The sequence below is a fragment of the Dasypus novemcinctus genome, chromosome 19 (assembly GCF_030445035.2).
Source record: "Dasypus novemcinctus isolate mDasNov1 chromosome 19, mDasNov1.1.hap2, whole genome shotgun sequence".
Taxonomy (NCBI): Eukaryota; Metazoa; Chordata; class Mammalia; order Cingulata; family Dasypodidae; genus Dasypus; species Dasypus novemcinctus.
Window position 1 is genome coordinate 81,035,765 of NC_080691.1, and position 271,728 is coordinate 81,307,492.

Sequence of the window (271,728 nt, forward strand, 5' to 3'; positions counted from 1 at the left end):
TCAGCTCACTTCACTAGCCTGTTGCATCAGCTCAATGTCTTGCTCGACTTCTTTAGGAGGCACCGGGAACCAAACCTGGTTCCTCCCATGTGGGAGGCGGGTGCCCAACTGCTTGAGCCACATCCTCTCCCAATTCTCTCCAGTTCTTTGGGTTTGCCCTGGACAACTAACAATACAATCGTGATGGACCAGCTCCAGCCCAAAAGCAAGGAGTACCTCCAACTGCAAGCAAAACAATTCCTTTCCATTTGCCCCATAATAGCTATATCCCTGCTCAGCCTGAAGTAGTCAGAGTGAACCTTATCCCAAATCCCCCAAGACTGAGGCATGAATAAAGCTAAGGGGACAGTGTAACTGCTGACTAAAGCGGATTGATTGTTATTGTAGTTTTATCATGTGTTATCTGAGGAATTTGTTAATATGGATATAACTAATTTTTTTAAAGATTTATTTTATTTATTTATTCCTTCTCCTCATTGTTTGCACTTGATGTCTGCCCTCTGTGTCCATTTACTGTGTAATTTCCACGTCTGCTCTTTAGGAGGCACTACAAACTGAACCTGGGCCCTCCTATGTGGGAGATGCTCAATTGCTTAAGGCACATCTGCTCCCTGCTTTGTTGTGTCTCTCATTGTGTTTCCTCTTTGTGTCTCCTTGTTGCGTCATCTTGTATCAGCTCACTGCACCTGCCTGTTGCATCAGCTCACTGTCTTGCTCATCTTCTCCAGAAGGCACCGGGTCCTGAATCCAGGACCTCCCATGTGGTAGGCAGCAGCTCAATCACTTGACCCACATCTGCAACCCCAAATTAATTTTTTTAATGTAAAAAAAATCAGGTGAATCAGTTGAAACCGCTGGGGTTAGTGGAGGAATGCCCCAAATCCTCATCCCCGGACCCTGTGAATGTTCCTAACACAGCAACGGGGGACTTTCCAGATGGGATTAAGAACCCTGAGATGGAGATTTACCTGGATTGACTGGGGGACCTGATGTCATCACCAAGGGTCCTTATAAGAGGGCGGCAGGAGGGCCAGAGCTAGAGAAGGAGACTTGGGACAGAAGCAGAGAGGGATTGGAGGACGGAGGAAGGGGCCACGGGGCCCCGCGTGGCCGTGGCATGAGATTGTATATCTAATATCAACGGGATAGAATTGAGAGTCCAGAAATAAACCCCAGATCTATGACCAGATGTTTTTCAACGAGGGTTCCATGTCCATTAGACAGAGAAAAAACAGCACCTTCAACAAATAGGCTGAGATAACCAGACATCTACGTGAGAAAGCAGGAAGCTGGAGCCCTACCTCACACCGTATAGAGATGAGCTCAAAATGGGTCAATGACCTAAAAGAAGAGCTAAAACTATCCAAGTCCTAGAAGAAAACGTAGGTGTAAATCTCCATGACCTGGAGTTGGTGATAGATTCTTAGATATGATCCCTAAAGCACAAGCATCAAAAGAAAAAATAGATAAAGTGGACTTCATCAAAATTAGAATAACTGATGCTTCAAAGGATCTTACCGAGAATGGGAAAAGACAACTTACAGAATGGGAGCAACTATTTGCCAATCATATTTGATGACGGTTTAATAGCCAGAAAATATTTTTAAAACAATTTATAACTCAATATCAGAAATATAAATCCCCACAGGAAGCAGATGTGGCTTGAGAAGTTGAGCTCCTGCCTACCACTCGGGAGGTCCCAGGTTTGGTACCCGGTGCTTCCTAAAGAAGATGAGCAAGACAGCGAGGTGACGTGGTGAGCTGGTGTAGCAGGCTGACACAACAAGAGCATGCAACAAAGAGATAAGGAGGAAAACACAATGAAAGACACAACAAACCAGAGAGCAGAGGTGGTTCAAGCGATTAGGTGCCTCCCTCCCACATGAAAGGGCCCTGGTTGGGTTCCCAGTGCCTAATAAAATGAAGACGAGCACACAGCGAGTGCAAACGAGGGAGGGGGGAGAAACAAATAAATCTTTTATATATATATATATATAAACTCCAATTAAAAATGGGCAATGGGCTTCTCCAAAGAAAATATACAAATGGTCATTAAGTGCATGAAAAGATGCTCAATGTAATTAACCGTTAGGAAATGCAAATCAAAACCACAATGAGACAACATTTCACACTCACTGGGATGGTGCAGCTGTTTGATGTCTGCCCTCTGTGTCCATTTACTGTGTAATTTCCATGTCTGCTCTTTAGGAGGCACTACCAACTGAACCTGGTTATGAAATCCAAAAATAGGTATTGGATTATGTTTGTGATCTGGTCTGTACCTGGGCGTGATGGAGTTATGATGAGGCTCTGATTGGGCCACGTCATTAGGGCAGATAAAAGGCACGGCCAAGGACAAAGGTGAGGGGTTTTGATGTTGGAGTTGGATGCTGAAGCCTTAAGCTGGAGCCCCAGGGAGTCAGCTCACAGAGGAAAGAGAAGCCAGCCCCAGGAAGGAAGGAAACCTGAGCCCAGGAAGAAGCAAGACCCTGGAAGGGAGGAGCCCAGGAAGCCTGAGCCCTCGCAGACGTCGGCAGCCGTCTTGCTCCAACACATGGAAATAGACTTTGGTGAGGGAAGTAACGTATGCTTTATGGCCTGGTATCTGTAAGATCCTACACCAAAAAATATCTTTTATGAAAACCAAGCAATATCTGGTATTTTGCATCAGCACCCCTTTGGCTGACTAATATAGATGGCTACAACTTTTTTCTTTTCTGTTTTTTTGAGGCACCAGGAGCAGAAATTGAACCCAAGACCTCATGTGTGGGAAGCCAGTGCTCAACCACTGAGCCACATGGGCTCCCCTGAGTTGATTTTCTCCTGTTATTTTTTGCTTGTTGTTTTTGTTTTGTTTTTTCCAAGAGGCACAGGGAACTGAACCGGGCACGTCCCATGTGGAAGGCAGGTGCTCAACGGCTAGAGCCACATCTGCTTCCCAGATACACTTCTTTTAAAAAATGGAAAATAAGCTCTAGAGAGAACAGGGAGAAATTGGGGCCCTCCTGCATTGCTGGTGGGAACGTAAACCGAGGCAGCCGCTGTGAAAAACAGCAGAGTTAAACCGAAAATGACCACTTGAGCCATCAATTCCACTGCTGGGTATAGACCCAGCCTCAAAGACTCACACAGACTTGCCAGTGGTGTTCACAGCAGCACCGTGTTCAATGCCCCACAGTGGAAACAACCAACTGGCCATCGCCAGGTGAAAGGAGGAACGCAGTGGAGTCCGTCCTTACGATGGAATATTACGCAGCTGTGAAAAGGATTCGTGCTACAGTGCGGAGGACCTAGAAAACACGATGCTCAGGGAAAGGCCGACACAAAAGGACACGCGTTGTCTGACTCCATGACGGGAAATGTCCAGAACAAGCAGATCCGAGGGTGCCAGGGACCCAGGGGAGGGGGCTGGGAGTCACCACTACCCAGGACGGGGCTTCTTTACGGGAGGGTGAGGATATTTTGGAATTATATAGAGGTGATGGTTGCACACCTTTGCGAATGCACCAAAAACCACTGAATTGTATACTTTAAACGGGGGGCTTTCACGTGTGTGAATAATGTTCCTATTTTAAAAATATATATATACTTCAGCTCCTACACTCTGATTTATTGGACTGACCCCACTCAGCTAACATGGAGTTGAAGAAGGTCAACCACCACAACATGGAGCCTAGAGTGTCTACAACTGGAAGCGGGAGGAGTGCATCCAGTATCCATGTGGAATCTAAGCCCCCACTTGACATAGATGTGCAATGGACACAACCAATCCAATGTCCACAGAGAAAATGTGGAATGGGTGTGGGAAGGGTGGCCATGGGGGCTGCTGGGTGTGGGGAACGGGAGGAAGAGATGAGATGTGGAGGCGTTTTCGGGACGTGGAGTTGTCCTGGATAGTGCTTCACGGACAATTACGGGACATTGTAGATCCCCCCAGGGCCCACTGGATGGAACGTGGGAGAGTCTGGGCTATGATGTGGACCATTGACTATGGGGTGCAGTGATGCTCAGAGATGAACTTACCAGGTGCAATGGATGTGTCACGATGATGGGAGAGAGTGTTGCTGTGGGGGAAGTGGGGGGCGGGGGCGGTGGGGTTGAATGGGACCTCATATTTTTTTTAATGTAATTTAAAAATAATAATAAATAAATAATTTATATATATATAATTTATATATATATATAAATATAATTTATATATATATATTTTATATATATATAATTTATATATATATATATGGGAAGCAGACGTGCCTCAACTGACAGAACGTCCGCCTACCACATGGGAGGTCCAGGATTCAAATCCAGAACCTTCTTGACCCGTGTGGAGCTGGCCCATGCGCAGTGCTGATGTGCGCAAGGAGTGCCCTGCCACGCAGGGGTGTCCCCCGCGTAGGGGAGCCCCACGCGCAAGGAGTGCGCCCCGTATGGAGAGCCGTCCAGTGGGAAAGAAAGTGCAGCCTGCCCAGGAATGGCGCTGCCCACACGGAGAGCTGACACAGCAAGATAACGTGACAAAAAGAGACACAGATTCCCGTGCCGCTGATAGGGACAGAAGTGGTTGCAGAAGAACACACAGCGAATGGACACAGAGAGCAGACAACTGGGCGGGGGCGGAGAGAAATAAATAAAAACATAAATCTTTAAAAATAAAAAGACAAGGACGGGGGAGCAGATGTAGCTCAGTGGTTGAGCGCCTGCTTCCCATGTACAAGGTCCTGGGTTCGATCCCCAGTACCTCCTAAAAATAATAAAAAATTTATAATAATAATAATGATGGTGACAACAGTGGTGACGATGATGATGATGGAATGAGTTCGCGACAGAGCCTGGAACAGCCTGTCCTGGCCTCCCCTTGGGACCTGAGCCGCCTCTGGTCAGGATGAGTGAGGAGGGGGCGAAGGTGGCCCCACTCCCCACCTGGCCCTGTACACGCCCAGCCTTACCTCCCTCAGGACCCGGGCACCTCGAGAGAAAATCGCCCGAGCGCGCAGCAAACACCTTTTAATTCAGCGGCCTCGGATGGCGTGGAGAGCTTATTAGTTTTCTGTTAGATTTGATTCAATTAATTAGTTCCAAAATTTCAGCCTATCCAGGCAAGCAAAGGAAAACAGATAAATCCCAGCCCAGCCTTGCTTCATCTTTTAAAGGCAATTAACTCTTAGTTATTAGCTTTTAATTAGGGAGTAATAATGGCCTCATTAATACGCTTTATTATACTTGTCACCAGGCAGCTGTTGCGAACAGATTCTATTATCAGCTGGCGGAGGCGCCGGTGGAGGCGGCGCGCCTTCGGGCAGAGGCTGGGGTTCGAGGGACTCGGCAGCACCTCCCCTGGGGGTGCAGGGCTGGGCCACCCACCCTGCCTGCTTCTGTACCCCCAGCCCTTCTCTAGGGACCCCGAGGGCCCCAGGGCTCTCCTGACTTTCACTCCCATCCCTGCAGTTACCCGAGGACCGATTCTAAGGTGTCGCTGCTCAGAATCCTGCCAGCAGCAATGAAAGAGACAATGGGCATTAAAGGCAATACATGGGAAGCGGATGTGGCTCAACTGATAGAGCGTCCGCCTACTACATGGGAGGGCCAGGGTTCAAACCCCGGGCCTCCTGACCCGTGTGGAGCTGGCCCACGCGCAGTGCTGATGCGCACAAGGAGTGCCGCACCACGCAGGGGTGTCCCCCGCGAAGGGGAGCACCACGTGCAAGGAGTGCGCCCATAAGGAGAGCTGCCACACGTGAGAAAAGCGCAGCCTGCCCAGGAATGGCGCCGCACACACGGAGAGCTGACGCAGTAAGATGATGCAACAAAAAGAAACACAGATTCCCGTGCCACTGCCAAGAATGCAAGTGGACACAGAAGAACACACAGCGAATGGACACAGAGAGCAGACAATGGGGGGGGGGGAGGGGAGAGAAATAAATAAAAATAAATCTTAGAAAAAAAAAAAAGGCAATACACGACCCTGGACAAGCTCTAACAAGCGAGGTTCGAAAGGACATTCTTGGGACCCAGGAAGAAACTGGAACATAGACCGGAAGCTTTATGTCTATGTGCGAGTTCTTGAACTTGATACCTGCTCTTAAGGTGAGTACGTGAGTGAATGTTTTTGTTACTAAGAAATGGCCATGCAAGCATTAAGTGTTCAAGGAGTGTGATGTGCACAGCTTCCTCTCAAATGCCTAGAAAATCGATAGATGAAAAATAGATGAGAGAGATAAGATGGATGGCTGGACAATGGATTGGAGGGATGGATATATGGATAAATAGAGATTGATGATAGATAAATAGAGGCTAGATATTAATAGATGAAAGAAAGGAGAAAGAAAGAAAGAAAGAAAGAAAGAAAGAAAGAAAGAAAGAAAGAAAGAAAGAAAGAAAGAAAGAAAGAAAGAAAGAAAGAAAGAAAGAAAGAAAGAAAAGAAAGAAATGACAAATGTAGCAAAATGCTAAAATTGGTGGGTCTGGGGGGGGCGAGGTATGTTCTAGGTCTCTGTATGGGATTTGTATTATTTTTGCAACTGTACTGTAAATTTGAAATCATTTCAAAATAAAAAGTTTAAGGAGAAAAAAAGAAAAGAATCCTCCCAGGATAGACAGAAGTTGCCGTGCTGACTCAGTAAGAGGCAGGCCGCAAAAAGTCAGAGTTATCACATTATAAAATCATGCACATATTTAAAAACCACTGTCCATAAAATAACTAGATTACTATATTACATCTCCTAGGAAGACCCATAGATGGCTTCATTTTCAAGCTGAGCAAAAACTTTTCTGGGGGGGGGCTCACATCATTGGTAGGTGGGGGGTGATGGTTTTATTTTCAGGCATTTGGGGTGTTTCCTGGAAAGCAGGAGAAGTTGGCAGTGCCCCTATAGATCACCCCCAATCCCCATTTGCCACAGCAAAAGAGGTTAAAATTGTGGACTCTGGGTCTATGTGTCCTGGGTTCAAATCCCTACTCTGCCACCTACTGGCTGTGTGGCCTCGGGGAAGTTACTTCACCCCTCTGTGCCTCCATGCCCTCATCAGCAAAATGGGAATAATCCTCATAAAGTTGTTGTGAAGATCAGGAAAGAGAAGCCACTTAATAGCACTGGTGTCTGCCATTGAGTAAGTTGGAAAATAAAAAGCAATAGTTGTCCATATTGTCATCTAGTGCCACTGTGGCCAGCCTCACACACCACCGGAAGGTCAGGGCTCGAGCTGCCCCTGAGGGTGTCCAGCCAGGGGCTGAAGACACAGAGTAGATCTAAAGCAGATATGAAAACACAGAGTAGGAAGGGTTTAATTCCAACCCCTGGAGAAGGGACGTTCGGATCTGAACTCTGCTGTCCCCTGAGGAGGTTGGAGCTGGATTGTGAGTGGTCAGGAGGGCAGTGGGCCCAACTTGGGCAAAGGGCCCAAGGTGAGATGGCACAGGGGCATTTAGCCTAGGGCACTACATGCTGAGGGACCAACAAGGAGGTAATGACAGTGTGCCAGAAAGGCTACACCAAGCAAAGGATTTGGATAGAGGCCAATGTCACTTAGAGAAGGAGCTGCAGATGGAAGGGTTGCTGCAGAGGAGGAAGCAACAAAATTTTGTTTGCATCGTGGCACAAAATCAAGAGGTAGGATTCATAATGAGTTCCCAAGAATCGTGTTAGGTTCACGCCATTGCTTCTCTAGAGACTATGCATGTGCCTCGATGACGGCATTGGTCAGTACCTGCTGATGAAGATATGCTCATGGCTTTTGTTGTTTTATGTTCACATTCAGCATTTCTCCTGGTTAGTTTTGCATCTGTTATTGACCTGATCCATAAAAATGGATCGAGGCAGTGGTCTTGGCAATTCCCTCCTGAGTAGATACCCAATAGAAATGCTTGCATCTGTTCACCAAAGACATGTGCTAGAAAATCCACAAATAGCAGCACTATTCATAATACCCAAAATGGAAAGAACCCAAATGCCCACACACATGTACAAAGTATAAATAAACTGTGGCTTAGTCATATGATAGAACATTATACAAAAGTCGAAAAGGATGAACTATAGCTACACTAGAAAAACTGTGCGTGGCGGCCAAAGCTCAGCACGAGACTGAAATGGAGATTCTGGATATGTCAGAACTCATCGCTCTGTGAGTGTGAGGACTTTTTGTCAGCAGTGAAAAGAGTTTGAATGGAACAGAGAGTGACTGATTGGCCACTGAAGCCCAGTTCCTGATGAGCTGCCCATTTGGAGGTGCTGTTGAAGGGGGATGCATAGCCACCAGCATTCTCAGCTGCAGAACCATAAAATAGAACCTGAAGAAGTACTTTTTAAACAAAGTGCAATGACTTCTGGGCTCAAACATGATATTTCCCCACTCCTAAACGTAAGCAAAATGATGCAATTCCAGTATCAAACTGCTAGGTGCAATTGCTAGAGATCAAAATAAAACCACACTTTCTGACACTGTGCTGCTGAAAAAAGGCAGCTTTAGTCATCCTGGGGCCTGCCAGAGCTGCCTCACCCCAGCTCGCTACAGCCAATTGTTAAATTTCCAGGAATTTTGCAACCTGGTGGTTGAACAGGCCATTATTTAAAATTAGATGATATAAACTTTCGATTAAATTATATTCAAAACAAAGGTAATAAATAATCAAAACTCAACACTTGTTAATTACTTTACCTTATTTTACTATTATCTATGCGCTTGAGGTTATTTATGTCTATAGGACATGCGGGGTGGAAATATCACATAATGGTACTCTTCTGTGTAGTTCCTCCCAATTCCCATATTCAGAGATAATCACGTTGGTGACCTGAAATGGGCCATGGTGGGAGTTTTCACCCCATCGAAATGGGCAAACACTGCAAATCAGGGATTTTCACTGACGAAGAGATGAGCGAATTACATCAGAGACAAGATCCTTGCAAGTCTCTTGGCCGGTCTCTTGTGATTATAAGATGGCTGCTGTGGCTCCAGCCATCACATCCCCATTCCGGGTGGGAGGAAGGAGGAAGGGGCAGCACCAGCCCTGATGATCCTTTTCATGAGGAAATAAAAAATGTGCCCGTAGGTCCCCCAACAGATTTCTGCCTACATATCTAATCACGGGGACCTCTTCCTACAGAAAAGGGTCCTCTGGTCTTGTTTCGTGAGTCAGCGTAGCCTGGGGAAGGCAGGTCAGTAGTGAAGGGCCACCAGCTTTGGGGACAACGAGGAGGGGCTATTGCTACACAAAAACGAGTGAGCGCCAGGTGGTACACAGTTTAATTCACCAAGATCAGACAGTGCCCGCAATCTGCTGCCACATCTGGAGACAGCAAGGACGGAAATCTGGAAAGAGCAACGACGAAAATGATAAAACAGGAAGCGAATGGCTCCCTCGCAGCTGCCGGAGGGTCTTTTCCACTGTGGGAAAAGCTGGGCAGCAGGGACGAGACTTGGATTTCTTTCAACGCAAGCTCATGCGTCCCCTGAAATCTTTTCCTGGGCCCCTCGGGGTTCCGTGGACCCGTTTACTATCCCCTGGTCTCCACCTAGCAGCGGGATTGCCGGGCCAGGTGCCCGAGTCTACATTTACCTGCCAGGAACTGCCCACCTGGTTTCCACTTGCCTGAGTTTGTTTTGTTTTTTTTAATCCCGCCCCCCCTCCACCTTGCGGCTTTTTTTCCCCTCCTTGCTGTCTGCTCTCTGTGTCCCTTCGCTGCGTGCTCTTCTGCGTTCTTGCTTGTCTCCCTTTTTGTTGCGTCGCCTTGCTGAGTCGGCTCTCCACGGCGTGTGGGCGAGCCCACCTTCCCAAGGAGGCCCCAGGCGCTGAACCCAGGGCCTCCCATGTGGTAGGCGGGAGCCCAACTGGTGGAGCCACAGCCGCTTCCCTTGCATGAGTTTTCTTTAAAAGATTTATTTATTTATCTCTCTCCTCTCCACCCCCCCAAACCCTGGTTGTCTGTTCTCTGTGTCTATTTGCTGCGTCTTCTTTGTCCGCTTCTGTTGTTGTCAGTGGCACAGGAATCTGTGTTTCTTTTTGTTGTGTCATCTTGTTGTCAGCTCTCCGTGTGTGTGGCACCATTCCTGGGCAGGCTGCACTTTCTTTCACGCTGGGCAGCTCTCCTTACGGGGTGCACTCCTTGCGCATGGGGCTCCCCTATGCAGGGGACACCCCTGTGTGGCACGGCACTCCTTGCGCTCATCAGCACTGCGCATGGGCCAGCTCCACACGGGTCAAGGAGGCCCGGGGTTTGAACCTCCCATGTGGTAGACGGACGCCCTAACCACTGGGCCAAGTCTGCCGCCTCTCACATGAGTTTTTGAGGCATAAGTTGCGTGGTGACATGGCTTCGTGGCATCGATAATGCCATCCACGGCCATGATTTTGGTTCACGTGAGTGCCATGGGGACACCTCCCGCCCCTGGAGCAGTCTGAAACCATCACTTCTGGGCATTCCCAATTCTGAGGACAAATTGGGGTTTCTTAAGAAAACAGAGATTTTGCACAAACGGCTCCACCTCCGAGAACCTGATCCTTGGCCGATACACGATTTTCTTCTCTTGGAGAAAGCAATCGGCCAGGCCTTGGGCAGCAGATTCTAAACCGCGTCCGAGTGTTTCCACCACCCAAGTGTGCAGCTCTTGGAGACACCACCGAGGAGGAGGCGGGGGGCTGGGGGCCGCCTCCTCAAGTGGAAGGTCCGGCTGCCCCGCCTGGAGAGCGGCAGCCCCAGAAGGGGTCTTTGGTGACACATCTCTGCAGTTCCTGAGTTTTCGTCTCAGCGCCATCGAGGCACCGGCCACTTGCCACGGCTTTCAATGCTCACCAAAAACAGGGGTTGGTTTTTCTGGTTTGGCCGAAATCAAACGTAAGAGAAGCAGGAAGCCTGGGAGTGGCCCCCGCCCGCGGCGGAGCTGCGTGGCTAGCACGTGGCGAAAGCCGGGACGTGACACGCTTTCCATCGTGCGACAGGGTGCTCGGGCTCACGCATTAGAAGAGAAATGGCCGTGCAAACTACAACCAGATCACACTCGCCACCGAAGAGATAAAGATCACAGCGTTGGATAATCGCTGAGGTCGGAGAGGATGGGGGACCCCGAGCATCGTGCAGCGGGGGTGCATGAGCCATTTGGGGGTGAACTGGCTGCCCGGATTCAAAGGAAAACGACAGAGCCTACCACCCCTTTTCTGGGAATTTATTCTAGAGAACACGCGGCTGGGTGAGCCGAGAAGGCAACTTCGCTGTGGCTTTGTTCATAGGTGGGAAAAAATTGGAAGCAACCTCAGTGTCCATCAGGAGGGGATTGGTTTAAAAATTACCAATACGATGGCAGATTACTGTGAACTAAACAACGAGGCGGCTCCTTTTCTAGCTCCTGGTCAGTTTTACCTTTCTCCCTCCCTCCCCCACCCCCACTCTGCTCCCCTGCTCCTGCCCTCGTGCCCCACCCCCAAACCCTCATTCTCTTACCTGCCTCTTCCTGCAGCAGCCAGAGGACACGTGCTCTGCCCGCAGCCCTCCGTGGCCCTGCTCTTGCCGCAGGTAAAGGCCCACGTCCTCCCAGTGACCCCCGGCCCCTCCCCATGCTCCCCACCTCCTGCTGTCCCTCTCGCTGTCACGCTCCTGCCACCTGGGTCTCCTTGCTGTAACCGTCCTGCCTCAGGGCCTTTGCACAAGCTCTTCCCTCCACTTGGAAGTCTTGCCCTGCGCCCCCCCCCCCCCGGGACACCTGACTCACGCCCTCACCGCCTCCAGGTCTTTCTAAAATGTCACCTTCTCAGTAAGACTGCCATCCTGCGTAAAACTGCACTCAGGCTCCAACCCCCCTGACTCTCTCTCTTCACGTAGCGTTTACCACCGTCTAACTTGCTTCATAATTTGGTATCTACCCCGTCTGTTTCCCCGGAGAGGACGTGAGCTCCCGTGGATGGGGAGTTTGGGGCCTTATTCCTTGTTAGATCCCAAGCGTCTAGGATATCTGGCCCTTCACCCCATTTACTTATTCATTCACTCACTTATTTATATATTTTATTCTATAAATTATATATTTTATTCTATAAATTATAATCCAATATTACCATTTCTTTTGTTGTTCGGGATAGTTCCAGCTTTGGCCATTGGGGGAGCCATCCGTCTTGGCCCCGTCGGTTTTGATTGTCTTCTGAGCATTTCTTTACTTTTCAGCACCACAAGATGCTCCAGGTTTGTCTTGTGTTTTCCCTGATCTAGTCCTAAAATCAACTCTTTCTCCCAGGAGTCCTGGTTCCTTTCTGTGGAGAATGGTGTTTAGAAACCAAGATCTGGGCACTGGGTGTGCCCACTGACCCTGGGGCATCACTTTTTCCATGCACACACGTTGGTATTTACGTATGTCTACCGATCCATCCATCCATCCACCTACCCACCCACCCACCCACCTAGCCATCCATTTACCCACTCACCTGTCCATCCATCCACCCATATGTCCATCCATCCATCCACCCACCCACCCACTTATCCATCCATTTATCCACTCACCTATCTATCTACCCATCTGTCCATCTGTGCATCCATCCATCCATCCACCCATCCACCCACCCACCTATCCATCCACCCATCAATCTATCCACCTCTATCTCTCTATCTTCATCATCTATCTACCTATGATCTAGACATAATATATTAAAAACCATGCGTTAACACTGTATTTCTGATTCTAATACAGCTCTAGGTTCATTCTAGTCCCCTCTTCCCACCCTTTACTCATTTGTGACTTCTTTCTCTGACAGAGAAAAATCCAACTTCCATCATCTACAGTTTATTCACTCATTTGTTAAGCCTCAGCATTCGCATAAAGTACAGAATTGCTAACCTGTGAGAACTAGCTTTTCTCAATAGAGTACAGGTTTGTGTATAGATATTTTTGTGTTTAGCCTAACAATATTCAGTTGAAACATTGTTTTCCAAAGTGTCTTAGGTCAGCCCTTTTTTTCCCCTTCCCCTTACCAGGCTTATGCCTTTCACTTATAACACAGTTGGGTTCATTTGTTACTGTTTGTTTTCCATTTTGGGTTCCCGCCACATCCTGGTTGATTTTAATTATTTTGGGGGTACATGAAACATTATTTTGGTTCCCACCCTTTTGTTTTTTTTTTTAATAATTTTTTAAAATTTATTTCCCCCCCTTCCCCATTGTTTGTGCTCGCTGTGTCCATTCACTGTGTGCTCTCTCTGTCTGCTCATCTTCTCTTTAGGAGGCACCAGGAACTGAACCGGGACCTCCCATGTGGGAAAGAGGCACTCAGTTGCTTGAGCCACCTCTGCTCCCTGCTTTTGTTGTGTCTCTCATGGTGTTTCCTCTGTGTCTCCTTGTTGCATCATCTTGTTGTGTCAGCTCATCATGCCAGCTCGCCACACCAGCCAATTGCATCAGCTCACTGTCTTGTTCATCTTCTCCAGGAGGCACCAAGAACCAAATCCAGACCTCCCATGTGGGAAAGAGGCACTCAGTTGCTTGAGCCACCTCTGCTCCCTGCTGTTGTTGTGTCTCTCATGGTGTTTCCTCTTTGTGTCTTCTTATAGCGTCATCTTCTTGAGTCAGCTCACTGTACCAGCCTGTCACACCAGCTCGCTGTCTTGCTCATCTTCTCTAGGAGGCACCAGGAACCGACCGAACCCAGGACCTCCCGTGTGGTAGGCAGCCACTCAACTGCTTGACCCACATCTCGTCCCCCTTTTGTTCTTTTTTTTTTTTTTTTAAGATTTATTTATTTATTTAATTCCTCCCCCCTCCCCTGGTTGTCTGTTCTTGGTGTCTATTTGCTGCGTCTTGTTTCTTTGTCCACTTCTGTTGTCGTCAGCGGCACGGGAAGTGTGGGTGGTGCCATTCCTGGGCAGGCTGCACTTTCTTTTCACGCTGGGCGGCTCTCCTTACGGGCGCACTCCTTGCATGTGGGGCTCCCCTACGTGTGGGACACCCGTACGTGGCACGGCACTCTGCACGCATCAGCACTGCGCATGGCCAGCTCCACACGGGTCAAGGAGGCCCGGGGTTTGAACCGTGGACCTCCCATGTGGTAGACGGACGCCCTAACCACTGGGCCAAAGTCCGTTTCCCCCCCTTTTGTTCTTATAAGCCATTTTCTACCACCACCAGTAGGCACTCTTTAGTTTCTTTACTGGTGGTTCCCAACACTACTTCCTTAGTTTCTTGTCTACTTTTACTGCATTTCTTTCATTTAAAAAAATTTAAGGTAAGATTCACAACATAAAATTAACCATTTTAAAGTGAACAGATTAGTACATTCCCAATGGGGTCCAACTCTTAGTTCCAAGACATTTTCCTTGTCCCCACAGAACCCCCTACCCAGTAGCAGTCACTTCTGATTCTCTTTCCAGACTTTGGCAACAACTAGTCTACTTTCTGTCTGTAGAGATTTACCTATTCTCATCATTTCACATAAATGGAATCATATAATACATGGCCTTTTGTGACTGACTTCTTTTACTTAGCATAATGTTTTCGAGATGTATCCATATTGTAGCATCTATCAGGGGGTCATTCCTTTTTATGGCTGATATTCCATTGTATGGAGAGATCGCATTCTGTTTCTCCATTCATGCATTGATGGAAATTTGGGCTGTTTCTACTTTTTGACAATTGTGGGGCTATGTATTTTTGGTGTACCTGTTTTCAATTTTGCAATCTTAGGTACATGCCCCAAAGAACTGAAAACAAATACTGCCTGTATTTATTTTGCACAAATGAGAAGACGCCTGTGTATTTATATTTATACTTTTATATTTATATTTAAACTCCCTTCCTTCTTACATATTATACAGACACTCTAGACTTTGCTTTTTTCCTTGTGACACTTTTTAAAAAGATTTCTTTTATTTATTTATTTCTGCCCCCTTCATTATCCGCACTTGCTGTCTGCTCTCTATGTCTGTTCATTGTGTGCCTGTCTTCTTTTTAGGAGGCACTGAGAACTGACCCTAGGATCTCCCACATGGTAGGCAGGCGCCTAATTGCTTGAGCTCTCTCTGCACTGTGCTTGTTGTGTCCTTCGTTGTGCTTCCTTATTGTGTCAGCTTGCTGTGTCAGCTTGCCGTGCTGGCCCATTGCTTCAGCTTGCTGTCTTGTTGGTCTTCTTTATGAGGCATCAGGAACGGAACCTGGGACCTCCCGTGTGATAGGCGGGTGCCCAACTGCTGAGCCACATCTGCTTCCCTCTTGTGACGCTTTTTAAGTGGGATGTTTCCAGTTTGCCCAGGTTTCCAGTCCAGAAGCCCCTGGGAGCCCCACCGACCTCACACATATTTTTACCCAAATGCAGTCACCTCTCCACCTGTCGGGCAGCCTGGGGCAGCGAGAGGGCCCTGGGCATGGAGTCCCACAGACCTAGGTTCCGTCCCTGCTGTGACAGGTCCCTGCTGTGACTCTTATTTAAGGAGTGGGCAAGGTCATGAGGCATCTCTCTGAATCTCGGTTCTTTGTCTGTGAAATGGGCGGAGCAAGCCCTCAGCAGGGGATGGGCCCAGGGACCGAGCCCTCGAGCCTCAGGTCTGCTGACACCACAAGGATGCCACGTGCCTCCCAACTGGAAATAATCTCTCCAGAAAGTCAAACCTGCGTCTCATCAAATCTCTAGAGCCAACAGCCACGTCCCAGGAAAGAGGATGCAGTGAAGGACACGGTGAAGGGCACTCAGGGCTGACACCAGCCAAGTCCAGTCTGTGGGAAACGCTTCACCACAAACGACCCGGTTCTTCACAAATAAATAACAAAGCGGGGGAAAAAGCTCAGATAGGGAAATTGGCAAATTAGAAGAGAGTTAAGAATCAACTGACCAGCCACAGTATGTGAGCCTGGTTTGAATAAACTGTAAAAATAGAAGCTTAAGGAAGTGGATGTGGCTCAAGCAATTGAGCTCCTGCCTAACGCATGGGAGGTCCCAGTTTAGTTCTCGGTGACTCCTAAAGAAGACGAGCAAGACAGAGAGCTGGCATGGTGAGCTAACGCAACAAGATGATGCCACAAGAGATACAAGGAGGAAAACATAATGAAAGACACAACAAAGCAGGGAGCAGAGGTGGCTCAAGAGATTAGGTGCCTCCCTCCCATATGGGAGGTCCTGGGTTCGGTTCCCAGTGCCTCCTAGGAAGATGAGCAGACAACAAACAGACACAGCAAGCATAAACAACGAGGGGATAAGGAGAAATCAATAAATAAATCTTTTTAAAAAAATAGAAGCTTAAACATTTATGAGACAAAAGGAAATCTGAATGGCATCTGTTTACAATAAAGCATCCATTAACATTTAAGTAGGATAACAGTGGGCTGGTCTTGTTTCCTTGAAAAAATAATCCTCGTCTTTGGGAGGGAAATGCTTATGAGTGAAATGATACAATGTCTCGATTTGCTTCAAAATGATAAGGAGATCCAGAATGAATGCTAAAATCAATGTGTGAAACTAAATACATGTTAAGTACCCTGGCAGATTTTAACAACTGCCTCTCTTTGTGTGACGTGCTTCTAACACACAGAGCAGGAAAAGGGACAAACTCTGCCTTACCATGTCACCAGTTATGTTAAATCACGTTAAAATCATCTGTCCCTAATATGTGAAAAGGAGGCCACTCCACTTCTGGGGTCTTCTCAACGAAATCCACAGCCCCAGGTGAAATGCCACACAAGCCCCAGCTGAGGGACACTCAACAGAACACCGCCTAGTATTTTTCAAAACTCTCAAGGCCATGCCTCTCTGAGAGAGCTGGAGCCGTTCATGCCTGCTGCTCAGGTTTACAGCAAAGAGGCAAGACGAAGAGGGTCCTCGAGCTTCCTCTCTCTGGTTGTGGAAGCCAAGATCGAAAGGGGGAACACGGGAGATTCTAAAAACATGGGGAAGGAGAAATAACCTTTGCAACTCAGAAATAAACGTGAATAGTGGAGAAAAAAGAATTGAGATCATGAAAAACAAGGAAAGATGGAGAGGAATTCTCCCTATTTGCAATACAGTAACTAAATGCCATGTGCTCCTGAATTGGGTCCTGGAATAGAAAGAGGACATTGGTGGAAGAACGGACGAAACGCAAATAAAGCCCGTCGTTTGCTGAGTGGTGCTGCGCCGATACCTGTTTCTTCGTTTTGATCATCATACTTGCATTAGGGGAAGCTGGACAAAGGGCACGCGGAAGCTCTACGATCTGTGCAACTCTTCTATAAATCTAAAATTATATCAAAATAAAAACGTTAAAAGAAAAAAGGTACTGGAGGAGAGAAGACGAGATGGGCTGTGGCCGTAGGTGTACCGTGGGCACAGGGCATTTGCTCACTTCTCTGCCCATTTCTCCTCCGAGTGTTTGAAATTCTCTACGCAATGTACTTGTCTAAATGTCTGGGGCGATTCTTTACCAGGAGGGGTCACTTCTGGTGGGCTGCCACCTTGGTCCCCCAGCTGGATGCCTGTCCCAGCCTTCCCACGGTCTCTCTGCGGCCCCCTCCCTCAAGCTCTCCGTGGCTCATTCTCCACTTAAATGGATCTTTTAAAAGTGCAGGGAAGTGGATTTGGCTCAGCAGATAAGAGCGTCCGCCTACCACATGGGAGGGCCAGGTTTCAAACCCCGGACCTCCTGACCCGTGTGGCGCTGGCCCACGCGCAGTGCTGATGCCATGCAGGGGTGTCCCCTGCGTAGGGGAGTCCCACACGCAAGGAGTGCACCCTGTAAGGAGAGCCACCCAGCATGAAAAAAGTGCAGCCTGTCCAGGAGTGGTGCCACACACACACGGAGAGCTGACGCAGCAAGATGATGGAACAAAAAGAAACGCAGACTCCCAGTACTGCAGGATAATGCAAGCAGATGCAGAAGAACACACAGCGAATGGACACAGAGAGCAGACAACGGGGTGGGGGGCGGTGGGGAGGGAAGGGGAGAGAAAGAAAAAATCTTTTTAAAAAATAAATAACCACAATAAGCTATCACTACATACCTATCAGAATGGCAAAAATAAAAATCATGATAATACCAAGTGCTGACAAGGACACAGTGAAACTGGATCACTAGCCCATTGTGTGGGGACGTAAAATGGCACAGCTATTGTAGGAAAGAGTTTGGCAGTTTCTTATAAAACTAAATGTGCCACTTTATCATATAGCCCAGGAATTGCACTTCTGGACATTTTTCCAAGAGAAATCATGACTTATTACGAGACCAAAACCTGTACACAAAAATTTATAGCAGCTGTATTTGAAATAGCCAACAAGGGGAAACAACCCAGATGTCCTCTAATGGGGAGGAAACTGTGGTGCATTCACAGCATGGAATATTATTTGAAAATAAAAAAAGGAATGAGCTATTGACACATGCAACAACTGGGCTGAATCTCCAAGAAACCATGCAGCATGAAAAAAAAACATCCAATCCCCAAAGATCCCATTTGCATAACATTCCAGAAGGGATAAAATAATAGAATTGGAGAGAGGGTCAGCGGTGGCCAGGGGCGAAGGAGGGATGCGGGATGTGACTATAAAAACGCAACGGAGAGAGTGGAGGTGGCTCGATGGATAGAGCACCCGCCTACCACATGGGAGGTCCAGGGTGCAAACCCAGGGTGGTGAGCTGGCCCACGCGCAGTGCTGATGCACGCAAGGAGTGCCCTGCCACACAGGGGTGTCCCCCGCGTAGGGGAGCCCCATGCGCAAGGAGTGCGCCCCATGGGGAGAGCCGCCCAGTGCGACAAAAGCACAGCCAGCCCAGGAGTGGACCGCACACACGGAGAGCTGACACTGCAAGATGATGAGACAAAAGAGACACAGACTCCCGGCGCCGCTGACGAGAATGCAGGCGGACACAGAAGAACACACAGCGAATGGACACGGAGAGCAGACAACAGGGGGCGGGGGCAGGGAAGGGGACGGAAATAAATAAAAAATAAATGTGAAAAAAAAAAGGCAGTGGAGGGAGCGGCGGTGACTCAAGCGGTTTGGGTGCCTGCTTCCCACACGGGAGGTCCCAGGATTGGTCCCCGTGCCTCCTAAAAACAAAAGAAACAAGCAAACAAGTGAAGGGGCCAGCTCGGGGGAGTCGACGTGGCTCAGTGGTTGAGCGCCAGCTTCCCACATATGAGGTCTGGCGTTCAATCCCCATCCCTGATACCTCAAAAAAAAAAAAAAAAAAAGGCAATGGAAGGGTCCCTGTGGGAATGGAAAATTCTTATTTTGACCGTATCAATGTCAAGTTCCTGACTGTGATCGTGATTGGATTCTGTAGGATGTCACCACTGGGGGAAAAGAGATAAAAGGGTCCCGGGATCTCTCTACCAGATTTCTCACAACTGCATGTGAATCTGTGCTTATCTCAAAATAAAAGGTTTAAGTGGAAAGAAAAAACCCCAGCAAGCTGCATATGCCTTCCCCTGCTTAAGATGCGCCCCCCTCCCGGGCTTCCGTCGTATTTGGGGTAACACCCAGCCCCCTCACCTCTGCCCCTAACCCTGAGTGATCTGAGCGAGCCTGCTGACCGCATCCCTCTTCCTCCGTGGCGCCGCGCCGCCTCTGTCTTCCTCCAATCCAGTTTCAGTCCTGCCCCAGGACCTTTGCAAAGGCTGCTCTCATAGCTTACCTTCCCCACTCCACTCCCCCACTGCTCCTTTCCTCCTCCTGGCTTCTCCACACTCCTCCTTCAGGTCTTGAGGTGTCACCACCTCTGGGCAGGGTCCCCTGTCACCACCCAGGTACCTTTCTCTATGCCTGGTGCACTAGTCAGCCAAAGGGGTGCTGATGCAAAATATTGGAAATCTGTGGGCTTTTTAAAGGGTATTTATTTGGGGTAAAAGCTTACACTCAGGGACCCCCTAAGAGTCCAACTCAAGGTACCAAAAGAGATACTTTCTCCCCCCAGTCAGCTGCCGCGTGTTGAAGCAGGATGGCGGGCGACGTCCGCGAGGCTCAGCCTTCCTCTCGGCTCCAGGCTGGCACAGGGCTCGTTTCTTTCCAGGCTCAGCTGCAGACTATCAGGCGAATGGCTCGTCTCTCTTCCCCGGGGCCACAGGACCAAAGTTCTCTTGTGCCGTATCTATGCAGCTCTCTCTCTTTTCCTGTGTATCTTCTCCCATGTCTTCTTGAGTGAGCGCCCGTTTACATCAGCAACTGGGGGGCGGGGCTTCACCTGAGCCACGCCCTACTGACGTCTTGAATCAGAGCCCTAATCTTAACCTCCTTCAATCAAAGGCAGCTCAGCTGAATCTAAGGCAATCAAAGGGGATCACGCCCAGAGGAAAGGACCAGTTTACAGACATAATCCTTATCTTTTTGGGGGTTCACAAATAATCTCAAACTGCCGCACCTGGTAAGGTGGGCGCCTGCACCTGTCTCCTCCAGGAGGGCAGGGGTTTTTCTGGGCACCCAGCACCCAGCTGCCCGAGTTTCTGTGGGGGGCTGTGGGTCTGCAAGGCAAGGAGCATGGAAGAAGGGCTTGGCCGCTGCCGGTTGAATCGATAAGAGCCTGCAAGTTGCCAAGTCAACTCCCGGCACGCCTGGACCCGGCCGTGGCCATGCCGGACCCCTGCTAAGGCGAGGGCTCTCCGGGGCGGGCTGTGCCCTTGGCCGTGGACTCGCAGCCCCTCCCCCATGCCCTGGTCCTGCCGAAAACTGCCCGGCCTTGGGCTGGACCCCGCTGGAACCCCTGTGCGGGGCTCACGGTCCAGCGGGGAGCGAGACACAGCGCTAGCGGATCTGGAGGGGGTGGGCCTCTGCACGGGGTGCACTGGTGGCCCCCCTAAAAGATACATCCACGTCCTGACCCCTGGGACCCGGGACTGTGACCTTCTTTGGAAAAAGCGTCTTGGCCAACCTCATGAAGCTGAGGGTCCTCTTGGATTATCGGGGAGGGGGGCCCTAAATCCAGGGCCAAGTGTCCTCCACAAAGGACACCCACAGAGGGCAGACGGGGAGCCAGAGAAGATGGCCAGGTGAAGAAGAGGGCGAGATCGGAGTGACGCGGCCGCAAGCAAGGAGCGCCAGGAAGGACGCCTGCGGAGGCTGCGGGGGAGCGTGACACCTCGATTCGGTCTCCAGACCTGGGAGATGAGGTCTTCGGTTTATTTTTTAGGAGGTACCAGGGATCAAACCCAGAACCTTGTGCCTGGGAGGCAGGTGCTCAACCGCCGAGCCACACCCGCTCCCCCGTGAGAGCTGGTATTTCCGTTTGCATGTTTTTAGGAGGGACCGGGGATCAAACCCGGGACCTCGTCCATGGGAAGCAGGAGTTCAACTGCGTGAGCCACGTGCGCGCCCCCCGTGTGAAGCCACGCACATCGTGGTATTTTGTTACAGCAGCAGCAGGAAACCGACACGGATGTCCAGGGGCAGTTGGGGTCCCGGAGGGACGTACCCCGCAACGCCACGTTCTGCATCTTCACCCATTCCGGCTCCTGTGGCCCCGTGGCGGCTGGAAGCTTCTGTAGGGCCCGGCGGAATCGAGAGGGGGCCTCAGCCTTATTTTCCAGAAGCTTCCTGGGGAAGCCACGGGGAGCAGCGGGGCACCCGGAGAAAGCAGAGGTGCCACCCGCCGGAAGAGCCCAGAAGGAGGCCAGCCTCCCGGCCCCTGAAGCCGCGAGCCGGGCGACTCCTGCTGCGAAGCCCACCGTGGCACGGTACCCCAAGGGGGGCGGCAGGACCCGGCTTCGCCCCATTTTCCTGAAAGCCCTCCTTGGGGACGCCCGGCGGCGAGCTGGCCAGCCGTGAGGGCCACCCAGCTCGGGGACGCCCATCTCCCGGGGCGGGTCTTCCCCCAGGGCCCCCTCCCCTGCAGCGCCCTGAGCCAGGCGAGAGGAAGGGGAGCCGGGCGGGGGCGCAGCGCTCCAGGCAGATGCAGAGGGAGGGCGGGCGGGAGCCAGGCGGGGCGCTGGGCAGCGTGGGGGGCTCCCGGCAGGGGCAGGGCTTGGCCGGCTGCCCCGGAGCGTGCTGGGAATCAGTCTGGGGGGCTCGCTGCGGACGCCGGTTCCCCGCCTCGCCCGCCCAAGGTGGGCCGCGCCCCTCGGCATCCGAGTGGCCTGGAGGCTCGGAGGCCCCCCTCAGCCCCCCGAAAATGCGAGGGGGGCATGGGAGCAGGAGAATGATAAACGCACGGGGACAGGGGCACGGGGCCCCGCGGGTCAGCGCCCCCGAGGCTGGCTCAGCGCCCCTTGGCACAGGCACCCGCGCGTGCGTTTCTGGAGGAGCGCTGGGGGGGAGGGGTGCACGCTCCGGGGAGGGGGCTCATTTGTCCCCGGTCCCCTGGCCGCGGAGGCAGCTCGAGCCGCCGAGCAGGCAGGGATGGATGGGAGCCACTGAGCCGCTGCCGCCGCCCGGGCCACGTGCCGCTCCCCCCCCCCCCCCCCCCCCCCCGGCTGCCGGTGGCAGCAGATCACTCTTCCTTGGTCCCTTGGTGGAGCGAGAGCAAATCCAACCCATGGGGAGGACGCCCCGGGCGGGCGGGGGCTCCCGGGCCTGGCCCCCGCCGCAGAGAGGGGCTGGCTCTCCGCGCCGGCTCGGGGGGTCGAGGGGTGTCGGGGGGCTGCTCCTCTCAGGGTTCCGTGTCCTCTGGCAGCCTCGCCAGGGAGGGGGTGCCTGGGGAGGGGGCGAAGGGAGCCCTGGGAAGATGGGGGGGGAAGGGCAGGAAGTGGGCATGGGGAGGAGGGCGGGGGGCACGGCGGGGGCGAGCCGTCAGCCCCGTGGTCAAGGCCGGGGGTCGGGCCGGCCCAGTGGAGCCAGAACATCCAGGCCGCAGGGGAGGACGGGAGCCAGGAGCTGCCAGCCCGCCTGCTCAGTCGGGGGGCCGGGGAGGAGGGCGCACGTGTGTGGGGTCCCCACCCGGGCAGGGAGTGGGATGAGTGGAGGTGGCCCCCAGGCCTGGAGAGCAAAGCTGCCTCCCACCCCATGGAGGGAGGGAGGGATGGAGGACTGGGTGAATGGGTAGGTGGGTGGGGATGGGTGGGCAGGTAGGTGGATGGGTAGGTGGGTGGGTGGGGATGGGTGGGCAGGTGGATGGGTAGGTGGGTGGGCAGGTGGGTGAATGGGTAGGTGGGTGGGTAGGTGGGTGGGTGGGGATGGGTGGGCAGGTGGGTGAATGGGTAGGTGGGTGGGTAGGTGGGTGGGTGGGGATGGGTGGGCAGGTGGGCGGGTGGGTAGGTGGGTGGGTGAGGATGGGTGGGCAGGTAGGTGGATGGGTAGGTAGATGGGCAGGTGGGTGAATGGGAATGGTGGGTGGGGATGGATGGGAGGGTGGGCGGGTGAGGGAATGGATGGGTGGGGGGATGGGTACGTAGGTGGATGGGCAGGTGGATGGATGGGGCTGGGTGCGTGGGTGGGTGATGAAATGGATGGGTGGGTGGGTAGAGAGTGGATGGGGATAGATGGGCAGGTAGGTGGATGGATGAGCAGGTAGATGGGTAGGTGGGTGGATGATTGGATGGGCGGGTGGGTGGGATAGATGGAGGCGGTGGATGGGTGGGTGGGCGAAAGGGTAGGTGGGCGAGGGAATGGATAGATGGGTTGATGCATGGGTGGATGGAGAGATGGGTAGACGGATGGGTGAGTGGGTGGGGGATGGGTAGGTAGGTGGATGGGCAGGAGTGGATGAGGATGGATGGGTGGGAGGGGGAGTGGATGTGTAAATGGGTACAGATACTTGAGTGGGTGGATGGATGGGGATGGGTGAATAGGGATGGATGGGCAGGTAGATGGGTGGGGGGGAGGATGATTGGGTGGGGATGGCTGAGTGGGGGGGTGGGTGAATTGATGGGGGTGGCTGGGTGGGGGGGAGGGCGATTGGGTGGGGGTGGCTGGGTGGGGGTGGCTGGAGAGCTCCGGGGCTGGAACCTTCCCTTCCTTCATGCTCCTTGGAGGGTGGCGCTCAGGGCGTGGACCACCCCCGGGGGCCTGGGAGCGCCAGTGCAGGTGCGGGGGGAGGGCTGGCTGCACAGGACTTCCTGGGGGGGGCAGAGGGACGGAGGCTGGCCCTCCCCCTGCCTCTGGGTCCAGCACGTTTCTTCTGGAAAGAGCCAGACGCTGTTTCAGGCTTTGTGTGCCACGGGGTCTGGGTTGCGACACCTCAGCTCAGCGGTGGCCTCGCAAAAGCCACTGTTGACAATACATCAACCAGCGAGCATGGCCCCGTGCCAATAAAACTTTATTTACAAGCACAGGCTGCGGCTGGGCCGAGGGCCGCGGGTGGGCTTGCCTTGCTCTGGGGGGTGGAGGCGGTGTACCCACAGCCTGACTCGGATACCTTGTCCCTTGAGCGACGAGGGACACCGTGTTAAGAAGACGGGACCCTCCTTGGAAGGGTCTCCTCGCCGTCCTGCCCCCAGGCCCCGTCCTGGGCTGCCCCCTCGCCACCTCGGGCCCTGCCCCCGTCCTCCCAGGCAGTGCCTGCCAAGGCTGCGTTGACTGTCCTTGGCGGATGTCGCCCACCTGCTCCAATCTGCTCCTCCCTGGGGCTGGGCACGGCGGTTATGCAGAAAATCTTTGCTGTCCCCAAAAAAGGAGTCCGGAAACGGCCGTGCTGAGGGACACGAGGGGCGCGGGGGCCTCCTGCCCACCCCCAGGTGCGGACGCGCCGGCTCCGCCCGGCCGGATGCTCGGGAACGGGGCCTGGAATCGAGCGGCCGCAGGTGGCCGTACCAAGCCGTTGCTGTTCTACGGCGTTTCGGAGCGCCGTGGCGACGAGGGCCGCCTGCGCCCGCGCTGAGGCCCGGGGTGGCCGCGGGGCCGGGGCTGGCACTGCCAGGCCGCCGCGCCTCCTTGGTGGAGCCGCCAAGGGCCTCCCCGGGGTTGGGGGACCCTGGGCCAGCGGCTGCGTGGGCTCTGGCTCCACGCGGGCGGGCAGGGGCGGCCACTCGGGGGAGAGGACGGCTCGTCAGGGAGGGCTGCTGGCCGCCCTGGAGCCTCTGGAAGGAGACACGGACGCGCCACCGGCGGGGGGTCCGATCCCGCTAGAGCCATCGTGCGTCCAGCTGGACTCGGCCGAGAACGCCCAGCTCAGGAGCCCCCGCAGCCCGAAGCGGGGGAGGCGGCACATCTGCCCCGCCCTCCGTTAGCAGGTGGGGAAACCGAGTCCCGGCAGCGCTGAGAGGACCCTGGAGACAGGTTCCTCCTGCACAGAAGCTGGGGGGGGGGGGGCGGGAGCGGCTAGATGAAGGACGGCCAAGGACCGCCAAGGACAGCGCAGACAAGCGCCGGCTCGGGGTGTCGTGCGTCCTTCCGCCACCGTGGACGCAGGTGTGCACAGGGCTGAGCCTGGCCCCCGGCCCCGATGTCACAGCTTTACAGCAGCCCCCCCAGGCTGGCACCCCCTCCAGCCCGGCTCCAGCCGCGCCCACAGCCCAGGGGCTCAGGCAGCCTCCCCTCCTCTGTGCTGCTGCCCCCGAGCTCATCTGCCCGCCAGCCCCCTCAGCTCTGCCTTCAGACCCCCGCGCCAGCCCATTTCTCACAGCCCCTGGCCCCGCGCAGTCTCCTGGGGCCTCCCCTCCCGCCCCCACCGCCTGTCCTCCCCGCAGCCGCCAGAGGGCACCTGTGAGCAGCAGGGCAGGGCCCGCCCCTCCTCTGCCCACAGCCCTCCAGGGTTCCCACGTCCCTCCGGGAAAAGCCCCCCGTGCTCCCGGCGGCCCCCCAGGCCCCGCATGACCCACCCTGTCCCCTACCTGCTCGACCCCTCGCCCCCTCTGCTCCAGACCCACAGGCCGCGCTGCTCCCCCACCAGGCCAGGCCTGGCTGCCTCAGGACCTTGGCGCAGCCGTGCCCGCTGCCGGCGCGCTCTTCCCCGATGTCCCTGCAGCGCGTTGTCTCACCTCCTCCTTAGGTCTCTGCCCAGTTGCCCCCTCCCCAGCAGCAGCACGCCCCCGGCGGCGGGCCCCTCACCTGCTTTCCTCCGGGCTCCACCGAGGGCCGGGACCATAGGTGCCCGGTTCGGGGGCCGGGACCATAGGTGCCCGGTTCGGCCGCGTGGGGGCCCGGCTGGCCCCAGGGCGGGTGGGCCTGCCTGCCGCCCTCCTCCAGTGAGGGTCCCGGGCCGGGGGCGCCTGAGGGCGGGCGGCAGAAGGGACGGCTGCCTCCGCCTCCCCAGGATCCCAGCCCCTTCAGGCCCCGAGCGGGGACGGCACAGACCCCCCCACCATCCCACCTGGGGACACGCGCGCCCGCTCCCCACAACCCGCGGTCCCTCCGCCCAGCTCCAAAATGAAGAGGCGAGAGGCACACGGGGCTGACTCCGCAGCGACGAGCCTTTAATTCATCAGGGGCCCAGAGGCGGTGTCGGGGTACACGGCTGCCGCCGTGGGGGGCCAGGCGGGCCCTTCTCTTTCTTTTTTGCACAGATTAAGACACAGACGCAGCTCGGCCAGGGAGGAGGCGCCTCTGCCCCCCGCTGCTCCTCCGCCCAAGTGCAGCTGCCCCCGCAGCCCCCGGGAGGGAGGGGGCCAGAGAGCAGCCGCGGGCCCCGCCCTGTACAGCATCAACAGCGTCCGCAGGCGTGGCCCATGCCCGCCGACCCTGCCCGGCAGGCACCCGCCGCCTTCCTTCAACGACCCCCGCCCAGGCTGAGAAGGTTCCGGGCTGTTCCAGCGTTTCGTGTTCCTCTGTCGTCCTCTCAGTCGCTCCCTGGGGAGGGCTGGGGGCGGGTAGCCCCCTTAGGCCGACCCCCTCCTCAGACCCGCAGGCAGGGCCTGGGCCGCAGGAAGCGGGGCGGCCTGGGGGGGCTCGGAGGCCCCGCACCCCGGGCCAAAGCGGGGGGCTCCCGGCCGCACCTGCCATCCCTCGCGTGGCGGCTCGTCCCTGGGCAGACGGGGCCTCGCCCCCCGGGCGCCCCACGCGAGGGGCCCCCCACACCCGCCATCAGCGACTCTCACCCGGGCGGGCGGGAAGAAGCAAAAATGGAGGCGGGCAGAAGCGAAGGCGTTTATTCTGCGAAGGTGCGAGCAGGCGGGGCGGGCCGGCCACGGGGGCGCCGCCGGCCTCCCGCGTCGGGCGCTGGACGTGGTGCGGCGCGGGCGAGGGCACGAAGCCGGGGCGCGCTGCGCGGGGCGACGGGGCCTTTGGGCGGGCACTGTCGGGTCTCGCCCCCACCGCGGGGTCACCTCCGACTGCTGCGATGCTCCAGCTTCCCTGCGCAGCCCTGCCCGCTCGCTGCGTGAGGAACATTCCAGAATAGCGACAAACGGAAACAGCGAGACGCTTCCACCTCCCTTAGCGCACCTCGGTTCTGAGAAGAACGTGTGTGTGTTTAAAGCCACAAATCTAGAAAACAACTTTGGGGGTTTTTTTCCTTTTCTTTGTTTGCCCTTTTTTCTTGCCTTTTTTTTTTTTTAAACAATATGCGTTTATAGAAAGAACTTCACAAAGGTGATTGCTATGTACACGAGTCACAGTCCCGAGGGTTGCTCAGTAGGCAATGCAGTAGCACCTTTTCCAGGAGAGCTTTACAGGGTTTAAAAATCGGAGGGGCTGCTGTGCGGCCCCCGCCGGGGCCTGCTCCCTGAGTCCGGGCCGCACGTCCCGCTCGCCACTGTCGCTGCCGCGCGGACGGGGCCTCCCGGGCTCGGGCGGAGGCCGGGGCAGTCCACGGCGAGCGGCACCTCCTCGGGCCTCGCTGCGCGGCACAGCTGCCCCTGCGGGTGGGCGAGGGGCTAGAAGGGGGCCCCGGGCCGGCACGGCGCCTGCAGGAGGCTCTCCATGAAGGCCAGGTAGTCCGCGCCGCGCCCCGAGTCCTCGGCGGCTCGTGGGGCGCCCACTCGCGGGCGCTTGGCCGCCTTCGCCTCCTCGCCCGGGAAGACGTTCTCCTGTGGGGCCCCCGTGCTGACAGACTGCGGGAGAGCAGGGTGCGGGGTCAGCGGGCACGGCCCGGCCGCCTTCCCGCCACCCCGCTGCTGTCGGGGCGCAGGGCGGAGGTCCGTGTGTGCTCGGGGGCCCCGATCAGCCCTTGCCCTCGGCCGGAGCCACGGCCCTTCGCAGGCCCGGGTAGAGGAGGACGGGAGCAAGGGGGCCGGTGCGCTGGGGGCCCCTTAGGAGGGAGCCCAGTGCAGCTCTGGGGGCCTTGGAGCATGGATGCCCGGGCACCCCGAGGCCAGGCGCTGGTGTCCAGGAGCCTCCTCCGCAGGCCGGCAGGAGCCGCCCTCCCAGCCCACCCTGCAGGCCCGTCCTGGGTGGGCCTCCGCCTGGAAGCAGAGAACGGGGGCCACAGGCAGGGGACGGGGGCTCCAGCAGGGCGGGCAGGGGCATGGCCACAGCCTTGGGAGGGGTCACCGCCCGCTCTCTGTCCTGGTGGCACAGTCTGGCCTGGAGCCCCGAGCCCTGGCCTCGGGTGGAGGGGTGGAGGGGTGGAGGGGCCCTGGCCGCTCGCCCCCACCCCCCGGGCCGCTCACCAGCCGTGACCTGACTCTCTTGGGCAGCTCCTCCTCCAGGGTGTAGACGTCGCCACGCTTGACCGTCAGCTGCGACCCGTCCTCAAACTCCACCTGCAAGGGATGCGCTCTCAGGGGCTGCCGGCGCCTGCGGCCCGGGCCCCGCCCTTGCCCACTCGGTGGGCACCGCCCAGCCGGGCTCAGGCCTCGGGGCTATGCTCGTGGAGCAGCTCAGGTGACTGCTGGGGGGGTGCGGCGGGGAGCGGCCGAGGCAGCCGCACACCCCAAGGCTCTGGCTGGGGCTGCCAGCCACACGTCGTCCCCAGGAAGCGCCCGGTGGCTGCCTCCCCGAAGCTCGGGGCAGCAGACACACCAGGCTGCTTGCGCCTCCACGCAGGCCGTCTCTGCGAGGTGGAGGAACTGGGGGGGCTGGGCCGGGCCCCTGCCCTGCCTTGCTCAGGCCTCGTCATTTTACTGTGAGTTAGAGGGCGAGGGCAGGAGAAGCATGGGAGGGTGATTAAAAAGGGTCACAGGGAAGCGGACTTGGCCCAGTGGTTAGGGCATCCGCCTACCACATGGGAGGTCCGCGGTTCAAACCCCAGGCCTCCTTAACCCGTGTGGAGCTGGTCCATGCACAGCGCTGATGCGCGCCAAGGAGTGCCCTGCCATGCAGGGGTGTCCCTCACGTAGGGGAGCCCCACGCGCAAGGAGTGCGCCCCGTAAGGAGAGCCACCCAGTGCGAAAGAAAGTGCAGGCTGCCCAGGAATGGCACCGCACACACGGAGAGCTGACACAGCAAGATGACGCAACAAAAAGAAACACAGATTCCCAGTGCAACTGATAAGGATAGACATGGTCACAGAAGAACACACAGCGAATGGACACAAAATTAAAAAAAAAAGGTCACAATCGAAGTGACGGAGCTCGCGAGAGATGCTCGAGGAGCTCCTGCCCAGCCCAGCTCTGGCCTCAATAGGCACAGGGAGGGGACCCGGGACCACGGTGTGGAGAAGCCCCGGGGAGACAGACCCTCCCCGCCCAGGGCCCAGGCTGGAAGCTGCGCGCCAGGCCCGGCCCTCCGCAGCACCTCGACTTTGAACCTGGGGGAGTGGGGGGTTCAGATTACAGAGGGGTTGCTCCTTTCAAAAACCCAAAGAGCGAACGAGGGGTGCGCGTCGCTCAGAAAGCTGAGGTCCCGGTGCTGCTGCAGGAGGGCGCTGCGGCCGCTCTGGGAAGGTGGGCCCAGCCCTGGGCCCCGGGTGCGGCCCGGCCGGGCGTGGGCGACGTCCCCGGCAGGGGAGCCTGGCAGCAAGCGCCGCTCACGGCTGCTCCCTGGTGCGTCTCATCTCGGGCACCCCCGTCCGTCCCCGACGGGCCCACTGGCCTGCCCAGGCCTCGTCCCCACTGGACAAGCGCGGCCTGGGCCTTGGAAGCTCTGGAGACACTGGTGGTCCCTGTGCCAGGGCGCTGGCGAGAGGGGAGGTCCCGGGAGACCCCAGACTACCTCTGGGGCATGGCGCCTGTGCAGCCCCAGAGCACCCGGCATTGCCTGGCCTCGGGAGGGGACGGGGCCCACACCCAAGTCTCGGCTCCCTCAGGGGGCGTCCAGGCCGACAGGGGTGGCTGAGGCCTCACCAGACCAGGCCTGGGGAGGCCGTGCAGGACCACGGCAGGTGCTGCAGCCCCTCCTGGGGCGGGGCCGAGAGGCAGCACCCTGGGAGACCCTGGCTGGAAACAGAGCAGGTCCTGGGGCATAAGGCTGGGAGCAGCTCGGGCCCAGGAGAGCGAAGCCACAAGGGCGGGCCCAAGGCCGCGGACCCCAAGGGGCTTTCGAAAGCCTTCAGGGCTGGCGCCCGTGGCAGGAGCAGGCGGGCCCACGAGGCGCTGATGCAGCTGGGGCCCCCGTCGGCACCCCAGGCTGGCCGGCGCCCTCCAGCACCCCAGGGGCGGGCCTGCCAGGGAGCCCTTCCTGCAGCTTTGTACCCGGAGGCCACCGCAGGGTCCCGTGCTGTCGGCAGAACCCACCCGGGGACCTCGCCCCTTGTGGGACGCCACTCAGAAGCAGGGGCCACGCACCGAGAGATGGTGCTGGAACGCCCTGGAGGACGGTGGCGGCCTGAGGCCGCGAGGCCTCAGCGTGGGGCCTCCTGGCTCCGACCCCACGGGGCTCTAGAGCGCAGCCTGCCCTGGGGTCCTTGGTGGGAGCCAGCGCCCGCCGGCGCACAGTCAGCCGGCCTCCCAGGCGCTGCCCAGACTGGAGCCTGCTGGGGGGGCAGCCGCAGAGCCAGGGCGGCCCCCCACGGCCTCGCGGGCGCACCTCGGTCGATGGCTACGGCTCCCGTCGGCTTCCCCCAGGACCGCCCACAGAGCCTCCTGCCATGCCAAGCCACCGGCCCCGGTCCAGGAGGACACGCAGCGACCTCGTCTCGGGGCGCCCGAGGTCAGCCCGTCAGCTCTCCTGGGGGCCCTCCCCAGAGTTCCCTGTGACCCTCCCAGGGGGCAGCTCCGGCTCCAGCAGGCCAGCTGCTGCTTCCTCTTGCTCCTTCCGGGACGGGCTGCCACCACCTGAGAGCCGCTGGGGCTTCCTTTGCTGCTTCCAAGCACGGCCGCATGTTTCTCGGTTTCACTACGTTTCTTCTACGGGTTTCACGGGTGTCTTGGCAGGGAGAGAGAAGTGAGCACGTGCTCAGCCTTTTTTAAAGGATTTGTCTTACTTAATCCCCACCGCACCCCGTAGCTGGCGCTCACTGTCTGCTGTGTCCACTCACTGCCTGCTCTCTGCATCTGCTCGTCTTCTCTTTAGGAGACACCAGGAACCAAACCTGGACCTCCATGTGGGAGGGAGGCGCTCACTCGCTGGGCCACCTCAGCGCCTGGCTCTGTTGTCTCTCACTGTGCTTCCTCTTTTGTGTCTCCTCGTTGCGTCATCTTGTGTCAGCCCATCGCACCAGCTTGTTGTCTTGCTTGTCTTCTCCAGGAGGCACTGGGAACAGAGCCTACGACTTCACATGTGGTAGGTGGGTGCCCAGTTGCTCGAGCCACATCCGTTTCCCTCAGCCTGACTTTGGAAACAAGCCTTCCATGCCCCTTCCTGGCTCTTCTGGCTCGGCATCTTCCTCACTCCCAAGGCCCCGTCACAAATCCTTCCGAGTCGCCGCCGTCATGACGCTCCTCTAGAGAAGAGAGGTCTTCCCAGGAAGGGCGCTGTGTCGCTCACTCCTCATCTTGACCGGGGCGCGCTCCACCGGGAGATGTCTGCCTGGAGATGTCCTGCAACCCCAGGCCGCCCTGTTCTCCCGGGGACGGGCACTGCCATCCACCTGCGAGGGCTCCCAAGAGGAAAAGGGCTTGGTGCCAAACCCTGCCCGTGCGCCAGCGAGAACCAAGGTCAGCCAGGACACCGTGTCCCACTGTGAAGGCTCCTCTGCTGACAGCAGGTGGGGGAGCCAGCGCCTCCAGAAAAGCCAGGGGTAGGCAGGAAGCGGAGCTGGGAAGCCCTGGGTGGGCTGGGCTCTCTCCAGGCGAGGCTGGCCCCAGGCTGGCCCCGAGTCCGGATGGCACAAATCCCCAGAGGAGCCGGGCAGCAGGGAGCCGGCAGGGGGAGGGCCAGTGGCGAGCCCCTCCCGGCAGCCCTCCCGGGCTCCCCAGGCCTCAGTGCAGAGGGGGGCTGCCCGGAGCTCACGCGGGGTCGCCCGTTTTCCTCCTCACGAGGAGGCAGTTGCCCCCAGATGTGCTGGGGGGGACAGAGCTGCTCCAACCCAGGTCCAAGAGAGGGGCACGGGCTGCCAAAGGCAGCGCAGACCCCGCCCCAGCGTGGCCACCTGCCGGGGGCGGCCCGAGACGGGGTCGTGCGTCCTGCGGCTGGGCCCCCAGCCTGCGTGGACGTAGGCCTGTGGGAGGACAGGGCGCTGTCCCCATTGCAGTCTTGGGACAGAGCAGAGGGCAGGTGGGAGGTGGGCGGCCGCGCCCGGGCCAGGATCGCACGCCGCTCTTAGCCTGCCTCTGGGCCTCCGCCCCCACCCGGCAAATCAGCGAGAGCAAAGGGGACGAGACCGGAGCACACAAGAGGGTGGAGTGCACGAGAGGGCGTGCTGTGGGGCGCATGCAAGAGAAGGCAACGCGTCAGGCGACGAGCTGCGGTCCTGTTCAGGGCAGGGATCCGGACAACCTTCCTGCTAAGACTTTACTCCTTAAGATAATTCCCCTAACTAGCAACTGCGAATCCCACAATCGTGGGCAGAAACACACACTCCACGTTAAAAAAGGAGGAAACACACCGAGCAACAGGCAGCGGTCCACGGAGGGGCGAATGCAGACCGGAGGCGGTCCCTTCTCTTAAAGACAGGCCGTGCTCCTAAGCGAGGCGGGCACGGGCTCCGCTTTCACGCAGCGCCGACGCAGCCCCCCCGCGGAAGCAGCGGGCCCCGCCCTGACCGCCAGGGACAGCCACGGCCTGCCCGCTCACCTGGTAGATGTGGCTGGTCGCCGAGGAGATGAACTTGGCCTTGTAGGTGTTGCCGTCAGCCCACCGGAGCTCCACGAGCTCCCCCTCGGGAGGCGGCCCCAGCCGCACGCAGTCCCTGCTCTGTGGACAGAGGCGGCAGGGAGCTGAGGGGCGCCCTCCCCAGGCCGCGCCCGAGTGGCTGCTCACCCCCCGTGCCCGCGCCGGCCTCTGGACACTCGCAAGGCTCCCGCTCCAGGGAAGGGGCGCTGGGGGCTCTGCAGCGGAGGAGGCGCTGCGGGAGCAGACGAGCGGGGGCGCGCGAATCCCTGCCCTGGGCACTTCCTAGCGCCGGCCGGGCCTCTGCGGCCACAGCAGCCACAGGCCTGGGACCCGCTCCCCGCAAGGCTCACGGTGACGCTCTCGGGGTAGACGTTGTCGCTGTAGGAGCCATCGTCGAAGTTGACTTCATAGAAGGTCTGAGTGCTGGTGCCAATGACGCGGCAGCGGTAGTAGAGCCCGTTGCGGTTCTTGGTGATGACCGTCTGGCCCAGGGACACGGCCCGCAGGAACTGGACCTGGGGGCGTGGGGTGGCAGGGGCAGGGAGCGTGGGCGGGGATGTGGGGCGGGGGCGCGGTGCCGGGGTGGGCTTATGGGGCAGGGATGTGGGTGCTGCGGGGGTGCGATGTGGGGGTGGGGCGCATGGGCGGGGCTGTGGGGGGGCAGTGCGGGGGAGGCACTCACGGCGTGGCCCCCCGTCGTGTGCTTGGAGCAGGTGATGGAGACCACGTAGGGCCAGTCGTCAGGCTCCATGAGCACGCCGGCGGCGTGGGCGCAGGTCACGTGGAAGGAGGTGGAGCAGTGCTCGTAGGAGCACTGGATGCAGGCGCCCGCCACCCTCTTCATCCGCTTCCGGCAGTACACGCACTTCTGCGGGACACGGGATGGGGGTGGGGCGCCGACCAAGGCCCGCCCCCGTCCCCTCTCCCCAGAAGGGCCCCGGCCATGGGGGTCCAGTTTGGACGTGCGGCAGGGAAAGGCGCCGGGGCACCCGGGGCCTGCACCGAGGGCCCACGTGGCCCATGAGGCCCCCTTCAGCAGGCACCAGAGGCACAGCCGAGCACCCCGGATGAGGGGAGAGAGGCACCAAGTCACAGCAGAACGGGCAGCCGTGAAAACCTCACGCCAGGCCGGAGGAGCCAGACGCGAGCTCACGTCGCCAGATCTCATGTATGCAGCGGGCAAATCCATGGGGATGGGGAGGAGACGGTCCCCTGGGGGTCAGGAGAGGGGAGCTCCTGGGTGCAGGGCTCTCCTCCTGGGACCGCGAAAGTTCTGGAACTAGAGATACTGGAACTAGTTCTGGAACTAGAGAAATGGAGGTAGCAGGTGTCACCAAACTGCTCACTTTGAAACAGTCAGAACGGTGGCTTTTACGCCGTGAGGGTGACAGCTAAAAAGCAAGCACTGCCAAGGGCCTCCTCAGTAAGGAAGGTGAAGCCGGGCGCGGCCGCTCGCCCAGGAGCCCCACCCCGCCCGGCCCCTCGCATCCCGGTGCGGGGCGGCCCGCGGGGCCTGTCGGGCAGTGGCCCCGGCTGTCCCTCCCGGCTGCAGTGGCCAGCTGCCCGCTCGGCGTGCGCCCGCGAACCGCATTCACAAGCCTTCTGGCGGAGGCGCTGTGGGATGCCAGTGCTGCCCGATCGATGGCGATGAGATCTCATTATCGAGCTGCCAATACCCGGCGCGGCAGGGCCTGCGCTGACTGCCACGTGCTCCCGGCCGGTTTCCAGCCGGTGGGGGCGGCCCTGAACCTCCCGCCTGGGGCTGGAGAAGCAGTGGGGGCTCCGTGCCCCCAAGGGAGCCCGGGGGAGGGCAGCCTGCCTCGTTGCCTGGCTGAGTGGGCTTGAGGCACACAGTGCCAGCAGGCTGCGCGAGGGCTGGGCGAAGACCCCAGGGCCGTGGGGATGGCCATGGAGGACCCGCCGCCACCGTCCACACGAGCCACGTCTGCTGCACAGGGTGGCTGACCCTCCGTACCATCAAGAGGACACACAGGCTGCCAGGGGCCCGGCAGAGCCTGCGGGCTGCAGCTGGGGGCAGCAGCGGCCGTGGGGCGGAGGCTGCCGCAGCTGCCACCTCCCAGGAGGGCGGGCAAGCCCCTGGCACCCGGACCCTTGATGCCCCAGCCTGCAGGCTCCTCACGACCGGCGTCCTCTGCCTGCCCCCCCACAAGGCAGCCCCAGAGCCAAGGGCTGGAGGGCACCCCCAGGTACCGCTGGGCCTCAGGACACAGCCAGGGTGCCCTCACTGGCCCCGGGGACCGCTCCGGCCAGCGGTGGCCGTCCCCTCTGCCGCAGGAGGCTCAAGGGAGCTCCCGCCGCCAGGCCTCCCTGGGGAGACGGCCTCGTGGCCCCGGAAGACGGTGGACGTGGCCCAGCAGGGGTTAAGGCCTCGCTCCGCGTGCAGCTCCATGAAGCAGGGCAAGCGAGCTTGCTGTGAAAGGATTTTTAATTCGCCACTACAAGGGCTGGTAATGAAGAGGCTGCAAGCTGGAAATGTCAGGCGATCCATAAAGAGCCGGCAGGGAGGATTTATCACCACGCCGCCGCCTCAGTAACGAGGCCCGTGCGCCCGCAGGCTGAGTCCTGGCCGCTGGCCCCGAGCTCAGCCCAGGCTGGCCCCCCAGCCCCAGCGGGCCCGCTGCCCGTGGCCCAGACAACTGCCTCATGCCCAGGCTGGACCGCCGCAGCTCCCCTGCCAGCTGGACGGTCCTCAGCCTGGGACCGCCCCGGGCAGCTGGGATATGAACCCCGCAGAGCCCTCGGCCTGAGGAGCTGCCAGCGGCTGGCGCCGGGTACACGCACAACACGGCCGAGAGGAAGAGGCTCCCGTCAGAGCCACCACCACCCCGCCCCTCTGCGGTGACAAAGCCAGGCCCGGCCACCTGCTCCAGGCACACGGGGTCCACGCCCAGAGCCAGGCCTTGCTCGTCTTCATCTGCGCACCACTGGCCAGTCACCACGGCCCGACTCCAGGGACAGCTGAGAGCTGTCTGCAGGCAGCCGCGGGGAAGTCCCCACATGCCCTGGGCTCCGGGGAACAACGAGGGAGGGGCTCGACACCCTTTCATGGTAAAAACACGCAGCAAAGTAGGAGCCAAAGACACCTATGGAAACCACAAGCCAGCATCCTACTCAACGGCGACAGACTCGACACTTTCCCCTAAGAGCAGCAACAAGACGAGGAAGCCTACTGCCAGCACTGTTGTTCAACAATGTACTGAACGTGCTTGCCAGAGCAATTAGGCAAGAAAAAAACAAAACGGAAGACATCTAGGTTGAAAAGGAAGAAGTGAAACTCTCCCTTTTGGCATGATTCCATGTATAAAAAAATCCCAAAGAATCCACAAGGAAAATACTAGATCTACTAAATTTGTGTGAGATTAACATATAGGGAAACGGACTTTGGCCCAGTGGTTAGGGCGTCCGTCTACCATATGGGAGGTCCGCGGTTCAAACCCCAGGCCTCCTTGACCCGTGTGGAGCTGGCCATGCGCAGTGCTGATGCGCGCAAGGAGTGCCGTGCCACACAGGGGTGTCCCCCGCGTGAGGGAGCCCCACGCGCAAGGAGTGCACCCGTGAGGAGAGCCGCCCAGCGCGAAAAGAAAGTGCAGCCTGCCCAGGAATGGCGCCGCCCACACTTCCCGTGCCGCTGACGACAACAGAAGTGGACAAAGAAGCAAGACGCAGCAAATAGACACCTACAACAGACAACCAGGGGAGGGGGGGGAAATTAAATAAATAAATCTTTAAAAAAAAAAAAACATATAAAATTCAGCTGTGTTTCCATATACTGGCAAAGAGGAAATTAAGAAAACAATTCCACTTACAATAGCATCTTTTTTAAAAAAAAAAAAACAATAGCATCTTAAAGCATAAAATACCTAGAAACAAATTTAGTCAAGAAGTGAGAAATTTGTACGCTGGCAACTACAAACATTGCTGGAAAAAATTAAAGACGGCTTAACTAAGAGGAAAGACGTCCCCTCTTTCCATGGGTTGGGAGATTTAGAATTGTTATATGATGTCAATTCTGCCAAAAGTCATCTGCAAATTCAGTGAATATGATCAAAATTCCAGCAGCCTTTTCTGTAGAAGTGGAAATGCCAATCCTCAAATTCATCTGGAATGGCAATGGGTTCCAAACAGCCATAACAATTTTGATAAAGAATAAAGACTCACACTTTCCAATTTCAAAACTTACTACGCAGCCACAGTAATTAAAGCAGGTGGTGCTGGCACAGGGTGGAGAATCCAGACCAACGGAGCAGAAGTGAGAGTCCAGAAATAAACCCACACATTCCTGGCCCACAACAAGCACGCCAAGTACATACAACAGCAAAGAACAGTCTCTTCAACAAATGGGTTGAGTCGAGGATATCCAGACGTAGAAGGATTAAGTTGGATCCCTACCTCACACCACATACAAAGATTCACCCAAATTGGACCAAGGACCTAAATTTAAGAGCGAAAACCATGAAACTCTTTAGAAGAAAACATAAAGGAAAATTCTTATGACTTTAATTTGATAATGGGTTCTTAGAAAAGAGCAATGAAAGGAGGGAGAGAGAAATCAGACTTTGTCTAATTTAAAAACTTCTGTGCATCAAAGACATTATCAAGAAAGTGAAAAGACAACCATCCAGAAAGGGAGGAAGTAAGTTGCAAATCATATCTAGAATATATAAAGAACTCCTGCAACTTAACAAAAAAACAAGTAACTCAACTGGAAATGGATCAAGGGCTTGGACATTTGCCCAAAGAAGATATACAAGGAGCCAATAAACACATGTAAAGATGCTCAACGTTATTAGCTGTTAAGGAAATGCAAATCAAAACCATAAGGAGATACCACCTAACACCCACTAGGATGAGTTTCATTAAAAAACAAACAAAAGAGTACAAGTGTTGGTAAGGATACGGAGAAACCAGAACCCTGCCGCGTCGTGGTGGGAACGTAAACCCCACCAGCGGCTCCTCAGAAAGCAGAACGTAGAATTACCCAATGGCCTGGCAATTCCATTCCCAGGTACACGCCCTGAAGGACTGTCAAGAGAGACTCAAACAGAAACTTGTACACAGAGGTTCCTAGAAGCATTACTCTCAACAGCCGAGAGGCACGGACAATCCACATGACCATCAGAAGGCGAAGAAACCAAGGGTGGTATCTCCGTGCAATGGAACACTATTTTACCCTAAAGAGGAACACGGTTCTGAGACGTGACAACATGGATGAGCCTTGAAAACATCCTGTTGAGTGGAAGAGGCCGGGCACAAAAGGACAAATACTGTCTGGTTTTATGAACATGGAATGTCCGGGCTGCCAGGGGCAGTGGCGGCCAGGGACACCAGGTGTGACCGTTCAGTGGCAGAGCTACTGTCTCGGGTGGCAGTTTTGGCAGTGGGCACTGGTGATGGCAGCACGATGTTGAGAATGTAACTAATGCCATGCGATTATTCCTTAAAATCGGGTAAAATGGGAAAAGTTGTGCTTTATACGTCACCACTAAAACAAAAAACAAAAAAAACAACCCACGGCCATGCTGTGAGAACCGACAACAATGGGGTGGGGAGGGAGCAGGTGCGCGAGCACCCAGAGCCGCAGCCTGGGCCGCGTGGGTGAAGCCTCCCCCTGCACCCCAGGTCCTCGCCTGCAAAATGGGGCACCTGCCGCCATGCCCACGCTGCCCCACAGCTCTGGCGTGGTGATGGCCATGACGCAGGCGCTTGGCAAGGAGGCGCAGAGGCCCACGGCCCGGGGTCACGTGCTGGGCGACGGAGTCAACACTCCCCATCGCCACCTGGGCGCCTCGATCCCCGCAGGGACCCAGCGCCTGTGGCGGCGCCCAGGCTTACCAGCTTCCACCGCTGCTCAGGGATGGCGCTGATGTCCACGGGGTGGCGCTCGACCACATTCAGGAACCGCACCTCGGGGAGCGCGATGGCGCAGATGATGTGTATCCACCTGGGGGCGGGCGCGGCATGGGTCGCAGGGGCGCCAGGCCTCCTGGGGGCGCTTGGGGACGCAGGGGGGCAAGGCGGGGAGGGGTGGGGCCCACCGTCCCGCTGTCAGCCCAGGAGGCACGGAGCTGAGACCCCCCAGCCCCGCCCGCTCGGGCCCACACCCACCTCCTGTCGGTGGTCATCTGCAGCGCCCCTCCCCGGAGATTGCACACGCAGCATTCCTGCAGGGACCAAGTGGGTGCAGTGAGCGGGGAAGGGCAGGGGTCCACTGGGGTCGCTGGGTCAAACCCCCCCCTGGGGAGGTGAAGGCCCCGGAGCCCAGGGTGCGTTACCGCCGTCCAGGCGTGCGCCGTGCACCGGGAGCACGTCCAGCCCTCGTTGACCAGCTCGGGGCGGATGCCGTAGCAGCCTGCAGGGTGGCAGAGCAGGTGAGCGGCACCGGCGGGCCCTTCCAGAACCCCGCGGCGGCACCTGGCGCTGGCCCTCCTTCCCACTGGGCTCGGGTGTGGCCTGTGTGGGGTGCGGCTGCCAGGAGGTTCCACCTGTCCTATCGGCCCCTCATGACCCCCTTCTCGGGGGTCCACACCCCCCATTCCCAGAACAGCTCCTCCCAGAAAGACCCATTGGGCCGTGGCTGCCCCTGGGAGAAGATGGAAAACTCATCAGGCGGCGATTTGACAACCGCCAGCAGGGCTGGGGACATCTGCACTGGGGGCGCTGCCAGGGGGCCTGGGCAGGGCAGGCCTGCACCCTCTGCCACTGTGGGGTCCAGCAAGGTGGGGTTTGGGGGTCGGGGGTGCTCTGCCTGGCCCGGGGTCCCCACCCAGCCCCACTGCACCGGCTCCCCAAGGGCCCTGTCGCCCACCCAAGGGAGACTCCATGGGTGGGGTAGGACTGGACAGCCCCCCAGCTGCCTCCCCAGCCACAGAGCAACAGGAGTAACACAGGATTGCCCGTCTCCAGGTGGCGCTCTTCCTGCCGCAACAGTTCAGTGCCGGCTCTTCTAGGCCTGACCCTCCCCACCCCCGGCAGGGGCAGCGGCCTCTGTGTGAGCCGGGGGGGTGGGGGGGGGTGGGCACCAAGAGCATAGTCCAGTCCCCTGGGGGTGGCTGGGGAAGTCTGGAGGTCAGGGCCCTGACATGGCCTGCCCCTGGGCTGCCCGGCTAGCGACCCCTGGACACCTGGCTGGTAGTCCCTGCCAGCTGGCGTGGATGGCTGGGCCTCCCTCCCTCCCCAATGACTGGGCCCGCACCCAGGAGCACCCCAGTGCCCTTTGACTCCGCTATGGAAGGACGAAGTGACCCGGAAGTAGTCGGACTCTTGCGAGGCAGCTGGCAATGCCAACCCCAAGGGAAGTGGCCCCTAGCACCACACAAACCCAGCAACTGCCAGAGGGCAGAGCTGGGGCATGACCCCCACAAGAAGCCCCTTCTGTAAAACGCAGCTCTGGTGCCTGCGGCTGGCCCCGCCCCCGCCCCAGGCCCCGCCCACTCACTGGTGCAGCCCCACAGGCAGTTCTGGTGCCTGCGGCTGGCCCCGCCCCCGCCCCCAGGCCCCGCCCACTCACTGGTGCAGCCCCACAGGCAGTTCTGGTGCCTGCGGCTGGCCCCGCCCCCGCCCCCAGGCCCCGCCCACTCACTGGTGCAGCCCCACAGGCAGTTCTGGTGCCTGCGGCTGGCCCCGCCCCCGCCCCAGGCCCCGCCCACTCACTGGTGCAGCCCCACAGGCAGTTCTGGTGCCTGCGGCTGGCCCCGCCCCCGCCCCAGGCCCCGCCCACTCACTGGTGCAGCCCCACAGGCAGTTCTGGTGCCTGCGGCTGGCCCCGCCCCCGCCCCAGGCCCCGCCCACTCACTGGTGCAGCCCCACAGGCAGTTCTGGTGCCTGCGGCTGGCCCCGCCCCCGCCCCCAGGCCCCGCCCACTCACTGGTGCAGCCCCACAGGCAGTTCTGGTGCCTGCGGCTGGCCCCGCCCCCGCCCCAGGCCCCGCCCACTCACTGGTGCAGCCCCACAGGCAGTTCTGGTGCCTGCGGCTGGCCCCGCCCCCGCCCCAGGCCCCGCCCACTCACTGGTGCAGCCCCACAGGCAGTTCTGGTGCCTGCGGCTGGCCCCGCCCCCCGCCCCGCCCGCACTCACTGGCGTGGACCTGCAGGCAGCACTTGGCACAGGCGATCAGGAGGCTGGTCCCATCGTCACCGATGTGGGAGTTGGCCGGCAGCGGCTCTGTGTTCTCGCCGCTGGAGGTGAAGCACATCTCCGGGATGAGTGGCCTGGTCTTCCGGCCGCTTCTGGGAAGCTGCGTGGTGGCCGAGGCGCTCTCCCCGAGCGCGGCCAGGGGCACCTCCTTGTCTGTCTGCAGGGACTGGGGGCCCGTCAGGAGCTTCTCAGGGGCCAGCTCGGACAGGCTGCAGAGCCCGGCGCTGCCAAACCAGAGCCCAGGCCGGGCATCCGCAGGCCTCCCTGACCCCCGTCCTTCCCAGCCCTCTCATAGCCTTCCACAAAGTTCTGTGGCTTTCTCCAAACAGCCCCACAGCCCTTCTCACCCTCCGCCGCCAGCAACCCGCACCTCTCGCTCATCAGGCTGCCCCAGCGTCCTCTCAAACCCCACTCCAGGAAACATGGAGATGGAGAGGTCCTCCCAACACACGTTCAGGTCCCAGGGGACCCTGCGGAAACCTCCCCGGCTCCCTCCCCCTTAGACCTCACCAAACCAGCCGTCCCTGCTCCCCACCCGCCCCCCACCCACCCGGCCCTGCTACCCACCGTCAAAGCTCCCCCGCTCCAGCCCCCCAGGCTGCCTTGCTCTTCCTCCAGCATGCTGGCTGGATCCAGCCCCAGGGCTTTGCACGGCCATTCCCACCCCCAAGTGCTCCAGTCTGTGCAGGTCTCCAGCCCTGCACCTGCCGACGGCCCTGTACTGACCCTCACCTGACATGCTGCTGTCCCCACCCCCAGCGTGCACCCACGTGGTCACGTGCCAGCCCTGGGACAGCACCACCCAGAGCCAGTCCCAGAAAAGCTTTACTGCACGAGTGAACCGGTGGAGATGACAACTGCCTGCCCGCGGCACTGAAATCCAGGCTCTCTCTGGCACCCACAGCCCCAGCACACTCTCAAGTGTCGTAGGAGGGTTGGGACTCTGAGGGGGCTCCCCCAACATGCCTCAAGGCTGGGGAGGCCTTGCCTTGCCCGGGTGGGGGCCCGTGGGCTCAGGGCCCAGCACCAGCACCCAGGGCGCCCTGGAGAAAAGAGACCGTCGCTGCCAACGGCTTTAATTTCCAAGTGAGTCGACTCGTCCAGCCACGGCAGCTATTGTGAGGGACAAATGGGGGCCTGGGAAGAGCGCCGCCCGAGAGCAGATGCAGACACGCTGGTAGGCGGCCCCGGAGGGTTCCAGAACCTGGAAGCAGGCTGTCCTGCGGGGCCCACTTGCCATGTGTGCTTGCTGGGCGGTGCAGGACTGGATTTAGTCATGAATGCCTTGCTTAGCAACTGTAGCTAAGAAGACCTGCAGCTGAAGCGGGCCCAGACGTGGGCTCCCAGCAGCCTCTCTGGCAGCACCGAGGGAGAAAGGTGCTGCGGGGACGGCCAGCTACTGGGCCTTATTTGTTTCAACGGCCCAAACAGCAAATCCCGCTCAGGGACAGCAGGGCCAGGGGGCTCTGGGAGCCCGCGGCGGCAGGCCTGCGCGAGCCTCTGTCTGCTGGGTCTCCTGGGCCCTGGAGGAGCAGGCCTTGGGCTGAGGTTCCCCCAGGGCAGCTTGGCTAACACCAGCAGAGCCCGCACGCCCTGCCTTCCAGGACAGTGGGGACTGGTCAAGGGTACAAGTGGGGAGGCCTGTGAGGACGGAGGGGGCTTTGAAAGGGGACATCAGAGCCAGCAGAGAACAGCAAGCAGGGAGGGCTTCCTGGAAGAGGCAACAACGGAGAAAACCGAAAGGAGGACCGAGAACTACAGAGAAAGGGGAGTGGGAGCAGGGAGCTGTACCAGTGGCCCCCCATTTGTCATGGCCGCCCCGATTGCTGTGAGGCACAAACAGGAAGGAGGCCGCTGCGGGCCTGGGGAAGGGAGGCCAGCAGGGGCCAGGGCCAGGATCGGGAGGGAGTCAGGTGAGGGAGAGGAACAAGGGGCAGCAGTGGGGCCTCGGGAGCGGCTGGTCCGGAAGGCGCGCCGGGCCCAGGCTGCAGAGAGTGGGCGCCAAGCAGGCAGCGGAGACCGGCCGGGGCCTTGGCACCCTGCAGGCCCGCGTGGGCCGCACCCCAGCTCCTGCTCCCGCCGCAGACGCGACCCTCGGGCCTGAGCCCCGGCCCTACCGCCGACCCCCAGGCTGCCCTCTGCCAGCAGGGCCTCGGGCCTCGGGCCCCCAAAGCTGGCTCTGATCCCCAGCCCGCTCTCCCCCGCGGCGCGGCGCCTGCCCCCTTCCCTCGATGGCCCCGCACCACCTGGGTAGGTGGCCACACGGCTTAGAGACCTCCTCGCTCCCCAGCCCTCGCCAGGCCGCGCACGCCCCAAGGTGGACGCGTGAGCCGGGGAGGCGCAAGCGCAGGGCTGACCTGGCTGTAGGGGTAGAAGAGGGTGCAGACGGCGCAGAAGGGCTCGGCCAGCGCGGCCGCCGCGTTGAACCTCCTCTCGGCGGCGAAGCTGGCGGGCCTGTTCTTCCACTGCAGCGCGAGCAGCGACTTCAAGGCCTCTGGCTCGCTCACGTCCTCCTCGCCCGAGAAGGGGAAGGCTTCTGGAACAGGGCGGGGCGGTGGCGTCAGGGCCGCTGCTGGCGGGGGGGGGGGGGACCCGGCTGGGCAGGGCGGGGCCGCAAGGGGAGACCCGGGCGCCCCCCCTTGCCCATGAAGGCCCCGCCCCTCCCTTCCTCCAGCTCCCCCTCCCCGCTCACCGACTCCCACCTCCCCCCAGGCTCCCGGCTGCTCCTAGTGGGCACTGCTGACCCCAGAGGCCCCCGGCCCCTGCTCGCTGCCGCCTGCGGGCGGGGTGGCTGGCTGGGTTCTGTGGAGCGGCAGGACGTGACCACGTCCCACGCCAACACCTCTTGGGGCTTGGCCCCCGCAAACCCACTCCCACCCCTACCCCATTTAAGTGGCCCCCCGGGGTGCCCCAGGCCACTGGCCCGCAGGGCGCGCGCCTCCCGCCTCTGCTTCTGAAGCTGGGGGCGGTCCCTGTGCCGGCGGGCACACGGGCACGTGGCGCCACCCCACCCGGCTCCTCCTGAGGTGGCCCTGAGCAGGCCTGGCAGGCAAACAGGCTTGAGCCGGCCGGAAGGCTGGGCCAGTAGGATGCCCTGAAGGCCAGCAAAACCCTGAGCCCCCGGGCCCCACTCACCCTCGTCGCTGGAGACCTCCTGCTTGACCACCGAGAGCGGGGAGCGGGTGGGCGGCTTGCCCAGAGGGTGGCGCCGGCTCTTCTTGATCTCCATCTTGAGCTTCGAGAACGTCGCCGGGGCCTGAATGCGAAACCGACCCCGCTGTGACGGGTGCGCCCAGTGCCCTGCGTGGGCATCTGTCTCCACGGGCCCCAGGGGACCCCGCCTGCGCCCGCCCCTACCTGCACCTCGCCGCCAGCGCGGGCCTTGGGCTCAGGGCGCCCAGGCGCCGCGTCCTCCTCGGGCGTGCTCAGCTCCATGGGCGCAGCCTGCTCCTGCCAGCTGGGGCCCGGGTCCAGGGCCGCCGCGTGTGCCCGCGGCACCACGTAGAGCATGGGGATGATGGGCCGGGGCTTGGCCTCGCCCTCCTCGCCGGGCCCCCCGGGGGGCACCACGTTGAGGCTCTCCTGGGCGGCGGGCGCCGGGGCCAGCAGGGGGGGCTCCAGCGGGGGCGGCGGTGCCTCCTCGGCGGGGCACGGGGCGGGCGGCTGGGGCAGGGGCAGCGGGTGGGGGTGGGGGAGGCCGTGGCTCTTCTTCTTGCGGTCGCCCTTGGCCTTCGCCGGCCGCAGCCTGCCCCGCCCGTCCTCTGTGGGGGAGGGGACAGTCAGCGCCACCGGGCCCCCCGAACCCCCAACACCAAATCCTGCAGGCTGTGGGGATGCTGCGCCGGCCCCAGGAGGCGCCAGGAGCAGGCCGGAGCCCTGGGCAGGCGGCGGGCTGGAGCCACCCACCTTCCCGCGCTCCAGGAGCCCCCGCCCGCCCAGCGTCTCGTGCGCAGCTGTCCGGAAGGAGAGACCTCGCTGGGCACAGCCAGCCCCGGCGCCGGCTGGAGGGGAAACCACCTCTCCCGGCAGACACTGGGGTTGGGCGGCCCCGCGACAGAGGCGGCTCCCGCGGTGCGCCGTGCAGCGCAGATCCGGGGGTCGGTGCCAGGAGTGAGACTCACTGAGGCACCCCGGCCCCAAGTGCCACCGGTGAGCACGGCGGCCGGGCCACAGGCGCGGGACGAAGGACAGCCCAGCGCCGTAAGGAGAGCTAAGAACAGGTGTGTGACGACGGCCACGGTGCCGTACCTTACGTCCTGGTGTGTTATGGAATGCCCAAAACTACACACCCGAAAGCACTAGGGCTTGCCAAACTAGGCCTCAGGGCTAGTCCTTAGACAGTGGTCGCAAGGCCACACGGCCTCCATCCCGTGGCTGTAGAAACCTCGTCACTGGCCGAAGCTGCCGTCCTCCTGGAGAGGCACTGCAGGACAGACGTCTTTGTCTCTGAGGAAACCCAACAGCCCCCCACGACAGTGAAGCACACCGCCTAGAACCCAGCGGCTTCTTTGCCAGCCAGGGCACCGACCGCCCTCCCCTGAGCTCTCTAGAGGGGCTCAGGCCGCCCCCAGCCAGGCTGGCGGCACAAAAGCCAGCCGGTCCCTGTGCGGCGGGCGCCATGTGAGGCCGGTGTGGGCCTGGCCTGGGTCTCAGCTGGGGGTGGTCTGTGGACATAGCCTCCAGGGCAGAAGGTTCCAGAAGCCTCCTCCCACCCCTGGTGCCTGAGAGGCACCTGGGGCCGGGGAGGGAGGGTCAGCAGGGCCCAGGCCCTGCCCTTCCAGGGCAGAGGCCCCAACCCCGAGTGCAGCCCCCTACGAGGCGGCAGGCGGGATGCCCCTCACGTAGGCGAGCTGAGGCCTCTGGAGGGGACGCTCACGGCTTGCATGGGCGCCACACAGGGGTGGAAGGACAGCTCGCAAGCACCCAAGTCCCCGACGCGTCCCGTGACGCCGCCTTGCCTGACCGTGAGCACCTGTTCCCGCGGTGCTTCCGCGGCCGGAGCCTCCTCCCGAAGGAAGGCGGCACGGGGCGCCAGGCTGCAGGGTGCTCCAAGGCCCAAGGAACTGCGCCCCCTCCAGCAGGCCCAGCATTCCAGGGCCTTCCGCCCCACCCATGCCCCAGCTCCCTCTCCTGGACCGGGGGGTCGTCTGGCGCAGGGGGGCAGTGCCAGCCCGGGCAGGGAGGCGCCCAGCGGGAATGGGCCCGTGAGGTGCGTGGCCACGGGACCCGGGCTCAGGCCCGCGCTCCTCGAGGAAGCCAGCAGCAACGACTGGCCTCGGGAGACACCCCGCGGCATGGCCACGGGACGGTCAGTGCAGCCCCACGGGATCCGTGGAGCCCCGAAGCCTGGGCAGCTGCCCTGTGAGCGAGTCCTGCCATGGCATCGCCGTCCGGCCTGCGTCTGCGGCGGGCAGCAGGCATGGGCTGCTCCACTCAAGGCAGCTGTGCGCTGGGAAGGGGTGGCAGAGGACCGGGGCCTCGCGGGAGCAAGGGCCACTCACACGGGTGACCGACAGCCTGAGGCGCCGGGTCCCCCAGAGCGCTGGATTCAGGCTGTGGCGTCCCTGGGATCGCTGCAGTGCCTCGTGCCAGATCCCCACAGAGACCCCACTGCCCCAGCCCCTAATGCCGCCGTGGCCCCCACAGCCAGGCCCTGCCTTGGGGATCTGCGCGTCTCAGCGTGTGCTTGCTGGACCCGTGTGCTGTCCAGGCGGGGCCACTCGCTCAGCGGCCCCCTCTGCCTCGGCACGTCCCCTCCCTGCAGCCTGCTGTCGGGCTCGGCATGTCTCTTGGGCTTCAGAGAAATGGGACCTGTGGCCTGCTCCATCCGTCTGTCCTGACACGTGCGGTGGCAGTCCCTCCTCCGTCGCACCTGAGTGTGCACGGCCCTCCCTCCTGCCCCTGGACGCTGAGCTGCACCGTGCCTGCTGTCCTAGGGGTGCGGCAGCTGAGCCGCGGCTGGCCCGTGCCTCTGGGGAGCCCGCAGCAGCGCCCCCGGCAGCGGGGCCCAGCGTCTCCAGCACAGACCTGACCTGCGCCCACCGCAGAGGGCCAGGCGCCATGGGCCCCGCGCCGCCACTCGTCCAACTCAGTCCATCTGCCCCTCGAGGACAGAGCGCGGCTCCGGGGCTTGGCTGCCTGCGTCTCCCTGGTCGCCGCCGTCACCGGCCTCTCGCTCTTCCTCCTGGCGGCCCAGCTTCCGTTTGCTTCTCGTCGGTTTTGAAGCGTCCGTTAACCGTTTCCAGGTAGTTCCAGGGCTGTGAAGTCCACCCCATCTGTCCACCAGCTCCTCGCTTTCTTGAAGTTCCTCTTTGACAGGCCGCGGCTCTTTACAGCAGTTGTGCTTATCCGTCTTTTCTTATATGGGTGCACTTTTTAGAAAGTCATTTCTTTCCCCCTTCCCCTCCTCCCGCCCTGCCGTTTTCGCCGTCTGTGTTGTCTTCTCTTCTCATTTTCTCTCCTCTAGGATTCACCGGGATTCGGTCCTGGAGACCTCTGATGGGGAGAAAGGTTCCCTGTCAATCGCGCCTCCTCAGTTCCTGGTCTCTGCTGCGCTTCACCTTGACTCTCCCCTTGTCTCTCTTGATGTGTTGTCATCTTGCTGCATGGCTCACTTGTGGGGCACTCGTGCAGGCACGCTTTCTCTTTTTTTTTTAACAGGAGGCTACAGGAATCAAACCCCGTATGGTAGCAGGGAACCCTATCACCTGAGCCACGTCCGCTTCCCTGGATGTGCTTTTTAATAACATCCATCCCTCACTTACGACCACCAACGTCCTTTCCTACGTAGTTTCTTAAACGTTTTACAGCTTCGCCTCTCCAACATCGTCTTGGCCCCACGGCTGGACGGCCCCGTTCTAACAGGAGGGGCTGTGCAGGTGGGAGAGCCTCCTGGGCTCCCCGGGGGTCCCGCGATGGCACTGCTGGGCCCGCTGAGCGGGAGGCAGGGGTCGGGGCAGACGCTGCCGACTGAGGCTGCGGCCCAGGACTGTGGGTGGCCTCCAGCAGCCGGAGCAGGGGCATGCAGGGTCTCCCAGAGACCCCCGAGGGGGCGCTGCCCGACAGACACCCGGTGCTGGCCCCGAGAGCCGGGTCGGGCTTCCCACCTCCCAGCTGGGGAGAAGGAACGCGTGGGGCTGGAGGCCGGCAGGTTGGCGGTCCCTTGCTTGAGCCACCACGGACCTCGAACGAGCCGGAAGGGGCAGGTCTGTGCGTGGTGCGTCTGCGCGGCGGGGCCTGTGCCCGAGCCTCGCTTCGCCCACCCTCGCCCTGGCCCTGCGCGCTGGGCGGCGGCCGTGGGGGCTGGGGCAGCCCGTGCCCTCTTCCACTCGCCGGGCGTTCCCCCTCACCTGCACCCACAGGCAGCTCGTCGGACCCTCAGCCACCACGACACCCCGCAGGGACCCTGATGGTGCCGGCCCTGGGGCGGCTCGGGGGCACGCTGAGACCGCACGCTGGGGGCTCCCTCGCTGCTCGGCGTGGCGGTCCACGCAGACGCTCTTTGTGGTTGTTGGATACAGCTCCGAACCTTCTCCACAAAGATCTCGTGCTGTGTCTGGATGGACTCTCCTGATGTGCATTCCCGGGGCTGCTGTTCCCGTCTCGGCGTCGCTAGAAACCCCGTTTTCTGTCCATGGCTCGTGTTCGCTGAGCTGCTACCGGCTACTCCGCCAGCGCCCCTCGGACGAGGTTACTCGCTTACAGATTCACCTGCCAGCCCCCCACGCAGATGGTGACGACCGACGGCCGCTGCTCCGAGCCCACCGCCTGCGAGTCCTGCATGGACCTGCACCGTCCCACCTCGGGGGGCCGGGGGCTCCCTTCCCGAGCCCCTCAGCTCCACACCCTCCCCTCCGACACGTGGACACGCTGGGGTGGCTGAGCAGGTGCCCACTCCTGCCATGGGGGGCGTGGCCCGCGCCTTCGGGATCCAGGGTGCCAGGATGCCGGAGGCAGGGGGGCTGACCCCAGCTGGCAGGAGCACAGCCCCGTCTCGGACACTGCCTCGTCGTCGGTACCGGCAACAGGGCACCCCCGGAACCTGGAGCCCTTTGGGAGGGAAGTGCCAGGCTCGGGCCCCAGCGGGACGTGGAGGGCGCAAGCGGAGCCCTCTGGGAAACGCTGGTGCCGGGACCTGGGCCGTGCAGCCCTGCCAGTGCACGCCCGTGCCCGCCCAGCATGGGAGGGCTCCCTCCTCCGTGACGAGGAGAAGCCACTCAGGTGCCAAGCGCCAGGGAAGCTGGAGCCGCCGGTCGGGAAGAGGCAGCCAGGGGAGGGGAGCGCCAAGGCCTCCGGGCACAGCTCCCACTCCTGAAGTGGGCCACGCGGCAGTCAGGGCGCGAGGCCGAGGGTCAGCGCAACCCCAGGCTCGCCCCCACCCCCGGCGGGCAACACCGCGCCCGGTCGGCTGGAGAGCCCTGCCTTCGTTCAGGCAGAAACCACGTTCCGGAAAGCAGCACCGGGTGCCACACCCGCATCCCACCTGGAACAGGCAACGGCCAGCGTGCGGGGCACCCTGCCTGGGAGGGGGGAGTCGCCAGGCCCCGCGTGGCGCTGTTCCCCACGCTCATGGACCGGGTGGCAGGTGCCCGGGCCACAGGGGCGCGCATCCTCATTCACGGCGGCACACAGGCTGCCCGGCTGTTTCTGGGAGGCGAGGGACCCCCACAGCCTCCGCCCTGAGGCGTGCACTTCCTCGCACCCCCACCTGCCCAGAGCGCGCTGCAGCTGGGTTCCCAGGAGGCAGGGCTGGCACGGGGCGCCCCAGCCCCAGCCCCGGCCCCGGCACTGACCTTCGGCGGCCTCGGCCTCCCGGCCCTGCTCCTCCTCCTCCTCGTCGGGCTCGGCCTCCTGCGCGGCCTCCTCCTTCAGGCTGCCCCCCGCCTCCTCCAGGAAGGCCGCCACGGCCGCGCCCTCGCCCAGGGTCTTGGGGTCTTCCGGCTTGGCCTTCTTTGGCTGGCTCCGCTTCCGGTGGGCCCTGGAGGGGAGATCACAGACGGGGAGCAGGTGGAGGCGGGTGCTCTGTCCAGATGGAGAGGCCAGGGGGGCCCCGGCAGGCTTTGCCCCTTGAGAGGGCTCGGGGCAGGGCTGGGTGCCGATGGCAAGGCAGAGAGGGCCTGACCCGGGGCAGGGGGAGGGGACGGGGCTGGCGGCGGGCGGCAGAGCGACGCGGGGCCCAGAGCGCCGGCGGGGGACTCACGGCAGCCCCGGCTTCCTGGCCGGCTCCTTCCTCCTCTCCAGGCCCGGCTTCCGCTCCTCCTCCGCCTTCTTCCAGTGTCTGCTTTCCTTCAGGCTGATCTGCCTGGGAGGGGAGTTCAGGGCATCTCCTCCAGGACCCCCCGCCACACGGGCAGCGCCCACAGCCCAGGCCCACGCCGGCTCCCCTGCCCACGGACCCGCAGAGGGGGGACGAGCCCACGGGAGGGCCCAGGCTGACGCCCGCCAGCTCCACTTCGCCAGGCTTTACAGAAGACAGCAAAGGGGCCTGCGGGGTGGCCTGTGGGGTGGGCCGCGGGGTGGGCCTGCGGGGTGGCCTGCGGGGTAGGCCGCGGGGTGGCCTGCGGGGTGGGCCTGCGGGGTGGCCTGCGGGGTGGGCCTGCGGGGTGGGCCTGCGGGGTGGCCTGCGGGGTGGGCCGCGGGGTGGGCCTGCGGGGTGGGCCTGCGGGGTGGCCTGCGGGTGGCCTGCGGGGTGGGCCTGCGGGGTGGGCCTGCGGGGTGGGCCTGCGGGGTGGCCTGCGGGGTGGGCCTGCGGGGTGGGCCTGCGGGGTGGGCCTGCGGGGTGGGCCGCTGGGTGGGCCTGCGGGAGCGGCCAGGCCCTACCCTGCTCCGACCCAAGGGCAGGAGGCAGGAGGCCCTGGGCCCGCGTGGGTGAACTTCCCACACTGCCGCCCCGGGGGCTGGCGGGGGTCCCGGCCTGCTTGACCTGAGTCGTTGAACACTGGACAGCAGGGCAGATGGCAGCGGTCCAGGAAGGAGCACCTGCCCACCTCGGAGCCCCCAGGTGGGCCTCAAAGAGGCTGGGACTCCGCCCGGCTGCCCACCCCCTCTGGGGCAGCACCTGCAGCCGCCCCCAGGCCCGGCCCCCTCACCCACCTACTAAGCCGCCCTGCCTCCCTGACCACCCTCCCAGAGGCCCCCGGAACCCCGACCCCTCTTCATAAAGCCCCATCGAAACAGCTCCTTCCCTAACTAGGCTGCCAAAGTTCCCGCTGCGCCTTTCTCTGACGTTCCACCTCCACGTCCCCCGGGGAAGTCCTCGTTTCCAACTGCTGCGGCCAGGCCAGCCTCGGCCAGCTCTACCCGCGCACACAGGCGCAGCTGAGTAACCACCTACAAGAGAGTCCTGCCCGCCTCGACAGTGCGGCCGCCCTCATGGGGCAGCCGGCCTGGCCCCCAGAAGCGCCCCGCTAGAGCAGGGGGGCTGCCGCTAGAGCAGCGGGGCTGCGCTAACCCCAGGACAAGCTCCAGCCTCCTCCTCCCACAGGGCCAACCAGGGCGCAGGAGGCGCAGGCCCCAACGCCTGACGCCCCGGGGGACACCCTGCGAGCAGCACTGCGCGGGCAGCGGCGGCCCACGAGGGCAGGAGCTCCACAGGCAGAGGCCACCAGCCGGCCAGGCCACCCATCGAGGCCCCCGCGGTCCTCGTGTCCCCGCCCACCCGCCTCTGCCCAGCTCACGAAGCCCCCTCGCCCCACAGCTCGGGAACACGCCTCGGCGAGGCTGGCCTTTGGTGACCACCTCTTCTCCAGACCCCGGTGCCTCCGACGAGGCCTGTGCGTCGGGTGAGGGCTCCCTCTCGGCCCGCAGCGCTGGCGGCCCCCACCGCCTGCCCGGCTCCCAGGGCCAGCGCGGCTCACTGCCCTCTGGGCTGGCCGTAGGCTGTGGCCGCCCTGAGCTGGGATGCCCCCTCACTGCCCGAGGACGACCGGGGGCAGAACACGGGTGGGGCCGCTCCAGGGGACAGGGCGGCAGTAGGTGGGGTGGGGGGCATAGGAGCCAGGGGATTCAGGTCCTAGGCAGGCGCCTGCCTCCCGGGGACGCTCCACGGTGCAGGTGGGCACCAGCCCTGCAGGGACAGTGTGGCAGAGGCCCCGGCTCCCCTGGGCACACACGACGTCCTCCATGCATTTGGGGTCAGAGCACAGAGCCTGGACCCCCACTGGAGCCCAGCAGCTTCCAGCACCGTCCATCCGCCAACCCACAGCGCCCTCAGCCTGCCCGACTCGGGCCCTGCGGCCGCCCCTCGGCTCCCAGCCCCTGCGCTGCCTGTCCCAGGCCCACCTCCCACTGCCCAGCAGACCGGGGGGACCCCAAGTCCTGGAACCACGTCCAGTCGGCGCTGGGAATTCTGGGCTTCCTGCAGCCGGCTTCCTCCCGAGCTCTGGGCTCAGGCGCGTCAGCCTCCAGCCAGCTCCGCTCCCACATCCACCACTGCCTTTGGTTGCAGCAATACTCGATAGCCACGCTTCTGTGGTTCTACTGTTTACTGCAGAAGCTTCTGGATCTTCTCTTTGGCCCGAAGGTTGTGAAATTTCACAGCGACATGCTCCGGTGTGGGCCATTTTCCTCCACTGTGCCAGGCTTTTAGGTCTGGAAATGCACGTCTTCGGTCTGGAAAGTCTTTCTCCTCTTTTTCTGAAGCTCCTCCTAGATCCTGGATCGCTGGCTTGAGCTCCTTTCCAGGCTTTCCGGTTTCCCGCGCCATCTTTCTGTGCCAGGCTCCGGGAGGCTCCCCCTGGCTGTCTTCTCACCCACCTGTCACATTGTCTTTGCTCTTATTTTTAAAGGACTGACAACTTTCTCTTCCTAAATGTTTCCTTTTTATAACTAGGGGTGGTTCTTTCAAAAGTACAATTTCATCTCCCCTCCCTGAGGACCACCCCTGCGTTTTCTTCTGCTTGCTGTGTTCTCTCTTCCCAGGAGCTCCTCCTTTCCTTTTCAGACCGTCTGGCACTGAAGTCTTCTCAGCACTGTGCAGAGACACACTTGCCTGTTTCCCTCTTGAACAAGGTGTGGAAGCGCTCGGTGGCAGCCCTACGTGTGGGGGGAGGACGCCAGCCTCAGGATGCACGACTTGGCTGCGCGGGGAGGACCACGCCCTCTTGTCCAGCCAGAGGGGGACGTGGGCCGGCAGCCCGGCTCCCTCAGCCTCCACCCGCCAGGAGCGCCTCAGGCCTGGCCCTGCTGGGAGCAGAGTGGTCCTTCCGAGGGGCCGCGAGGAGGCGGGGGGGTTACAGGTAGGGGCCAAGGAAGACGCGCCTGCGCTCAGCAACCCTTCACACTCGCAACGGCTCCTCCTCCTGCCGGCGCCCCGCAGCGCCTTCCTGGGAGGCACCTGCCTGAACCTGCGGCCTCCTGAGAGCTCCGGGGCAGGAGCTGCGCTGCTCCCCGCCGGCACGCCGGCGCCCCAGCCTGCTGCGGGCCCAGGGCCTGGGGCTTTCTCTGGGCTGCAGTGCTGGCTGTCGCTGCCCGCCCGTCCATCTGCGTGAAGCCTGCGCCGCCGCCCCCCCATTCTCTGACACGTGTTTCCGTGGCTTTGGCAGAACAGAGTGGAGATGAACGTGCACTTTATCTGCCAGGTTTAACTGGGAGCCACACGAGTAAATTACACGCACCCACTGCTGGGGCACAAAGAGCCACACCGGTGCTCTCAAGAGGGAAGTGGGGTCCCTCGCTCCCGACTAGGGGAGAGGCAGCGTGCAGCCCGTACAGCCGGGCCCTGTCCTGGGGGCTCCCAGCCCTGTCCCCAAGGGGCCACTGAGCACGCCGCCCACCAGCACCCAGGATGGGCTGTCCGTTCCCGCAGGACGGGCCGCCCACTCAGGACCGAGGCAGCCGGCTGCCCTGGCTCCCAACTCCTCCTGGCCCCCAGGGGCCCTGCCTCCCTTCCCCCCGGCACTCTCCACCCCCAGAAACCGAGACTCCGTTCTGGGGGGGAAGCAGTGAGCACGGCACTTAGCGAGCCACAGGGCTGCCGGCTCGGCTCTGCAGGCAGCGGCAGGGCTGGCCGCTGCGCAGTCATTAGTGCCGGCCCCTGCCCACCTGGAACCACCCGGGACAGGTCCAGAACGTGCAGGGACAGCGGCCACCTGGAGGGAGCTGGCGCAGGCTTGGGGGTTCGCAGGGCAGGGGCCGGCACCAAGTCCTCCAGCTCGCGAGGGGCTGCAGGGGTCCACATGCAGCCGACCTGCCGGAGCATGTGCTCTGGGGACAGCCCCTGCCGCGCAGGGCACCTGCCTGGGAAGGTGGAGGCAGGGGCAGCGCAGCCCCAGGATGGGGCCGGGCCCGGGTGCCAAGGGGCTTCCGAGACGACACTCGCCGCGTACCGGCGGCGCGGACAACGGCGTCAGGCTTGGGCATGAGCTTTTTAGTGAGTCACTCAGCATCCTTCTCCAGAGAGAAGCCCCCTTTAGCTACTTAAAAAGGGGGCACGTCAGCCTCCTCTGAGCACCAGCAGCGCTGAAGGAAAGCGCGCCCCTGGGAACACGTGTTGCTCGGCCCCAGGCTGGCGGTTCTGGCTCCGGAGGAGGCAGGGAGGGGGCGGGAGAGGCCGCTCCAGGAAGGAACAGCACGGCGCCCGGGAGCTGCGGCTGCAGGTCCGCTCTGCCGACCAGTTAGCCTGAGCCACGTCGACTGTCGGCAAACACAGGAGCCCCACCAAGAAGGTGCTTTCCGTGGACCGTGCAGGAGAGCAGGACGTCAAGGGAACCCGGAGTGCGAGGCTCCCCGTCCCGCAGGCTGTCAGCAACAGAAGCCGGGACGCTCCTGAGCTGACAGGACGTTCCCAGAGAGGCCACGGGTGGGGAGAGTGGCCGTGAACAAGGCCAAGAGGTCCGAGGCTCAGAGACACTAGGGGGGGACGCATCAAAACGAGGGTGGCCCAGCCTGGGAGAAGGTTCCGGAGTGGGCAGGATCATCTGGCAGAGAGAGAAGCCAGCTCCAAGCACGCTGCCACGGAGCGCAGCCTCTGCCGCCCCAAGAGGTGCCCAGCCCTCACCCAGGACGCGCTGCCCACGGTCAGCCTGGGAGCGGCTGCAGGGCTGAGAGCAAAGCCGCACCGCCTGCAGCGCAAAGCAGCCCCCGGGAGCCGATGCGGCCAGTCCTGGTTTGGCCCTCACGCTCAGGAGGGTTTTTAAATCCCCAACACTTAGTAGCTGCCTGCGGCAGGTGGAAGTGACACGAGCACACAGGTCAGCGTTACCGGGTGCGACACGGCTCCGCTCCGCCGCCTGGACGCCACCCACGGCACTTCCCCATCCTGTGCCGGACCCGAGGACGTCCACTCAGGCCCTGAGCGGAAGGAAGTCGCCGGCCCCTGCCCTTGGCCGCCCCCTCCCGCCCTGAGCTCGGGGAGGACGCGTGGAAGGCTCTCAGGCACCGGGAAGGAGGCTGCGTCTGCGAGAAGCGTCAGGCGCCTGAATGCACGGACACTTCCTGGAAAAAGCGCAATGGAGGCCACGCTACGCAGAGGCACGCTCGGCTGCCGCCTCGTCCCGCAGCACGAGACCAGTTCCTCCTCAGCCTCGTGGCCTGGGCAGCGGGCCACCTCCCGCCACTTCCACACCGCCGGTCAGGGGCGCCCGGGCAAGGGGCTGCCGACTCAGGGCCGGGGCGAGCAGCCCCCCACAGGACCTGCCACCTCTCGGGGCCGAGCAGGGTCCCAGCAGCCCTGGGCGCCGGGCGAGGCTTCCACCCGGGGGAAGCGCCGTCCAGGGGCGGTGGGCAGGCTCCCCCGGAGCCGTGTGAGGACGGGGCGGGACACGCTGCCTCCGGGGCGAGCGAGGGGAGGGAGGGGCGTGAGGGGCCGAGCGAGGCGCCCCCCGCGGGCCCACTCACCTCCGCAGGAGCCGGGCCTTGAGGGCGGCGCGCGAGGCGCTCCAGCTGCTGAGCTCGGGGCTGCTGAGGGCGGTGGGCCGCGTGTGGTCGAGCGCCGTCAGGTCCTTGCCCTGCTTCCACAGCTCGTAGCGCTCGGGCTGCAGGATGCGCACGAAGACGTCCATGGAGATCTTCACCATGTCCTTGCGGCAGGTGCACTGCGGAAGGGACGGGCCCGCTGAGCCGGGGCGCTGTGGCCCCGCGCCCCCACCCCGGCCCCCCGATGACGGAGACAGGACGGGGAGACCCCTTTTTCCCCAGAAGAAGTGATGCTGCTGCACGGACCTCCCGAGGCGCACGCCTCCCCCTGCCCCCCACACTGCGAAGCCCCGTCTCCCCAGAAGAGGCGCAACCCCCCCGCCAGGTGCTGGAGGAAGCAAGGGCCGAGCCCTCCGCTGAGGGCGCCCGGGCACAGGGCCTGGGACCCGCCCGCGGGCAGGGGTCTGCGTGCTGGCCGGCGGGGTCCATCCAGACGAGGCCGCCTCAGCCCGGGCGCCCGCCCCGAGCAGACGCTGGCGAGCGCGCAGTCATCCCGGCTCCTCCGAGAAGGAGCGGGGCGAGGAGGTTGTGCGGCCCAAACAGCAGAGAGGAGCCCCAGGGGACCCCTAGAGGACGCGGTCCCAGGGACGCCCTCCTCCCAAGGCTCTGCCTCTCGGGGTTTGGCTTTGGGGGGCGAAGCAGAGGCTGCTGGGGCTCTGGCGGCCCTCAGCCTGGAGCGCCGGGCAGGGGCGGGCACGCCTGGTCTCGGGTGGACCTCGGGACGCCGTCCTTGCAGGAGGCCCCTTGTTTAGGCGCTTCGAGGAGGGCCAACGCCTGCGGGTCAGCTAGACCCACATCCGCCTGCCGCTCCTGGCTGCCCTGAGCTGCCCTCCTCCCTGGATCACTGTTCGGGTGTTCTCCCTGCGTGTCGCGAGGACGAGCAGAACGCTGTGAAGTGCTGGGCCCGAGAACAGAGGGAAGGTTCTGGAAGCCAGGCCCCAGGCCTAGACGCCACCATCTCCGCACAGCCTTGACGTCCCACCAGGTCAAGGAGCCTGCGGGCTGGGAGCAGGACCAGCAGCCTCGGTCCCTCGACACCTGCTGGGTCAAAATGCCCACATGGTGGGGAGGGCCGGCAGGCTGCCCTGAAGGGGACAGCCACTGGGGCCGGCTGCGCGGGCCACGTGGTCCCTGCTGCTGACGGGCGGGCCGGGCCAGTGACGTGCTGCTCACCAACGCGGGCGGCCACCGCCTCGGCTCTGGAGGAGGTCGGCCCCCATCAGGGGTGACGGCGTAGAGCTTGGGGACCTCAGGGCGCCACGTCCCATGTGCCCACTGCAGCCCCGAGCACAGGCCTGGCCGACAGCCCGACAGCCGCCCACGGGGCACGGGGGGCCGCCTACCCCTCCCGGGCCCACCCCGCGCCTCCGCGGCCCCTCCGCTCCTGTCAGGTCAGGGCTCGGAGAGCGTGCACGCGACCATCCTGCGCTCACTGCCGCTTCTCATGGGGACGAGGGGGTGACAAGGGCACTTGGCGGCGACAGGCCCTCCCCGACGCCCCTCGGTGGAGACGCTGAGCCACTCAAGACCCCAGATCGCGGCTGCCAGCAGTAGGGGCGGTGGGGACCGGAGGGGAGACTGAGGCCTGTGGGATTCCCTGCAGCTCCAGGGCCCCCGCCCCAGCGTGCACCCCGTGCCCCCAGAGCCACCACCCCGCCCCTTCTGCTGGGTTTCGGAGCGCGCACGCCGGGATGGAGGGAGGATTTACGGCCAGGCGATTCCCACAAACTCAATTCGCCTAAGGAGAGCCGTGCGGATGCGCTGGCGGCGTCGCCTGGCTGCAGAGCAGCGGCGGCACAGATGGCGCCCGCGGCCTCCCCGGCGTCGCCACCCGCAGCGGCTTAGGGGAGTTGGGCCGAGCGGCTCTCCAATTGCTTGTCCTTAAGTAATTAGACAAGCACCCGCGCACACCTGCACGCACCCAGGAGGCTTGTGCGGACGGGCGCGCCTGGCCACGTCCCCTCGCCCGTGGGAACCGCCCACCGGGGCGCGCCTGGCCACGTCCCCTCGCCCGCGGGAACCGCCCACGGGACGAGGCTGCCACCCCCTTCGCCCCCACACCCCCTCCCCAGCCCACACCCGCTGGCTGCCGGGCAGGGGTGCCCGCGGCGGGGGCTCCTGTCTGTTGCGGTGGGTTTTACTTGTCTCGTGGGGCACAGGGATTTGGGGAGAGCAAGCACCCAAGAGGCGAGCAAGGCCCCGGGGCCAAGCGGGTCACTTTAGCAGCCAAGCCAGGCTCACCACCCCCGCCGGGGAGGACGTCGCAAAGCAGCGGCCAGGCCTGGTCTCTCTTAGAAGCGCCCCCCTCCCCCCGGCCCCATGCTCAGAGGCGCCTGCCTTCCCCCCACCCTCCTTCCTTCTCCACTGTCCTCCCTACACCTGGCCTCCCCCAGCGGGAAAACGAAACGAGGCCAGCACAAGACTGCACTCTGATTTCATTAGCCAGGCCCCGCAGCCCCCGAACCTTCTGGGACCCGTGTTTCCGCAGGCAGAGGCTGCAGCACCCGAAGCCAACAGCTCCTGCTGCTCCAGCTCCTCTCCCCACCTCGGCCCACCCCAGCACTCTCCACAGAGGCAGCGCTCTCCAAGGGCAGCGTGGCCGTGTCATTAGTTTCTGATGGAGGAATCAGGCACACACCGGGGAGAAGGTCTCAGTGGCCTCCTGCAGGCCCAAGTACGCCCCAGGGCCCTGTGTACCAGCGCTGGAGTGGGATGCGCTCAGCTGCCAGGACCCCGCTGGGCCCTTCCCGTGCTGCAGGGCTCAGGGCGCAGCGGGGTGACAGGGCCAGAGCCCGTGCAGGAGGCCTCCGGCTCGACTCTGCTCCAGCCAGCCGGGGCATGGCAGCGGGCTTCTTGAGACCAGGGAGTGCGCGGGATGCCAAGGGGCAGGGGGAGGAGCGGGATGTGGGGGGAGGGCAGGGGGAGAAGCAGGGGGAGTGCGGAGTGTGGGGGGGGCAGGGGGAGGAGCCGGGGAGAGCGGGGCGTGGGGGGCAGGGGGAGGAGCGGGGGAGTGCGGGGCGTGGGGGAGCGTGGGGGGCAGGGGGAGGAGTGGGGGAGTGCGGGGTGTGGGGGGGCAGAGGGAGGAGCGGGGGAGTGCGGGGCATGGGGGGCAGGGGGAGGAGCGGGGGAGTGCGGGGCGTGGGGGGGCAGGGGGAGGAGCGGGGGAGTGTGGGGTGTGGGGGAGCAGGGGGAGGAGCGGGGGAGTGCGGGGAGTGGGGGGGCAGGGGGAGGAACGGGGTGAGCGGCCCACAAGCTGCGGGCGCAGGGTCCCGCCCGGGCTGCCTGCCCCCGGGGTCGGCCTCCTGTGCACCGTGGGCTCTGCCCAGCCCCCACTGGCCCTCCCCTCTAAGACTGGGGGCTGGCACTGGGGTCTTGTGTCCGGGTGACGCTGGCCTGGGGGCCAAGGGAAGACCTGGCCGAGGCGCAGGGCAGGGGTCGCCTCTTGGGCCCCACCCTCACGCTCGGTAGAAGCCGCCTCTGCGCCAGCCCGTCCAGGGGTACCGCACCCGGTGCCAGTAGCACTACCTGGCACCTGAGAGCCGAGAGAAGTCGCCACTCCCGCCCGTGCCAGCGCCCCCAGAGGAAGAAGTGGGGGTCCAGAGATCTGGGGCCGGGGCCTCGGCCTGGCTGTGGCTTCTGGAACGAGCAAACACCCACTGTCAGGTGGAGAGAAGGTTCCAGAAGAACCGTGCAGCTGAAAGCGGCAGGGGGCTCCTTTCGGCCAACGTGCTCCTCTGCCCCCCCTTCACTGAGCTACCCGAGGAGGGAAGGATTCAGATGGACTCGGGCCTGCTCTGGGACCGGGGGGACGCCCCCGCCCCCCAAAGCGCCTCTCACCACACGTCGACACTCAGGGCCTGCCCGAATCAACGGCGAAGCTGCAGGGCACAGCACGCTGCGGGAAAGATTTGGTTTTGAGGATCGTTTAAACGACAGAAACGTGCTCATGAGGTGTCAGAGTTCTGAGGCGCACAGTGGCACGCACAGCCAGGTCCCAATCAGGAGGCCGAATCCTGAGGAGACCAGGAAACGGGCCCAAGGGGCAGCGCGGCGCTTCCCGTCGTGGAACTCAGGCCTCCGCGCGGCTCCTCTCCTCTCCTCTCCTCAACCTCCCTGTCGGTCAAGGGTGTCGTTCAAGGCGGGGCCAGCCAGGTAGGGCCCAGGGCCAAATCCCCGTTGCAGCGCGTGTCGACTTTTCTTGGGACGCAGCCGAGCCCAGGCATTTAGCAGAGGCCCCGGCTGCTTTCGCGATGCAACGCGCTGCGCAGCTGTGAGAGGGATGGCCTGTGAGAGGGATGGCCGGCAGAGCTGGAAGTACCACTCCCTGGTCCTTTATGGGAACCGCCTGCCGACTGCGGCCGGGAGCCTCGGGTGGTTTCTACTGTGCACACCAGTGGTCGGAGGAGCTCGGGGCGCCCCTTCCACGCTCCGCAGCAAGTGCAGGCCCGCCGCATAGACTCGCGGCGCTCTCCAGTCTCCCCCAGCTCGGCGGCCTGCCCCTGACCTGCCCCCGCGGGCCCCTGGCAAGGTTGGTTCCCGCTGCGCTGCCCCCAAGCCCACGCCTCCACGCACGCTGGCTGCCGCTGCCCTAGACTTCTCTCCAGGGGACCCAGCAGCCCACCAAGGGAAGAGGAGGCGCCGAGCCCCAAAGCGGCACCTGGGCCGTGGGCGAGGCCCTGGAGGCGCACTGAGCTCCTCCGTCCTGAGAGGCGCTGGCGCTGGGCCGTCGCTTTCTCCCGGAATTGTCCGGACGTGCTCCAGCCCACGGCGAGCGCACCTCCTGAGCAGCTCCGGGCAGCTTCGAGTGACGGAAGCGACGGGCCCCAAGAGAGCCCGTTGCACCACAGAGCACTGTGTGAAGAAGCCTCAGGAGCCCCTGAACTGCCTGGCCCAGAGCTGAAGGCCTGTTCTAGGGTCTTTAATTTCCCAAGCTTTTGGACGCTTGAAAAAAAAGGACTGCTCTTAGGTTCGAGCCTGTGACGACAGCCATAAAAACCCCGCGCGAGGCGGTTCTGGAGTCGGAGCTCACGGGCCGCCGCCCTCAGTTCCTGGCGCCCCTGCGACCGGGGAGGGAGAGCCAGCACGCAGCAAGGCAGAGGGCGGCCGCAGGGGGCCGCGCACCCCCGGACTGCCGGGAAGCAGCAGTGGCCATGCAAGCACCTACTGCGCGCTCCTCTTCCAGTTCCTCCCACGGCTGTCCCGGTGCCAGCCTGGCCGTGCCCTGCCGTGTGGCTGGAGCAGATGCCCCAGCTTCTCAGGCCCAGCTGGGTGGCCAAAGACACTGGCCCCCACGTCACCCATCTGGTGACTGCCGGAAGCTTCTGGACCAGGTGGGCGTCCTGGCGGAGGGTCTTGGCCCCCACGTCCCAGTCGTCCCCCAGTGGCAGAGCCTCCTAGGGAGCAGGTCCGGGGGATCCCAGCCTGTGCACCCCAATCTACCAAGGCCCTGTCCCACAACAAGTCCGGGCGGCCTCCCCTCAGGGACCAGGCCAGAGTGGTGGCTGGAGCGTGGCCAAGCTCGCCGGGCGCAGGCCCTCCCGCCCCGCTCTGGTCGCATGGTGGCCTCGTGCAGGGCACCTGTGGCTGGCCGGAGGACGCGGTCCCGTTACAGGCCTCAAAAAGGCCCAGGGGTCACAAGGTCGCCGAGGGCACGACCAGAGGCTCCCCGTGCCACGAGGCCCCTGCTGCCTCACGGTGACCGGTGACAAGGCGTGCAGCTGGCAGAGGGTCTCAGGCCGGACCCCACCTCCGCCTCCCGCTCGCCTCCATCCCTCGGGGCCCGGACGCCGAGCCGCACAGCGGGAGGACTGACTGCTCCACCAGCCCGCGGCCACAGTGACGCGGGGAGGTCGGCCTTCCTCCGGCCGCACGGGGCAGGACCCCGCAGAGAGCAGCTGACCTCCTCACCCAAGCCCAGGACCAGGGCGTCGCTGGAGCAGCTGTGGGTGGTTGCCGCTGCCCGCCCCGAGCCAGCAGCCACGGGCCCGGGCCCTGCTGGCAGAGGGCACACCCGCGGCTCTGGGAGGGGCAGGCTGGCCGCCCCCGGGCCACACGGGCCACGGGAAGAGGTGAAGGGCCTCCTGGCACTGCGTGAAGAGAGCTGCTCGGACGGAGGCAGGGTCCGCGGCCACCCGCCCCCGCCCCCGCCCCGCCCCGCCCCACCCCTCATCGTGGCAACCTCCATCTCCACCTGCTGAGCCCCTGGAGCCTGCGGGCCTCGCCGCCCCCGGCCCTGCTGAGCCCCTGGAGCCTGCGGGCCTCGCCGCCCCCGGCCCTGCTGAGCCCCTGGAGCCTGCGGGCCTCGCCGCCCCCGGCCCTGCTGAGCCCCTGGAGCCTGCGGGCCTCGCCGCCCCCGGCCCTGCTGAGCCCCTGGAGCCTGCGGGCCTCGCCGCCCCCGGCCCTGCGCCAACCACAGCCCCTGCTGCCGCGCCGCGAAAGCTCAGCAAGCCCGACGCTCTAGGCTCCCAGACCCGCACTGGCCCCGCCGCTGCCGACGGCGGAGGGCTGGACACACGCCTCTTCTCCTCAAACCCCCTAAAATCCCAGGAGAGGGGCAGGGACGAGGGGGTGGGAAAGGAGACGCTGGCCACGCGGCGCTGGGACGGGCAAGCAGCAGAGGCGGGGGCGGAGCTCAGGCCCCCCAAGGAAGCCACGTCCCCAGGCTGGCGCAGCACGGCTGCCCACGGCCTCGGCCGGCGTGCACCTGCCTGGACCCCCGCGGCCACTGGGCTGGACACGCTCTGTGGAGGACACACTGAGGTCCCCAGCCCCGCCCTGGTGGCCGCCTGCCATGCACCTCCCCATCCAATAAAGTCGGGGGGCATTTTCTGGAGAGGCTAAGCAAAGGCGTGTCAGGATGGCAGATGCCAGGCACAGCAGGGAGGTGGGCCAACCTAGAACGGCGGTGGAAGGAGCCGGAAGATCTTCCCTGCACAGTCAGGCTGGCCTGAGAGATGTCCCTGCCACAGGGACTCCACCCCGAGGCCACCGCGAAGGCCCAGCCCTGCGTCTGCACCTGCCCACCTGCCCTCGTCCCCCAGCCCCGTCGTCCCCCATCTTAACCATTTCACTACTGCCCAGGGTCGGAGGCCTAGGGCACAGCCTCTACTGTGAGGCATGGAAGGCGAAGTAAACTGGAAAACATGCCTGGAAAGAAACAGAGCCCAGAGCAGACGTTCTCCAAAATACCTTAAAACTACCACTGACAGCCTCAAAGATGAGAGAAGCTATCAAACCACGAGGCAAAGGCTATTCAAGATGAACGCCAGGGCAGCGGCGGTGGCTCAAGCAGCTGAGCACCTACCTCCCACGCAGGAGGCCCTGGTGCCTCGTGAAAAAACAAGCAAAACCACCAAGAAAACCAACTCAGGGAAGCCGGCGTGGCTCAGGGTTGAGTGCCTGCCTCCCATGGACATGGCCCTGGGATCAATCCCCCATACCTTAAAAGAAAAAAAATCCAGAGAACAAAAGAGACAAATGAAAACAAAAAGAAAAACCCTTAATGTACGGAACAAAAGTTGCAGAACTCTCCCAGAGAAGAGGCCACAAGAAAAACAAAAATGGGAAAGACAAAGCCCTTGGAGCGCAGGTCTGAGAGCCAGCCCCTGACCGGAAGGAGTTCAGGTGGAGAGCGAGCCCGAGGGAAAGCCAATGACAGCGCCCCACGCCAAGTGCAGCAGAGGGGACCTCAGGACACTCTGGGCTCAGCGCTCAGGAAGCTTCCGGAAGGGAGCGGAAGCGGTCACACAGCAAGGCTCAGGAGGCGGCAGAGTGCCTGGCGCTGCGCCAACACGGCGGGTATAGGCACCCGGCAGGCAAGCCCCCAGCCCGAGCTCTGCGGGAGCCCGGTCCCCACGTCGCCTTCACACCCAGCGGCAAGTGCGGCGGCGCTGTCCTGCTCCTCGATGCCGTCGCTCGGTCTTTGCCGTGCTTTACTTGTTTTTCTTAACTTCTGCCTTTTTCCTTTCCCTAATTATTTTTTCTCTCAAACTTCTGCAGAAACAACACGAAACCCCCCTTTCCGAGGGTATTTTCCCACATGAAAAGTCTCAGGAAACCGACTGCCTCTGTCCCTGCTCAAAAGCCCCTGGAAGCTGTGTCCTTCTGAACGGAGGTCCCCGCAGCGTCTGGAGAGGAAGGAAGCACGTGAGTGCTGCGCGGTCCCTGTGTCGCCCGCCCCGCCGCCGTCGGTGCTGTCCCCGGGCCCGGGCGCTCCTCGGCATGCCTGCCGACCGTCAGGAACGCATCAACCCACATGCTCAGGGAGCCAGCCCCGCACGCCTCGCGTCGTGCCTGCACAGGCGGAGGCGAGGCGGTGGCGAGGCGGAGGCGAGGCAGCGTGCTCGGCGCTTAGAGAGCAAGCCCTAGAGGCAGAGCAGCCTTCCCCGCCCTCCATGTTACCTGAAAGGCAAAAGGCGGCAGAACGGTTTCCGTGTTCGAATCCCCAAACCCATTGCTCCGTGGAATTATTCTTTAAGAGAATGCCACACAAGGTGATTGAAATACAAAACGGCGCACTCCTGTAAAGCGTCATGAAAATAAAGACACGCCGAGCGCCAGGCCTGGCTGACACAGCTCCGTGCAGGAGGCAGGCTCTCCCTGTGCCAAGCCGCGCCCGCCACCGGGGCTCCCTCCGCGCCCGCCCCTGCTCCGAGGGCTCAGACCTGAGGCCTCGGCGCCGTCCTCCCCGAGGACGCGGGATTTCAGACGCTGCCTCCTGGGGCCTAGTGGGGCCCGCGGCTCCAGGCCGCCCTGCCCCGCTCCTCTGGGAGCTCAGGGGGGACTCATACGCCAGAGTCGTCTAGAGCCTGAAGACCTCCAGCTGACACCCAAGCCTCCAAAGGACCAGCACCTCAAGACTCCGGGGTACCCCGGGAGCGCAGGGGGCAGGAGGCGCCCTTGCCGCTCAGCCACCACCTCCTGCGTGGAGCGCCCCGAGGCAAGCTCAGGGACGGAGCCGGAGGCTTCTGGGAGCAGCAGCACCGACGACGAGGAGTCAAGGGAAGGCAGCACACGCGCCCCCATGGGCCCGGCCCCCGGCGGCCAAGGGGGCTGCCTCCACAGAGCCGCCCCACGCAGGGCGGCAGGACAAACAGACGCCTTCTGCTTTTCCACAAGCGGCCATTTCACACCTGCCGTTCCCACAGCACGCACTTTAGAAGGGCCCTGGACATCAGAACCGAGGGCACCGCCGCGGCCTTTTTCACGACCATATCGTGTTCCCGGGCGCCATGGGGGCAGCCGATCTGTCACTCCATCCAGGGGAGTCTCAGGACGTCAAAACCCAGGCAGCCTACTGTGCTGCTCCGCGGGCCGCGTTCCGCCCCCGCCCCCGCCCCTCGCTGGCCAGCGGGCCAGCACCTCGGGGCTGCCGAGCGCCCACGGCTGCCCCCTTCGCGGGACCTGCTCCCCATGGGTCACTCACCGCACACGCGCCGCCAGGGCTCACGCGCTAAGGCACAGGTTCGACTGGAAAGCCTCATACCGCCGTCCCTGCCAGGGCTTCTGCTCAGCTGCTTCAGCTGCCAGAGCCACCGGAGCAACCGAGACACGGCACCTAACCGCGACGGGCATCGTGGAACACACGGCGCCCACGTCACCACCGGTCACTCGAGGTACACAGCGTCACAGGTAAGGGAGGCGCCACGTAGGCGTCCAGGTCTACCCCTGGGCCCCGAACAGAGAGGATGCAGCCAAGCCTCCTTGTGGCGACGGGGCTGGGGGCTATGCCACCAGTCAGGGTGGGGGTGGGCTCGGGGTGGTGACCCACTGTGCCGAGCCCCAGGGGGCGAGCGTTTCCGCAGGCGTCCAGTGCTGCCCCAAGAGCTCCCGCGGAGCAGGTGCTGCAGCAGCCCCGGTGCAACCGGGCAGGGCGGCCGGACTTGTGGGGAGCTGGGGGCTCCCGCTTCCGCCCCCGCTGCCTGCCGGTGCCTGGGGCTCCTCGCAGGCTGGGGCCGCTGTGGGAGGCTGATGCCCAAGGCCTGCGCGCACACCAGCGCCCTTCGGGTCTGCACCTGCCAGGGGAGGCCCCGACCGTGGAGGTAGGTCCCCAGGCCGGAGGCTGAGCCGCGTGCCCGTGCCACATGCCCCCCGGCTCCGCCACAGGGCCCTCGCCCTCTGGGTCCCAACGGCTGGCCCCCAGGGAAAGGGGGCAGCGGTTGGAGCGGGGTGTCGTGACGACCATACGCACATGAAATGAGAGGAGCGCCCGCCCTGCTATAATCCTGCCTGGAGCTGCGCGGCCCCGGCGCCTTGTGAGTTCGGGATGCCTCCGGCGGGCTGCTCAGAGCCCTGCGGCCTGTTTTGTGATTGAACCCGCACCGAGCTGCCCCCAGGGCCCTGCTCATCCTGAGAAGGACCACGTGGGAGAGAAGAGCACACCGGCCACCCCAAAGGGAAGATCACCACGTGCATCTCATGAGACCAACCCAACAGCGAGTGGCCGCGGGAACCCGCCCTGGCTCCCGGTGAAGCAGCAGCGCAGACCCCACCTGGTGTCAGGGGCTGAGGGCGGAACGCTGAGGACAGCCAGCGCCGAGCAGGACTAAGGGGCCTTTCCAGGGGCCAGTGGCAGCTCGCGTGCAGGCTCACGAGGTGGGGGGCAGGGGTCCCCTCAACAGGGGCGAAGCTGGGGACGGGCTGGGCCACCCCGCCCTCACCGCGCCCTGCCGAGGCCCAGGCCCCGCCTCCCCTCCCAGTGGCCCCACCGCGACCGCCCCCACTCCTGAACCCCCACTGTCCCAGATGCTCCCCAGGCCTCCTGGTGGCCTGGACTGATGGGACTGCACGCCCTGCGGCAACGTTCTGCTGCGCTGTCCCAGGCGGTGCCCGCGTGGCCGTAGTGGGCACGTGAAACGTGGCCGGGCAGCTGCGGAGCGCAAGTCTCCAGCTGACTTGGCGTCACGGCCTCGCGTTTCGCCGCCACGTGCGGCCGGCAGCCCCGTCTGCCCAGCAGTCTCTAGGTGCTGCGTCTCCGTGGTGCCGGCGCTGGCCCCTCGCCCTTCTCTGCTCAGTGAGTGGCGCGCCCATCCTCCACGCCCTGCACCCCCGCACCACCCTGCCGTGAGCCCCGCACGGGGGCTCAGCCTCTTCCTCCCCAACGTCCAAACCAGGCCGCGTCTCCCGGAGGGCCCTGCCCCACGCTGCCACCGCCCACTCTCCCACAGCCAGAGGGACGGCGCCACCTCCTGGCTCGCAGGCCCAGCCAGCGGCAGCCTCGCTCCCCTGCTGGCAGGTCGCCCTGCTCGGCCTGCGCGGGCGCCGCCCTCTGTCCCACCTGCCCTGCCTGCCCGCAGCTCGCCCTGGGGGTCTCCTGCATGGGCCCGACCTCCTTCCTCCAGCCCCTCCGGCCCCCAAGTGGAGAAGCCTCCTGGCTTGTCCCCGCCCCTCCTGGCCTCGCCGGCCTCCCGCCAGTGACACTGGCCCCAGAGCCACCGCCGGCGGGCGCGGTCTGGACGGGCCCCAGCAGCGCCCAACACCCGAGCACACCCGAGCACCTGGCAGAGGCCGCACCCGCCAGGGCTGGCGGCGGGGGGCCCAGGGGAGCGGGGGAGGACGAGCGGCCCCCCGCGTCCGCGTCATCACCAGCACTGCGGCGAGAGGCGATAAGGAACCAGTTCATTAGGAAGCCCGCTGGAAACCCTGCGCAGCGCCTTCATAAACGAACAATTAGGCAGAGGCTTCCCGGGGCTCCCGGGGCTCCCGCGGCCCTGGGCCCCGGCGCCTTCCCAGCAGCACCAGCTGCTCCCCGCTGCTCGCCCGCCGCGGGGGCTGGGCAAGGTCGAGGGCGTCTGACGGCCGGCGCGGCTCTGCTCCCTGCTTTTTACAGACAAGTAAGTTCTGGAGAATCAAGTCAGGCAACGTGACGCGAATCGTTTCAGAGCGGGTGATTCCGTGGCATTTCATACATTCGCGTCTTCTCCGTCTAGTTCCTGAACGTTCCCGTTACCCCCCAGAGAAAACCCCGTGCCCGTGGGCAGGTGCCCCCAGCCCCCCAGCACCGCTGCCCTGCCCCTGCCTGCACCGTCCCTCCTGGACGTCTCCTGCCGACGGGCCACACCCTGCACGTCCCCTGGTGCGGCTCCTTCCCCGGGCAAGGGGCCCCGAGGCCCGCACAGGGCGGCGGCACCACAGTGCCGCCACGCCGCCCCAGGTGGAGGACGCAGCTCCGGCTCACTCCGCCCCGCCGCACGCTCGGGCTGCCCGCCCCCCAGCTGCAGAGACGAGGCTGCTCTGCACGCCGGCGCACACGTGGCTGCTCGACTCGCAGGCCGGCAGGAGGCCGTGACGCGCGGGCAGCCTCACCCCAGCCTCTCTGGTGACTGCCCCCCGATGCCCAGGACGCCCCACCTCAGAGAACGACGCGGGCCCGACGGCACGGCGCTGAGGGAAGAACCCTTCCCAGGCCACTGCTCCGGAGAGCGGAGCTGGAACACCACGGGAGCCCCGGGCAGAACCCACCCCCGAGCCCCCGTGCCATCACCTGTAAATCACCCCGAGCTCACGTGGGGAGGGGCCCCAAGCCGTTCACCAGGGACAGACTGACAGGAGCATCCGGGAGATGGAGCCGAGGGGCAGCATTCCACCCGGCACCCTCCTGCAAACACGGCCCCCAGCCCCGCAGCGCCGTGAACCGGGGGTCAGTGAGGCCCTCGGGTGCGGCAGGCGGGCCCGCAGCCCCAGCCGGGGTCGTCGAGCAGCTCTCCCGGCCCCCTCTGCGGCCTCCCCTCAGGCTTCTGGGTGATCACCCAGAGCAGGCGGCGTCAGGAGGCAGCAGGAGGACGCGCGGTTGGCGGCGGCAGAGGCGGCTCGGTTTCACAGTCATTACGAGCTCAGCGTACACCAGGCCGGGGGCGGGGGGCCCACTCAGGAGCGGGGAGTGGGGTGCCAAGTGGGCCAGCTCCAAAGCGGGCGTCTCGGGGAGCCCAAGCCGCGCTACCCGCCTCCCAGGCGGCGAGAAGAAAACTGGGCAGCAGCCCTCCCGAGGGACAGCTGGCGGCGCGGAGCTGGGCGCCCCAGGCCCTGGGCCGGTCCAGCAGCCTCTCGAGAGCTCGTGCTGTTTAATGCACCAGCAACACTTGTGCCCGGCAGGGGGTTCAGGGAAGCCGTGCTTCTGCACGCGCCGAGGAGACCCCTCGTGGGCCGGGGAGGCTGGCTTCACCTGGCACACCAGGCGGGGGCCCGGGCTCAGGCGACCGACTCGGCCGCCGTCTGGCCTAATTCAAACAGGCCTAACAAGGCGGGCGCGTGCTCAGTTTATTTTTCCCAAGTGAAGCAGGGCCTGAGCTCCCCGTTGGTGATGCCATGCAAGGCCGGCCCGTGCCAGCCTGATCCCTGGCCCCAGCAAGCTCCGGAGGAGCAGGCAGAGGGGCTCTTCAGACCCCCGGGAAAAGGCTGAGGGGAAGGGAGGTCGCGGGCGTACTGAGCCCGGCTCTCCTACCGACGTGACCTGTGCAAGGTCGGCTGACCTCTCTCCATTTCCACCTTGGTCCTCGCCAGGTCTGTGAAGGGCAGAGTCATTCGCGAAGGCTGAGAGCGAAAACGTTGCCACCAAGGCAACATCACGATTTGAGAAAAGGGTCTGCTCGAAGAAAAAGCAAACCAGCACACGAGACAAACGCAGGAGTCTTTCTGTACACCAGTAATGAACAACCTGACAAGGACAGCGAGAGACCAATTCTACTCACAAGAGCAACTAAAGAATTAAAACCTAGGAATAAATCCAGCACGGAGGTGAAAGACGTGTACACTGACAAGTACCCCGCGTTGCTGAAAGAAATTAAAGACCTCAGCAAACAGAAAGACATGCCGTGCTCGCGGACTTGGAAGACTCGTTATTGTTAATGCGTCAGCTACAACACTGCCTGAAGCCAGAGCTACAAATCCCATGCAATTCCTATCCCAATTCCAGCAGCCTGTTTTGCAGAAATGGAAAAGCTGATCTGCAAATTCACATGTAACGGCAAGGGGCCCCGGAGAGCCAGAAGAATCTCGAGAAAGAACAAAGCTGGAGGACTCACGTGCCTGGTTCCGAATCTAACGAAGCCGCGGTGATTAAATAGTGTGGTCCCGGCATGCGGACAGACTCAGAGACCCGTGAGGCAGAACCGAGGTCCAGAAGGAGACCCGCACGTCCAGAGCCACAGACGTGCAATGGGGAAAGAAGAGTCTCCGCAAACACATGGGGCTGGGCCCACGGGAAATCCACATGCAGAAGATACAGTGCGACCCCAACCTCTCATCACACACAAATTAATTCAAACTGGATCAACCACCTAAAGAGAAGAGCCAATCCTATCGCCAGGAAGATGCGTGGGGCGAGAATGAACTCAAACACCTTTAGGGGATAGAAATGTGTCCTTGTTGCCACAGGTATGTTTTCTTGATAGACGAAGGCCCACACAGATGCTAAAACAACATTAAACTTCCATGCTAGTTAAATCTTACTATTTTCTCAGATAAAATATCAAAAATCTCCAGAATATGTATTAAAGGAAACAGGCCAATAAGCGAAGCCCTTGATCTTAATGCTCGTACTCATGAACCTTATTCCCGTGAAAATGAAATTTAGCCTAATTATAATGAAGGCCTAAGAGTTACCTCCTGAAAACCTCCTTGTTAATCCAAGGTGGCCTCTCTCTAAGTCACACTCAGCGTATAAGCTCACTGCCTTCCCCCTAGGATGCGGCATGACGCCCGGGGATCGGCCTCCCTGGCACTAAGGGATGATTACCAAGGATTAAGTGGCAATCCTTCTGGAAAGAGAACTTGACAGTTTTTATGGCTAAGAGATTTCAAAGTGAGTTGGGAGGTCATTCCAGAAGTTATACTTGTGCAGGTTTCAGGCAGATATCACAAACTGCGACAGAAAACAAAACCTCAAACAAAAGGCCTCCTGAGGGCCCCAGGGACCCCCAGGCACCACAGGCAAGCCACACGCCCCGTGAAATCAAAACCCCTTCAGCGAGCCCTATCTGCAAATACATGAAAATCTACTTCTCCAATACAACGCAGTTACAGTCGTTTACAATTTCCCTAATCATGATTCTCCTTTTATTTGAACCTACAGTTCTCAACATACCCATCACATGCACCTGTCAGAGCCTTAACTATGCTGCGGCTGATAAGCCGATCAAGCCCTGAACCCAGCAGAGCAGCGGTCAGCTCCCACTCTCCAGATCTCCAGGCTGTCACTGGACAGCCAATGAAACAAGCCCCATTCCCCAAACGAGGAACACCTTCAGCTGTAAGCCAAACAGCTCCTTCCATCTGCCCCATTACATCCAGTCCCTCCCAGCCTGAAGCAGGCAGGGCAGACATCATCCCAAATCCCTCAAGACTGAGGAATGAACAAATGGAAGGGAGGCGTGTAACCAGAGACCAAAGTGATGTGATGTTGTTGTAGTTGTCGCCTTGTGTTAATGGAGTAACTTGTAGCATGGATCTAATGACAGTGGATCCAGGTCCAGAGGGGAGGGGGAAGGATGACCAGTGGGACAGAGGGCAGTCAGGGCAGCCTGCTCTGTAAGATACTGCAACGACGGATACATGGTATTACACATTTATCAAAGCCTATAAAACTGCACAGCATGATGCGTAAACCATAATATAAACTACAGACTTTGGTTAGCAGCAATGCTTCAATATTGGTTTATCAACTGTAACAAATACACTACATTAGTGTAAGATTTAATAAGAGGAGAACTGGGTGTGTATGTGGGGGGGGTTATATGGGAACTCCATATACTGTGGCTATAATTTCTTTGTATATTTAAAATTTCTCTAAGAATAAAATTTACTATTATTAAAAAATAATGCATGGAAGCAGATTTGGCTCAACTGATAAAAAGTGTCCGCCTACCACATGGGAGGTCCAAGTTGAAACCCAGGGCCTCCTGACCTGTGTGGTGAGCTGGCCCATGCGCAGTGCTGATGTGCACAAGGAGTGCCGTGCCACACAGGGGTGTCCCCCATGTAGGGGACCCCATGCGCAAGGAGTAAGAAGAGCCACCCCCACATGAAAAAAGCACAGCCCACCCAGGAGTGGTGCTGCACACATGGAGAGCTGATGCAGCAAGATGACACAACACAAAAGAGACATGGATTCCCGGTGCTGCTGACAAGAATGCAAGCGGACAAAGAGGAACACACAGAGAATGGACACAGAGAGCAGACAACTAGGAGGGAAGGGGAGAGAAATACATAAAAAATAAATAAAATTTAAATTTAAAACATACTATGATTAAAAGGCTATCAGAAGGTTTTGTAAGCAGTCTGTTTAATGCTGAACAAAAGTTTATAGAAGTGGAAACTGTGACTCAAAAATTACAAGCATTCTCACGTTCAAATCTATGACTGGGTTAGGAGACCATTTAATAATATTTTAAGGGAAGCGGACTTGGCCCAGTGGATGGGGTGTCCATCTACCACATGGGAGGTCCGTGGTTCAAACCCCGGGCCTCCTTGACCCGTGTGGAGCTGGCCCATGCGCAGTGCTGACGCGCGCAACGAGAGCCGTGCCACGCAGGGGTGTCCCCTGCGTAGGGGAGCCCCACACGCAGGGAGTGCACCCTGTGGGGAGAGCCGCCGAGCGCAAAGGAGGGTGCAGCCTGCCCAGGAGTGGCACAGCGCATGCGGAGCCTTGACGTAGCAAGATGATGCAACAGAGAGAAACACGGATTCCCGTGCCGCTGACAACAACAGAAGCGGACAGAAAGAGCATGCAGCAAATGGACTCAGAGAGCAGACAACTGGGGTAAGGGGGTGGGGCGGGAAGGAGAGAGAAATAAATAAATCTTTAAAAAATAATAATAAAATAATATTTTAATTATGTAAGGCCCCCCCGGCTCCCCTAAAGATGCATATAAATAGCAGAAATGTAAAAATTACCTCGAAGAATTAAAAAGCCACATTACTCCAAAAACAAAAAACAAGAGCTAACTAACACTATCAAACTATCACAAGGAAACACAGAGAAACGTCTTCAGAACCTTGCAGTAGGTAATTAGATTTTAGATTTTATGGCTAAAGCACAAGCAACAAAAGAAAAAAAGAAGATACAATGACTTCATAAAAATTTAAAACTTTTGGGCATCAAAGGACATTATCAAGAAAGTAAAGAACCCAGAGAATGGGAGAAAATATTTGGACACCATGTAACAGACAAAGGTTTACTGTGCGGGATATATAAAGAACTGCTGCTGCTCAACAACTAAAGGACAAGCAAGCAATTTAAAAATGGGCCAAGGACTCGGAACAGGTCTCCAGAGAAGATACTCAAATGGCTGATAAGTAGATGTAAAGATGCTCAAAGTCATTACCCATTTGAGAAATGCAAATCAGAACTAAAGTGAGATACGGCTTCACACCCACGAGATGGCTAGTAAACACTGAGAAGAACAAGTGTTGGCGAGGACACGGGAAACAGGAAACCCTGCACACTGTAGTAGCAATGGAAAACAGCGTGGCCGCTGAGGAAAGCAGCTTGCAAGCGCCTCAGAAACATAAACAGAATTACCATGTGACCCGGCAATCCCACTCCTAGATGCAGACTGAAAGAACGAAAGCAGGGGCTGGGGCAGAAGTTTGCACTGACGTGGCCTGCAGCCTGACACAGGAGCCGATGAAGGGTGGAATGGCGCGTGGTCTGTCCAGGCGGCGAAGGCCATCCAGCTGTAGAAAGGTCAGGAGCCGGCCCTGGATGCCCCCTGAAGACGTTACATACATGCCAAAGGCAAGAACCCAGACATGAGAGGGCACGATTTCCCGTCTACGACAGTCTCAGAAGCAAACTCATCAGGGCAGAGAGGAGAAGCGTGGTTCCGGGGTGTGGGGGGGCAGATGGCTTCTGCTAAACGAGCGTGCATGCTGGTTTGGGATGATGAAGAGTCTAGAAACAGATGGTAGGTAAAGTTTCTGCTTAACATCAGAGAATAGCCTGCTAAAAATGGTTGAAACGATTGTTAGCTCAGATGTGTTTTGCCACAGTTAAAAAGACGTTGTTTCTAAAAAGCAGCCACCCTGCCCTGACCGCAGCCACGTGGCCGTGGGGGGCACACCACGTCTCGCCTGGGCCCCGACCCGAGAGGTCTCACAGCCCGGGGTGTGGGTACCACCCACCTTGCGTGATCGCAGGTGCCTGGCTGCCAGCCTAGGGTGGGGCCCTTTGAGTTTGCTAGGCCCCACCCTGCTTGCCTACCGGGATTTTTTCGAGGAGAGGCAGGGTGGGGTCAGGCGCTTGACCCCACCTCCCGGTGTCTGGGGCTCCCTGCAGCCGGGCGCCCGCTCAGGCTTGGCTCCACTTCCCGGCGTTTGAGGCTCACCACGGCCAGGTGCCGGCTCAGGCTCAGCTCAGCTCAGCCTCGGCTGCTCGCCACTGCCGCTCCACGGCCGCGGGATGACGCCGCTTCCTCCCGGACGCGCCGCCCTCGGTGCCCCGCATGCCCATGTCCCTGGCCCGCTGGCTTGGTCGGGACTCCTGCTGTGGCTGCTGCTGCTGCTCTGGGCGGCTATCGTCGCCGCCCAAGGCCACACGAGGAGCGGACCCCGTGCCTCTGCCGTCTGGAAAGGTAGGCGGCGCCGTGCAGCCGGCGGGGCGCGGGATCGGGCGGGGCGCGGGATCGGGTGCTGCGCTGGGTGGGTGCGGAGCGGGTGGCCCTGGAGGGAGTGTGTGCGCATGCGGCTGCGGTCCTGGGCCGTCCCCGCGGGGGGGGCGTTGGGTCACCGTGAGTGTGTGTGAATGTGCGCGCTGAGCACGCCGGAGCGGACTGTAATGCCACAGCACCCGAGCAGCAGGGCCACAGTCCAGGCTAAGTTGCTCCAAGTCCGCCCGCTGCCGAGAGCCACAGCGCTGGGGCGCGGGCCCCTCTTCCCAGATGTTTAACTCCCGTTTAAAAACAAACTGGCAGGACCACCCCGCATGACGACAGAAAACCCTTCGCGGGTGAACTGCCTTCTCCGAGGAAGTCAATTCCCAGGAACGGGGGGCCCTTCAGCCACCCCAGAGGAACCATATTCCTGATTGGAAAAACAGGAGTGCATTTTTTTGAAAAAACAAAACCATGAAAAAATACAGAATTGCATTAAGCTAGTATGCATTTTGAAGTTATCCCAAAGTCCACCACATCAGACTAACACCTACCAGCATTTGGCAAATCTCCACCCACGTTTTTGGGACCACAAGCACCCACAAAAACAGGATCACGTATTCAGTTCATAAGGCGGTTTTCCGCTCCAGGTGCCGTGGCCATCTTTTTTCCCATGCCAAGAGACACAGAATGAAGCTGTTTTCGTGGCTGTATAATGTTCCACCAGCTCAAAGCAACCCGCTATTACCGAGTTTCCTCGCAATGTAACTAACCAAGGCCTCAAGAGTCCTCCTGTACGAAACGGCAGCAGCTGCCCCCGTGCCAGCCCCGCGCTCAGGGTGGAAGTCCACGGGGCATGGGGCACCGGATCCTCAGTCCAGAGAAAGGAAACCGCGCCTCCTGGCCGCCCTGCACCCAAGGCCACCCGGCCAGGGCCCGGCCGTCCCACGAGGCACAGGCTCCCCACCCCCTCGGCCGAGCGGGGTTGGACTCTGCTCAGACCTGTGGCAGCGCACAAGGCCAGGAGCCCTTCCGCCTTGGGGTGGTGGGGACAGCCGTGCCTGCAGAGGACACGGGCGGGCCTGCTGCCCACGCCGCCCCTCAGCCCGGTTCCCCGCGAGGACGCGCGCAGGCTCCGGGAGGAGGTGTCTGACCAGCTTCGTGGCACTGGCGCCGGCAGCGTCTGGGGTGCTGCAGGCGTCAACCCCCAGGCCGCTGCCGGCAGGCGGGTGGGGCGGCCCGAGGCGGGGGTCCCAGCAGAAAGCCCGAGCGTGGCCCAGAAGCACCAGAGCACCCGAGCCCGAGAGCCGCGCACCACCCGCACCCCAAGAGCGCGCCGTCAGGCACGACGCTGGGCCAGGGACGCTGGCTGACGGCTGGGGACCTCTCGGTGTCCCAACTTTGGGGGTGCTCCTGGCCGCGAGTGGGGGAGCCCAGGAGGCTGCTCCACACCCTGCAGTGCCAGGACGGCCCAGCCCAGAGAAGGCTCGGGTCCCGCTGCCAGCCACCGAGGTGGGACCCTGCACCGGAACGAACGTGTCCCTGGGGCCGGGGCGCCTACCCTGTGCAGACGAGGCCCCGCCGCGGCGGCCTCGCAGGCCCTTCTCCGCTGAACGTGAGTTCTGGGCCAGCTCTGAGAAGGAGCACCCCCTGGACAGACAGGAGGGGTCAGGCTGGGCCAGAGGCAGCCAGGGCCGGGGACGGGGCAGGCCCGGGTCAGAGCGCGCAGGCGCAGTGGCCCCGGCCTAGTCTCGGAGGCCGCAGTGCCGCCTGCTGCGTGGACGGTAGCAAGGGTTAGCATCGGCAGGGGGGTCCAGGAAGGAAGGACGCGCCACGCGGGTCAGTGCTGCCTCCTGACCCAACGACTGTGACCGGGCAGCACCTCAGCGTTCTGCCGACAGGCGGAGGACACCACGCCGTGTCTGTGCCGCCAACGCCAGCCAGGGCCACGCCCACCCCTCCCACACACCCCCACCCCACCCCGTCTCAGCCGGGCGCCAGTGGGAGGGGAGGGAGGGCGGGGAGCCAAACGTTGCCTCCTGGCGTGGCCAGGCCGGGCGAGCTCCATGCAAGGGCTCGGGTGAGAGGCCACTGGCCGTTCCTCCCACTGTGGGGACAGCAGGGGACAGCGGGGACAAAGTTGGGACACCGAGAGATCCCCAGCCATCAGCTAGCGTCCCTCACCAGCGCCGCCCCTCCTGGGGTCTCAGCGCCAGGAGGGGCCGAGGAGATGCCAGGTTTGGAGAGGCAGGGGCGTCTGGCACCTTCGTGGGCCTCCCTGCACCCCGGGAACAGCGCTGGCTCTGGGCAAAACCCTGCTTGCTGCCGCAGCCCCTCTGCTGCCAGAGGCCCAGGGTGGGGGCAGGCACACTCGCTGCCCAGAGCCGCGGGGCCGCAGGACAGGCAGCACCCGCCGGGCCCTGCTGCTCCAGGCAGGCTCGTCCTGCGGGAGCCCAAGGCCAGGTGCTCTAGGAGCAAAAGCAGCCGTGGACGGCAGGAAGCCGGGGCGTGGCTGCGCTTGTCAATCCTTCGTGGACACAAGCGCGAGCTTCGGCTAGTCCTCCCGGCTCGCTCCTCCTCTGGAGTCTTCCTTCCTGACCCTTTAGAGACCTAAAGCACGCCCAGAGGGGAGCGGGCGTATCTCTGTGGTCTAGCGCCTGCTCCCCACGGGGGAGGTCCCGGTACCTCCTAAAACATAAAAAAAATGGAAAAGCCCGTCCTGAGCCTGCAGCCCTACAAAGCAGCCAGCTTGCCGGCCCCACAATTTGGGGAGAAAACCCACAAATCCAGAAACGCGCCGGGGCCAGGCCAAGGTAAGAGGCGGGCTTCGAATGTCTCAGCGCCTGAGCAAACAGGTAAATGGCAGGAAAGGGGCAACAGGGACAGGGGCGGAGGAGCGGCTCCCAGGAGGCTGGAGAAGGTGGAAGCCAGGTCTCTACCGGCTGCCAAGTGACCCGTCCCCCTTGCACGTGGGAAGAAACGGGCGGCAGGCGCAGGGCGCAGGGCCGCACCTCGGCCCTCGGGAGCAGCAGCGCCTGCTCCGTCTGGCCCTCCCCCCAGGGTCCCCGTGGCCCACCAGACCGGGACACGCGCGCGGCCCCTCCCGACCAGCCGGGAGAGGCGGAATGGCCACGGGGATGCCGCGGGCCAAGGACTACCCTGCCCGGCCCAGCGCAGGGCGCCGCGGGACCCGGCACCTCGGGGCCCGGCCGGCTCGGAGCGCTGCCTGCCGCTTGTTCAGCAATTTCACGCTCCATGGCCCGACAATGTCGGCGTGGAAGCCCAAGCTGGGCCGTGCTTCCCAAAGGTCACTCGTTGACCAACCTGTGGCTGAGCCTGAAGCTGCTTTTCCTATCTGGGCAGCCGCTGCTGGCCCCACCGCGGCCCCAGCACCGACCGCGGCTCTGGAACGACCCAGGCCAGGGCTTGTGACCCTATCACCTCCCTGCACGTGGAGGCGCGGCCGCAGGGGCGAGGGCGCTACAGGCAAGAACTGCAGACTCCCCCTGGCTGGACTCTCACCACCCAAGGCGTTGTTATGCTAACACATGGAACCCGTCAGCGTTTCAGAGAGGCTAAAGAGCCTGGAAACGCTCAGCGACTCCTTCAGATCCGAGAGGGAGACCCTGACGCTCTGCTCCTCGGGCCGCCCAGAGTGCCCACCGAGGACAGCCCCCACTGTCTGCGCAGTGAAGGCCTCTCGTGGTTGCCCTGCCATAAGGCCCGGTCTGGTTTGGGAACTGCGCTGAGACACCAGAGCCGGGAGGTCAGAGGTTGGCCAATCTGTGCAGCCCCGCGCTGCCTGGGAGAAAGTGCAAGCCACTCCCACAGTTTAAAATTTTCTAGCAGCCAAAAGCCATAAAAAGAGAACGCACAGGAAATGCCCTTTAGCGAGTCTGCCCTGGCAGTACAAGCGGTGGGCGTGTCTACACAAGCGGCGGACACGAGAGTACGAGAGGTGGGTGGCATCCTGCACAGCCGGCGTGCATGTGTGCTCGCGGCTTGTCCTGCTTCAGTCCAGCCACGTCTCGAGGCCATGGGGACGACGGCGTGTGGCCAGGGGCCTCCCTGCTGGACAGCACGGCCTGAGACCCACCCTGCAAAGGACCCGGGCCGCGCGACCCCTCCCCACCTCCTGCTCCTGAACTGGTCAACACACACACACACATGCACACATGCGCACATCCCCGCACGCAGGTGCCTGCACGCACGGTCTGCTCTGCTCCTTGCTTCGGGAACCGGAAGCCCCGCCAGGGGGAGCAGAGCGCACCGCTCTCGCGCTGCCCCGGGCCCCCGCGCTGCCCCGGGCCCGGCTGGAGGCGGCTCCCACCGCACGGGGCACAGCACCCGGTAGGCCGCCCGAGAGGCACCGGGTGTCCTTTTGACCCGAGAGAGGGGCCGATGCAGCCCAGATGGCCGACGCCGCCCCATGGCACCCGCCTGTGGGCGAGCAGGGGAGCCGCGGCCTTCCTCTCCCCGGCCGGCATCGCCCCGCCCTGGCAGCGGCCGTGGGGACCCTGGACCTCCAAAGCCGCCTCGGCTCTCAGCTGAGCACGGGGCAGACCAGACGAGGAGGGGGCCAGATGCGCTTGCGCCCCCCAAGCCCCCAAAACCCACGAGGACGCACCGTGTGCGGCCGCAGGGACCTTCACAGCCAGTACCCGGTTCCTGTGGCAGACTCCTTGGGGGCGGGGAACGGCCTCTTACGGGGAAAACTCGACGAGTCCTCTGCGCCCTCCAGACCCCCAGGGACCCCGTGCCGGCAGGAAGCCCCGAACCGCCACAAGGCAGCGCCGCCCGCTCACGGGGCTCTGCTGGGCTGGCGCGCCCGCCGAGGAGCCCGAGGGCTCAGCAGGGTGCCCCCAGGCCTGGGGCCCACAGTATCTGGGGGGTCCCTGGGTCTGCCAGGAGAGGGGAGGCCCAGCAGGGGCCCGCAGAAGCCTCAACGCAGAGCAGCCGGGACAGAGCACACTGGAGGCCGCACCCCGGAACCTTCCGCCTCCCCAGGACGCGAGGCGCAGCCCGCTCGGCGCCAGGTTCCCAGGGTTTGGGGAGCAGCCCCGCTGAGCTGGCGCCTGGCACTCACCTGAGTGGCCACCTTGCCGTAGTCGATCCACCGCAGGGTGGCGAAGTTGGTGGACTCGGCGCAGTTGAAGCCGTGATTGAAGCCGGCGTGGTAGCCGTAGGGGAACGTGATCATGAACTCGCCGGCCTCCTGCGTGATCTGCGGAGGCAGAGGCCGGCAGTGAGGCCGAGTGCAGGACGGAGGCAGAGGGGCTGCGGCCCACGTGGGGGCAGGGCGGGGCGGGCTGTGGCCAAGGCGCGAGGCCCTGGACGAGCTGGCAGAGGCCACGGCTCAGGGACTTCTCAGCCAACAGCAGGGAGCCCCGACCGCACCACCCAGCGAGGTGCCGCAAGGACCAGGGAGCCCCAGGGCACCAGCCCGGCTGCCAACGGGGCTGACACAGCAGGGAGGCGGGCGCCCGTCAACTCGGCCCCCGGCTCGGCAGCCCTGCCCTGCCCTGCCCCTAGCCCAGCCCTGCCCCGGTGACAGGCATGCTCAGCATCCCAGGATGCCCAGATCCTCCTGGGGCTTCTCAGCCCTAACGCTGCGGGCAGGGACTGGGGGTGCCTCCGGCCTTGGAGGCAGCAGCCTTAGGCCTTGTGTCCACTGCAAGGTGCTACAGGACGGGCAAGGACTGGCGCGGGGCTCGAGGGGCTGGCGGTGGCCGCACAGCCTCCTGGGGCAGGCACACCACGCAGCGTCTCGCCTCTGCCTGCGGAAGGGACCCCCAGCCACTCGCACGAAACGCTCCCAGAAGGTGATGTCGGTCGTTTCACCGTCCCGAGCAAAGATTCCTTCAAAGAGTTCCCAGGAAGTGGGTCCTTCCAGGACAGTCAGAGACCAAGGAGCCGCACGGCAAGGGGGAGACAGGACGCCACAGGTCAGCACTCTGTAGGAGGGGCTGCCACTTCTCGGACAGCTGACTCCGTCCCCGAGCCGCGGGGCTGGGGTGGGCCCCAGCAAGGCCAGCTCCCGCTGTGCTGGGGCAGCGTCCCCGCCGAGGCCTGGAGGAAGAGGCCTGCGAGCGGAGGCTGCCGAGGGGCCGCCAACCAGCCCCATCTGCGCAGACCGCCGGCCCGGCCGAAAGCGCTTCCGAAGGCGGCTGTGGACATGCGTCTGCAGACCTGGGCACCTGGGGTTCCCTCTATCACTTCTGGGTTATTCCAGCAACTTTGGTGGCTGTGGACACGCGGCTGCAGACCTGGGTACCTGGGGTTCCCTCTATCACTTCTGGGTTATTCCCAGCAACTCTGCCGCACATTTGGGACTATCCCGCAGTAAAAAGTTTTAAAGTCAGGTTTCCCTTCACTGGGCCCAGGACGCAGACAAAGCACACTGCCGGCGACATGTCCTTATCCTCCTGCCCCTCGTGAGGCACTGGCCCGGCTCACATGTGGGGAAACTGAGGCTCGTGGTTGGCAGTGACTCTAAAGTCAGAGGACTCCTCCCCACTTGACAGACGCCAAGACGTGCCGATCTGAGGGGCTGGGCCGACGTGCTCTAAGCACCGCCTGCACCCGAAGCAGGGACAGAGCATGTCCGGGCCCCGATGGTCACACCTGGCCCCTGCCTCTGCCAGGCCATCCCCTCCCAGGCGCTGGTCTGCTCTCCACCACTGCAAGGTGTGCTTCTTTCCAGCGTTGCAGAAAGCGAGGTCGCACAGGACGTGCTCGCGCCTGGCTTCTGTTGCCCGGCATGAAGTCTGGGAGACATGCGTGTGGCCGTGCAGGCCGGCGGCCCGCTCCTTGGCGTGGCTGGCTGGTCTCCAGTCCCGTGGCTGGTTCGCCGTTTATTTAGTCGCCTATTTCCCGGCCGGCGGCCACCTGGCTCCCTCCCGTTCTCGGTTCTTGCAAGAGAAGCTGCTGGGCACGGCTGCATGCGAGTCTTTTCCCAACGTGTGTTAAGCGCACGTTTACACTTCGAGGACAGCCACCCCCACCCCGGCGGCGGCTGCGCCATCTGCGCCTGGCCGGCAGTGTGGCCGTGCCTGTGGGCGGCGGCGGGAGCGCCGTGTGGATTTAACTGTGCTTCCCTGACACCTACAACCCGTCGCGTGTGCTTCCTCCCTTGCCAAGCGTCTGCTCGGTCTTTTGCTCACGGTTATTGGGCCATTCATCTTTCTACAGCTGATGCACAGGCGTCCTCGGGCTGAGCCCAGCTTATTCCCACAGAAGGGTGAGCAGAACAGCTGGATTCATTTAAAGAGCCACGAGAAGTCAACACCCTGGCGGGGGGGAGGGGGACAGGGGACGGGGGAGCGCGACTTCGAGAAGCCAGCCACTGAGTCAGAAATCCATCAAAACCGACACAGCCTGGAGGAGAGCCAGGCCTCAAGAACACCAGGATACTTCTCTTTTCAAGTAATTAATTGCACCAATCAAGAAAAGTCAGTGTGCATTAAGCTATATTTTTAAATCCCTTCCAAGTGACAACTGCGTGTGGCAGAAAGCACCCGCAGGAAAGGGGGGGCGGGGCGAGAAAAAGCCACAGCCGTCCTGCAGGACCCGCCTTCAGGGCCGGGGGCCGGTTCCCGGCGAGGACCGTCTGGCCCCTTCTGACTGGGCGAGCCGGAGGCACGAAGGCCTAAGGAGCTTCTGGGAAACACACTCACTGCTTTTCTTATCCTAGCTGAGCTGCCCCTGGAAGCCACCGCCTCCTTCCTCTCCGAGCACCAAGTTGCCCCCACTGCCACCCCATGAGGGTGCAAAGCAGGCCTGGAAGCAAGAGGAGGCGGTGCGCCCCGGCGGGGCCCGAGCCGTGAGGCCCCCCGAGCCGTGAGGCCCCCCGAGCCATGAGGCCACCGGGCCCGGCCCTGCCTCGAGCCCTCCCAGGTCAGCAGGCGCACGCCGTCCTGCCGGGAAATCAAGCCCCAGCGTTTCCGGCATTCGTCGTCCTCCGTGTCACCGCGTCATCCCGACAGTAAACCCAAGAGCGCTGGGATGACGGCGAGGGCACGCGGCCCCAAACGCCAGCCCTGGAGGAAGCCGGAGTTCAAGCGTTCTCACGGGTCCTCGCAGGGAGGCGAGAAGTCCACGGCGGGTTACGGAAACAGGCTGTTCATTATCACACAGCTCTGCGACTGATCTGCTTTTCCTTGCAGAAGTAAACACCATTACGGAGGTTTGTACACGGACCGCAGGAGCCGCTCGCCCCAAGGCTGCCAGCAACTCCGCCAGGGCTCTGCGCTGCCGTCCTGTCCTCGGTGGCCCCGCGTCTCCAGCCTGACGCCGTCAACAGGCCTCCGCGGCAGCCGCAGGGAGCCGCCAGCAGCCCCCGGGGGCCCCCGGCAGGCACCACGCCCTGGAGGACATCTTTGATTCCCCAGTGGGGGGGAGCTTCTCCTTGGGTGAGCCAGGCTAGGAGCTGCGTTCCGCCCAGAAGATGGGGGGAGGGCAGGAAAAACAGAGCCCGCGTTTCTCAGAGCAAAATGCCCCGCTGCCTGTGAAGGCGGGCGACGGCCACGAGCCATCCCCCCCGGTTTCAGGCGAGACAGTGTGCAGCCCCGGCTGCGCGCATGCTGCGGGCGGCTTGACTGAAATGTCAGGAGCGATTTCCGACGCGCTGCCACTCTTCAGAGAGGCTGCAGCGCGTGGGATCCCATCACAGAACTCCCTGTACCTGACAAATCGCTCTTTCTGGGCAACTGTCAAAAGCCGGGTTCCCTGGAGGCCTCTCCACCCCTGCCCGGCCTGCCTGGACTGGCTCAGGGGACACAGGCTGGATGCTGCTGTCCACCCACGAGGGGGCCCGCCTGGGGGGGAGCACGGCCCACAGGCAGGGCTCCCTGAGAGGACAAATGCCCCAAGCCGGCTGCACCCTGACTCCCGCCAGGAGCAGCATGGCCCTCAGGCCTTTGAGCCAAGGTGGGCTGTCAACCCAGTGTCCAGGGATGTCCTGGGGAGGCTGGCCCGAGGCCGGGACCCCCGCCCCGCCCCCGCAGGGACAGCAAGTGCGCCTGTAAGCCAGGCTTTCAGGCTCCCCGGCTCCAGCTCCCGTCCCCCACAGCGCCACACGAGGACGAGCTGAGCACGCTCTGGGCGGCCAACGCAGCGAGGCCACAGTCCTCCCGCCGCGGGGGAGCAGGGCTTCGTGTCTGAGCAGGTCCATTCTCTCAGACGCCGTCCCACGAGGGCCGCGTGCTGGCAGCACAGCCCGCCCGGCACTGAGCGGCCGCCAAGGTCCAGGGCAGCAGGGGCCCCGGAAGCGAGAACCCGCCCCGCCGGCACGGGCCCTGCGGGGGACAGCTGGGGCTGAGAAGGCGGCAGAGCCCACGCACCGCCAGCACCCCAGGCAGCCTCTCCAACCGCACCTCCCTCCCCACGGACAAGCTGGAGGCCGCCTGCCGAGCCCATGGCCCGCCCTGTTCTAGAACCTTCCCCCGAGAAGATGGCGTACGCACCCGGCTGAAGGGGATCCCGTACTTCTTGAGGATGATGGGCGAGATGAGCGTCATCTTGTGCCGGAGGAAGGCGTCGCAGCCCTGAGAGCTCCCGGGGAAGAACCCTGGGCAGAGAGACGCGGCGTCAGCCAGGCCGGCCCCGGGCGGAGCCCCAGCCCCAGGGAAAGGACCCCGGAGCCTCGGGCGGCGGGCGGGCCGGCCCCCTTCCTGTGCGAGGAGCGCCAGCACTCGCCAGGGCAGGCCCTGCCCGGGGTCTGCAGCATCAGGCGGGGGAGAGGGGGCGTCACGCCCCACAGGACCCACATCTTCCCTAAACACAGCACACGGCCCAGCACACACAAGGGCCCTGACGGGGCGGGGGCTGCACAGGGAGGGGCCCGAAGGGGCAGTCATGGCCCCTGCTCCCCAACCCCCGGGGCCGCCCTCGAGCCCTCAGCCCACCGTGGGCCCGCCCAAGGGAGGAGGGCCGTGGCCAGGCCACCCACCCCGGGAGCAGCACCGGCAGGCGCAGGCGCGACGCACAGCCAGATCCTCCCAGCGCGGGAAGAAGCAGCAACACGAGGCAGGACGCGCCAACGTTCGCCTGGCCTGGGCCCCGCTCGGCACACGTGACACACATGGCACGCTGCCCTGGACTGGCCGGGCGGGGCCTGTGCTGAGCCCGGGCTCTTGGGCCCACCCTTGCCAGATGCACCAAGCCTCTCGGTTTCAGTCGTGTCACAAGGTGCCGGCCCGTGCCCGCGCCCCGCGGGCCACCTTTCAGAGGCCCCGGACGGGGTCCAGGTTTCCGAGCCGCTGGCTCGCTGGAGCTAATCGACAGCTGACGCTCCTCGTAGAGGAGAAGGAAGTCCTGCCGCTTCCAGGGAGCGGACCAGGGGCTCCCACCCACCGGGGCCGGGAAGGGCAGCAGGAGGCCGCCAGCTCCAGGCGCCGCGGGCCCTTGGACCCTTCTGGAAGCCCACTCCAACCGAGAGTCCCCCAACCCAGCCCCACGTGGCGCGAGCAGGGGCGCATGTGCCCACAGGTCCCCAGGGGAGAGTGCGCTGCCCATGCCCGCGGGAGCGCCCGGCCGCCAGGGCACAAGGGCGAGGTTCCTCCACGCTGACGGCGCCTCGGCAAGCACGCGGCCTCCTGCCCCACGCGGCAGCGCCTCCCGTTAAAGCTCTAGCAAAGGCGCATGTCTTAAGCCATCAGCACCGACACCGTACCACTCCTCTGCAGCCCCTCTCCCCGCTCCGGGGAGGACACAGTGACGCCGCTGCCCTGTGAGATGAGACTCCCCACGCGGGCCCCGGGAGGCCCGGAGGGACACCAGCAGAGGCTCCCTGGGCCTGCGCCGCCACCCTCCTCCAGGTGCCGCGGGGCCCCGAGCGAGAGGCCACAGAGACGCGTGGCCCAGCATTGCCAGCGGCCTGCTCCTCTGTTCCCGCTCCCACCGGGCCTGCCCCTCTAAGAAGGGGCCTAGCGAGCCCACGCGTCCCAGGAACCCAGGGCGCCAGCCTCCTGCGGCCCCACTGCCCGCTCGTCTGGCCTGGGCCCCATCACCAAGCCTTCGCCAGCGCTGGCAAGGTGGGCAGGTGCGCACCGGGGAGGGGCAGCCCCGCAAGCCCCTGCCGCAACCCCGCAGGCCTGCTCTGGGGTCACCCTGCACGTCGCTCTCCACAGGAAGTGCGTGCTGTCTTGGCCGGGGCTCACGGGAAGTCCCAGGCCGGCACAAGACATGCGCAGCCCGAGTGGGGCCACACCAGTGCGGCGGGGTCCCAGAGAACGTGCCGCCGTGTTTCTCCCGTTCCTTCCGCAGCTTTGGGGTGCGGTCGGCAGCCCCGCTCCCCAAGACGCCGCCGTGCCAGTCCCGGCACCCGGGACCGCCCCCCACTCGGCCAGCCACAGCACCGAAGGCGGCACTGGCCGAGGCTTCGAGAAGGGAGGTGCCGGGGTGGGCCAGGGGCGCCCAGGTTCCAGCTGGGCGGGCGCGGGGGGCTCTGACCGCACCAGAGGCCACGGGACCATGAGGGCGGCTTCTGGAAGCCTCCAGGAACCAGCGCCGCCGGCACCTTGGTCCCAGCCCCTGAAGGTCCCGTTTAGATTCCGGCCTCCAGGCTCGAACATGACAAACGGGGCTTTTTAAGCCACTGTTTATGGCAGTTTATCACAGAGGCAGCAAGAAATCTGATGGGGGCTTTTACGTTGGTTCTCGTCGGTGGAGACTCCGGCTTCACTCCAGGGCTCCAGGGAACACGTGGGCGGCCCTCGGCGGCCGGAGCACCCGCAGCCCTCCTGCGCTGGGCGGAGCCGCCCCCAGCCCTGCCTGGGCCCTGTCCACACGCGCAGGGTCTAGATCCCCAGTGAAACGCTCAGACACCGCCCGAGCCTCCGAGGCTGGGCCTGCCCGACTCCACCGCCGCTCGGCCGCCCCTGGCTCTTGTTGGGTCTGCCGTGCTTGTGCTTAGTAGATATTTGCTGCACCGACGAGCAACTCTCAGAGCCGGAGACCCGTTTTTCCAGAAAGAATGGATGTTCCCCTGTCTGACGCCAACAAGCTAGTGGGAAGGCGCTAAGAGCGAGCGGCGGGCTTCCCTGGGGTGGGGTGAGCGGGGCACAGAGGGCGGCCTGCGCCAACCTAGAGCGGCACTCTTGGGGGACCCATGCGGTGACCCTACCCTGCCCCCCACGGAGGCCCTCTAGGACGAAGGAGTCAGGGTCTCAGGGCCTCCAGCCCAGGTCACACCCCTTCCGGGTCACCTCGGCCGCGTTCCTTCACCTGGGAGGCCCCAGAGGGTCTCGGGGCAGGCAGGTGGGGCAGCGGCGCCTGCTGGGCTCGGCCCGGGCTGCAGGGCCTCTCGGCAGAGATTTGCCGAGGGAACCGCAGGGAGCCCGAGGGCCGCTCCTCCAGGCCCTCGCCCCACGGGGTCGCCTGCACGCCTGGCTCCTGAGCAGGGGCTTTCAGGGCCAGGAAAAGGCCCAGCGGCAGGAGGGGGCAGGAGCACGAAGCCACCCCGTGCCCCACCCTCCACCCCGCGGAGCAGGGAGCAAGCGCTCAGAGCGGACGCTTCCTGGGCGCAGCACAGGGGTCACGGCCCACGTGGCGGAGCCCTGGACCTGACCGTGAGGGGCGCCCCCTCACCCCCACGCATGGCGAACCTGGGGGGGCAGCTGCTGCTCGGTCCCGCCCCCCGCCCCCGCGGGCGCCCCACTCCCCTGGGCGCAGACACCTACCGATGGCCAGTCGCTCCAGGCGCTTGCCGTGCTCCGGCGGGATGGCGTACCTGCGGGAGAAGGGAGGCAGTCAGGGACCCCGGGGGAGCCGGGTCAGGCTCTCAGGGAGACGGGCCCACCTCCCCACAAAAGGCCCCCAAGTAAGCAGGAAGGTAAGAGGTGGCGGGAGGGGGGCTGCCGGGGGAGAGCCCTAAGGAAGGCGAGGAGGAGGGAGGAGGGAGGCGGGGGGGCGGGCGCCCACCCGGGACTCAAGGGGGCACTCGCGGGAGGCGTTAGCACGCCCAGCCCGGTGGCACTGAAACTCAAGGGGCTCCAAAAGCAAAAAATAACGCAACGCCGGACAGGAGCTGGGAGGGGCGCGCCCAGGCGACCTCCAGGAGCCCAGAGGAAAGGGCCGCTCCAGCGACGGGGAGCCCAGCTGCGCCCCGCCTGCTCAGCCTTCTCTTCAGCACCTTCCACGCCCGCACCACACCGCGGCTCCTCGAATGAGCAGGACATACGGGGGCCGCCCGCAGGCAGAGCGGGAACGAGAGGCGCCCCGCTCGCGCCATGGACGCCGGCAGAGCCAGAGCTCCTGTTCCCAGGGGAGGGCGAGCACACCGGGGCTCGGACGCCGCACGGCCCGAAGCGGGCGAGGGGTTCGCAGCAGGTGACGCTGCCCCGGGGACATGGCCGTGTCTGGAGACAGGACGCCCAGGACGCCCCCACCGTGGAGAACCGCCCAGCCCCAGCGTGGCTGCCAGGTTGGGAACCCACGCGAGCTACGCAGGAAACCGAGCTCGCGCCTGCTCGCAGCCGGCGCTGGAATAACTCCCCACCGCCGGACAGCGCAAAGCAGGGCAGCCCCGGCTTCCCAGGCCCGCCTCTTCCCTCCCTCCTCAGAGCACACTCACACGGGCACAGCCTCCGGGGCGTCAGCAGGCTGCCTGACAGTGGGATAGTCTTTTGGGGATCAGGAGAACCCCCCCACTCGGGTGTGCACGCGGGGGGCATCTGCCCCACGGGGGACACTGGGGACATCTGGTTGTCATGACCCCACCCCACAGTGCCCGGAGGCCCCCACCCCAGAGAACGAGCCAGGCCCAGCGTCGAGGGGGAGCCCCAGCTAGGATGACAGCAGCCAGCCCCCGCCTCCTGGAGCACGGGGAGCGGGAGGGGCACTAGCGCACAGCAGGCCCCCAGTCCTGGCAGCGCCGGGTAAAGGCCGGAGAAAGGTCTGGAAGAGGGCCGGGTGCCCAGCACAGGGGGGCAGCCCATCCCGACCGGGCGTCCCGGCTACGCTGGAGAGGGGGAGGAGAGCGGCCAGCGTTGTGCCACTGCCCGTCAACAGCACCAGGAGGCTCCCGGGAGGCTCCCAGCGCCCACCAAGGCGGCCCCAGCACCTCCAGCTCCGGCGTGCCCAGAACGTTCCACCGTCCAGGCAAAACAGCGGCCTCTTATCAGCCACACAAAGACGGCAAGAACTAACCCCAATCCCAGGCACCTTGGTGGGATGAGCGGACCCCAAACAGGGCGGGGAAGCAGCCATCCCTTCTGGGAAGAGGCTGGGGACGGAAAGGAACTAATTTGCGGCTGCAGGGCTGTGATGATTAATGCAATATCCCCGCCGACAATGCCGCTCTCACTTAATTACCGCCTGTAATTGGGAGTTGTAAAGATAAGATTAATTGAATCTGGTGGATGTTAAAAGTGTAACGGCTCAGCCCGGCTCCTCTGCTATTGGGAGCCGCGGCGCAGGACGCCGGGCAGCGAGTCCGGAAGAGGGCGCTGGACTGGGGGGTGCGCCGGGCCCAGGCTGCTCCTGCCAATGGGCCCAGAGCACAAGGGGGGGGCGCGCGCCGGGCCACCAAGGAGCCTCTTCCCATGTGAGGTTCCCGTGGTGGGGGACCCCATCTGACGGCGAGGACAGAAAGCGCTGCAGAAACTCGCTTGGCGGCCAAGGGGGGAGCAACGGGCCCAGGACCCGTCACCCCAGGCTTGCCGGCCAGCGCCATCTTCGCCCAGCCCCCCCACAGGAAGCCGGCAGGCTGGGCCTCTGCGGCCCTGGCGTCCTCCTGCCGACGCTCTAACAACTCCTGCCCCGGAGCAGGAAGGAAGGACGCAGCGGCCACGTGGAGGGCCTGCGCGCTGAACCCGGGGGCGCATGTGGCATCTGCCTGCCTGTCCACAGACCATTTCTCTGGGCTGTAAAACAAAGTGGCTTTTATGGGTCTCCAGGCGGGGCCTCAGCCTGGCAGCTCGGCCCCGCACAAGGTCAGCGCTGACGGCCCAGAGGCGCCCCACGTGCCCCACGCACCCCACTTCCAGGCCATGACCTGGGGACTCGCCCGGGAGCCGGTTCCCGGCCTTTCAGGGAAGGTGGCGATCCACAGGCCTCAGGGGCTGGGTGGGAGGGCGAGATGCTACTTTACACTGAGGGCGCTGTGCTGGGCACGCGGGGGGGGGGGGGGGGGGGGGGCAATGGGGAGAGAGTGCCCGGGGCCACTGAGGGTCTAGCGGAGACATGAGGTACCCGCAAGTCAAGCAAGGGCTGAAAGGACCAGTCACAGGCCCCCGGGGGGGGGTCAGAGGCAGAGGGGAAAGCGCTTCCGGCAGCCTCACAGGCCCCCAAGACCCGGCTGGAGGGAGCAGCGGCCCAGGAAGGAGGGAGCCAGGAGGGGAGCGAGCAGGGCCGGGGGAGGAGGGAGCCGGGAGGGGGGTGGCAGCCTGGGGAGGAGGGAGCCCCGAGGGGGGGAGGGGGGCAGTGGTCCGGGGAGGAGGGAGCTGGGAGGGGGGCAGTGGCCCTGGGAGAAGGGAGCCCGGGGAGGAGGGAGCCCAGAGCGGAGCAGTAGCCCCAGGGTGGGGAGGGAGCCCCAAGGGGGGCGGCGTCCCGGGGCCGACCCAGCGGGGCGCAGGGAAGAGGGAGCCCAGTGGCCCGCCTGCCGCCGCTGCCTCCTACTCTGCGACGTCGGAGCCGTGAGCCTCAGCCTGCGCCCTGCGCCACTGCCAGAACCAGAAGGCCACACCAGGAACCTGCAAAGCTGTCTACGGGGTGGCGGGAGACTGGGCACCCGAACAGGCCGGGACCAGAAGCGGGGAGCAGCAGTGCCCAAGGCATGCAGCCAGCAGCGCACGAACCTCAATTTGCGTCAGATGGAGAAGACCGGACGCGGTGGCTGGAGCATGCCAGAGGGACCCGGCAGGGCGGAGGGGCCTCCTCTGGCCGCGATCCCGCCTGACGCTGGGGCCGAGCGCGGGACATCTGGCCAGGTGAGTGGCCAGCGGGCAGGGCTGTCCTGACCACACTGTGCAAGGTCCTGCCAGGCTTCCAAAGAAGTTTCCTGCCTGTGCAGTCAAGTCTGAGAAGAGGGACTAACGAAGACGAAATGCAGGGGATCGGCCGCGGGGCAGCTGTGTGACCCTGACGGAAAGCACAGTGGTCGCTGGGGGTGGGCGGGCGGCTCGCCCCCAGCCGGATGCTTTCGTTCAACCAGGACGCTGGCCCGGGGAGGAGGCTTCCCGCCTGCCGCGGAGCACGCTATTAATAGTGTAATTTTCTCGGTGTTTTGTTTATTCCCCCAGAATGGCTTGATGGATGTGAATAATTATCAGACTATAAAAGCCAGCAAATGTGCTATTTTCTCGCACTCTAAATCATCAAACAAATAAAGTGTGAAACAGCATTTTTGAATATAATTTTCCCCTCTAATGGCTTAGAATTATTATCAAGAACAATGAAAAATAAATAAGCAAACGCCTCGCGAGTTAAAAATTAAACAAGTGTGTCAGGATGAGGAAGGCAGACTGTCTTGGGAACAGGAAGCCGGTCAGAAGCGGTCGCAGGGACCACAGGCAACAAACAGGCCCGCGGCGGCCCCAGGCAGCTCCTGTCGCGGCAGCAGCCACCCCTCCACACTGGCCGGCCACCGAGACGCGGGGGCAGCGGGGGCCGGCTGCGCTGCGGTGCTGGGCGCCACGGGCTCGCGCCTCCGCTCCACGCCCGCTGCCGGCCACCCCCACCCCCGCGAGCGGAGCGGAGCCAGTGGGAGGCAGGTACCCGGGAGGCGGGTCTCCCCGCCGCCTCTTCTCCCCGCCGCCTGGGAGACTCCTACGAGGTCGCTCTGCGGCCCCCTCCCCCTGCTTCGGCCAGGGCCCTGCCTGGGCCCCTCGCGCTCCATCCCCTTCCTTCTCTGGCTCGGCGGCAGAGACGCAGCCCCGTAAAGCCGCCATCGCCCCCAAGGCCAGTGCGGCTCTCGCCGGGCACGCGGTGCTTGGAACCTCTCCCGCCGCCCGTCAGGACAGTGCTCCTGGCAAGCCGCTATCACATGCTGCTGACCAGAAAGCGCGTCGGCCTCCCGTGCCCGGCCTCCTGCCAGGGCAGGGACTTGGAGCAGGAGCCCTCTGGAAATGCCACTTCAGCCCAATCCGTGGTGGAGCTGGTGAAGTTAATTTCACGGTGTCTGCACAAAGTCCAGGCAAACGGGCCCCTCGCTGCTTAACACGCTCTAATTTCGGAAATAGAAACAACGGGGGGACGTCTGCGGACAACACAGCGACAGGGCCTGAGACTGTGCGACAAGCTGGAGGCCCAAGGCTGAGCGGAAGCTGCTGGGCCCCTCGCACACAGCGCCTCATCACGGCCCAACAGCGGGACGGGACGCCGCGCGGGCCGCGCTCCAGCCAGGGCAGCCGCTCTGCTCCGCCCCTCGGAGCTGCAGGGCAGAAAGGCCCAAAAAAACAAAGCCACAACCAGATGCTACTGTTCGATGACCACGGAAACAGGCCACATCGAAGCCATTCTCAGAAATGTCCAATTCTCTTAGGGTAACTCACACGGCGTGGAGGCCCTCACAATAACGCGCCAGCACTGAAGAAACGAGGAGCAGTGGGCCATGGTCCTCGCCCCAGCTCCCGGGCTCCATGCCACCGACGGTCTCAGCTCCTCAGAATCCCGCTTAGAAAGAGCGTCTCAGATGAGCCAGAATCCTGAAGGCCAACACCTTTCCCAGATGTCCCTCCTGGAAAAGGAATGGGGCCCAAGGGTCCTGACGGAGAGGGCCACCAAACCCTCCTGCTGCAGGGACAGCGCCCCGCACCTGGTGAAAAGCCGCATGTCACCCAACTTGCCTTAGGGATCTGCGTGCTTCTGAATGGAATGAATGAATGAATGAGTGACTGAATGGGAAACCCTATCGCCAGCACAGCACATGGGCACACAGGAAGAGGACAGACCAGTCCCATGTGGACCAGAAAGGGACGGGGCCTGAAGAACATGGGAGCAAATCAGATGCAGAAGGCAGAGCAGGGTTTAGTTCCAGGAGGCAAAGGAGTTCAGCAAGGAACGCTGTGTAAAGATCCAAGCCCCTCGGGGTCAAGGTTCTAAGCCAAACGGGACTGGAAGGGGCCTGCCCTGACTGGGTAAAGGCATCTGCCCACAGCCCACAGTCGAACTCAGTGAGGACGTGGACATGTGCCCGGAAAGCCAGGAACGAGGCAAGCTGCCCTAGTCACAGCTGCTAGTTGGCCCATGCTCAAGGCTATCCAATGCACTACGTCAGGAAAAAGACACACAGGCACAGCAACTGGAAGGGAAGAAGCAAACGTTTCTTCTCAAATAACATCAGCTACTTCAGGAATCTATGAGAACCAACTGGTAAATCACAGAATTAAAGTCCAGCAAAGTGGCAGAATAAAATCTTCAACATGCAAAAAAAAAGCAAGGTTTCCTCAGTGCCAGAAAGAACATTCACAGGGAACTGTAAAATCCACTAAAGTAAACCCTGCTCCTTTCCTGGGGTCTGGAAGCAAGAATCCCCACCACAAAGAAGGCCAAACACAAAACTGGTGGCGTGTTTGCAGTTGATGAAATCATGGCCCAGGAAAACCAAAACACATTCGGCTTTCAGAACGCGACAGGAACGAGGCTATGACGACGGCAGGCTTGGGGGGGGCGTCATGGAGGTTTGGTTGATGGAAGGAAGTCCTGGTGACTGGCACTGGGACAAGAGGGATCAGCTGGGACAGGTAAGAGATGCTGAAACAGCAAAACAACAGAACTTGAGGGCAGACAGGCCGACCCTTGACACACGGGCAGCAGGTCCAGAGGCCAGAGCAAAAGGACAGCCGCGCGGAAATACAGAGCCCCCCACGGGCCCCGTGTGCCACTGGGAGGGGAGGGGGCGCTGTCACTGGCCCTGAGCCGGCCGCGAGGCAAGCCTGCAGAGGACTTGGCCCGATGGTGGGAAGGGAGGAGGGACACCCTCGCCCAGGCGAGCTACACGTGTGACTGAGAGGCAGGGATGTGGGAGTCTCTCTGGGCCTGGGGCCGGCCCCTGCCCACCCAGCTTGACCACCGCTGCCATAAAGGGGCTCAGCCTGGGCTGCGGGGGTCCTCCCCCACAACGGCCTGACACGAATGGGTCCTGGCCCCATTTCTACAGGAAAACACCTCCCTCATCTGCGCCCAGCATCGGGATCCTGGATGCAAGGAACAAACACTTGCTCAGGAGATAGGACCTGCCAGGAGCAGGTGGCTTTTAGTTTCCCAGCAAGAACCTTATCGAGCTGCAGCACAGTTTTATCTTGAATGGATCGTTTCAGGGAACAATAGATGATGGGGTTTGCTTTCTCACACCAACAGTATCAATGACTTCAAGTAATGACATTTTTATTGGAACACACACGAGATAAACAGAGTCCCGGGAGCACACAGGAGCCCTGGATGGGATTACCGCCTACCAGACGCCAAACAGACCAGCCTGGCCGGCGGGAGACAAAAAGGCACTGGGCCGACTGTGGGATTAGAGCAAACGCCATCGACCGTACACCTTGAAGTGTGTGCTTTAGTAACACATATCGATGAAGTCGATTTTACTAAAAAAGGCGCTGGGCAGCGGGAGGGCCAAGGACGGCCTCCTGGGTGGGTGGCGGGCTCCCAGCAGGGCCTGGCACCCGGAGGGGCCCAGCTGAGCTGACGGCACAAGCTGGCAGCCGCCTTGAATTAACCAGCAGACTCCACAAGGCGAGTGGCGGGGAGCCCTGATCGCCAGCTCCAGCCTCTTGGGCCCATGAATCCTGTTTACGACGTGATGCGACCACGAGTGCAAAGCCCCGGGCGTGCTTGGCTCTTCACGCTCTCTTTCCTGCTGCCGCTCGGAGAGAGCTATGGGGGGCCCCTCACAGGCACGGCTTCGGCTTCGGGGGACAGGAGCATGCCTGCAGGCTCCAGCGCAGGCTCCAGCAGGGAGGACGCCAATCTGTGGGAGGCTGAGCCGGTAACATCAACACCACTGAGGAGCCAAATTGCTGCTCCGGAGACGCCCGGAGGCGTGGGTGAGGCCAGGCCCAGCCGCCAGAGCCCCTCCCCTCCAGCACCGTCTGTACGCAGCAGGGGGCCTGCCCTGATTTGTTTTTGCTGAAAAGAGTACGGCTGGGCCTTTGGTAAGTACAAAAGTAGCCAGGGCTGGGGCTGGGGCTGCCACAGGGAAGGGAAGGGGGCGGTGCCCGTTTGGGGGGGGGGGAAGGGGCGGGCATGCCAACCACTCCCCGGGCGCACCCAGCACCGCAACAGAGCGTGCCCTCACCTGGCCACCCAGGCTGGCTCCGGCCGGGGAGGGCGGCTGGGAGGTGACCAGGGGACCCCGGGCCGGGGGAGGGGATGGGGGACTGGAGGGCAGGGAGGGGCGGGAAGGAGGGGGCTGAGAAGCCGCTCCGTGGCGCCCGCCGCCTCCGAGCCGTCACCCACTTGGGGCCCCAGTGGCCAGGTGCACCCCAGGAGCCCGCGCCCGAGGGGGACCCAGAAAGCCACCGCGGCACCCTGCCCGGGGCCCTGCATCCCCACGCACGCCGAGCGCAACCTGGACCGTGGGCCGGGCAGCTCTGGGTCGACTGAAGCGCTGCCCAAGCCGCCTCTTCCCCGTCCACACTGGACGCCGCCGTGCTTCCAGCGCGCGCTGCCGGAACACGAGGCCCGTGAGACCCTGGACGTGTGCTGGCAGCCGAGGCCCCGTGGGCTGCGCACGGCCCGCCCCATCTGAGGCAGGCGGGGCCTCAGCTTGCCGCGTAATTAGCAACTGGCTCCGGGGACCCAGGCTCCGCTCCCCGGGCGGCCCAGCGCCCACCAGCGATGGCGTGGCGACGGCAGACACGAGCAGAGTCCGGCCCGCCGCCCTCCAGCCGTGGTGAGGGCGCGCTCGTGCACGGGTCGAGCCCCCTCGGCGCGCAGTCAGGTCGGCGCAGGCCGGGCCTCGGCGGGAAGGTGCTCAACGACCGCCCTCAGCCTTGCTGCGTGGCCTCCTCAGGCGCCTCGAGGCCCCCGCCTCCTGCGCGCAGCCAGCACGCAGGACAGGAAGGACGCTCACCACCCAGGTTTTATGCAAAGACAACTAAGGCTCCCTCTGTGCTCACAGGTTTGCAGGAATGCCCCTGGGGGGCCGACCCCTGCCGCCAGCGCCATTGCTACGCAGGACCAACATGCTGTGGACCCCGGACCCTGTAGAGCGCTGTGCGCTCGGGGTTCGCCTGTCGGTGGGGGGTCCCTGCCGAGGTCCCGTCATCTGCCGGGCCCCGCACCCAGGCCACGGACAACTCCCGTGGCCGACGGATGGGGTGATTACGTGCGTGGCATCAGCCGGGACTGATGAGTTGGGTAGCAAAGGCTCAACTACCTTCCCCTGGAAGGTTCCAGAGCCCCTGCCCAGCCCCAGGCGGCCTGAGGAGCCACGCGTGGGAGGCGGCCAGCCCATCTGCCTGGCCCCTGCCTCCAGCCTCGTCTCCTCCGTTGCCTGCGAGAAACCGCCACCGCGCTCGTGGCCAGGCGGCCTCCGTCCAGCCGATGTTTAGGGACCCAACCCCACCTGCGCGCTCGGGCCACCTCCACTGACCGCCTCGGCCCATCCCCCCAAGCCTGCCGCCCTGGGGTCCACGGGGCAGTGGTCCAGGAGGCGGGCGAGCTGCGGGGAGGAGGCGGGCTCGGGCCACGGTCTGGCCACTCGGCCACCGCAGCCTCGTCTGCCTGTCTCCTCCAGCAGCAGTGGGGAGAGAGAGGGCCCCGTCTGCGGCACTCCCGGGCCTTCCAAACACCCCGGGGAGCAGAAGAGACACCAACCACCCCGTCACCGCCAAGCTCAAACCTGACAGCACAGCCCCCGCCGGGGAGGCGGGCACGCGGGCAGGACTGTCACACCAAGCCGCCACGCAGGGTCGACCGAGCCGGGGGGGCGTCACCTCTGGGGGAGGCGCAAGGAGAAGGCGCTCGGCACAGGGCAAAGGTGCGCTTCTCCTGGCCTCGCAGGGGCGGCACGGAGGGCTGACGGGAGGAGCAACCCGACCCCAACACGGGCCTCCTGCACGGCCCCCGCCGTGCCTGGGACCACAGGGCCTGGGAGCAGGGCCAGGCCGGCGACCGTGCAGCCCGGGCAGCCGCAGAGTCCAGCGACTCCGCCGCCATGCGCCTCGGGCAGGGGAGACCCTGGGGGGAGCGGGAGGCCGAGGCAGGCCTGAGCTGCCCACGGGCCGGGCCGGGCCCGTCGAGAGCGACAGCGTACGCCACGCGGGAGGGCAGCGCAGGGAAAGCCGGAGGCACGCTGGGCGGGAGCCTGGAGGCTCTTCGCCCCCATCTGTTTATGGAAATGAAGGCAATAAAGTGTTTTTTAAAAAGGATACCGAAAGAGGAGCAGGTGAGCACAAGCAGGTGACCAACACCGAAGGACGGCGGGCGCACCCAGAGCCGCCTGTCCTGGGGCTCCCACTCCGCTCGCCAAGCCCTGTCCACCCCCGGCAGCAGGGATGCCCGCTACCCAGGCCGCCGGCCGGCGCGTCAGCCAGCCCCGCAGGGGCAGGCGCCCCCAAGCACCGGCGTCCGTCCCCCAGCACACTGCAGGGCCCGCTGCCAGGGAGGCCGCCCAGGAGAGCACCCCCAAACACACTGAGGGTCCCCAGCCACTCGGACCCGAAGGCGACACCCCCCAGGAGGACGGGCCCCCCACAGGGCAGGACTGGCCCAGGTCGGAGGGGGCTCCCGCGGCCCAGGGAAGGCGCGCTGGCCATCCCGACGCACGCCCGCGCCTTGAAAGAAAGTGGGCGCAGCGCCCAGCAGAAACAGAAGCAACGACTGCCAGCCCCGAGGCAGGGCGGCCAGGCAGTCCCCGCAGCCCCGCTGCCCCTCGACAGGAGCGGCTCGGCCCGGAGCACCCCGACGGGGCGGCAGGTGCTCGGGCTCGCCCAGCTGCACGCCTCCCTGCTGCCCGGGCGGGCCCTGGGGGAATGAGAGCAGAGTCTCTCCTCCTGCAGGCGGGGCTCCCCCGCCCCCGACGGCCCTGCTGCCCAGGCACGCAAGGGGGGCGGCCCCGGGAGCCCAGCGGTCCCCAGGAGGCCGGGCACAGGCAGGCGCGGGACCCGCTGGGCCGCGGAGGGCAGCAAGGCCGGCCAGCGTGGAGCTCGCCCCTGCCTCCGAGCAGTCGGCCCCGACGCCCGCCCTCCCAGCAGCCACCGTCCCAGCAGAGCCACCCCCAGCTCTTCCAGGGCCTGCCTCTGCCCCACGGCCGAGGGAAGAGCAGCACCGACGGGTGCTCCCCGGTGGGCTAACCAGGGGTGCGCAAGCCGCCTCCACCGTCTCCTCCCACCTCGAGCTGGGGCCGGAAGCTCGGTGACCAGGTGCCATGCCAAGAGAAGGAGCAAGTCTCACAGTGCAGGCAGAGCCCTTCAGGCCGCGCCGTGCGCAGGAGGAGCTGTGCATAGGGGGCGCCCGGCACTGCCGATGTGGGTGTCACTGTCCCCGCTTGGGACCTGGCCCAGGCACCCAGCTCTCAGGTGCTATGGACCCCATGCTACCACCTGACCCCAGAGGGCACCCTCCACCACCCTGACTTCCAGGGGACAGAGCAGAGACCCCCGAGGAGCCGGACTGGGCACGGCCGGTCCAGCAGCGCCCCCTGCAGCGTGACGGGGCGAGGGGGACGCAGGGGCGGCTGGAGGAGGGTGTGTAGGTCACCGCGAGGCCCGCAGGTGGGCAGCCCGGGGCCTCCCACTCATGGACGCGCCCCGAAGAGCCTCCCCGGCAGCAATGCCCCAGAGAAGGGCCAGTGCGGCCACTGCAAAGGAGGGCCTCCTGGCTGACGGGCCCTGGCCCCCCGTGGCGCTCAGGAGGGCGGGAAGCATCGTCAGAGACCCTCCCCGCCGCCCGCTTGGCCCGCACACCCACGAGGAAGACGGCTGTGGCTGCGCATGCAGAGCAGGCAGGTGGGCGGGAAGGAGTCTGGGGCACTGCGCGGCACTGCAGGATCAGCGAGGGTCAAGGTCAGTCTGTGGTCCCAGGGGCCTACATGCACCCGTCCCAGGCCGCAGGACCCTCACCCCACAGCTCCACAGGGGCAGTGAGGAGCCCCGACACCAGCGCCCGCAGCGCGGGGCCCTCCGCCTGCTCCTCAGGACGGGGAAGGAACAGGGGGAAGGGGGTGGCGGGTCCTAAGGGCGTCTGGGAAAGGCCCAAGCGAGCCAGGCCTGGGACGTCACACTCGCCAAGCCCCAGCTCCTTCCTGCAGCGGCCGGCGGGGGTCCTGGGCAGCCGGTCCCCACCCGGGCCTGCCATGCAGCACGGGGAGACCTTGAATCGGGGCGGCGGGAACAGGCCTGCCCTCTGCCCTGTTGCCCGCTGCCACCCAAGGCCTCAACTGCCGGGCAGCAGGGGGGCTAGCAGGGTGGGCTGGACGCACCGCTGGGTCTATCTTAAGCCCCCACCCCAACAGGATCTGAAGCCTCAAGGCTTCAGGTATCCTTGGCCGGCTGCCTGAGCGCCGGCCTCCGGGAGCACGTGCCCCGCGTTCCCGCGTTCACGGCCACCAGGCCGCTCGCGCCGGCTGGACATGCCAATGCACTAGCAGAGGGGTGCCAGGCCCAGGGAGGCTGCCCAGATGCGGTAAACCCGAGTGCGTCGGCCCTGGAAGGAGGAACCGACAGAGGCGCCCCGGACGGCGGCAGCTGAGCTGCTGCAGAAGAGCAGGGGCAGATCCTGGGGAGGGGTCCCGCCAGGGCGGGGGCCCCCAGCTCCCAGGTCTCCTGAGGTCCTGAGCCCCTCAGGCCTCACCGGCCCACAGCATGGCGGGAGGAGCGGCGCTACCCTTGGCACCTAGGGCTTCCGGCTTCCGGGGGCAAGGGCGGCGGGTCCCTGGGGGCGACGCAGAGGAGCTGGCCGGGCTCGGGGCAGGGAGCGAGACCCCCGCGGGCGGGTCCGGCTCAGAGGCGCCTGGAGAAGCCGCGGTTGCTTCTGGAGTTTCCTTCAGGACCAGAAGCCATGATTGGGATCAAGTGGCCTTTCCAGAACTTTCCTCTACGAAAAGAACCGTCCCTGTACCAGGCCACCCTGCTGTCTCTCTCTCCTGAGGTCTCTCCTCAGGAGGTCCCCCCACCACGCAGCTGGGACCCCTGCCCCTTCACCCAATCTGCGGGGAGGCCCCTGCCTCACGCTGGCTCGTTACCGACAGGGACTCGTTCTTGGAGAAGCTCCCTGAGCAGACCAAATCCACACAAGGCCACCCCAAACGAGGCGCGTCAGCTCGACCAGCGTGCGGCGGCCACGGGCGCAGTCCCCTCCTTCCTGGGGAGACGCCTCCTCCCTCGTCTGCCCTGACCGTTGGGTCTCTGCACCGAGGGCTGGTCTACCCAGGGGGCACGGAGGACGCCACCACCTGGGAAGCTTCCAGAGACGCCGGGCCGGCGGGAAGGGCGCCAGCGCCACCTCGTGGCCCTCGGAGGCGCCACGCCCAGAGGCCGGGGCAGGCGCAGGTCCGGGGGCCACTTGAGCCCGCAGCTGGGCCGCTGCCACCCACGGGCCCTGCGCCGAGCCCCTGGACGCACACACGTGACGCCAGGTTCCTGAGGAGAGGCCCCCAGTGCACACGCGGGCTGGCGAGCAGGAGGCCCTGGCAGCCCAGGTCAGGGGCGCAGAGCCACCACCGCGGGAGGTTCAGGGCCGGCAGGGCTGTGGGCAGGGTGGCTGCCCCTGCACAGGCCCGCACGGTCCCACTGCCCAGGAAGCGGCTCTGCGAGGCCTCAGGCAGGGCCGCCGGCCAGTGCGGGACACGGGGGCCACCCTCGGGCACAGCTTCCCCGCTTCCCCAAACTCAAGCCCAAGCCCCCAGGGCCACCCACGAGACAGGGTGTCCCCCGCCCCGTCAGAGGCTCCGGCCGCTTCCTGCACGGCCAACGCCTCCCAACCTGGCCTCCCCATGAGCGGCCGATCCGCAGCGCCACGCCAGGCCACGCCCCCCGCCCAGGCCCCTGGGCACGCCCCCCCACCCCCACCCCCCACCCCCCGCGGCGCCGGAGCCCCGGGCACGTCCCCCCCCACCACCCCCCCACGGCGCCGGAGCCCCGGGCCCGGGCGCGGCGCTCACCAGGACTTGGGCTCGCCGAAGTGCAGGTAGTTGATGCTGTAGAGGTCCATGTCCTCGGTGTGCCAGGCGAAGGTCGTCTTCCACATGCCGAAGTAGAGGTAGGGCGTGTTGACGCCCTCGATGACCGTGCCGCACTCCCGCTCCACCATGTCCAGGATGCTCCGCAGGCTCCCGATGTTCCACTGCGCCACATCCTGCGGGCGCAGCGGGCGGGTCAGCCCCCGCGGGACCAGGGGCTGCGTCCCGCCCTCGGGGCCGTGGCACCAGCCACGCGCTGCGCACGGCGAGCCCTGGCCCCGCCCCCGGGCTTCCAGCTCAGGCTTCCGCCCCCGGGGCCGTGGAGCCGGCCACGCGCTGCACGCGGCGAGCCCTGGCCCCGCCCCCGGGCTTCCGGCTCGGGCTTCCAGCCCGGCCTCCCCAGGCACCCGAGACCGGCTGGAGGCCCGGCAGGGGTGGGACCCCTCTGGGTTCCCACTGACGCGTGCACTAAGCACACATGCGCGGGCGGGGAGGGCCTCGCTGCAGAGACTGCTGCTTGGAGTGAAAACGTAACAGGCCTCTGAGCCAGCGTCACGGGGAGGTCAGCTGCCGGGGCCGACCCTGGGCGCCCCATCCAGGGCCTTCCACAGGAGGCCAAGGGCTTCCAGGGGCCGGCAGGCAAAGGCGAGGCCCGCCCCAGGGCACACCTGTTCTTGGTGCCACCAGCAAACAAAGCCACCTTGGCGCGGGCGCTCGCCAAGCTCAGGCCGCTCAGCCAGCAGGGCCTGGAAACCCACGAGCCTGCCGAGGCTCTGAGCAGGAGCCCGACTACTCTCGGGAACTTGGACGTCCTTCCTGCCCCAAACCTGCCACAGTTAAGGCCTCCAGGTCCCACGTGAGGGCCTGGACGTGGCAGGACCTGCAGGACAGCAACCCATGCCCTAGCAAGCCTGGACCTGCGGGGGCAGTGGCCAGCCCCTCACGGGCACAGGAAGTGCAAGGTCCTCAAGGAGACGCTGCCCAAGGTCGGTCCAAGGCACCAGAAGCGGCTCGAGAAGCCCCCCCGATCCTGTTCGCTGTCCAGGCTGCGCGTCTGCGATGTGGCAGCCACCTCGGAGACCAGGGCAGGGGACGGGGGCCTTGTTCCTTCATCCTGCAACCTGGCAGTTTCTCAGGTCCAGCCGCAGCTTCCCCCATAAGACAAGACTGCCGTACGAGGTCGGCAAGACGAACCCTCCTGCGGGGTCCGCGGCAGGCAGCGCTCCTCGCCGCAGCCTCGCGGGGCCCGCACGCGGCCACGGAACCCGCTCGTGGCCGCAGCAGCCCACTGGCCTGATGGCAGCGAGAGGCACCGAGGGATCCCCGGACCAGGCGCCGAGTCTGAAATTCAGTTTAAAAACAGTAACGCAGAAGGACCCCACCTGGGCTGAGACCACCCAGTGGGGACAGGAGCGTCCCCTCCACAGGCGCTGCTGGCCCGAGGGGAGGGCCGGGGCCACAGCGGGAACCGCGCCCCTGCCGCACGCCATCGCTAAGACTCCACTGAGATGGAGGCAAGACCTGGACGTTTAGGCCAAAGCTAGCCCAGCCTCAGAAGGAAACCTTGGCCTGCAGCCCTCGACCTTGGCTTTGGCAAAGGAGTCTTGGCTGGGACACCACGAGTGTCAACAAAAGGAGCAACAGGCAAACCGGACTTCACCGAAACCAAAAACGTCTGTCAGCACAAGACACCTTCAACAAAGTGAAGAGACTGCCCCCAGGACACCTGCAAATCCTGTACCCGGTAAGGGACTCGCATCTAGAATTCAGAAGGAACTATTACAACTCAGTAACTAAGAAATAATAATCTTTACGCATCTCTGACAGACCTGGAGCAGTTAGTGTCTGCCACTAAGATTTCCACTATAGAAGCGAGAAAAAGAAGGTCCCCGTGCTTTCTGCCTGGTTGTGGCAGCCAAGACTGAGTGGGGGAATACAGGAAACTCTAAAAACAGGGAAGGGGAAATAATCTCTGCAACTCAGAAATAAACTTATAAATGGCAACAATAAAAAACAATTTTAAAAGGGGCAAAGGAGCTGATGAGATACTTGTTTCTCCAAAGATAATACAAATGGCCAATGAGCACCAGGCAAGATGCTCGACACAACTAGGCACTGGGGAAAGGCAAATCAAAACTACGAGGTGATGCCAGCGGGGTGGCGAGAATCTAAAGAGATAACACCAAGTGCTGGCGAGGACGTGGGGAAACCGGAAGCCACACACACTGCCAGGGGCACGTAATACGGTGCGGCCACTTTGAAAGAACGCTCTGGCATTTTTTCAAAAATGCTGAACACGGAGTTACCGTTTGATCTAGAAATCCCACCCCTGCATGTATCCCAGAACAGAAACCCCCCAAACCCAGACACCCGTGTGCCAGCGTTCAGGCAGCCTCATTCACAAGCCAGTCAACAGACGAGCAGGCCAACAAAACGCTGCGGTAGCCACGCAAGAGAGTATCGCTTGGCGGTGAAGAGGGGTGCCGTCCTGACGCGTGCGCTGGTGAGCGGGCGCAGCCGGCCCTGGGAGAGCACGTACTCGCGCTCCCTTCCCTGAGGCGCCAGGCAGGCCCATCGGGAGGAGCAGGGCCTAGGTGAGCGGCTGCTCAGGCCGGGGGGCGGGGGCGACTGCCGAAAGCAGGCCGGACCTCTTCGGAGGCGGTGAAAACGTCCTAAAGCTGATCGTGACGCTGGCTGCACAGCTCTGGGATGTCCTACAAAGCCCTGAGCTGGACACCTCCAAAGGGCAAATTTAATGATATGTGAATTATGGCTCAATAATATTGTTAACAGAAAGGAAACAGTAAATCCATCAAATGGTACACAACGCTGCAAAAGATCGCAGCTAGCGCTAACGCTCCAAAACTGGGTGGAAAACATGGGCGCGTCCGACAAGTGGGGGCCTCTCCTCTCACCCGACCGCAACGGCGGGGCCTCAGGTGCTCTGCGCCCGCCAGGCCGCGGGGCCCGAGTTCCTGCGCTGGAAGTTACAATTTAGGCGGCAGGAGGAGCGCAGCGGCCTCGGGCCCGGCTGGGAGAACCCATATACTGGGGCCCACGCGCGTCAAAAAGCTTGGTCCACGCCGTGGCCGCGTCGCCAGACCCCGAGGGCCTGGGTGGGGTCCAATCTGCCCTGGCCCTGGACGGCAGAGCTCATGGTGGGGTCCCGTGAGTCAGCCACCGAGGCCCCACGCCCCCTCCTCACCCGGCAGGGCAGCACCCGGCGGTGAGGCCTGCGCGTCATAACGCAAAGCACAGCCTGGAGCGCCGGCCCGGCCCGCAGAGGCTTGGCGAGGGCCCGCTCACCGCCCTCCTGGAGGCAGGAGAGGCCGGGGCTGCGTCAGTCCCGGGGCCCACAGCTCCACTCAGCGGACAGGGCCCCTCTGCAGAGAGCCTGCGGGGCAGACCGCGCAGGTGCAGGCACGCGCCCTGAGGACCGCTCCCCACGCGCACACCAGGCACTGTGCACGGAGGCCACGCACAGGGAATCGCCACGAGGAAGCCGTGCCGCAGCCCCCGGTGCTCCTGCGCTGCCCGGCAGCCCGAGGCAGAGACGGCCCTGCTGCCAGCTCTGGGACAGCGCAGAGCGCAGCAGCCGCGGGCAGCACGGAGGGAGGCCGGAGCTGCCTCAGGAGCAGACAGGCGCTGGGTGGCGTCCACAGGCCGCCTTCAGGGCTCGTTCGCCCCCCGGGCAAGGCCAGCCCTGCGGAGGGTTCAGGCCCACCCGGGAGCAAACCCTCCGGAGCCCCCGGGATCTGAGAACGACCTGGACACCTGCGGGGCCTGAGTCCGGTCGGGGCCCTGGGACGAGCCAGCAGCAGGCGGCGGCCGAGGAGCCGGGGGCCCTCCAGCCCGAGGCAGACGCGCGCCGAGGCCTGGAGCCCACGGCCGCCTGCAGGCGCAGAGTGCACGTTCCCAGGAGCCCAGGAGGGCGCGAGGAAGAAAGCAGCTGAATAAGCCAGCGCCAGGAGAGGCCCTGGGAAATGGCGCCACATCGTGACGGCTGCTCTGCGACCAGCTGCTGAGGGCAGCGCGGAGAATGGGGTCGCTGCGTGTCCACTGGGAGACGGGCACGGTGGCCGCAAGCACCCTCCTGGGGACCCGCCTCGGGGCCAAGCCCGTCCACGCCCCTTCCCCCACACCTTCCTCCCCGCCCAGACCCTGCAGCGCCAGCCGGGGGGGCCTGGACTCACGTCATCGTACAGCGAGCCGCTGATGTCGGCGCCGTAGATGGGAGAGACGAAGGTGAGGTTCTTCCAGTACTTGCGCTCCAGGTCGTCGAAGTCCTGGTGGCGCGGCGTGCAGTACCTGGCGGCAGGTGGCGGGGGCTCAGGCGGGGCCTGCGCGGGGCACGCATCCCCGCCACCCACCCTGGAGGGGAACAGCTGCCAGGAGCTCGGTGAGACCCAGTCGTCACTTGGGGGGACTTCGGCCAAGAGCCCCTACCTGGGGCGCACCCTGCTCCCTCCCACCCCGGGGGGGCACCAGGTCAGGCTGGGCCAGAGTGCGGGGGAGGACCGGGCGCGGCCCGAGGCGCTGCAAGGGCCGAGATCGTTTGTGGGGCACACGGCGCCCGTTGGGGCGGGAGCACCAGGCCAGTGTGACGGGCACAGCTGCCCTCCCGGGACGCTCCCGGCTCAAGAGCCAGGGGCAGGGGAGAGGCCAGGACAGCTGCAGACAGCCAGGAGCGCGGGGACGCCAGGGGACAGGGAGGGGGCACGGGGTGACCGCTGCGCGTGCCCAGGAGAGCGGGGAGCGTCTGGGGTGTGCCCGGGGGTGCCCTCTGCCAAGCAGGGAGGCGTGTGGGGAGCGGCCAGGGTGACACCAGAGCCCAGAGGGCACGGAGTCCAGGAGGGGGTGGGGCACCCACACCACTCCCCGAGCATGAGCGGCCCTGAGCCCGGGAGGGCAGGCGGCCTCCAGCCGCGTACTTCTCGGAGTTGGCCAGGCGGCGGTACTCGCCGACCGTCATGGCCTTCTTCTGGATGTTGTACTGCGTGAAGAGGCCCGACTGCCCCGTCACCACCTGCTGGATGGGGGCCGGGATGACCACGTCATCGATGTCGTCGTACGTCTGCCGCGGCTTCCACTCCTTCGGGGGGATGATCTGCCACAGGACAGAGGAGGCTCAGGACCCCGCAGCCCGCCCCAGGAGGACGGCCGGCTTTCCTCATAAGCCCCTGGGGGGACGCCGCCCGGAGGGACCCCTGCCACCTGGGCGCAGCTGCCCCCCTCTGAGAGCCACCCGGCCCATCCTCTGCGCTGCCCGGCGGGGGAGGCAGGGCGGCCCTCGTGTGCGCTGGCGCCACGGAGCTCCCGTCCACGGCCACAGCCGGCCTGAGGGCCCCGCCCGCCATCCCCCGGCCCAGAGCAGGACCGCACTGGCTCACCGCCACGGGGTGCGGGGACCGCCCGCAGACTGAAGTCCAGCGGGGTCACTGCAGGGGCCACGTGGGACGGGGCACCCTGCGACCAGGAGAGCCAAGAGCCCTGCCCTCGGGAGCTTACTTTCTGGTGGTGGAGGTGGGTGACAAGCACCCCAAAGACATGAAAAAACTCAGTGCTCAGTAGAAAAGTTCTACAACCTTAACACAGGTGACGGCGGGCAGGCGAGGGGCCCCTAGGATGGGGCTGGAGGAGGTGACAATCCAGGCCGCCTGCCTTGACCCTGAGCACCCCCCGCCCCCACCCCCTGCCTCCCGCAGACCCGAGGGCACGGGGCAGGACCAGCACACCCCGAGCTGGGCACTGTGCCAGGCTGGCTCAGCCCTGGCGCGGCTGTGCGTTAGGGCACCCTGCGTGGAAGGTATGGTGGTCGCGCTTGGAAAACCGAGGCACAGACAGGCCCTACCCCATGCCCAAGGACCCCACTGGGAAGAGGCGGCACCAACACCTGGGTCAAGCTGGCGCCCCCCATGCCCAGCACCCCAGGGGGAGCGGGGCCCGGCCTCACCACGGCCCCGGTCCCTGCGCCCAGGGGGGGGAAGTGCTCCCAGCCGGCTGGACGGAAGTGGCAGGGCCCAGGCATGGCACTCCGGGGCCAGCTCGGAGGTCGGAGGAGAGAGCCGGGGAAGGACAAGGGCCCCCGAGCCTCGGCATGCTCCTTGCTCCTCGCCTCCGGCTGGGGGTGCACTCCGGGTGGGTGGACACCGTGCCCACTTCCTCGCAGGCCCACAGGGCCGACGTGGGCTGGTCGCCCCAGTCTGGGGCAGGGAGAGGTCTGTGAGCCCCTTGTCTCCTGCAGGGCTCAGGCTGGGCTGCCCACAGCACTGGGGGCAGGAACGGAGCCAGGCCACTGCCAGGCCACTGCCAGCCGTCAGCCCAGAACCCCGCGAGACCAAGCGGGCGGGGCCAGACGGGCGCTTCCCGACAGCTTCCGCGAGCCACACGCCCAAGCCACTGTCCCCAGGTTCCAACAGCACATCCGCGGGAGGAAATGCTGGGCTTGGCCAGGCAAGTACTTCCCTCCTGGGCTGTCAGTTACCCAGGAAAGAAAGGTGCTGCCTCCCCGCAGGCAGCAGGCCAGGTCTGTTTACAGAAAAAAAAACAAAACAATAAAAAAAGGTGGCGGGGGTGGGGGAGAGGGCTCATCCCTGGCAATTCTGCCCTCAGGGACACCGGGTGGTGCTGGCGGGAGCCCAGGGAGGCTGTTCAACACCCCACCGCACCCAGGGCACCCCCCAGCAGACAGGGAGCCAGCCCGGAGGCCACTCGCCTGAGAGGAGGGCGTTAAACGGGCACGGCCCCGCCCAGCGGCTGTGACCATCCAATCAGGAGCCAGCCTTCGGGGACTTCTCCAAGGCAGTGGGCGCCCGGGCACCTGTGGCCAAGGCACAGGGGAAGGTCGGGGGTGGGGGAGGGGGGGGCGCCAGGCCCTGGCAACAGCTCTTTAGAGAGCTCAAGCGGGAAGCAGCTGGATGGAGAAGCAGCTGGGTGGTAAACCAGCACTCTGAAGACTGGAAAGGCAAAAAAGTAAATAAACCAAGTGAAAGGCCTCTGCGTCAGGAGGCACGATGACCTTAGAAACAGCCTGGACCATGTGGGGCTCGTGAGCTGAGTGCCTGTTAACTAGACAGGTAAGCGGCATCTTTCCCGAGAGCCCGACGTTCCTCCCTGAGCAGCGTCTAGACGCGGGCACGCTTCCGGGGGCACCAGTGAGCCTCCCACTTCCCTGTCACCAGGGGAAACTCGCCTATAATCCCCATCTGCTCCATGAACAACACCACCCCCCAGCTTCCTCTCCCGAGGGCACCTCCGGGCCCCGCTCCAGCACAGGGGCCAGGAGCAAGGGGCGCCGAGGGGCGCTTCCTGCACCAGAGAGGGCTGCTGGGGGGAAGGAGCCTCAGTGCATGCCCACCCTGCCCCAGGCCCCCCCCCAGGCCCCCCCCCCCGCCAAGGCCCCGCTGGAACTCTGGGGTGGGGACGGTGAGGAAGGTCGCCCAGGGCACCCCCTCACGCACGTGCGCACACTCGGCCTGCGCGTGCACGCATAAGGAAGGGCGGCCGAGGCTAGGTGCCGGGCACAGTGCCCGGCAGGCCAGGGCTGTCCTCCCTCTGGAGGCCCCGAGGCCCTTGGACCCCTCTTGGGACCACGCGGGGTGACCAGGCCCTACGGCCACTTCTCTGCCCCGGGTGTCCCCACAGGAGGGAGAAGGCGGGCGTGCGCAAGCACACACGCGCACACACACGCAGGTGCCCCGGGACCGCCTAGGACAAGCCCCCTGCCCCCACACCTCCACGCAAACCTCCCCCTCCCGGATCGCCCAGAGCCCGGCGCCGGCGTCCCCCCACTCCCGCCCCGAGCCGGCTGGGGTTTGGGGAAAAATTCACCCTTCCAAAGGCGAGCACCCAGCAAGGTCAGAGAAACAGGAGGGGAAAGGAGGGCGCCGGCCACCGGGCACCGGGCGCTGGGCAGAGGCAGTGTCGAGCACCGGCCAGGGCTGGCTGGCCTCCTGCAGCACCCGGGCCGGCCCCCGGCCCCTCCAACACGGGCGGCCACCGTCCACCGGAATGAAAAGCCCTGAGGCGTCTGGGCTCAAAGGGGAAGCCCCCACCGTGCAGATTAAAAGGGAAAGATTCTGCACCATTTTCCTGTAAACCTGCCAGTGCTCTAAGAAACAAGAATAAGGTTTTTTTATAGGTTGAATACTTGAGCTTACTAGATTGAGTTTACTGATATCAAAGGAAGTAAAGGGCAAAAGAGGCACGGGGAGAGCAAAGTGTGGGCAGGGGGGTAAAAGAAGAGAAGCCACCGGGGAGGAACACACACGGAGGACAGAACATGCTGGAAACGGCCAAGGAAGCCGGGGACAGGCGCCAGAGAACGGCGGGAAGGCAAAACAGTTGGGGGACGCATGTCGGGGCGGGCTTGAAAGGTGGCTCGGAAGGAGAGAACAGAACCAAGAGTCCAAGATACTCTCCAGAGAAAGAAGAACTTGGATCCCAAACTGGAAGGGGCCTGCTGCGTGCTGGGAAGTGGAAATAGGTCAATGGAGAGAGGACAGAGCCTCACCCCACTCCAAACTAAGGGGCCCGGGGAGGTCCAGGGGGACCCAGGAGGGGCAGCAGGGCCTGCCGGGTCTCAGGCTGGGAAGCGGACCTGACCACTCCCATGAAGTCGGGGAGCGGTGTTGCAGAGCCCCCCGCCCCCCGGGCTGACAGACCTCAGCCCACTGAGACGCGGCCAGCGCAGGTGACCTCAAGCACACAGCCGGCACCGAGCCCGTCATGGAGATGGCAAGCCGGAGCGACAGGGCAGCCGTGGGTGCAGGAAAACGTTCTGAACTCGAGAGGAGCTGGTGGGGAAGAGGGGACGAAGGCGTGCTGCTGCCCTTGTCTTTTAAAGCTCGTAAGTCAAGAGGTAAGGGCATTCACTTACTGCTGAAGGCAGGAAGGCAGCTTGGAGAAGAACGTACGTGGAGTTCCAGACTCAACCCAAACCAGGCCGCAGAGGGAGAGCGAAAAAGCAGAGGAAGCAGACACGGTCCAGGTCAACCAACCCCCGCCTGCAGCCAAATCCAGAGTGCCACCTGCTTTTGTGCGGCCTCCAAGCTACGAAAATTTCTTGGTTTTTACACAATGGGGGAAAAATCAAAAGAAGAGTATCTCATGACAAGTGAAATGATAAGAGATCCACATTTCCGTGCCCAGAAATCCAGTTTCATGGGCAAACTGCCACGCCTGTGCGCTTACGGGTTGTCCCTGGTGCATACGTGCTACGCAGCAGAGCTGAGCCGCGCTGGGCTGCGCAGCCCATGATACCACCTGGTCCTGCAGAGAAAATGTTTGGACTGAACAACAGAGATGAAGGTAGCTTAGATAAAGGGATAGTCAAGCAGGAAGCATGAAAACCCCAAAACAAATATATAGTGGGTTTTCCAAATTATCCAGTGAGCAACACCACATGTACACACACATACACAAACTCACAAACACAAAGATGCAGACTATGTCCTCCATCTCCAAAATAAGTTAAATGCACAGAAGAGCGGGACACTACCGTTTATATTTAAAAGCACAGCAGGGCCACAAAGCGAGAGTCGTTACAACAGTGCGGTCCTGGCTCAAGTCAGCTTCCTGACCACTGAAGTGGGGCTGGTCTGTGAGAAGGACGCTATGTGCAGGCAATGGGGGAAGAAGAGTCCCCAACAAAGGTGCAGGGACAACTGGAACTCCACATGGAAATGAATGAACGTGGACCCCGACCTCTCACCACGCACAAGATCAATGCAGACAGAGCAAAGAGCTGAACTAAGAGCTAACACTGCCCAACTCTTACAGGAAAACCGACAGAAACATCTCCAGAACCTCGTCGGAGGCAAGAGATTTGTAGATTTTACATCGGTAGTATGAACAGAAGAAAAAATAAAATGGGCTTCATCAAATTTAAAACTTTTGTGCCTCAAAAGACGTCATCAAGAAGTGAAAAGACAGCCCACAGAATTGGAGAAGATATGTGAAAGCCATTTATTTGATATGCATTTACTACGCAGAATATTTAAAGAACTTACATAACTCAATAGCGTAAAGACAAACAATCAGATCAAAAATGGGCCAAGGAGGGGAAGTGGCTGTGGCCCAAACGACTGGGCTCCCGTCTCCAGTACGGGAGGCCCCAGGTTCGCATCCCAGGGCCTCCCTGTGAAGGCAGGCTGCCCTGCACCCACGGAGCGCTCACGGCCTGCGGCTGCGGAGGACTGGAGCAGCAAGATGACGCAACAAAGGGCAACAAGCAGACACAGAAGACAGTGCAGTGAATGGACGCAGCAGACAGCAAGCAAGCAAGCTGTGGGGAGGGGGAATGAATAAATCTTAAATAAAATTTTTTAAAAATGGGCCAAGAATTTGAACAAACATTTCCCCAAAGAAGATATTCAAATGGCCAACAAGTACATGACAGATGCGCAACATCATTAGCCAATAGAGCAGTGCAAACTAAAGCTGCAGTGAGCTACCACGTCACGCCCGCTCGGAGGGCTGTCATTTAAAAACGCTGTAAGGAACAAGTGCGGGCGAGGACGTGGGGACATGGGAACCCTCGCACACTGCTGGCGGAATGGAAAAGGGGGCGGCTGCTGTGAAGAGTCTGGCGGTTGCTCAGAAAGTTAAACACAGAATCAGCCGGGACTGGCGATTCCACACGAGGCACAGACCCCAAAGACTTAAAAACAGGGACTCGGACAGAACCTCGTACACCAGTGCTCGCCGCAGCACGAGTCGCAGCAGCCAGAAGGTGGAAGCCACCCACATGTCCTGTGGGCCACCCAGACCACGGAATGTTATTCAGTCAGAAAGAGAAGTGAAGGTCAGAAACCTGCAACAAATGGACGGACCCTGAAGATATCATGCTGAGTCAAAGAAAGGACAGACACGTATGCCTTCTTTTCCTCTTATACAATTACTTAGAAGCAGCAAATTCACAGACAAAATCAGAAAAGTGGTTACTGGGGGTAGAGGGTGGGGGAGTGGGGTTACTGCTAAACGAGCGCTGAGTTTTGGTTTGGGAGGATGGAGAGTCTGGAAACAGGTGGTGGTGACAGTGCCACAGTCTTGTCGATGTACTCCATATGTCAAAGAATTATCCGCTCAAAATGGGTGGGAGGATTTTTAGGTTCTGCTGTTTGCCCGCCATTAAACACAAACAGGCACGCTGTCGACAGTCTGCGTTCACCCCTGCACCTGCATGAGCACGCTGTGCCCTGGAGGGTGCGTGGGACTGCGGCGGCAGTGGGTGGTTCCAGGCCAGGAGCTGGGGTGGGGAGGGAAGGCGAGGACGCTCACTGTCGCTCTCCACCCAGGTCCACGGAATTTACCTGGCAGGCATGCAACCAGCTCAAAAAGGACATTGTTCACCGAGGGACAGAGATGCAAAAACTAAGTGCTGCCCCGCGAAACTCCTTCTGAATAGTTCATCCTCCTCCTACCGGTTTTGATTTGTAGAGTGCAGTGTTTTTATACATTTAATGGTCTGGAACTGCAAGTGTTTTCAGCTTTTGTAAAAACTGAGTATAATTTACAAAGGATAAAACTCCATTATTTTTAAGGAGGTACCAGAGATCGAAACCTCATAAATGCAAAGCAGGCACTCAACCGCTGAGCTACACCCACTCCCCATCTGCTCCCCAAAATGTCCGTATCTTAACCATACCAAAAAAAAAACCGCTATGGTCATCAGTTGCCCCAGGATGCCTTCCTTCCTCCACTCCCCCACGCCCCAAGGCACCCTGCTTGGACCCAAGCTCCCCACACCCGTTGCCGTCTCCCCCGCCCGTCGCTCCTGGGGGCAGGGGCTGTGCTGCCCGCTTCCGAGTTCGGCTGGAAGCGCGCCGGGCGTGTAGTGAGAACGCAGTGCCGCGGGCTGCGTGGCGCTGTCTGAAGTGCCCGGAGGAGCCCACGACGTGAGCACGCCACACCGTGGGGGGGTGGGGAAGCGCAGCTCGCCCGCCGCCCCGCGCTCACCCACCTTGGCCAGGCCGGCGCGGTGGGCGCCCTGGGACTCGATGTAGGCCACGTATTTGTTGAAGTCCTTAAACTCCTCCATGGTGGGCCGGAACGTCATGATCTTACAACTGGGGTTCTGGGCCCCGTGGTCCTCGGACCCCATGGCTGCAGCTGCAAGCGCCACACCTAGGAGGAAGACAGTCGAGAGTGAGCGGGGCGCCGGGCCACGCCGACGCGCCGGAGACCGCGGCCGCTCGGAGGCCCGGCTCGGGAGGAGCGCGCTGAGGCCGGCGCCCCTTTCCCTGCGGAGCACAGGACGCCAGGATGTCGCCTCCTCGTCAGGAACGGGGGCGGCCTAGTTTCAGAGGCTGAGGTGCTGCTGGAGTCCCTGCGCTAATTTTACACAAGGGGCCCTCGGAAATAAAAAGCTCTTCTTATCAGGAGCTCGTCTCCCTCGGCCGGCATCGGTTTCAGATCGACGCATGCGCTCCTGAGCCGGGTATCGGCAGAGGCGGCGGCGCGCTCCGGGTTGTCGGAGGTGAGCGAGGGTGTGTGTGTGTCTGTGTGTGTCTGTGTGTGTGTGCGCACGGTGTGAGCTGGTGGCTCCAGCTGGGGCCCTGGCCCGGCGGCTGCCAGGTGCACCAGGACCCAAGCGGCCGGCTGGCGGCAGCAGGGGCAAGAAGGGCCAGCTGGAATGGCGCGTTCCCGCCACCAGCGACCACACCCCGCCAAGCCTGGGTGTTTCAGCCCGGAGGTGACGCATGTGGGCCAATCTGTGGGCACCAGGGCTCTCTGCCGGCGCCCAAAAACGGGGCGGGGGCCAGGTTCTCCCCTCGGTGAGGAGGCGCAAGTCAGAGCAGCACCCTTCTGTGCAGGCAGAGACCCGGGGGTCCACTGGCGCCCCCCACCCTGGCAGGGAGGGTCTCCTTGGCAGTTTAAACTCTCCTACTAATTAAGTGCTCCAAAGGCAAGCTGGCCAGGCCACAGAAGCCCTCTAGGTTTTTGAAAAGGCCAGAAGGCAAGCGCGCAGAAACACACAAAAAAAGAAAATGTGACGACCCCACCTCCCCACCCGCAGGACCACCCGGGACGGATGAGAGGCAGGGAGCAGAGGGCCCTGCCGGCTCCCCGCGCGCTCCCCGCAGCGGCCACGAGAGGGCAGCACGCGCCCGCGCCTCAGCCTGCAGCGGCTCACGGGGTCCAGGGGTCCCAGGTTGGTCCTGGGGGGCCCTGCAGGGACTGCTGGTGGCCCTGAGCCACCCTTACCCCTTGCCCTGGGCCAAGCCCCTGCTCTGAGGCCTCTGAGCAAAGTGCCCGCCGGAGCCCGTGTCCCCTCTGCCCCCACTTGAGCACTGGGCAAGGCCAGGAAGCCGCGTGCACAGGGGGGCGGGAGGCCGTGCCACCGCCCTGGGGGTCGAGCAGGTCCATGCAGTAAGGCCGGCGCCCACCGAGAACGGCGCGGGGTGGTAGCTGGCTGTGGGGCAGGATTCCAGGAGACACGGTGAGGACAGATGGCGACAGGCGTGCTGGCCGGACGCAGGGCTGTCATGAAGCCCCCTCCAGGGCACCAGAGAGAGGGTCCCGCCTAGGCCAGGCCGCCGGCCCTCCAGGGCGCGCTCAGGGCTCCTGGCTGCGGGCGCCCCTGGCTGCCCCGCTCTGCAGCCCCCAGCCACCGCCCCCTGCCCAGCACCTTCCCACAGCCAGCACCCAGGCCCTGCACCCCCACAGCGGCGGCCCTGCTGGCCCGGGAAGCCACGTGCCCCCGGGAGCCCCGCACCCCACCTGCGGCCACGGCGCCGGCTCGGGGCACAGCGCAGACGCCTCGGGCACAGCACAGACGCCTCGGCCACGTCTGTCCCGCCGAGCTCAGAGCCCTCACCCCGTAGCCTTGTGGACAGCAGTGTCCTCGTGAGCGGGCTGACTGCGTAAGGGGCAGCGGGGCCTGGCGCGGGCCAGGGCAGGGCCGGGGAGGGGACAGGGAGGCCTTCCTGGGAGGCACGGCCTCGAGCGTCCTGCTCGCTCGGCTCTCGCCCTCGGTGGCCCTTCCACTCCACTCCGCCCTGAGTGGACAGACGACCCGACTAGACACAGGCCAAGGATGACAGCCGCCGCGGCTCCAAACAACACACACAACGGCCGGGAGGCGCACGAGGGGATGCTCGACGGCAGGAGCCACTAGGGAAGGCAAGTCAAAACCACGGTGAGGGGCCACGCCACGCTCGCCAGGCCACGGCATCGCCAGCCAGCAGCGAGCGCCGGCGAGGAGCGGGGATGGCCCTCGCGCCCTGCTGGGGGTGCGGAGTGGCGCAGCCGCCCTGGACGACAGCCCAGCGGCAACGCGGGCAAGCACGGGCGTCAGCAGGACCCGCGATCCCACCCCGAGAGACGGAGCCACGTGGACACGGTGCCCGTGAGGACTTGCCGCGGCCAGCAGGAGGAAGCCCCCGCCACCCGCCGCCGGGCAGCGGCACACGGAGCACCGTCCCTCCACCACCCGGCTGCTACTGGCCCTAAAGAGGGACAAAGCTCAGACGCTGCGGCGTGGGTGGCCTGGGCGGCGTCCTGCTCCGTGGGACAGCAGGTGCCGAAGGCCCCTCTTGGGTCCCCCATGTGGGTCATCCAGAACAGGGGTCTAGAAAAAGAAGGGGGGCTGGGGGGCTGGAGAAGGGGGGACTACAAACAGGGGTGCGGGGTTTCTTCTGGGGTGAGGAGAACGCTCTCAAGTTGGTTCTGCGGTGGCTGCACGCATCTGTGAATATACTAGAAGCTACTGAACCATACCTGGAAAACGGGTAATTGTATGGCATACAAATTACATCTCAGTAAACCTGTTACCAAAAAGGAGGGCAGCGGGGGAGGAGGGTGGGAAAGAGGGAGACACGCCCTCCCACTCCGTGAAGGTGTAAGCACACCCCCCCCCCCCCCCCCCCCCCCCGGCCGTGAGGGAGAGCTCCACCCACGACACCTCAGGGACAACTTGGGGACAGCAGAGAACCACCCGACCCCAGGGGACCCCAGGCGACCACGCGAAACCACAGGCAACTTCCAGCGCGGGCGTGGCCGAGTTAGCCTGATGCACGGCTGTGCCGCCCGCACGCCACGCAGACGCCCTGGCAACAAGGACGCATGAGCGCAACTCTAGACAAGCCGCGCAGCCGAGGCGGACGCCTGCCAGGCAGGGCCTGCCCCCGCGTCCCCTTCCAGGCGGGGCTTGCCACGGAGCCTGCGGCGCTGCCAGGCGCCCTCCTCAGGGTCGGCTCCGCTGGGCTCGGCTCGTGCGGGCTGAGCGCACCCCTGGGTTTCCCCTGCGCTGGCCCACGGCCCGTCCCCGTCCTATAGAAATTTCCGAAGGACAGCCGATGTGCTTCCGGCGGTCGCCCCAGGAGCGAGGAGGGGGCGTGCTCGAGCTACCACTTGACTCCCACCCCAGGCCCTCAGAAGCTTAAGGAACTACCGCTGCTCCCACTAGAAACTCCACTCCAGACCCGCAAAGCCGGCGTGCGTGCCAGCCACGGCGCCGTGGACCCAGCCGGGGCAAGGCCAAGCCACCCGCCTCTGACAGCCATTCCTCGGAAACGCCCTGCGCTGAGCAGACGCCGGCGCCAACGGGCGGCCAGGGGAGATGGGGAGCGCGGGAGGGACCCGGAGGCCCCGACCATGCTCACACCGTCACCCCCAGGCCTGGGAACGTGGCCCCGACACAGCAAGAGGGACTTTGCAGACGGGAGGAAGTTAGGGTGCTTGAGATGGGGCGACGGCCCCGTCGCAGGTCCTGGGAAGAGGAGAGCAGCGGCTCTGCTGCTGGCCTGGGGTGGGGAAGGGACCGCAAGGGCAGGACCACAAGACTCGTACCTGTACCCGAGAGGCCTGGCCCGCGCCCCAAGGGAAGTGGCCCTGGGACAGGCCCGCACAGGAGGCGCGGGCAGTCGTCACAGCGGCAGCGGGAACGCAGGCACAGACCAAGCTCCTGCATTTCCAAAACGCAGCCCAGGACCAAGGACGGCCACCTTGCGCCACGGGCCGTCACGCAGCCCATCCCAGACCCGTCAGCCACTGCGGGCCTGTGCGCGGAGGGGGCCGTCCGAAGTTCCCAGCCCACTGAGGAGCCGGTGGGGGGTCTTCTCTAGGAGGTGGGGCCGCTAGCGACACTTGGGGGTCCCCGCCCGGGGTGCGTGCCGGAAGCAGCACAATCGAAACCTAAAGGAGCTCTCCCGACGCGGCGAGGAAGCGCCGCCCTCTGCCCTCTTGGGTCCCGGCCCAGGCGCGGGCCAGCGCAGCCAGCTGGGGCCCCAGGAGCCAAGGGACGTCGACACCATCTCCACGAGGCTGTGGGTACCAAAACCCACCGAGAGCTCCTGCAGGGACGCCGCGTGCCCAGGCCAGGGCCAGCTCCGCAGCCGCCCACCCAGACCCTGGAGCCGTCGCCGGGGACGCTGGGTCTTGGGGGCCTCCTCACCTCCAGCAGAGGAGCAGGGCCAGCCCGAGGCCAGGTGCCGTGAGGGCAACGACCTGGACCGCGGCCCTGCCCGCCACTCACCCACGGGGCCGGGCGCGGCGCTCGGGCCGCCGTCCACATGCCAGCCTCAGCCTCCCCACAGACCCCGACAAGCCGGCAGGGGCGAGGTCAGCCAGGGCCCCGCCACTCATCCAGACGCCCGCCCGCCTCAGGGCGGGGCCCCCTCAAGGCCCCGAGGGGCCACAGAAGGGTCAGCCCAGAGGGAGGGTGGGCTGAGGAGGGAGGGTGGGCTGAGCCTCGAACGACCCGACCGCGCGGTGAGAAAGGTCCAAAGAGGCTCCTCAGCCGGGCCAGCCCCCAGCTGCCGCTCACTCCATCTGTCCATCCGTCTGTCTGCTAGAACCGGAACGCAGGAGGGACACCGCCTGAAGGTAAAGCAGCCTGCCTGTCGGACCGACGGGGCCCTGAGCCCCTCCTGAGCTTCTGGGGGGTCTCTGGGGGGCTTTTTACAGACACCGAATGAGTGAAATTGGCAACTTTCAGGTTTTGACAAAAACAGAGGATCCAACGTGTGCAAAATATCTCCTCTAGAAACGCGTAAACTTGGGATAAAAGGAAGGCTGACTGCGACCGCCGGCTCGGGACAGTGGCGGGACAGTGCCGGGACGAGCCGCGGGGGCGGGGTGTGGCTGGCCCCGGGACTCGCCCTCAGCTCCTCCCCGCGGACCCCCCCTCCCTGCAGGGCCCCTCGGCTCCAGCCCCCTAGTGGCCTGGTGAGACCCAGTCAGCCCCAGGCCCCCGCGTGGACTGGCACCCAGCAGGGAAGCAGCAGCCGGGGTCCCGCTGACTCGGGCCTGGGGCAGTCGCTGAGCACCCCCGGGCGCCCGCTCCACCCTGGCTCCGAGGGCCCGCAGGCGTTGCGGGGTGTGGCCCGGGAGCTGAGCCTGGCACCCGCTCTGCAGGGCTCCCAGGCAGGCAGGATGCCAGCACCAGCGCACGCCCGGGCAGCGTGCACAGGCCCTCGCGCAGGACGCAGGAAAGCGGGAGGCCTGGCTTCCGCGATGGATGCACACTCAGCTGCAGGCCGGCCTCCTCCGTCGCCCTCACGGGGCCCGCAGGCCAGCAGAGGGGGCCTGAGCGCCTGCTGCCTGCCGCCACCCGCCCCGCGCTGGGCCCCGCAGCCCTCGCGCAGCCTGCACCCGGGGCAGGTCTAGGGCGCTCTCCCCTGGCGGCTGGCTGGCTGCGGCACGTGTCTCAGCCCATGGCGCTGGCCTTCCCGGGGGCAGCACGCAGGGCAGGTGAGGCAGCGCACATAGAAGGACGGAGGAGGGCGGTCACACAGAGTGCTGGGCACAGCCGCGGGACCAAGGCACGTCATGGAGGGTGCCAGCCCCAATGTGCCAGCCCCAGGCAACTTGGAGGGACTGCAAGCGGCCGCCGGATGGACAGAGACAGGCCCAGGGGCAGCCCGCGGGACGCAGGGCCGGGAGCCGCCTCCACAAGGCAGGCTCAGGGGCAGGAGGGGGGCGCGCCCGGCAGGGGGCCTGTGTGGGGCAAGAGCTCAGGGTGCATGAGGGGCGAACAGCAGGCCGGCGCCGAGCCTGCTGCACGGGGTCCAGGGGCGGCAGTCAGGGCGCGCACAGAGCTGCGCTGCAGGGGCCCCCGGGAGCCCCAGGTGCGGCAGCCGATCGGGGTGGCTGAGCGCCGGGGCCACCCAGCCAGGACGGGGCCGGGGACGGGAGAGGCCTAAGAAGGCCTGGCTGGGCCCGCGTGCGTCTCGCCCCGCAGCACGCCCGCAGCTGAGTCTCAGGCTGTGGACTTGGCCCTTTCCTTGTTTCGTAATAAAAATTTGAACTTAAATTTTAAAAAGCTGCGGGTGAGGTCCCTACAGCTGCGCACGAACGACCCAGGCTTAGGGCTTCGCACAACACCAACAGATGCCCGCGTGGTTCTGGGGCTCGGAGGTCCCCAACAGCGGGCGGGCTGCGGTGGGGCGCTCCCAGGGCCCCTGCTCGGCCCGCAGGGCAGCGGCGCCCTCCAGCCTGGCACCCGCCTGCTTCCGTGTCACGCCCCCACCTCCTCTCCCAGCTGCAGCCCCTCGGCTGAATCCCGCCCGCTGTGTCCCTCAGGCCTCGGCAGGGAGCACGTGTCCACGGGCCTGGGCCGGGGGGCCTGGGATCACCACACAGCCCACCGCCACGGCCACCCGACAAACGGCACACAAGGGTGTTAAGCCCACGGCTGCAGTCCACACGCCCGCCACGCCCGGAGGCCGCCGCCGCCCCGGAGAAGCCCACGGGAGAAGCCCGGCCCGCAGTCCGCACAGCGTCCCACAGCACCGCTCCTTCCGCGTCAGAACTCGGAGGGAGCCAGGCCAGGCCGCCAGCTCGCCCCCAACTTGGGCAGGCATGGCAGCTTCCTGGCCCCAAGGCACAAAGGGCGCCGCTTCTCGGGCTGCGCGGCTGCCTCTCGGTGCCGCCCACGGCGGCCAGGCGGCCATCGAGGGACAGCGAGCTGCCCCAGCGCGCGCTCTGCCCCCCAAAACGTCTGCCCTCCAGCCGCGCGGGCAGGCTCGGCCCGGGGCGCTGCTGGGCGGGACAGCTGCCCCTCGGTGGTTCTCCCAGGCCGTCTTGGCAAGCCGCGGGGAGGGCCCGAGACAGGAAGGACGTGCCACCACCCCTGGGCTCGGCCTTCCGGGCCCGGGCCCTCGCCCTCCGACTGCACGACGGCTGCGCCGCCGTCCTCTCGGGAGCCCGGGCCCCTTCCCTGCACTCACCTAGGCCCGAATCCCCAAGAGCTGGGGGCTCCCGGGGGGCCACCAAGACCAAGACAGCACTTGGCGCTGCTGCCACAGAGCTCGGCGCGCCCGGCCCAGGAGCCGCTGCCCCGCTGGGCCTTGGTGAGGCACCGGGTTCAGGGCCCGGCGCGCGGCGGCGTCCCAGTCGCCACCACTACCTGCGAAACGCAGGGGCGAGGCCGGCTCGGCGCTCCATCCTCCCACCGCACACCCCAAACAGCAGAGGAGAAAGCCATGCGCCCGCGCCTCCCCGGGGTGGGGGCTTCTTGAAAGCAGGTGGGTGGGGGTGCCGGGACAGTTGCGGTGGCGGGCGGGGCCGACGGGCACAAGGCGGGAGCGCCGTCAGCCCAGCTAAACGGAGTGTTTGAAGGCGGCTGCAACGGGAAAGCTAGTGGTGTAGACGATACCACAACAGAACATTTTAACATTTTTCTTCAAAAAAGCAAACACAAGGAAGCAAACGATGTTTCCCAAGTCTCCTAGCCTAGAGACGAGTGCTGCCTGCACGTCTCCCTCCTCACCTTCAGTATGTGCTTGGGTGGCAGGAACTTTCTAAGAAGCTCTGTTCATCACTGTGTTCCAGGAGGAAGTGCCCCAAAGGCCTGTGGCGCCAGAGTGGGTGCCCACCGCCCAGCGCAGTCCGGGGTCCGCAGGCTGGAGGGGTTTCCAGTCAAACCCCAGACGCCCCACGTGTGTGCGCAAGGACGGGGACCTGGGGTTTGAGGCGACTTTTACCCAGGGCGGGGCTCTGACCAAGCCTGCTCCGCCCGGGTCCTGCTCCAACCAAGGCCAGCCCTGCCCGAGGCCCTGCCGTCTGGCTCAAGCTCCCCCTCCAAAACGCAACGGGCAAAGCAGGGAACTGTTCTCAGCTCCCTCTTCCAGACCCAAGGCCGCCCTCGCCCCAGCGGGTGGGAGTGGACAACGGTGCAGACGCTGGGAGCAGCGAAGCAGCAGCTCTGAGCGTGTGCAGGGCGCAGGCCCCGCAGGCCCCGCCTCCCGCTCCTGGGTGCCCCCCAAGAGCCTGGCCCCGTGCGGCCCCGGCAGTGCCCCTCTCGGCGCCCCAAAAGGGGACCAGCCGGTGACTGGAGCAGTGGGCCCGGGGCATGCAGGCGCTGGGACCATAGCTGCGGCCCCACCTGCCGCACGGAGGCACCTCGACAGTGTGCTGCTTGGGGCGAGAAGCCGGGCACAGTAAGCGGCACGTCGCACCTCCCCGAGCCGAGCCGGTGGTGGGTGAGGGCGGGCAACTCCAGGGACAGAGAAGAGACGAGCGGTTGCAGGGAGCAGGGATGGGAAGCAACAGTGAACAGGTCCAGGGTTTCTTTGGGTGGTGAAGAGAACGTTCTGGAATTAGCCAGCAGGAGTGGCAGCACAACTCTGGAACATATACTAACTGCCACTAAATTGTGCACTTGAAAGAGTGACTGTTATGGTGTGCAAATTGTATGTCAATAACAATTAAATTGATTTCTAAACAGGTCAAAGCTCCCTCCTTGGGGCCTGCCGAGCCTCGGTGCCGAGGACTCTGTCCTCACGGGCACCAGCCCTGCCCTGCAGCGGTAGCCGCGTCCCTCATCTCCGGCTCCCACACCCCCACGCCCCCATCCCTTCCACCCCCCGTCTGGGTCAAACACTGTCTGGCCCTGGGCTCAATTTCCTCAGCTATCAAACAAGCTGCTGGCAGGAGATGGGAGCTGGTGATAGCCTCGGCCTCCTCGCCAGGGACCAACAAAAAGCCGCAGGGGTAGAAGAGCAGGTTTTGGAGAATGCGCCGTTTTGTAAGAGCACGAGCCTTCCCGGTCAGAGCAACGGGCCAGAAGGCCCGGTCAGAACTGACCATTTCCAAACCATGCCTAAGAGGGCCCCGTCCATCCGGCCTGGCCACTGAGAAGTATCTAGACCACGGGGCCACAGTTTTTCTGTAAAGAACCAGACAGCAGATATCTCAAGCTTTGCAAGCCAGGTAGTCTCTGCCACAACCCCTCAGCTCAGTCATTGGCGGACAAAAGCAGCCAGAGACTCTACGTGAACATATGGGCATGGCAGTGTCCCAATAAAACTTCATTTATAAACGCAAACAGTGGGCCGCATGTGTCCTACTGGCCGGAGGCTGGGACCCTTTCCCCAGCTGCCTGAAGCCTGTCCCTTAAGGAACAAAACCTTGACCAGAAAGCAGGAGGTGGAGAATGGACAGCTAAGGGTTAATCTGTGCAGAGCTGGTAAGAAGGCTGTTTCTAAATCTGTGGAAATGAAAAGAAAGGGTGAAAGCACATCACAGTGCTTGTAACTAGCAGAGCTGTTACATGGGAATGACACTGGTTGAAAGTCTGAGGACATATACATTACTAGAGGGAAAGCTAAAAACGTAACACGGGACTGTAGAATACAGCGACACCTCGTGAGATATGAATATGGGTGACATTGCACATATAAGACTGTTTTTACAAAATGAAGACACAAACTAGAGACGGACACAGAATAGCAGCTATATACAGCAGGGGAAGCATACAGAGATTGAGAGGTGGTGACGTTTTTTGGTCTGTTTTTTGTTTATTACTATTATTGGAATAATGAAAATGTGCTAATAAGGATAAAAACAATCAATGCACAACTATGTGATTATACCAAATACCATTGATTGTATGCTTTGGACGGATTTATGCTTTATTAGTATGTAGCAATGAAACTGATCTGTACTACAGTGGTCAGAACAGCATGGTATTGGCATAATGAAGGACACATCGATCAGGGAAAAGAATCGAGAATCCAGAAACAAATCCTCACCTACAGGGTCAGCTGGTTTTTGACAAACCTACCGAGTCCATGTTCATAGGACAAAATAGTCTCTTCAACAAATGGTGCTGGGAGAATTGGATATCCTAACCAAAAGAATGAAAGAGGACCCCTACTTCACTCCCTATACTAGAATCAATTCAAAATCGATCAAAGACCTAAATATAAAAGCCAGGACCATGAAACTACTAAAAGAAAATGTAGAGAAACATCTTCAAGACCTTGTAGTAGGCGGTCCTTTCTTGGACCTCATACCTAAAGCACATACAACCAAAGAAAAAATAGGGAAGCGGATTCGGCTCAACTGATAGGAGCATCCGCCTCCTCTACGGGAGGTGCAGGGTGACCTGTGTGGAGCTGGCCCATGCGCAGTGCTGATGCGTGCAAGGAGTGCCCTGCCACGCAGGGGTGTCCCCCGTGTAGGGGAGTCCCACGCGCAAGGAGTGCGCCCCGTAAGGAGAGCCACCCAGCGCGAAAGAAAGTGCAGCCTGCCCAGGAGTGGACCGCACACACGGAGAGCTGCCGCAGCAAGATGACGCAACAAAAAGAGACAAGAGATTCCCGGTGCCGCTGACAAGAATGCAAGCAGACACAGAAGAACACACAGCAAATGGACACGGAGAGCAGACAACGCGGAAGGGGAGAGAAATAAATAAATAAATCTTTTTTTAAAAACTAACAAAACCACACTGTCTCATTTTTTTTTTTAAAGTAAATAAATGGGACCTCCTCAAAATTAAACACTTTTGCACCTCACAGGACTTTGTCAAAAGGGTAAAAAGGCAGTGATTCAATGGGAGAAAATATTTGGAAATCACGTCTGATAAGGGTTCAATATCCAGGATATATAAAGAGATGTTACAATCCAACAATAAAAACAGCCAAGACCCAATCTAAAAATGGGCAAAAGACTTGAAGAGACATTTGTCCAAAGAAGAAATACAAATGGCAAAAAAAAACACACATGAAAAAATGCTCAACATCACTCTCGATTAGGGAAATGTAAATCAAAACTACAATGAGATATCATTTCACACCTATCAGAATGGCCACTATTAAAATGACAGAGAACTACAAGTGTTGGAGAGGATGTGGAGAGATAGGAACACTTACCCACTGCTGGTGGGAAGGCAGAATGGTGCAGCCACAGTGGAGGACTGCTGGGCAGTTCCTAAAGAAGTTGAACATAGACTCGCCACGTGACCCTGCAGCACCACTACTGGGTACATGCCCAGAAGAACTGAGAGCAGTGACACAGACAGACCTCTGCACACCGTTATTCACAATTGTCAAAAGATGGAGACAACCCAGGTGCCCACCAACAGATGAATGGATACGCAAACCGGTGTGTTCACACCATGGGATATTACGCAGCTGTAAGAAGAAATGAAGTCGTGAAGCATCTGACGACATGGATGAACCTGGAGGACATTATGTTGAGCGAAGCAAGCCAGACGCAAATGGACAAATGCTGTATGACTGCGTGACTATGAGCCAAATACATTGTGTAATGTATCGTATGACTCCATTTATATAAAATGTAAATATAAAACAATTTATAAAGATGAACTTTGATTACTGGTTATGTGGGGCTAGGGAAGGCATTCTAAGGGGTGTGGAGTTTTTCTTTGGAATAATAATTCTAAAACTCTTTGTGACGATGAATGCACAACATTCTGATTATAGTAAAACCTACCAATTATACACTTAGGATAGATCATATGTATGTGAATATATCTCAACAAAACTGCTTAATAAATAAATAATTGTGCAAGAGTAGCCGGAAATAGCAGGGAAGGCAGAAAGATAGAGGACTGAAGTTTCTTGTTTTGTCTGTTTACTATTATTTTTGAAAATAATTACTATAATATATTGAAGTGATGAATGCACAACCGTGTGATTATACCAAATACCATTGATTGAACACTTTGGAGGAACTGTGTGCTTTGTTAACATGTATCGATAAAATTGCTTTGGGGGAAAAAATTGATTTGTTAAAAAAATAATAAAAAATTAAGACAAAACCTTGACCACATTCATCCCAAAGAGGACGCTGTGCCTACTGCCTGCACTTCCTCGTCTTGTTGCGTCAGGCAGAACAGAAAGCATCGACACAGGAGCCAAGGCCCACGTTCCCGCCCGCTCGACCCTGAGCAGGTGCCCCGCCCAGCACCCGCCGAAGAGCCCGAGATCAACGCTGAACGCGGTGTCCTTTGGCGTGAGGACTCGGGGCCGTCAGAAGTGCCAGCCGCGCCCCAACACCCCAACTCCTGGTGTGAGCCGGGGGGCCGCGGCACTGCGCTCCTCCTCGTCCTCTGAGTGATCGCCTTGGGCCTCCGTCAGAGGCCACCTCTTTAACCCCTGCCCTGGGTTGTCAGAAGGTACACAGGTCAGTATCACAGAGTCAAAACCCGGGCGTGCCAGGCAGCGGGACTCTCTCAGCAGCCTCCCTAAAGGCACCCGCCACTGCCGGGGACCCTGCCGGAAGCGCGGGACGCGGGGTCCCTGAAGGTGCCGGGTGAGCGCAGCAGCGGCGGCCCAGGGGCCTGACCCGCAGGACACAGGCAAGGCAGGGGTCCCAGGTGAGCCCCGTGGACCGAACGCACAGGGGGCGGGGGCCGGGGTTTCTGGAGGCCAGGGACGGGCACCAGACGCTGAGGGGGCGAGTATGAGCGTGGGGCTCATGGACGAGGCGAAGCAATGCCCACCGCGGCCACGCCCCAGGGGTCAGGACTCTTAAAGGACACCTGACGCCAGACGTCCCAGGAACCCGGCCCGCCGCAGGCTGACGGCTGCCCTGGCAGGAGGCTGTGGCACAGGCTGACGGCTGCCCTGGCAGGAGGCTGTGGCACAGGCTGACGGCTGCCCTGGCAGGAGGCTGTGGCACAGGCACCCGGGTTTCAGCACCCGGAGGCCGGGGGCCTGTTTTACTTACTTTAAAGTTCTTGGGTATGTTCCGGAGAGTGAAGGCCAGGCGAGAGAGGCTCCGGGAGCTGGCGATGGCTTCTGTCCAGGACCTCCAGCAACCAGGACAGTACCTGAAACGAGCAAAATGAAAGCACGATTAACCCGCTGGGGGCAGGCGACCAACTCCCACGAACTCTGCACAGCCGCTGGGGGCCCAGGGCCCTAGCCTGGGTCGCGCTTTGCCAGGTGCCTGCCTTTCTCAAGAACCTGAGGCCCCACAACTCTCAGCCCTCGCTCAGAAGCGTCTTCCAAGGACGACCGTGCCAGCTCCTAAAAACCAGGAGCCTCAGCCAACCACCACGTTCAACTAAAGAAGCCGAAGATGCGGACGGCTGCTGGGAGACTTTCCAAGGAGAAAAGTCACCTTCAGCATGTGGCGGGGTGACCGCCATCTACGCGGCCCCGGGCAGGGAGGGGGACAGGGCTGGGGCAGCACGCTCCCGCTCCAGGCACAAGCCCAGTGGGCAGCAGCCCCGGCTCTCCCGCAGGGACTCCCATGCTCGTGACAGAGCCGTCCACGTGGCCGCCACACCCACAGCCGCTCCGCGTGGCGCCTCGCTGGCGCTCCCCCCACTGCCCTCCGCGCCTGGAGCAGCGGCGCCGCTCGCCGCTGTGCCGTCCACGGGCTGCTCCTCCGCTCGGGGCACCTGTGGCGTCCTCTCCCGCCCGGCGAGCCCGAGCCCTCCCTCGGACACGACGCAGATGTGCCCTCCACGGGCCCGGCACTGCTCAAGCGTCCCTGCTGCACGCCTCCTGCAGGTCAGCAGGCGTTACATCCTCACGCACATGCATTACGCCGTATTCTCATCTCGTCTAAGTGGCTGGGGACCGCCCACCGACTTCGCTGTCTTTTCAAGGTCACCACCCCCGGGCTGAAGAGCTGCCCCCGCTGTGGAATTACGGGGCCAGCGCCTCTTCCCCTGGGCTCCCTGGGCGGGCTCCTGGCCCCACAGGCCTGCAGCGCTGGTGCCAGCCAGGGCTGAGCTCCAAGGAGCCAATGGCTCTGGCATTCCCCCGTGGCCACTGCCATCCAAAGACTCAGGGGGTCCCTTCGCCAGGCCTGAGGAGCCGGCACCTTCCGTGACAAAGGCGCTCTGCAGATGGGTGAGCCGGCGAGCCAGGGATCTTGTGGCAGCTGAGGAGGTTTGCCTGGGTCACCCGGAGGGGCTCAGATCTTCAAGGGTCCTGGTGAGGGAGGCGGGGGCCGGAGGAGATGGGCAGACCTGGGCTGCGGGGCGGAGGGGGCCTTGAGCCCAGGATGCCGGCAGCCCCTAGCGCCCGAACAGGCCAGAGCAGGCTCTGACATAGCGCCCCGGACACGAGCCTGCTGCCGCCCGCTGGGGACCCCTGACAGCCAGGAGCTGAGACAACACGAGGGTGCAGTGTGCAGCCCCTGGGCCTGCAGCGGCCGTGGCAGCCGCCACAGGAGCCCACGGCAGCCGCCTGGTGCGCGCCTCCCTGGCCGCGGGGCAGGCAGGCATCTTTCCTCGTTTCCACCGACTGCGCAGCATCTGCCATCTGCCTGCTCATTCTCCTCCACCCACTGGGAGACCCCTTGCAGACGGGCTCACATGGCTCGCGTGGCGGCGTGCATGTCCTGGGCAGGAAGCAGCTGCACAGGCCCCAGCCCTGCTGCTGCCCACGGGCGGCCGGGGCCTCGTGCTGGAGGCTCTGGGCTGCGCTCCCAGTTCTCCGGCCACGGCGCGAGCCCAGAGGGCCTGTGTGTGCCCGGCCGCAGCATGGGGGACCAGCGGCCAGGCCAGCCCGCCCCACCGCTTTCCCACCCCCACCGCTGCCGCGCCCTGGCCTGGCACCGCGCGGCAGGAGGCGAGGCAGCGCAGCCACGAGGCCCTCCAGGGGGCCGGTGGAGGGGGAGAAAGGGGCAGAAGCCTGCCAGGCGCCACCTCAGCAGGGACGAGTCCCACTGACACAACGTGACGCGAAGGCAAACCCCACCGAGGCCTGCCCCCCCCCCGCCCCACGGCCCCAGACTAGCCGCAAGGAAAACACCCGCGAACCCAGCACGGGGCACCTGCCACACCCCTGCCCTGTCCTGCTAAGCCCACCCCGCACCTCCACTGCCATGTCCTGCTAAGCCCACCCCGCACCCTCCACGGGCAGTCTGGGCACCTGCCCGGCCTAGGGGAGCCCCGGGAGGCCTGAGGACGGCGGGGGGGGGGGGGTTCTGGGGGGAATCCTGGGGGGTGCCGAGGGGATAAGGGAGGAAATCTGAATTGCACAGGGATGGCAGCTCGTAAAGACGCATGGACACTGGTTCCTTCATTTAGCAAATGGCGTTGCCGGGGAAGAGCTAAGGGGAGGGGAAGCCTGTGTGGGGTACCGGGAACTGGGCACTGTCAGCTCAGGGCCTCTGTGCAGCTGAAACTGTTCTAGAAAATAAAGTCTATTAATTAAAAAAAAAAAAAAGGAAACCAGCCGGGCAGGCTGGGCTTGCCCGCTCCCGCCGCCAGGCCCAGCCCGCTGACCCAGCTCTGGGTGCCGGGGAAATGTGGGCCGCTAAGAATAGAAGCGGGGGCGCCTGGTTGCAGCGCCCCCAGGCCTGTGCTCGAGACCCAGGGCCTCAGACACCTCCGAGCAGGTGCAAGCTGACTCGCTCTCGGCTGCTATTCTGAGCTGCTGGCCTGGGGGTGCGCCCCAGTCCCCAGCGGGGGCCAGCCAGGCGGGCAGGGAGCAGGCAGGGGAAGGCGTCCGAGCAGCCGCACTACAGCAGACTCTCTGGGGCCCCCACGGGCTCCGCCTCCTCTGCCTGGGCTGGGATGACCTCGCCAGCCCCTGGCCCTGCCGGCTCCGGGCTCCGTCCACCTCGGCCACCCGGGGCTGAACCTCGGGGTGGGGCTAGGGGCCCCACCTAGGCCAGACACCACCCGCCTGTCCTGCAGCGGGTGCAGCAGGAAGGGGTCCCCCCAGCCCGAATGCTCAGCTCCCTGGCCAGGGAGGCTCCCTGCCAGCTCCTCCCACGCAGCTGGAAAGGGACACGTCATTTCCTGCCTCCCCCACACCTTCAGCCCAGCAGACCCTCTGCAGGGGACGCCACTGAAAGCCTCCGCATGACCAGAGACCTGAGCGCCCTACCTCCTCGCTAGCGTGACCGCGTGTCCTTCACGTGTACCTGTTAGATATGACAAATACGCATGACAGATGCCGAGACAAATACAGACGTGCGTGGGTTGGAGGCTGAGAGGGCCAAGAAGCAGGGACGCCCAGAAGCACTGGGCACACCCAGCGCCAGACCATGGCTTCTAAATATCACTGCCCAAGGTAAGGAGCCAGAGCGCCTTGGAGAAGAGGATCTGGTGGGCCAGGGAGGCAGGACGCAGACGTGAAGAGGGAACACAGGCCAATGTGAAGGGGCCGCCAAGGGCAAGGCAGGGGCAGGTGAGCAGCACCAGAAGCAGCGAAAGGACCGGGTCGTAACCCACAGAGTGGAATGCACCTAAGCCCCGCTCATCTACGAAGGGTTTTAAACAGCTTCACAAATCAGTAAGTGAGGGAGGAGAATTCCCGTTAATAAATGGAGAAGGAATGAGGGAAATCCAAAACTCCCGTGAAAATACTGAGCAGTGATGGCTGCAGGCAAGAGCAGCAGATGGGTCCCACGATCGGGGGCCAGGGTTTGAAGAGAAACAGGACACCTGCCGCAATGCAAAGCATTTCTGCCAAGACATTTATTATTTACAAAGGGAAAAGGAGAAACTTCACAACGGAGAATCCAAGCAGCCGGACCATAACCACGTGGTCAAGGTCAACATCACTGGCAGAGAGACGTGGCAACACCTCCCGAGGAGGAGGCAGGCACTTCTGTGGGGTCCCTCCCGACCTCACACGACCTCAGGCTCATCGTGAGACCACCCTGGAGCAGCCCAGAAGGGGGACCATCTACCAAACACTGGGAAGTCTCAAGGTCACGAAGGACAAGGAAAGGCCGAGGGACGGCCCCAGATTAGAGGGGCTGTGAGGACACAACGCCTGTGGACCCGGGGTGGGGTCCTGGACGGAAAAGGGACTCTGGCGGGGCAGCCGGGGGGACTGCAAGCCCAGCACAGCCCACGATGGGTAAAGGCCCCTGCACCACGCTCTCTGCTTAGCTGTGATGTCCTGTGCTTATGTAAGATGCCAACCTCGGTGAGGCGGGGAGAAGGTCTCTGCACCACATTCTAAACTTTTCAGTAAGTCTAAATAAATTATTTCAAAATAAAATTTAAACTTAAAAAAAACAACCCCTCTACCTCCCTCTTCTGAAGCTCGGTGCACAGCAGGCTCTGGCTGGAAGCGGAGAGCAGCACACAGGCCGGAAGAGAGAAACCCCTCGAAACCCCTCGGCAAGGGGAAAAAGCTGAGGCTGACCAGCGGTCCAGTTTCCAGACCAGACCAACAGAAATCACGTTTCAGGTCCTTCCCATTCAGAGGAACTGGCAAACGGACATACTCCGCCGACCTCCGCATACTGGGAAAGAGCCCCTTACTTACAAACATCCCACCAAGGCCTCCCTTGTCCCAGCCGACACGAAGACACAGCTGAGGACACTGTGGCGGCCCAGGAGGGACGCAGCGCACACCTGGCCTGCTGAAGCCCAGGGGTCCAATGACGAGGAAGAACCACACGAGCGCCCCCGTTTACGCCCACCCGAGACCAGGCATAAAATGGCTCAGGTGACAGCTGCAGCCACAAAGACAGTGGGGGCTGGAGTGGGGGAAGGGCGTGGCTCCATGGCACAGACTCGAGAGCCCAGAGAGAAAGCCACACACACCTGCAGCCAGCTGACTCGAGCCACAGACCTAAATGTAAGCGCTTAAGACTCCTCAACTCTTAGAAGAGAACAGAGGAGGAAAATCTTCATCACCTTGGATTAGGCAATGGGTTCTAGACACCACACAAGTGGCAAAAGAAAGAAAAAGAAACTGGACTTTGTTCTTCAAAGGATACCATCAAGAAATGAAAAAGACAAGCCACAGAATGGCAAGAGGTATCTGTGGCTCTCACGTCTGATAGGGACTTGGATGCAGAATACCTGAAGAACTCTTACAAACAACTGCACGAGAGAAAAACGACCCAATTTACAAATAGGCAACGGATTTGGGCAGACATTTCTCCCAGGAAGCTACACAAATGGGCAATAAGCACATGAAAGGACACCCGGCTGCCAGAGAACTGCCAGAGAAATGCAAAGAAGGGGAAGCCAGCTCACACCCCCCAGGGGCAAAAGACACAGAGCCACCTCCTGGGAAAGGGTGCAGCCGCCCTGTGAGGGAGTCTGGCAGTTCCCCACCAAGTTAAACCCGGCCAGTCCGGCCCAGCAATCGCACTGCCAGGCGTCCACACAGCCGCCGACGCGTCAACTTCCCAGCAGCACTCGCCACACGCGCCCCGAGGCGTAACCCGCCCGGCGGCTGTCAACTCGCCAGCGCGGGAGCAAAGCGGGGTCTCGCCACCCACCGGAGGGCTCCTAGGCCGTGAAACGGAAGGGCGTTCCGGAATGCACTGAGGCCCGGCTGGGCCTGGGACACATGGGGAGTGGAAAGCCCAGACCCGGAAGGCACGAGCTGCCTGGGCCCTGGGCGGAACTCCCGGAGCAGGCACAGGGACGGAGGGCCCAGCGGGGGCTGCTCTTTGGGGTGACGAACATATTCTTAAATTAGACAGGGGTGACGGTTGCACAACTCTGAATACACTAAAAACCACCGACTGTACGCTTCAAAGGTGAGTATTATGGTATGTGTATCATATCTCGATAAAGCTATTATTAATAATAATAAAAACTTAAAAATTGCTGCTAGAAGCCAAAAAAGGTCAGCGCTCAGGGCAGGTCCGTGTGCCTACACTAAACCAAGTGCTGGTCCCAGGGTCTCTGCTGCCACCAGCAGGCCCGGGGCAGACACGGGACACCCGGCGGGTGGCTGGGCCCGACTCCCCAGCGAGGTGCCGCGCTCAGGGCTCCTGCCTCCACGCGCTCCTCCCCGCCGGCCTCGTGTCCCTCAGACGCTCACGGCACCAGGCAGGCGACGCAAACAAAGGGGGACTGTTGCGCCCAAACGCGGGCCAGGCTGGTTCCGGGGCAGTCGAGCACGCCCACCACGTGCCCAGCTCGCCTGCCCAGCAGGCCGCCGTCCTGCCGTCGGGGCCTGAAGCCCTCCTGTGCTGGGCCGCAGGCCACCTCGGGCCGTGCTCCTGCCGGCGCTGGGAGGGGACTCTCCCCGAGCTGATCACGCAGCGGCTCTCGAACCAAGACCCACCGCCCCACAGGGGCTCGAGGGGTGCCGGGGCGGCAGGTCACGCCCGGCCAAGAAGGCCAACACTTCCACCCCGACGCGCCCGGGCCAGGCCCTGGAGGGGACTCCTGAGACCTGAACCCCCAAATGGCTGGAGACAGGGCAGGTGCGGGAAGCCCCGGGGCCCAGCAGCCTCCCTCCTGCTTCCCCCAGCTCCCCAGAGCTGTGATGACACAGTGGGGGCAGCCGGCACGGAGCCCCGGGGGCTGCATCCCAGGCAACAGGCCGTCCCACCAGACGGTCCCCGCGCCCCGGCTGCGTGCTCCCACGGCAGCACCAGGCACCTGCTCTGCAGCCGGCACCCACTGCCTCCTGCACCACCCCAGCCTCCCCAGGCTTGCTAAGGGGCCCCTCGGGAGCTGGCCCAGCAGCCTGACTCCGACTCCCGGGCTGGGAGCTGAAGACCCGTGAGTGGGGCTGCCCGGGGTCACGGGACACGGTGCTCAGAGGGGAGCCCTCGGTGGCCTGCGAGAGCCCCGCCTGGCGAGTCCAGGGGCACCCAGGGCCCTGCGGCCGCGGGGAAGTGCGCCTTCTCGCCGACATCCGCTCACGCCACCTTGCAGGCCTCTGAAGGGCACCCCGGGAGCAGGGCTCTGCAAGCGGCCTGCTCCCTCCCCGCCAGCGCCTGCCGCGAGGAACTTACACTCGGGCGTGACGTGCGCCAGCCTTCCCGCGGAGGCCCGGCTCCAGGGACCCCTCCGCAGGCCTCAGAGCCCAGAGCGGCCGAGGGCGGGCCGCAGGGCGTGCCCGCCACAGGGTCGGGCTGAGCAAGCACCCTCGTGGGCACCGGCCCGGGGACACGACGCGCCTCTGCGGACCCTCGGGACGAGAGGAGCCGCTCCCGAGCGCTGCCCGCTCAGGGCACAGCCCTCGCCCCCTCCAGTCGCTCGCCCAGTGCGCCCCAGCACTGCCTCGGGTGACCTGCTGGTCCGGTCTGCCCTTGGCCTGGACAAACCTGCCGGCCGGGCACCCTGGCGGTGCCGGGCACAGCACGGGGCAAAGTGAACGGGCTCGGCAGCCTCTAGGGGCACACGCTCCGGTGGGAGGCGGTGAAAGCCGTGGGCGATCGACAGCTAGTGCAGACTCTAAGTTGCTTGTTGCACCTGCATTTTTGCTGGGACCAGCAGGGGTGCCCGGAACAGGGAGCAGAGTGGGCCGCTGCCCTCACCAGGGCACGACCGCCCAAGACCACTTGAAATCAAACACTCTGCGCCCAGGTTTGGGCCACTGGGGCCCATGGACGATGCGAATTCTCTGAGGGGACTTACTCCCCTTCCCGAAGGCAGCCGGATTCGGCGAACACTAAAAACACAGACACCCGGTAAAATTTGAGTCTCAGAACGAGTAGTTTTCAGTCTCGGTATGTCCCCGAAGCAGCAGTCCCTCGGGAGCCCCACTCTTCCCTCCTCCCAGCCACGGTCAAATCCCGCCACTCGGTCACTGCCCCGAGCAGGGATCTGTCCCGCCTGCAGCCACCCTGCAGATGAAGACTTGGTCCCCGGCCCCGAGCAGGGGGTTCCCCTGGACCCCGTGGATGCAGGGGCTACTGGTGCATCGTACCCTCCAAAGTGCCCTCCGCTGGATGGAATTCAGGATCTAGGATGTACAGTGACACAGTGGTGACAACTCAAAATGGCTGCAGACACTGCCAGGTGTACCCGGGGGCAGCAGCGCCCCCGCTGAGAAGCCCCTGGCGTAGCAAGCCACCCAGGATGGGGCCTGCGGTTGGACCAACGAGCTCCCGGCATCCCATTAGGGAGGGCGGGCAGAGAAGCAGCCGGGCCCGCGGCGCGGAGAGGGCGGAGAAGGGCCAGGGAGCAGGGCGGGAGCTGGCACGGGACCCGTGGCCAGGCAGGGCAGGAGCCAGAGGAGCTGTGCGGGAGGCACCGGCCTCGACCAGCTCCAGCATCACCACCAGGTGCCAACTTACAAGCTTCTGGGAAATGTACCAAGCCCAGACGGCAGCAGCCATCACAGCACAGAGGAAGCCGAGCTAAGGAGGCAGAGCGCACGGAGCGCGGGCCAGGCGCTGCGGCTGGAGGACGATGCGGGGCACAGACGGGCCCGCGAGAGGGGCGCGTCCAGGCAGACCAGGCACCTGGGGGCTTCGGCACCTGCCAAGGGGGTTCCCACAGCCCCGGGCAAGGGCAGCCACCTGCAGGCAGCGTCCCGGGACCACTGCGCAGCCGCTGGGAGAAAGAGAAAGTTAGGCCCATCCTCACATTGTTTGCAAGAAAAACTCCCACTGGCTGAGGGACTGAAACTCTACGCATGACACCGCACAAGTCCTAGGAGAAAACACGGGTGGATCCTTCCTTAGCCCAAGCGGAGAAAAAGGCTTTCGGAGCTCAAAGTCCAGAGGGGATGAAAGGAAAGATTCATGTATTTGGCTACAAAAAAAATGAAAAAGCAAAATAAAACCAAAAAAAAACTTCGACAGGGCAGAAAAAACTGCCGTAAACAAAGTCAAGGGCACCTGAAAAACTGAGGGCAAACACTTGTAATACCTACTACAAAGGTCTCATCTCCCTAATATATATTGAGGTTTTAGAAGTTTGGGACGGGAAGTGGATGCGGTTCAAGCGACTGGGCTCCTGCCTACCATGTCAGGGTCCCAGGTTCAGTTTCCAGTGCCTCCTGGTGAAGACAAGCAAGACAGCAGGCTGATGCAACAAGATGATGCAACAAGGAGACACAAAGAGGAAACACAATAAGAGACACAACAAAGCAGGGACTGGACATGGTTCAAGCAATTGGGTGCCTCCCTCCCACATGGGAGGTCCCAGGTTACGTTCCTGGTGCCTCCTGAAAAGAAGACGAGCAGACACAGAGTACACAATGAATGGACACAGAGAGCAGAGAGCAAGCGCAAACAACGAGGAGGGGGCGATAAACAAACTAAATCTTAAAAAAAAGGGGAGGGGGGGGAGAAAAGCACTAACAGACAAGCCACAGAAAAGATTTTAAAACAGCCTTTAAAGTATGAAAACACACACAACTTCACTCATAATTAGAGAAATGCAAATGAACACTAGACCAAGACCCCATTTCCAGCTCTCGGATTGGCAAGTGTTTAAAAATACATATATAACAGTGCACTCTTTTGGCCAAGACAGTGGGGAAACAGGCTCTCAAACACTGCTAACAGGAATGCAAATGGATGCAAGGGAATGTGGCAGTAACTTAGAAAACACATATGCGCTGACCTTACGACCCAGCAGTCCCGCTTCTGGAAATTGACACTGACAACAAACTTCCAACAATGTGAAAAGATACATACACAAGGCTTTTGCCTACAGCATCATCAGCAACTACAAGGTACTGGAAGCAGCCTGAATGCCCGAACGTAGGATAGAGGCTAAAGAAACTATGTGTGTCCCAAAGGAAGACCACCCAGCTGTGCAACAGATGGAGCAGGAGCTCTACGGCCAGGAAAGAAGTGACTCCAGGACACAGGGTTCCGGGAAAAAGGAAAGTGCCGAAGAGATCCACAGTGCGCCAGCCCTCAGGTAAGAGGGGGTAGGAGAACGCGCACTGCGCCAGCTCCTGTGAGCAGCAGGGAGAGGGCGAACCGGAGGCGAAGGAGACTGTTTACCTGCAGGGTGGGAGCTGGAGGGGCAGGCGGCAGTAATGAAGATTCCCTCCACACGCCTTCTTGAACAGCCCTGATTCTAGAACCACGCTCAATCAATCGCTTCATCAACCAGGGCTGGGGAAAACGCCAACACTAAATACAAACAGAAACACGTGAAACAAACCATACTTCAAATGAATAATACAGCCGCAGTGAAGAAGGAAAAAAGAAAGAACCAACCGTGTTGCTTTTAAAACACAATTTTGGAACTCTATGCCTTCAAGATAAAGATCAACCAAACACTGATTCCTAGTTTGCAGGCTTTGGTTATTGAAGGTGACGAGGGCAGGTTTTCTCACTGCCAGAGAAGGGGGTTACGGCTAAGAGGAAGGCGTTAACAGTCAGGATAGTGGGGGGCCTGCAGCTGGAGACAGCGTGCACTCACGGCTTTAAGAGACACGAGGAGAGCTGGATGGAGAAATGGATGTCTGTGTGTGTGTGCACGTGTGTAACATTGTCACGGCTATAGAGAGGTACGCGTATCAAGTTGTGTCTACTGATCTACTAACATAGGCATGTGTGTATCCTTTCCACACAACTATTTCCCAGCTCTGTCTCAGGAAAGGTCTAGAAGCAAAGACACCCCAGTAGCTCCGAGCACACCCAGCACCCAGATCTTGGTTTCTAAACAGCACTCTCCACGGGAAGTGCTGGGAAGATGGCACTGGAGCAGGTCAACCAGGGCGCGGCACTCTTACAAAAGGGAAGGAAGGGCAGAAGCCGTCTGAGGAAGCTGCTCTGGGGTCTGCAGACCAGGAGAGTGCCGTGTGCATCATCCAGGAGGTACTGAGGTTAGAGAGACTAGGAGGATGAAAGGAAAACTGAGTTACCCACCCCCATGGCTGGGAAAGGAGCCCAGCCCCGACCCTCAAGGCCAAGAGCCTCGGTGAACCCCGAGCTGACCCTGGCCAGCTGAGAGGGGAACACGCACATTCCCCGGGGCGGGGGGGAGACGGAAGGCAGGGCGGAGGGCTGAGTGTGGCTGCTCTTCTGCTTAAACGGCAGGACCCAACTCTGGAATTGCCGGCTCAGAAAATCCAGCCAACGTGCGAGACCCACCTCCACGGAAAGGTTTGCCGGGAAGCGCAGGCGGACAAGGATCGTCCCGCGTCCTTGGTCCCAGCCCACTGTGCGCCTGCCCTGCGCCCCGTGAGTGGGTCCCTGGCTCTGTTTTCCCAACTTAAACTGGGCAAACCTAAAGTTTAGGAAAAACTTCACCAAAAACGAAAGAAGAACTGTGAAACAAAACCACTAGGCAAGAGAGAGATCGTGCCCAACCTAGTAAAATCCCAACATAATCCAATGCCTTGGTATCAGCCAACTCGAGCCATACTGAGAAACAGGAAGGCAGGGCCTAGCCTAAGGGACAAGCCAAGAATCCTGCCGAGACACGAGACTTAAGACAACCAAGCCGTGATGTTCACACCAGTCTCCTAAATCAGGTCAAGGAGTCGAAGGGAAATACGACTAAAGAGACAAAGACGACACTGGGGGAGCGTAAAGAACAATTTGAAAACCTGCAAGGCAAAGTAGTATTCGCCACAAAAAAGAGCCAGGACCCCCGGAAACGTGGCTGAGTCCAGGCTTGGGGCAGCCTGGAACAGCAGTGCCCGAAGTTAAGGACATGCTCAGGGAATCCTGGGTATGGGTCAGAAGGAAACAGGAGCCAGCTTGACCTCATCCCTCTGGACAAATCTCCAACCATCAGAACAACCAAATGGCTACTGATCGCAGGGCATGATAACCTACTGAAAAAAGCCAGGCTCAAGGGTCCACACTGATGACACACACAGCCGGGGGAGAAGAGACAGCTGCTCCCTACAGTCGAAAGCCAGGGCCTGCTTTGCATGTGCAAGGTCCCAGGTTCTTTCCCTGGTAAAACAAAACAAAACAGAAAACAACTCACACTGGGGAGCAGATGTAGCTCAGTGGTTGAGCACCTGCTTCCCATGTATAAAGTCCTGGGTTCAATCCCAGGTACCTCCTGAAAAAGAAAAAGCCAGTTAACAAATATAGTCAGAATGATGAGGTAGCAGTTTGATATTATTGATGAACTCCAAAAAGAAATGTTGGATTATGTGTGTAAACTGGTTTCTCCTCTGGGCATATTAGATTACATTGGATTCAGAGGTTTACTTAAGTAATCAGGTAAACCTCTTGTGCCAGTAGGGCGTTAAGTCCCACCCCTTGGTAGGTGGGAACTCACAGAGAAAAAGATATGGCAAAGGACAGAGTTAGGGGTTCTTAACGTTGGAGTTGTGATGGTGGAATGTGATGCTGAAGCTGGAGCCCTGGGAAGGGAGGAACCCCGAGCTGAGAGAGAAGACGCCTGGGAAGGGAGGAGCCCGAGAAGCGCGAGCCCTGGCAGACGCCAGCAGCCATCTTGCTCCAACACGAGGAAATAGACTTTGGGGAGGGAAGTAACTTATGCCTCATGGCCTGGTAACTGTAAGCTCCCACCCCAAATAAATATCTTTATAAAAACAAACTGATTTCTGGTATTTTGCACTAGCACCCCTTTGGCTGACTAATACAGATGCTGGTGCTGGGAGTGGGGAAGTGCTTTTGCAATTCCTGAAATGCTGGATTGGTTTTATAAACGGGTAAGGGGTATTTTTTGGAGGAATTGTGAGATGCTTGATGGAGAAGGCCTAGATCACTTTGAAGAGACTGCTGATAGCAATGTGGATGCTGAAGAGACCTTTCATGATGCCTTATAGTAAATGGTAAAACTATTACTGGAAACTAGAGGAAAGGTGATCCGTGTTTTAAAGTTGCAGAGAACTTATCAAAACTAACTCCTGGTGTTTTATGTAAGGCAGAATTTGAAAATGGCGAGCCTGGGCATTTAGCTGAAGAGCTTTCCAAAGTAAACTTGGAGAATGCAGCTTGGCTTCTCCTTGCAGCTTAGAGTAAAATGCTAGACGAGCGAGAGAAGCTGAGAACTGAATTGTTGGGTACAAAGAAAACAGAAACTGATTCTGGAAATTCCAAGCCTCTGGAAATCAGGTTCCCAGATGAAAGTGCCCCATGGGAGGGCTTAACTCAACGTGGGACTTGTAAATGCGGATGGAAGATGCAGTTACCGTGGAAATACTTGTGGAAAGACTTCTTGTCTGGTGGCCTGGACCCCAGCTTCATGGGTGCGACACCAGCAAGGTGTTTGAGAGAGCTGCAGGAACAAAACCCGTCCGCCTGGAATAAAAGGGACAGGAAAAGGAGGGGCTGAGGGAGAAACAGTAAGTGGAAAGCCATGGAAGCTGAGATCTGGAATGAGGACATCGCAGTGGGCCGAGAGAGGAGCCCCGCCCATGTGTATAGAGGGGGTGAGTTTGCCCCAGCAGCTGAGGAGGTGGATGCCCCTACCCAATGTTCTGGGAGAGTTTTGCTGCCCCAGGGTGCAGAGAGGGTGGGGCACATTCCCCAAGGATTAGGGCAGTTAGGGTCAGCACCCCACAGGTCTGAGGGGGGTGGACCTGTCCCCCAAAGGTTAGGGAAGGCCAGGTGGTCAACTCGTTGCTCCAAGAGGGTTATGCCAAAGGCTAGGGGGCATGTTGCTTCACATCACTCTACCAGGGGATTAAAACTCTAATCCAAAGCTTGGGTAAGAGGTGGCAATCACCCCAGTGCTCTCAGAGGGGGAGGTCTGGAGCTTGGTCGACACCCAGATGCTTGATGAGGGTGGAACCAAGAAAATGGCCATTGGGCAAGACTGTGGAAAGGGTGGGACCCATATGGCCCCAAGGAGGAGAAACCATCTTCTTATGAATGACTCTCAAGACTTAATGACATCGAACAGAGGATTCCCTGCGGGTCTACTAAACTGTAGAGAAACCATGACTCATGTTTCCCTCCCAATTTCTCCTTATTGTAATGAAAATGTTTGTTCTTTGTCCATTTATGTATTGGAAGTAGATGAATTGTTCTGTAAGTTTCAGAGGTCTATAGCAGACAGGACTTTGCCCCAAGACAAACTGTATTTCTTTAAATTGACTGTGATATGAATTAGTATTCACATCGTAACTGATTTAAGGTTTTTTTTTTTTAAATATTGTAATGTCTTTTTGGAATTCATTATGAATTCTAAAAAGAAATATTGATTATGTTTGTAAACTTATCCTCTCCTCTGGGCCTATTAGATTATATTGGATTCGGAGGTTTACTTGATTAAGTAATCAGACAAACCTCTTGTGCCAGTAGGAGAGATTAAAAAAACAGGCAAATGGCAGTTAGGGGTTCTAAGCGTTGGAGTTGTGATGTTGGAGTCTGATGCTGAAGCTGGAGCGCTGGGAAGGGAGAGAAGCCCAGAGGGAAGGCCCAGAGAGGAGCCCTGGGAAGAGAGGAGCCCGGGAAGCTGAGCCCCGGCAGACGTCAGCATCTTGCTCCAACACGTGGCAACAGACTTTGGTGAGGGAGTAACTTGTGCTTTATGGCCTGGTCTATGTAGGCTCCTACCCCAAATAAATACCCCTTATAAAAGCCATAGATTCCTGGTGTTTTGCACCAGCACCCCTTTGGCTGACTAATACAGACGGAATGAGGAAATCACCGCCACTGGGCAAAAAAGCAGTGCTGGAGGCTACGACGGGCGCAACGTCCGAGGCGCAGCAGGGTGTTTGCAAGGCCCCAGAGCGCCTCACCACAAGATGCCTTTCCTTACACAGGGTAAACTAGGAACTTCACCGCAGAGAGACCGGAGGCCACCACCACCTTCACCGAGGGATCGAAATTAACACTAGCGGTGATGCCCCGCCTCCCGCAGCGTGCGCGGAGAGGGCAGAGCGCCACCTTCGGGACGTTCCTGCCCAAAGCACAACGGCTGAAACGGCCCGAGGGAGAAGCAGACAAACCGGCACAGGGGACAGCCTGCGCAGGAGCTGGCTTGTGCGCTCCACAACATCAAAGTCACAAAAATCAAAGACAGACTCAGGAACCGCTGCAAGAGTAAAGGAAACTAGAGCGACGCGACAGTTGGAGGCGACACGTGCTCTTGAAGTTTCTTTTGCTACGGAAGGGCATGACAGCAAATTCAGGACACGGTGTGCAGAACCGACGATGGTAGTATATTGATGATAATTTCCTAATTTTTTTTTTTTAAAGATTTTTATTTTTATTTAATTCCCCTCCCCTCCCCCGGTTGTCTGTTTTCTGTGTCTATTTGCTGCGTCTTGTTTCTTTGTCCGCTTCTGTTGTCATCAGCGGCACGGGAAGTGTGGGCAGCGCCATTCCTGGGCAGGCTGCTCCCTCCTTCGCGCTGGGCGGCTCTCCTTACGGGTGCACTCCTTGCACGTGGGGCTCCCCTACGCGGGGTACACCCCTGCGTGGCAGGGCACTCCTTGCACGCATCAGCACTGCGCATGGGCCAGCTCCACACGGGTCAAGGAGGCCCGGGGCTTGAACCACGGACCTCCCATGTGGTAGACAGACGCCCTAACCACTGGGCCAAAGTCCATTTTCCAATTTCCTAATTTTGATCATTTGGCAAGAGAATTCCTGGCTTGGGGGAAACACACACTGAAGTATGTTGAGCTAATGATGCAAAAGAATATAGAAGAGAACGCACAAGGAGAACAACAGAGGAAAAAAGAAGAAATAAAGCAAATGCAGGACGTTAACACTCGGACAATAGTATCTGAGCCATTCTTTGTATCATTTCTACAACTTTTTAGCAAATCTGAAATTACATCAAAAATCTTTATGAAAGAAATAACAAAAAGGAAGCGCCTGCACTGGAAAAATGAAAATAAAAAGGCAGGGTTTGGGCTACAAGCCAGGAAGTCGAGGAGGAGGCGTAGCCTTGGCTGCCAGACGCTGCATTTGGGGCTGCAGGGATGAGACGAGGGGAAAGTGCCAGCCCCACTGCACGTCTCCAGGAGGGCCTGGGGGTCGGGGAAGCGCCAGACATGGGGGCCTCCCGCCCCCTCGCCCATAAACCCCGGGGAGGAGCTGGAGCTGTGCACTCAGGAACCCCGCCGTTCTTTATGCACATTTATAGGTCCTGGATGTTCCACAATTAACATTTTAAAACCATTATCATTTACGAAATTCTCTGTTCTGCTGACCTGCCAATGTGCCTTGTCATCTTGTGATGTGGAGCACAGATGTCTGCGAGAGGCCCAGGGAGGGGGCAGGGGCGCGGGACGGACAGAGTTCAGGCCCAGAAGGGACCCCGTCCACCACTGGCAGCCTCGAGACCCTGGACAAGTGCGCCGACCCCCCGGAGGTCGCGTTCCTTCTGGGGCTGGCTCTGCGCCTTCCCTCCTGGCTGTGCTCCCAGGGGAGCCGAGGGGTAGGAACGAAGAGGCCGACGACGGCGCCGAGTCCCCAGCTCGTCCGATGGTCCGACGGTCCCAGGAAGTAGGTGCTGCTGCTGCAGCCGTGTCACGGGTGAGGAAACTGAGGCTCAGGACAGGGCAGGGACTGGCCCAGGACTCCACTGCGAGCGGCAGGACAGCCAGCCCTGCACCCTGACCGCCACCCATCCCGGCCACCGGCCCAGCGCCACCCCCACGCTGCTGCCTCCAGGCTGCAGGGCTGTACCCAGAGGTCCAGGAAAGCACAGAGGGGGAAAAACAGGCCAGTGTTTTTTCATCTTTGTCTACAAGATAAATCTGGCAATATTTAGCTTTAGAGCGTTTTACGTAACAACACATCAAAAATAAAAGTGAAAGATGAATGAGGAACTGAGAGAAAATAAAACGTTCATAACTCGACACAGAGTTAATAACCTGAATACAGAAAGGGTTATTAAAGCAGCGGTTCTCAACCGGGGGTGCCTCTGTTCCCCAGGAGACATTCCGGAACGTCTGGAGGCATTTTTTGGGGGTCACAACATGGGGTGGGGGGGATAGTACTGGCATCAAGTGGGGAGAGGCCAGGGATGTTGCAAAACATCCTCGGGCGTCCAGGCCGCCCGCCACACCAGAGAGCGATCCAGCCCGAGATGCCGACAGTGCCCAGGCGGAGAAAAGCCACAAGAGAGCAAGAAAGAAAAAGAACACCGCAGCCTACGAGGGTGACGGCTGTCAACTGGCAACTGACGACAGAAGCGCCCGTGAGAAGGCAGGCAGGCCGTGGCGCTGTCGCCAGCACAGGGGGCGCCTCTGGCCCCGCCGGGAGGGGTGCGGTTGGGACCGCCTCTCTGGGGACAAGTGAGCAACGCGCTTCCAGAGGGCGTGCGTCCCCTGGGCAATCCCACTCGCCCAAGTCCCCCCAAGGGAGAGACCAGGATGCCGCTGCAGCCTCGGTTAAAAGAGAAAACACGCAATGCTCTACGTGCTCAGCAGGAGAATGGGTCAGCAAACTGCACACATGGTACCAAAAAAAGGATCCTGCGGGCACTGGAATAGAAAGATGGCCACGGGCACGCGGAGCTGCCCGCGGAGCCTCGCGAGACGCTGGCGCGCGACCCCTGGGGAGCGGGGTGTGGGAGAACTGCCGCTCACACTGGCTTCTCTGTCTGCCAACAACACTTAGGTATCGCTGTGACAAACGCACGTGGAGAGCGCTGTGCCGGGCCTCGAGCAGCTCGCTCCTGCGGCTGAACCACTACCGACAGGACGACGGCGCCGGGCCCGAGCCAATGTGGGTGCCACACAGGGAGCCCGATGGGCGCCCTCCTAAATCACTGGTGGGACTGTACAGGGGTGCAGCCGCCCGGAGGAGAACGCGGCAGTTTCTTTGGGGTTTTTTTATTCCGGTCCCGGGGCAGGGTTTGGGCCCAGGACCTCAGGTGTGGTAAGCCAGCGCTCAGTCCCTGAGCCGCATCAGCTCCCTCGGTGGGTTCTTAAAAGTGTCCAACGCAGGCCACGTGCCCGTGCGACTCCTCTCCTGGCAGCTGTGGCAGTGTGACATTCCTTTACGAATCCCAAAGAGACCATGCTTTTGGACTAAGTCGCCCCTGGGTGTGAGACCCCTGAGTGGCCACCTCAGCGGGGTGTGACCCAGGCCGAGTCTCCGCCCTCTCGCTGGCTGGGATGGAAACAGAAACGCAGCAGGGAAAGAGAGCTCCGCCGCGTCTGGTCCTGCCACGCGGGCGAGAGCTGCAGGAAAACAGAAGCCCCGAGAGGCTGCCGGAGCCGAGGCCCGGGGAGAGACAAGCCACGTGCCCGGTGGCTCGTGCCCGAGCGCAGGAGGAAGACAGCGGGGCGGCCGAGACTGCGCCACGAGGCGTGGAAAGAGACCGCCCACAGCGAGCTCCGGGAGGTGCTGGAACGGAAGGCAGGGACCTCGGCAGAGATGGGCAGGGGACAACGCGGCAGAGATGGGCGGGGGACAACGCGGCACAGATGGGCGGGGGACAACGCCGGAGACAGGAGCTGGCTCTGCTGAGACGGCACCTCTGACAGTGCCTCGATGTGAGCTCTGCATGGCCTCCGAACTACGCTGTTACCCCAAATAGCCCCAAATAGCCGAGGAACGGCTAGCCAAGAGAGGTCTAGCCAGATGGTGGAGGCTACTCAGTCATAAAACGGAATGCAGCAACGAGGCTCGCAGCAACGCGGGGGATCCCCAGGACACGACGCTCAGGGAGAGAACGCAGGCACACGAGGCCTCATGTGGCGTGATTCCATTAGAGGAAACATCCAGAACCGGCAAATGCACAGACACAGGAAGTACATTAGAGGTTGTCGGGGGAGGAGCTGAGGAGCAAGCAATGACTGCGGGTGTGTATACCATTTATTTTGGAGGCTGATGAGAATGTTCTAGAACCAGATAGCGGTAATGACTGCACAACTGTACCAGGAACCACTGAACTGGACATTTTATAAGACTGAGTTGTGTCGTGTATGAATCATGTCTCTGCAGATCCGTTATTTTTTTTTTAATACTGAGAGAACACCGTGGGAAGACCGTGGGGTAGGAGGCTCCAGGAATCAGTCCCTTCACTGAAACAATTCCTGACCTGGCCAGAACTGCCTGGTCAATCATCCTGCACTCTGGAGCCTGGGGCAACACAGCACAGCGCCCAGGGCAGGGCAGGAGAGAGAGGCTGGCCACCTGCAGTAAACACTGATGGCTTCCACCCGCCCTGCAGCCTGGGCCCCTGGTACAGCTGACGGGGGCCAGGGTGGGCTGCCAGGACCTGGCCCTGCTCGACCCAGGGCAGGAGGGCTGACCACCGATCCTTCCCAAAGCCAGAGGCCGGCACTAGGGGGCCACCTCTCCACAGCCCCCTCCCCAGAGAAGTGAGAGACGCCTTCAAGACTCACTCAGCACGGGTGGGTTCTCTCCCCTCACGCGCTCCACTCCCCTTTTGGGAGAAAAACTAGGTTGGAAAAGTCACAGAGAGCTCCAATCCTCAACAACAACAAAATAAAGCAAAACCAAAATCAAAATCCTAGCTGTCCCAGAAGAACAGGAGAACTAGATTTCCAGGTTACAAAAGGGTAATACTCAGAACGTCCAGGTCTCAACAAAAAAAATTACAAAGCACATAAAGAAAGAGGAAAGTATGGCCCATTTATAGGAAGAAAAAAAAAAAGGATCTGCCAGTAACCATCTCTGAGGAAGTTCATACATTGGAACTGCTGGTCAAAGGCTCTAAATCAATCATCTTAAATATAAATCATGGAAATTATCCAATGTGAGGAGCAGAGAGAAAAAATAAGAGAAGGCCAGAGGGACTTGTGGGATACCATCAAGTATACCAATGTATGTTACGTATTACTATAATCGGAGTCCAGAAGGACAAAACAGAGAGAAAGGGGCAGAGAGATCTGAAGAAAGAACGGCTGAAAACTTCCCACATCTGATCAAAGACATGAACACACATGTTGACAAAACTCATCGAACTCCCAGCAGGACAGACTCCAAGAGAGCAACGCCAGGACATGCGACAGCACAACTGTCCAGGAGGGTTCTGAAAGCAGCGAGCGAGAAGTGGCTTGCCACGTACAAGGGGTCCCCAGTAACATCAACAGTGGGTTTCTTTTCGCAAACCATGGAGGCCAGAAGACAAGCGGAACGGCAAAAAGCCCCCAAAGAAGAAACGTCAAGTAACAATTCTGTATCTGGCAAAATTGTCTTTCAAAAATGAAGGCAAAATTAAGACATTTACGGATAAACAAAAGCTGAAAATGTTCATTACCAGAAGACCTGCCCCACGAAAAATGTTAGAAAGAGCCCTTCAGGCTGAAATGAAAGAACACAAGACAGTAACTCAAAGCTGTAAGAAGAAACAGAGAACAATGGTAAAGGCAACCACATAGGAAACAGAAAATCCTGTAGTACTGCACTTGTGGTTTGTAACTGCTCTTCCCCACTAAATGACTTAACAGGCAAAATGTGTAAAATAACATTATAAGTCTATGTGACTAGGGAGACAATGTAGACAGATGTAACCAGAGGCAGTAACAATGTAGCAGGGGTGGGACAGAGCTCCAGAGCTGCAGTTTGTAGACTACTGAAACTCCTCAAACTAGGTTGCACTTAGCCTTTCAAGAAAAATACTATTAAAAAGTCTAAGTCTTAATAAGTCTATAGTTATTTCTTAATTTTATTAGTTTTAGGTATCCATTGTACTTACAAAGGTAATCACTAAAATAACTAAAAATACAAAGAAAAGGAAATAACAGAATACCAAAAAACAACAGCAACTAAATGATAAAAAGGCAGTAATAAAGTAACTAGGGAACAAAAAACATTCAAGCCATACAGAACACAATAGCTAAATGGCAGAAGTATATTCTTTCTTCTCAATTATTATCTTAAATGTCAATGGATTAAATTCCTCTGTTGAAAAGCAGAGACTGGCAGATGTGATGAAAAAGCATGATCCATCCATATGCTATCTACAAGAGATTTATTTTAGGTACAAAGATACAAAATGTTCAAAGTAAAAGAGTGGAAAGAGATAGTCCATGTAGAGAATAACCAAAAGAGAGTCGGAGAGGCTCTATTATTCTCAAACAAAATAAACTTTAAGGCAAAAAGGGTTATAAGAGACAAAGAAGGATATTATATATTGATAAAAGGCTCAATCCAGCAAGAAGATATAATGATTAGTGTAATGATTATAAACATATACGTACCTCACACGGAGCTTCAAAACATGAGGCAAAAACTGACTGAATTGGAGGGAAAAATACAATAGCTCTACAATAGTACTTGGAGTCTTCAATACACCACTTTCAGTAATTGACAGAACATCTATGCAGAAGATCAATAAGGAAACAGAGGACTTGAACAACACTAATAATACCCAAGTAGAGCTAACAGGCATATATACAACACTCTAGCCACCAACAACAGAACACACATTCTCCCCAAGTGCAAAAAAAAAAAAATTTTCCAAAGTATATGTTAGGCCACACAAATCATGTCTTAATAAGTATACAAAGAATCTTCTCAGACCACAACTGAGTAAAGCTAGAAATGAATAACAGAGGAAAACTTGGAAATTTACAGAAATTAAACCACACTATTAAACAACCAATGGGTCAAAGAAGAAATCACAAGGGAAATTAGGAATTATCTTGAGATGAACTTAAACTAAAACACACATAACCAAACTTAGAGGATGCAGCAAAGCTGCGCTTACTGGGAAATTTAGAGCTCTAAATGCCTACATTAAAAAAAAGAAGAGAGATCACAAATCAATAACCTAACCTCACAACCCAAAAAAATCAGAAGAGCAAAGTAAATCCAAAGTTAGTAGAAGAAAGGAAATAGTAAAGATTAGAGCAGAGATAAATGAAATAGAGAATGGAAAAACAATAGAGAGAATAAACAAAATGAAAAGATGGCTTTTGGAAAAGATCAATAAAGTCAACATACCTTTAGCCAGACTGACAAAGAAAAAGAGAGAGTGGACACACCTAAAATCAGGACTGAAAGTGGTGACATCACTACCAAACTTACAGGAATAAAAAGGATCACAAGAAGGTGCTATGAACAATCATATGCCAGCAAGTTAGAAAACCTAGATGGAAGAGCCAAATTCTTAGAATCATACAAATTATTTAATCTGACACAAGAAGAAATAGAAAATCTCAACAAGTCTACAACGTATAAAGGGAATGAGTCAGTAATCAAAACCCTCCCAACAAAGAAAAGCCCAGGAACAAATGGTTCAGCTATGGAATTCCACCAAATAGTTAAAGAAGATTTAATAACAATCTTTCTCAAACTCTTCCAAAATTAGAAAAGAAAGGATTAATTCCTAACACATTCTACGAGGCCAACATTACCCTGATACCAAAGCCAGATAAAAACAGTACAAGGAAAGAAAATTTCAGGCCAACATCCCTTATGAATACAGATGCAAAAATCCCCAACATTGGCAAACCAAACCCAGTATCATATTAAGACAATTATAAACCATGACCAGGTGGGATTTATTCCAGGAATGCATGGATGGTTCAACATAAGAAAACCAATGTAATATACCACATTAATAGAATGAAGGGGTCAAAACCACAAGATCATCCAAACTGAGGTGGAAAAAAAAGGCCTCAGATAAAATACAACACTCTCTCTCGATGAAAACACTCAGAAAACTAGGAATAGAAAATAACTGTCTCGGCATGGTGAAGGGATTTATGAAAAATCCACAGGAAGTATCATACTCAATGGTAAAAGACTAAAAGCTTTCCCCTAAGATCAGGAACAAAACACAGATTTCCTGCTGTCACCACTGCTATTCAACATTGTGATTGATGGAAGTTCCAGTCAGACAATCAAGCAAGAAAAAGAAATAAAAGGCATCCAAGTAGGAAGAAGTCAAGCTATCTCTATTTGCAGATGACAAGATCCTACATATAGAAAATTCCAGAGAATCCACAAAAAAGCTAAAAAACAAATCAAGCAAAGCTGCAGGGTACAAAAATTATCCAAAGTGTCAGAAACCAAAGTACCTCATATTGTTTTATTCCATTTATATAAAGTGTAAATATAAATAAGTTTATAGAGTTTGAATGAGATTAATAGATATGTATGGCAGGAGACAGAGGGATTAGGAGGTAACTGCTAAGAGGTAGGGGATTTTTCTTTTTGGAGTTACAAAAATGCTCTAATATTGGTTGTGGTGACAAATGCACAACTCTATGACTATAACAAAACCCACTGGATGTATACTTTAAATGAAGTGTATGATAAGTGAATATATCTCAATAAAATTGCTAAAAAAAAAAACCTTGCAGGATACAAAATAAACAGAGAAATAAATGGGGTTCCCATACACTAGTAATGAACCATCTAAAAAGAAAATCAAGAAAAAAATTCCATAGCATCTAAAAGAAAAAATACCTAGAATAAATTTAACCAAGGAGATGAATGACTTGTACGTTGAAAACTACAAAATACTGCTGAAAGAAATCAAAGAACACCTAAAGAAATGGAAAGACAGCCCGTGTTCATGGACTGGAAGACTAAATAGAGTTAAGATGTCAATTCAATGCAATCCCTATAAAAAATACTAGCAGCTATTGCTGCAGAAACGGAAAAGCTGATCCTCAAATTCAAATGGAGGGAAGCGGATGTGGCTCAAGTGATAGAGCTTCCCACCTACCATATGGGAGGACCTGAGTCCAATCCCGGGGCCTCCTGGTGAAGGAGAAAACATGCCTGCATAGTGAGCCAGTGCCCACGCAAGTGAGTCACGCAGCAAGAGGATGACGCAACAAAAGAGAGACAAGGGGACAGTCGAGGTGAAGCACACCAGAAACCAGGAACTGAGGTGGCACAAGTGACAGGGAACCTCTCTCTACATCAGGAGTCTCCAGGAGTAAATCCTGGTAATCCTAGAGGAGTGAAAACGAGAAGAGAAAACGAGGCAGACAGCAAAAACAGCAGGGCAGAAGGAGGGGAAGGGGGGAAAAATGAATGAATGAACGAAATCTTGTAAAAAAAAATTCATATGGAATTACAAGTAGCCCCACATAGCCAAAACACCTTGAGAACAAAGTTGGAGAACTCACATTTCCTGATTTCAAAACTTATACTACAGTAATCAAGTGTGGTACTGCCTAAAGATAGGCATGCACACCAATGAAAGAGAATTAAGAGTTCAGAGGTAAATTCACACACCTACGGACAGTTAATTTTTGACAAGGTGCCAAGCCCATTCAGTGGGAAGAAGAGTCTCTTCCACAGATGGTGCTGGGACGCCTGGAAACCCACATGCAAGAACAATGACGTAGACCCCTTCATCTCACCACATACAAAAACAAATTCAAAATGGATCTTACCTAAATATAAGAGCTAATACTATCAAACTCATACAAGAAAACATAGGGAAATATCTTTGTAACTTTGTAGAAAGCAATAGACTTAGATTTTTACATCCCAACATGAACAAAAACAGTTTGAATGAATTTCATCAAATTAAAAACTTTTCTGCCACCAAAGACATTATTAAGAAAATGAAAGATAAAACTACAGAATGGGAGAAAATATTTGGCAACCATTTATCTGTGTTTACTATCCAGAATAAATAAAGAACTCCTATAGCTCAACAACAAAAAGACAAACAACCAGTTCAAAAATGTGCCAGAGATTTGAATAAACATTTCTCTAAAGAAGATATTCAAATGGCCAACAAATGGCTCAACATCATTAGCCAATAGAGCAGTGCAAACTAAAGCTGCAGTGAGCTACCACGTCACGCCCGCTCGGAGGGCTGTCATTTAAAAACGCTGTAAGGAACAAGTGCCGGCGAGGACGTGGGGACGGGAACCCTCGCACACTGCTGGCGGGAATGGAAAGGGGGCGGCTGCCGTGAAGAGTCTGGCGGCTGCTCAGAAAGTTAAACACAGAATCAGCCGGGACTGGCGATTCCACACGAGGCACAGACCCCAAAGACTTGAAAACAGGGACTCGGACAGAACCTCGTACACCAGTGCTCGCCGCAGCACGAGTCGCAGCAGCCAGAAGGTGGAAGCCACCCGCGTGTCCATCACAGGCGACGGAGGAACAAGTGTGGGCCACCCAGACGATGGAATATTACTCGGCCAGAAAAAGAAGTGAAGCTGTGGTCCCTGCTACAACGTGGATGGCCCCTAAAGACCTCATGTTGAGTGGAAGAAGCCAGACCCAAAAAGACAAATATTGCCTGATTTGGGGTTCAGGATGATGAAAATAGTATGGAAATGTAGAGTTGTGAAAGGTACACCATGTCGACAATGCACTTCATGGTGACGAATTGTCTGCTTTAGAAAGTTACATTCATATTGCGTGTTTTTCCACAGGAAAAAAAATATATCTATCTCTGTAATGCCAAGCTCGGCACTCAAGGGAAGGGCCACAGCCAACCGCCCAGTCACAACCCCGCACCGAAACGCCCCACCGCCTCGCTGGCCTGCGCTGAACGCTCTCGGCCCATCGGGGGCGTTCTGGTACCGAGCGCCGCTGAGCGCCCAGAGCCCTGCCTGCAGCGGGCCTGGCACTGTGGCCCGGAGGCACAGCCCTGCGGCAGGTCAGCCTCCAGCGGGGCAGGGAGAGGAGCGAGGCCACAGCCAGAGAGAGCCACACAGAGCCTGACGCAGCCGAGGCCGGCGGGTGACCTGGGGTATTGCCCGGCCTGACGGCGTGGACAAGCCCATTGCACTGAAAGCGGAAAGGAGTGGGCCCAACGCACATCAGCATCCTTCAAAGATCACTAAGGGAATTAAAACGGTACACTAGAAAATACCCACTTAATGCAAAACAGATCAGCAAAGGAGAAACAGAGGAACAAATAAGACATGAGACGTAAGAGAAATCAAAGAGTAAAAGGGCAGGCATAAATGTAACTGTGTCAAAAACAAGATTAAACGTGACTAGATTTCGTTTGGTAGGGTGGTTTACAGGAATCCTGTACTTTATGCTTGACTGTTCTGTAAACCCACAACTTCTCTAATGAAGGGGGGACGGGACTCACACATACACATGAAGTAGAAGAGATTAAACAATTCAACAAAAGGCAGAGATTGTCACACCGTATAAAAAGAGCAAGATCCAACTATACGCTGTCTACACAAGACACATTTTAGATTCAAAGACACAGACAGGCTTAAAATAAAAGGAAGGGAAAAAATATGCATGCAAACAGCAACCATAAGAAAGCTGGAGTGGGTGGACCAAGGCCACAGAGAATAAGCTTTTAAACAGAGCTGCTTGGGAGCAGATGGAGCTCACGTCGTTGAGCACCTGCTTCCCAGGTACAAGGCCCTGGGTTCAATCCCTGGTGCCTCCTAAAAATAAACAAACAAAAGAACTCTCACTACGAAGCAGGGGTAGCTCAGTGGTTGAGCACCTGCTTCCCATGTACGAGGTCCTGGGTTCAATCCCTTGTACTTCCAAAAACAAAACTGCTGCTAGAGATCACAAAACTACAGTGAAACACCATTTCACATCTTAGAGAAAGGCACTCTTTTTTTCTTAATCTACAACTGCTAGAGAGGACGTGGAGAAAACAGCGCGCTCCTTCTCTGTCGGTGGGAATGTAGCATGGCACAGCCGCTGAAGAGTTCAGCGGGACCTCAAGAATCTGAATGTAGAACTGCCCTGTGATCCAGCAATCCTGTCACTTAGGAGTGCAGGCAGAAAAGCGGAAAGCAGGGAAACGGACTTTGGCCCAGTGGTTAGGGCATCCGCCTACCACATGGGAGGTCCGCGGTTCAAGCCCCAGGCCTCCTTGACCCGTGTGGAGCTGGCCCATGCGCAGTGCTGATGCGCGCAAGGAGTGCCCTGCCACGCAGGGGTGTCCCCCGCGTAGGGGAGCCCCACGTGCAGAGAATGCACCCGTAAGGAGAGCCGCCAGCGTGAAAGAAAGTGCAGCCTGCCCAGGAATGGCACCGCCCACACTTCCCGTGCCGCTGACGACAACAGAAGTGGACAAAGAAACAAGACGCAGCAAATAGACACAGAGAACAGACAACCGGGGGAGGGGAATTAAATAAATAAAAATAAATCTTTAAAAAAAAAGAAAAGCGGAAAGCAAGGATGCAAACTGACATCTGCACACCGACGTGCAGGGCAGCATTACTCACAATCGCTGAGATATGGAACCCGCCCAAGTGTCCATCAACCGACGAATTGATAAACGAAACATGGGCTAGGCATGCGAGGGAACACTAGTCAGCTGTAAATGAAACCTGGATGAGTATGATAACCCGGATGAACTTTGAGGACATTATGTTGCATGTAATAAGGCAGACACAAAACGTCAACTACTGCATGGTCTCACTATTACGAACTAAATACACTCAGTCAACGCACGGAAGTAAACTCTCGAGTACAAGTTACTAGGAGGTAGAAGGTGGGTTGAGAGAACTGATGCTTAACGTACATAGAATTTTTAATAAGGTTTATTGTAAAAGTGTGGAAACTAATAAGAGTTGACAGTATCACATTACAGTGAGTACGACACTGCTGATTTATATCTGAGAGTGTGGCTGAAAGGGGTTGCCATAGACAAAAATGTCAACTGAAAGAAAGCTAAAGGATAACACTCCAACGTGATTTCGATGGTGGATGACAGCTGTAGCTAATACAAATATAAGAATGTTCTTCTTTCACAAAGTGCTAAGAATATGGTATGGTGTGAACCACTGACCATGAGGTGCAGCGGTGCTCAGAGATGTATTCACCTAATGCAATGAAAGTCTCATGATGATGGAGGAGGTTGTCGTTATGGGGGGAGGAGTGGGGTGAGGGGGATGGGGGGTATATGGGGACCTCATATTTTTTTAATGTAACATTAAAAAAATAAAGACAAAAACAAAAAACAAAAAAAAATAATATGGTGATACATGGGGAAATTACAACTAATGAAACTTATGAGAACAACAGTTAACACTGTGGTATTGTGCAGTATTTGTGCAGCAATGGCAAAAAAGATTACGTGAATTCTAAGGGGCAACAATAAGGGAGTACGGGGTTTTCCTTTTGGAGTAGTGAAAACGTTCTAAAATTGACTGAGCTGACGACAGCACAATCCTTGATGGAGAAGAGACCCCTGAGTGTCCACTCTGAATGGACTGTACAAGGCACGGGACTTACAGCACAATGAATCCTGCGGTGGAGGATGGACTGTGGTCAGCAGAACAACTATGAGAAGGTTCTCTAAAGAACGGTAACAAATACCTAACACTAACACAGGGTGCTAATAACTGGCAGGGTTGGGGGGAAAGATAGCAAACGTCAGTTACAGGCTATAGCTAGTAGCAATATTGTGACGATGCTCCTTCCTAGTTTGTAACAAATGTTTCACAGCAATGCAAGGTGGTGCTGGTAGCGAGATACATGGAAACCTTTCGTGATGATATGCATGTTTGTTTTATAAGTTCACAACTTCCACTATACAGCACTTATTATTAATAATGTATATTCATGTACGAGTGATATACTTCAATAAAATTTTTTAAGTAAGAAAAGAATACTATCAGAAATTGTCTCATTTGGCAACTTAGATGAAAACCTTCCTAGAAACATACTTTGCCTTCTTTTATATACTATTAAATTTCACTGCTTTGGGGGAAAAAAAAACATTGCTAGAAAAAAGGAAGATATTTTATAACAATGAAAGAATCAACCCATTGGGAAGATATAAGAATTATAAATATATATATGCACCTAGCTACAGAGGCTTAGAATACAGGAAACAAAACCCGACAGAAATGAAGAGAAAAATACACAATTCGACAATAGCTGGAGACTTCACTATACCACCTCACTAATGGCCAGAATAACTCGGCAGATTATCAATAAGGAAATACACAACTTGAACAAGACTACAAACCAACAGACCTAACGGGCATCTATATAGCACTTTACCCAAAAACAGCAAAGTGTTGTTTTTTTTTTTCTCAGCACACATGGAACGTTCTCTAGGAAAGACCACATGCTAGGCTGTAAAATCAAGTCATGGTTCTCTGACCATGATAAAAGAAATTCAGGAAATGCACAAAAATGTGGAACTTAAACAATACTCTCCTAAATAACCAATGGGTCAAAGAAGAAATCACAAGAGAAAGAAGAAGATACTCTGAGGTAAATTAAAATGACACAATAAGCCACAAATTCTAGGATGCAGCCAAGCAGTACTTGGAGGAGAAGTGATAGCCGGAAATGTCTATTTTTTTTTTTTTTTTAAAAAGAAGACAATCTCAAATCCATAACCTAACCCTCCACCTTGGAAAAACAACAACAAACTAAACCTAAGGAAAGCATAAGGAAGGAAATAATTAAGATCCCTGTGGAAAGTAATCAAACAATGAACCGAAAACAATTGAGAAAAATCAATAGAAATGCAAATCAACAGAAAACCACCAGTTGGTTCTTCAAAAAGATCAACAAAATTAACAAACTTTTAGGCAGACTGACCAAGGGAAAAAAAGCTAATAGGAGCAGGTGTGGCTCAGGCAGCTGCGCTCCTGCTGCCCACAGGGGAGGTCCCAGGTTTGGTTCCTGGTGCCTCCTGAAAAAACAAAAAGACAAATAACAAGCAAATAAACGAATGTAATAACCAACTCGAGTGAGCCAGTGTGGCTCACTGGTTGAGCGCCAGCTTCCCACATATGAGGGTTCAATCCCCTGCCCCCAGTACCTCAAAAAAAAAGAGAGAGAGCGCCAACACCCAAAGCACTAAAAGCAAAAATAAAACCAAAGATTACTACTACTATTACCACTGCCCTTACAGAAAGAAACGAAAAAAGGCTGATAAAATACTACAACACAGCAATACGAGAGACCTGCTGGTCCACAGAACAGCGTGAATGGACCTTAAGTACAAAACTCCAGTCCCAAAAGGTTATGTACCAGTAAGGATCCATTCACATGACATTCTCACAGTGACAGAATGAGAGCGAGCGCTGGAGGACAGACCGTGGTCCCGGGGAGCTGGGGGGCGGGGCTTCCTCTGTGGTGACTGACAGCTCTGCTGCGTCACAACAGCAGCGGTGGGTACCGGATCCAGACAGGTGATAGAACAGCACAAGGCTGGGGGGGGGGCACAAAAAACCTGAATGTGTGTCGCGAACTACCTAATGCTATCGCTTCGACTTCCGGCCTTGACAATGAGCTCTGGGTCTGTAAGACGCCACCCCTGGGGCAGGCTGGGGAGACCACACAGGGCCTCCCTATGCTATCTTTGCAGCTCCTTGGGAATCTCATGCTCTCCTAAGAGGAAGTTTAGGGAAGCGGATGTGGCTCAAGTGACAGAGCTTCTGCCTACCACATGGGAGGACCCGGGTTCCATCCCTGGGGCCTGCTGATGAAAAAGAAGAGAGAGCATGCCTGTGTGGCGAGCCAGTGCTGGCGCGAGTGCCATGCAGCAAGCCAATGCCCGCGTGGCGAGCCAGTGCCCGCACAAGTGAGTCACGCAGCACGATGACAACGTATCAAAGGAGAGACGAGGGGAGAGTCAAGGTGAAGCGCAGCAGAAACCAGGAACTGAGGTGGCGCAGCTGACAGGGAACCTCTCTCCACATCAGGAGTTTCCAGAATCGAATCCCGGTGCATCCTAGAGGAGAAAGATGAGAAGAGAAGACAACACAGATAGGAAGAACAGCAGGGCAGGAGGAGAGGAAGGGGGGAAATAAATAAATAGATCTTTGAAAAAAAAAAGGTTTGATAAAATGAAAGTCGGGGGTGATTTCGCAGGGATGGAGAGCTGGATGGGCACGGCACACAGTGGAGGTCTGGAGGCTGGGTGATGTGCACATGGGGCCCACAATCCTAGACTGTGTGTTTTCCTATGTGCTCAAATTTTCCATAATAAATGCAAGACAAGGCAATACAATGCAACACAGGACAACGCAACACAACGCATACAGTGCAACACAACGAAACACAAGAGAACGCGCAGGGGTGTCCCCCGCGTAGGGGAGCCCCACACGCAAGGAGTGCGCCCCATAAGGAGAGCCGCACAGCGCGAAAGGAAGTGCAGCCTGCCCAGGAATGGCGCCGCACACACAGAGAGCTGACGTAGCAAGGTGACACAACAAAAAAAGAGACGCAGATTCTCAGTGCTGCTGACAAGAATACAAGCAGACAAGAAGAACACACAGCGGGGGACACCCCTGCGTGGCAGGGCACTCCTTGCACGCATCAGCACTGCATGTGGGCCAGCTCCACACGGGTCAGGAGGCCCTGGGTTTGAACCCTGGGCCTCCCATGTGGTAGGCGGACGCTCTATCCATTGAGCCAAGTCCGCTTCCCAGTTCAGGGCTTTTGATTCGACCACGTCAGGAGGGCCTAGCTCAGGCTGAGCCCAGGCCCCCTGGGTGGGCAGATGCACTCACTCACTCACCCGAGAAGGCACAGGGGCGAGAGGGAGCACTGTGGTTTTGATCTGGGCCCGGGAGAGGTGCGCCGTTCGCCTGGTAGTCTGCGGCTGAGAGCGAGGCAGCCTGGGAGCCGGGCCCTGCGCCCGCCCGCAGCTGAGAGCGAGAGGTTCCGCCGACCCTCGGGAGGAGGCGGGAGCCCAGGGCCGAGGGGCCGGGCGAGGTCGGCCTCCACTGCCTCCTCGGGGCGGCCGACGCTGCTGAGAAGGCAGCTCGAGGCGGCTCTCAGGGGCCGTGGGACCGCAGGCTCCTGCCCCAGTAAATGCCCTTTAGAAACGCCCACAGGGTTCTGGGACTTGGCCGTGGCATCCCTTGGGGTGTCCTCACCAGCCGTGGCATGTGGGGAATCACTGGGTCTCTGGGCCTGCCCCACGCCAGCGGCGGCCGCGGGTCTGCGGGCGCGGTTCTGAACGTGGCTGCCTCTGGGCACGGCCGCCGACACGCAGGTCCCCTGGCACAGCCCGGAGAGGCCTTTCTGGGCGCCTGGGCCACGAGGGGCTCCTGGCACGGGGTGGGGCACCCGCACCCCTCTGCAGCACTCCCTCCACGGGGGCCCTCGGCCAAGCCCACAGCACCGTGACATCGTGGGCGTTTCGGGAACCCACGGGGCCGGGCAGGGGCTGCTTCCACACGGGCTCTCCTCTTGTCCCACTCAGGACACGCGGCTCGCGCATCGAGGGAAGGATGAGGGGACCGCCGAGTGGGTGGCACCCACAGAGCCGAGGGTGCTGGGGTGGGTCCCAGAGACAGGCCCTGGCTGGGCCCCCTGCCCACATCACATCCACGCATCCCGGGGACCCAGCCGAGGTCCAAGTGAAACCGTGGCCTAGAGGACAGAATTTCTCTGCAGGTGGCAAAGGCCCAGAGCCACACCCCCCTACCACCCACCGCGCACATCCGAACCCCAGCCCTCCTGCCTCTCGCCCTCCACAGGGCGGGGGTTGGGGTCATCCAGCAACACTCGCCCCTTCACCCTCCACCGGCTCCTGACCACGCCCGGGGCCGAGGCCTCCTGTGGCCGCCCGGCCTGTGCGCTGGGCCCTGGGCACCGTGCTTCTGCTAAAGGCCAAGCTCACGAGAACGGGGGGATCTCGGGTTTCAAGGAGCAGGCCCGGGAACCCCAGGCCGCTCCTTCCCTCCTCGGAGGCTGTGCCTGGCGCCCCGGGCTGTGGTGAGCTCAACCAGGACGCTGTGCCCACGGAGGGCCAGGGCCCGGGACCCGGTGCGTCGTTTCCACACGAGGAGCCGGTCCCCAAAGCCCAAGTCGTCTCCCAGGTCCTCGCCAGGGCCTGGCTGTCCCCGTTCTCGCAGGACATGTCTCTACAAGTGGGCGCTCGACAACAAAATGCCAGTTCGCTGAGGTGGAACCCCCGACGAGGTGTGCGGAAGACGCCGGAAGGACTCCGAGCTCTGCTCCAGGCTCCGCCGCCGCCTCCGTGCAGCCTCCCGAGGGAGCACCTGCCCAAGGAAGCCCCACCCCAGCCCTCCTGCCTGCCCTATTTCAACAAAGACTCCCCGAGGAAACGGAAAGGGAAAAGCTGAAACACCTTACTTCCACTAGAAGTCACCTTCCAGGGACTCGATTGCTCCTTCGCAGCAAGAAAACCCACTGGCGACTCTGGAATAGAAAGCCCCTTGGGCAACTTTGATTTCGACGCCTCAATTTACAGTCAAGGAAAGGAGGAACCCAGAGAGAAATCGTTTTCACAGTCTACCGAGGTTCGCGCCGTGCCAGACGGGCTTCCCACACGGGGCCGCTGAGCCCGGGCCGTCCTGGGCCCTGTCCTGGGCGCTGCGGGCCGGGCCCTCCCCTCGCGCGACCCCAGGAGCGCCCCGGAGGCGGCGGCCACGAACGGCCCCAGGCAGCACCAGCTCGCGTCCCCCCTACCCTCCTCGAGGCAGAGGCCTCTGCCCCCGCCCCGTTTAGGAGGACACAGGTGCAGAGGCCGTGCTGACCGGGCGGCAGGTGCCGGAGCCAGCCCTCCTGGCAGCAGCCCGCCAACGCGGCTGACCCCGGGGCCCTCCGCACCCGCCCGCGACTGCGGAGGGCCGCTTCCGGCTCTGTGTGCCCACAGGTCTCTCCCCGACGGCACCGCAAGCGCGTGTAACTCCCTCGCCCGGAAACTCCTCCCGAGGTCCGGGTTCAGAGGCCGCTGGGCCGACCCTGGCCGGGCGGCGTCACACGCACAGTACAGCGGCGCTCAGGGCTGGCACCCGCTTCAGCGTACCCCACCAAGAACGGGGGCTGCGTGCAAGGGTCCACAGGAAGGACCACAGGCCCCACGGGGTAGGTGCTGGCCCCTCGCCCGAGCCACCACCACCCCAGGGGCACAGCAGTGCTCCAGGCTCCTGGCCAGCTGCGTGCCACGGGGCCCCGGGTCAGCCCGCCGGCCCCCGCTCCCGTCCGCCCTCCAGGCCAGCCCGCGGCTCCTCCTGCAGCGCCCGTGGGTGGCGGCAGGCTTCTCGGGCGGAAGGCCTCCCGCGGGCGGTGCTCAGAAACGCCCCCCTTCTAACCGGGGCTCGACCTGCCAAGGCTGGGGACCAGGCCCGGGCGGGCGGGCGAGTGGCCCCAGCGGGCAGCTCGCCTGTGAGCCAGCCGGCCAGAACGTGCCGGAGGGGCTCTCGGAAGGACGGGGGCAAGGACCCGACGGGCCACGTGGAGCTCTGGGGAGCATGCTGGCAGCTGCAGCACACGGCCGGCGGCCAGCAGGCAAGGCCCAGTGCAGGGCAGGGAGAAACCAGGACGCCGTGGCTGGGGACAGGCAGGCAGGGGGCCCCGGCTGCCCTCGGCGGGAACCTGCAGGGACCAGGGACTGGACGGGCCAGAGGCTGTGTCCCGTCGGGGCCACACTGCCCCAGGGTGGAGGCTCGGAGGCTCGTCCCTACAAGGGACCCACGGGGCAGGGCCTCCAGGAGGGGCCCAGGCGCTGCCCCACTCCAGCAGGGGAGGGTTCTGGGATCACCACAGCCCACCTGGAGCCAAGGGGCGGGGCAGGGGCAGGGCTTGGGGGCCTGTCGCCTCAGGGCCAGACCTCAGCCGTCCCCCACGGCCCAGCCCCGGCCCGCCCTGACCCTCTCTCCCTGGCTGACCCCAGAACCGCCCCCACCCCGGCCCCAGGGAGGCCGGCTGGGCGCACAGTGTGCCCGCGGCACCGCTGGGGTTTCTGCGACGCTGAGATGGTTCAGGGGGAAGACAGCAGGAAGTACCGACAACTCAACGTCCACCGACGGCTGAGTGGCAAAACAAAATGTGGGGAAGGTGGCTGTGGTTCAATCGACTGAGCTTCCACCTCTCACACAGGAGGTCCCAGGGTCGGTTCCTGGTGCCTCCTAAAGACAAGCAAGACATCAAGCTGGTGCGACAGGCAAGCACAGTGAGCTGACACAAGATGACACAAGAGACACGAGGAGGAAAACATAACGGGAGATGCAAAACAAAGCAGGAAGTGGAGTAGTGCAAGTGATTAAGCACCTCCCTCCCACACTGGAAGTCCCAGGTTTGGTTCCCCGTACCTCCTAAAAGATGAGCACACAAGAAGCAGACACAGCAAAATGCAAACGAGGGTGCAGGGAGAAATAAATAAACCTTAAAAAACAAACACAAAAAGCGGGCGATCATATAGTAGGGTTCTGAGACAGGCTACAATGTGGCCAAACCCTGAAACCACGAGGCCCCGAGAGAAGCCACACACAGAAGGCCACAGACTGCACGAGGCCACCTCAGCGAAAATTCCAGAAGGGGCAAATCCAGACACAGAAAGGAGACGAGCGGCGGCCAGTGTGTGTGTGGTGGGAGGAGACAGAGCGGGGAGTAACTGCTAAAGGGACTGGGTCACTCCGCGGACGTGAGGAGGAAGTTCTGAAATGAGACAACTCTGGGACGATACTAACACCCACGACATTGTCCGTTTTGAACAGGTGAATGTGATGGAAGGTGAATCACCTCTCAAGAAGACCTCCATCTCAAAGGGGCTGCCCTAGAACGTCGCGGAGGGGGCTGCGCCCAGCGCTGTCCCTCAGCAGCCGACGCGGCTGCGCCAGGCGCGGGCAGCTCTGGTCTGCCTCCGCCCCGACCGCCTGGTAGATCCTTGGGCGCTCGCCCGGGTCCGAGTGCCCAGCAGCTCCTGGGGGACCGGCCGGCGTCTCCCGGCTCCCTGCCTCCCCGGGGCGCCCCCACTCTGCCCCCGAGGAAGCCCGGGGCAGCCCTACCCCTCTTCTCCGCCCCCACCTCCTGGTCAACCTCGGCTCCAACGGCAGCCCTTCGGCGATGCCCACCCGACTCCATCCAAGTCGACCGCACGGCTTCGGTCCTGCGCCCCCGGCACGCGTGTCCGCCCCGGGCAGCCCTGGCCTTCCACCAGGGACGGTGAGCTCCTGCGGGCACAGCAGGGCACGTGGCCACAGGCACCAGACGCCCACACAGGCTCGCCCACGACCACTGTGCTCAGCGACGCGAAGGCAGGCATGCGCAGATGCCCAGGGCCCAGGCTGTGGGCGAGAGGGACGGTCTTGGCATGGACAGAGGCCACTGTGCCCGCGCTCCCCGTGGCCCGACGGCAGCTGGCACGGTCAGCAGGGCCACACCTGGCTGCAAGGACCGAGGCACCAGCAAGCTCGCCCAGGGGGGCGCAGATGCCCTGTCTATCCTCCCTCCCCGGCAGGAGGGACAGGGCGCACAGGACACATGAGAGCCCCGCTAGCCCCGGCCCGGCCCCGGGGCCCCTCTGCTTTGGCACCAGCGTAGGAGGGATGCGGGAAGAAAGCCCCACGGCCTTCCCCGACCCTGGAGCCCGGAGCCCAGAGGGCAGCGAGGCCGCACCCCTGCCTCTGCGCGTCCTCCTCTCCCGAAGGAGCCGAGACTAGAAGCAGCGGAGGGAGCGTGATTTTAGATTCCAGGGGCTTTACTCACCGCAGCAGTTCTGGGCCCGACTCGTGACGGACCAACGTAATCAGACCCATGCGGCCACGTGGCTCCAAGATCGGCCGAGCTGCTGGGGGCCCACCCCACCGGCCAGGGAGGTTTCCAGAGGGAGGGTGCAGGGAAGCAGGCAGCAGCCAAGTGCTGGGGGTCTCCCTGGCCCTGTAGCCTACACCCGTCCAGGGGAGCCGAGGTGGGCCTGGAGGGGGCCGGGGCCCCTCACGTGCCGCGGGGACCCGGCCGAGGGCCGGCCTGGGTGGGCGCTGCACCCGCTCCCAGCGCCTGGAGGGGCTGGGGTGCCAGGCTCAGGGTGAGGACGCAGCCTGCTTCTGCCTGTTGCAGCTCGGGGGACCCCCCGCACGCCCGCTGGGGGCACCCCTCCGCAGGCGCCGGCAGCCTCGAGCTGGCCCTCCGGTCTAAGGCGCCCCCCTGGGACCCATCTCGCGCTGCCTCTCGCACAAAGCGCCGTTCTGAGCCTACTGCCAGCTCATCTTACACGAGCCGTGTCTCGCCACGTCCTCTCCCCCGAGACGCCCCAGGTGCCAGGTTTCCGCGCCGGCACACCGCAACAGCCGGCCCACCTCCACCCCTACCTGCCCGGAAGGTGCCATCACGCGCGGGAAAGGCAGAGCTGCGCTTGGTACTGGCAAAGGGCGCCCAGTCCCGAAGGCGTTACCGTCCTCTTAGGTACCCCGAGAGCCAGTGGGGTGAGGCTGCGATCGAGGGGTCCTCCCCGGAGCACTCACAGCCCAGAGCTGAGGGAAAACTTGCTGCTCTCAGCACCCACCGCCCAAAGGCAGCACCCCTGCCCGGGGGGCGAGGAGGGCTCGGGCAGACATGGCAGGATCTCACGAAAGCTGGGGGAATTTCATCAGGCCCCCACGTTTGCTGAGCTCGGCGAGGGGCTTCAACAAGAGAGGAAGGCAAGAGAAAGCAAGGAGAGCAGAGGACAAGACACGCAACCCGCACAGGCGCAGAGGCCCGGCGCGAGCCTCTCCGGGCTCTTCATTCGCCGACGCGGGGAACAGGACTGTAAATTAACTGTCTGCTTTCTTGACAAGTTGGGACGTTCCTGGGACCGGCCCAAAATGGAGACACTCGCCAGGCCCTCCTGGCGCACGTTGGCCTTGGAGGCCCCTCCTGGGCCAGACTTCGTGTCCAAGCGCCACAGGAGAGGAGGGAAGCCAGTGCGCCCCGCCGCTCCCGTGCCGCTGCCCCTCGGTCACCTCCGTGCGGCCCGGCCCGGCAGGCCTGGAGTTTAACCCCCACGGGGGCTCCCTGCCTCGAGCTCTTGCGAGGTGTCACCCCAAGCCCCCGTGCCAGGACCACGGCCCCTTCCCAGGGGGCGCTGCTGGGGGTAAAGCAGGGTGCTCTGGATGCTCACAGAACAAGGCGCTTGTGAAATCTTCTCTTCCGTTATGCGCTCAGCCCCGTCCAGGTCAAAGCAAAACCCCTCGGGGCCGCCGCCGCTCCTTGCCAGGCTCCCGTGCGGGCAAAGAGGAAGGGGGCAGTGCCACCCCAAGGGCGGGGGAGCGCCCGCAGCCCCACGCAGCGAGGGACCGCCCCGACCGTGCCCAGCCGTCCTCCCTCCGGGGCACCCGTGGGCCCGGCGTCGCCCTGCGCTCCCTGCGGCCTGGATTTCGCCCGACATGGCGCGTGGCCCGTCTGTTCCCACCTCCAGGGCTGCTTGAAACGCTGTGCAGGAGAGCAGGACGTTCGTTGATTCCACGGGCGCGGGTTCACCCACACCCGCCGCGAGCGGGGCAGGCGGGCGAGTGGGGCAGGTGGGCGCATCTCGGGGATCTCAGGGTGGTGGCTGCAGGGCGCGGCAGGCTCCAGCCCTCGGCCCCGTCCCGCCCGCCCCCCATTCTGGCTGGGCCAGTGGGCCAGGAACGGTTTGCACACTTTTAAACCAGCTGAGGCGAGGAGCAATCAAAAGAAGAATACTATTTTTGTGACGCAAGTCATAGAAAATTTAAGTTCCAGGCCCGCAGATAAAGTTTACCGGGACACAGGCCCGCTTGCCGTATACAGACCCCAGTGGCCACTGTCGCGCTAAGGCCCAGCGGCTATCAGGACAGAGCGCATCTGGCCGCAGAGCCAAAAAGACCTCTCCCTCAGACCCTGTTCAGAAAAGCCCTTGCCCTAGCGCACGACACAGACAACAGATGCGTAAACAGGCGAGTGCACACCTCGGAGGCGCTGAAGGGGCCCCCGGGAGGACCTGGTAGGCCGGGAGAGGCGGGCTGGAGGGGCGGCGCTGACCGCCGAGACCCAAGACCCGGGCAGGCAGGGCCAGTGCAAAGGCCCTGGGGCAGGCGGGGAGGGGGGTAAGGCCGCACGGGGTGCATGGGAGGGGGACACGGCAGGGAAGGAAGCCAGGAGAGGGGCCCGACGGCAGAGCGGGCAGCCACGGGAAGGGGTCTGGAACGCTGTCCAAGGGCGACAGGAAGCCGCCGGAAGGCCAGGCAGGGGAAGGCCTTTCCCAGGGTTTTTCAAAGGTCCTTGAGGGAGCAGGAGGGAAAACAGAGGGACGGGTAGACCCGATCCACCCAGCAAGCGGGTCCATCCCACCACAGGCCACCCTGAGCAGGGAGAAACCGCCTCGCTCAGGTATCCAACCCCCGCCACGCCAACACAAGCTTGTGTTGCACTCAAGCCACTGTAACATGCTTCCTGAAAGTATCCACCAGCCCCCAGTGGGTAACCGGGAGTCCACGGCAAGAAAGCTGCCGGGCGACCCGAAGGGCCGGGGTGGGGAGGGGGGGAACCGAGGGGGGCCCGGGTGGGGCCTGCAGGGGCTCGGCAGTCCACACCCGCCAGGACAGGGGTCAGGAGTCCGGAGGGCCCCAAACACAGCAAGGGAGGGGGCCCGGTCTGTTTGTGGGCAGCCCTTGCACCCTAGGGTGGGGCCAGGCAGGGCTGCCCGCCCCTAAAGGGGGCGGTGAGGAAGGGCGGAGGGTGAGGAAGGGCGGAGGGTGAGGAAGGGCGGAGGGACCCAGGGACCTCGGAAGTCAGCCGGTGCAGGTTAAATTAACCCGAGGGTCCTCCAGGGGGGGGGGCCTGGGAAGTTTCCAGTGGCCTGGCATGAGCGGAGGGGGTGGAGGCAGGGAGGCAGCATCAACCCTGCAGGGCCTGGGGCGGCTCAGCCCCAGAGAATGACCTAGCAGAGACTACCGGGTGGAGAGGCCCCTGGGGTGCTGCCATCCGCCCATTTCACAGCTGAGGACGCCTGAGGCTGGGGAGGGGACAGCCCTGCCCTAGACAGAGCACTGCCGCCGACCCAGATCTCCAGACTGGGGGGATGGATACAAGGGAGAGGAGGCAGACACCCTGTCCTCTGAACCCTGTCCTCTGCTGTCCAGCTTCCCAAGCCAGAAATGGCGCACGCAGGGGTGGGTCCAGGGCCCCCACCCCCAGCCAGCCAAGGGCCGGCTGCCCTGGGGAGGCTCTGGTGGGAGCTGGGGCGGTAGCCCCCAGCGACCCTCCTGCCCCTAGTTCCTCTGCCACTCCCCCTCCCTGCAAGCATGGGAAGGTTTAGTGGCCCGCCCCCTGGTCCCTGGACAAAGGGGGCTGAACGAGTGACTCGCCCAAGGTCCTGCAGCCCGGCAACCAGGAAGAAAGCCACCCGCCAGCCGCAACCCCTCTCAGCACCACCTTGTCCTGCCCTCCCCCTGCCAGGTCACACCCAGCACACGCCCCTCCCTCCTCCCGCCCCCAGGCTGAAGGCCCCCTCCCTAGGGACTCTCTCCAGCCCGTCCCAGAGCGAGAAAACCAGAGCCAACAGCCCCAGGTGGGATGCGGGGAGTGGCCCCAACCACCCTTCTCGAGTGTCAGGAAGGGAGCCCAGGAACAGATGGGCTCCCCAAGGCTCCGCTGCCATCCCGGAGGGGGCGGTGGGCCAGGAAACCAGTGGGGGGTGGGGGAGCGACAGAAAGAACAGGGATCAAAGGCGGGGTGGGAGAGAGGGTCCAGGGGCCACCCCGATAGCCCCAGGAGGCTCCTGCAGGGTGGGACTGGGGCCGAGGATGGGTGGGTACCCAGGAAGGGTCTTTTCCTGGAGACAGAAAAGTACAACAAAGACTGGGCGGGGCGCTGACCGGTGAACGCCTGATTTACGCCCTCAGCAGCCGGTCCGAAGAGGAGAGGATTAGGAAATGGAGAAAATCGATTGTTCTAAGATCTCTGTATTTCAAGTCCTAACAGCTACACAAGCGAGTGCGTGCACACACACACCCGCACGCGCTCCCGGTGGTCAGCGTCCCCTTCCATCCAAAGCACCCACGACACCCTGCGGCAGCTGGGCCACCACCTCCTTCCTCCCCGGCGGTAGCCCCGGCCGGGGTGCCCCAGCACAAAGTGGGCGCCCCCAAGAGCCACGCGGAGAGGGGGCCGGCAAGTTTTTAGCAGTCCCCTGCTCGGATCCTTGAAAGTTGACTCTCCAACTTTACGCCCTGCCCGAGGTTTCAAAAAGGCAAGATCGCAAAGCCGGGAGCGGCTGCCCACTGCAGAAAACAGGTCACCCCAGCTGGGGGCAGGCGCTCCCGACAACCCCAAAGGAAAGCCACCTTCCGGGCATGAGGGGTGTCACCGGCCCTGGCGTGGCCATGATAAAATCGAAGGAGCCCGTCCGCGCCGCTTCCTTGCTCAGGCCTGAGACAGTCACACCAACAGCTTGTCGAAGCAGAGGACAGACCACCCAGCCCCGGAATGCACCCCAGGATCCTGAACCCAAGACGGGGCTGGCCGCCCCCGCCCCCCTGCGAGTCCCAAAGGCACTCGTTGACTCCACGGCCAGAACCCACAGGAAAAAAAGACATGCTCTTCCCACATTCCGGGACCTGCGGCTCCACGGGGCAGAAGCACCGTCTCCCTAGTTTCCCAACTCCCCCAACACCTCGCTGGGTGCGCAGGAATCACGAAGCCAAGAAGCCGCCTCCCAAGCACGCAGATGGGGGCACCCCGAAAACCCGGCGACGGTTTCCCTCCCACCTCTGGTGACCAAATAATCGGAATCCAGGAGCTCCCCCCTGCACAGCGTCGCACCGTGGCTGGGGTGGGCAGGCGGCCTGCGCCCCGCGCCCAGCGCCCGCCGGACCCCAGGTCAAGTGCACCCCGCAGGGGTCTCCCTCCTACTCCCCCCTCCCCCGCGGGGGTGGGGGGCGCGGGCGGCCCCCGGGGTCGCCGCGGTAGCAACTCCAGAAGTGGGCTCGACAGCTCGGGCGATGGAGGGGAAGCTGAACGGGGCCGGGGGGTGGCGGCCGAGGCCCCCCGTCTTGGGAGCTGCGGCTGCACATTTAACAACCTCCGACTGCACGCGAATTCTGGGGGAGGGGATGCGGGAGACGGGGGGGCGAGTGTGGACGCGGCCATGGGCGGTAGGGGCGAGGAGGACGATTTTTGGGGGGCCCGTGGCTCCAGAGGGGGGCTCCCCAAGACTCCCACGGGCGCCCCCAGGGCCGTGGCCCGGGCGGTCGCGGGGGTCGCCCGGGGCCCGAAAGGAGCAGGGCCCGGGCCACCCACGCCGGCCTCTTTTGTGCGGGGCGGGCCCGGGGCTCCAGGCCCCCCGCGCGCCCCCGGCCCGGGGCGCCCCCCGCCGCCGCCCCCGCGCCCCGCCGCCGCCCGCGGGCCTCGCCGCCGCCCCCCGGCGCGGGCAGTCGACGCCCCCCGGGCGCCTCGCGGGCCGGGACAAAGCGCGGCGGCCGCGGGCCGAGCAGGCCGCGCCCGAGGCCTGGGCCTCGAGTGCCGGGCGCGCCCGCAGCGCCGGGCGGCGGGGGCGGCGGGACCCCGCGCTCGCCCGCGGCCCGCCGGGGCCTCCCCGCGGCTCACCTGAGGCGGCGCGCGGCCCGGCGCGCGCTCCCGCGCCCTCGGCGTCGCAGCCCCCGGCCCGCTCGGGCCGGACCCCGCTCGGTGGCTGGCGGCCGAGCCCTCCGCGAGCGCCGCGGGCGGGGCTTATGAGGCCGGGCGACCGCTCCGCCCCGGCTGCCATTGGCCCGCGAGCCCACGCCCGCGCGCCCATTGGCCGCTGCTGACAGCTCCGCCCCTCCCCTCCGACGGGCCCATCAACAACGCACGGCCCGCCCGCCGCGCGCCCCGATTGGGCGGGCGCCGGCGCCGGTCTCACCTCCCCATTGGCCGGCGGGAAGGGACACGCCGGAGCCCTCCCACGTGCCCGCTGACCGGCTCCGCGCTCATTGGAGGCGGCGCGCGCCAGTCAAAGAGGCCGCGACCAACCCGACGGCCGCTGGGCCTCGGATTGACAACGGCGCCTCTGGGACGGCCCCACGACCGCAGGGGGCGCGGCGAGGATTGGCTGCGGGGTCAGCCCGAGGCGCGCGACTGGCTGGGGCAGGTGCCAATCACCGCCCACCTGCCGTGGCTATCAGGCGGCGGCTGAGTACGTGAGACTCAGCACAACATCAGCGTCCGGCCCGGGGGCGGGGGGGGGGGGGGAAAGGAGGCGCGGGGTGAGGGTTCGAGACCCGGAGCCGGAACCTGGGCGCCGCGTTCCCCAATTAGCGGAACCCCGTTCGAGGACCAACAGCTCCCCATGCGAGTCAGTTTGCAAAATCGGGGAACGGCCGGCAACTGGGGAAGTGAAGGGGTCTGACCGCGCACGGGGCCCTCTAGGCGGGCTCATTTCCATCGCAGCCTGCAGATGTTTGCAAAGGGCAAGGCCGTTGGCATAAAGTTGGGTGCCCGCCCCCCGAGTGCCCTCGCTGTGGGTGGCCTCAGGCGAGTGAGCCTGGCTGGGCCTGTTTCCCCTGCGAAATGGGTCTGATAGCAGCGCCCCTGCCTGCCCCCTCCCCGGGGGAAAGCGATTGCACTGAAGGCTTTGACCCCTTAGCTTCACTTAGCACTGAATTAAGGTTGAACTGGATGCTTCCTAATATGTGAAGTGTAAACCCAGCAGTCCTTCCCTGAACTAGCAGCTCGAGACTGCTCGCTGCGGCACTGGGTGCAGTTGTTTCCACCGCTTTGCTGGAAATATCCAGCGCTAGAGGATTAGATAAATCATTGGTGGTGCGACGTACTCGGGAGTACTTTACCATGTAGCAATTTAAGAGGAGGTAGAGCTGCATGTATTGTCATGCAGTGACCTCCTAGACGTGATATTGAGCAAACTGCGGGATGCTCCGGAATTTTGTGTCCATGAACATAGGCTGAATGGAAACAAACACGCACAAGCCAATATCATCATGCGGTTCCTAAGAGTGCAGCTGTGTGTGAAAGCACACAGGCCACCCCAAGCCGTGAAAAGGAACTTAATCTTTAGAGAGAGGAGACATCCAAGTTGATTTTTTTAAAAAGTCAGAAGGGACTTGAATCTGTCCTGCAGTGTTTTAAAGTTTTACAAATCCATGTTCATTTATTCTCATGTTGTTAAGAAGGCACCCGGGATTGAACAGGAAACCTCATATATGAGAAGCAGGGGCTCAACCACTGAGCTACATCCACTCCCTTAAGTTTTCATTTTAGAAACAGAAAATAAGTTGCTGCCCTCAAGGAAATGCCTATTCAGTGGGGAAGACAGAAATGGAATTTGATAATGGTAATACATGGTCAAAAATTCAATAATGGGGAAACGGACTTGGCCCAGTGGTTAGGGCGTCCGTCTACCACATGGGAGGTCCGTGGTTCAAGCCCCGGACCTCCTTGCACGTGGAGCTGGCCCATGCGCAGTGCTGATGTGCACAAGGAGTGCCCTGCCACGCAGGGGTGTCCCCTGCGTAGGGGAGCCCCATGCGCAAGGAGTGCGGCCCGTAAGGAGAGCCGCCCAGCGCGAAAGAAAGTGCAGCCTGCCCAGGAATGGCGCCGCCCACACTTCCCTTGCCGCTGACAACAGAAGCGGACAAAGAAACAAGACGCAGCAAATAGACACAGAGAACAGCCAACTGGGGGAGGGGGGAATTATATGGATGGATAAATCTTTAAAAAAAAAAAAAAAAGAAAAGAAAAAGGAAAAGAAAAAATTCAATAATGGGGAAGCAGAAGTGGCTCAAGCAATTGAGCTCCTGCCTACCACATGGGAGGTCCCAGGTTCGGGTCCCCCAGAGCCTCCTAAAAGGAAGATGAACAGACCCAGCAAGTGCAAACAACGAGGGGGAGGGGAGAAATAAATTAATCTAAGAAAAAAATTCAGTAATGAACATATCCCTGCCCACCCCTATGTAAGCCGTTTTTTCTATAAGTTGATCCTGTAAAACAGCAAATTCCAGATGTTTGGCTTTATCAGACTTTTTTTTTTAATTGAGCGACCTAAATAGGTTGTCAATTTTATTTCGCTTATGGAGACTTGGTTTTTTTTTATGTCACGTATTATGTGATTAAATTTAACATGAACAATTGGAGAATCTAGGTGGTGAATTCTACTTTCCTGTGTTTGAAAATTGTCATAACTATTTGGAAAAAACCATAATCATTGCTACTTCATTTAAAAGGTATCAGAGGCCAAAAAAAGGACCAGTCGAAGCAGGAAGGCCACACTCTCAGAAATTGTAAATAGACAAAGGACCTTGGGGAGGGGACAGACTCACCTAATTGTCCTGGGTTTCTTCGGCCGACAGGTGCGAAACTTGACAAGTGCTGGCATCAGCCCTGGGCCGGCCAAGGACCCCTCTCTGAGTCAGTTCCTGGCCCTGCCCTCCAACCTTCACCTTCACCAGGGGCCAAAGCCTGGAGCCAAGGACCAGCTCGCTCTTCACAAAGATTCCCCTCCCGCCGTGCGGTGCCCTGCTGCGTTAAAACTCGAGGTGGATGGAAAGAAAGTTAGGTTCTCGAGGGTTTCCACGACCACTGGGGGAGGAATCCTCACACACCGTTTCACCCCACGCGGGTCTGGCTGGACCCACTGTATGTTCTGGTCCATTCCTGGGCGCACACACGCAAAGACGCATGTCCCAAGGGCCACATCGGTTTGTTCGCCGCGGTTTTGGACAGAGTACTCCAAAAATGTTAAAAGGAAAACAGGGTACAAAGTGGCGATGTGCAATGCTATTCGTTCTTTGAAATTAAATATATAAAACAAATATACGGGAAAGCATCTATAAATATATGTGCCTTGTCTTTGCCACATCCCTGGGCAAAGCACCGGACCTCTGTTTTGGTTTCCTCGCCTGCGAACAGGCTGTAAGTCAACCATATAACAGAAAGATGTTTTGAGGTTATTAACACAGTGCCAACACACAGTAGGTACATATACACATACACCATTATTGGTAAATCAAAATGTTAACCCTCTGGGAGGTAGGATTTTTTTTTTAGGAAGTGTCGGGGATTGATTCCAGGTCCTCATACGTGGGAAGCAGGCACTCAACCATTTGAGCTACATCCAGTGAGTTGGTGTTTTCATTTAAAAGGTACAGGGAGGGGAGCGAACCCGGGACCCTGTTCATGGGAAGCAGGCGCTCAACCATTTGAGCTACATCTGCTCCCTGGGTGGCAGAATTCTATTTTGCATTTCTTTATATATTTAGTCTCCAAACTTTCTGGAGAGATTGTATATTAATTTTATATCTTCAAGCAGGAGGAGGGAAGGAAAAAAGTTTTACATTTAAAAGTCAGTTGGGGAAGCGGCTGTGAAGGCAGGCTTACCCACACGCTGTGGAGCACCACCCGGCCGGCAGACACCAGAGAGCCAGCTCGGCTAGGTGACACTACAAAAAGAGAGAGACAAGTAAAAAAAAGCACAGAAGAGCACTCGGCGAGTGGACGCAGCGGGCAGCAAGCAAGCCACAGGGGGGAGGGGAAATTTTTTTAAAAAAGTCAATCAGATGGGGAGCAGATGTGGCTCAAGTGGTTGAGCGCCTGCTTCCCACATACGAGGTCCCGGGTTCAATCCCTGGTACCTCCTAACAACACAAACAAGCAAACACATGAAAGAAACAACTTGGGGGGAGCCAGTGTAGCTCAGTGGTTGAGTGCCAGCTTCTCACAAACAAGTCCCCAGGGCTGGAACCTCAGAAAAAGGGAAAAAAAAAGCTAATCAGGTAGATATACAAAATGTGGTAGATCCATGCAATGGAATATCATTCAGCCACAAAAAGGAATGAAGTACTGAGACAAGCTACAACAAGGCAAAAACTTGAAAACCTGATGCTCGGTGGAAGAAGCCAGATGCAAGAGGCCACCTATGGCCTGACTCCATTTATATGAAGTCAGAGCAGGCAAATCCGGGAGCAGAAACCAGATTAGTGGTTTTCAGGCGCTGGTGGACTGGGTATAACCACGAAAGGCAACGGGGCTTCTTTTTACATGATGAAAACGTTCTGAAACCAGGCAGTGGCGATCGTTGCACAACTCTGAACGTATTTTAAAAAATCACTGGGTCCTATGCTTTTATTTTTATTTTTTGATGTACTAGGGCTGCAGATTGAACCCGGGAAGCCAAAGCTCAGACCACTGAGCCACATCAGTTCCCTGGCTTGTATGTCTTCAGTGGGTGAATTATCATCTCATGAAAGCTGTTACGTATTTTTAAAAACTACCCCCTCCCCAGCAAAAAAGCCAACAGGGAAAGGAATTTGGCCAGTGTGATCATTTCTGAAGTGGATTTGAAAACACGCTTTTCTGTGTTTTCTTATTTTCTTTTAAGCGATGACATCATCCTACCTTGAGAAAGGTTGGAAAAGTCTGTCTCAACTAATGCATCTCCAAGTATCCTGACTGTGGAGAAGGCCGGTTCACACAGTGCATTTTAAGAACCAAAAGTTGCCTAACTTATTTAAAAATCAAATCTTCCCATGTCTTCATTTAGCCACATGAAATCTAGAAATACTGTCAGTAAAAGGCGTGGGCAAAATAACCTCGTCAATGTTACTTAGTACCATTCCCTTCCCAGGAGTCAATTTTTCTTAAGATTTATTTTATCTATTCCCACCCCTGTCGTTTGCATTCCCTGTCTGCTAGGGCCATTCACCTTGTGCCGTTTCTGCTCGTCTTCTCTTTAGGAGGCACCGGGAACCGAACCTGGGACTTTCTGTATGGTAGGCGGGAGCTCAATCGCCTGAGCCACATCCGCTTCCCAGGAGTCAATTTTAAAGTTGCCTCACCCTTGGCTTCTGAAATGGCCTTTCGGGTCATCAGGCCCCTCCTGAGACATGCCAAAACTTGCACAGGCATCGTCAAGATACCGCCTCCAGGGTCAAACCCAGGTAGCTCAGAGTGGCGCCCACTGGTGGCAGGGGTGGAGGGCCAGTGGGTGACCCCTACGGCCGGTTTCCTCACACGTAAAAGGGGAAGCTCGAGAGCAGACCCATCTCCAAGTTCTGAGTGCTCTGTGTTCCGGTGTCTGCCAGTGTCCCTGGATCTCAAGGGATGGCGACATGACCCACGGCCTGTGGTTTTAATTCTCACTCGGTCACATTTCAGAAGGGCAGAGGATTTTGATTTTCCTAAGACCCCGATGGTGTTCTCTCTAGATATTGTGTGGGCCCTTCTGGAAACCTGCTCTAACACGGTAGCTGCTAGCTAGATAAAATTTGAAAGCAAATTCCTCCCTCGCTCCTGCCACCTTCCAAGTGCTCTACAGCCACAGATGACTGCGTGGTGGGCAACACAGATAGAGCTTCCGTCATTCCAGAAAGCTCTCCTGGGCAGGGGCCAGCAAACTTTTGTTCTTTAAAGGACTAGATGGGAAGCGGATGTGGCACCAGTGATAGGGCCTCTGCCTACCATGTGGGAGGACCCGGGTTCCATCCCTGGGGCCTCCCGGTGAAAAAGAGAAAGCGTGCCTGCACAGTGAGCCAGTGCCCGGGCATGTGAGTCACGCAGCAAGATGACGACGCAACCAAAGACAGACAAGGGGAGAGTCAAGGTGAAGCGCAGCAGAGACCAGGAGCTGAGGTGGCGCAGCTGACAGGGAGCCTCTCTCCACATCGGAGGTCCCCAGGATCGAATCCCGGTGAATCCTAGATAAGAACAGATGAGAAGACCAAAACGCAAAACAGATGCAGGAGATCACACAGCGAGTGGACACAGACAGCAAAAAAGCAGGGCGGGGGGGAGGGGAAGGAGAAAACAAAACAAACGAATAAACAAGTCTTTAAAAAATTTTTAAAAATAAAGGGCTGGAAAGAGAACGTTTGCCGTTGTGCGAGCCGGATGGTCTGTGTCGCGCGTACTCGGGTCTCCTGGTTGCGGTGCCAAAGGAGCCCTGGACAGTCTGTAAACAAATGGGCTTGCCTGTGTCCCAATAAAACTTTATTTGCAACAACTGGCCTTTTGGCTCTGTGAGTGGTCGTTTGCCTCAAAACATAAAGGAAAAAGCTGAGGGGAAGGCGGGCACCCCCTGGGCTGGCAACGAGAAGGTCTCAGTTTTCTCATCTGTGACGTGGGGGAGAGGCGCCCTGCCTCCTCTTTCCCGGGATTTTATGGGCAGAAAATGAAATCCTAAGAACAGACGCGTGCCGTGAGCGACGAAGCAAACCGCCAGGAGGACGAGACCTACTCAAGAGCATCTGTAAAAGACATTTATTCTGAGAATCTAAAACTCTGGACAAAAACTGTTGAACTTTCTAGGAAAAGCCTACACAAGATTTTGCTGGTTTTTTTCTTCCCCTAATACATCAACAACCTAATAAAAAAACCACACATACAAAAAAAAAATTTTTAAACAATATTGCTCCAGTTTGTTTGCAGTCGTGTGATTTAAAATATCCCTGTTCTGTTGAGGTATAAGCTGCAAACTTTGGTAAAGTTAAGAGAAATTAACAAACCATTTCAAAAATTACCAAAAAGAAAAAAGAAAAAACCCACAAACAAACGCTAAGTTACATCCTTCCTTGATACATGTACAGTTAACTACAAAAAAATTTCATGTCGAGAAAGTGTTTACTCGGAAAAGAAAAATCCCTCTCGCGGCTGGCCATCGTCGACGCGCTGGAAATTCAATTTCAAGATCGGTGAGACTCAGGGCATTGGCGAACGCCCACCCAAGCATCAGGAAGAACGGGTCGACCAGTTTCAGAAGCTAGTTGGCAAGTTTGAACATTTCAGTGCTTATTTAAAAAAAAAAAAAAAAAAAAAGGAGCCCTGTCTTTGAAAAGGAAAAAGAAAAAAACAAAAAACAAAAAAACCAAAGGCACTTGAACCTGGCTTTGTGCGCTCCAGCTCGGACAGCAACTGCCCCCGCGCCCGGGCCCTGGGGGAGAGACAGTCCAGCTGAGGTAGTTTCTGGGTGGCCCCACCTCTGCAGACAAGGGCAGAGGACTTTTCAAGCGGATCTTAGAATGGGAGAGCAAGCCGGTGGGCAATGCTGTGGGGTGCGGGGGCCGGGCCGGGCCGAGGTGGGCTGGCGGCTCTTCTCCTTCGCTGGGCGCCCACGCAGACGGCTCCTCGTGGACGGCTGGGCCGCGCCACGGCCGCCCGGGGCCCGCGGCCAGGGGCCATCCCTGCTGGACTGGGGGCCGCCGCCTGCCGTCGGGAAGACGCGCTTGCTTGGCTCTCTGGGGCCAGACCCACAGGCCTTTCAGAGATTGTTCTCGGCTGCTCGGTGGCGGGAACTTCTGAGAACTTGACGTCAGTCCAGAACGACGAAGCAGCCTTCGCAGCAAGGAGCGTGTAATCACATCCTTTCTGTTTTTGTTTTTTTTTAAACTTTTGCTCATCAACGACAGGCTTTATATTTACTCACTCTCACACACACACACACACATACACCACTGAGAAGTCCAACTTGTGGTTGTTTTTTTTCCTTGTAGCCGTAACACAGAAGTTCCTGAAAATTTATAGATTTTTTTTTAAAAATTAAAAAATAACAATAAAAAATAAGAGGAAGACAAGCCTTTTTAGGGAGTGGCGGCAACTACATGTTTTAAGTTAAGCCTGCTAGAGACAAAAAATAAGGGCCCCGACCCCGTCGGATGCGTTGGCGTTTTCGCAAAACGCGCGGCGAGAAGTGCTTGGGGATCACCGGCCGTTGCCGTAGCCCGGGAAGAGCTGGCTGAGGACCGACTGCAGCGGCTGGTTCACCTGCATGGCGTAGCCCCTGCCCAGGTCGTAGCGGCAGGCCGGGCAGCTGAACACCTGCGCCCGGAAGGATCGGTCCAGGCAGTCCTGCCGGAGAGGACCGGGCGGGTGAGGGGGCGGTCCGTGTGGCGGGGGGACTCTGCCGGCCCCCTCCACCGTGGGCACTGCTCTTACCCAGGTATCTCAGGGGCCCGCGGGCCTCTCGCTGGCACCCATCTCCAGACTGGGCACCCTGGGGTCCCTCGACACCCCTGCTTGTGCCCTGCCCCCTCAGCTCAAGTTGCCTCCCTCGGGGGCCCTCCCCGGACCACCCTGCAGGGGGAGAGGCAGGCCCACTCCGCCAGGCCGGTGGCACCTCCTGCCCTCTGGATATCTGGTTTGAAAACGCTGAGTGGGGAGGAGGCCAGATATCCAGGGGCTGGAGGCGCGTGGGAGCCTGGAGCGCGCCGGCCTCACCTTGCACACGTTGTGCTGGCACACGGTCGTGACTGGCCGAAACACCACCTCCTGGCAGCAGATGCACTGAAATGTCTCCTCCACAGCACTCAGGAACCGCTGCAACGAGAGGCGGGCACCCGTGAAACCGGGGCCCGGCTGCGCGACGGCGTCCCCACGCGCCCGGGGGTCCAGCCCCGCAGCCTCCACCCCAGAGGCGTGAGCGGTTACAGTGCCCGCTGTGAGGTGGGGAAACGGAGGCCCAGGGGCATGCGCATCTGGCCCAGGGTACCGGGGTGGGTAGGCTGCCCAGGCTGGACGGGTGCCGAGTGGGACTCGGGTAGTTCGCTATATAGATTGAAAATTAGAGTAGGGAAGTGGATGTGGCTCAAGCATTTGGGCTCCCGTCTACCATATGGGAGGTCCGGGGTTTGAGTCCCAGGGCTTCCTGGTGAAGATGAGCTGGCCCACGCAGAGAGCTGGTGCAGCAAGATGACGCAACAAAGAGACACAGAGGAGAGACAATAAGAGATGCAGCAGACCAGGGAGCTGAGGTGGCACAAGAGATTGGGCGCCTCTCCCCCACTCCGGAAGATCCCAGGATCGGTTCCCAGTGCCGCCTAAAGAGCGAATGGACACAGAGCAGACAGCAAGCACAAAAATAAGGGGGAGAATAAATAAATCTTAAAATAAAATAATCAAAGAGTGTCAGTGGGGGGCAGGGGCCCCAGCAGGGAACCAAACGACGAGCCCCTTCCCTGCTGGAGCATGAAGCCAAGAGGGAAGAGAATGTAGACAAGTAGAGACAAACGTCACAGCTGGGGGGACACAAAGCAGGGAGGCCAGAGGATGGGGGCTGCTGCTCAGCACACAGGGGGCTGGGGAAAGACCCCCGAAAGGGACACCTATGAGCACAGACCTGGAAGACGGGGGTCTGGCTGAATTAGGCTCCCCAAGACGCCCACGTCCTTATCCCGGGACCTGGAAATTACATCCCCGCATGCGGCAAAAGGGACTTTGCGGGCGGGAGCCGGGGACAATCCTGGGGAGGGGAAACTGTCCCAGGCTGTCCGGGTGGACCCCGGCTCGTCAATGGGTCCCACTAGGAGGGGCCCGAGGGAGCGCGGACGACGCTAGCGGAGGCCCATGACAGCAGGGAGAGGGCGATGCAGCCATGAGCCAAAGAAGGTGGGCGGCTTCTGGAGGCTGGAGGAGGCCAGGGAATGGGCTCGGCCCTGGAGCCCCAGAAGGAAGCAGCCGGGCCTGGAGCACCCAATTTCCAGGACCGTGAGTTACGGATGCGCTGTCGTCGGGCACTGAGTTTGTGGCTGTTGGTTTACGACAGCGACAGAAGGCTCCAGCAGGAGGCAGAGGGCCGAGCCAGCAGGACAGGGTGAGAGGGGCCGCGCAGAGGCCAAGGGCCATGACACAGCGGCCGGGGGCCAGGGCGAGCATGCCAGGGGTGGCACGGGGCGGGGGGCTGTGGGAGCCTCTGGGTTCCACACTGAGTGACCACAGGGGGCCCGGAAGGTTCTGAGCCGAGACGGATCCAAGGAGAGCGGGGGCCCAGCGGGGGCAGCTGCCAGCGCCCGGCGGGTCCCCGGCTTTCGGCGCCCCCCGGCCCGCTCACCGGCCCGTCCTTGAGCGACTTCAGGATCTCGTCCCACAGCTTGGCGTTGCCCTTGTCCTCCCGGATCAGGCTGCTCTGCTGGGCCGTGAGGCTGTAGGGCTCCACCTTCGCTTTCCTGGGCGTCCCGCCGCCGGTCTCGCCAGCCCCCGCCGACTTCCTCTTCCGCTTGCCCTTCCGGGGGGAGGCGAAGGCCTCGTCGGCCTCCTCGGCCTCCCTCTTGCTGTTCTCCTTCTCCTTCTCCTTGTTGGCCAGGGCTTCCAGGTAACCTTCTGGATACTGTCAGAGGGGAAGGACGGCCATGAGGGGCGGGCGTGGGGTGGGCGTCCGGCTCGGGGCCCAGTGCTGCCACCCCCATGCCCAGCATCCCCGCCCCACGCCCTCCTCTTCCCCCCCGGGCCCCAGCTCCTTCCCACACCGCCAGCTCCCGCCTGACTCCCCTGCGGCCGGGCTGCCTGCTCCGAGCTCTGCCACTAAGTGCTCTCCGCTTATTTCATGGGGCCGTCCCGGGCGGGGACCGAGCTGGGTCTTGGCAGTGGCCCACCATTGAGAAAAAGGGGCATCTAATACCATCGACCGCGCAGGACTGAGATGACCGAAATGAGACTGCGCGGAGAGGGCATTTAGCTTCACACCCAGCAAAGAACAGTCTTAATCTCTATTCTGCGGATCGGGGGTTGGTGAACTTTCTCCATCGAAGGCCAGAGAGTGAATATTTTCAGCTCAACGGGTCGTATGGTTTGTCAGGGTGACTCAACTTTGCCAGCAATAGCCACAGCAGTCACAGACGCGATGCCCAGGAACCGCACGGCCTTGTGCCAATAAAACTTTATTCGTAAACAGGCAGGGGGCCGTGCTGGCCCGTGGGTCTGAGACTGCGGAGCCCTGATCTTGATCGTTCTCGGGCTTCCCGATGTCCTCCTAAAAGGCATTTCATTATCGTGCCACCTCTAAGGCATCCACGATTAAAATGGACTCTCCAGCGTTCCGGCAAAACATCTCCAACCTTCTTTAGCAACGTTAAGCGGCACTGACGACGGAAGCCCGAGATAAAACGCTATATCCCCACCAGAAGTTGATGCGCCCCGGCGAGCTTTTTCCTCCCAGCTCCTCCACTTCTGAAATTCCCGGCCGTAAGACATTATGTTCAAAAGGCAACCTGGTGTGACCCCAAGGGGGTGGGCGGTTTCGGGTTCGCAACAGTAATTACGATTCCTTAAATAGTCCCACACTGATTTATTTGCTGTAAAATAACGAACAGAAAACTCCCTAATTATAGTGCAAACAAGCTGTACTCCCGGCTGGATGAACTCTCGGAAGATTCCACTGCTTCCCAGACGTGAGTGTCACCCAGGGAGGACGGGTTACTCCTTCTCACCTACGTGCCTGCACTGTCTGCGTCCTATCGGTTTTGGTTGGTTGGTTTCTGCTTTTTGGGGAAAACTAGGGGGTGAGGGGCCTGAGAGACGTCAAGCAAGAGCCAAGAGCAGCTTGCAAGGTAATCTGGAGAGACCTCCTCTCCCACTCAGCCAGAATGAGCAAGCCTGGCTCTCGACACCAAGATGATGTCTAAAAAGGCAGAGGTTACCTGCTCGGGCCCGCCGCCCTCCACCAAAGCGCTTCAGTCACGCGGGGCGAGGTGCAGCCGCCCTGGAGCCGGCTCCTCCTGGGACCCCCCAGGCAGACGCACCTGCATGGTCAGCCCCAGCCTCTTGATGCGGTCCTTCCCTTCCTTTGTCCAGGGTCCCGGCTCATCATCATCCCTGCGCAGGAGGTAGCGCCACACCAGGAAGCCAGACTTGCCCTTCTCAGGCCAGTACCTCACCACCTGCGGAGAAGGGGTGCCATGTCAGCGACAGCCCGCTTTCCGGAAGGTTCCAGAAGGTTCCGGAAGGTGCCGGGAGGCCCTGCAAGGCCCCCGCGCAGCTCACCTTGTAGATGCCGTCGTAGCGGTTGCCCTCGGCGGGGGCGTACTTGCTGTGCTTGCCGCCCTTGACGTTGCGGACCACCCTCACTGGCTTGCCCGCCCGCCAGTCCTTGGCTTCGGCCCCGTCCCGGTCGTTGATGGGGGCGCTGCAGTTCAAGGCCAGCGCCCTGCGGGGACACCGGGTGAGGGCTGCACCACCGAGGAACGCGCCCAGCCACAGGCCTCCCCCCAGGGAACGCGCGAGCTACACGTTCACACCAGGCATAAACGTCTTTGACAACACTGGGAATTCGGGTTCAAGTCCGGATTTTATCACCCCAGATGCTACGATGAGCATTTCCCCCAACACCGTTAAATTTGGAAAACGTGGTAATAAACAGCCACTGAAATGTAAATATCCCATTCGACCAACCTACAATCATTGACCCTTCCCTTTTTGGGGGGTTTCGTGCCGATAACGGCACGCTCGATATGGCTACACAGGGGAGCGGGCGTAGTGCAGTGGTTGAGCGCCTGCTTCCCATGTACGAGATCCTGCGTTCAATCCCTGGTGCCTCCTAAAAAATTAATAACTATGGCCCCACATACAATTTTCACCTCCTCAGCCCTCATGAAATAGCTTTTTCAAAGTGGAATTACAGGGTCAAGGATAAGAACGTTTTTAAGGCTCTTCATACATATGGTCAGAGCGTTCCGGAAGGTGGCTTCAAGTCTACAAACAGTGGACAACTAGTCTCTTCCCTGGCATTTCCCAGCATGTTAGAAATTCTTTGGAAAGGAAATTAATGGTACCTTGCTAGTGCTTAAATCTGTACTTCTTTGAAACACCAAAATTGAACAATTCACCCTGGTTACCCAGTTGCATTTCTTCTGAGTTACTAAGATGCCCTTTGTTTTCTTTCTCTATTGGAGGTTTTCTTACTGATTTTCCAACAGCTTTTTTTTTATTTTTTTAGAGATTTTATTTACTTATTTCTCCCTCCCTCATTGTTTGCACTTGCTACTTGCTCTCTCTGTCTGTTCGTTGTCTGCTCATCATCTTGTTAGGAGGCAATGGGAACCAAACCCAGGATCTCCCATGTGGGAGGGAGGCGCCCAATCGCTTGAGCTACCTCTGCCCCCTGCTTGTTGTGTCTCCCTTAGTGTATCCTCATTGTGTCTCCTCATGGCATCATTCCATTGTGTCATCTTGTTGCACCAGCTTGCTGTCTTGCTCATCTTCTTCAGGAGGCACCAGGAACTGAACCCAGAACCTCCCATCTGGTAGGTGGGCGCACAACTGCTTGAGTCACATCCGCCTCCCTCAACAGCTTTTTATGTGATAAGAACATGACCATCCCAAGTCAGGTTTCTTGCAAACTTCTCCCTTGGTCATTTGCCTTTTAATTCTATTTATAAGATTGGCTGATACAATTCAAAGCATCTAGATTAAATCGTTTAGATCTCTAAATCCATCTTCCCCTTTGTGTCTTACAGCACTTATGGTTAAAAAGGCCCTCCATTGGGAAGTGGACAGCAGCTCAAGCAATTGGACTCCCACCTACCACATGGGACGTCCCTGGTTGGATTCCCGGTGCCTCCTAATGAAGCAAGTCGGTGTGATGGGTAGGTGTGGCAAGTTGATGCAACAAGGTGACGCAACAAGAGACACAAGAAGAACAACACAACGAGAGACAAAACAAAGCAGGGAAGAGAGGTGACTCAAGTGATTAGGTGTCTCCCTCCCATATCAGAGGTCCCAGGTTCAGTTCCCGGTGCCTCCTAAACAAACATGGAAGATGAACAGATACAGCAAGTGCAAACAAGGGGGTGGGGAGAGATAAATAAAAATTAGAAGGAAAAAAAAAAGGCCCTCCCACCCTGCAGTCTGGTAATTATTTGCCAGCTAACTCTGATCCAGAGGTCAACAAAACTCTGGCCTGCTGCCTGTTTTCACAAAGTTTAATTGGCACTCGGCCTCATCCATCCACTTCCCAAGCAGCCTCTGGCTGCTTTTGTGCTACAAGAGCAGAGTCGAGATATTCGATAAGAGGCCACGTGACCCATAAAGCCCCAAATATTTACTACCCGGTCCTTTACAGACGAAGTTGGCTTGCGCCCATCCAGAGTGCTCACCCACGGGCCTTTAGCCAGGGAGAAGGGAAGAAGCAAGCTGCTGGGCTTGCCACGCCCCACCACACCCCGCCGGGCACTGGACTTGCGGGAGGTAGCGGCTTGGAGGGAGCTGACCACCTCCACGGCGCAGCCGCCACGGCAGGAGACAACAGAAAGCGCCTTCCGCAAACCTGTTGGTGTTGGTGAGTTTCTGATCGCAAGACTGTTCAGCGGTCCGTTTGTTGCCAGAAAGATCTCGGCCACCGCTGCCTGTGTACGTGAAAAAATTCCCGTGGTCCTGGAACAGAGGAGGGGCTGGTGACCGCTCCGCGCGGAGGAGGCGCTCCATCTGCAGGCGTCCACTGAGGACAAGCTCACGGGCACGCAGGTAGAGGGGCATGCACAGAGACCCACACAGCATGCTCAGAGACGGACACAGGGACGGAGACAGAGCCTCGCGCACACTCACCACGTCGTCCTCGTAGCCCCCGGCCAGCACCAGGGAGTAGGCGCCATCGTTGCTCCGGCCGTGGATGCCCGCCACGTGGGGCCGGTGCACGCCGGATTCACTGACCTGCAAAAGCCCCCAGCGGGTGAGCCGCGTCTTACGGAACAACTGCTGGAGGAAAGCAAACCCTTCCCGCCACGAGCCGGCAGGCTCTGAACCAGAGGCAGGGCCCTCGCGAGCCACCGCGCCTCGCGGCCGCCAGGAGCCCTTCCCAGGGTGGCCTACGTCCCAGCCGCCCTGCAAGCTGAGGACCGTCCCATCCGGAACACGGGGCGATGGTGGCCTGGCGGGACTGAGTCTAATGTGAGGTGACGACGTGGGAGTACGAAGTGTTCGAGGAGCACGATGCACACGACCTACCCGCAAATGTTTAGACAATCGATAAACAGACGATGGATGGATGGATGACAGAGGAAGATGGATAGACACACAGACGTGGGGGGGGGAGGGCAAAGGTGAAAAGATGTTAAAAGTCAGAGGACCTGGTCTCGGAGTGGGGGCTAGGTATGTTGGCGCTCTCCATATATGGGTTTTGCATTATTTTTACAACTGTCCTGTAAGTTTGAAATCCTTTCAAAAAGATTAAGATAAAAAAATAAAAATTAAAAAGAAAAAAAGTTAGAAATTTAGATTAAAAATTTTAAAAAGTTTAAAAATATAAAAAAATAAAAATAAACAAAAAAATTTTTAAAAGGTTAAACATAGTAACAATAAAAGTGAGATAGGAGGGAAGCGGTTGTGGCTCACCTGATAGAGCATCCGCCTACCACATGGGAGGTCCAGGGTTCAAACTCAGGCCTCCTTGACCCATGTGAGCTGGCCCACGTGTAGCGCTGACATGCACAAGGAGTGCCATGCCACGCAGGGGTGTCCCCTGTGTAGGGGAGCCCCATGTGCAAGGAGTGCCGCCCCATGTGAAAAACACAGCCCACCCAGGAGTGGTGCTGCACACATGGAGAGCTGACGCAGCAAGATGACACAACAAAAAGAGACACAGATTCCCAGTGCTGCTGAGAATACAAACGGACGCAGAAGAACACAACGAATGGACACAGAGAGCAGACAACTGGGGAGCGGGAGGGCGGAGGGGAGGGAGGAATAAATCTTAAAATAAAATTAAAAAGTGAGCTAGGAGCCACCATTCCCCGGGCAGTCTCTGGGCTCCCTCAGTCCCTCACTTGACAGGAGATTTGGGTGCGCCTGGCGGGGGGGCAGGGCCTACACGGGACACAACGCAGCAGGGCCCCGGGAGCTCCGGGCCTCTGTGGGCCCGCCCTGGGCCGGCCCGTGGTGGACAGCGCGTTGCTCACCAGCTCTGGCTGCTGCTGGCCCCCGGTGGGGGGAGCCCCGGGACGCAACCCGCACCCCAGAGTGCCCGGGACGGCCCCGCCCCGAGGACGATCCAGCCCCACGTTTCAAGGCCTGAGTGGGCAGCGCCCAGCGGCGGGAGCTCGGGGACGCGTGGGAGCCGTTACTATGACAATTCATGCCGCAGCCCAAGGCAGCCTCGCCCCGGGACGGGCGCTTCCGGGCTCCCTCCTCCGAGCGGGGGAGCACCCGGCCCCGGCGGGAGCCGCCGCCCGGCCCCGGGCCCGCCACGGTACCTGCACTCGGAAGCGCCACATGGTGCCCACGGGGATGCCCGGGATGGGTCCGTAGTGGTTGGACGGCACGATGGTGCACTCCTTGGTTCGCCCCACGCACGCCATGCCCTGTCCGCGCCGGAAACAGAGACGCCACGCTGGCGTGAGGGGCGCGGGGGGAGCAGGAGAGGGCGCGGGCGGGGCGGGGGCCGCTCACCTTGCCCCAGTCGCGCTGCGACGACGACGTGGCCGACGCCATCTTGGCCTTCTTCTTGCTCTCCTTCAGCTTCTCCCCGGCCAGCACCACCTCGCTGGCGTCGTTCCGGCACTCGGGGCAGTACCTGCGGGCGCGGGACATCAGCCCCGCGCCTGCCCGCCCCTCCGTCACCCTACGCCGGCCCCCCGTGGCCCTCATATTCAAATGCCGGCTCATCAGAATAAAAATCCCGGGTTCTCGGTCGCACTCGCCACGGCTGAGTGCTCGGCAGAAGGCGTGGCTGGCGGCGACCCTGTCGGCACAGGTCTAGAACATTCTAGAGCATTCTAGGGCACAGCAACCTGGCCCTGCTCCTGCTTAGGGTTCCAGGGTTCCTCCCAAAATGCCAAGAGCAAATCCAACTGCAAGGTGGGAGGGGCCCGAGGAGCCCCTCATCGTCACTGCGGGGTCCCTGGCCCCACCTCTGCGTGAGGGGCGGGGGGCTGCAGCGGCCCCCGCGTCGGAGGAGCAGCGAGGACCAAATCCGCCCACACACGCCGGGGCCTGAGAGAGCAGCCTGGCGCAGCCCAGCCTCGATGGCAACGACTATGGTAGCAGGCACGTGGGGTGGGCACGGCGGTCCACAGCCCTGCGATGCACGCCCCCCACGGCCTGCCCGGCCCTCTGCCCCGCAGTCGGCCTCCGGAAGGTTCTCTCCCACCTGGGGCGGCACCCACTCACCACTCGTCCTCGCTGGGGACGCCGCTGAGGGGCGGGCACAGGCAGTAGATGTGGAAGGCCATGTCGCACTCGTCGCACATGAGCTGCTTGTCGGGGTCCTGCTTGCCCCCACAGAGGTGGCAGGCGCACAGCCGGCAGGCCTTGCTCTCGTCGTCCCTGCAGTGCTTGCACGATGGCCCGCTCTTCCCTGCGCGGGCCAGGAGGGTCAGCGCCAGCCGGGCCAGCACTGGCCGCCGCCACCCCGCGCCCCACGCGCACAGTACCCCGACTCACGTCTCATGGGGTTTTCAACCACGGGGCTGCCTTCCCCGGGGCGCTCGATCTTGAAGATCTCGTCCACGAAGACGATCCGGCAGTCGTTGATGGAATCGTCCCTGGGGGAGAGCCGCCGTGAGCATGTCCGCGGCCGCCTGGGCCCGCGGAGGCGACCGGCGGGTTGTCACCACCGGCCCGAACGCTACCAAAGGGGCCGGGGGCCGCGCGCCTGAGCTTAGCCATTCCCCTCGCAGATTGAAGTCTCACGGACTCAGAAGTAAGGCCAAGAAATGCGCAAGCCAAATTCCACTCTGTGGTGCCTGAGAGAATGCGCTTCCGAAGGCTGTGTTAGACAAGACCCAATGCAAAAGCAGTGAAGGTCAAGGTTGACCTATCTGCCTGCATCAAAATAGAAAAACTCCTATAATTAAAACGTCCTCCACACAACCAATCTGAATTCCACGTCTGCAGCATCCAGAAGGAGACACAAAGGCAATGCACGCCTCGTTTTAAATTGTCTAATACCCAGAGTCAAAATGTAAATGATGGGTGAAATTAAATTTGAATGTTTTACATAACCTGATATGGGTCTCCTATAGCACCATGTCAGTACGTAATGAATACTAAAAAAATTACTAATGAGGGAAGCGGATACGGCTCAGGTGACTGGGCTCCTGCCTACCACATGGGAGGTCGATGACTCGGTTCTCAGTGCCTCCTAAAGGAGAGAGAGAGCTTGGGCGATGGGCAGGCGCGGCAAGCGGCCACCAAGAGACACAAGAAGGAAAAACATCATGAGAAACACAACAAAGCAGGGAATGGAGATGGTTCAAGCAATTAGGCACCTTCCTCCCACATCAGAGGTCCTGGGTTCAGCTCCCAGTGCCTCCTAAAGAAACAAGGAAGACGAACAGATGCAGCAAGGGCAAACAATGAGGGGTGGGGAGAAATAAACAAACAAATCTTTAAAATAAAAATTATGAACGGGCTATTTTATATCTTTTCATACTAAGCCTTCGAAGTCCGAGGTGTATTTTATTCTGACAGTCCATCTTGATTTGAACCAGACCCGTTTCAAGGAGGCTGTGGCCACAGGGACTCGTAGCTATAGGAGTGGACAGCACAGCTCCAGGTCTACTAGCCACAGGTTTGTGGGAAACCCAAGGGACAAGAAACACAGGAAATGACCCCGGAAGACGCAAGCGGCAGAATCGATGTGACAAAGGGGCAGGGCATCTTCCACAAGTCAGCTGTAGGGCAAAGGAAAGAGAGAAAGGACTGGACAGAAAGCCTAAAGAATACAAGAGGTTTAAAAGATAAACTGACCAAGTGCAATCTGTGACCTTGACCCAAGAACCATTTAAGGGAAAAAAGAAAGAACTGATTGGATGACTGAACTACGACTGAACAGGAATTCCTGAGAAGCCCATGGCGGGAGCGGGTGTGGCTCACGCGTCAGAGCACCTGCTTCCCACACGGGGGGTCCCGGGTTCAGTCCCTGGTGCCTCCTAGAAACAGCACAGGGGAGCCGACGTGGCTCAGCGGTTGAGTGCCGGCTTCTCACACACAAGGCCCCAGGTTCAATTCCCAGCCCCGGTATCTCAGGAAAAAAAAAAAAGGTTAGTGTTCACTTTTAAGTTGTGATACCCACATTATAATTACATTATTAAAAGCGTTTTAAAAGAGCCATCTTTTGGGATTATAGTTAAAAATATTTAGAGAAAAAATAACTTGACGCTTGGGAGCTACCCACTATGATGGTGGGAGGGGAGGTGGCGAGGGAACGGGACGGGCCTTGTGTTCCTAACGGCTGAGGAGGAGTGAAACCACATGGGCTTGTCACACTTCTATTTTTTATGTATTTGAGTTTTCCCATGATCAGAATGAAAGGCAAATAACAAAATAAAGTCCTCCCCCCATCCCACCCTTGCAGATTCTCCTAAACATGGTTAAGAGATGTGGAAAAAATATTTCCAACATACTACTTGAAGATACGACTCATTGCTGGAACACAACAGGAACTTCCTAAGATCACTAAGAAACAGGTAACTGATGGAAAGGCTGGCAAAGGTATTTCACAGAAGAGGAGAAACAAATAAATAGCCAAAGAACACGTGGAAAGAAATCAGGGATTCTGATCAACAGGAAAATGCAAATTAAATCCTACACTTGGGGAGCAGGTGTAGCTAAAGTGGCTGAACACCTGCTTCCCATGTACAAGGTCCCAGGTTTGATCCCCAGTACCTCCTAAAAACAAAGCAAAACAAATGAAAAAAACAACTCCTTGGGGAATGGATGCAGCGCAGTGGTTGAGCGCCTGCCTCCCGTGTACAGTCATGGGTTCCATCTCCGGTACCTCCTTAAAAAAAAGAATCCTCCACTTTTGCCCCACCTTATGGAGGACAATTTAAAGGAATAACGTAAGGAAGGCCTCGAAAGGGCTGGGAGACGGCGCTCTCTACCCCGGCCTCGGAAGCACCATTGGCAGCCTTCCCAGAGGCACCCTGGGGTTCCCTCGAGAATTTAAAACGCCCAACACGCTTGGGATGGGCCGTATGGCAAATGAATATATCAATAAAATCGCTACAATAAAACAAAATAAAATGCCCAGCAGGAAAGTCTCCATCTCTTGGGGTCTGCCTTGAAGAAAGACACCCACGTCTACACGGTACGTGGGAGAGCACTGAGGAAAATACGGAAAAAGAGGAGACAACCCAAAGTGTCTGCCAGCAGGGGATCAGGGTGCAGAGTGGCCACCAATTACGGACTACCTCGCCACAGCAAAAAGGAACGACGCAGAGGCGAAGCTTCCCCAGACATCCTGCTGCGGGGGAAAGGAAAGCTCCAGCCTGCCGCCGCCGCTGAGCCCCGCCAAAAACAACAACGACGACAACAACAACAAACACTGTCAACTTAGGTATGCGTGTATGCACGTAAACGAGCAGGAAAGGTCTGGGTAAAGATGCTGAAAAGGAAAATAAATGAAGTGGGCCGTGGGGGATGTTTCACTTTATGAACGTTTCCTCAATTTTTTATTTTAAACGGTCAAGAGCATGTTCTTGAGTGATTATAAGTAAAAGGGTGGATTCTCAGGCTGAGGCAATATTCTGCATGTTTCACGCGAATAAATGTTAAATTATAACGAAACAAACTTGGCAGGCACACACACACAAACTACACCAGCAGACGTTCGCAGCTCGCTTCTTTTTCCCGCCATTGCTTTTCTGAGATCGATCCAGGGGTCGTCCCTGGTGATAGTTTGATATTCCTTCCCACCATAGGCGATTCCATCAGGACAGTGTTCCTCCTTTATCTATTCTCCTTTTTGACATTTTATTGCTGCTGTGTTTATAAAATTTGAAAACAAGCAGAACATTCAGAATAGTCCCCCAAGAGGCCTAGACCTGCCCTGGTTCACTGGGTGGTGGGTTGTGGACTCACAGATGTCGGTTTAGCATCTGCTCGCTATGGGCCCTATCTAGGCAGTAGGTATACTCTTTGCAAGGTTTGAGATTTTACATGCTAAAACTTCAATTTAAAAATTAAATCTGGTTAGCGGATGTGGCTCAAGTGATTGAGCTCCCGCCTACCACACGGGAGGTCCTGGGTTCGGTGCCCGGTGCCTCCTGGAGAAGACGAGCAAGACGGCTAGCTGATTTGACGGGCTGGTGCGGCGAACTGATGCAACAAGGGAAGCAGGGAGGAAAACGTAATGAAAGACACAACAAAGTGGAGAGCGGAAGTGGCTCAAGCAATGAGGCGCCTCCCTCCCACGTGGGAGGCCCCAGGGTTCGGTTCCCAGTGCCTCCTGAAAGGAAGACGAACGGACAGCTAGCGTAAATAAAAAGGGGATGGGGAGAAATAAATAAATAAATAAAACCTTTTCAAAAAACACTAATTCTAACTTTAAAAAGCTAAAGATTTTGCAAGAGCGCATTTGCTCAGGGTTGAACGCCTGCTTCCCACGTATAAAGTTACAGGTTCAGTCCCCAGTACCGCCTAAAAACAAAAAAGCTAACAAATTTGATTCTATACCTAGCAAAGCTATCCTTCAGAAATGAAGGGGAAAAAGACATTCTCATATCAAGGAACATTAAAAGGATTTGTCTCTAACAAATAAGCATGATCTGCAAACGGAAAAATTTATAAATCAGATGTCATAAAAATTAGATACTTTTGCTCAGCAAAAGATCCTGGGAAGAGGATAAAAAGACACACTGCAAACTGGGAGCAAAGCTGTACAAAGCCCATTTTCTGCCTAGTAGCTAGATTATATGAGGATTCTCAAAAAACTCAGCCAAAATTCAAAAGATCCAATTAGAACACAGGCAGAAGGCATGGCCACGCATTTCACTGGAGATAGACGGCCAGTAAGCTCGTGCAGATGCTCAGTGTCATCAGCCACTAGGGGAAAGCAAATGAAAACCACAGTGAGGGAGCAGATGTGGCCCAAGCGACTGGGCTCCCGTCTACCATATGGGAGGTCCAGGGTTGATTCCTGGGGCCTCCTGGTGAGGGCGAGCTTGGGCGAGATGGCCCATGCAGAGTGCTGGCCCGTGTGGAGAGCTGGTGCAACAAGATGACACAACAAAAAGAGACACAGAGGAGAGACAATAAGAGACGCAGCAGACCAGGGAGCTGAGGTGGTGCAAGAGACTGGGCGCCTCTCTCCCACACCAAAAGGTCCCAGGATCGGTTCCTGGAGCTGCCTAAAGAGAAGACAAGCAGACACAGAAGAACACACAGCGGATAGACACATAGAGCAAACAGGGACGGGGGGAGAAATAAATAAATCTTTAAAAAAAAACAAAAAACAAACCACAGCAAGAGAGAGGATGTGGTTTGAGTGGTTGAGCATCTGCTTTCCGCATGGGAGGTCCCAGGTTTGGTTCCTGGTGCCTCCTAGGAAAAAACGAAAACAAACAACAAGCAAAACAAATGAAGAAAAAAAAACCCAACTCAGGGGAGCTGCTGTGGCTCAGTGGTTGAGCTCTGGCTTCCTACATACAAGAGGTCACAGGTTCAATCCCTGGCCCTGGTACATAACGGGGCAGGGGACCCACAGTGAGATGTCACTATGCACCTCTAGAAGGCCTCAAATAAAACAGTGACAACACCGACGGCTGGAAAGGATGTGGAGAAACCTCAGACATTGCTGGTGGGAATGGTACAAGTCACTCTGGAAAACACTTGGGTAGCTTCTTATAATAAAACTAACCTGCAATTACTACGTGTGGCAGTTTGAAGCTTTTGTGGACCCCAGAAAATCCCGTTCCTAAAGCTAATCCATTCTTGTGCATGTGAACATACTGTAGGTGGGACCACCTTTTGATTAAATTACTCCAGTTAAGGGCCTCTGACTAGACTGCATGACCCAGGGTGGCTCTTAATCCTCTTACTGGAGTCCATTACAGAGAAATAAAAAGCCACAGATTCAGAAAAAGCTGTAGAGACAGAGAAAAACCCAGAGACGGGATGGCCCAGGAGCCAGAAGAAGACACTCTGGCCAGAGGCTGAAAGCAACAAGGCCAGAAGAGAGCAGCAAGATGAGAAGACGCTGCCACATGCCCCATCGCCCACTCCTGCAGCTCGGGAAGAACGCATCTCCTGACAACGCCTCAATGTGGACGCTTTCACAGTGCCAGAATCGTAAGCTCTTGGCCTAGGAAATCCCTGTTGTAAAAGTCAACCCATTCCTGGTTTACTGCTCCTGGAAGCTTTTAGCAAATTAAATCGCCATGCGACCCAGCGCCTGCACACTGGGGTACTTCTATCCCAGGGAAACGAAGCTGCATGTACGAGTTCACGGGAGCTTTGCTTCTAAGGGTCAAAAGCTGGAGGCTAGTCAGCTATCCTGCAATGGGCTGATGGTTCCTAAACTGTATCCGTCCATACCACGTGGATACAGCGTCGATCTACCATATGGAGGGTCCAGGGTTCAATCCCCAGGGCCTCCCGACCCGTGTCATGAGCTGACCCATGTACAGTGACGCTATGCACAAGGGGTGCCAGCCACGCAGTGGTGTCCCCCGCATAAGGGAGCCCCATGTGCAAGGAGTGTGCCCTGCAAGAAGAGCTGCCCCCCGTGAAAAAAAGCACAGTCTGGGAAACGGAATTGGCCCAGTGGTTAGGGCGTCCGCCTACCACATGGGAGGTCCACAGTTCAAACCCCGGGCCTCCTTGACCCGTGTGGAGCTGGCCCATGCACAGTGCTGATGCGCGCAAGGAGTGCTGTGCCACGCAGGGGTGTCCCCCGCGTAGGGGAGCCCCATGCGCAAGGAGTGCGCCCCATAAGGAGAGCCGCCCAGCGCGAAAGAAAAGTGCAGCCTGCCCAGGAATGGCGCCGCCCACACAGAGAGCTGACACAGCAAGATGACGGAACAAAAAGAAACACAGATTCCCGGTGCTGCTGCTAAGGATAGAAGCAGTCACAGAAGAAAGCACAGTGAATGGGCAGAGAGAGCAAACAATGGGGGGTGGGAATAAATAAAAAATAAATCTTAAAAAAAAAATTTTTAAAAAAAAGCACAGTCCACCCAGGAGTGCACCGTGACCAGCAGGATGACGCAACAAAAAAGCAACAGATTCCTGGTCCTGCGTGACAAGAACGCAAGGAGACACAGAAGAACACCCAGCGAATGGACACAAAGAGCAGACAAGAGGGGGTAAAGATGAGAAAAATAAATAAAACAAGTCTTTTTTAAAAAGTAAATAAATAAAAAATAAAGACTCGACCACCAATACCCTCGGGTGACTTTCTGGGAAGGTATGCCGACAAGAAGGCTGATCTCAAAAGATCACAGGCTGTAGGGCCCCGTATACAGGATGTTGGTGAAATGACCAAGTTGCACAGACAGAGAAGAGATGAGGGGTGGCCCGGAGTCCGAGGCAGGGGGTGCAGAGGGCGGGCATGGCTACAAGAGGGCACGAGGGTGGATCCTCGAGGGGAGGGAAAGGCTCCATATCTTATGTCAAGCGCCTGGGTGTGACACTGACCATCCTGTTGCAAGACTTACCCTTTGGAGGATAAAGGGCACGAGGACTCCCTCGCCCGGTTTCCTACAAGTGCACGGTAACCGAGAACGGCGGCAGGACAGAGGAGTTAAAACGAACGAGAGAATGAACTCACAGCAGTTCACGGCGGATGAGCCGACACAGAGGGTCTGCAGTGACAAGTCGGCGCAGTGGGTGCTGGCAGCGATCTGGGACGCTGCCGCCCGGCTGAGCTTCCCCGGCCAGACAGGGGCCCCGCCGCCACGGCGGCCGCGCCTGGTGTCACCCTCACCCGGCTGGCGGACTCCCGCCAGAGGGACCACGGCCAACCCCTCCTCAGCGCACAGCATCTTGGGCAATGCCCGACTCAGCCAAAAAGAACCAATGACGCTAACGAGGGCCGCCATCTGGCGAGAGCCCACGGGTAACGCGGCTCGGGGCCCCTCCCACGATCTTCCTGGACCCCCACCACCTCCCGTGGGGCTGGCGAGGGAGAGGGCGGCTGCGCCTCGCAGCGGGCAAGGGGCGGGGATCTGACCCCCTCTCCCCAGCCCAGGTTAAGGCTGCTTCCCGCGCCCTGTGCCCCGCGCCCGGGCTTCGGCAAGCAGGCTGTCTCACCCATGCCCCGCGCGTGCTTTGGAAAAAGTAAGTCAGGGGAAACGGACTTGGCCCAGCGGTTAGGGCGTCCGTCTACCACATGGGAGGTCCGCGGTTCAAACCCCGGGCCTCCTTGACCCGTGTGGAGCTGGCCCATGCGCGGCGCTGATGTGCGCAAGGAGTGCCCTGCCACGCAGGAGTGTCCCGTGAGTAGGGGAACCCCATGTGCAAGGAGTGCGCCCCGTAAGGAGAGCCGCCCAGCACGAAAGAAAGTACAGCCTGTCCAGGAATGGCGCCGCCCACACTTCCCGTGCCGCTGACGACAACAGAAGCGGACAAAGAAACAAGACGCAGCAAATAGACACAGAGAACAGACAACCAGGGGAGGGGGGGAATTAAAATAAATAAATCTTTAAAAAAAAAAAAAAAAAAGGCAAGTCAGTGTGAGACACGTTTGGAAACGCTCTGCGTGAATCACTGTCCTGGAAGCCAGTGACCATCATGCTGCAAAGCGCTTCCTCGGAAGGCCCAGCGCCGGCAACGCCACGGGATGGGACGGAGGACGAGGGGCTGTCCCGGGTCTGCCTTTGGGTTCGTGAGCTCCCAAGTGAGGCTGGCATCTCCGGGTCTCAGTCACCGCTTTGTGGTCTTTGTAAGCAGCTCGACCGCGCGGCAACTTACAGCTCTACAACCTGCCCCTTTCACGCGGGCCAGCGGCCATTGTGCAGCACGTTTGCGGGGCAGCCAGATCACCACCACGATTGACCCGAGGACACGCCCAAAGCCCCCGTGCTGCTTCCTGGCATGAAGGGGAGGTGGGGAAGAATTCTCTCCAGTGGTGGAGGGGGCACAGGGCCAAAGGGCGGTCACCAACCAGCTCCCGCTGTCAGCCGTTTCCTCACTCAGCAGCACCCCAGAAAAGGCGACTTCTTAGCGAGGACCCTGGCTCAAGAAGTATTTCTATCCTTTTTACGTTTAGACTACACAGATGTGCAGTTTTTCCGGGGCTAAGCGACAGCGTTACCAGCACTTTGCCGGGCCACGGCCTATGTATTTAGAGTATCGAGGGCCATACTCTGCCTGTTTTTGTAGATAAAGTTGTTTTTTGGTCATAATTTCATCAAGCTTTTTCTATTGGTTTAAGTTGGGAAAAGTTGGTTGATTTAAAAAAAAACATTAATAGAACACAGGGAACAGAGATTCGGCAAAAACCACCAAGACGGTGTGCAAGCGTGAGAAGTCTGGGAAACCGCGGGGCAGGGAGAAAGGTTTTGGCTTAGTCGCCGGAAGCACTTTCTAATCACCTGAGTTGTCCGAGGAGAGAAGAGGCCACGCGCGCCTGTCCCTGGAGATGTGACACCCTCTCTGGGGTCTGATACGGAGGGATGCGGGTGGCTGTGGCAGGCTGTGACCAGGCATCTCCTCTGCCCTGGGCTTCAGGGCCCACGAGTCCAGCGTGGACGTCCCTGCGGGGCCGGGGGCACGGCACTGCCAGACGTCCAGCTCGGGGCCTCCCTGGGTTGCCCAGGGGACTCCTCCCCTCTCCTTCCTGAGTTGACAAGGGGCAGCTCCTAGGAGCACAGCGTCTAGAAGCCAGGCGCTTCACGGGGTTGTCACATCCACCCCCGGGGCCGGCAGGGTGGAGGCGACCCCTGGCGCCTTTTGCTGACACCACTGGCCCCAGCGCAGGGGTCTACGGAGCCTCACCCTGCCAGCGCCAGGCCACGCCCGTTCCGTCCGTCAGCTCGGCGCACCCCGGCTTTCGGGGTGGGCGCCGTTCCTGCCCCTTTCTGCAGACAAGGGCATCCTCCCCGGTCATTCACAAGGTCAACGGCAAGCTGGCATCTGAGTCCGAACGCAGTGCTCCCGACCGCCGTCCCGCTCCTTGCGGGGGAGGTCTCCGTTTCCCAGATGGGGAGACTGAGGCCGGGGGAGACTGAGGCCGAGAGAGACTAAGCAACAGGCCAAAGGGCACGGCTAGTTAGCCGGGGTGGGACTGGAACCCAGAGACGCCTGCAAAGCCCCTTCTCCCCGTCCCCACCCCCTGCCCCTTCCTTTGTGACTCCCAAGCTCATCTCTCCCCACAGAAGCAGCGGCTGGAAGGCCTGGGGTGGAGGCCGCTGTGTGGCCTAGTCAAAGCCCCGGGCTGCCCGGACAGGGAAGCGGATGTGGCTCAAGCGACTGAGTTTGGCTCCCGGGGCCTCCTGGTGAAGGCGAGCTCACCCACGAGGAGAGCTGACGCAACCAGAGACACAGGAAAGACTATGAGAGTCACAACAAACAAGCAAGCCGAGGCGGCTCAAGCGGTTGAGCTCCTCTCCCCTGTGTGGGGAGGCCCCAGGATCAGTTCCCGGTGCCTCCTAAAGAGAAGAGAGACCAGCGGGCACAGAATGGACACAGGGAGCAGATGACGAGCACAAGCGGCAAGGCGAAGGAATGAATAAATCTTCCCCAAAAAGCCACTCCTGGCCAAACTACCGGGCGTTGCGCGGGTGGGAGAGAAGCCGTTGGGGGGGCAGCATGGCCGACAAGGAGGAGGAGGCCTGGTGCACGTACCGGATGCCCAACTCCCCCGCTGGCGGCCAAGCGCCCACGGTTTAACCCGCTGGGCACGTGGCGGCTGGGCCAGAGCCAGCACACGTCCCTGGTGCTCCAGGGAGACCCTGCAGAACAGGTGCTGCAGAGGGCAGGGGGCACCTGAGCCAGGTGAGACGGGGCCTGGGCTGCCTCTGGAGAACAGGAGAGCGAGCCAGGCCCCGCGGCCCCTTCCGCCAGCTCTTTGCAGAGGCGGTCGGGTGCTTAGGAGGCGGCGGCAGGGACCCAGCTCGTTCTCACTTCAAAATTATGGAGGCCGAGGAAGAGAGAGGTTAAGTCGCCTGTGCAAGGTCACACAGCCTGCGGGGAGATTTGCAGCCTGGCTGCTCAGCTTCAGCGTCTGGGCTCCAGCCACAGCCACGCCTTCTCAGTCAGACTGTCGCTGGCACGGGGACAGGGCCCTGGACTCAGCGTCCTCGCCCATGAACCAGGGAGGATCAGGCCACCGCCGCTTTCTCGCGGTCTCTCTGCTGCCCCCCACAGTCCGAATCTGCCAGGCAGCTGGAGGGATGATTTCTAGAACTAGGTCAAACTGCAACCCTCCAGGGGCGGACTGCCATAGAGAATAAACCCAGTTCCTTACCCGTCCTGGCCACGCCCCAAGAACTCCCAGGCAGCTCCGGTAGCCTCTTCCTCTCCTCCCTCCACGCCAACCCCCGGCCTCCTTGCCCTGCCACAAACGTTCCAGGAGCAGCCCTGCCGCAGGGCCTTTGCACGTGCCCGCTGCCTGCGCACTGTCGCCCAGATATCCGTGTGCTGCGCCCTCCCTGCTCCTTTGGCACTCTGTTCTAATGTCACCTCCCACCCTGCACCCCAGCACCCTCTCCTGCTCCCCAGCTTTGGTTTTCTCCTCAGCACCCGTAGCACCTGGCGGTGTGCTATGGTATTTATTTGTCTGCTCCCGAGTGGCCTGGGACAGAAGATTACGCAGCCCCGAGTGCCCACCATGCAAGGCAGAGAGCCCACTCTCACCTCATGCCTAGAACTGGCCTCAGCGTGCGGTACCTCCCCTATACGTCACGTCTACACTGCTCAGGAAGTAACTAACGCGCACGCGATGAAACAACCCAGCACGGGAACCGTGGGGCTTCTGCGCCTCTGGGGCTCCAACGGGCCCAGAAGCTGTGGCCCCCCCCACAGCCCAACACCCTTTGTCATAGAAAGGAGCCCGCCGGCAGGCGGCAAAATCCAGAACACCGCCTGGGCAGAAAAAGTCAAGGCGCCAGGAGCCTGCAAAGGGAGCGCGTGGTGCCCATTCCCAGGCAGAGCAAAGTCCAGAGAACAATGGCCGAGCTGAAGGACAAGTGTGGGGGTGGTGGAAGGTGCAGAGCGGGGAGGGATGCATCCAGAGGATGAGGAGTCTGGATGACCGTGGCTGAGCCGGTGACAGGGAGGCTGGGGCGCCGCTGGGGGCGGGGGGCCGGGCGTTCATCCCGTGAGCTGCAGTGTTCACAGCGAAGATGCTGAGAGGAATATGTTTCACGTGTGACAGGGCGAAAGCAGGCTCACGAGAGGGAAACACCAAAAGCCACACGGGCTGTTCCAATCTGAACTTCCAAGACGACTGTGGAACAGGACTGTCTGACAGAGGATCCCACCACCAGGGCAGGCGACACCCGGGATAGACTCCAGAAAGCATACGCAGTGGAAGACACAGAGTATGTTATGAACATTGGTGAAATTTCTACAAGAGGCAACACCAGACAGAACAGCGGTTGCAGAGGCTGGAGGAGGGAGTGAGGAACTTTATGTGGAGCTAGAAGTCTTTTCAAATGGGATTACAGGAGGGAGTGGATGTGGCTCAAGCAGTTGGGTGCCTCCTGAAGACGAGCAAGACAGCGAGCTGATGTGAAGGGCTGGTGTGGCGAGAGATGCAACAAGGAGATGCGACAAGAGACAAAACAAGCAGGGAGCAAGTGTGGCTCAAGCGATCGGGTGCCTCCCTCCCACACGGGACATCCTGGGTTTGGTTCCCGTTGCCTCCTAAAAGAAGATGAATAAACAGCGAGAATGAGGGGGAGGGGAGTAAATACATAGATCTTTAAAAACAAACAAACCAGGATTACGGTTTATCCAAAGATGATATTCAAATGGCCAACGGGTATATGAAAACAAACACAACTCATTAGCCATTAGAGACAGGCAAATTAAAACTACAATGAGATGCCATTCCACACCCTCTAGGATGGCTGTCGTTACAAAGAGAACTGAGAAGAGCGCGTGTTGGCGAGGAGGAGAAGAATGGGGGCTCTTGTACACTGCCGGTGGGAATGTAAAATGGAGTGGCTGCTGTGGGAAAGTTTGGCGGTTCCTTAGAAAATTAAAACATTGAATTCCCATATGACCTGGCAATTCCCCTCCCAGGGATAGACCCCAAAGACTTGAAAGCAGGGGCTCGGACAGACACGTGTACTCCAATGTTCACTGCAGCCTGATTCACAAGAGCCTAAGGGCTGGAAGTCAACCAAGCGTCCACTGACAGGCCATGGAGGAACGAAGTGTGTCCACCCAGACATGGAATATTATTCAGCCGTAAAAAAGAAATGAAGGCCTGGTCCACACTGCAACGTGGACGGACGTGAAGACGTCGTGTTGAGTGAAAGACGCCAGACACAATAAAGGACAAACATGTATGGTTTTCCCCTACGTGAAATACTGCAGATAAGCAAAGGCATAGAGACAGAAAGCAGAAGGCTACCGGGGTGGGATGGGGGGACTGGGGTTACTGCTCGGGGACGAGGAGTGTGGGTTTGGGATGATGAAAAGTCTGGAAATAGATGGCGGGAAAATTCCAGACCTGTCAGTGTAGTTTATATCAGAGAATTGTCCACTTCAAATGGTTAAAATGATTTTATGTTACACGTGTTTTACCACAACCATAAGGAAATTTAAAAACTCACACCAAAAACAAACTATATCGTGGCAATGGCTGCACATCCATATTCATTTACTGAAATACGTCAGTCATTGTACTTCAGATGACATTGTGTGATACATAAATTATTTATCAATAGTCCCAATTCTGACACTACGTTTAACACATGCAAAAAAAAAAAAAAAGTGAAGGGCCACTTGCTAAAGTGAGGGAGGAAGGATACCATGGAAGCTTGTTAAGATACTGATGTGGGTGGTGGACGTGGCCCAGTGGTTAGGGCGTCCGTCTACCACATGGGAGGTCCGCGGTTCAAACCCCAGGCCTCCTGACCCGTGTGGAGCTGGCCCATGCGCAGTGCTGATCCACGCAAGGAGTGCCGCGCCACCCAGGGGTGTCCCCACGTAGGGGAGCCCCACGCGCAAGGAGTGCACCCCGTAAGGAGAGCCGCCCAGCGCAAAAGAAAGTGCAGCCTGCCCAGGAACGGCACTGCACACACGGAGAGCTGACACAACAAGATGATGCAACAAAAAGAAACACAGATTCCCCTGCCGCTGACAACAGAAGCGGACAAAGACGACGCAGCAAATAGACACAGAGAACAGATAACGGGGGTGTGGGGGGGAGGGGAGATAAATAAATAAATAAATAAATAAATCTTGAAAATAAAAAGTGCCAGAAAAGGAACTTTAAAATATATATAAAAAAAAAGATACTGATGTGGATCAATCTCACAGATAAGCGGTTAAATCAAAAACCAAGTAGGGAAACGGACTTTGGCCCAGTGGTTAGGGCGTCCGTCTACCATATGGGAGGTCCGCGGTTCAAGCCCCAGGCCTCCTTGACCTGTGTGGAGCTGGCCATGCGCAGTGCTGATGCGCGCAAGGAGTGCCCTGCCACGCAAGGGTGTCCCCCGCGTGGGGGAGCCCCACGCGCAAGGAGTGCGCCCGTGAGGAGAGCTGCCCAGCATGAAAAGAAAGAGCAGCCTGCCCAGGAATGGCGCCGCCCACACTTCCCGAGCCGCTGACGACAACAGAAGCGGACAAAGAAACAAGACGCAGCAAATAGACACCGAGAACAGACAACCAGGGGAGGGGGGAAATTAAATAAATAAATAAATCTTTAAAAAAAAAAAAAAAACCAAGTAGACCAGGATTTTAGCAAGCATTTTCTGCCAAGGGACAGATAGTAAGTAACAGTAACAGGCCATGTGGTTGCGGTTGCAACCATTCAACCCTGCCTTTGCAGTCCCAAAGCAGCCACAGATAATATGCACCATATGCAGGGCCGGGTTACAATAAGACTTTATTTTACCAACACAGGGGGCAGACTGGACGTGGCCTGTGGGCTGCAGTTGGCAGGAGCCCTATGCGCGTTTCGTTTATTTACGAGTCTGTAAACGTGCGCTTGTCTGTGCAGGAGCATACGCAGAAGGAGCCTGGCGAGAGCGGCGCCTCCATAAAGAGGAACCGGGGGACGTGGCACGGGGAAGAAGGGCCACCGCTCAGTGCAGAGACTTTGGCGCACCCTGAATCTGGACCCACTTGGGTGCACTGCCTACCTGGCAAAATTAAAACAGCACAGAGAGAGGGAGGAGGAGGCGGGAAACCCGGGGAGGCTTGGACTTGGTTTCCAGAGCCACTAGCGTCCACCATCGCAGAGAGTGGGGGGTGGTGAGCCGGTGTGGGGGCAAGAAGGCCGCCACCAGGGACCGGGGCCCGGCGCGGCACACTCACCCCAGCATGACGTTGGCATAGAGCTCCCGCGCGGTCCTGGTCTCCCGCTTGCGCAGGATCTCGGCGTCGTACCAGAAGCCCCGCTCCTTGGGGTTGTCGGGATTGTAGTTGAGCATGACCACCTGGCCCACGGCCAGCTCCTGCCATGGGAGGATGGTGCGGGCGCGCGCTCGGACGTCCCTGGGGCTCATCTGGACCACGCCGTTCTCCGGGTAGCTTGGAGGAAAACGCCATGCCGTCCCGTTATCGTCGGGCCCCACGGGGGGGGGTCGTTAAAACTATTTCCTGGGAGCGAATGTGGCTCGGTGGTTGAGTGCCTGCCTCCCATGTACGAGGTCCCGGGTTCGATCCCCGCTGCCTCCTTGCCAAAAAGCAAGACTACGTCCCCCCAGGGCCACACACGACACCCAGATTGGGAGGGCTGTCCCAACAGTAAACACACCTCGTCCCCATCAAGACACACGTAAGAAAGGAAAATAAAAAGGATTTTAAAAAAAGAAAAAATAGAACAAAAAGAATACACAGGGAGGGAAGATGCACTCCCAATTATGGGATGAAATTTGGGGAGAAAAGAGGTTTTGACTTTTCTCAACACGTGTGCGCTGAAAGGCACTTCTAAATGCTTTTCTGGTAGACGGGTATGAAAGAATTTAGGCCAATACGCTGCCCCTGATGTTAGAACCCAACAGGAGTTATTCTAGGCCCACAGGGCTATTCCACCAGCCCCACTCCACCGCCAACATGGCAGAAGGTAGCAAGGGCTAAAGAAATGCATTCTGCCAGCCACAAAGCTGAACCTCAAATGGGAGAGGGCAACCCCAAGTCTCTTCTTTGATTAGCTGGTATTAATCAAAATAAGTTATTTTCCCTAGGAACCTGCCAGAATCAGGGCTCGTCAAACTTTTGCCGTAGAAGGCCAGGCAGGAAATATTTTGAGCTTTGTGAGCAGGAAGGGCTCTGTCGCAACTACTGGAGACTCTGCCCCCGTCAGCAAAAACGCAGCCATAAGCAACGCATTGATGAGCAGGTCCCAGGAAAGCTTTAGTTACAAAAATGGACCATCGGCTGGACTTGACCGACAAGCTCTAAGTTTGTCAACCACCAACCAAGAGGAGCTAAACGAATCTTGCGATCAGAAAAAGTCTCTCCTCTGATCAGGCCAGTTGTGTTTTTTTTTATTATTTCTTTTTTAGGTGGTACTGGGAATTGAACTCGGGACCTTATACGTGGGAAGCAGGCGCTCAACCACTGAGCTACATCTGCTCCCCAACTAGAGTTGGTTTTTTCACTCTTTCACTGGTTTGTTTTTGTCATTGGCTTGATTTGTTTTTAGGCGGCACCTGGGATCGAACCCAGGACCTCGTATATGAGAAGCAGGCACTCAACCACTCCAGCTACATCTGCTCCCACTGATACATTTTTTAAAGAGCTAAGCTTCCTGCATGTCAGGGCTCAGCTGGAGGGGCAGATGTACCCCTCCGTGCCTTCTCGGCATGGGGATGGCACCCAGGAGGCACCCAATAAAGAATAAAGACCTAGCACAGGGAATGGAGCCGTTCCAGCCGGGGAGAGAGACAAGAAACCCACAGGACGGCTCACAAGATGACAAGGGGGACGAATAAAACAAAATGGGGTGGGGGGGCCGGGGTTCCGGCTGGATGGCAAGGAACCGGCGCAGAGCTCTCCTCCAGCTCTGGGCCGCCGCGGTGCTCATCTGGGGGTGGGGGGTGGCCCCGGGTGCTGCCCGGAGGGGCAAGGGATGGGGCCCCCGGAGGCCGACACTGGCCCCAAGATGGCGCCAGACTCCGGGCCCGAACCCGCGCGGCCAGCAGCGCCCGCCCAGCGACCCCCCACCGCCCCCAGCGACACTCACTCGTCATATTTCACGTGGTACATGACGTCCTCGTCCAGGGTGGGGCTGGAGCTGGAGCTGCCGGGCTCGTCGCGGGGGGGCCCCCTCCTCGTCACCCGGACCACCTGCGCCTCGAACCAGGCGCCCATGTTCGTGTCCCGGGCGTCCACGTACTCGTTGACCTGCGAGGGACGAGAAAGCGCTTGCGTCCCCACTCGGGACGGGGCCGCTGTGGGCGAGGGGGCCTTGGGGGCACGGGGACGCAAGCTCCAAGGCGCCCCGGGGCGACGGCGCCTGGGATGGCGGGGTCGGCCTGCGCGCTGTAGGACCGTCGACGGCTCCCCTGGCCCCGCCACTCGATGCCAGGAGCAGCCGCCCTCTCGGGAGCTGAACTGTGCCCCCCGAAAACGACATGCTGGAGCCTTACCCCGCCAGCGCCGCAGAACCTGACCTTCTTTGGAACTAGAGTTTGTTGCAGGTGGGATTATTTAGGATCGGGTCCCACCGGAGGAGGGTGGCCCTGAGTCTAGTGACTCGTGTCCCTGGAAGAAGAGGGGAGACACACGAAAGCCGCAGAAGATGCACCCGGGAAGGGCGAGGGGCGGAGGGAAGGGCCTACAGGCCACGCAACGCCGAGGAGGGCGGCGGCCACCCGAAGCCGGCAGAGGCAAGGAAGGAAGGGGCTCTTCCAGAAGCTTCCGAGGCAGCGTGGCCTGCCGACCCCGGGATTTTGGATTTCTGGCCTCTAGAACCGAAATAAGGAAACCGAGCTGGCCCTCCTCCGCCCTCCAGTCACCACGACGGAAAACGCCGCCTGACGCTCCCAAGGGTCCCCGGAACTGTTCCCTGTGAGCCGCCGCCTCTGAGCCGAGGACGACCAAGGGGGGCGGAGAAGAGGCCTGTCACCTGCGTGGAGCAGGGCCCCTCGGCCCCGCCACGGCTGCTGCGCGGGAGGCCGGAGCTCTCCGGGTTTCCAAAGAGGCTGGAAACCGTGATACACCCTGATTCCTCGGCAGTGACAGCGACTTCCAAAATGTTACAGCCGCTGCAAAGGCCAAAGGAGCCACCTGCAGGCCGGGCCCCAACGTGGAACTCTGCTTTCCAGCTTTCCAGGAGACCCCCGGAAAGGCCAACAGGAGCGGGTCCACGAACGCACGTGCATCACGCGCGCCGGAGGGCAGAAGGCACACCAATGCCCGTCGGCTGGCGAAGGAGAAAGGAAATGCGGCCCATCCGGGCAGCGGAATGTTATGCGGCCCTGGGAAGGAGTGGGGGTTCTGGTTCCCACTACGCCAGGGACGCACCCTGGGAGCGGGAGCCAAGCAGGGCGCGCAGAGGCGAAGGGCCACGTGCTGCAGGAGTCCACGTAACCGAAAGGCCCGGAGGAGTCTAACCCCTGAGAGACAGAGGAGAGGACAGGAGTGGCTGCCGGGGGCTCGGGGAGGGGGATGAGAGGGACCGCGGACAGGCTTCTTATGGGAGATGGAACGTTCCAGAATTGGAGAGAGGAGGTGGCGGTCAGACTAAATACCACCCACGAGTTGCTTTAAAACGGCCTCAAAAAACCAAAAGGACTCCCTGGAGTACTGTTTGCTCCAAGGAACCTTCCCGAAACGAACCGCTGGCACTTTTCCCACGGGACGGAGGCCACCGGCCACGGGGCCACAAAGCCACTGAGGGGCCGGTCACTTACGGCCTCACCTTGTACAGCCCCAGCTCCGTCTCGTCCCAGGCGTCCTCGTCCGCCAGGCCGGCCTTGGCATCGGCCTCCAGCGCCGCCTCGCCGCTGTTGGAGGACTTGTCGGACTCGCTGGGGCCCAGGCAGCAGCCCGAGTCGGTGTCCGAGAGCTCCGAGTCCCGCTCCTTGCCGCCGGGGGGCAGCGCCAGGCTCTGCCGCACCAGGAGCTGGATGGTGTCGTTGAGGCGGACGTCGTAGTCGAACAGGGTGTGGCCATCCTCCATCTGGGGGGAGAGCCGAGGGGGGCGCTTGCTCACCGCGCTCCCAGGGCCGCCGTCGGGCGCCGCGGCGGCCGGGCCCGGGGAATATCGCCCGCAGGGAAGGGGCAGGTGCCCGCCCCCTGCGCTGGACTAGGGGACGACGAGGCCCAGCCCGCCCCCACACCCTCCCGTCAGGACGCCCACACTCTTGGCCGTCCCCAGGACCCCTGGAAGCTCAGGGCTTCGGGGTGGGGGTTCCTCGTACTTTGCTTTCTGCAGCATTGCCTACAGTTAACACACATCACCGGGTCTCGGCAGCAGGCTGTGTCTGGAAATTCGCAGCTGTGTCTAGACACTTTTCAGTTGCCACTGCTTGAGGGCGGGGGGCGCTCTTGGCATCGAGTGGGGGGGATGGCCAAGGAGGCCGCCCGACACCGGACAGTGCCCGGGAGCCCCCGCCCCAAGCAGTGACAGCTGTGCAGTAGGGGGAGCCTGCTCTGGGAACCTCAAGGAGACACAGACCCCGACCCACATGGACTTTCGGAGGCCCTGGCCCGACCGCATCGCCCAGGACGGCGCCTGACCCGTCAGCCCCTGCCTCTCCCCCACTCCTCGGCCCCGACCCCTCACTCTGTGGACCTGCTGGCCCACACCACCAGCCAACCCGCCCCGAGACGTGGACTCGGCAGGAGCCCGGGGGCATCTGCTGCCCGAGCCGCATCCCAAGAGCGCGACGTCATGGGCCACAGCCCCTGGAAGCCGCACCGACAGCCACCGAGGGCCCCAGCCCCTTTTGCCCCCAGGGGTGCCGAGGGCAGGTTTGCCCAGCCCTGGCCCTGCTGACATCGGGGCCCAGTCGATCCCTGGGGTGGGGCCGTCCTGAGCCCCCCTGGGCTCCCCGCTCGACGCCAGGGGCGCCCCCCCCCCCAGTGGGGACAACCAGAGGCCTCCAGACACGGCCGAGGGGAGGCAGGGCCGCCCTGGTCAGGAGCCCGTGCCCCGCAGCCAACGCCAGAGCCTTCCCTCCTCCCGGGGTTCACGGCAAGCAGGCGGTGCCCCAAGGTGAGCACCTCTTCACGTGCCAACAGCACACGGGGCCGAGGGGAGGGCCAAGGCCAGGGTCCTCTGCTGGGGGCTCCAGGTCCTTCCCCACCACAAGCCTGAGTGTCTGATGGCAGCGACGGCCCTTCCCATCGCCCCCAGGAAAGCAGGTCTGACCCACAGCTGCAGTCACGGACCGAGAGGGGGTACCGGGGGTCGAGGGCCCACCAGCACCCTGTCCCGGCCTTCCCGCCTACTCAGCACGCAGATCCAGGGGGTGCACGGCGCACCGCGCACCCCGGCAAGATGGGGCGAGGGAGCCACGGCAGGGAGGGGAGGGCAGGCGTGGCCACCCGGGTTCACAGGGTGCACAGTCACCCAGGGGCGGGAGGCTCACCCGAGGCCCCCCGAGGCCAACAAACAGCCACATGCTTGAAGGCGACTCAGGAGAGAAAGGAAAGGAAGCTCGGATTCATGCTGCTCCCGGACAAGCCTCGGGGACAGGAGACCAGGGAAGTGGGTGTGGCTGGAGCAACTGGGCTCCCGCCTGCCACCTGGGAGGTCCCGGGTTCGGCTCCCGGTGCCTCCTGGAGAAGAGGAGCAAGATGGCGACGGGCAGGCACAGCGAGCTGGTGCAGGAAGGTGATGTAACAAGGAGACGCAAAGAGGAAAGAATGAGACAGAGCAAGCAGGGAGCTGAGGTGGCTCAGGTGATTGAGCGCCTCTCTCCACATGGGAAGTCCCAGGTTCAGTTCCTGAGACCTCTTAAAAAGATGAGCAGACGAATAAACACAAAGCAGACAACAAGGACAAACAACAAGGGGGAGGGGGACAAATAAATAAAAGAAATCTTGGGAGGTGCATGTGGTTCAAGCAGTTGGGCTCCCGTCTACCATAGAGGAGGTGCAGGGTTCAGTTCCTGGGGCCCCTGGTGAAGGCGAGCTGGCCTGTGCGGTGAGCTGGGCTGCATGGCGAGCTGGCCCACGTGGAGCGCCAGTCTGCACAGAAGAGCTGGCACAACAAAATGACGCAACAAAAAGAGACACAGAGAAGAGACAATCAGAGACGCAGACTAGGGAGCTGAGGTGGCACAAGAGATTGAGTGGGCGGCGGACTTGGCCCAGTGGTTAGGGCATCCGTCTACCACATGGGAGGTCCGCAGTTCAAACCCCGGGCCTCCTTGCCCCGTGTGGAGCTGGGCCATGCGCAGTGCTGATGCACGCAAGGAGTGCTGTGCCATGCAGGGGTGTCCCCCACGTAGGGGAGCCCCACGCGCAAGGAGTGCATCCCGTAAGGAGAGCCGCCCAGCGGGAAAGAAAGTGCAGCCTGCCCAGGAACAGTGCCGCACACACGGAGAGCTGACACAGCAAGATGACGCAACAGAAAGAAACAGATTTCCGTGCCGCTGACAATAACAGAAGAAGCAGACAAAGAAGACGCAGCAAAAAGACACAGAGAACAGACAACCGGGGTGGGGGAAAAGGGGAGAGAAATAAATAAATAAATGAATCTTTAAAAAAAAAAGAGAGAGAGATTGAGCACCTCTCTCCCATTCAGGAAGGTCCCAGGATCAGTTCCTGGTGCCACCTAAAGAGAAGACAAGCAGGCACAGAAGAACGCATGGCAAATGGACACAGAGAGCAAACAGAGAGCCCAAACAATGGGGGGGGGACAAGAAATAAATAAATCTTTAAAAAAAACTAAAACACGATGCCGAGCACAAAAGACCCCGTCATGTCATTCCACCAAGACGAAAGATTCACAAGCGGCAAATCCCTATGGACAGGAAGTAGTGCCCTGGTTTCCAGGGGCTGGGGTCACTGCTAAAGGGTGTGGGTTTCTTTGAGGGACGAGGGTGAAACTTTTAAAACTAATGCTGGAGCAGGTGGAGCTCATTGAGCACCTGCCTCCTAAAAACAAACACACACACAAAAATACCAGGGCTCCCCGGGGAGCGGATGGAGCGCAGGGGAGCGGATGGAGCGCAGTGGTCCAGCGCCCGCATTATCGACTGCCCTGCAACAACACTGAGCAGCAGCTATCGTCCGCTGCTGGGTGAGCTCACAGCTTGCAGCCGAAACCAGTCTCCTTTCGCATCGTGCTCTACTGAAAGTGAAAACTCAGCTCGGTGGCTTTTCTTTGGCAATTCAGAATGAGCAAAAACACTTAATATCTGGAAAACTTTGGCTAATAATGATAATGAGCAGATTATACGTGGGGAGAAAAAGTTAAAATCACACCTATTTAAAAAAAACAGGCACACCTACCCTCTACAACCCCGCACCTAAAAATGTCCTCGCTGTACTCAGCCACCCGCATAAAGACTCGTGCAAGGATATCCGCTGAAACCTTGCAGTTACCAGCCAAAAAAAATCCCCGAGTGGGAACCCCAAGTCCCAGTGATATCAGACTTGCTAAACAAACGATGGCGCATCCAGACAAAAGACCTTCCGCCAAGCGCTCCGGGAGCGAGGAAGCCAGGGCCCACGGCGAACTGCAGCCAGCGTGCTAAAATAAAAGACGGCACAGAAGAGCGCGGAGGAAACTTCTTCACGTGGGTATCCAGGCTCACCGAAAAAGAAAACACACAGGGCGTGCGTGCAGAAAACCCCGGAAGGGGGCAGGCTACCTCCGGGGAGGGAACCTGGGGGTGCGGGTGGTGGGGAGCGCTCCTTGCCTCCTGGACACATGGCACGCTGGGCCACGCGCATCGTGGCGAGCCTGAGCAGGACTCGCTAACTAGGCACACGGGGCCTTCTGCAGCCCCGGATGAGACGGTCTGGCCCGCGTCACCCTTTTCCGGGGTGCCCAAGGCTGGCCAGCAGGGCCGGGAGCGAAGGGCACCGGGCGCGGCAGGCGGGCGAGCTCCGGCTGGCTTAGAGACGGTGACTTCGGGGAGCGGGGGGTGGGGCCGAGCCCAGGCTGCGGGGCGGGGGCGTGCAGGCGGGGGCGTGCAGGCGGGGGCGTGCAGGCGGGCCGTGCGCGGAGCCCCAGAAGCCGGGGAAGGCGCATCCCTGAGCGCCCGTGGGCTCGCTCGGTGCTCTTCCCGGGGAGGCGGCCCGGCCACCGCCCTCCCTCCGCGACCTGGCGGGGAAGAGCCCGCAGCGCCCACGCAGAGCAGGCAGCCTCGCTCCTAGGAAGCGTAGCTGCAGCGTTCAGGAAGCGCTCAGGGAGCAGGATGCCCACAACTTCCCACAAATGTTTAGGAAACAGGTTGAGTAAACAGACACACAAAAGGGCGGATGGATATGGGTGGGGTGGATGGGCGGGGGCACAGAGAAATGGAGAGGAAGATGGAGAGGATGAAGAAAGAGGAAGGGAGGAAGGAAGGAGAAAGAGGGAGGGAAATGGACTTGGCTCAGTGGTTAGGGTGTCCATCTACCACACGGGAGGTCCATGGTTCAAACCCAGGGCCTCCTTGACCCGTGTGCAGCTGGCCCATGTGCAGTGCTGATGCGCGCAAGGAGTGCCCTGCCACGCAGGGGTGTCCCCCGCGTAGGGGAGCCCCACGCACAAGGAGAGCACCCATAAGGAGAGCCGCCCAGCGCGAAAGAAAGTGCAGCCTGCCCAGGAATGGCACCGCACACACGGAGAGCTGACACAACAAGATGACATAACAAAAGAAACACAGATTCCCGAGTGCCGCTGATACGGGCAGAAGTGGTCACACAAGAACACACAGGGAGCAGGCAACTGGGGGATGGGAAGGGGAGAGAAACAAATAAAAAATCTTTAAAAAAAAAAAAAGAGAGGTGGTGGATGGAAACAGGCAGGTAGGTGAGTAGAATAAAATGATACAACCAATGTGGCAAAATACTAAAAGCTGCTGGAGCTGGATATCCGAGTACAGGGTACATTATGAGTTCCCTGTATTATCTTCGTAACTATCCTGTAAATTTGAAATTATCTCAATATAAAGTCTTTTAAGAAAGAAAAAAAAAAAGGCAGGCAGGCCCACACCTGCTCACAGCAGCATTATTCACAACAGCCAGAAAGGGGTAAGGACCCACGTGGCCATCCGCAGACGGAGGAGCTGGAGGAGCCCAGCGCGGCCCATCCAGACGAGAGCGTGGTATCTGGCCATGAAAAGGAGGGAAGTGCTGGCCCACGAGATGGGGTGAAACCCAACAACAGGCTGCGCGGGAGCAGCCAAGCGCCAGAGGCCACGTAGGGTATGATTCCACTTATAAGAAACGTCCAGAACAGGTAAAATGTGGTGGCTGCCGGGGGCTGGAGGAGAGGGAGTGGGGAGTGACGGCTGACCGGGCAGGGTTTCCTTCTGGGGAGGCAAGAATGTTCTAGAGCTAGAGCTAGAGGTGGAGGCCGTACAACTGTGAACGCTGTAGAGGCCACTGGCCGGACGCTCTTAACGGCTAGCTTTAGGTTATGGGAATTTCACGTCAATTTAAAAATAAGAGGCGAGGGCAGAGGGGTCGACCTGCCCCACGGGAGCCGAGCAGCCACCACCCCAGGGACCAGCACACCCCCGCCCCGGCCCCCCGAGAGGACGGCCCTACAGGCCCCGGGGAACCCTGCCCTCGGCCTGCCCAGGCCACGCGCAGGACGCGTCCTACAGCAGCACTCGGGGGTCGGCAAGGTGGAAGCCAGGGCCGCGGGGAAACCGCGACGGCGCGAGCCTCCCCCACGCTCCGGGGCTCCGGGGGCTCCGGGACGTGGCGCTACCGTCCGCCGCCTGGACGAAGGGGGTTCCCGGCCCACCTTGGCTTTCCCGCCTCCAGTCTCCCGCAAGGGTGCAGGCGGACAGACGCGAGCCACGAGAACAGAAGCCCACGGGCGTCCTCGGCCAGGTCCGAGCGCGTCGGGGAGGGTCCTGGGAGGCCCCGCGGCCCCGGGCAATGACCCTCCTCGTGGGGACCGGCCCACAGGGGCCCTGTTCCTGACAGCCACCCGGACACGCCAGGCACAAGGCAGCGCCGAGGTGCGGCCGGCAAGCGGGGCCCGCGCCCGCTCTCGTGAATGAAGTTTTACGGGGGGAAGCGGACGTGGCTCAATGGATGCGGCGTCCGTCTACCATATGGAGGGTCCAGGGTTCAAGCCCAGGGCCCCGTGGCCCATTTGGAGCTGGCCCATGTGCAGTGCTGATGCACGCAAGGAGTGCCCTGCCACGCAGGGTGTCCCCCGCATGGGGGAGCTCCATGTGCAAGGAGTGCGCCCCATAAGGTGAGCCGCCCCACGGAAAGAAAAGTGCAGCCCACCCAGGAGTGACGCCGCACACACGGAGAGCTGACACAGCAAGATGCGCAACAAAAAGAGACAGATTCCCAGTACCGCCGGACAATGCAGGCGGACGCAGAAGAACACACCGCGAATGGCACAGACAGCAGACCATGGGGGGAAAGGGGAGAGAAATGAATAAAAATAAATCTTGGGGGAAAAAAAAAAAGGTTTTATTGGCACCCGGCGACACACGCCCGCTCGCAGGGCTGCTTTGGAGCAGGGTGACCCTGACGGCAGCGGTCTGGCTCCACGGAGCCCCGGCGGCCCGCGGATCTGCCAAGCTTCACCGTCGGGCCCTGTTCGGAGTGGGTGCTGACCCCCGGCTCAGGGGACGTGCCCTCCAGCGGGGCCCCTGGGGGGAGGAGGGCCACAGGGTGCATGCGGCCCTGGTGACGGGGACCCCTGCCTCTCAGAGCCGGCCCACCGCCCCTCCCCATTCCAGAAGAACAGGGGCCAGCATTCAGGAAAGGCCAGTTGGGCAGGGACATTTGGGGGCGGCGCTGGGACAGTTAACCCCTGCAAGGCCACAGTAAGGCCACCGAAGACCCCAACCAGCCGGTGTGGCCAATGTTTCTCAAGGAAACTGGGGGCGGTCTGCCCCACCCCCGCCCGTGGGGGACTTCGGGCAACGGCTGGGGGTGCTCCTGGCCTCGACACCCCCCAGGGCACAGGCAGCCCCCCACCAGAGAGTGATCGGGCGCCCAGCGAACCCAGGGCTGACACCTCGAGCCGAGAGCCAGGCCCCGAATTCCCAGCGGGGCCCTTCTGCAAGGCAAGGCCACAGACGTCCAAGGAGGGGGACCGGCCCCCACACACGCGGGACTTGAGACCGTGTGAAAAGCAGAGCGTTGTGCCGGAGCGGGCCGGGGGCGCCACGAACAGCCGCTGCTCGTTTCCATGGGCGGTGCCCCCTTCTCCACACACACGCGCACACACACACACACACAAGCAGAGGCGCCAGAGGCCTCCCGCCGGCCGCCCCAGGCCCCTTCCCCGGCTCGACCCCCTGCATTCCCACCAATCGCACACCACCCCGCCAACCCGCTCAACCCAAACAAGACGCCGCGCGGCCTTCCTCCTCCCCGAGGAAGACTCGACCGCGCTCTCCTCATTCGATCTCACGGCCGAGCGCACGCTGCTGGGGGGTGTTTCTCGACGCTAAAAAAAAAAAGACCGCGGACACTTTCTAGAACCTTCTGTACGGACAAGGGCCTGCCTTCCACCCTCGGAAGCCCTGTGGCCTCACTTCCACTATCGGCGCAGTCACGGGGCAGGCCCAACCCGCCGCAGCGCGTTGCTTTGTGCCACCCCCCCCCCGCCGCCCCTCAGGCCACCGGGCGCGCCGCTCTGTGGCGCTGCCACCCGCCAGCCGTGCGAGCCTGGGGAAACTGCATCAGCTCTGCAGCGTGGGTTCCTTATCTGGAGAGAGAGAAACGACACGTTCCTCACAGCGTGAGGCGATGTGGCCTGGCAGAGTCGCCTCACGGGGAAGATGACGGGGCAGTTACGTGGCCACGGAGGAACAGAGGTCTTCGTATTGCCGTGCAAACTGCCCGGCGAGGAGAAGGGCAGGGGGCGGTTAAGAGCTCGGTCTCGGAAGCCCGAGTCCTGAGTTCAAATCCCAGCTTTCCTTTCGGTCAGGGCGGCCCATGGTAGACGTGTCTCGTGCACGGGTTTTTGTGCTTTACCGCTTCCACCAACGTGGCGAATATTTTCGTAGGGATCAAAGGTTACATTACAAACAAAGGGAGACGGGGCTCAGGTTACACGGATGTAGACGTTTGTCACCACTCTTCACACGGTCCGCTCCGTTTCAGTGTATACAAATCTTATCTCAAAAGAAACCCAGATGTTGTTAAACTCGTTCAGTCTAGCGAAGGAGGTACTAGCCTAATTGCTTAGAGGTGCCATCGACTGGGTGGTATCTCCAACTTACTTCGAAATGCACCCCCTCCCCCGAAAAAAAGACGGCTCGACGGAAGCAAGCACAAAGCAAACCAAGCGGAACGTCACAGGTCAAAACTCGAGGTGGCGGGTGTTTTCAGCGGCTACGGTTCTTTTGACTTTTTCGTACATTGGAGATTTTTCACAAGGGTTATCGGGGGAAGAGGGGGAGATGTAAAAATCCAAACACTGGTAGGCGTTCCAGCAGGGCCTCAAAAAACGCTCGCCGCCTCGCGGGTGCGGGGCTGCGGGTGCAGGCGCGGGCAGGAAGTTTTCGAGAGCTGTTTGCGAAGGGAAGGACCCTCCGGTTGAACGGGCAGAGGGGCAAAGCGAAAGCAGCTTGGGGGGTAGAAACGTGAGCCACCCGCCGAAAGAGGAAGGAGGGCGAGCGCCCACAGGGCTCCGCGCGCGGCCCGGGCTTTGCCCACCGCCGCCTTCGGGACCGAGAGGAAGTGACCAGCCACGTGGCTGCCCAGGTTTGTGGGACCCGCTTCCCCGCCCCAAGTAGGGCGTGCTTGCTCAAATTCTTGAGACGTTGAAGTCATCGCATCTCGCACAGGATGGCCTCCTAGGGCGCCACGAGCCCCAGAAATTACTCATCGGGGCTCATGTCGAGTAAAGCCCACAGGAATCCTCCCAGCCCCCAAAAAGCCTGGCCGGCCCGCGCGCCTGTTGAGCAGTCATGACGCCAGGTGGCAGCAGTGCCCGGTTCCAACTGCCACAACAACAAAAGTGGGGAGTCCGCGGGCCACAGGACAGTTTTCAAGCTGCGGGATGGTCGCCCCTGCCCCTGTAGTCCATCTGCTGGCAAGAGGACCCCGACAAGGGGAACTGGCACTTTCGATCGTCCCACCTGACCCCACCCGGGCAACCCCACTTGTCTGGAACCACAAGCCACGAGGGGAAGCGCCCCGGGGTGCCACTGGGCAAAGCACCCCAAGTGGGGAGCAGCTACTAAAGCCGAGGACGGCCGTTATCTACGCTGCAAGGGGCCAAGGGAGAGAGCAACGACAGGGGACATCCAGGCTCAGCAGACACGGGAATGGGGGGAGCCAGTGACGAGCCCCTGTCCGTGGCAGCCTGCTGGGAGAGCCGTGCCCAGGGTGGCAGAAACTGCTGCCCGCAAAGCGCCATCCCTGGGTTCCAAATCAGCTCATCCCAATTCCCAGGAAGCGGTGCTTCTGCAGGCTGGCATCCTCTAGGCCGGTGGGTGTTTTAAAGGCAACCCCCGGCCCCCCTCACCCATCCCACCGATCGTTCTAGGCCCTGCCTCCAAATCCACCCTCGTTTCTCTCTACCCAGCCACCTCCAACTCTTCTCTCTAGAAGTGACGTCCCGGGGAGCTGGGTAGAAAAGAAGGCGTTTCAAAAGCCCGAGGCCCGCAGGTTCTGGTGCCAGGCGCCGTGGCCAGCATGGCACGGCGCAGCCCCAGCCTTTGTTCCTCTCCCGGGCTTGCTGAGGTTCCTGTGGACTTCTTCTTCCGGGAGCTACGAGAAGGCGGACCGGACGAGGGGGGGAGACGGCGGCGGCTGGGGGGTGGCGGCTGAGGCGCCGGGCCTGGCCCAGGGGAGAACAAAGGTGGCGGGCGGGTGGCCTGGCGGCTTTACCTGCTTGCCCCTGTAGAAGAGCCTCTGCAAGCCCGGCTCCACGCCGAACAGCTCCTGGATCTTCTGCCTCAGCTCCTCCACCTTGGTCAACCTGGACAGCGAGTCCACGGAGTGGGCCTCCTTGCCGTCCATGGTGCGGACCTGAATCCACATGGTGTGGCGCCGCTGGGAGGGAGAGAAGAGGACCGAGTGGTCAGTTCAGGCCATCCCCCCGGGGGCCGTGGTAGCTTTTGAATGCCAGGAAACGCCCTCCCAAGCCCCCTACTCGTTCCCACAGCCTGCTAGACTTGGCCCGGGACCTGGCAGCAGAAACTGAGCAATTCGTGAAGGCACGCGTGGACTGGCAGGGGGCTGAGGATTCTGGAATGGGAAATCGGGGAAGGGCAAAGGGGATCTCGGAACCCTCCCTGTCCAACCCATCCGCCAATTTCCCAGAGAAAAACACCGACGTCCAGAGTGGGACCCGGCCAAAGGCGCCCGGAGGCACAGTGAGTGGCCAAGTTCGCGCGTTCATTCATTCCTTGGACTACTATTTGCGGCGAAAGGAATTCCAAAAGTCCGGCGCGGGCCGGAACTTCAGAAGTCCCCGGGGAACTCTAGCAAGTGGGAACGCGGAGTGGGGGGATCCCCCACCCGAGCCCCCGGACCCACCCCCCCCATCCGGACGGCCCGCACCCGCGGCCCGCCGCGCGTGCGCGCCGCGGCCGGTCCCGCGGTGGCCATGGCAACCGGGCGCCCCGTCCCGGCCGCCCGAGCGCGCCGCCACTCACCTCAGCCCGCCACGGGCCACCGGGCTCCCGCGCGCCGGCTCGCGCTCCCCGCGCCCCGACCCCGGCCCCCGACCCCCGACCCCCGCCCCTCCAGCCCGCGCGGGCCGCGCCAGGAGCCCACGCCCACCGCCCCGCAGCCGGGACCGGCCGAGGGGCCCCGCTCGCCGAGTCCCGCCCCCTTTCACTTGAGCCGCCTCGCCCATTGGCTCCGGCGCGCCGGGCCGCCCCGCCCCGCCCGCTCCCCATTGGCCCGGGCGCGCCCGGGGAACGAAGGGCGCGCGAAATCCGGCTCGGGCGCGACAATTGAATCGCGGGGAGCCCCGCGCGCAGGCGCGGAGCCTGACACCCTCCCCCGCGGCGGGCCCGGCCCTCCCCCACCCGGCCCGCGCGCCCCCCTCCGGGCTGCGCGACGGCCCGCGCGCCCCTGCCCGGGGCCGGGACGCCCGGGGAGGCGAGCCCCGGGGGCCGGCGGCCGGGAGGCTGCGGGGCCGCGGGCGGGACGCCGGGTGCTCGGGGCTGCCCGCGCGTCCCGCGCCGCCGGGCGAGTCGTGCCAAGTCCCCGCGCCCGGGGCGCACGGCCCGCGCGGGCACCCCGCCCCGCGCCGCCGCTCACCTGGCCCGCCGGCCCCGATCCGCTCGCCCGCCTGCGCGCCCGGCCCGGCTCGGGGGGCGCTGGAGCCGCGTGCGTGGCCCGGAGCCCGCGCTGGACGTGCGTGCGACCCGGAGCGCCCGGACGGCCACCGCTGCCCGCCGCGCTGCCAGCCGCTCTGATTTTTTTCCCGCGAAAACGCGGCGCTGGGGAGTTGCGGGGCCACGGGAGGCCGCGCCGGGGGCGGGCGCCTGCCTGGTGATTGGCCGCCGCAGTGGCGGGAAGCAAGAAAGGGGGTGGGGGGCGCCCCCGCCTCTGTCCACCCCCCTCTCCGCCCAGCGGGCCGCGGCCCCGCCCAGGCCTGCGCGCTCTGCTGGGCGCGCCCCGGCGTGCAACGGGGCCTGGTGGCGGGACTTGGACCCCCGCCCCAGGCCTGCGCCCCAGGGGCCCCAGGGATCCCCCCGGGACAGGACCCCCCCCAGGGGAGAGAGCCCCTGACCTCTTAAGGTGGCCCCTCCAGCCCCCTTCCCCGGGCACGCAGTGACCAGGAGTGCCGGGAAGGCCGGAATCAAAGCCTAAAGACGCCTGGAGAAGGCTGGGGGCCCCCCCACGAGACCGCCTGCACCCCGATGGCCGGCCTGAGGGGCCCCTGGCCCCACGAAGCTGTATCAGGGCTGGCCATCACTCCCCACCCCACCCACCCGCCGGGCTTGTTTGCTGCATTTTCCCGCCTCGTTTTCCCGCCTTCTGCTCGGGCGGCGGGGCGGCCCTGCCCCCTCGCCCGGGCTCCTCCGCCCTGGCCAGCCCGGGTGGGCACACAGTGACCCACGCTGGGCATGCGACACTGTGCGGGACAGGGTGCTCCAGGCTGGAGGACCAGACAGTCAGTTTTCACCGAAAGAGACAGAGGAGCAGAAAATAAAGCACCTGGATAACACTTGGAGTGACAGGGACAGGGAAACGGACAGAGTGACCAGGCGTCCACGTGTGGGACGTGGGGGTGGGGGGCAAGATATTCTGTTTAAGATGGGTGGGGTGAGCCCCTCGGAGCCGGTGACATCTGAGCTGAGAGCCGAGACGCTCAGGACAGATGGCGACGAGGGGAAGGAGCCCGTTCAGAGGCCAGAGGAGGCTGAGAGGCGCCGGGTGGTGGCTGGGAAGCCCGGCGGAGGCTGGGGCAGGCTGAGCAAAAGGGGAGGCAGGAGGGGATGAGGTCCAAGGGGGGTCCCGGAAGTCCTTGCCCGCCGGAAGGACTTCGGTCTTTCCCCTGAGAGCAGCGGGCAGCACGGGAGGGCTGTGGGCAGGAAAACGAGGAGTCGTGACATGTCTGTACAAGCTCCCTCAGACGCTGTGCCGAGGAAGCTTCCATGTTGGCACCGCTCCCCCTCACCCAGAGATACCCACGTCCTGATCCCCAGCACCTACGAAGGTCGTACCCGACGGGGCAAAAGGGACCTTGCGGGTGGGATTAAGCTTCTCGAGATGGGGAGCTTATCCTGAATCATCCAAGGGGGCCAGCGTAACTGGGTCGCTCTAAGGGGAAGGCAGGAGAGTCAAGAAGGAGAGCCAGTGATGGAAGCAGGAGTTGCAGTGACAAATTCACAAGGAATGCGGGTAGCCTCCAGAAACTGGAAAATGAAGGAAATCGATTCTCCCCCAGGGGGTCCCCCTTGAGGAGCCCCGCCCTGCCCCCGACACCTTGATTTTAGCCCCGTAAGACCGGTTTCAGACTTCTGGACTTCAGAACCGCAAGATAATAAATGTGTGCTGTTTCAAGCCACTGAGTTTGTGATAAGTTGTTATAGCGGCCATAGAAAACTAATACACCCCATTACTGTGCCTTCCGGACATAGCCGTTAACTTTCCCCAACCTCAGGATTTGGTCAGGGTCCTTGAATACATTTCTGGACCCATCAGCTATAAACCATGTCCCAGAGGTGAGCAGGTATCAAGCAGCCCTACCTGAGTTTGTCGGGAAGGTTATATCGTCCAAATCGAAAACAGCGGCTATTGGGCACCTAGTATAGCATGTCGTCTGTTGTGTGCCTACTGTTGCAAAACCTCAACTTGGTTGAAAGAGGGAAGACCATTTTTCCTGTACACTTGGGGTAGGCAAGCCCAGACCAGGCTCCTTGGATATCTGAGGTTAAATGCAGAGAGAGGTATCTAGATGTCCGCACGGGAAAAAACTTCAGGTGTGGCCATGGAAGGCCCTGCTTCTCAAGTCATCTTGAGAAAGTTGAAGACGTGAGCTTCAGAGGGGTTGCTTGAGTTAAGAGTGAATGAGTCTAACTATCTTTTAAAAATAAGTTTTAAAATATGTTTTTTAAAAAAGAATGAATATGTATAAAAGATTTTGCCAGGCACCTCAGAAGGAAGCACAAACCCATTAGAGAGAGATGTTGGTGTCTACCAAGACATCACAGGACACACAGCAAGATACAGCAAAGGCAGTGAGCACCTGAGAGCGTCCTAGCGCCTCTTTGAGTCTCGTGTCCCTCCCACAAGGCACTGACCCACGTACAAATCAAGCACCGGGAATATCCACCAGGGTGCAAAGGGCCTCCGTTTCCCTTTTGCAAAATGATACCCTCCTGGAGGTCATTTAGTCATTCAACAAACTTTTATTGAGCCCCTTATGTGAGCTGGGCCCTGGTGGCAGGAGCTGGTGGACACCGAGACACAGAGACAAGGCCCTGCTCTGCAGAATCTTCCCATCCAGGGGTGGAGATGCAGGCAAAAGAGAAACAGCAGCAGCTCGGAAGATGGTGCTCCGTGCCCGTGGGTCAGGTTGAAGTCACGATGCCCTGAGTGTGTTCAGTCCAAATCAGGTTTCTTAATCTGGCCATATCTATAGCTTTTCCTACCGTGGGCTGGTGTAGACAGAGCCATTACAACAAAAATCCTTGCCGCCATACGGCCTCAAAGTCAACATGTGACCTCCAAGAGGTCCGCATGCCACGTGTGGGCACCCTCCCACAGGGCAGGAAATAAATACCTTTGGGCTCATGCCCTGCGCCTCTCTTCCCTTACCTGTAAACGGAGCGGATGTTACCCACCGCGACAGGGCCATTGGGAGAATTCTCCATGAGGCCCCCCCAAACCCCTGGCGGGGTGACAGGCCTTCCCCATGAGGAAGGAATGTTGGGGGTCTTGGTTTTTTGTTATTTCCTAGGAAAAAGGGGTCAGGCTATCATTCCATGAAGCTCTGAAGACTCTCAGATCCCTAAGCAGCCCCCCATCCCAGGCAGAAGCCCTGTCTCCGCTCCTGGCCACCAGGGTCCCCCTTTCCGGAACCCTGACTTGAGTGACGTCACAGATGGGTGACCTCGCTGCGGCCAAGGTACCGGGAATCGCGGTGGCACCGGGGGAGGGGGGAGAATGTTTCTCGACCGCCCCAACCCCCCATGTCTGCGGTGAAGTCAATCGAAATAATGCTGCCCAAGGATGCGGTCTACCTGGCCGGCTCCAGCATCAAAGGGCACGTGATTCTGACCCTCAACAGCACCCTGGTGCACCCCGTAGTGAAGGTGGAGCTCGTGGGAAGGGGCTACGTCGAGTGGAACGAAGAAGCCGGGGCGTCCCGCGATTATAGCAGACACGTTATTTGCAACAATAAGGCAGACTACGTGCACAAGACCGAGACGTTTCCAGTGGAGGGTAAGGACAGCTGGCCCGAGCCACAATAGGAACATGGGCCTGGAAGGGCCACACCTCTGTGAGTCAATCAACAACCCCCTGGGGATATCAGAAATGGGCAGAGGCCCGGCCCCTCCCTAGGAGGGGAGACATGCGGGACAATGACCGCCAGATACGCAAAACACGAAAATAACAAGACAGGCTTTCGTGAGAAGCGGAAAGAATCCAGTTATTCGAAATGCGGGTTTGCAGTAGTCCCCTTGGAAAATGCTACGCTTATTCCCACAGCTGCTTTTGGGAGGCCCATAAGGAACCTGTCTTGTTATTTAAATCTTCCACCCCAGGAAACAAAATAAGGGGTCCCGCGGTCAGCGGGGAGAGACCCTGGTGGCAGAAGGGTGGTGGAGAACTTTCCCAATTCTACCGCCGTCAGGACTGAGGTCTGGACAGACAACCAGCTGCCTGAGCGACTTGGGAGCTCTGTCCTTCCCAAACTGTGTTTATGGGGACAAATCCAGGTACTTGGCACTCAAGCAGGTTTGGCCAGCATTTGGGTGACACTTTTATTGTAGATAGGTGGTCCGAGGAGGTGGTCCAAGCACATATCTGAGTGACAGGAGAGACACCAGCCACACAGATATCTGGGGGGACAGTAGCAGCATGCCAGACCCTAACGTTGGGTGATGATGTCACTTCCCTGTGCCCCAGTTAACCGGTCTGCAAAATGGGAACAGTGAAGAAAAAAAAAAATCCTAAGTCCTAGGATTTGTTTTGCAGCATTAATGATTTAATAGCAGGCAAAGGGCTTAGAATAGAATCAGGCACACAGTAAGTACTTTAGCTGTTTCAATTCCTACCAAAGCGCCTCCTCCTACGCCACCCCCAGCATAGCCACCACCCTTAGACATTTCCTGGTGACTCAATTCCTCCTGGAAAGCGTCTATCAGCCAGAGAAGCCTTCATTCTTTTATTTACCCAACACTTACTGGGTACGTACTGCCCAAACACCATACTAGGTGCTGGGGGGACAAAGAGACCCAGTCCCCAGTGTCTGATTGTCATCTGGGTGGTCGGAGACGGACAAAAACTTGCTCATGATCCAACGAGAGGGTTTCAGAGAAACGCAAGAGAGAAACTAGGTTAGGGTGGGGTTTCACAGAAATGGGGGGGTGGTATTGGAGGGTACTTGACTCACTCGGCAAAGAATAAGCACCTACTGTATACCAACATCAAAGGCCCAGCTTCACGAGGGCAGGGGGTTTTGTCTGTCTTAGTGCACCCAGGAGGTGTTCATTACATGTTTGTTGAATGAATGCATGACTGAAATCCCCGGGGCCCAGCTTTGACTTTCTCTGGCCCAGAACGGGGGTATTGCACATCCATGCAATGGTTTGGGGTGACCACAGGAGCCACAGCGCTCAGCCAACACCTCCCTGTCGAGCCCAGCCAAGGCGCCCGATATTTATGTACTATTTCTCCAAAAGGAAAGGCTCAGCCTCCCTGGGAAAGGAAAGGCCAAATCAGTAACCCAAATCCCTACCAAAAAAATAAATAAAAGAAAGAGAAAGAAAAGAGAAAGAAAGGAAAGAAAGAGAAAGAAAGAAAGAAAGAAAGAAAGAAAGAAAGAAAGAAAGAAAGAAAGAAAGAAAGAAAGAAAGAAAGAAAGAAAGAAAGAAAGAAAGAAAGAAGATTCTAGAACTTTCTGATGGCATCGGTGTGTTTTGCTTTCAGATAATTGGTTAAGTGCAGGCAGCCACACCTTTGACTTCCATTTCAACTTACCTCCCAGGCTTCCTTCCACGTTCGCCAGCAAAATTGGTCACATCTTCTACTTTCTCCAAGCTTCCTGCATGGGTCAGGAGCAAATTTTAGCCAAGCAGAGACTGTACCTCCTCATTCAAGGCACTTCCGACTTCCACCAAGAGAACGCGTTCCAGGTACCCACGGGGGCGGGGAGAGGCGCAGAAGGGCCCCCAGGATGAGGAGGGGCGTGGGCGGGCAGGGGTTGGGGGAGAAGGAAAGGGTGCTGGCCTCGCCCCAGGCCCGGCCGGTGCCCAAAAGGTGAGTCAGAAAGAAACCAGGGTGGGGACGGAGGAGGCAGTGGCTCAACCAGGGGGCGACGCCCCGGGGGGACAGCGGGCAGTAACTGGGAGGCACCTGGTTGTCACGGCACGTGGGCTCCTTCTGGAATCTCGGGGCGTAGAGCCCAGGGAGGCGGCTGAACACCCAGGACGGCCCCCACCCCAAGAACGACCCAAACCCACATGTCCAAGTTTGCGGGGAGATGCCACCGTCACTTTCTGGGTGACAGAGGGGCCTGGACCCCAGGACGACATCAACCAAGGAGCCAGGGGATGGGGGTGGGGTGCTGAGCCCCAGGGGAAGGAAGGGCTGGGTCGGAGCTGTACACCTGGGCCTTCTGGACCCTTCCGGAGACCAGGTGCAGCTGCACAAGTCAGGGCGGCGGGGGCAGGACGTTGGCCAACGTCACCTCCCCTCCTAGGGGACTCGTGGCAGCAGAGCTGGGTGGCCGAGAAGGCTGGCGCTCTAGTTACGGACGCCCGGATCCCCCATCTACCAGCTGCCAGGGACCTTGCCGCTCAGTGCCTCAGTTTCCCCATCTGTCAAACAGGCACAGCGATAGCAGCTGTCTCCCGGGTCGCTGCAGGAGACGGGGCGGGGTGGGGGTTGGACTTCCTGTCATCCTAGAGCTGGTAGGGCCCCTGCCCCGTAAATCTTGGCCACCGCTGCTACTTTCTGTTTAGCAGTGTAATCAGCTCCCACCCGGGGCGACTTCTGGGGATCGTGGCGTGGGAGGGGTGGCCCAGCTCTGAGATCAGCCCTGCTGAGTCCAGGGCTCTCTGTGTCGCCATGGACGCTGTCTCCTCTCTGAGCTTCTTCTCAGAGCTAAGCTCAGAGCAGGACGAGGGTAGGGGCGGAGAACTCAGGCGACGGGGTGGAACTCGGGCAGGGGGTGGAACTCGGGCAGCGCGGCTGAAGGGGCTTGAGATCCCCGCCCCGGGGTACTCGATTAGCCCCGTGGCCTTGGGCTCTTAGCCGAAGCTTGCACAACCTCCAGTATCCTGCTCAGTGTCCGAACAGAGGAGGTGCTCAGTAAGTGGCGCAGGGCTAGTTTCTCACAGCAGCAAAGGGAGGTATCATGGCTACATTTTGAGAGCTGGGGAAACGGTGTGTGGTTTCAAGGGCACAGCGCTCTTTTAGCCAGTCCAGTCAAGGGAGGAGCCTCTGAGACAGTGACATTTTAGCAACGCGTTGAAAAAGGAGAGGAAAGCCATGGGCAGAGGTAGGGAGAGGCGTTCCCCGCAAGTGCAAAGGTCCTGGGGCAGGACCACGCCTGGCGGGTTGAGTATGGAGGGGAGGGCAGGGGGCGCGGGGCCTGGTGGGCTGCAGGGAGGACATGGGTTTTCACCCTGAATGAAGTGGGAGCCGTGGAGGGCTGTGGGCAGAGGGCGGTGGGCCCCTGACTCACTCTGGCTGCCGCGGGGAGACGGTGGGGGGCGAGGTCAGGAGTTGGGGGACCAGGGGAGTGATGATGGAGATGGAGATTCTCGCGCCCCTCTGTCCTCCCCCACAATGGCCAAAGCGTGCCTGGGAGCACCCAGGTCAGGCCACTTCCCTCCTCTGCCCGCAGCCCTCCATGGCTCCCACCTCCCCGGGGAGGGAGAGCCCACGTCCACCCCACAGCCCTCCAGGTCTTGCCCAACCTGCCCCGTCCTCTCTCTGCTGCCCCCTCCTGCTCTCCTCCTCACTCCCTCCGCTCCAGCCACATGGGCCTCCTCCTGACGCCCTGGACACCGTCCAGCCCCGGAGCCTTTGCATGAGCTGTCCTCTGCCTGGTACACTGTGGCCTCCCCATCCTTCCTTCGCATCTTCCAGATCTTTCCACATCTTCGCCCCCCTGCATTGCCCTGCACGGATAGATTGTTCCAACCCCACGGAGGGCAAGTTAGCCACAGCTGTCAAAACTCAAAAGAACAAGCACTTTGGCCCAGCCACCTCTCCTTTTTAGAAATTTCTCCTGCAGATATTCTCTCATGTGTGTGACATATAACCCCTGGAAGTCTTAAGTGTAGTGGCAAAAAAAAAAAAAAGATTGGAAACAGCCTAAACATCCACTGCAGAGGGGATTGTTTAATGAGTCGAGACACCCAGGCAAAGGAATATTCCAGGCTGTGAAAAGGAGAAGAGGAGCATGGGGCAGCTCTCCAGGTTGGGATCGCCAAAATCCTGTGTTGAGGAAATAAAGCAAAGCTCAAAACAGTGTGTATAAAACCATGCCACCGTTGGTGGTAAAGAAAAAACAAAAAGCTTTAAAAAAGAAAAGCAGCGGACTTCCTTGCAGATGTAACAAGTATCTCAGCAAGGAGATACCAGAAACTGGCAACAGAGGCAGCCCCCTGGGAGCTGGGGAAACAGGAGGCGCTCCCACCTTCTCCTTCATTCTGTTTGTGTGTTTTGTTTTGTTTTTAACAGCTGGATTGGGTTGTAATTCACGTGCCATACGATTCACCCATTTAAACTGGACAATTCAATGGCTTTTAGTATATTCAGAAGAATTGTGCAACCATCACGCAATCAGTTTTAGAACATTCTCCCCCCAAAGGAAAGCTGGTATGCATCAGCAGTCACCCCCAGCCCCCAGCCCTCCCGCCTCTGGCAGGCACTGATTCCCTTTCTGGGTATTTACCTGCTCTGGACGTTTCCTATCAATGGAATCGCACAATATGTGGTCCTTTGTGACTGGCGGTTTCTTTCCCTCAGCATGTTTTTTGGGCTCATCCTACATGATACATGTTGGATCATGTATCGGTACTTCCTTTTTTTTTTTTGCTGAATGCTATTCCAGTGTCTGGATATATGACATTTTGTTGACAAACCAGTCATCCATTGGCGGACCCACTGGGGTGCTCCCATCTTTTGGCAATTGTGAACCGTGCTGCGATGGACAAGTTCCACTTTTTGTGTGGACAGTTGTTAATGTGTCTCCTGGGTTTACGCCTAAGCGGGGAATTGCTGGGTCAGGCCACGTTGAACATTTTGAGAAACTGCCAGGCTGGTGGCCAAAGCGGCCGCACGGTTTGACCTGCCCGCTAGCGGTTTCGCCACGTCCCTGCCAGTCCCTGTACTTTTTGAATTTCGATAGATGTGACCGATCACCTGTTCAAACGATTGAGGGCCGTTTGGGGGACTAGTTTTTCCCAGAGGTCTTCAGCTCTAAGGGAGCCCTCCCCAGATTCTCTTTTCACGACCCCCCTGTTTTGGTCACAAAACCTCATTGCCGTACTTGGTTGATTTTCAAATGCGTCATCTTTATGTTGTCTCCCCCAATTCCCATCTTCTGGGGGAGACTGTGCATAAAGATGATACGTGGGAAATTGGCAGCAAGTACGTGCTCAATCGGAATGATTTGAATGGATGCAATTATTTTGAATGAATGGGGAAGCAGTTGTGACTCAATTGGTAGAGCATCCACCTACCATATGGAGGGGCCGGGGTGTGATACCCCGGGCCTCCATGACCCGTGTGGACCTGGCCCACGCCCGGTGCTGATGCGCGCAAGGAGTGCCGTGCCACGCAGGGGTGTCCCCTGTGTAGGGTGCCCCATGTGCAAGGAGTGCGCCCTGTAAGGAGAGCCGCCCAGGATGGCGCCATGCACACGGAGAGCTGACACAGCAAGATGACGCCACCAAAAAAGTGACAGTCTCCCAGTGCATGACGGGTGTGCAGGCGGACACAGAAGGACACACAGTGAATGGACATAGAGAGCAGACAGCGGGGTGGGGGAAAGAGAAATAAATAAAGTAAATCTTTAAAAAATAATAATAACAATCATTTGAATGAATGAATCCCCCCAAAGGCTCCTATGTAAACCAAAGGAATATGGGGGTCCAAAAAAATCCCAGAGTCAAGAACTGAGCAAGGTGGAGTTGGTGCCCCAACATCCTCGGGGGCCAGGGCCGTCTGGCCACCCCACCTGCCCGGCGCAGGGTCCCCCTGGGTCTCCACTGGGGACTTCTTCACGAGGAGGCGAATTGAAGGCTTTGTTGGGAGTTAGGGCAGCGGGCGCTTCAGCTCTTTGTGGGATCCTAACGAATGCGACGAATTTTCGAATAAGACTGGAGGGATTTAAAAGAAATTGCCAGCAATTAGCCTTGCCAGAGGCGGGACGGCGTGGGAAGGCAGGAAAGAGGGGATGCAGGGGCGGGAGGCAGCGGGCGTGGAGGTGAGGCTGGAGGGGTTAGAGGTCAGCCCAAGGTCTCAAAGAGGAAAGAAGAGGGGGAGGGGGCCGTGGTTTTCAAACCGCGGGTCAGGGCCCATTGTGAGCTGCAAAACCGATGCAGTGACTTGCAAGCGTAGTTTTACAAAAACGAAAGAATAGAATGGACTAGATAGATTAATATAGGAAATATCAGTGCAAGCGCAATTTGGTGCATTGCACTCGACTTGTTTTTTTTTGAGAAAATAGAACAAGCAAAACAATAAAAATTTTAAAAAATAACAGTGGGTTGCTACCAAAGAGAGAAATCAATAAATAGATGGAAAATAGAAAAGAAAAAGGAAAATGAAATCAGAGGATTGCAACTAACACTTTTAAATGAATAGAATAGACTAGAAGAGGAGATATCAGCGGGCGCAAAGTAAGCACAAGTGTTATTTCGTAAAACTTATTCTTCTTTCATGGATGGAGGTGTAAATACAGATGTATGTGTTCTTTGTCACCCAAAATGAAAATCTAGGTTTTATTGTGAGCAGTGAACAAGCGGAGGAGGAGGGAGGGCAGATGGAGGAGAGGAAAAAAGAAGAAAGGAAGAAGAAGGCGAAAACAAGACGGAAGAAGAAGGCAAGAAGAGGAAAGGAATAAGGAGAGGAAAGGAACAGCAGGAAGAGAAAAGGAGAGAGAAGAAGAAAAAGGAGGAAGAGGAAAAATAGAAGGAAGAGAAGAAGGGGGAAATAAGTATAAAAGAAGAAGGAGGCGTAGGGAAGGAGGAGGAAGAGGAGGGAGAAAAACTTACTGCAGCCTACAAATCCTAAAACATTTCGTATCTGGCCCCTGAATATTTTAGGATTCGTAATAAATGTTTAGGATTTAAGTAAAAGTTTGCTTTCCCCTGTCCTAGAGCAACTCTTGCATATAAGCCTAAGAAAGTTGTCTTCAGGTTGCTCCTTATTAGCACTTTTATGATATCAATGTGTGGAAACAATGTAAGTGTCCACCACTGAGCAGGGAGGGGATGGATAGATAAATGAATTATTTTGCCACACGTTCATTCACCATCTCGGAGAGATGTACCCACATGTATCAATTTCCAGCACATAATGTTGAGCAGGAAAAGCAAGTTGCTGAAGATCACGGGCAACTTGATACCATTTCTTTAAAGCATTGAAATATGCAAAACGATACTGTATACCTCTAGGGCATACTATACATTTCTAGGGAAATAGTTGTATTCCTGAATAATGCCAAGATTCACAAGGGAATGACAGACCCCCAGTTCAGATGATGGCTGCCTGGGCACACAGAACCCACGGAATTTCAGACATTTTGGTAGGTTTTATTTCTTAAACTGGCTGGGAGATACAGTGGGACTCTTTCATGTTGCTGATTTCTTCCCTCCCTGAAATAATGTATCCTGTTAACACACCTGCATATACGTAGTAGGAGAATAAAAATGCGGGGAGCTAGGCGGTGATTACTGTTCAATTTGGGACTGGTTTTGGGGTGGCGTGCATGAGGGGGGAGCTGGGAGATTTTCATGATTGGGTAGAATTTACAAGAGTGTTGGCCTTTACTAATTTACTAACTCACACCGTTGTTTTATGGGTTTTTCTCTACCTGCGTTGTAGTTCATAATAATCCTCTCAAGTTAAACATGCATAGACATACTAAACACGAAATTCAGGATAATCAATATCTCCGGGAAAGGGAGGGCGAGAGGGAAAAGGGATTGGTTCGAGCTCCAGCTGGAGCTTGGACTTGGATGTCAATAGCAAATAGAGTGAAATGATAAATTTTGATCAATCCAGTAGAGACGCAGCAGTTGTGGACCCGTGAATAGTTAACAATCAGCTGGGAAGGTGGGGGTAAGGGCATGGGTGACAACTCTGGTTTGCAGCACCTGCCAATTTCCATGGTGTAAATACTTGCACCCATTTCAAGCTGCCAACTTAACCTCATTCATGAGAAGCTGGCGGGAATGGAGAAGAGATGTATACAATCCATTCTTGCAAACCCGTGCAGGGCTCCAGCTGAGGTCCTTGTTATACTGTTCTCCTGTTGTTTTTTTGTAGGCCTGAAATAGTTGAGCCCATGGGGAATGCAACAACCTGTAAACAGATACTTTTACAACACTTGTAAAAAGTATCAGATGCCTCTGGAAGGAGACACTGAAAGGGAGCAAAAGTGGTATTCCAAAACCTTGAGGAAAGCAAGCATTGCCCACCCTATGTCAAGTCAAATTTCTTAAAACATTATCCACAAATAAATATAAAATATGACCCAAGCCACACATTAACGATAGTATAGATGTGACTTTATTTGCCATCTAGCAGCTGACTATTGCTATAACACTGCATTGAGGCATTCTCTGAACATACGTAATGTCCATTCTAGAGTTTTCTTTCCATGATTCAGAGCCCATCCTCCCTCCCTCTCCCTGAAGTCTGAAATATCTGGGCAAGCTCTAGGCCTTGGGCTTCCACTCTGAGATATTCCCTGTTTTACAGAAAGCAATGCTCAGAGAAGTTAAGCAACTTGCCCAAGGTCACAAAGCAAGTGAATAATGGAGGTGGGGATTAAGCCGGGGTCAAAGTGATTTCTCAGTGCTATTTTATCGATTGAAAAACCCAGACTGGGAAGCAGACTTGGTTCAATATATAGGGCATCCGTCTACCACATGGGAGGTCCCCAGTTCAAACCCCGGGCCTCCTTGACCCGTGTGGAGCTGGCCCATGCGCAGTGCTGATGCGCGCAAGCAGTGCCCTGCCATGCAGGGGTGTCCCCACGTAGGGGAGCCCCAAGCGCAAGGAGTGCGCCCCATAAGGAGAGCCGCCCAGCGCGAAAGAAAGTGCAGCCTGCCCAGGAATGGCGCCACACACATGGAGAGCTGACACAGCAAGATGATGCAACAAAAAGAAACACAGATTCCTGTGCCCCTGATAAGGATAGAAGGGGTCACAGGAGTACACACAGAGAGCAGACAACTGGGGGGGGGGAGGGAGAGAAATAAATAAATAAATCTTTAAAAAAAAAAAAAAAGCCCCGACTCGGAATGCGCACTGCCTCGAGAAAGGAAGCTGCCGGACGACTCCGGGCTTCGGCATCAGGCTCTCTCTGTACCTTTTTTCTTCCTTTAACTTTTCTATTATTAAATGGTTTCAACTTATAAGGTAATGGCAAAAATAATTTTTAAAAATCAACCCGTCTCATTTTGCAGGATGCCCACGGTCCGTGCCTCGGGCTGTGTACTTTTCTCATTTTCTTGTTTCTTAATAAACTCTTTACTCCCTTGCCTACTCTTAAAAAAAAAAAAATTCAGTGCAGAGAACTCCAGTATACCCCCTACTCAGATTCCAGATTCACCAACTTGTGACTTTTTGCCACATTTGCTATATCATTCTATCTTTCTATCTATCTATCTATCTATCTATCTATCTATCTATCTATCTATCTATCTATCTATCTACCTATCTGTCTGTCTGTCTATCTTCACATCCATCCATCCATCCATCCATCTGCATAGCTCTCTCTGTCCATCATCTATATCTAGCTGACTAGCTCCATCGCTTCATCTCACCATCTCTATTCCTCTATTTACCCATCTCTCTCTCTCTTTTCTCGAGCTTTGTGTGTATGTATGTACCCGTCATGCCACTTGAACCCTTAAAACGTCCAGGCACATTTCTAAGAGCAAGGGTATTCACTGCTGTAACCACCTCAAGTCCAGTCATCCGGGCCAAGCAATCTGGCGTGAACAGAAAGCTTTGGTCCCCAGGCTGGTGTTTTCAGTTGATCCCGTGATGTCCTTCTGGAGACCTTTTCTCTTCCATCACTAGATCCCACCCAGGATTATCGATTGCATTTCCTCGCCATTGTCCTTTAATTTTTTTGAGGTACCAGGGGCAGGGATTGAACCCAGGACCTCGTATGTGTGCGGGAAGCCGGCGCTCAACCGCTGAGCCAAGTTCAGCTCCCGAGTCGGTTTTCTCAGTTTTTTCACTTGTTGTTTGTTTTTGTTTTTCCGAGGCGCTGGGAACCGAACCTAGGACCTCCCATGAGGTCATCCCTTCCCTGCCATTGTCTTTTTTTTTTTTTAAAGATTTATTTTATTTATTTCTCTCCCCATTCCTCCCTTCCCCTGTTGTCTGCTCTCTGTGTCTTGTGGCTGTGTGTTCTTCTGCATCCGCTTGTATTATCAGGCGGCACTGGGAAACTGCGTCTCTTTTGTGTTGTGTCATCTTGCTGCATCAGCTCTCCGTGCGTGTGGTGCCACTCGTGGGTGGGCTGCACTTTTTTCACGCGGGGCAGCTCTCCTTGTGGGGCGCACTCCTTGCACGTGGGGCTCCCCTACATAGGGACACCCCTGCATCAGCACTGCGCATGGGCCAGCTCCACGCGGGTCAGGAGGCCCTGGGTTTGAACCCTGGACCCTCCATATGGCAAGCAGACGCTCTAGCCGTTGAGCCGCGTCCCCCCTCCCTGCCATTGCCTTTTTAGTCTTCCTGGGTGCGTCCCCAAAGCCCCCGAGCCCCCGAGTGGCGATCACGGTGGAAGGCCGGGCAGCCCTCACCGTTCTCCCTTCCGCCCCCCTCCTAGAGCCCGCTGCAGGTGGAGACCGAGCAGGACGTTTCCTACAACTGCTGCAGCCAGGGCACCGTGCGCCTGCGGCTGCACCTGGAGAGGAACGTCTTCGGGCCCGGCGAGAGGGTCAGCTTCACGACGGAGATCGGCAACCAGACGGGCAAGTGCCTCAGGGCCGTCACGTTCGCCCTGTACGCGCGCCTGCGCTACGAGGGCTTCACGCCCGGCGAGGAGCGCCGCACGCGCGCCGACAGCAGCGAGCTGCTGCGGCAGGCGGCGGCCACGCGCGCCGCGCCCTTCTGCACCACCAAGATCGTCGCCAGCCTGCACCTGCCGCCCGTGCTGCCCGTGAGCGGCCGCGGGCGGGACAGCGAGCTCGTGAGCGCGCAGTACGAGCTGGTCGCCACCGTGCACCTGCCCTGGTCCCTGGCCACCGTCAAGGCCAGGGTCCCCATCGTCGTCGCCAGCGCCCCCGCGGACTCGGCCGCCGGCCTGCCGCCGGAAGGAGGGTGCCACCCGGGGCCAGGATCGCCGGAATTCACCAAATATTAAAAGCCTTATCGGAGTCACCCGGCAGGCCCTTGGGGCGGTGAGCTGGGCTGGAACCGTGGGCGGGCCGCGGCGGTTTCGGCGTCCATCTCCCCCCCCCCCGTCCCCGGATGCATCATCCCCATGATGGGAGGGGACAAAGAGGACCGACGGGACCTCCCAAGACCGGGCCCCGCTTTAGCTCTCCAAACCCACCTCTGTGCTCTCTCTCCCTCGCCCACTCTGTTCCACCCCTTGCCAGCCCCTTCCAATACCTAGAGGTTCTCAGCGGAGAAAGGGGACGGAAAGCCACCTGCCAGGGGACACTGGCAAGGCCTGCTCGTGCCGCTTGGGTGGAGGGGTGGGTGGCACCCAGGGAGGCTGCCTAACACCCGGGGCTGCACAGGACAGACCCGGCTAGGGCAATTATTCAGGCTTCTGGGGCCAAGTGGAGAAGCCCCGATCTGGGATAATTTGTTGGGGCGGCAGCAGGTTGTTGATGAGTCCCAAAGCTGGGTCTTTTTAGGCGCCTTGCCACGTCAGGCTGAGTCCCTGTTTCACTCCCCGCCCTCTGCAGGGTGATCCACATGAGGTCCTGTGCCGCTGCCCTGGCCTGCCCCCCTCCCCGGGCTCACCTGGACAGTGACGTCACTTCCGTCCTGCCCTCCCCCTACATCCACCCTGCATATGCTCCCCACATTTGGCAAGTTAAAAATCCCAGACTCCCGGCTGAATCTGAGTTTCAGATGAACATTGTTGTTTGTTTTTAGTATAAGTCTATCCCATGCCCTCTGTGGGATAGACTTATACAAAAAAAAAAAAAGCCCTTGTTATTTGAAATTCCAACGTACCCGGGTTTTCTGGGTTTTGTTTTTCAATCTGCCCACTTCTCTTCTCGAGAAGACTCTTTTTTAACCTAGATCAGGCCAGGCCCTCCTGATTTCAACATCCTCCGTCGGGCCCCACGGGGCCCCTGAACTAAAATCCAAACCGCTCACCCTGGCTCACAAGACCTGACCTTGCAAGAAGGAAAGGGCCCAGAGCACATCCTCTTGGGTTAATAGCCCTGAAAAATGTCTCTGGCCCCCCTCAGGCTGTATCTCACCCGCACCCAGGGCAGCCCGCCGCTCGCCCCCGCCGCGGGCGCTTCCTTGCACCAGAAGGTCAGAAGGCCTGTGTACTGGAATGGCAGCCCCGAGGCTTTCCAGAAACTTCCAGAAACTTCCAGCAGCCAGTGACCCTCCACCTCCACGCTGGCTGAGTTTCACCTCGGGGGGCGGGTGGGCGTGAGGAGGACACAGATGTAGATGCAGGTATATATATTTTTTCTCATTCATTTTGGGGGGCAGGGAGAGGCGTGGCATCCCCCCCACCTCACTTGTAGCCATGTTTTCAGGGTGGTTCTACAAGAGCTGCTCAGGGTGGGGGGCCCAGCTTCTCGGAGGGGGCCGCTGCTAGGACGTCTACAGTAGACAAGAGGATCCGACCCAGGGCTGGAGATTCCTACTCCCCAGAAACTCACAAAAAGGCTTTATGTGGGGGGTGGCGGGATATTCTTATCCACCCCTGAGTCTTCTGCCCCCATCTGGCCTCCTTGAGGAGCGTCCAGAACCCCGCCCAGAAGGGCTGTGCTCTTGGCTTCTCTTGCAGGCAAAGCCACAGAGCCTGCCTCCTCCAGGAAGCCCTCCGGCTACACCTGACACACTGCCCTAATCCCTTCCTGCACCCACCCCTGACCACGTGCACCGTACGGGTCTGTGTCCATCTTTGTTCCACGATTGGGGTGGGGGGGGGTGGATTAGGTGAGGGGAACCTCTGTGGGGCCCCGGCTTTGCCCCGGACCCCAAGTGTTTATTGAATGAATGTGTAACAGTATTCAGAACGCCACTTGTCTTGGGCAGTGGGAAGAACATCAGAAGAGGATCATAAACCAGCTAGTGATTGCACCTCAGAAGTGGGGTGACATGAGCCTGGTTGGGGGGGGCAGCTCTAAGCGGTAGATCCAAGTTTGGGACAGGTAGTATCTCTTCTCTGGGCCTCAGTTTCCCCATCTGTAAAACTGGAAATGAAATGACATTTGCCTAGGACTCGGAGAAGATGAAACAACAATTCCATACAATACGTTTAGGAAGGCACGTGTTCGCCAGATACGAATTATGATTTTTAGTATTTGTTTCCTTCCCACCTGTGGTCAAATGCCCAGCCTGGCTTCTCTGACAATTGCGGTCCCGCCGACCCCACCCAGTGACCTCCACGTCACCATCCTCATCCTTATTTTACTTTCTTAAATGCTTATTTGGAAAAATTCAAATCCTAGAGAGAAAAGTTGAGTGCTAGCCTGCACACGTGTCACAAAGTCATTAATTTTCAACATTTGCCCTACTTGCTTTTTTTCCCCCTTTCTCTTGCCCCCAAACTACTGGAAAGGAAGTTGCTGCATCATCACGCTCCATCTGTGCACGTTTAGCATTTGACTGCATAGCCCAATAACCACAATCTCCTTATCACTCTCACGGATTGAACACTGATGCAATACTTTCTCATACAGTGCAGGTTCAAGTTTCTCTCCCCAAGATACCTTTGATAAATGTCTTTATCAAAGACACCGAGGGACAAGAAATGCAGGTATTTTTTTTCAGTGTCTCTGTAGGATCCTTTTTAACCTTTAGCAGTCTCCCTGCCTTTTTGGGGGTGCATTTCCAGACGTTTTTCAAGGATTCAGGTCAGCTGTGTTGTGGAAGGGTCCACAATCTGGATTTGGTGGAATCAGTTCAGGTGATGAATTCTGGGCGGCATGATCCAGAAGGAACGTTGTATCCGTCTCGTTGCACCCAGCAGGAGGCAAGGGGTTTTGTTTGTTCCCACACTGGGAATAGAATCTCCATCACTGCTGTGTGTCAGCCAGATCTCCCCATTGCCAAGGCACCTTTTCCCTGTCAAATTGAAAGGCGATCTATGGGGAGGTTACTTGAGGATTGTGTCATCATCTTGTTCTCCTGCAATTTTCCCCCAATGCCTTTTGCATCCGCAATGCTCCTTGCTTGAACTGGCTGTTACTCTGGTGTCGCAGAATGGGGATTTTCCAATCCTATGACTTCTACACTCACCATCTGCCTTAGAAGAGCCCTCGCTTCTCTGAGCCCCTGCCAAATCTCAGTTTCTGCAACACTGCCTCTAGCTGCCCATTTCCTCCTTCCTAAAACATCCTCTTCCTTTGACTTCCCTCACGCCACCCATTTCTCATTCTCCTGCCACCTCTCCTCAGGTATGGGATTTGGGTTTCTGCTTTTCTTCAAAGCCTCGGAGTCGATGCCTCCTCTTCCAGGAAGCCTTCCAGCCACACCAGGCAGAGCTGCTTGAAACGTGGACGATCCTCAAGTTTGAAGCCTACGGACACCCACATCCCCCTACCTGCTCATTATATTGAAATCTGAAAACACAAGCCCAAGGACATCGGACTTGAGCCTCCCACTTATGGGGAAATGTTTGGAGAGCTCTTCTTTGGAGAGGGGACAGAGGATGAGGACTTGAGTCAAATATGTTCGAAAATCACTCGAGTGGCCTGTGGACAGAGGAGACAGAAAATACAGGCGCTGAAATATGTTCAGGAAGCTGCTATGAGGACAATAATACTACCGTGCCACCAAGGGGCTCACGTTTCAGCAAACCATTTCCCTCTCCCTCCTGGGAACATAACGGGACTACATTCCCCAGCACCCCTTGCAGTTTGGTGAGGCCATGTGACTGAGTTTTGGCCAATGGGGTGTGAGAAGAAGCTATACGTCACTTCCTGCCCAACCATAAACTTCCCGCCTGAGGTTTGTTTTGTCTTTCCCATTTCCGTTCGCGCGATAGGGCTTAGAGGAGGGCAGAACCAGGAAGTGGAAGGACCCTGGATCTCTGAGTCGCTGATTGGAGGAGACCTGCCCAGAAAACTTGATCTGCCCTGGACTGTTGCAGAAGCAAGAAATAAATTTTTATTGATGAACACCGCACACACACGCTGAAATTGGAGACTTTTCCAACCCCAGGGCTTCACCCCCAGCACTATTGACATTTGGGGTTGGGGAGGTCTCTGTGGAAGGGAGCTGTCCAGGACACTGCTGGAAAATCAGCGGCCTCTCTGGCCTCCAACGAACAGAGGTCGTAGCACTTTCCAGTGTGACAACCAAAAATGTCTCCAGAATGTGCCAGATGTCCCTGGGGGAGGGGAAGCAGAATCACTTCCAGGTGGGAACTCCTCTTCTACACTGATCATACCAGTAGCTACATTTATGGAGATTGGGCATTTTGGGAACATGGACTCAATGTAGCTACAACCGAACTTGTCCTCTCATCATCCCCCAGGAGAACCTGCAGCTTCCCATCTCAGGGAAGGCCCTGTCTGTGGGGGGGTCATCACTGACCTTTCCTTCTCCCTGCACAACCACAGCCACGTCCTGTGCGTTTCACTTTCTAAATATTTATTAAAACACATCCACTTCTCTCTACACCTGCCACCCACATCAGGCTAGCATTCATGCTTGCCTGGACCTTTGCAGTAGCCACTTCCCGGGTGTCTCTATTTCCATTCCTGCCCCCTTCAGTCCATTCTTCCACCAGTAGTCAGATGTTGTTTCAAGCCACTAAGTTCTGGAGTAATTTGTTACGTGGCAATAGCTAACGGATACAGGGGAGATGCAAGAAAGAGAGGCTGCATTGAGAGATGAGGCTGTGAGGAGCTTTTCAAAATGTATTTATGATGACACCTCTTTGGCCTCAACTGGCCCTCAGCCACACTGGTCTCCTTTCAGGTCCGTGTTCTTTTCACGTGCTCTCCACAACCATGCCTTTGCACAAGCCATTCCCTCCGCTGGGGAAAGTATTTCATCTCCTCTCCCTGATTAGCATCCTAAATCAGTCATGTCTCAGCTCAGACTTTGCTATCTCGGGAAAGCCATCCCCGAGTTTCCATGACAAGACACCACGTCTCTCTCCCGCTTGTCACAAATACATTTGTACATTTTCTCCATGGAATTTCTCGAGTAATGTCTGTTTCTGCCTCCAAAGCAGCGCCGTCCAATAGAACTATTGTGCAAGCCATCTACGTCATGTTACATTTTCTGGGAGGCCCGGTAGCAAAAGTAAAACGGAACAGCCGAAACGGATATGTATAACTTATTTTTATTTAACCCCATAGAGCCAAAATATTACCATTTTGGCACAGAGTTAATATTGAAAAATTATGAGGGGAGTGGGTGTAGCTCAGTGGTTTAAGCACCTGCTTCCCACATACAGGGTTCCAGGTTCAATCCCCGGTACTTCCTAAAAATAAAAAATAAAGAAAAAGAAAAATTATGAATGTGCTATTCACGAGGTAGTTTACATTATTCTTTATTGTTCTTACTGTTATCGTGGTTGTTGGACTAAGTCTTCAAAATCAGCTATGACAGCTCAATTAGACCAGCCACGTTTTACAGTTCTCAGCGACCACCATCATCCAGGGACAGCCCAGCGCTGGCCCATGAGTTTCTGGGGTCGGGGGCTTCATTTCATTCTTTGATCAGCACCTACCTCAGTGCCTGACACACAGTAGGCAGTTAAGAGCTGCTTGTTGATTGAATAATAAAAATCATGACCCGAGCTCATATTTCGTGGGCACTTGTTCTGGGCTTGATGAACCTGGATCATCTCCTCTAATCCACATGGCAACCCTCTGTGAGCAGCATCCAATGCCCAGGGAAATAAAGCTCAGAGAGGTGTGTCCACCTGTCTGAGGTCACACAGCAAACACACAGCAGAGGCAAGACTCAAAACCAGTTCAGCCAGCCTCCACAGCCGGCAGTTTTAACCCCTGTGGACTCACACTGCCTACCTGAATTTTGATGATGAAGCTGACATCAGGGACCCCAAGGATGGGAAATTCAATCAGTAGTTTTGGAGACAGGAGGGTGCAGGGCAGAGGGAGATGATGGAAAACACATGCAGAATCTTAGGCTCACAGGTCTAGGTGACACTGGAGCTTGGCTGGCAAGAACTGTAACACAGTACTAACCATTCAGGGGGTGTCATCTCTCTACTAGGTGCCAGGCACTGTGCTAAGAGCTTCACAGCATCAGCTGTCCATTCAACCTCGGAATCATCCTCAACACCTCTATTTCTTTCATCCTCCCCATATCAGTTAGCTCTTGCTGCGTAACAAGTTACCCTCCAAACATCGTGGCTTAAAAAATTACCCACATATTACTAATATCTCCTAGTTTCTGAGGATCAGGAATTTGGGAGCAGCCCCAGGAACCAAACCTGGGACCTCCCCTGTGGGAGGGAGGTGCCCAATCCCTGGAGCCACCTCCGCTCCCTGCTGGTTGTGTCTCTCATTGTGTTTCCTCATTTGTCTCCTCATTGCATCATTTCATTGCATCGTTTTGTTGTGTTATCTCATTGTGCCAGCTTGCCCCGTCAGCCCGTCAAGACAGCTCGCTGTCTTGCTCATCTTCTTTAGGAAGCACTAGGAACCGAACCCAGGACATCCCGTATGGTAGGCAGGCACCCAACTGCTCGAGCCACATCCACTTCCCAAGCTGTCATCTTCATTGATTATGCCTGCAAAGACCCTGTTTTCCAAAGAAGGTCACATTCACGAGAAAGGGGACTGGGACACGAACACACCTTTTAGGGGGACACGATTCAACCCAGAAGAACCGGGGATAACACCAATCACGTCCATATTACAGATGGGGAAACTGAGGCTCAGAGAGGCACCGGGAATTGTCCAGGGTCACAGGGCTGAACCACAGCGGATACGTTGACCACCTCAGCTTCCAAAGAGGGGGTCCCATCTCAGACACACCCCGGCTGGGGTCCCTCTGCTCCATGAGTGACTCAGCCAGGCTGGGGTCCCGGGGGAAGTGGGGGGCGAGTGCTGAGCCCAGATTCTAGACCCTGTGCCGCCCTCGCGGGCTCCGTCTGTGAAAAGGGGGCTCCAGCCCAGAGGAGCCTCTGAGCCAAGGGCTGGAGTCAAAGCCTATGTCTTCTCTGTCTGGGCCTCAGTTTCCCTTATTGCAAAGCTTATAAGACCAATATGGCAGCAGCCAAGGGGACCCGGGGACGCCCTGAAATTGAAAATATAGGTTTTTCTGGGCCTCTGCTTCTCCACCCGTGACACACAGCTAACAGGGTCCCCTAGGGCAGGGGGACGTGTCACCACATGGCGGGGGCATCCTGGCACTGCAGGGCGTTGGGCAGCACCCCTCGCCCCCTCCCAATGTCAGGGCCAGCCCCTGCCCTGGGATGGGACAACGACACATCCCCAGCATCGTGTGATCTGGGGGCGGGGGCGCAGAATAGCCCCCCATCCTTATCGCCGCGTGGGAACATTCCAGCCCTCCTGTTTATCTGTTGTACCAGCCCCCGGGCCCATCGCTTCCAGGTCCGGGCCTCGGTTTCCCCATCTGTAAAGCGGGGATGCAGCCCAAGGGAGCGGGCACATAAAATCCGAGGAAGTGCTCGCCCAACGCTCCCCAGACAGAGTGTTCTGGAAGCCTCTACAGCTGCGCCTCCACCCCCCGCCCCCTCTCCCCTGGGACCCCAGACTCAGAGGGGCCCACAAACGTTTGGGGGGTGCTTCCTGGGGGGGGTGGCCGGGGGTCCCCACCACGCCAGGTGGGCCAACCCGCAGCGGGGGCCGCCCCACTTCCTGCCCCCCGCAGAGGCGCCTCTCACCTTCCCCCGCCCCCCCCCAGATACCCCCCTCCCCTGGAAGCCACCGCCCGCGCCAGCTGCAGCCGCCCCTCTGGGGAGGGACACAGGACGTGCCCTGCCCACCCGCAGCTGCTCCCACGGTGGCGCCTGCTCCGCACTGAGTGTCCCCAACTGCCGCCCCCCGCATTCCATTCCCAAGGGGGTGACCGGATCCACCCCCCACCCAGGAAACCCGAACCCCCAGGAGGCCCAGCCCGCCGGGGGGAGGGGGCTCCCGGCCAGCACCCCCAGGCTGCAGGGGGCCCCGATTTCCCCCTCAAGTGTAGTTTTTTTTTTTTTGGGGGGGGAGTGGTTGCCGGGACAACAGCCCCCACCTCCGCCCAGGGAACAAAGAGCAGCCGGGAGCTTGGAGGACGGCATGTGCTGTCGCCGCCAACGGGCCTGGCACCTCCTGGCAGCTGGCACCCGGGGGGCCGTGCCCGGGGGCCATCGGGGTGGCCACCCGGGACCAGGGGCTCTTGGGGGGTGGGGGCAGGACAGCAGAGGCCCCGGGGGATCTGGTTCCCGCTCCGGTCAGCCCGTGGCCTCCGTTCCTTCCGGAAGGGGACAGGCCACCGGGCAGGACAAAGGCCACCGGCCCCCCTGGCGCCCAGCCGGCAGTTTTACCTCCGGCCTCTGCCCGGGGGGCCGAGGGAGGGGGTGTCCAGGGGGCCCGGCCGGGGAGGGGACAGTGGGGCTCGGCGCCGCTCCCCTCCCCCCACCCGCCACCGCTCCCCGGGCGCAGCGGGCAGCTGGCGCCACCGAGGGCCGGGGGGCGGGGACGGGCCCGGGGCTGCATGTTAAAAGACCCCCGGCGTCCTGCGGCGAGCGCGGGCCTGGCGGGACAAAAACCTGCCTCCGGGTCCCCCGCCCCGGGCCACGGCCGGGCAGCCCGTGGCCACGCACTGGCCGTGGGGAGGACGTGGGCTGCCCTGCCCGATGAGAGGGCACGCCGTGTCCCGGGCCGGGCTGGGGACACACTCGTCTTTCAGAAACAAGCCCTTGTTTGTCGGCGATGTGTTTCAGTGGGTGTCCTCTATTTGCTGGGGGACGCACAGAGAAGCAAGGGATTTTCTAGGACACACATGTCCTCTGTGCTCTTTGCGACACACTTACCTTTAAAAAAAAAAAAGATCGTTTAGTGGAGTTAAAAACCTAGAGGAGAGATGATGCGGGGAGGAGGGCTGCGGAGGGGCCCGATGCGTGAGGCGTGCGGAAGTTTGAATTCACTTGGCTGTCACCGTGTGCAAACGATGGCGTGGATGGGGACACATTGCAGTGAGCGGCAGCTGGTGTATAAATGGGATCGTGGCTGAAAAGGGCGGTCTAGGGATGTAAATGTCCGTGGAAGGAGAGCTGGAGGATAATTTAGGGGCTGAGTGACACGGGAACCCGAGGTCGATGAGGATGGCGGTGACTAGGACAAATGCAAGCATGGCCCTCTGTGACCACAGCAGATGTGGGTCACTACTGCAGGGTGGTGGGACGGTGGAGAAGCACGGGAAAACACAATTAACGTAACCTACGGACTATAGGAAACAGCAACACGGTAATATTCTCGCATCAGTGCCAAAGGCGTACCGTGTTAATAACACGCCGAGTGGATGTTACGGGTCGTGGTTAGTGGCGAGACTCTGGCACTCTCTCACCATCTGCAACCAACGTCCCCCCAGGGCGTGGCCGGGAACCACGCGCGTGTGACCGCTTTGTACGCTCACAACTTCTGTAAGAAAAACCTCTCTCGACACAAAGACGGCTTACCCGACATTCACTGCGCCGGGTGTCCTGTAGTTTTCTTTGCTAAATCCGGCAATCCTCGGCCAGGGGCTCCAGGGAAGGCAAGAGTGAGCTCCCGCAGCGTCCCCCCAGACTCGCGGCCTGGAGGGACCCCTGGCTTTCGGGGGTGGCCCCGAGGTCCCTCTCTGCCCCCCCCCCCCCCCGCCGAGGCAGCCTCTCCGGAGGAACTCAAGCCTGTCCACTCTCCCTCCGAAATCCCTCTCCCGGCTGCCCCCCCGCCCCACTGCCTCCCACCGGCCCCACCCCTTCTCCCCCAGAGACGAGGCCGAGCCGCCCCTGCTCCCAATCCCACCGCTGCTCCCAGGAGAAAGGCTAAAAAGCCACCGCTTGTCACGTAGGCCCCTTCCCCGATGGGGTCCCACCGGGCCCCCGGAACCCCCACTCCCTCCCGTCCTGCCATGGGGATTTGCCCAGGGCTGCCCCCTCTCGCAGGCCGCGGGGCACGGGCCGCTGGCCACACCTGCGCTGGGTCTGCTGCCCACAGCCCTCCACGGCTCCCACCTTCCCAGGGCTTAAAGCCCAAGTCCCCCCTGCACAACCTGCCCGCCCCCTCCCCGCCCTCCCTGCCTCCCGCTCTCCCCCGTCCTCCCTCTACCCCGTTTGCCAACAGGCCAGGCTGCCTCAGGGCCTTTGCACGGCTTGGAGCCCACGGTCCCCAGCCAGCCACACGATTCACCCCCTCACCTCCTTCGGGTCTCAGCCCAGATGTCACCTCCTGGGCTCCCCCTTGGCCGTGCCATTGAAAATTGCAAACGGCGCCCGTCCCATCTTCTCTAACGGGCAAATTTTTCTCTAGCCCTTGAATCCCCTTCAACTACACGATGTCAGAGCATTTGAACACGGGTCCACCTCCCCCACTAGGATGCCGGCTGCACGAAGGCAGGGCATTTGGCTGTCTGGTTCACTAACGTATCCCCAGCCGGGCATACAGGCGGTGCTTAATAAATACTTCCTGAATGAATGAACGTTGAAGAGCCCAGAATGACCACGCTTTCCTTTCTCAGGTTCCTTATTATCCAGTCTTGGCCCCCTAAACCTTTATCCACAGGCCAGCTCGAGAGCACTTTCAAATGCTCCAACCTGCTCTTGCTGCCCCGGCTCCAGAACCTTCCATGGCTCCCCAGTACCCTGACGAAGCACTCAGGCTGGCCCCCACTGAGCCATCCAGCTCCATCTCTCCTCCCCGCTTCCCCTCACGTTCTCTTCTCCAGCCCCACTGTACACCTTTGCATGCTCTGTTCCCTCTGCCGGGAACAGCTCTCCGCTGTTGACTTCCATTCACCCTTCAGGGCTTGCTTAGACGTCACCTCCTCTTGGAAGCCTTCCGAGACCACCCCTTCTCCCCCACCTGGGTCCAGCACCTCTTCTGAGCCCCACCACGCCTGTGCACCTCCATCACTGCCCCAGTCACCCTCTATTTCAACCTCCTTGTCCCTGGAGACAACTCGTCCATCAGGCCCAGGACACTTTTAGGGGCCCAGAGAAACGTTTCATTTTTATATTTTTCTTAAAACCCAAAGACACCCCCCAACCCCTCACCTTGACTCCTTCCTACCTGAAACGAGGTTCAAGAAAGAGCCAGCTTCTGCCCACCCCACCCCCCAAGGAAACAGAAGAACAAATGAATACAGAAAACATAATTTTTAGTACTTTTTCATGGGGGGGAAATGTACAAAAACAAAACTCTGAACGCAGCCCGCTTGTCCCCTGCCTCCCTTCCAGGTAAAGGCTGGAATTGAGACGAGTCCCTGGGGCCACTCAGCACGGGCCTGGCATACAGTAGGTGCTCAATAATTGCTTGTTAAACGATGGCATATCCAGTAAATCGCTGTGCCCTCGTCGGAAGGCTTGGCATGGCTCATACATGACAGGCGAGGCTGGATAAACCGACAGATGGACGGACAGACAGAAAGGGCAGAGGGCAAGGAGACGAAGGGGATCAGCAGCGCCACCTCGTGGTGAGATGCTGGCCTGCTTCCCCTCCCCCCGCTTTCCATGGAAAAGAACAACTCTGGAGTTGTCAGAGCCCTCCCATTAAAAGGGGGGTGCAGTGGGGGAAAAAGAGGACGACGGAGGACAGACAAGGCAGGGTTCAAATGCCGTGGCCGCCCATTTCCGGCAAGTTACTTTGCCTCTCTGACCCTCAGTTTCTTCCTCTAGAAAATGGGGCTGATCAGGGGTCTGTATACTGTGAAGAAGAAAATAGCCAGGCAGACGGCTGCTCTTCCTTTTTTCCTCCTCCTGGGGCTGTGGGCTGCAGGGAGTGGCGGTGACCGAGCCCTCCGGGGGGAGAACAAGGCTGGGGCAGGGAAAGGGACATGGATTTGGTTGGAGTACGGTTGTCAGATTTAGCCAAAAGGAAAGTAAACAGGTGGCCTAGTTCAATTTGTATTTCGCAGCAACAGTAAATCATGGTTGTATGGCGGCGCAGGCGCCAGGTCTCTGTCTGAGGAAGGGGTGGCAGGCCGGGAAGGCTTCCCGCAGGAGGCGGCAGCGGCGGAGCCACAAAACCTAGAGACCAGAGAGCCAAGGCCGCCCTTTCCTTCCCTTCCCCCACCCCCGCCTGCACACGCGCAGTGGAAACGTCCTTGGCTGTAGCGGGCTGCATCCAGCGCTGCGGAAGAAAGCAACCCCAGGGCAGGAGCCCTTCTTGCACTCCTAGTCCTTGCTCAGGGGGCGCCCCCTGCTGGGCCTGCCCTCTCTCCACCTCCACCTGCGGCCTTACTGCTACCTGGCTCTCTTGCTGGCAAAACCACCAGGCCTTTATTTTCCAAATCATCATTGGGGAGCATCCCTTTGCCCAGAGAAATGTTGGCCACAGCTGGTACGGAAAGCCCTTTGGAAGCTGCAGGTTAGCAGGGCAGAGGGCCCTTCAAAGCTGTGTGACCTTGGACAAGTCACTTTACCTCTCTGACCCCCAGAGTGACAGTCACTCTGGCCTCCTGGGTGCTACTCTGGTTCACCAGGCCCCATCGTGCCCCAGGACCTTTGCACTGACTGAGCCACCTCCTGAGAATACTCTTTCCCTGGATCCCTGCACTGTTTCCTCCGCCTCCCTTAGTTCTGTGCCCAAATATTGCTCAAAAAGCTCTCACCAGACCCCCCTATTAAAAACGGCACGCTTCTGATCCCAAGCACACTTGCTTCAATGTTCTGTGGCACCTCCCACCCGAACCATTAGATTCCACTCATTTCTCTCTTTTTTAGGAGGTACCAGGGATTGAACCAGGACCTTGTACAGGGGAAGCGGGTGCTCAGTCGCTTGTGCTACATCTGCTCCCTCATTCATCTTCTTGGTTGTCTGTCTGTCTCATTCATCTTCTTGGTTGTCTCTCTGTCTCCCCCACCGGGCAGTGAGCCCCACAGAGTGGAGATTTTTTTAGAGATTTATTTTATTTTTTTATTCTGCCCCTGTTGTTTGTGCTTGCTATCTGCGTCTGCTTGCCTTCTTTTCAGGAGGCACCGGGAACCGAACCTGGGACCTCCCTTGTGAGAGGGCGGTGTCTAATCGCTTGAGTGGCCTCCATTCCCTGCTTGTTGTGCCTCTCATTGTTTTTCCTTGTTTGTCTCCCTGTTGAGTCATCTCGTTGCATCAGCTTGTCACACCAGCCCATCATATGGACCCTCTATCTTGCTTGCCTTCTTTAGGAGGCACTGGGAACCGAACCAAGAACTCCCATGTGATAGGCGGGCACCCAACTGTTCAAGCCACATCCACTTCCCAGAGTGGAGATTTTGTCTCTTTTGTTCACCTCTGAGCCTGGCACATGGTATGAGCTCAATAAATATTGCCGGATGAACAAATGAGTAGGAAGAAAAGGGCTGTGGGGCATGTTGTGACTTTTTAAAAATCTCTTACAGTTTAATGTCTTAATTATTTTGGGGGTCTCCAGGCCCCCTGGAGAATCTGACAGACCCTCTAGAGCTCTGTTGTCCAGTACAGAAGGCACCAGGCACGTGTGTTTACGTTTGAACATCCAGCTCCTCACTGTGCGACAGCCACGGTGTGCCGGCGCCAGTCTTACTGGACGGTGCAGAATTCTTGAGCAGTCTTGACATCGCAGAAAGTTCCAGTGCACAGTGCTGGCTCAGAAAACTGCACTCAGTACAGTCGGTAAAAGAAAGCCGCTCGGATCCAGGCTCCAACAGCGATGAAGCCTGAAGACGTGTTGATGAAAGAAGGCTGAACCCAAGGGGCAAAAGGCGCGGGATTCCACAAAACATCCGCAAGAGGCAAATTCGGAGAGACAGAGAGTAGATTTCCAGGGGCCAGGGTGGGGTGCGGCGTCGTTTAATGGGTACACGGCTGTGGTAATGGGTGGTGGGGATGTGAGCGCAACTTTGCGAATGCAATTACAGCCACCGGACCGAACGGCTTGCAAAATGGTTACAACAGAATTTTGTGTCCTACGTAAGTTACCACACACACAAAAGCCACGATTTTAGTGCTCTCTTCTTTCTAGAAATTCTGCAGGTCCTCATCCCAACTCACGCAATTTTGTGGACGGGAACACACGGGCGGGCCCAGGGCCAGATCCTGCCCGAATCAGGTTTTATTTCCTTCTGAGAGGGAGGACACTTCCACAGCCTGGAATTCCGTGGCCTTGCAGTCCCCGGGGCCGGTTTCCCAAAGGGCAATCTGTGCCCTCCTGGCCTGGCACTTGCGACAGTCTTAGCAGATGTGTTCACATTCTGTTTGAGACCTTGATTCATAGACCAAGAGGCTAAAGAATCGTTCAGGGGGGAAAAAATAAGAAATCGACATAGGGGTAGATTCAGGAAGAGGCTGATCCAGGAGTCTGAGAGCGCACCCCGGTCCCCTGCGCCTCGGTTTCCTCATCTGCAAAACGGGAATACCCGAGGAACTCGACGCCGGTGGGAGAAGGCGCGTCGTGGGGCAGGCAGAAGGCGCCGCCGGGTCCGGCTTGGCTCCAGCCCCGAGCCCGGGGCGCGGGGCGCGGCCCCCTCCGCGCGTGGGGGGCGCCCCGCAAGCTCCGCTGGGCTCCCGCGGCCGCCGACGGTCTGCTGGAGAAAAGGGGTGGGGGCAGCTGGAGGGGGCTCCCCCCACCCGCGCGGCGCACCCCGCATTACGCACCTCCTAGGGCCGAGTCCGTGGGGCCCCCAGGGGCCGGAGGGGGCGCCCCCGGGCTGCACCGGGAGTCGTGCCAGGGCGCCCCGCCCCGCCCCGGGCCCCGCTTCCGGGCTTCACCAGGGGCCTCTGGGTCCCGGGACCCGCCGGGGCGGGGCGGGGCGCGGCGGCGGGCAGCCCCCCAGCCCGATTGGCCCTGCGGCCCGTCACTCCCGAGCCCCCGCCCCCCTCGAGGGATAAAAGCCCGCCCCCCGGCCGCCCCCAGACCGTTTCGGACCTGGCCTTGAAGTTGGCGGGCGGCCGTGGTGAGCGGCGGGGCGGAGGTGGGGGGCGCCGACTGGGGGGCCGGGGGGCCACTCCGTCCTGGGAGCTTTCGATGGTGCCTGGGGAGGGGCCTCGCGTCCCGGCTAGTCCCCCCCAAATCAACTTCTGTAGCCGGCTCAGGCTTTTAGCCTCTCGCCTCTCAAGTCTTGGGACTTTTGGGGAGCCGAGCGGACCCTCGCCCACGGGGCCAAGCGCCCCCATCCCAAACCAAATCCGCTGAATGGTCATTGCAAAGGGGACTGGCTTTTGCGAACGCAGTTTGCAACTTCCTTCCCGCCCCAGCCTCTCCTGCGCCGGAATTCCGTCCTCGGGGGGCCTCGGGGGTGGGGTGTGGGGTCCCTCTGCTTGCAAAGCCCCTCGCCCGCCACCCGCGCTGGCGCTGCCTGGGGGCCCCTGCCCCAGCTGCTGAACTCCCGCCGCGCTGGTCACGTCCCGGGCCAGTCCCGCCCCTTCCCTGGGTGGGCGTGGCTCTGGGATGGCGCAAGACGCCCCGTGAGCAGGCCCTTTATCTGCGCCCTTGGGGACCCTTGCCCGGAGCGGGAGGCGCGTCTCTTGGAACAGCTAAAGGTGGGTTGTAGCCTGTCCTGGCGTCTTTTCTGATTGCTGTGTGTCTCTGGGCCAGGGCCTCCCCCTCTCTGGGCTTTTTTCTCAGTCACTGAGATGAGAAAGTGGCCTTGGTGGGGATCCTGGGGTGGGGCGTGGCGCTTCCGCTCCAGCCGAGCCCCCGCTCTGGCCGCTGGAGCCAGCCGCGGGAGGGTCCCCGACACCCAGAGCCTTTCGTGGGGCGCTGAGTTCTAGCTGGGCTGGGGTGGGAGGAAGGAAGGGGGCGCGCGCTCTCCGGGAGCTAAGCAGCCTGCGGAGGCTGGGGCTGGGCTGCGCACCTGGCACCTGCGCCAGGTGAAAGCAGGTGGTGGGCGCCAGAGGCGCCCGGCGTCCTAGCTGGGGCGGGGGGCGGCGGCGACCTTCGAGCAAGTGGGAACCGTCCGCGGCTGGCGTCGCTCATCCCGTTGTACAGATGTGGCCAGCGAGGGGCCCCGGGGACAGATGCGTCTTCCCAGGATCCCGCTGCGGGCGGGCAGCAAGGCAGGGACTTGGAACGTCGTTGTGCTCGGTTCCAGCGGGGACGGCAGGTGACCAGAATCACCTGGGGAACCAGCCTTGAAGGCCGGCCCTGCCACTAATCCCCTTATGTAGGTGAGGGCACTGAGGCTGGACCAGGGAAAGTCCTTGAGCAGCCCAGCCCCGGGCGGCACTGGCCTCCTGGCTTCGCCCCCCAGGTCTGAGGCTGCTGTCCCCACGGTGTCTCGCCTGGCCAGGAAGGCGAGGCACACCTGAGGCTCCCGTCCCACCTGCTACGTCCCACCTGCTACGTCCCACCTGCTACGTCCCACCTGCTACGTCCCACCTGCTACGTCCCACCTGCTACGTCCCACCTGCTACGTCCCACCTGCTACGTCCCACCTGCTACGGAGGGGCTTGGACTCCCTTGGGAACCTCCCTCAACCGTCCTCCATCCCTGAGTCCAACCTTGATCTGCAGGTGTGCCCAGGCCTGGCGTCTCTAACTTTAGTTAAAAAGCTTAACTTGATTCCGATCAGTAATATCCCCGCGGCTCAAAAGCCCAGGGCTTCCTTTCCTCCTCTGCTGCCTACTACTGCTCGTTCTCCCCGAAAGGTCTGCACTGTTAACGGTCTCCTGTGTCTCTTTAAAGATTCTACACAGCAGAAAGAAAGAAAGAAAAGCTGTCCTCTTCAACACCTTTTGCCTCTTACTAATACCTTGATCTGCACCAGTTGCATGTCAATCTTCCCACTCTTTCCTGTTTTTCTTGAATCCCCTTTGCTTGGACATTTAGGTTGTTGCCGCTGGCACGCACGCCTCTGCCTGTGTGGCAGTACAGGTGTGGAAACTTGCTGGAAGTGAGTTTTCTGGGTCAAAGGGAAATCTGGCAGCTATTGCCAAATCTCCCTTCACAGAGTTTATGGTACTTTGCTTTGCTTTTCTCTCTCTCTGAATTTGCCTATTCGAGGTATTTCATGCAAGTAAGGTCATATAACATCTGCCCTCTTGGGTCTGGCTTCTTTTACTCAACACGATGCCTCAAGGTTCCCCCAAGTCGTAGCACTTATCAGCCCTCCATTCCTTTTTACGCCTGCATAGTACTCCATCATCTTGCCGGACCTCATTTGGTTTCTCTGTTCATCTCTTGATGGGTATTTGGCTTGCGTCCGCCGTTTGGCTCTTGTGAATCATGCTGCGGTGAACATCAGTGAGCAAGTACCTGCTCAAGCCCCTGTGTTCAATTCTTTAGGGGATATACCTAGAAGTGGGGTTGCCAGGCTGTGTAGTAATTCTGTATCTTTTGGAGGAACTGCCAAACTGTTTTCCGTGGCAGCTGCACCGTTCTCCATCCCCACCGACAGTGCCCAAGAGTGCCTGTTTCCCCACATCCTTGCCAACACTTGGTCGTTTCCGTTTTTTGGTCATAGCCGTCCTCGTGGGTGTGTGGCAGAAGCTCATTGCGGTTCTGATTTGCATTTTCCACCGAAGTTGTGCAGCACACGATTCTCCCGGGAGCACTGATACAGGAGCCTTTGGAGGGCTGTCCTCAGACTCCCCCCTCCCCCCCCCCCAGGGTGGCCCCTGGACCAGCTTGCCCGGGCCCCACCTGGCACCTCCTCGATGGGCGCCTGGTCTTTACCCAGATCTCCTAGCGCAGGTTAACCTTTGAGAGGCCGGGCTCTAAGGCGTGGGGTGTCTGGGGGTGGGTGTGAGCCCAGCCCTGCCGCCCTCTGCCCCCCAGCTCCCAGCGCGGGCCTGGACTTTTCCCTGGAGGCAGTCTCCTGCTTCCCGGGACAGCACCTGCCTGCCTCCCTGTGACAGCAGCGCCGGGGCCATGTCTGCCAACGAGACGGAGGACGCTGCCAGCGGCCAGGTGGGCCCGGAAGAACCGGCTCCGCAGGTGAGCAGGGAGCGCCAGGGACCGTCCTGTCCTGTGCCCGGCAGGGGACGAGGCTTCCCGCCCCCTGGCAGGGAGCCGGGGATGCCAGCAGCAGCAGGGGGCACCTTTCTGAGTGGGTGGGAGGCAAACAGCCGGTGTACAAACCGCTACCTGGCGCGCTGGGAAAGACCAAGGCTTTGGGGCGGGGAGGGGGCTGCCCTCTGCAGCGCCCCACCTCCCTGGAGCGAATGTTCTCCACCTCTGAATCTTCTCGTGGGGTCTTCCAAGCAGGAAACCAGTCCCAGTTGGTCCCCCTCCTCCCCAGTTTAAATAAAGGCCTTTTTAAAACACAGCCCTAGGGAACGGGGCTTAAAGGTACAGCGTGTCTGTTTGGGAGGATGGAAAAGGTTGAGGAACGGAGGGGCGATGAGGGTAGCACAATACGGCGAAGGTGATTAGAAGCCCTGCATCGCTATATTTGAATGTAGTTAAAAGGGGGAAGTTTTAGGTTGTATGCATGTTACTAGAATAAAAAGTTTTTAAGAATCTGTGGAACTGCCCAACGCAAGGAACCCTAAGCTAAGCCATGGGCTATGGTTAATAGTGCAATTACGGAAATGTGCTTTTTTATCAGTTGTAACAAATGTGCCGCCCCAATGCAAGGTTTCAATAGTTAGGTGGTCTATGGGAACTCTGTGTTTTATCCATGATGGTTCTGTAAACTCCCAACTTCTCTAATAAAAGAAAACAAAAAACATATTCATGTCACACCTTTAAAGTGTACAATTCAGTGACTTTTATTTAATATATATTGACAGTTGTGAAACCATCTCCACAGTACACTTTTAGAACATTTTTCTTTTTTTAAAGAAAAGGTTTATTTCATTTATTTCAGGCCCCCTTAGTTTGCACTCAGTGTCTGCTCTCTGTGTCTGTTCGTTGCATGCTCATCTTCAGGAGGCACCAGGAACTGAACCTGGGATTTCCCTGTGGGAGAGAGGCGCCCATGGCTTGAGCTACCTCTGCTCCCGCTTGTTGTGTTCTCATTATGTTTCCTTGTTGTATCTCCTCATTGTGTCATCTCACTATCTTGCTCATCTTTAGGAGCACTGGGAACCGAACCCAGGATCTCCCGTGTGGTAGGCAGGCCCCCAACTGCTAGAGCCACATCTGCTCCTCAGAATATTTTTCGACTTCCCAAAAGAAACCCTGTACGCAATAGCAGTCACTTCCCATTGCCCTCCCCTCAATCCCAGGCAACCACTCATCTCCCTTCTGTTTCCACGGGTTGGCTTGTTCTGGACGTGTCATATGAGTGAAATCACAGAGTGTTTGCCCTTCCCTGCCTGGCCTCTTTAACTTAGCAGAATGTCTCCAGGGTCCTCCCGTGGGGTAGCATGCATCAGAACTTCATTCCTTTTTACAGCTGAACGATAGCCCGTGGTGTGGTTGGACCGCAGTTTGTGTGTCCGTTATCTGCTGATGGCACTTGTGTTGCTTCCACCTTTGGCTCTTGTAAATTACGCTGCAATAAACCTGGCGCACACGTCTCCATTTGAGTCCCTATTTTCGATTCTTTTGGGTGGAATTGCCAGCTCATAGCGTAGTTTTATTTATGTTTAATGTCGGGGGGACCACTGGGCTGCTTTCCTTTTTGTGGCTGAATAGTATTCCACGCTATGAATGGATGACGTTTTCGCTTATCCACTTACTCATTGATGGACGTTTGAATTGTTTACCTTTTCTTTTCGATGCTGTTGCTGTGAACGTGCATGTGCAAATCTTCACGTGGGTGTATGCTTTCCTGCCTTTAGCGTATTAGCATAGGTTCCTAGGAGAATTGGGGCGGGTTGGTATAGTCATATTTATGGTAAATTTCTAGAGAGACCATATATATATATATATATATATATATATATATATGCTTTTCTCTTTTTTTTTAGGAGGCACTGGGGATTGAACCCAGGACCTCGTACATGGGAAGCAGGCGCTCAACCCCTGAGCTACCCCTGCTCCTCAAGCTTTTCTTTCTTTGAGGTGCCAAGGTGGAGAATCAAACCCTCATACTTAAGAGGCCGGCGCTCATCCACTGAGCTGCACTGGCTACCTATGAGATTTTGGTTAAACTGCCTGGGTGCAAGACCCAGCCTTGCCGCTTGCTAGTTTTGTGACCCCAGACGAATTCCTCAGCTACTTTGTGCCTCGGTGTCCCTTTCTGTAAAATTGGAATAATAAGTTGCCCGGGACCGGTGACCGGATGAGTTAACTCACAAAACACATGGGATGGGGCGCCAGAGAGTTAATTTTTCTGCCAGCGACTTTGCAAACAATCACATGCCCATTTTCCAGACGGGGATACCGAGGCTCAGAAGGGCAGAGGCTGGCCCAGGGAAGATGGCAGAGCTGGGTCAGTGCCCGAACAAATCGGCAGGCTGCCGGGGCTTTTTGGCAGCGCCCCAGCAACTGTCAACCACAGCGCGTCTTGAGACGCAGGAAGGATGAAGCTGCGACAAAGCCGCTTCTGGGTGAGCATGGAGCTGAATCCAGACAGGCAAGGTGGGGCCAGAGGAGGAAAACTTGCCTGCCCAGGCGGATCTGGTAGTGTCCTCAGGCTCTGGTTGTTGTCCATCAGGGGTGGGAAACTTCCTCTGTTGGGAGCCGCAGAGATTTTTCGGCCTGACAGGTCACATGGCTTCTGTCACAGCTGCACAAAGCCAGCTGTGGCTGAAACCTAACTGGGCAGGGCTGTGTGCCAATAAAGCTTTATTTAGAAGACCTTGTGGCGCTGGCAAAAGGAAGGAATCCCTGGTACGTGCCACAACACGGATGAACCTGAAATGTGAGCTCAGTGAAGGGAGTGAGACACAAGGAGGCACACCCCATCCAATTCCATTCATCCGGAATGGCTGGGACGGGCAAATCCCCAGAGGCAGGAGATGAGTGGTTGTCTCAGGTTTAGGGGCAGGGGGAGAGGGGAACAGGACTGCTAAGGTGTTTCATGAATTTTTTTTATGTTTATGGGGATACATTTTTTTTTTTGAGGTACCAGGGCTGGGGATTGAACCCTGGACCTTGTAGGCGGGAAGCCGGCGCTCAGCCACCGAGCCACGTTGGCTCCCCTGCGTTGGTTTTTTCAATTTGGTTGCCTGTTATTTGTTTTTAGAAGGCACTGGGAATCGAACCCGGGACCTGCCACTTGGGAAGCAGGCGCTCAACCGCTTGAGCCACACCCGCTCCCCCATGGGATAAGAATGCTCTAAAGATGGACGGCGGGGATGGTTGCACAGCTCCGCGAATGTGCGAAAACCCGCAGAATTGTACACTTTCCAAAAAGCGAGTTTTATAGTCTGTGGTTTATAGCTCAAAGCTGGTGGAAAAATGATTTAAAAAAAAACAACAGGCGACATGCTGCATCGGAACCCTGGGTTGTAGTTGACCGACCCCAGTTTTAGCCTCTAAGCCCCAAGAGAGCGGATGCTCGTCTCTTGTCGCTCACCCCGGCACAGCACGGGCGGCAAGTGTACATTCACACGGGCCCCCGATGGGAAGCTGATGTGGCTCAAGCAGTCGGGCTCCCGTCTACCATATGGGTGGTCCTGGGTTCGATGCCCAGGGCCTCCTGGTAAGGACAAGCTGGCCCAGCAAGATGATGCAACAAAGAGACACAGAGGAGAGACAATAAGAGCCACGGCAGACCAGGGAGCTGAGGTGGCACAAGAGAGTAATCACCTCTCTCCCACTCCAGAAGGTCCCAGGATCGGTTCCTGGAGCCACCCAACGAGAAGACAAGCAGACACAGAGAGTGGACAACGGAGGGAGGAGGGAGAAATAAATAAGTCTTAAAAAAAAAAAAAACTGGGCCACCGAGTGAGGGATGCGTGGGATGGGACCCCAGGGTTCCTGGCTGGCATCTGGGTACAGGAGGGGCCTGAGCTGTCTCAGTGACCCGGAGTGAAGCAGCGCTCTGGGACCCCGGGCTCCTCCGTCCCGGCCCCCACCCCTCCCCGCCCTCTCCTCTCGCCCGCAGCCCGGCGTGGTGGAGCGCGTGGTCAGCCTGCCGCTCATCAGCTCCACGTGCGACCTGGTGTCGGCCGCCTACACCTCCACCAAGGACAGCCACCCCCACGTCAGGACCGTGTGCGACGCGGCCGAGAGGGGCGTCAAGACCCTGACGGCGGCTGCTGTCAGCGGGGCGCAGCCCCTCCTCTCCAAGCTGGAGCCCCAGAGTGAGCCCCTCCCGTCCGCGCCCTTCCCCGGGGAGGGGTCCCCGCCCCATCCCCGGGCCTGTCCGCCCTGCCCCGGGCCCCCGATCGCTGGGAGGGGGGACGGCCGCGGGGCACCCCACTCGCGCCTCTGTCTCCCACAGTTGTGTCGGTGAGCGAGTACGCCCACAAGGGGCTGGACAAGCTGGAGGAGAACCTGCCCATTCTCCAGAAGCCCACGGAGCAGGTAGGGGCGCTGGCCCGCGCCGCGCGTCTGCGGGTCCCCGTTTCGTTAGACTCGATGGATGGGGCGGCTCGCTCCCGGGCTCCCCCACCCCAAGTCCACCTTTCACTGGCCTCCAGAACCCTCGAGATGCCAGCACGTGCCCACCGTCCCCTGCCACCCCCTTGCTCCCCCATCACCCACCTCGCTTGTCCCATGTTGGCCTCCTCTTGTCACTGCTTGGTAACATCCACGCCCGCATGTGCCACGTACGGTTTCCATCCCGGGGACAGAGGGGTGGCGACGTGATTCGCATGCCAGGCCCGGGCCCTGCCTCGGGACCTTTGCATGTGCCGTTCCCGCCTCGGGGGCCGGCCTTTCAGGCCTCTGCACGCATCTCACGCCTTCGGAGGGCCTCGCCTGCCCGCTGTCCAGTAGAACTTTCTGGAATGGTGGATGGTGGTCTCTGCACCGTTCGGTGTGGCAGCCCCCAAGCATTCGTGGCTCCGGGGTCCTCAGGGCATGCCAGGGGCCCCTGATTAGATAGTGCGCTATCTCACCTGGTCATTTTTTTATTTAGTTTAACAGCTTTATAATTGTTTTTTATTTTTTTAAAGATTTATTTATTTACTCCCCCCCGCCCCTTGCGGCTTATTCCTTTCTTTTGCTGTCTCTTTCCTGTGTCCCTTCGCTGTACATTTTTTCTGTGTCTGCTTGTCTCCCCTCGTTGCGTCACCTTGCTGCGTCAGCTCTCCGTGGGCACGGGCCGTCAGCTCTCCGCAGCGCGCGGGCCAGCCTGCCTTGACAAGGAGGCCCCGGGACGCGAACCCAGGGCCTCCCGTGTGGTAGACGGGAGCCCAACTGCTTGAGCCACAGCCACTTCCTTAACAGTTTTATTGAGATAGAACGTGCACGCCACCTGATTGGCCCGTGTAAAACGTCGTTCAGGGCCATTCGTTTTTTTCCACAAGGTTGTGCAGCTGCCACCACGGTTAATTTTAGCCCGCTTTCATCATCGCACGCCCCTTTGCTGTCTCCGCCCACACCCTCCGAGCCTTCCTGTCTGTGGATTTGTCTGTCCCGGACGTTTTTCGTCTCAACGGGCTCGGACGATCCGTGTCCTTCTGTGTCTGGCTTATTGACAGGACGTCCTTGAGGCACAGCCACGTCGTAGCGTGTCTTAGAACTTAGAACGGGCCAGTGTATGGGCGGGCCCCATTCAGTCCCCCCCCGTGGCTGGCGGATACCTGCATGGTTTCCACTTTGCGGCCGTCGTGAGCCACGCCGCGGCAAATATCTGTGTCCGCGTGACAGCGTTTAAAAAAACAACACACGCTTCAGATAGCGGGCTACTCGACTGCTTAATGGTTTTTTTTTTTCTTGTTTAAGGGACAGACTTTATTTTATTTTAATTTATTTATTTCTCTCCCCTTTCCCCCACCTCCCCGTTGTCTGCTTTCTGTCTCCATTCGCTGTGTGGAAACTGCGTCTCTTTTTAGTTGTTGCATCATCTTGCTGCATCAGCCGTCCATGTGTGCGGTGCCACTCCTGGGCTAGCTGCGCTTTTTTCCCACGGGGCGGCTCTCCTTGAGGGGTGCACTCCTTGCGCGTGGGGCACCCCTACGCGGGGAACACCCCTGCGTGGCACAGCCTGGTGTAAGGCACACAGTTTGTGCTAAGTAAAATGATTTCTGTGAGGCCACATTCCTGGCTCAGCCAAAGCAAAAAGCAATACATTGAGTCCACGTGGGTATTAATCAGACATGGGCGTGATGCAAAGGACCAGAACTCTGTTGGTTGTTGGTTTTTTTTTAAGATTTTTAAAAAAACTTTTAATTCTCTCTCCGTCCCCCTCCCAATTGTCTGCTCTGTGTCCATTCGCAGTGTGTTCTCCTGTGTCCGCTTGCGTTCTCGTCAGCAGCACCGGGAATCTGTCTCTCTTTGTTGCGTCGTCTTGCTGCGGCAGCTCTCCGTGTGTGCAGAGCCAGTCCTGGGCAGGCTGCGCTTTTTTTTCGTGAGGGTTAGCTCTCCTTACAGGGCGCACTCCTTGCGCATGGGGCTCCCCTACACGGGGGACACCCCTGCGTGGCACAGCACTCCTTGCGCGCATCAGCACTGCGCATGGGCCAGCTCCACACGGGTCAGGAGGCCCTGGATTTGAACCGCGGACCTCCCATGTGGTAGGCGGGCGCTCTATAAGTTGAGCCACATCCACTTCCCTGCTTAATGGTCTATCTCCCTCAGCTAGGATGTCAGCTGTCATCAGGGCACTGACTGGCCACTTTGTTCCTCTGTCGCGCTGCCCGGACTACAGCGTCTCGGCACGTAGTAGGTGCTTATGAAGTATTTGTGTATTTAATCACTGGCTCTCGCCTGGGAGCCAGATCTGGAAGTTTTCTCCCACCGAAAGAGGAGGAGTGGGGCGAGCCAGCCCCCACTGGGGCTCACTTAGCCTTTTCCACTCTGGCAGCTTACTCCTTCCCTGGCTATTAAGCACCTACTGTGTACCAGAGACGGTGACACAGGCGCTGCATCTATCGGGTCGCATTGCATCCTCGCACAGCAGGGTTTAGCCCCGTCCCATTTAGAAACGGGCTTGGCCGGTGAACTGGACTTGAACCCAGCAGGTGGCCTCGGCTCCCTGGAGGCTGGAAACTGCTGAGCTCGCGGGAGAGAGGAGAATGTCCCCCGTGAGCCGGCACCCGGGGCCCAGGGGCTTGTGTTCTCCCTCCGTCCCGCAGCTACCGCGAGGTGAACATTCCTTCCTTTTATAGAAGGGACGAGCTCAGGGCCAGGCTCTCCCCAAGGTCACCCAGTCTAGTGGCCGCAGCGCGCTCTCGGCTCTGCGCCCCGCTGGGATTTCTTCCCGCACCCCGGGGGGGCCGTACCTTCCCCCAGAGTCTATGGCGCCGTTGTCAGAGCTGGGATTTGAACCAGCGCCAGCATGAGCTCCGCGGTCCCACTGTGTGCAGTTCGCTTAGTGCTGAGGCCGAAACCTGACAATTGCACTTTTACCGCCAAAAAAAGGCCAACTCCGGTGGGTGTGAGACGGCTGGGAGTTCAGAGGCAGGCAGACTTAGAAAGAGAGGAAACCAAACCTGCCCATTCCTCACTTCTCAGAACCCTGTCCTTGGACTTGGATTTGACCCATGAGTATCCAACTACATGTTGAGGCCTCTCCTCCTCAAAGGTGTCAGGAAGAAGCTGTTTATTCCAGGGGTCAACTGACAGTGACCCGGGAGTCAGACCTGGCCCTCTGCTTGTGTTTTTTTTAAAATAAAGTTTTATTGGCACACAACCACACCCAAGTCATTTAACTCAACTCTGGCAGCTCTCACGCTACGGCAGCAGAGCTGTATAGTTGGGACAGATAACGCGTGGTCTGCAAAGCTGCAGAATTGGCCATCCAGACCTTTCTAGGGAAAGTTGCTCATCCTATACTTGTTGCATTAACCAGGCAAGGCTTGAGGTGGTAAAGTCAAAATACCAGGTTCAAATCCTGGTTTGGCCACTTCACTGCTGGGCAACCTGAGACAAGCCACTGAGCCTCTCTGGGCCTTGCTTTCGCTTCCTCTTGTACCTCCGCCTTGGGCGTTGGTGGGGTTTTAGTGGATTCATCATCCAAAAGCTTGGAGCAGCCTCAGTACCAGGTGTTGGCGATCAGTGGCTTTTTAGAGAGTTTCTTTTTCTTTTTTCTTTTTTAGGAAGTAGTGGGGGTCAAACCCGGGACCTCATACATGCGAAACAGGCGCTCAACCACTGAGCTACACCCGCTCCCCTGTTATTTTATTTTTTCAAGTTGAAATAAAGTTAAAGGAGTGGGTGTAGCTCAGTGGTTGGGCGCCTGCTTCGCATGTATGAGGTCCCGGGTTCGATCCCTGCTACCTCCTAAAAAATAAAAAAATATAATCTCAGTTGTAAAAAATAAATTTTCAGACAGAACAGCATAACAAATTATGGATGCATTACTTTTGAAAAATCCTGTCCAGGTACATTTAATTTATTTAATCCTAAAAACAAACTCAGTTTTTTTCTCCAGTGCTCCGAAAGATGAATGAGCACAGATTAGTTAAATGGCATGACCAAGGTCTCCGGGTTAATGAAGAAAATGGAGAGAAAAAAAGCTTGATCATATTTACATCTCATAACACCAAGTCCCATATTCGTTTTTTGACCTTCTGCATTAATAAAATACCTCTTTGCCTTTGCTACAAAAGTATTACAATATTACTGTTCACGATGTCTATTAACCCCTCCTAATAGAAGAACATTCTTGTAGTTATATCATCGTTATTTTAAAGATTTATTTATTTATTTATTCCTACGCCCCTGGTTGTTGGTGCTCGCTGTCTGCTCTCTCTGTCCATTTGCTGTGCGCTCTCTGTGTCTGCTCTTCTCTTTAGGAGGCACTGGGAACCGAACCTGGGACCTCCCATGTGGGAGAAAGGCGCTTTTGTTGTGTGTCTCATTGTGTTTCTTCTTTGTGTCTCCTCATTGTGCCATCTTGTTGCATCAGCCCGCTGTCTTGCTTGTCTTCACCAGGAGACACCGGGAATTGAACCTGGGACCTCCCATGTGGTAGGCGGGGGCTCAGTTGCCTGAGCCACATCTGCTTCCCTCCATTTACCTTTTGGTGGACACTTGAGTTGTTTTCCAGCACTTAAATGTTTTAATATAGCTTCCCAGAATAAACCCACGAAACCCTTCCCTTTTCCGGGGCCACCCCCCATCTGCTGCTGGAGTTTAACCAGTTAAATTGAGAAACATGTTTGGTTGTTGGCACATCTGCATAAAATCCCTCTTGTTTCAGTTTAGCGGATTCCAGGGTGGGGGTTCCCCACCTCAGCTCATCCCCTGTGGCACGGCCGCCCTCTGCATTGTAGGTGCTTCGTGGAATCCGTGCCCTCCCCCCACTACATGGCAGCAGCACCCCCAAGTTGCAACCATCGAAAATGCCCCCCAGACATCCCCCAGCATCCCCGGGGCGGGATGGCCGGGCATCGTCCCTCCTGCCCCCCTCTCCTTAGGACGGCTTCCTCGGGCTCAGCACTGCTGAAATCCGGGGCTGCCTCGTTCTCCGGGGCGGGGGCCGTCCCTGCCTCTACCCCCTCCATGCCAGGAGCATCCCACCCTCTGCTGGTGACAACCATAAATGGCCCTCTTCTGGGGACACAGCTGCCCCACTTGAGGGCCACAGCTTTAGGGGAATTCATTAACATACGGGGTCATATTTCCCACCAAATACTATGAGTTTTTTTTTTAATCTTGTAATAGACTTTATATTTTAAGAGCAGTTCTACATTTACAGAAAAATTAAACAACATAAAGTCCCCCTATAACCTATGCCCCCACCCAGAGTTTCCCCCTGTTACTAACATCTTGCATGAATGGGGTACCTCTGTAAAAACATAGGAACCAGTATCGGCATATTACTATTAACTAAAGCCCAGGGTTTTGACGGGTCCCTCCGGGTGATGCACAGTTCTTTGAGTTTTGACAAATGCAGGATGTCACGGAGCTGCTCTTAGAGCAGCATACGGAATAATTGCACTGCCCTAAAAATCACTCAGGCGGGGAAGCGGATGTGGCTCACGTGATAGGGCCTCCACCTACCACATGGGAGGATCTGGGTTCGGTCCCTGGGGCCTCCTGGTGAAAAAGAAAAAGAGAAAGCGCGCCCACGTGATGAGCGTGCCCGTGCGGTGAGCCAGTGCCACGTGAGTGCCCGTGCGGTGAGCCAGTGCCCACGCAAGCGAGTCATGCAACAAGATGCCGACGCAACAAAAGAGAGACGGAGGGGAGAGTCAAGGTGAAGCACAGCAGAGACCAGGTGCAGTTGTTGGGGAACCTCTCTCCCCATCAGGGGTCCCCAGGACCGAATCCTAGAGGAGAAAAAACGAGAAGACAAGAAGAGACATAGATCCAGAAGCTCACCCAGCGAATGGACACAGACAGCAAAAAACAGTGGGGCAGGCGAGGTGGGGAAAAGTGGTGAAATGGTTAAAAAAAAATCACTCAGGTATTTTTATTAAGTTGGTGATTATTAGAGAGATTGTAGGTTGTGGAAAAACCGTGCGGAAAATACGGGACCGCCCCCCGACCGGCCGTTGCCGACGTTTTGCGTGAGCGCGTTGCCCGGCTCCAGGCGACGAGGGCCGGTTGTTACGACCGTCCCTTAGCGAGCGCAGGAGCCAAGCGCCATCCTCCCTGTCCGTCTCGTAGGTCCTGGCGGACACCAAGGAGCTTGTGTCGTCCAAGGTGTCGGGCGCCCGCGAGATGGCGTCCGGCGCCAAGGAGAGCGTGGCCACCCGCGTGTCAGAGGCGGTGGACGTGACCCGGGGCACCGTGCAGACCGGCGTGGACGTGGCCAAGTCGGTGGTGGCCAGCGGCGTCCAGTTGGTGGCGGGCTCCCGCGTGGGCCAGACGGTCCTGAGCAGCGTGGACGCCGTGCTGGGCAAGTCGGAGGAGTGGGTGGACAACCACCTGCCCATGACCAACGAGGAGCTGGGTGAGTGCGGCCCCTTCCTCGGACGCCCCCCTGCCCGGCCTCGCCGCCCCCTCGTCCCCGCCACCCCTGCCCACGCCGCCCCGTGGCTCCCCAGCGTCGCGCACCAGAGCACTGGGGAGCCATGGAGGGCTGTGGGCAGACCCCGACTCGGGTGCTCGCAGGCGCCCTCTGGCTGCTGCGGGGAGGACAGACCGTGGTGGGCAGGGGCCAGGGCAGGGGCCAGGGCAGGGGCCACTGGCTGAGTGCAGGAGGGGGAGACAAAGGGGCTGGATTTGAGCAGAGGCAGAAACGGAGAAAGAGACAAACTGGAGGGTGGAACCTTGGAGACGAAGCAGCCAGTCCTCCTTGCGGTCTAGACGCTTCCTTGCATCTTGGTGGCCCTGGCGGGTGGTTCTCAGCTCCGCGTTCTATGAACAGTATCTCCTGCTCCCACGTCCAGGCTTTCTGTACCTCCCGGCAGCTCACAACGGGGTCCCACGAGGGCTGAGCGCGAGCCGGAAATCCCGGGGGGGGGTTGTCTCCGCCTGCTCCTCGACCCGGCCGGCTTTGGGGGGCGCGGGGCAAGAGCGTTAGCCAGGTGGGGCTGAGGTCTGACTCTTCTCTTCATTGCCTGGACTTCTCTGTTCCTTGGGGGTTGCAAAATGTCACGCTTGGAAGTGGCATTTCTCCACCCGGTAGCCGGCAGCCTTCCTTGGAGAAGGTTCTCCGCGGTCGTGATCGCCGAGAGGTACCGGTCATAGCGGGAAAGCAGGGTGAACGCCTCCCTTTCCCCACTCCCTGGATTTTGGCATCGGGAGCTGGTTCTTCAGCATCCTCTAAAGCTGGGCTCTTAACCAGGGGTCCGTGAACTTGAACGGAAATTGAAAAAAAACAAGCATTACTCTTGGGGACGTGTTGGTGCAGCTGTGTCTACTTAATAAAATAAATAACACACAGTGTAGTGTGGACTTAGGAAGGGGCCCGTGGTTGTCACCTGACTGGCAAAGGGGTCCATGGAACAAAAAATGTTAAGAAACCCTCGTCTAAAGGTCTTTAATAACTCAAGTTGGTTTTTTTTTTTAAGATTTATTTTTTATTTATTTCTCCCCCCCCCAGTTGTCTGCTCTCTGTGTCCATTCGCTGTGTGTTCTTCTATTACCGCTTCTATCCTTATCAGCGGCACGGGAATCTGTGTTTCTTTTGCTGCGTCATCTTGCTGCATCAGCTCCCCGTGTGGGCGGCACCATTCCTGGGCAGGCTGTACTTTCTTCATGCTCGGCAGCTCTCCTTACGGGGCGCACTCCTTGCGTGTGGGGCTCCCCTACGTGGGGGACACCCCTGCGTGGCACGGCACTCCTTGCGCGCATCAGCACTGTGCATGGGCCAGCTCCACACGGGTCAAGGAGGCCCGGGGTTTGAACCGCGGACCTCCCATGTGGTAGACGGACACCCTAACCACTGGGCCAAGTCCTCTTCCCTCAAGTTGTTTTTTTAAATTGTGGTAACTCATACAAGCACAAAATGTCCCATCTTAATCATTTTTAAGTATACACGTCAGTAGAATTAAATAGAACTGTCACCACCATCCATTGCCAAGACTTTTTCATGACCCCGATCAAGCAATAACTGAATTTATTTTATTTTTAATTTTTTAGAGCAGTTGTAGGTTGACAGGTCATGCAGAAACCGGAGTTCCCATACACAGCATATTTTGCATTTGTGTGGTTACTTTGTTACAATTCATGAACCAGTATTATTATAAATATATTTTTAACTATACTCCAGGGCTTTCATTAGGGTTTCCTCTTCGTGTTGTACAGTTCAGTGGGTATTTTTATGTATATTTTTATTGCAGTAGCATACATACAACACAAAATTTCCCATTTTACCCACTTTCAGGTATGCAGTCCATGCAAATATTAATTGCATTCATGATGCTGTGAGATTTTAGATTAAAAGTTTCAGTGCTTGGATTAATACGACATATTCTAGCCCATTGTATTTCTTCTTTTTTCTTTTTTCCTTTTTTTAAGATTTATTCCATTTATGTACCTCTCCCCACCCCACTCATTGCCTGCACCTGCTGTGCCTGTTTGTCTTGTTTCCTTTTAAGAGGCACCGGGAGCTGAACCCAGGCCCCTGGGTACACTGTTTTTCCTTCCCATGTGCCTTGTTGCATCATCTTGTTGTGTCAGCTTGCCACATCTGCGCTGCGTCGTGTTGCCATCTTCTTTAGGAGGCCCCAAGAACCTCTGCTCCTGCTTTGTTGTGTCACTCATTATGTTTTTTCTTCTTGTGTCTCTTGTTGCATCATCTTTTTGTGTCAGCTTGCCACACCAGCTCACTGTCTTCTTTAGGAGTCATGGAGATCCGAACCAGCGACCTCCCATGTGGTAGGCGGGAGCCAATCACCTGAGCCACACCCACTTCCCTGCCTTTACTTTTTTTTTTTTTTTTTAAGATTTATTTTTATTTATTTATTTCCCCTCCCCTCCCCTCCCCCGGTTGTCTGTTTTCTGTGTCTTTTTGCTGCGTCTTGTTTCTTTGTCCGCTTCTGTTGTCATCAGCGGCACGGGAAGTGTGGGCGGCGCCATTCCTTGGCAGGCTGCACTTTCATTTCGCGCTGGGCGGCTCTCCTTATGGGTGCACTCCTTGCGCGTGGGGCTCCCCTACGCGGGGGACACCCCTGGGTGGGCCAGCACTCCTTGCGCGCATCAGCACTGCGCATGGGCCAGCTCCACACAGGTCAAGGAGGCCCGGGGTTTGAACCGCGGACCTCCCATTTGGTAGACGGACGCCCTAACCACTGGGCCAAAGTCCGTTTCCCTGCCTTTACTTTCTTGATGTTCCATCTGTATCATTTTTGGCCAGTGGGAGCCCCTCTAAGCTGCCTCTAGAGCCCCAACGACTCTCCCTGGGAATCCCCGGTAGATCTTTGCTTTCCCATGCAGCACAGTGTTCCAGAAAGAGCTGGTGTTCTTAAGCACCAGAGCATGTTGGCTTCAGAATAGCCTTTGTCCTCTGTCCTCTGCCCTTGCAAGGCCAGACTCTCTCTACTGGGTTCTTCTACCAAACTCTGAACCCCGTGAGGGAAGGGGTTTGGCTCCAGCCGTCCTCTGCCGTACCCCAAGTTCCTGGGGCTGCGCCTGCTGGCCCCTGGTAGGTCCTCAGGCTGCTGAAACCAAGTGCCACCAGCTGGAGGGGGCTCGACACGAAGGACATTCATTCTCTTGCTGTTCAACACCACAGTGTGGGCAGGACCTTGGGAGAATCCTCCCCTCCTCTTCCAGCTTTTGGTGGCCCCAGGGGTTCCTGGACTCTGACATCATCACCTTCATATTTGCCTCCATCTGCTCAGGCCGTCTTCTGTGTGTCTGTGTGTCCCTGTGTCCAGCTTTCCCTCTTGTAAGGACACGAGCCATGCGGGTTAGAGGCCCCCCAAAATGATCGCCACTTCACTGATTACATCTGCAAAGACCCTGTTTTCCAAGGAAGATCACATTTACAGGTACTGGGAATTAGGACGTGAACATGTCTTTTTTTGGGGGGGTGGTTCTTTTTGTTTTGTTTTGTTTTATTTCTCTCCTCGTCACCCCCCCCCCCATTGTCTGCTCTCTCTGTCCATTCGCTGTGTTCTTCTGTGTCCACCTGCATTCTTGTCAGCAGCACCCGGAATCTGTGTCTCTTTTGGTTGCATCATCTTGCTGCGTCAGCTCTCCATGTGTATGGTGCCACCCCTGGGCGGGCAGCTCTCCTTGCGGGGCACACTCCTTGTGTGGGGCTCCCCTATGCAGGGGACACCCCTGTGTGGCAAGGCACTCCTTGCGCACATCAGCACTTCACGTGGACCAGCTCACGGCATGGGTCAGGAGGCCGTGGGTTTGAACCCTGGACCTCCTATATGGTAGGTGGACACTATCAGTTGAGCCACGTCTACTTCCCCAGGCTCAGTTCTTGGACTCAGCCTCTGAAGGCATAAGAGGGAGGTCTCCTGGGTGTCAGATCTTGGGCCCAGCCTAGTAGGACGTGGAGAGGTCAGGGATGGCAGCCATGGCAAGGCTCAGAGCTGACTTGTCTGGTTGGCTTGTCCCTTATGTCCATGCACTAAGTATGAAATAACTCTGCCCACTGGCATTTAAGGTACAGGGTGCTGCTTGGGTATCTCTGTTTGCCAGGACTACGATGACAAATACCACACAATAGATTGGCTTACATGGGAATTTATTGGCTCACGGTTTTTCAGACACGTAGAACCCAACATCTAGGTCTCAGCAGGCCGTGCTTTCTCCCGGAGTCTGTGGGGTGCTGGTGCTGGCAAGCCACAGTCCTTGGGGTTCCCAGGCTTACAGTTGTGCCCCCGTCACGCGGCGGTCAGCCTCACACTCTGGTGTCCTCTGACTTCTGGGCTTCTACTGACCGGCTGCATCTGAATTTCCTCTGCTTCTAAGGCCTCCAGTCTTCTGGACCATGGTCCACCCTGATTCAATTCGGCCTCATCTAATCAGCATCTTCGAAGACCCTATTCACAAAGGAGTCCGCCCCTTAATGAATACTAACTTCTTCAAAGGTTCCATTTACAGATGGGTTCACACCCAGCAGGCGTAGAATTCAGTCCCCCAAAATGAGCAAGTGTGGTGAGCTTTTACAGCCACATTAGATGTGTTAGAACTAGGCATGCACTTGGGGCTTGGGGAGCACACTCCCTCCCTCCCACCACTACCTCTTTGGGACATACCCCTTGCCGAGAGCATTCCCCTTTTGCACGACCCCCAGGCCTTGCTCAGACCTGTCTGAATTCTGCCCGCTGTCCTTGACCTGGATGATAAAGCTACCTTTCACTTCTTCCCAGGGCACAATCCTGAGGGTCCCAGAGAGGGCCGTGGAGAAGCATGGCATCAGCAGGGTGGGCTGGTGATATGCTAGTTTGAGTTCGTGTTGGCAAACCTGCCTTGGGTGGGAGAGGGGACGGACGTGTTTTTCTCCATATACAGGCCTGTATTGCACTGTTTCTAGGTGTCACATTGCTTGTATTGGTTTGTTTTTGGTTTTGCTTGTCAATTTTTCATTCTGAACTAATTTCCAACTTACAGGATAGTTGCAAACCTAATACAACAACCCATACGGATACTCACATACACCAACTTTGTGTGCTCAATTTTTTAAACGTCAGTGTGAAATGATACTTCCGTGACGGGCTTTGCCTCAATAGTTGACCTGCAAAATCTGGCCCACCACCTGGTTTTGTAAATAAAGTTTTATTGACATCGCTCCCTCCAGACACTTAGGTCCACCAATGTGTAATATTTTGCTACCTTTGCCATAGCAATCTCTCTCATTTTCTATCATCTGTCAGTCTGTCCATCTTTCTACCTACCTACCTACCCATCCATCTATCCCTGTAATCTATCTGTCATCCATCCATCATTTGTCTCTTCTGAACACTTAATACTCCCATGTACATTTCCAGAGAACAAGGATATGGAAGCAACTCATTATAAGTGCAGTTATCAAGTTCAAGAAATTTAACTTTGATAGAAAGCTGACAGTCTGTGTTCTAATCTTTTCATATGTCCCCTAATATCCTTTTGGGCCTTTTCTCCTCTATTATTAGCTCCTTTCCAGGAGCATGTAAAACTTGCATTTGATTGTCATTGCCTCGTTAGTCTCCCCCACTTTTTTTTTTTTAATCGTGGAAGGCCCGTGTGGTTTTTGGTTTTGTTTTGGTTTTGGTTTTTTACCCCCCCTCCTTGCAGCTTTTTGCATGCTGTCTGCTCTCTGTGTCCATTCACTGTGTGCTCTTCTGTGTCTGTATTTATTTTTATTTATCCCCCCCCCCTTATGCTTGCTAGCTGTCTGCTCTCTCTGTCTGTTCACTGCATTCTCTTCTGCATTTTTGCTTGTCTCCCTTTCTGTCATGTCACTTTGCTGAGTCGGCTGTCCTCAGCGCTGGTGGGCGGGGGGCTCTCCATGGCATGCAGGCGAGGCTGCCTTCACAAGGAGGCCCCAGGATGTGAACCCAGGGCCTCTCACATGGTAGAAAGGAGCCCAACTGATTGAGCCATAGCCGCTTCCCTGTTTGTTTGTTTTTTAATGTTGTTTTTTTAATGCCAGCTAGGAATGATTCTTCAATGACAGGCTTCTCCCTGCCAACTTCATCAGCTCTGCAGCCAACAGGCCAAATCCGGTCCCCCACTTGGTTTTTGTCAGTAAAGTTTTTTTTTTTTTCTTATTCCCCCCCCCCCCCATTGTCTGCTCTCTGTGTCCATTTGCTGTGTGTTCTTCTGTGTCTCTCGTATTCTCATTAGGCGGCTCTGGGAGGTGCTCATTCTCTTGCTCCACCACAGCTCCCTAGTTCGCTGTGTCTCATATTGTCTCTTCTCTGTGTCTCTTTTTTGCTGCTGTTGTGTCATCGCTCTCCGTGTAGGTGGTACCACTCCTGGGCGGTCTGCTCTCCTGTGTGGGGGCCACTACTTGTTCAGGGGCACCCCTTGCGCATGGCAGCACTGTGCGGGGGCCAGCTCGCTACCTGGGCCAGGAGGCCCTGGGTATTGAACCCTGCACCTCTTCTAGGGTAGGCGGACGCTCTATCCATTGAGCCATATCCGCTTCCATTGTAAAGTTTTATTCATACACAGCCACGCCTACTCACATATGTATTGTCTGTGGCTGCTTTAGCCACAACAGTGGAGGTGAGTTGTGGCCCACGGAACCTAAAATATTTACTCTCTGGCTCTGTACACAAAAAGGTTGCCGACCCCTGGTTTAGAGAATTCCAGGATTTCATAATGTTGATAGAAACAACTGAATTCCCCTTCCTCAAAGTTTTCCCTGAACTGTGGTGATGGCCCCACGTAGGATTTGTTGCCTTAATTCCCACTGTCTTCTCTTTCGGGAATGGTGTCTGACCCAGAGGAGATACACAAAATGTGACTAAAACTGAGATCCATTATTACGACCCATGTCCAGTTCCGGACAGCTGCCTGGCCAGAGCGCATCTTCTCATTATCGTGGCCGTGTTCTCATGCTCCCTGTGCTGTATGATGTTCTTCCTTCGTCACCTGTTCTGGATTCTTTGAGAAAGGAAGCTTTGTCACTGCTATAAATGGAAAGCTGTACCATCTGCTATAAATAGATAATAAAAATAGCTAAGCATTCATTTGCATGCCTTTCCTGGGTACCAGGGATTCCAAATATCACTTCTCAGGCAGCCCTGACGGGGGTGTTTGTACAGAAGGGGAAATTGAGGCTTCCTGGGTAAAATCACTTCCTTGGAGACCCGGGGGCGGCAGACACTTTGTTAAAGGGTCAGATAGTATTTTCAGCTTTGAGGGCTAGTCTATTCAACTGTTCAGCGTGACAGCATCCATCAACAAATGTGTGTGGCTGTGTGCCAGTAAAACTTCATGTACAAGAACAGGCAGCATTTAGCCGCAGTTTGCAGACCCCTGCCCTGAGGCACCCAGAGCCAGTGTGTGAGTAAGTCTGGATTTGAACCCATGTCTTGTTACTTACAAAGCCCAGACTGGTAAGTCCTCTCTTATAAACGTTGGAAGGGAATGGCGTAAAGTAGGATAAGTGATCTTTAAAGCCCGCGTTCCATCCTGCTGCCTGGGACCAGATAGGTCTGCCTTTTCCTTCCCAGTTAATGAAATGAATTTCGAGTGACTCAGCCTCCTCCAGGCAAGTATTAATAACATGGCATTGGACAACTTGAGTTCAAGTTCTATCCTGCCACTTTCTAGCTGTGTGGCCTTGGGCAAATCACTTCACCTCTCTGAGCTTCTGTTTCCTCCTCTGTAAAATAGGGATAATGGTAGCCCCCCATGGGATAGTTAAGATTTAACAAGAACATATGGGAAGCCTTCAGTGGTAAAGGTTGCACGCGCGTACACACACCCATTGCTGTGTCCAGGAATCGGCAAAAATCAGCAAACATTTTCTGTAACCATGGGCCCTAGTTTGCAGATTCTCATTCTAATCTAAGACTTCTGTACCCTGTGAGGTGTAATTTCTGTTATCCCTGTTTTGTAGTTGGGGAAAAGAAAAGCCTTTGCCCAAGACCTCGCAGCTTCTCAGCTGCAGAGCCCAGATTTGGGCGGGGTCCTGCTGGAGGGGTTCCGGGAAGGCCTGGGTGGCTTGACGGTGGGTGTCCCCCTCCCCTCTGCAGCCAACATCGCCACCTCCCTGGAGGGCTTCGACATCGCGTCCGTGCAGCAGCAGCGGCAGGAGCAGAGCTACTTCGTCCGCCTGGGCTCGCTGTCGTCGCGGCTGCGGCAGCACGCCTACGAGCACTCGCTGGGCAAGCTGCAGCTCACCAGGCAGAGGGCGCAGGAGGCCCTGCTGCAGCTGTCGCAGGCGCTCAGCCTGGTGAGGCCCAGTCGGGGGCAGGGGAGGGGAGGGGAGGGGAGGGCACTGTAGATCCGCTTGTTTGTTTGTTTGTTTGTTTGTTTGTTTTAAGGTTTATTTTTATTTATTTCTCTCCCCTTCCTCCCTCCCCCCACCGCCCCAGTTGTCTGTTCTGTGTCCATTTGCTGTGTGTGCTTCTGTATCAGCTTCTGTTCTTGTCAGCGGCACGGGAATCTGTGTCTCTTTTTATTGCATTATCTTGCTGTGTCAGCTCTCCGTGTGTGCGGCCACCACTCCTGGGCAGGCTGCACTTTCTTTTGCACCGGGCAGCTCTCCTTATGGGGGGCACTCCTTGTGTGTGGGGCTCCCCTACATGGGGGACACCCCTGCGTGGCACGGCACTCCTTGCGTGCATCACCACTGCATGTGGGAGCTCCACATGGGTCAAGGAGGCCAAAGTTTGAACCCAGGACCTCCCACGTGGTAGGCAGACGCTCTATCAGTTGAGCCAAGTCTACTTCCCTGTAGATCGGCTTTTGCTCTATAGCAAACCTGAAATTCAGAGGATTGAAACAGTAACTGTTTATTTGTCATGACTCTGCTGGATTGACTGGGCTCACTCATGGGACTGGGTTAGCTGGTGGTTGAGGTGGCTGGTGGTTGGTTGGGTTGCCTGGTGGTTGGGCTGGCTTTGGATGGTTGGAGTGGCTGGTGGTTGGTTGGGCTGGCTGGTAGGTGGTTGGGCTGGCTGGTAGGTGGTTGGGCTTTGGATGATTGGAGTCTTGGCTGGTGGTTGGTTGGGCTGGCTGGTAGTTGTGCTGCCTGGTAGGTGGTTGGGCTAGCTTTTGGATTAGCGTGGCTGGTGGTTGGTTGGCCTGGCTGGTGGTTGGTTGGCCTGGCTGGTGGTTGGTTGGGCTGGCTGGTAGGTGGTTGGGCTTTGGATGGTTGGAGTCTTGGCTGGTGGTTGGTTGGGCTGGCTGGTAGGTGGTTGGGCTTTGGATGATTGGAGTCTTGGCTGGTGGTTGGTTGGGCTGGCTGGTAGTTGTGCTGCCTGGTAGGTGGTTGGGCTAGCTTTGGATGATTGGAGTGGCTGGTGGATAGACTGACTGGTGGTTGCTTGAGCTGACTGGTAGGTGGTTGGGCTGGCTTCGGATGGTTGGAGTCTGGGCTGGTGGTTGGTTGGGCTGGCTGGTAAATAGACTGGCTGGTGGTTGGTTGGGGTGGTTGGTTGCAGAGACTGGTGGTTGGTTGGGTATCTCTGTCTTCCTGTGGTCATCTCCAGGAGGCTAGCTGGGGCTCATTTACCTTGATAGTGGTCTGAGGGTTCCAGGGGCAGCAAGAGTGCACACAAGCCTCAGTGCACAAGAGCTGCTTAAGTCTGGATCTGCTTTGTCCCATCAAGTCATCTGGCCAAGCCCACTAACAAGGGGTGGAGAAATACTCTATCTCTTAATGGGAGGAACTGCAGAGAATTTTCAGCCACCTTTGTACCTGCCACATGGCACGAGTGAGCAGGTGATTAAACCAAGCCCCGATCCCCCAGAGCCTACCTTTTCACTGTTGCAGTGGAAACCCTGTTGGAGATCAACAGCATCTCTCCCCTTTCTTGACCAAATAAGTCAGATGAAAGAAGAACTTCCCAGCCCCCCTCTGGAATCCCACTTCCTGGAGTGTATATAGATGGCGTGGCATTTCTGCAGACAAGTGCTTCTTTCTCTTACTGCTCTCTCTTCTGCTCCAGATGGAAACTGTCAAGCATGGAGTTGATCAGAAACTGCTGGAGGGTCAAGAGAAGCTACACCAGATGTGGCTCAGCTGGAACCAGAAGCAGCTCAAGGGGACTGAGGATGACCCCGCCAAACCGGAGGTACCTTCTGGGGGTGAGGTGGGGCTGCCACATTCACTCTCCACACCTCTGCTGGCTGGGCCCACCCACCTGGAACACCTCCCCCAGCCTCGCTCCCGTTAGCTGCCTTTGGGACTCGAGGACACCTCCAGGAAACCTGTCTTGATTTCCACTCTTGGGTGTAGGTGTCGCTTTGAAACCGTGGGATACCTGATAGTGCAGTGAATTGGTCTTGAGGCAAGTTCAGTGGGTGTTAGCACATTCACAGGGTCGTGCAAGCATCACCACTGTCTAACTCCAGAACATTTTCCAGAAACCTCTACCCACTGAACACGGGTTTCTCCCCACCCTCGCCAACACTTGCTGTTGTCTTTTTCATTATAGCCTAGCTGGCTCGGAAGTAGCATCTCCCCATTGTTTTGATTTCCTGATGGCTAAATGATGTTGAGGATCTTTTTATGTGCCATCGGCCGTTTATATATTTTCTTTGCCGTCTACACCTGCTTTTCAGTTTGGCCGGTCTGTATGTATACGGTTCAAAAATCCAAGAGCTGGTGTTACTCATAACCAGCACGTGAGATGGTCCGTTTCTTTGAAAGGCCGTCCAGAAGGGCTGTGGGTCGGGCGGTGCCCCTGTTTGCCTCGGCTCTGGATCCGGTGGCCCTGCACCGGCCGGTCCTGACCGCGCCACCGCCCTCACTTCCCAGCAGGCCGAGTCCCGGGCGCTGACCATGTTCCGGGACATGACGCAGCAGCTGCAGGCCACCTGCGCCTCGCTGACGTCCAGCCTCCAGGGGCTGCCCGCCCACGTGAGCGGCAAGGCCCAGCAGGCCCGCCACCACCTGGAGGACCTCCAGGCCGCCTTCTCGGGCGTCCACTCCTTCCGCGACCTGTCCGGCACCGTCCTGACCCAGAGCCGCGAGCGGGTCGCCAAGGCCCGCGAGGCCCTCGACGAGATGGTCGAGTCCGTGGCTCAGAACACCCCCGTCACGTGGCTCGTGGGCCCCTTCGCCCCCGGAGTCGTCGAGAAGGCCCCGGAAGAGAAGAAATAGGGAGGGGGCCCGGGGGCCGCTGGATTCCGCAACCGGCAGCTCGTTTCAAAGGAACTTCCAGCTGGGGAAACTGAGGCATAAGCTGGGTTGCCTGTCCCTCGCCCTCTCCGAGCTCGGAGGAGACGTGCCTAAGCCCCCCACCCTACCCCCATCACTCATGAGGGCTAGTTCCAGATACCAGGTCCCCCGCCCCCCCTCCCCCCCAAAAAAAATTGCTTTTCTTAAAAAATCAGGAGTCTAGTTCTTATCTTCTGCTTCCATTTTGACCTCAAGGCCTCGACATCAGCCCTTAGCTAGTGGGGCTCGGACTTCCGGTCCAAGAACCGGGCCTCCCGGGCCAGGTGTGGACGGGGAAGCTGCTGAGGTACGTTCTAGAGCAGGCGGAGGCTGAGGCCTGCCTGCTGAGCCTCATTCACGTGCTGGATGCTTCTGATGTTGCCTTAATAAACGTCCCTTGCACTGAGTGAAAGGCCCGTGTGTGTTCCAGCAGCTGAGCCCCTCGGGGGTCTGTGGGACCATTCTCGGCCCTTCCCTTGCTGGAGGAGGGGACAGACCTGTGACTCGGCCCCAGACGGCGCCCGACTTTATCGTCGGAGGCCCGAATCGAGGTGTCGGCACGGCCGGGTCTCTCTGAAGACTCGGGGAGAGGCCTTCCTGGCCTCTTCCTTCCGGGGGCTTCCGGCCGTGCTTGGCGTCCCCCGGCTTGTGGCTGCATCACCTCGTTCTCGGCCTCCCTTTGGACATGTGGCCTCCGTCTGCATCTTTCCTTTCTCACCAGCACAGCAGTCGCTGCAGCGGGGCCCACCTTATGCTAACTAACACCACCTGCAACGTCCCTCTTTCCAGTAAGGCCACATTTGAAGGTAATGGGTGAGGACTTCACCCGATATTTTTGGGGGGATGCGATACAACCTCGAGCACGGGCTCATGGTGAAATAATCGCTGGCTGTAGAACCTCTAATTTGGGTCTGGATGCTGCCGAGAAGAGTGGGGCGCGAGGGTCCCCCCGCCCTTGCGCTGGAGTCTGGCTCTCGGTGTAGCGTCAGCAGAAGCGCCTGCTGCTCTCCCTGTGCCGGGACCCAACTTGGTGTGTCAGGGGCGGGGGTGGCGTGGGTGGTGGGAAAATATGCCCCCCCCCCAAGATGCCCACGTCCTGGTTCCTGGACCCTACGGCAAAAGAGACTCTCCAGGTGGGGTTAAGTGAAAGACCCTGAAATGGGGAGATTCCCCTGGATTTTGGGGTGGGGGAGCGATACCATCACAGGGCTCCCTATAAGAGGAAGGCTGGAGGGTCAGAATCGGAGAGGGCATGAGGTTGGAAGCCCAAGGGTCAGCGTCAAAGAGATTGGAAGATGTGCAGCTGGCTTGGAGATGGAGGAAGGGCCATGGAGCAAGGAATGCTGGTGGCCTCCAGAAGCCAGAAAAGGCCAGGAAATGGATTTTCCCCAGAAGCTTCCAGAAGGAAGGAGCCAGCCCTGCTGATACCTTGACCCCGTGAGACCCTCTCAAACTTCTGATGTCCAGGGCCATCAGGTAACAAGTGTGCATCATTTTCAGCTACTACGTTTGTGGCCATCTGTTCTAGGAGCAGTAGGAAATTCCTTCAGGCTGCGAGGATTTTAGGGCTGCCCCTGGATAGAATCCAGGAGGGAGTTTGTCCCTCAGCCACCTCGGAGGTGTTCCCTGCTGCCTGTGCTAATATTTACTCAAAAGGAAACACCAAAACCTCATCCTGTCCTCAGATACCTGCCATGGTCAAGGGGCTGTTTCGATCACTTCATACACAAACCCTTTCAATTTCCTTATCCTCACAAGGTAAGTACTACTATCCCCGTTTTACAGATGAAGAGATGGAGGTGCACAGTCAGTGAACTCGATTCTTTATAAACCGCACGTGAAGCCATAGCCATCACAGCATGAATTTGTGTTCGTTATATTTATTGTACATTCGCATATGTGGGGCGTGCCCTGCTCCTCAGTTCTGGAGCAGCAATGCTAGGTTGGGCTCAGT

General features: G+C 59.2%; 5 protein-coding genes and 1 non-coding gene across 13 annotated transcripts; 4 read left to right on the forward strand and 2 right to left on the reverse strand.

The window, feature by feature from the left end:
• Positions 1 to 26,184: 26,184 nt before the first annotated feature.
• KDM4B (lysine demethylase 4B) lies at positions 26,185 to 167,534 on the reverse strand. 3 transcript variants are annotated; one of them, XM_058282032.1, is made up of 25 exons: positions 167,429 to 167,501; positions 135,377 to 135,508; positions 125,462 to 125,564; positions 112,503 to 112,666; positions 105,472 to 105,647; positions 104,734 to 104,848; positions 100,523 to 100,716; positions 87,153 to 87,202; positions 83,937 to 84,040; positions 79,559 to 79,696; positions 55,811 to 56,007; positions 50,175 to 50,276; positions 49,768 to 49,952; positions 44,333 to 44,736; positions 44,111 to 44,231; positions 43,333 to 43,511; positions 40,916 to 41,141; positions 39,115 to 39,191; positions 38,948 to 39,003; positions 38,675 to 38,783; positions 33,504 to 33,689; positions 33,172 to 33,336; positions 32,783 to 32,902; positions 28,339 to 28,431; positions 26,185 to 27,780 (listed from the first exon to the last, which is right to left on the reverse strand). In XM_058282032.1, exons 4-25 carry the CDS (start codon positions 112,641 to 112,643, stop codon positions 27,604 to 27,606), a joined length of 3,315 nt encoding a protein of 1,104 aa, XP_058138015.1. In that variant the 5' UTR covers positions 112,644 to 112,666; positions 125,462 to 125,564; positions 135,377 to 135,508; positions 167,429 to 167,501; the 3' UTR covers positions 26,185 to 27,603. The 3 variants fall into 3 exon arrangements, with proteins under 3 accessions (XP_058138015.1, XP_071066103.1, XP_058138016.1); XM_071210002.1 differs by lacking the exon at positions 135,377 to 135,508 and having other exon boundaries at positions 40,916 to 41,132; positions 167,429 to 167,534; XM_058282033.1 differs by lacking the exon at positions 135,377 to 135,508 and having other exon boundaries at positions 167,429 to 167,534.
• On the forward strand, positions 102,353 to 102,481 carry LOC111765530 (small nucleolar RNA SNORA31). The gene has a single exon (XR_002797844.1). It is a non-coding gene; the product is annotated as a small nucleolar RNA SNORA31 (small nucleolar RNA).
• Positions 166,825 to 167,631, forward strand: LOC139436962 (basic salivary proline-rich protein 1-like). Its single transcript, XM_071209693.1, has one exon. The coding sequence runs from the start codon at positions 166,825 to 166,827 to the stop codon at positions 167,629 to 167,631; it is 807 nt and encodes a 268-aa protein (XP_071065794.1).
• Positions 167,632 to 174,055: 6,424 nt separating this feature from the next.
• On the reverse strand, positions 174,056 to 214,817 carry UHRF1 (ubiquitin like with PHD and ring finger domains 1). 3 transcript variants are annotated; one of them, XM_058282035.2, is made up of 16 exons: positions 214,730 to 214,817; positions 213,347 to 213,511; positions 203,280 to 203,540; positions 201,600 to 201,760; positions 199,727 to 199,942; positions 184,952 to 185,052; positions 184,679 to 184,865; positions 183,959 to 184,082; positions 183,763 to 183,870; positions 182,120 to 182,224; positions 181,842 to 181,948; positions 179,561 to 179,723; positions 179,320 to 179,457; positions 177,633 to 177,908; positions 176,024 to 176,122; positions 174,056 to 175,654 (listed from the first exon to the last, which is right to left on the reverse strand). In XM_058282035.2, the coding sequence occupies exons 2-16, from the start codon at positions 213,497 to 213,499 to the stop codon at positions 175,508 to 175,510; spliced, it is 2,346 nt and encodes a 781-aa protein (XP_058138018.1). In that variant the 5' UTR covers positions 213,500 to 213,511; positions 214,730 to 214,817; the 3' UTR covers positions 174,056 to 175,507. The 3 variants fall into 3 exon arrangements, with proteins under 3 accessions (XP_058138018.1, XP_058138019.1, XP_058138020.1); XM_058282036.2 differs by lacking the exon at positions 214,730 to 214,817 and adding an exon at positions 214,117 to 214,184; XM_058282037.2 differs by lacking the exons at positions 213,347 to 213,511; positions 214,730 to 214,817 and adding an exon at positions 213,046 to 213,207.
• A 3,256-nt stretch (positions 214,818 to 218,073) lies between these two features.
• On the forward strand, positions 218,074 to 234,702 carry ARRDC5 (arrestin domain containing 5). The gene is made up of 3 exons (XM_004464244.5): positions 218,074 to 218,365; positions 220,076 to 220,281; positions 229,179 to 234,702. The coding sequence occupies exons 1-3, from the start codon at positions 218,113 to 218,115 to the stop codon at positions 229,713 to 229,715; spliced, it is 996 nt and encodes a 331-aa protein (XP_004464301.2). The 5' UTR covers positions 218,074 to 218,112; the 3' UTR covers positions 229,716 to 234,702.
• A 9,848-nt stretch (positions 234,703 to 244,550) lies between these two features.
• PLIN3 (perilipin 3) lies at positions 244,551 to 270,186 on the forward strand. Of its 4 annotated transcripts, none has more exons than XM_004464231.4 (8): positions 244,551 to 244,601; positions 247,424 to 247,582; positions 251,589 to 251,787; positions 251,928 to 252,010; positions 258,209 to 258,494; positions 266,641 to 266,840; positions 268,561 to 268,686; positions 269,373 to 270,186. In XM_004464231.4, the coding sequence occupies exons 2-8, from the start codon at positions 247,517 to 247,519 to the stop codon at positions 269,715 to 269,717; spliced, it is 1,305 nt and encodes a 434-aa protein (XP_004464288.2). In that variant the 5' UTR covers positions 244,551 to 244,601; positions 247,424 to 247,516; the 3' UTR covers positions 269,718 to 270,186. The 4 variants fall into 4 exon arrangements, with proteins under 4 accessions (XP_004464288.2, XP_004464291.2, XP_004464290.2 ...); XM_004464234.5 differs by having other exon boundaries at positions 244,555 to 244,601; positions 247,504 to 247,582; XM_004464233.4 differs by lacking the exon at positions 244,551 to 244,601 and adding an exon at positions 245,084 to 245,187 and having other exon boundaries at positions 247,504 to 247,582.
• The last annotated feature ends 1,542 nt before the right edge of the window (positions 270,187 to 271,728 follow it).

Coding starts and splice junctions, on each gene's coding strand:
- UHRF1 (XM_058282035.2), bottom strand. CDS start 213,499: ATGTGGATTCAGGTCCGCACCATGGACGGCAAGGAGGCCCACTCCGTG. Junction 183,871..183,958: donor CGCAGCGCGACTGGGGCAAG/GTGAGCGGCCCC, acceptor CGGCGCGGACAG/GGCATGGCGTGCGTGGGGCG. Junction 177,909..179,319: donor GGCTGGGGCTGACCATGCAG/GTGCGTCTGCCT, acceptor CCCCTCTGACAG/TATCCAGAAGGTTACCTGGA.
- ARRDC5 (XM_004464244.5), top strand. CDS start 218,113: ATGTCTGCGGTGAAGTCAATCGAAATAATGCTGCCCAAGGATGCGGTC. Junction 218,366..220,075: donor CGAGACGTTTCCAGTGGAGG/GTAAGGACAGCT, acceptor TTTTGCTTTCAG/ATAATTGGTTAAGTGCAGGC. Junction 220,282..229,178: donor ACCAAGAGAACGCGTTCCAG/GTACCCACGGGG, acceptor CCCCCCTCCTAG/AGCCCGCTGCAGGTGGAGAC.
- KDM4B (XM_058282033.1), bottom strand. CDS start 112,643: ATGGGGTCCGAGGACCACGGGGCCCAGAACCCCAGTTGTAAGATCATG. Junction 105,648..112,502: donor ACCGCGCCGGCCTGGCCAAG/GTGGGTGAGCGC, acceptor GTCCTGTGGCAG/ATCATCCCCCCGAAGGAGTG. Junction 44,232..44,332: donor GCGCTGGCGGCGAGGTGCAG/GTAGGGGCGGGC, acceptor TTTCGCATTCAG/GCCCCGGCGACGTTCTCGAA.
- LOC139436962 (XM_071209693.1), top strand. CDS start 166,825: ATGGAGGGGAAGCTGAACGGGGCCGGGGGGTGGCGGCCGAGGCCCCCC.
- PLIN3 (XM_004464231.4), top strand. CDS start 247,517: ATGTCTGCCAACGAGACGGAGGACGCTGCCAGCGGCCAGGTGGGCCCG. Junction 251,788..251,927: donor CTCCAAGCTGGAGCCCCAGA/GTGAGCCCCTCC, acceptor TGTCTCCCACAG/TTGTGTCGGTGAGCGAGTAC. Junction 266,841..268,560: donor TGTCGCAGGCGCTCAGCCTG/GTGAGGCCCAGT, acceptor CTTCTGCTCCAG/ATGGAAACTGTCAAGCATGG.